The 288,358-nt window shown below is 39.3% G+C and overlaps 1 protein-coding gene across 6 annotated transcripts; it reads left to right on the forward strand.

The window, feature by feature from the left end:
- Positions 1-26,338: 26,338 nt before the first annotated feature.
- Dock10 (dedicator of cytokinesis 10) lies at positions 26,339-231,249 on the forward strand. Of its 6 annotated transcripts, none has more exons than XM_070015913.1 (57): positions 26,339-26,527; positions 78,958-79,077; positions 91,719-91,808; positions 110,855-110,937; positions 122,229-122,301; positions 122,574-122,696; positions 122,933-123,067; positions 132,092-132,275; positions 134,075-134,160; positions 134,458-134,541; positions 134,683-134,838; positions 141,180-141,401; positions 141,603-141,725; positions 143,317-143,399; positions 150,713-150,835; positions 153,369-153,448; positions 156,574-156,761; positions 157,574-157,639; positions 159,508-159,600; positions 160,802-160,925; positions 161,086-161,207; positions 161,544-161,630; positions 163,064-163,156; positions 166,993-167,111; positions 168,476-168,545; positions 171,757-171,870; positions 174,861-174,932; positions 177,672-177,818; positions 185,106-185,189; positions 187,229-187,325; positions 189,195-189,239; positions 190,692-190,867; positions 190,995-191,111; positions 192,125-192,236; positions 193,265-193,386; positions 193,480-193,594; positions 193,685-193,751; positions 194,202-194,249; positions 195,035-195,136; positions 197,458-197,582; positions 198,450-198,562; positions 200,238-200,375; positions 201,848-202,030; positions 202,548-202,658; positions 203,631-203,846; positions 205,757-205,814; positions 206,477-206,575; positions 207,969-208,075; positions 209,736-209,858; positions 209,994-210,107; positions 217,756-217,902; positions 221,496-221,706; positions 224,023-224,213; positions 226,504-226,604; positions 226,804-226,942; positions 228,040-228,115; positions 230,466-231,249. In XM_070015913.1, the coding sequence occupies exons 1-57, from the start codon at positions 26,366-26,368 to the stop codon at positions 230,525-230,527; spliced, it is 6,621 nt and encodes a 2,206-aa protein (XP_069872014.1). In that variant the 5' UTR covers positions 26,339-26,365; the 3' UTR covers positions 230,528-231,249. The 6 variants fall into 6 exon arrangements, with proteins under 6 accessions (XP_069872014.1, XP_069872021.1, XP_069872016.1 ...); XM_070015920.1 differs by having other exon boundaries at positions 193,292-193,386; XM_070015928.1 differs by lacking the exon at positions 26,339-26,527 and adding an exon at positions 61,699-61,873.
- Positions 231,250-288,358: the final 57,109 nt, after the last annotated feature.

A 288,358-nucleotide genomic window follows, 5' to 3' on the forward strand; every position in this document is an offset into this window, starting at 1 on the left:
AAAGTGATGATCCTGTCCTGGTTGATAGAAGCATATGTTTTCCAATATGAAATCATTCTTCTCCAGATCTTCTCAGCAGTTCCTTAAGGCCATTGCTTCTTTACTGTGGGACTCTTTTTTGCATCTTTCCTTCTCTGTCCCTAAGACCTGAATACAATATGCAAAGTCATGACCAGAAAACCAGTATTGCCTTCACTCTAAATACAATTTTACTGTTACAATTACTTAGCATGCCAGGTGCCGGTGGCTCACGCCTGTAATCCTAGCTACTCAGGAGGCTGAGATCTAAGGATTGTGGTTCAAAGCCAGCTGGGGAAGGAAAGTCTGTGAGACTCTTATCTCCAATAAACCACTCAGAAAACCAGAAGTGTCTCTGTGGCTCAATTGATAGAGTGCTCGCCTTGAGCTGAAGAGCTAAGGGACAGTGCCCAGGCCCAGAGTTCAAGTCCCACCTCCAACAACAACAACAAAAAAGAATCACTTAGCATTTGATTTTTACCACATGCTGGTTTACATTCATGTCTAAAAGTCTTTTCCATTAATGAGCAGTTGAATCACATCCCTCCTTCATTACCTTAAATTTAACTCAGGATCTTTTAAGCTTTCTTAAAGGGCAGCTTCTTAGATTTTATTTCTACGTTAGAACATGACCTGCTTGTGTCACCCTGCTAATTCTGCTTCTAGTTTCCTGCTTTCCGCAACACATCTTGGTTCCATGGCCTAGTCCCAGGTTCATTCATGTATCAGATCCAAGAGCTGCTACATCAGTGCTAGAATAGCTTCTCAAAGGGATCTTATCAAACACCTCATAAAATTCAGACACTCTTGCTGTCTCGGGCCAAGGAGAAAGGAACCAGGATTCTTGTGACCAGATGTGGTCTCAGGGATCTCTACTGGTGTTTGGAAAACTCTTGTTTCCTTTCCCAGGAGCTGCCAAAACATCCTGCTAAGGTCCATCCTAGAAATGTACAAGAGAAACAACCACCACCACCCAAAACCCCACCAAGTTAGCAACTCATCTCATAGCATCCCCTCACACTCCTTTCACAAGTTCTGTGAAGCATTTGTGTGTTTGTGAGTGCTCTGGCTTTTCCACACACGTGTCCTGAGAGGCCCTGACTGCACGCGAGTGAGTTTTCTCAATTCCCTAGATCCCTGGGGTTTGGCATTTTCATCCTCAGGTCTGCTCGTGTCCTGTGAAAATGGGGAGTTTGTTTGCCTTTCTGGGCACAAATCATAGGAGGTGAGAAGGTGAAAGAGGAATGGCAGTGGTAGCTACAAAATCAGAAGTATTTTCTCTCCTAGAGATTGCAGGTTTGTTTTAGTTTGTTTCGGTGGCAGCTGTCCCACGAAGGAAAGTTCTGCCTTGTGTAAAAGAGTTTGGGGTTGTGTTTTGCTTGTTTGTTTTTAAGAATGTGAGGTCCCATTTTTCAATTCATTTCCAAATTGACTGAAATATACCTACTGACCTCTTTTCTAAAATTAGTTTCACGGAGAGTTTGATTGATTTCAAGCTCTTTGTATGTTTAATTTAATATTCACTCCTCATTATTATTATTGCCTAACTCGAGGAAAGCCAAGCGGTCATGCTTACGAGGAGAGACACAAAGCCAGGCCTCCGGGACCAAGCCTAGAGCTCTCTTGTCCCTGTTTTAGGAAGCCAAGCCACGTGTGAATGGAATTGCTGATGGCAGTGTCACTAATGGCTCTGTTAATGTAAAAAATTGATTTTGGAGTCAGGAAACGGCTAGAAAAGTCTCCAAAACTACATCAGCACCTGCTCAGCATTCTTGGTTCTGTCCTAGGGAAGCAGAGCCCTCCCAATGGGCTGGCCAAGCCTGCGTGTGTGTCTTTACCCTTACAACAGAGGCCTGGAATACAAAAGCACTCAGCTCAACCATGACTCTTCCCTACATTGAGGCTAGCTGTGTGGCTCCCAGAACTTTCCTGAGACTCAGCTTTATCAACTTTAAGGATATGTTCTGTTTCTAAAGCTACTAGGGCACATGACCACAGCTAGATCACTTGCAATTACAATTTACTCCCTGGGATGCGGGAAATCTCACATCAGTAGGTCTGCCCTACCTTTAGGTCTCAAGGGAAGATCCCTCATCTCCTCTCCCAGTCTGGTGACTCCACTGAATTTCTTGGGTGTGGCCAGAGGAGTCTTGTCAGACTTCATCGTCCTCCTCTCTATATGTCTTCTGCCATAGGACCATCCTAGATAACCCAGGATGACTCTCCCAACCCCTGCTACCACCTTAGGATCCTTAACTTAATTCTTCTAAATTGAGTCACCTTCTTATGCTCTAGAGATTAGAACATGGACATGTCTTTGGGGCTAACATAAGACTTACCCTTAAAGATGACCATTTATGTCACTATCAGCCTGAACTCTGGGCCTGGGCACTGTCCCTCAGCTCTTCAGCTCAAGGCTAGTGCTCTACCACTTGAGCCACAGCGCCACTTCTGGCTTTTTTCTTTTTGCTTATGTGGTGCTGAGGAATCGAACCCAGGGCCTCATGCATGCAAGGCAAGTAATCTACCACTGAGCCACCTTCCCAGCCCCTAAATATTTCTTGAGTGTTGCCATTATAAACATTTGGGATGGTCTATCTTCATCTAACAATGAGCAGTGCTCTGACCCACTATGATGAGCAACGATTGAAACTTCAGTTTCCTAGAACATTTCCAGCAAAGAGATGATACTTCTTTCCCAAGTAGTTTGGAAATAGCTGGCTTTCTTTTACCAGTGTGACAAAACTTTTTTTTTTTTTTTAGTCGTGGGGTTTGAACTCTGAGCCTGGGCACTGTCCCTCAGCTCTTCAGCTCAAGGTGAGTACTGTACCACTTGAGCCACATCTTTACTTCCAGTTTTCTGAGTAGTTTATTGGAGATAAGAGTCTCACAGATTTTCCTGCCCGGGCTGGCTTTGAACTGTGATCCCCAGATCTCAGTCTCCTGAGTAGCTAGGATTATAAGTATGAGCCACTGGCGCCTGGTGAACATCAGTGAACAGCACTAGTACTAAATTTTTATATTAGTGTCGTTAATACTAAGTAAAACAAAGTATTATACTAACCACTCTCACCAGTTAAAGAAAGCTGAACAGTTGGCCAATTCCAAGGCTTTAAGATTCATGACCTGTTGGTCAATAAAGGACTCTAAAAATCACAAGCAGTTTCCTTCTACTTAAACTCAGGGAGAAAATTTTCTTTTTGCTATTGCAACTCTTGGTCTATGCCTGCTTTTGTTCAATATATGACTCAGTAACTGAAAACTTGAGAGAAGACTTCTTAAAGCCAAGCTCATAGACTCAAATGACACGTTTTCTCTCATATGCAGAAGCTAAATCTAAAATACTTGATAAATTTAAATCTAGGCATTCACACACAGTGAGACCAAGAAAAGGATACTCTTAGGAGAGGAACCCACAAAAATATCACAAAGCCTCTGTGCCTCTGATCATATAAACTAATATTGTTTCAAAATGAACTCTCAGAAATGGAAACAAGTTGTTTTGTTTTGTTTGTCTTGCTTGTTTATCTGTCTTGGGGGGGGTGGCATAAATATGGGGGCACAAAACATGAAGAAATGCAGTAGTGGCACTCATTAGCACTTTGTGGGTAAGGACAGGATGCCCAAGCTGGGACAGAACGAAGAAGTAAGGAGTGACATTGCCCAGAAAGAAATGTATTCATTATCTGACTTATGAAGTGTAACCTCTCTGTACTTCACCTTTAAAAATAGTGAAAACACAAGACAATAAAGAGGAAATGGGGAAAGGACGGGGGCCAGAGAGAGTGAGTTTGATAAGGTATGTTATATGCATATAGGGAAGTGTGAAATTCCTTTTGTACAAATAACATATGCTAAAAAAAAAAATCTTAATTAAAAAAAAAAGAATGAGCTTGTGCTTGACACCTCTTCCCACCCTGGACACCAGGGGGCGGTGCTTATATGAAAAGAATCAGCATCTGGTCAAGAAGTAGCCTCCAGCTCCTAAGTCAGATGCCTTCCTTTGTTGCTACCAGAGCCTTTCATGTTTGCATCAATCTTCCTCACTTTTTTTCTCCATGGTCCTTTATTGATCCCCCTTGACCTACCTCAAATAGTCTCTAAAGAGAAGCACTTAAACTCCTTGACTGAATTAACTGTGACTGAATTAACTTCATGTCTACTGCAGTTGTAATGTTTATGTTTCCGTCAAAATTTAGGTGTTGAAACCCAAACCCGAGATGATGAAATTGGGAGGAGGGGCTTGGGGCCTGATTAGCATATGAGGGCCATCTCCTGACTCATGAATTAAGGTCTTTATAGAATAGGCTCAAGGGAGCTCATGTGTCTATTTCTACCATGGGCTCACACACCAGAAAGCAGAGACCTCACCAGACAATCTGTTGGCATCACGATCTTGTACTTCCACCCCATGGAAATGTGACAAATGATATTTTACTGTTTAAGATCTACTCAGTTTATGGTAGTTTCCTGTAGCAGCCTTCATGGACGAAGACAGTCTATTCTTCTGTAGTACTTTAAGTAAAATTCTGCTGTTGGAGCTCTGTCATGACTTAGTGTATACACTACAAGGAGTACTAGCCTTTCTACTCACTACTTACCAAGTTTCTTAGTGTGTCTTACTTATTCTATTACACTTGGTATTAAAATGGAGATGCTTTAACAGGGCATCTGTAACTCATGCCTATAATCTTAGCTATCAGGAGGCTGGTTCAGAGCTAGCCTAGGCAGGAAAGTTCATGAGACTCTTATCTCCAGTAAACATCCCCCCTCAAAAAAAATAAAAAAATGGAAAGTGGAACTGTGTCTCAAAATGGTAGAGTGCTAACATTGAGCAAAAGATGCTCAGGGGATCCTGGCCCCGAGTTCAAGCCCCAGGAATGGCAAAAGTGATACTCTGAAATATTGGACTATTTCAATTACTCCTATGATTTAATCATTTTAAAACCCTGAGAAGATACCAGTGTGCATAAAATGCTTGGCCGTCGATTGTTGATATAAAATAGCACTACACCAGACAAGTCAATTCGCTTCTCAGTGAACACCTGATTTGCCAAATTAACACAGTAGTTCTTCTTGATGGGTTGACTTTCTAGAGCTTTCTCTGAAGGAAAGACTCAGAAACACTGGCTGCCCCATGGAGCCACCATCGCAGTCCCTTCATCCTGCCCTCAAGACACTGAGTGTGTTGGGATTCTCCTGGCCTTCTGACAGGGCTGAAACTGTGCCTTTTCTATGAACTGTAGCCAGGAAGTACTCAATACAGGGCAGTTGCTTCTTTGCTTATAAAGGTCCTTGCATTTCAGTCTTCTGTACATGGACAGCCCAATTTCACAAAGGATTGTAAGAAACAGAATGCTCATTTCTAGACATGAGGAGTACCCCCCAAAAGTCTGGTTCTTTATTGTATTTTTATGAATCAGCCACAAACACAAACTCCAACAGTGAGACTGAAGTTGGTTTGCTATGATTTGCAAGGTGATTATGTGTATGAGAGAGAGACATGAGAGATCTCAATGCTATTGTGTGTGTGTGTGTGTGTGTGTGTGTGTGTACACATGCGCATACATGTGTGTTCTACCTTAGTTTAGGTACAACTTAGCTTAGGCCTAAGTGTTGTACCTTTGCTTTCTCCACTAGAGGCTGGTGCTATACCTCTTGAGTCATAGCTCCATTTCTGGCTTTCTTGCTGGACATAAAAGTCTCATGGACTTTACTGCCCAGGCTAGCTTTGAACTGTCATTCTGTGGTTCTGTGGCTCTCCTGTTTCATAGGTGATAGGACCTAACTTCCATGGCTTCAGAAAACTCATCATGAATCTACTCCTTGGGCCAAGCTATAGTTTTGCATAATGTATATATAAAACTGAATATCACTTTGCTTTCCCTTGGAATATATTGTACCCTCCTAACTACAAGTCACTTGCTAATCCAATAATTATTTCTGTATTGCCTATGAAATCAAGCAGGATGTAGTTTAAAGAATTATGAGAAGAATCCTGCTGCATCACACACAATGAAAACATTCAATGTGTTGCTGCACTCTTGTAAACCTTTGGTGTGTAATAAAATAAGTTTTAATATTCACCATTGCAGACTATGAGGCCGGGGACATGGGAAAAGTTACTTCCTTGGCTTAACTGCAGTTAGGGGACATTAAACTAGAAAATACTCAGTTTAAAAGCAAATGTTAGGGGGCTGGGAAGGTGGCTCAGTGGTAGAGCGCTTGCCCTACATGCCTGAGGTCCTGGGTTCGATTCCTCAGCACCACATAAGCAAAAAGAAAAAAGCCAGAAGTGGCACTGTGGCTCAAGTGGTAGAGCACTAGCCTTGAGCTGAAGAGCTGAGGAACAGTGCCCAGGCCCAGAGTTCAGGCCCCATGACCGGACCCAAAAAAATAAAAATAAAAAATAAAAAAATGAAAGCAAATGTTAGGGTGTCTGCAAGTACTATTTTCCCCAAAGAGAATCATCTTTGACTTGATATGTATACCTAAACACAAGCTTCAAGGGGATCAAAGTCTTTGTCCTTCTGTGTTCCATTATCTATATCTAGCATCTGTGATAGGCCCTAGCACAGATCAGCATTCAGCGACTATTATTGAACAAAGGAAAGAAGAGCACCTGTAGTCAAGCATGGTGACTCATGTCTGTAATCCTAGCTACTCAGGAGACTGAAATTGGAGGATCACAGCTTAAGTCAGCCTGGGCAGGAACATCCTTGAGACTCTACAAATAACCACCAGAAAACTGGAAGTGGCACTGTAGATCAACGTGATAGAGAGCTAGCCTTGATTGTAAAACACAGTGTCCAGGCTCTGAGTTCAAGACCCCTGACAGGCAGAAGAAAAAAGTACCTGGGATGGAAGGAGGGGAAAATGTGATATAGTGATACCTCACAAGGAGGAGCTTTGGTCACTGGAATAACATAGTGATACCTCACAAGGAAGAACTTTGGTCACTGGAATAACATAGTGATACCTCACAAGGAAGAACTTTGGTCACTGGAATAACAGTTCTGAAGGCATTTTAAAGAAAGTAATCACATGAATTTTAATAGTAAGAATGAGATGTCAAGACCAACATGCTTCTAAAGGGATTTTTAAAAATGCAGGTAGAATGTCAGCTACCCTTTTACCACATACAAAGTCCATTCTAGGAGCTGATGTCTGAGCCTTGGTTGGAGGACATCGAATGTTCTGAATGCCTGCCGTGGACCCCTGGGGAGTCAAGGGGAAAAATGGAAAAAATAGGAATCATTCGATGAATCCAGACATTTGTTTGCCCATAAGAGGAGGTCAAAGAATGTTGTAGCCATAGAAATACCAAGGTTGAATGAGCCTTTACTCTTGTTTGTTTATTCTATATATGGGAGAAGCTTTTCTACCATTAATGGGAAGGAGCCAGTCAGGGAGAGAAAGCAGGTTGATAGGCTGCTAGAAGAGAAGAGAGCTGCGAGTGGAGCTGAAGGAGAGAATGTCCTTCACATCTGACTGGAAGGAGAACATCATAAAGGGGATGTATGTAAATATTTTAAAGTACAAATAGCACCAAGGTGTTGAGCCAAGAAAAGGCAGATGCTTTGTTTGCTACTTGTTCATTCGTTTATATTCTCCTTCTAATGCTGTCTCACACGCAAGCAAGGACAGAGGCAAAGTTTCAAGGAAATAGATGAAAACCAGATTGTCATTGGCCTACTTCTAACTGGGAATCGATTGCCATATCTCAAGTCCTCTTCTAGCTGCTGTCACCCCCATGGTGCCGTGAGATTAATGTCACGAAAGTAATCAGAACTGTAGCAGGGTGGGAGCTTGAGGAATGGAAATAGAGGAATACTTCTGTCATCCTGGGGAGATCAGCAGGTGCAAAGCGTCGCAACCTTTGGAACCTATGTTAGCAAAAACAGTGACAGAAGGTGTTCGTACCTCTATGCTCACACACCCACGTCTACCTTTTACAATCTTCACTCCCAGTATTCCCTCTGGGATTCTGTCTGCAGGCCTAACATCTCAGTGAATTTGGATCACACCATATGGGGCAGTGGCTTTCTTTCCGGACTCTACCCCTGGTCCTCCTGGTTAGAGGCTCTAGACTTCACTCACACCTGTATACCTCATTCCTCAGATTACCCCACCCCAGCATCACCATTTGCAGTGATGGTCCTCTGAGTCTGCCCCTCCTGTCTTTGGCAAGCTGGTATGCACAGTCTGGGATAATTGACACACATGGTGATGAAGAGGAAGGAAGGTAGGAGATTACCTTCCCATATCTGAAATGGCCCCGCTATTCAAAGCAGTAAGCATGGCAGCACTGGTGAAAGAAACAACCCCCACAAGCACTGCTGATCTTAGCTAGGACCACACCATCTGCACAGCAGTAAGATCATAGGTATTTGAGGATGTGGGTACATGTTGAAGCTGGAGATGAAGATGGGGAGATGCGAAGTGTAGGGCAAGGAGAGTCTGAGGAAGCCATGTGAACTTTGAGGCTGCAGTCATTTGTCTTTTTCTTCTCCTGCTACTAATCTGAGGCTACAGAGTAAGTGGAGATTCTGGTCCAGTTCCAGATGCCTGCCCCGGCTTCTTCCCACCCTGCAGCTTGACCCTGATCTGCTTCTTCCTGCTCTCCTGCTGGAAATTTGCCTGGATACTTCCCTTGACATCTGGTGTTGGCATCCATCCCCATCCACCCCAAAATGCAAATCTCCCTGCAAGCCTGCAAACCTCCAGTCCATGAGACATGTTTGCAGTCTGTTCGGGGCTTCTCATTACTCTGGTACTCAACTGGATCTTGACTATTCAGCCCTGGTCACGTGGCCCACAGTTATAGACACAGTTTGCCAAAGACCTGGCTGAATGATTTTGCACAAATTGATTTGCACAGCAATTTTAAGACTTAGGCATTATTGCCAAAGTGACTCTTTGTCCTATTTTCCTCTAAGTTATCCTTATGTACAACTTATTGTAATATTTAATAGTGCGCTCTCTCACTTCCAAGGTATTCTGATTTGTATAATCAGTGATAAGACCAGCACTATGCTTAGTTTCTTTGTTTTATAGATGAGACTCCAAAAAAGTCCCTATCCATCATCAACATGCAATATGTTGCTAAGCCAATACCTGAACACAGGCAGCCAAGCCCTACTGGGCCCACTTTCTAACCAGGAGCAAGGATGCAAGGTACTCACTCTGCAGACATTTGGGTGGATACCTGTCACCAAGCCTTCATTTCTGCTCCTATTGCAGATGTTTTGATTTTGATGTTTTGATCTGATGTTTTGTATTACACCAGGCATTATTCCTTTCTCAACTCCTTTCTTGACTCTGTTGGTCATCTGGACCTAAGAGTCCTGATTGAAGATACTAGGTCCAGGATGAGTTCCAATCCCACATGGCTGTAACAGGGAGGAGTGATTAAGTACTAGCTTGAGCTGATATTGACCTAAGGAAAAGTTATTTGTAGAGATGGGACAGTTAAGGCACTCCATTCTGAAGGCCTGAGTGAGATCTGTACTGAATGAAAACTGATGAGATATAGTAAATGGCTTCACCATTTGTTTTGGGCAACTCACCAGCTGATTAAAATTGCACCACCACCAATGATTCTATTGAAGCGAATGGTATCCCTTGAGTCTAAAATGACCCGAAAGAAAACATACCATGTGGGATTTCACCCTAATACACTGGGTTTTTACAAATATTGAAGTTTGCAAAAATTGAGGTGTCTTTTTTGTACTAAAAAAAGTTCAGGTCACAGTGGGAGTGGTACACATTAAAAATTCTTCAAGATGCAAAAATAATAATCATAATAACTTCTTCAGAAACACCAAAAAAGTAGAAAATGAAAAATGGTTTTGTCTCAAAAGAAAGAAGCGTTCACTTCCTTAGATTTCCTTCCTGAGATTCACAGTTAACCATGTCTTAATCATCAAGTCATCAGAGCTCACTCATTTCCTTTCTTGTCTAAAGTTAGCATGCCAACACTCTTACCCAGTCACATGCCATCCATTCCACAGTGTGTGACTGATTGCGAGCACATCAGCCTTCAACTGCTGAGAGAGGTCAAAATAGGAAGATGTGGCTGTCTATGGATGCATAGTGGTCTCCTTTTTCAGCAAGAACTCAAAACACCTGTAAACATATCACCTCTGTCATACCCACATCCTATAGTTCATCAAGATTCACACCATTAATGAGGCTTTTTAACACACTGGCTCTAGCTGTCTCTGGTGTCCTTACTGAGTGGTTCTCCTTGGCTCTATACCATGAATAAAGAGAAAGCACCTACCATAGATACTTCTCTGTGTCTCACTCTTTCAATGCTAGAATAGAACAAGGTTTGGTAAAATTAACCCAATTGTTCAAGATTCAGAAAGAATTAGGAGAGACCTTTCCATTTACTTGACATAGATAATTCTCTCTTCTTTGTAAACATGTGTTGAATAAGAACCATATTAAAGTTGCATTATGGTTCTTTATATTCCTTCCAAGAAGTATCATGGGATTGTCTCTTGATGACACATGTATTTCTAAAGACACTGGAGTGCAGGCAGTTGATGTGGGGAGATGTTTTGTGCATCCAAGTCTAAGGGATTTTTTTCAGGTAGAAGCAATACTAGCATGGTGGCAGGGCTGGCCATTTTCTTTCTTTCTTTTTTTATTGTGAAAATACCGTACAGAGGGGTTACAAGAGGGACAAGGTAATGAGTATGTTTCTTATCGAGCATTGCTGTCTCCTCCTTCGTTTCCCCTTCCCATCCCTTCCCATCTCCTCCCCTACCCCCCCTCCCCATGCCAAAGTTGTAAAGTTCATTTTTGACATAACATCTTGTACGTCTCATTGTTACAATGGGTCCACCTGTATCCCTATTTAAAAATTTTGTTTTTTCCCTTCCCCTCCACAAATTATACCAACATCAAATACAGTGAAAACTGGTTATACCGTGGGGGAGGGACTTACAAAGCAACAAACAAATATCTTATAAATATGTTAGACACAATAGCAAGAAAGAAAAAAACATTTGAGTCCTTAACTTGGGGCTCATTTCACTTAACATCAACTTATCTGACCATTTCTGCTTGTCTCAGACATATACTAGTTATTGCAAATAAGGGAAACCTGTGTTTCTTTGGGCCTGGCTTACTTCACTTAATATAATTTTTCCAAGCCTTTCCATTTCCTAACAAATGGGGCAATGTCATTCTTTCCGATGGAGGCATAGAATTCCATTGTGTATATATACATTTTCTTGATCCATTCATCTACTGAGGGGCATCTGGGTTGGTGCTATATTTTAGCTCTGGTAAATAATGCTGCAGTCACAGCAAATCTGCAAGCAAACAGAGGTGTGGCCTCCTGGTGCTTGACCCTGTGTCTGTTGGAGGATGACAAAGTGAGCTGGGAGGTGGAAGGAAGTAGTTATTTTCTATTGTCAATGTTCCATTTCCTTTCCTTATGAAATATGAGTCTTCTTCCTACTCATTTCTACACTTGAATAGAAAACAGGATAACAGTACTTTGCCTAAAGGGTAAGCATGAGCATGCTGCAGCTGTCTTGCATTCTTCTGTTCTAAAATGTTGGGAGCTTAGAGCTTTCCTCCATTTCAGGAGCTTCTCTGTTTTTCCATGACTTAGTGCCACCCAGCAGTGGAAAGTACAGTTAATTCAATTGGTAGATGTCTGGCCTCAGCTCATACACGGTAGGGCTTATCTTAGATACTTCTGATTTTTTTCTATCTTCATTTCTACCCCAAAGTCTAGCCATGGCTCCTTCATGCTCTCTGAATCTTGTGATTAAATTATTAGATTCTTAGTCAGAAACGGATAGCTCATACCTAATAATCCTAGCTACTCAGCAGGCTGATATCTGAGGATTAGAGTTTGAAGCCAGCACAGACAGGAACGTCTGTGAGATTCTTACTTCCAATAACTAACCACACACTCTCACCCAAAAAAGCCAGAAATGGAGCTCTGGCTAAAGTGATAGAGCACTGGCCTTGAGGAAAAGAAGCTTAGGGACAGAGCCCAGACCCTGAGTTCAGGCCCCTGGACTGGCATAAAAATAAACCACCACAACAGAACATTTAGATTCTAGACCTAGAAAGAACCTGAGACCATCTGTCATAATTCTCCAATGAGAAAAGCTCCAGAGAAAGAGGTAGCACACCCTGTTCAAATCTGCCTAACTACGCAGGTGTGAAGGCTGCATCGGCTTCATGGAAAACTGTATTGGCTATATACTGTCAGGGGCATAAAACCAAACTTTTTTGTAGGGGGGCAGTCCTAGGGCTTGAACTCAAGGCCTGGGTGCTGTCCTTGAGCTTCTTTTGCTGAAGGCTAGTGCTCTACCACTTGAGCCACAGTACCACTTTTTTTTTATTATTAATAAGTAGAGGGGTTACAATTACATGAGCAAGGTAATGAGTACATTGCTTATCAAGCATTGTTGCCTCCTCCTTTGTTTCACCTTATCATCTCTGCCCTCCCATCTCCACACTTCCCCCTTTCTCCTCCCCACCCAAGGCCAAAGTTATAAAGTTCATTTTTTAGACATAACATCTTGTATATCTCATAGTTGCAATGGGTCCACCTGCATCCCTATTTAAACAATTTGTTTTTTCCCTTCCACTCCACAAATTATACCAACACCAAATACAGTGAAAACAGGGGTAATACCTTGGGGAAGGGACATACAAAGCAATAAAGAAATCATCTTATAAATATGTTAGAAACAATAGCCAGAAAGAAAAAAACATTTGAGTCCTTATCTTGGGGTTCATTTCACCTAATATCAACTTGTCTGACCGTTTCTGCTTGTCTCAGACATATAGTTATTGCAAATGAGGGAAAACCATGGGACCTATGTTTCTTTGGGCCTGGCATACTTCACTTAATATAACATTTTCCAAGTCTTTCCATTTCCTAACAAATGGGGCAATGTCATTCTTTCTGATGGAGGCATAGAATTCCATTGTGAATATATACCACATTTTCTTGATCCATTCATCTACTGAGGGGCATCTGGGTTGATTCCATATCTTAGCTATGGTAAATAATGCTACAATAAGCATAGTTGTGCTGGTAGCTTTAGTATGGTCTTGTTTGTGATCATTCGGGTAAATGCCCAAAAGTGGAATTGCTGGGTCATAGGGGAGCTCTATGTGAAGTTTTTGAGGAACCTCCATACTGCTTTCCAGAGTGGTTGAACAAGTTTACACTCCCACCATCAAGGCAGTAGGGTTCCCTTCTGTCCACATCCCCTCTAGCATCTGTTCTTCTTAGAGTTCTTGATTATAACCATTCTAACTGGGGTGAGGTGGTATCTCAGTGTTGTTTTGATTTGCATTTCTTTTATGGCTAGGGAGGTTGAGCATTTCTTCATATGTCTATTGGCCAACCTTCTTTCCTCTTCAGAGAAGTTTCTCTTTGTCTTTAGCCCACTTATTTATTGGGCAGTTGTTTCTTTGAGGATTTGTTGTTGGGGGATTTAAATTTTTGAGTTCCAGGCATATTTTAGACATGAGACCCTTGTCCATTGTATAGGTCGTGAAGATCTTCTCCCAATCCATGGGCTTTCTATTGATCTTGCAGCTATGTCCTTTGCCATGCAGAAGCTCTGCAATTTCATGCAATCCCATTTGTCCAACCTTTCTCTGATTTATTACATTTCTGGGTCTCTATTAAGAAAATTTCGGCCTGTGCCAAGGAGACCTAGGGTTTCTCCTATTCCGTCCTGTAATGCCAACAATGAGAAAAGCGTGGCTGAAATCAAGAAAGCACCTTCATTCATAATAGCCCCCCCCAAAAAAAAATACCTAGAAGTTAACCTAACCAAAGAAGTGAAGGACCTCTATGATGAAAACTTTAAAAACGTGAAAAAGGAAATCAAAACAGAAAGTAGAGAGTGGAAAAACCTCCCATGCTCCTAGATTGGAAGGATCAACATCGTGAAAATGGCAATACTTTCCAAGGCTATCTACAAATTCAATGCAATACCTATCAATATTCCAACTTCATTCTTCAAGGAAATAGAAGAGGCAATCCAAAAATTCATATGTAACAGTAAATTACCCTGAATAGCAAAAACAATCCTTAACAGAAAGAACAGTGTTGGAGGAATATTAACACCAAATTTCAAACTCTACTACAAAGCCATAGTAATCAAAACAGCGTGGTACTGGCCCAGGAACAGACCTGAGGACCAATGGAATAGAATTGAAAACCCAGAAATGAACCCACAGACCTATAGCCATCTAATCTTCGATAAGGGAGCTAAAGGAATAAAAGAAAGACAGCCTCTTCAGTAAATGGTGCTGGCAAAATTGGTTAATCACTTGTAGAAAACTAAAGCTAGATCCTTCTATATCACCCTGTACCAGAATCAACCCCAAATGGATCAAAGACCTCAAAGTCAAAGCAGACACCCTGAAAACACCACAGCACCACTTCAGGCTTTTTCTGAGTAGTTCATTGGAAATAAGTCTTAAGGTCTTTTCTGCCCCAGCTAGCTTCAAACCACGATCCTCAGATCTCATACTCCCAAGTAGCTAGGATTATAGGTGGTAGCCACCAGCACCCAGCTATAAAATAGATTTAATAGGAACAAAATCTTCTTAAAAAATCCACATAGTACAATTGAGGTTTTAAAGAGAAGCTGAGCATTATCTTATCAAATTATCTCTTGAATCTCACGCTGGTTCTTTTCCTGTAGGATTTAACCATGGGTCTGTTTTCCTTTCCAAATCCTTGAGCTGGTTCTCTGGGCCCGCCCTCAAATGATATGCTGGCTTCCTCCTCTGAATTTGGCAGCTGTCTGTAAAGCTGAGATTGGCTAGGGATGACACACTATTTTTCATCAATTTGATTTGAAAAGAACATTTGTAAATTACTTTAAAGACTGCCATGTTTTTTGTGTTTGGGAAGCAATTCGTGATTTTTCACAAACTGCTCTTAAGTTGAGATGTTTAGGATGTGGGTGGTTAATTCCTGCCAAGATTCAAAAAGAAGGGGGGGGGAGCTGAACAAGAGAAATAAAATTGTACGAGTACTAAAAGTACAGTTAATAGCTTCCTTATTCAGTGTCAACTGAGATTATTTTTCCCATAGCTTTTTTTTTAAAAAAAGAACAATTTACTCAATTTTAATCAGAACCTTTTAAAAATTAATAGCAATTTAACTGCACATGCAGTAGAAATTTCACTTAGAAGCTTCACAGAATTTGCTGACCCTAAACTATGGCCAATGGGTCATTTGGCTTTCCCTGTTGCATCTAGGTTAGTGCTGTGCCCTATTCGTATTGTGTAGAGCTATAACACTGTGTAATTCATATTGTCTGTTTCCATGGTTCCCGCATCCAACAGGGTGAATGCCAGATCCCGTGGGTATTGATTTCTTCTATCGTTTTATTGATGTTGGATTGCCTGACATTGGTTCCCTCTCTTGTTAGCATCACTCAGTTACGCACTGGGGCCAATGGCCTGGTTAAGAAGCCAACACTCCCTGCTCACTTTACCCTTGACCTTGCCTCTCAGTCTAATGCCAATAGTCTCCTTTTCATTTTTGAGTTACTGTTTAACACATGACTCTTCTGGCTTTGAGCCTTGACTTGCAGGACTGTCAACTGCCCTTCTTTGGCACTTACTTAGAATAACAGTGATGATAATAAAAATAGTCACATTAATAACAGTAGTAAAAGAATGATGGATAGCACCTATCATGGATGCTAGTGTTTTATACTGTCTGTATTACAACCCCAGAAAAGAGTTCATCTTGCTTTCCTTGGGCATTTACAGAAAACAAGGCCTAGAGAATTAAAGCAGTGTGTCTGTCATATGACAACACAGCTATGATTTACACTCACAGCTTTTCAACTTGAAGCATAGTAGTATTTCTTTGAATCATGACCTAGGAGCATTCACTCCAAACCTCAGGAATACAGCCTATCTGGTCACTAAATCTTGGGGGTCTGGCTTGAGGTCTGGCGCCACCACAACCCCCTGAAACTTTCAGCACATTTGCCATCAGCAGGGAGATTCTTCCAGCACTGAGTGGCCGATCCGTTTCCATGGGAACAGGATGTCAGAATTATGTTGCATCTGATCCCATGCTATTTCAAGTTTTGTTCCTCACACTCTTCAGAAACCTGTATCAGGTGATGATGTAAACAATGGACTTCTGAGAACCTCTTCTCCAAGTCTTTCCAGAGACTTCTCAGAATTACTCATGTTCTGCCTCTGTGGCTCTGCAAAAGTTGTTTCTGTTCCTTTCCAGAACTTGGCTGTGATCAGAATACTTGAGGTTGGCAAAATGAGAAAGCTTGGGAGAAGTGAGGTATTGTTATCTTATTTCAAATGTTTGCTCATGGAAAATGACTACAAGGCGGTTATGGGACTTGTGTCATGTTGCCTTGAGAACTAGCTTCAAAGCACAGGAGAGGCATGCCAAGCCTCCCCCTCCCCTTACCTCAGCACCCAGGGAACATGGTGTGTCTCTGAGCAAGGAAGAGGCTAGAGAACCAGCAAGAAATGTCTGTAAGTCCTTAGATTTTCCCTTTTCCAAATACAGAGTATTAACCTTGTATCTGGTACTGGGCTGAGCAGATGACATGGATATCAAGTCCTTAGGAACACACATTTGTTTCCTAGATGAGAACATTGAGTCTGATGTGTGTGTGTGTGCGCACGTGTGTGTGTGTGTGTGTGTGTGTGTGTGTGTGTGTGTGTGTGTGTGTGTGTGTGTGTGTGTGTGCCAGTACTAGGGCTTATACTGAGACCAGGGCACTGTTTTTTTTTTTTTTTTTTTTTTTTTTTTTAAATTGTATTTTATTTTATTTGAGAACATACTGTACAGAGGGGCTACAATTACATGGGCAGAATAATGCATACATTTCTTACCAAGCATTGCAGCCTCCTCCTTTGTTTACCCTTCACTTCCCTTCCCTGCCTCCCCCCTCCCCCCACCCAATTTTACCCCCCTCCCCCCACCCAATTATACCCCCCTCCCCCCCCCCACCTAAATTGTAAAGCTGGTTTTGACATGACATTTTGTACTTCTCATTGTTGCAACAGGTCCACCTGAATCCTTAAACAATTTGTTTGTCCCCATCTCCTCCACATGATATAATATCTAGTATAGGTATGAGTCAAGCGGAAAAGGCCAGATCATGTGATGTTAGGAAAATGAACCCTTAAATATGTATTTTAATGTTTTCGTTTCTTTCATGCATGTATTTCTAATGCATTTATAAGATTATTCCTTTATTGCTTTGTATGTCCCTCCCCCACAGTGTAACCCCCGCTTTCACTATATTTGTTATCAGTATATCATGTGGAGGAGACAGGGCACTGTTTCAAGGCTGGTCCTCTAGCACTTGAGCCTCATCTCCACTTCCACCTTTTTATGGTTAATTGGAGATAAGAGTCTCATAGACTTTGCTGCCAAGGTGATTTTTTTTGGCTCAAGGTCATAAAGGCAATTATTGGCAACCTGCTTCCTGACTTTTTACTTGCCTTCTGATAAGAACAAGAGTGATTCTACACTGAGTATTACACACTGAGAAGAATTTAACCAAACATAGCCCTGAGATACTGAAGATTTGCTATTAACTGAAAATTTGTATTAGCCACATTCAGCAGGAAGCTCACTTAGAGAGCAATGAAGGATAGTTTTCTGATGAAACTAAATGTGCCAGCAAAAGAGTAATCTGCTTTTTAGCTGCACCAGTACCAAAGGTAGGAGAATGAAGAGGAAGGAGGGTGTAGCAAATGCACCTGTATTCTGAATACAAAAGAATAGTGTGCCTGTTTCCAAGATCATTAATTGTACAACTCAATAAATGTCAGCATGTGGTAAAGAAGCCTAAAGACAACTCCCCTATAATTAAGTGAAAATGAAGACAGAGAAATAGAAAGAAGAGCAAATTACAAATCACAACTATGGGAAAAAAAGAGGCCATGGCTTATTATTGAAATGAGACTTATACCCCCAAGTTCTCTTGTACAAGTAGCTGAAGAAGCAAGAAAGCACGGTGACTATGGGTAACTTGGCTTTTGAAAGGATCACTTCACTGGGCTGTGTTTTTCCTCTTTTCAGCTAGGAAATCTATGGTAAATTCCCTCCTGGCCACTTCATGGACAGTTATTATCTCAAGGCACTTACCCATCCGGAAACAGACTAGGAAAACGAAAACGATTCTCACTAATCCCTGCCCTGGAAAGTGGCCAAATCCCCTGACCTGATTTTACTTGACTTGAGGCTAAATCCTCCTTTGACTCTAATCTATGGAGGCAAAAGCCACCCCTTTGCACCACTTTTCCTTGGAAACAGTTGCTGGGTCTCTGAGTAATTGATAAAGCAGTAGAATGTGATTAAGATCTGGATGACGATGATGATGGTGATGATGACAATGATGGTGATGATGATGATGACTATGATGATGACTATAATGCCATGATAGCGATTCTCTTTCTTTTTCTCATTCTCCTTTCTTTCTGCCTTTCCTTTGCTTTCTCTTTCTTCCTTTGTCTTTCTCTCTCTCTCTCTCTCTCTCTCTCTCTCTCTCTCTCTCTCTCTCTCTCTCTCTCTCTCTCTCTCTCTCTCTCTCTCTCTCTCTGTGTGTGTGTGTGTGTGTGTGTGTGTGTGTGTATGCATCTTGTAACAGGACTGGAAATAGGGTCTTGTATTCTTACTCAGCTCTTTTGCTCATAATCCTCTACCACTTGAGTTATGCCTCCTACCCAATATTTTGCTACTTAATAGGAGATAGGGTCTCATGGACATTTCTTTCCAAACTGGATTTATATATCAATCCTCCAAGTTTTAGCCCTGAGTAGCTAGGATTAGTCCTCAGTAGCTAGGATTATAGGTGTAAGGTACTGACATCCAGCTACAATTGCATCTTTATCTCTATTACTGTCTTGAGCTCCAGGTAAATGTTGTGCCACAGCCTAAATAATCAGATAAGGTTTCTGACCTCTCTCTTTGTCTCCAGCATTTTTCCCCATTGTAGAGAACACCATCCAAATGATGGGCATAAACTTCCTCACTATCTGAAGGAAAGTCCATCTGCAAGCTGAGTCACCAGGGCCTCTTCTCTGGGGTCATACAGGATCCATAAGGGAATATAGAGAGATTCAATTATATTTCCATATTATACATACGTGCTTGGATAGCCAATTGAGATGGTTGAGTGATTCTTGATAGAGTTTGTTTTTTTTTTTTTTTGGTACTTGTCCTAGTGCTTGAACTCAGAGCCTGGGTGCTATCCCTGAGCTTCTTTTGCTCAAAGCTAGTGCTCTACTACTTGAGCTATAGCATCACTTCTGACTTTTTTGGTAGTTTAAGGGAGATAGTAATCTCACAGACTTTCTGTCCTACACTGACTTCAAACTGCAACAATCTCCTCACCCACCTGAGTAGCTAGGATAACAGGCGTGAGCCACCAGCATCTGGCTGATAATGAACATTATGAACACCTTTAAAAATAAATCTTTTAGGGCCTGGGAAGGTGGCTCAGCGGTAGAGTGCTTGCCCTGCATGCTTGAGGCTCTGGGTTCGATTCCTCAGCACCACATAAGCAAAAAGAAAAAAGCCGGAAGTGGTGCTGTGGCTCAAGTGGTAGAATGCTAGCCTTGAGCTGAAGAGCTGAGGGACAGCGCCCAGGCCCAGAGTTCAGGCCCCACAACCGGACCCAAAAAATAAAAAATAAAAATAAATCTTTTATTTAATTTGTTGCATTTGAAGTGATTTAAAACACAGACCAAATGGAATTGAAATCATTACCTCAACACGATCTTGAAGAACTGCTGGTTTTCCTCTGGAAATGTGAGTAAAAGGAAAGCTGCAAGCTTTCCTGAGAGACAGATAAACTCTCAAAGCCTTCTTACCAGGGTTACTGCCCTATAATACCTTGTTGTACATCAGAGATTTATTTTTCTAGCCTAAAATTTATCTTTGGAAGAGAGAAGATTTTTGGGCACACACTTCACATTCACAATTGGTTATATCTTAGACTCTGGACCCAGAGAGGCAGAATTTCAGCTTAGCCTCTGCCTCTCACATTAGCCGTGATTCTGTAGGAAAGTGACAATTTCTCTGTGCCTCACTTTTCTCAACCATCAAATGGGGGAGGTAATATCACTGTCTGGAAAAAGGAGCAAGCAAATCAATGTGTATAAATATCAATTAGGGTTGTGCCTAGCACAGAGTAAGCACTCTATAAGTGTTGCTATTTTTGTGTTATCATCACTGTTACTGTTATGTGTTAGAAACTGGCTATAGGTTGGACACAGGGTATCTAGTGGGCAAAGGCAGCATAATATAAGAACTAAATCAGAGTGTTACAGCTTATGGATTCAGAAAGAAGATAGTGGGATGTAGCATTGAAGTCTGAGGCTCAGGCTGTGAGGCAGGGCTGACAGGCATGTTTCTTTGGGGCAGCAACACTTTCGACCTGAGCCTAGAGGATAACAGGGTAGAGTCGAACATCTACTTTTCCATTAACAGAGTAAACATCCCATTTGTCTATTAAGTGATTATGATGGCCCATTCAGTTACTCTTTTCCCACTAGTGACCACTGGAGCCACAGTTCCACTTCTGGTTTTTTCTGTGATTAAGAATTTCACAGACTCTCCTGCCCAGGTAGACTTTAAACTGTGATCCTCAGCTCTCAGCCTTCTGAATAGCTAAGATGGTTGTCATGAGCCACCAGCACTGGGCTTGGTCTCATAATCTTTTAACACTGGTTTCCATTGAAGATCGGAGAAGTGAAGCCCTTTGCTCAAGAGCATATCATAAGGCATAAAAGGGCCTTTATTGAAAGATGAATCCATCTGCCCTCCAGAGCTCATCGTGAATTTTAGGGGAAAAGACCACAATGGTGTGATCTTCTGGCTTCCCATCCCTCTAGACTGTGATAAGAACAAGCCTGTAGTTAGACGGAACTATATTTCCCAGTACAAATTAACCGTATGCACTAATTGTTTCTTTATAGAAATTAATCAAAAATAGAAGGAGGGATCACCTCAGCCAGGGTCACTGCCTCTGGGAACACAGAGAGTGAATATTAAAGACTTCCCTTTTACTTGGTCACAATGACAATTGATGGAAAAGCTCTTGACATGATCAGTACACTGACTGCAGTCTTGATTTTAAGATACATAAGCCGGATTGGTGGGCAGACTGCAGACATGCCCTTTCCTCTCCCAGCAATGAGGGGGTATGGGTACCTTTGTGCTGGATATTCTGGAAGCATAGGCTCTCTTGAGAGAGCAGTGCTTGGGTTCTCTGGTATCTCTGCGAGGATGGACAGGAGGGCCACATTCTCCTTGCCTTCTCACTTCCAGCTCCCACTTCCTCCGACTGGGAGCCCCTCCCTCTGCGGAGAGGAGCAGGGTCTTTACATGTGGCTTCCTTCTGTTGGGCGTGTCCATTGCATGGCAATCCTTTGTGCTTGGGTATTGATCAGTGTCATCACATTCACTTTCCATCTTGCAGAATGAGCCCCAGGTTCGCATCTGCTGGATGAGGCCTCCTCCCAACACACATTTTTGCCTTGTTCTCATCCATATATTCCTTTTCTGTACTGAACTGTGGTAGATAAAGGTGCTGTGTCCGCCATCTTGAACAGGACGTGAAGCCAGCAGACTCAGGGCATGGCAAGGCCTTGCAGGGCTGACTCAGAGCAGGCAGGCACTGAGGAAGGCAGGTGCTCAACTGACGAGAGCTGTGGCTCCCCTTGGGGAGCAGAGAAGAGAGTGGGGTGATTCAACCCTGAGGGGCCTGAGAGCCCTTCTGTTCTTCCACAGTGTTCATATAAACCTGTTATAATAAAAGAGCACAACTTGAATGATTTAAAGAACAGACGTTAATTTGCTCATTATTCTAGAGGCTAGAAGTTCAAGGTCCTCTCTTTGTCTTTTTTGCCTTCTGGGTGTGTCTCCCATGCCCCTTCAAGTGCTGAGAGAGAGACAGACAGACAGAAAGACTGATACATAGACACAGAGAGACAGAGAAAGACAGAGATTCTTCCTCTTCTTATGTGGACTCTAAGCCTAGCTGAATAGTACCCACTATTCTAGCTACATTTAGCTCCAAATTCCTACTTCAAAGACCATATTTCAGCATTTCCAAATATGACCATTTTGTGGGTCAAGGTGTCAGCATATAAATTTGGGGACCACATAATTCCAGTTGGAACAGTCTTCTCTCAAAATGTCAGTTTTTCCATACATTGCTCTTCATAAGTAAATTCTGATCATGAGACTACTAATCTTGAATAGATACCAATAACTCATAATGTATGAAGCAGTGAAGAAAGCAACATGCTATCCCAAAGCACTAAGACTGATCTTTGTAGGCACTGGTTCTCAAGTAGGGTCATCTTGGCATCTACAAGACAAGCTTTTGCCATCAGCTTTTGTGTACTAGTACCTCATCAATACGGGGGAAGGCATCACTCCATAAGCAGGTCAGCATTACGCATCACGAGATGTCAGAGGGACTAGATCTTTGGGGCAAAGAACCCAGTCTCTACTCCCATCGTGTTCAACCACAACCCAACTCAAGAGAGCCAGAGATAGATTTAGATAGATTGCAAGAGAGATTAGATATATAGATTTAAATATACAGCTCTTACATAATTTAACAAAGCTGGAAAAGTCAAACACTCTCAATAGGCATTATCTATTTAAATTAAACATGTCTCCTTGCCTATTGTAAGAAGATTTTGGATCTATTTCCTAAGGCTAGAAGTATCTATATCCAGAGTTAAATAATTTTTAGATCAAAATTTTAAACACCATTTCTAAACAACTACATTCATTTGTCAGAATTTGTTGAAACAAGATGGGCAGCCTACAGCCAATAAATAGTCCTAGGACAGGAGCAGAAGTTATGTGTGATTATTACTTTATTATTCCTATCCCTTTGGTCCTTTTTACTCTTTTCCCTCCTTTTACTCTCAGAAATGCCTCATTTTTAACTTTCTCCTTAACTGATCATTAGCATTTCCTTACAGTCATCTTTTCATTTCCTGTGAATGCCAGGGTATTCACATATTACATATTTATAACATGGACATCTCTACTTTGAAGCAGCTCTACTTTTCACTGCATGCAAATTTAAAAATTTTAAGTGCTGAATGAATTCATATATATGTACATGTATATGAAATAATATATAACACAATATATATTTGATTTCCCAAGGTAGTTTCCAAACTTTAGAAAATTCCCATTATAAATTGATAGTGTTAGTATTTCCTAATCTAGGAACACAAGTTGAAAATCTTGCCTATAATGTTTATAACTAGTTAATGGGTTTTGATTTTTGAACCATGAAATAAGAACCAGCTATGGGAAGAAGACAAGCAAGATCAAAAAGAGACTCCACCAGGCACTGGTGGCTCATGTTTGTAATCCTAACTACTCAGGAGGCTGAAATCTAAGGATCATGGTTCAAAGCCAGCCCAAGCAGGGAAGCCCATCAGACCTTTACCTACAATTAACCACCAGAAAACTTGAAGTGGCACTGTGGCTCAAGTGATAGAGCACTCTCTTTGAGCTGAAGAGCTCAGGGATAGCGCCTAGGCCCAGAGTTCAAGCCCCATGATCCAACAACAGCAACAAAATGTTAGTTATTGGTAGGATTGTAAATTTGGTATTTGGAAGCCAAATTTATTGAACTATGAACAAAATCATCAGACCCTTGATGCCTCATTTTAAAATGGTTCCCTGTCTATCAATATATCAATGTTTGTCATGATCTCTGGGTAGATTTCTACCTTCTTGCCCAACTCATCCCTGATTTAATGCACAACATAAACCTTATCTGCATGTTTGAAAGTTTTCACAAAGAGCCACTGAAGAACACATCTTACTCTCTCTTACCTCCCTCCTTTTTGATCTCTTGTCTACTAAATAACTGTGGTGAATGCTGAGTTAAAAGAGAAAGTAATATACAGGCACTCCCTTAAAATGTAAGCTAAGAGAGAGGGAGAGACGTTATTGAGAGTCCCTTGATGACCCCTCAATGGTAATAGTGAATTCCTGGGAGGCCAGGAAAGGATCGATGAGACAGCCCTCTAATAGCTAGAAAGCATCTCGTTTGTTTCCCTAAAGACCTTGACATCTGCCCAAACATCTGACTCCTAAATCTATCCCAGAGGCTTAGCCTGATTTACAGTGAGATTAAGAAGGGAGTTTGGGATACAAGGTGAACCTTTCCTGCCAGGCGCTTGCTGTGTTGCGGAGATGGGCATCTTCTCTCTCCACTTTTGGCTGCATTTCCTGTCAGTCCTTGCTGAGAGTCAGCCCTGTGGTCACCAGCAGATGATCAGAACCTACAGCAGCAATCAGGGTCTGGGAGTGGGGGGAGGGGGAGTGTGCTGACAGACAGACAGCGGGGGGGGGGGGGGGGAACAACTGTATCTGAAAATGCATCTGTACTTTGTCCCTAGTGCAAATGATTAGATATTGCTATTCAATACACACAGGCCAGACAGACTAAATTGTAGCTTCTCTGCAGTAAATGCGCCAGTTGTTTGGAGTGAAAATGGTTTAGATTAGCATCCGGGCACACTGACAGAGGTCAAGGGAAGTGAAGGACTTGCCAGAACCATTAGCATTTTTTTCTTCTTTTTCCAGCAGTATTTAAAAAAATATGTTTGCTCAAAATAGAGATGAAAAACTACTGGCAGCGGTACTTCTTTTTTATTTTTAACTTTTGATGCCAGCACCGAGACTTGAACTCAAAGCCTTGTGATCTTGCTTGGCTTTGGTTTGTTGGCTGGTTTGTTTGTTTTTCCTCAAGGCTCACAGTTTCCAGCTTGAACCACATCTCTGCTTTTGGCTTTTGGGTGATTAAGTAGAGATAAGAGTCTCACAATGAAGCAATAGTGTGACAAATTCCTGAACAATCAGTGCCTAATTGAGTATTAGGCTAGCTGTTTCCTTCAGGGGACTTCACTGGGGCTGGGAAAGAGCTATACCTTACAGAAAAAGCAGCCTTTCCCAAACACCATGTTGTGACACCCTCCCTATTAGATTGAAGTGTGTGTGTGTGTGTGTGTGTGTGTGTGTGTGTGTGTGTGTGTGTGTGTGTGTGTGTGTTTCCCTTCCACTCTGTTACAATGAAGGAATTAGCTTGGCAGAAGGATTCCAGCACTGAAAACCCCCCTGGGGATTGCATACTTCCCTCATTTGTAAGCACAATCCATTTTCCATGAGATATTTTTAGTTCAAGTATCCTCCACTGTCCTATCCTCTTTCAATATACCATTAGATCTTGAGGCCGGTCCAGATAGGTCACGTGATTGCTAAGCATCTTCTCAAGTTCCTTCTTAAGTGACTAGTCTCATAGAAATCGAGGAAGACTAGACTTTAACTACCGAAGACCTCCAAGTCCTTTCCACGGCCTTGAATTGATGGAGAGGATGTTAAAATGGTTTACAGCTGCTGCCTCCAAGAGGTCAGCTTGGCGGAGGACACTGAGTGACCTCAGCAACAGAGATATTTTCAGCCCTGCAAGTCGCCTATGTAAATATAAAAATGTATTAGGCTGCAGAACTGCATGTGTGGGAACAGAACAACTAACTGTTAGTGAGAGGAAATCATGGGGAAGGGGGGCGGGTTTGGTGAATGTGTGCATACTTTGGGATAAATCATCTGGATTTGGCAAACGCTGCATTGCAATTTCATTTCTGGAACTTATGAGGTATGAAAAGTAGAAGATATCCAGCAAAATTTCCTTCAGGAATTGTTTGCATTTAAAAAAAAAAAACAGAAAGAAAAGAAGGAAGGGAGGGAGGGAGAGGAGGAAGGAAGGAAGGAAGGAAGGAAGGAAGGAAGGAAGGAAGGAGCAAGGAAAGGAGAGAGAAAAGGAAAGAAAGAAAAAAACAATCATTTTCACTTTTTATAGGCTGTTCTTCTGCCTTAGAAAGGCATGTTCACAACAAGTCAGGTTTTCAGTTGTTTAATTTGAAGAAGATTAACTTATTATTTGAGTGTAAGAGTGGGAAGAAAGTATTTATCTGAGCCTCTGAAGCAGGAATCTAAGAGAATCATTGTAATGAACAACAACAAAAAAAAGTATGCTCTCCAAATGAACTGAGACATAGTCACTGGGGCCAAATGCTGTGATATTGTTGACTGTGTTTAGTTTCCGTGGATCAAATCTTTCCCATCTCTGCATCCAAGCTATTTGGACATGATCAGATGATCAGAGCTCAAGAAAGTGATTGGAGGGTGAGCTGGCTGCAGCTGCAGTGTAGGCTGTTCTCAGAGACAAGGAGCCACTGTTTTTCAAACATAGCATCCATATAGAAGTTACTCTGTAGGCTCCAGGATGCAGCGATGGGCTGCACTGCCAGCATTGTTCTGTTTCAAGCTCTTCGCTCTGCGGTCCAGAGGAGCTGTCCACACATTTGTAGACGACGCCAGCAAGAACCTTCCCACGAAATTGTACCTCTGGAAAGCGACGATGAAATGAGTAGACCCAGAACCCTGATCATAATGGTACAGTATACCCGGGAAAGTCGATTCTTCTGGTTGGACTGTGATTACAGAAATGTTGCAATTTAGTGGGGGAGTTGGTGCTCAGTTTTCAGTCCAGATATGTGGGACCTTAGAGATTACTACTTTGCTGTACTGTTTGGGAAAAAATCTTTCTGAACCATTGCTGATTTATTTTTTCTCTCTTCGGTCTGTCATGGATATGTGCAGTTAATGTATCTAGGAGAAATCTTCTGCCTAGTTTTTGGAGGTTGTTCATTTTGTTGCAGGGTTGAAAATGGAAAAATTTGAAGTTTCATGAAGTACATTTTATTTCCAAATCTTAGAAAGAAGAGCCTTGAATGTTTGATTGTAAGTTGCATGTATCCAATCAAGTTTTGTAGATTAGGGATGTTGGATCTCTAACTTCAAGGTATTTAAAGCTTCTCCTCCTGACTCTTGCCTTTCCAAAATGACATAACTTATACCCCTTAGCAGACAATATAGTGAGAGTTCTGTGGAATGCATGGTGTTTTAATTAGAAAGCTGTTACCTGCCACTTGTCAAATTAGATTGTGTGTGTGTGTGCGTGCACACACATGTTTGCTCTAATTGTGACAGATAGTGGTGCTTTCTCTTTGTGTATCTGATTTGTTAGTAAGATAGAATAGAGACTTTCCTCATTTTTAGATTTAGGACAGCTCTGCTTAGTCATTGAAACCCCTTGTTAGGACATATTTAGAATGTAAACTTTCCCAAACTTGGGAGAGTTGAAGTTCAGGAGGTTTTAGCACAACTGACATGTTTATTCTTAGATTTCCATGTTCAGATAAGAAGGCTGTTATAAACAACAAATGAAAAAATACCTGTTACATTAACCATTCTTAAATGAAAGTCATTTTGCTTGGGCTGTTATTAGAGTGACATGGTATCAAATAACTTCCTAAGCAAATCAATATTCCATTTTAAAAAGCAGTATCACTCTTGAAATTGGGGCTATGATTATCTCTAAAAGACACTACTAAGTAGGATGAATTTCATACTCATTACCACTAAGTTAATACAAATTAAATTTAAAAGGGTTTAAGATAGGTTGAAGGTCAAAAACACATGTTTTCTAACTCTTATCTACAACAGTAGCACATTCATACACACACATCACACGTTGTGTGTATATATATGTGTGTGTATTGTGTATATTATTACTTAGGTTATGAATAATACCGTTATTTTCCAAAGATTCTTCTGCTTTATGCATTTCCTTTATTGACATTAGGTAGGATTATGAAGACCTTACTCTAGATCATGATAATACTCCATATATTTCAAAAAAGCTGAAAGAATTTGGAATGTTCCACCACAAATAAATGATAAATTCTTAGGGACACAGCCGTGGGACCCTGATTTGAATGCTATGCATTGTATCTATGTGAGGAAATGTCATGTGGCATAGAGATGTATAATTTTCACATTTTAATTAGAAAATTTACAACTGCTCAAAAAATGCAATCCTGACAAAGTTTCAGAATGGTAGAGTACCTTGACATCACATCACTGCTAAATCGCAGCACAAGTCACACCTAGCTTAATAATCTCCAAAGCTCCAGTGCTTCTCACTCTCTTTACACCTCAAAGGAAACAGTAATAAAACTGGTAAACTAAGATGTGATCAGGAAAACATGCTCTCACAGAGTCATTGTGCACCTTGAAATTTTCCTCTGGTAAACTCCACAACTCACACATTCAACATGTCCATAAGCATGACTCCAGATACTCAGAAGGCACCAGTGAAGAAAAACCTCAGCCTGCCAGGACGGGCTAAGTATTACAGCGAGAGCACATTTTCTTAGTGTGCTATGGAAATGGTTTCTTAGGGCAGTCAATGGAAGTTGACACGTTTTCTATCTTCCAACATGGTGTTTTAAAATCTTCATGTGTTTCAAAATCAGCTGGACATTCTTCTTCTGGCAGATCCTTGAAATTCAGGTCCAAAAGATCACACCTAGGGTCTAGACTGGCAATTTTGGAAGCAGCGCTGGGTGAGTTTGATGGAGGGGCGTCTTGGATGGCGCTAGGAGAGACACAGCTTAGCTTTGGAAGATGATATTTCAAGCACTCAATCTCCCTTCTTCTTCATCCTGGTGTCTTTGTGTATGCTAATCACATCCTTACTCTGGCCTGGACAAACCTTGTTTTCCCCTTTTACCTTCTTGTCACTCATCACCAAATTTTGTATATTCATTTGAAATGGGGAAGGATTAAGGTCACAGACTCAAACCAGAATGTCTAGGTTGCAATCCTGACTTCTCTAGGGATTTGCTATGTGACCTCAAGCGTGCTTCTTATTTTACATCTCCTTTCATCATCTGCAAAGGGAAGACAACTTCTGTGGATGTGAGGAAATATGTGTCAAGTTCTTAGATCAACACCTGAATAGATTAGAAGGGCATCACCAGGGTGAACCCGGGGCATTCTGACATTTGAGGAAAGTTAGAGGAGGTTAGGGAATGAGCCATATCACGTGCAGTGAGGAAATGCATGTCTTAAGTAGAAGGACAAAGCCAGGTGAAAGGCCTGGATTTAAGCAGCAATCTCGACTGACCGAGGGATAGGCAGGAAGTCTGGACAAAGTAAGCAAGAAGACTTTAGCACGAGGAGAGCTTAGGGAGGTCCTGGGACACAGATCGTGTCAGGCCTCACCTACTGTCACAAAATCATGGCTTTTTCTGAGTGGGGAAGGGAGCTGTTGACACAGGAGACACAGAGGTTAGTTGGCACAAGGGCAGTAAGATCTTATTTCAAGTTTTGGTCTTCTATCTGCCACTCAGGAGCTGCGTTCTTTTGACAAATGATTCTGGTTTTGTATCTTGGCTTCTTAATTCATAGAACACAGAGAGTGTCAGTGCCTAGCCTAACTTCAGAATGGGAAAGGGCTTAGCTAGCTCCTGGTGAATAGCAGGTGCTCCCTTAGGTAAGCATTCGTGACTTTAGAGTGGATCGGGGTCTATGACTACAGAAAGCAGGAGCATCATGAAAGTGACTCTCATTACGATGCTGTTGAAATGACCCCAGCAAAAGACATTCCATTTTACACAGGGTTGTAAGCAGTGGTTAGATTCTGAACATATTTCAAAAGTAGAACCCGTAGGCTCTGCTTGTGAGTTAAATATGAAGCATGGGGGGAGGGGAAGAGTAAAGGTTGACTGTGTTGGTTTTGGCCTTGCCGTCCAAAAATACCAAGTTATCCTGGAGATGGGAAGACAGAAACAAGCTTTGTAAAGGAAATCTAAGTTTGCTATCTCAATGCTTCGTTTCATTTATCTATTCATGGAGATGTTAAATATGCAGTTGGAAATAGGAGCCAAGAGTCTCAAGGAGCAAAGTAAGCACCAATGTAAATTACCAACACATGATTGATGAGTGAATAAACAATCACTCTCTCTTTGAATCCCTAATATTTATAGTCTGTGAAAATCCATTCAACAGTTACTCTTGTATTGCTTTCTAATGTATCTTCAGTTTTTTGTTTTTTGTTTTTTTTTTTTTTTTGGTTAGTTGTGGGGCTTGAACTCTAGGCTTGAGCGCTGTCCCTCAGCTCTTCAGCTTAAGGCTAGCATTCTACCACCTGAGCCACAGCACCACGTCTGGTTTTCTAAGTGGTTTATTGGAAATAAAAGTCTCACAGAGTTTCCTGCCTGGGCTGGCTTTGAACCCAGTCCTCAGATCTCAGCCTCCTGAGCAGCTAGGATTACAGGTATGAGTCACTGACTCCTGGCTTTCTTCAGTTATTTCAATGAACTTTATTTGCTTCTTTGTCTTCCTATTCATGCAGGTTTTTTTGTTGTTGTTGATAGCTAAAAAGACAGGAGAACTGTTCTGTTTTTCTGTTGTAGCAGTGGCCAGCACAAGGTCTTTTACATGAGAATCTGTTGAGTTCTTGAAAATTTTATATAGTGAATATGAATATGAAAAAAACTCATGGATAAAGATGTTTTCTTAACCTTTTTGAGGTCCTGGGGATTGAACTCAGAGCCTGTTGTTTTCCAGGCAGGTGCTCTAACCACTTGGGCCCTGCCTCCAGGTCCGTTTTTGGTTGGTTATTGAGGTAGGCTCTCAGTTCCTGCCCTGGCCTTTCTAGGCTACAGTTCCCTTCATGTGCTTCCTTATGTCTCTAGGGATGGCTGCACAAGTCACTGTGTCAAGCCATTCTGCTTCTCCTGCAGCTGGGTTAGCAGGATCCCAGCTTCTCTAACTCTTCAGTGAGGTAGTTAGGGATTTTAGGAAGGTAGATATAAACAGAAGTTTCCATGTTGGAAGGTTTGGTTCTCAAGACACCATGGTGGAAATATGTGTCAGAAAGTCTCATTTCAGTAGACCAGGATCTAAGTCTTTCATAGCTTATTAATAAGTTTAGAGTTGGCATGGTTGTAGTTTAGCTCTGTGATCTAAAATGGAGAACCTTACTAATCAAAATGAAATGCTTTATGCATTTGGCATATATAAGGGACATGTGAATTGTGTCATCTGAAGCTATCATGATTGCACTCAAGGTGATCTGGGAAAAATTGAATACATTCCTTCAAAGTCCTAATTTACCTCCCATGCAGAAGTTTCTCTAGTTGGAGAATTAACAGAAATCGTTTACATGAATTCTTCTACCTCCTCCTCCCCTTTTTTGAATATTTTTTCTATGACATTGTTTAATTTACTGCATGTTCAAGACATAGTCTAACTTAATGCATGTGATCAATTTTCCAGTTATGTCTCATCTTACTTATGTATCAACAACCCCAGAAGTTGGTTTGGTGGTCAAGGTTTTTCTTCTCCACTAAAGTATTTCTTTGATTACACTTTGGACTGTAGTGGTGCCATTAGAAGAGTAGGAAAATGAATTGCCAAACATGCTGCTCTTAATACTAGCTATATGACAAACTCACTCAACAGCCTCACAGATCTCAACTTGAAAGTGACAGAAAAAGTTGAAACACATGAGCATTTTAAGGTGATTGAAATAGTAGAGACCATAGTGCCTATCACAAGCCAAATATGTCTTTCATTTGATGAAATATAGAGGGAAATAAAAGCCATCTAAACTTGTGATGAGTCTGAAAGGTGAAATTTCTAAGTCCAAAGTGTGACAGGTGACAACATTTCAGAGCAAGAGAATTTGAGTTGCTGCCCCAAGACATGCATTTACAAGTCATCCTCTGGGACTCTAGAATTTCCTAATAAATTATATGGTATAGGCGGTCAAATTGTATGATTTTTTCACATGAAACAAGTATGATTTTTCACAATTTTCAAGTTTTCATAAAACAAAATGAAAGTAAACAACTCCTGTCTGGTAAATGATATGTTCTCAAAAATAAAAGAAGCCTGTTTATTTATTTGAACTTCTAGAATGTACTTTTGCTATAGGCCAGACTCACAGAACCCTGTATTTTTCTCCCAGGTGCCTCATGTTTGAGTAATATATTCTACCTTTGGAGTCAGAAAACCTAATATCAGAGTCTCATCTGTCACTTAAAAGGTAGGGTGACTAAAAATGCAGGGTCATTTCTGAATTTTGTTGGAAGCAACAAAATATTTATTTCTGTAGAATCAAAATGTAAACTTATTAGTATTGTAGCATGATGGAGACTTGCAAATCAGCAGGCAACGTTTGTTCCTACCAGAGATCCACTGTAGTCTGCTGGGCCTCTGGGAGTTAACTTTCCACTGAATAACTCACTCAGCACAATGAGGAAGCCATTATCAGTAAGGCTTGTTCTACATTCATCATGCATGGTATGATGAGTGTTTTCAAAAAGTCAAATGTCAGAGAGAGGCCCATGAAACTATTACCAAGATTTGACTTGAATTATTTTTAGCCCTTCACCTAATTCCCATGTGGATCTTCCTTCTTAGAGGTAAGTACAATGATCTGTCTTCCTCAGGCGCCTTAAATATTTGTGTTGTAGCCGGAAGTGTGGATCAGCTGTAGAACACCCACCTAGCAAGTACAAGACCTTACATTCAAATCACAGCACCATCAAAGAAAAATGAATTATTAACAATTAAAAGAGGAAATAGATAAGCCCAATGATCTTTATAAAAAGTCCGATGCTACATGAAGGAAATGATTATTTATAACAATAATAATTCTGTATCTGTGGAGCAAATAATTTTTGCCCATGTCTAGTGTATAAAATCATGACCAGAGAGGGACCCACTGTGGAAACTGCTTCAAAGGACATAATCTCTCTTCTTATCTGTAGAATAAATATTCTAATTGTAATAAAACTTCATCAAAGGGGCTCGTCACATGTTTTGGTTAGGATCATCTTTTTGGATAACTGCTAACCTCTGTGAATCTTGATGTTCTAATTTCACTCTGGAAAAGATGGATGCTCCAATGTGGTTATTTTTCCATGCGAACTAATTTTCATCTGGATCCTATAAATCCATAGAAACTTAGACAAATGAGTTGCATCTTCTCTACAGTAGAAGGATTAATTGCATGTAATTGGAAACAGTAATTAGCAACACAAATCTTTGAAGCTCGGATTTACAAAACTCCAATAAATATCTGGTGTCAGTTTATCCAAATAATCTTGAATATTTCTAATTCTGGAAATCATAAACAACAAAGAAAATGTGTTTAAAATTCAACATAATGACAAAGAGAAGTAGAAATTCAAATATCTGTGTGGGGAGGGGACGCTATACAGAAATGTAAATCAACTCCAACATACAAATGCAACTATACATAGATAGATATAGATATAAATGAGTAGATAAAAAATATGCAAAATATTATACCTTATTGGATACAAATGCTTTACAAGAAGCCATGTTTAAAGATTATAAAGATTATATTACTAAATAGAAGCAATGGCTATAGGGTTAGATATCACTGATAATAAAAAAGTCCCTTATAATTGTAATTACATTGTGTTTAAAATATACTGAGGGAGGTCTGTTTTATGTTGTTGTTGTTGTTCCTTTCTGTATGAGTAGGTTTTAGGCTTAGTTCTCAAGTCTTTATCCTTTATCTTTCCTTCTTCTGAATATCAAGTTCTAAAATTGGGAATGAGCCTTTTATGTGATTGTGGTATTTCTTCAATACAGGTTTTCTGAAAAGTCATTTTTTATCATCTCAGATTTTATCCATAGTTCTGATTTGCTTAGGTTGCTGGCTAAAGCTTAGGATTTGGGAAATTCATGCTTTGATCTAGAATGTCTCCCCAAACCTCATATCTTAAAAGCTTGTTCCCTGTCCTGTGAAACTCTTGGAAGGTGGTGGCCCTCTAATAGGTAGGTCCTAGGGAGAGGAAATTGGATTATTTAGCTGTACCTACATAGAAGGTTGAGACCCCATTTTCCACCAGTCTTCCTGTTTTGTTTCCTTGCTGCCATGTGGTGAGATTCACTATATATTTCCACAACGATGTGTCCCGTTGACAGGCCCAAAAGCTGTATCTCAACCAACCCCTAACTGTAACCTCCAAAACTTTGAGCCCAAAAAACCCCTTGTCCTGCTGAACATATTTTATATTTTTATAAGATCATGTCTAACAAATCCAAAATGTACTAGTGAATTTGTCACAGGTAGATTGGCGAACCATGAAAAATTCAGTAGAGAACTCAGAAGCCGCTGCGCCTTGCGTTTAGCAGTGACTGAGGGAAGTGGGCAGCAGACAGTAACTGTCCTGCTCTCATGAAGCTTTCCGATTGGTGACTGAGGTAGAACTCAAACTGATATGAAGTTGTCATATTGAAAGGTACTTCTGTGAAAGTTGCATTTACTTTAAGAGTGTATCCTTGGAACTTCCAGCTTCATCAAAGTAGTCAGAGAAGGAGCTTCCGAAGGAAGTTGAAATAGAACTGAGATCTGGAGAAGGAAAGGATGCTAAGCAGAAAGAGAAGAATCTGTTATACTAAGAAACCACATGAGATAATACCATAGGTCAGTCCTAGTTTTCATTGCTTTGCTGTAGGTTAAGGGACAAAGTTCATGGCCCTACCTCTCTCACCAAAGCATTGACTGGCTGTGTGATCTCTGGGTCAATTAATCAGATTCTCAGTGCATTGTAATCCCTGTATGTAAAACTGGAATAATGAAAGATGCCTATCTGTATTAGTTTCCTATTGTTGACAGAACACATTTCCACAAGATACTTTAAAGCAACACATAGATTATATTACAGCTAAAATAATACACATTTATTATCTCATATTTCTGAAGCAGAAATCGGATCCCCAAACTGATCTCATGGGCTGAAGTTGTCAGAGCACGGTTCTTTCGGAAGATTTCAGTGAAGAATCTATGCCAGTCTTGTCCAGCTTGTAGACCCTGTCTGAGCACTTAGTGTGCGGCCCCTCTCTACCTTCCAAGTCAGTACTGTGGTCCCTTCAAATAAACCCCACCCTCCTAACCTCCCTTTTCTGTTTACTGGAACTTTGAAATGATACCAGACTTACCTGGCTCATCTGAAATCTCTAACTCCAGGTCAGTGACCTTGATTCCAGCAGCCTTCATTTCTCCTTGCTGTCTACAGGACATATTCACAGCTCTGGGGAATGGAGAGGTACTCATTGGTAGGAGCATTTTTCTGTCTACCATATGATCTCATAGGGCTATTTTACAGATTCAATAGTTGAATATAAGTAAAGCATCTACAATAATGTACAGAGAATGATTAGAAACTCATCAAGTTTCAACTTGCATGACTTTTATTCCTTGATGAAATTAAGTACACAAAGGTCATTTGCCTTAAAGGTCATTTGATTTTAGAAGAAAAACGAATTGAACTCCTAAAAATGAAATTTAAAATTTGTGCTTCCTGGACTCTGAAGGACTAAGAGTACAAGGTTAGCTTACTTACTAGAACACTGTAACAATCATTGAATAGTTTATTCACCTGTGGAGATTATTTAATGATTAATACAAGAGGTTGCTTGAGTTTCTCTGCAGTGTTATTCACCAATAGCCTTGCCTTTCATCATTTATCAGGTGCATATTGCATTATTTTAGTTTTCAAATTATTCCAGATTTAGATGTTCTAAGAAACAAAGAATACACGAGATTGCAAAAGAAATGCTTAAAATGTAATGACATTATCACAGTAAAAAGAGAAGTAGAACATCAGGTGAGAGAGCAAGTATTTTAAAATTCATGGGAACAATGGATATTATTAATACAGCGACAAGCAAAGCTGTACCTCATTTGTAATTTTAAAACCATTTTACTGTGTTCTGATGTGAGTAGATATTTTTATAACCAGTTTATAATCACTAAGACACTAAAGAATTCAAAATTCCAGAACTTGAAACCTTTTACAAATCAGAATTCAAGGAAAGGTTTGATGTATGAATGAATGAATTCATGAAATGGTTTGGGTCATGAATGCATAAAGTAAGAGATCAAAATAATGTAGATTCATTTGATACATTGTTGACATCTTTGTCATTGGTGCCTGGTGTCACCAACAGCATTTTGCTCTCATACACTTCCTGAGACTCCTTTGAGTGACCCACAGATTATCTTCAATTCTGCTTTTAGATGGAGAAAGTAAGAATGCTACTAGTATCCCTAACCAGTAGCTCTCCAAGTTAGTATAGCCAGGTATTTTCTAGTCAGTTCTGCATATGCAATTTAAATCTTTTAGGAACCATTTTTTACTTTTACTGTTATTACAAAGGTGATGTGCAGAGGGAGGACATCAGCTAATAAGGACATTTCTCTTCGTACAGCTCTTCTCACAGTTTTCTCCTCCCATCCCCACTTGCAAATTTGAAAGTTCATTATCAACATAGTGAGTACCACTGCTGCATTTGTTCACCATTTTCCCTCCATTTCTGGGCCCCCCCTTACCTTCTCAAAGACAGATAAATAAGACGCTTGTTTCCATTTCTTGGAGTTAATTTCAATAAATATTATTTTATATGATCAGATGCATATAGGCATTGCACCTTTGTGATTCTCTCCTAAGAGTAGACTCTTGGTTTCACTGTGCCTGTGTGTGTGTGTGTGTGTGTGTGTGTGTGTGTGTGTGTGTGTGTGTGTGTGTGTTCCTATATAATTTATCATATCCAGAGTTATTTTAAATCTAGCTCCCATACAGGAGTGAAAACATGTGCCTTTTGTCTCTCTGAGTATGGCTTACCTCACTTAACATGCTTTGTTCTAGGTTCATCCATTTCCCTGCAAAAGACATATTATTCTTTCTTATGGCTGTATAAAATTCCGTTGTGTCAAGATACCACAATTTTTGGATCCCCTCCTCTACTGTAGGGCATCTGGACTGCTTTCATAATTTGGCTCTTGTGAATAGTGCAGCAATGAACATGAATGTGCAAGTGTCTTTATGGTATCCTTGATTGTGATATTCTGGGTCTGATGCTCAGAAGTGATATGTCTACGTTGTAGGGAAGATCTGTGCTCAGTTTTTGAGGAACCTCCAAAGTGGTTGTATTTATTTACATTTCCACCAGCAGTGCAATAGGGTTCCCTTTTCTCTCATCCCCCCCAACATTTGTTGTTTGAATTCACAGTTGACTGATCTTACTGGGGTGAGGTGGAATCTCAGAGATGTTCTGATTTGCATTTCCTTTCTGACCAGGGATGATGAGCATTTCCTCATGTGTTTCTTTGCCAGTCTTACCTCTTCATATGAGAAATCTCTCCTTAGCTCCCTTTCCCATGTAATGATTAGTTTATTAGCTTGCAGGGGTGGAGGTGGGATGGGGGATGGGGATTAGTTTCTTGAGCTCCTTGTATATTTGGGATATTAGACTTTTGTCTGATGTGTTACTGTACAGATCTTTTCCCAGTCTGTTGGCCATCTTTCTAGCTTGGTAATATGTGCTTAACTGTGCAGAAACTTTCAATGTAGTCCCACTTGTCAAATCTCTCTATCTGTGGTTCACTAGGTCTCTTTTCAAGAAGTTTCTATCTATACCTATAAGCTCTAATCTTTCTCCTACTCTCTTTTGCATCATTTTCAAAGTATTGGGTCTGATGGTGATGTTTTTGATCCAGTTTGAATTCATTGATATTAGTGCATGGTGACAATTATGGATCCTTTTTAGCTTTCTACTTATGGATGCCCAGTTTTCCTAACACCAGCTATTGAACAGGATATTTTTTCCCCACTGAATGTCATTGGCTCCCTTATCCAATATCAGAAAACTGTAGTATGTGGTTGTATTTCCATGTCTTCTACTCTGTTCAATTGATCTTCAGGTCTGTTTTTGCACCAATACCAAGCTGATTTTGTTATAATAGCTCTCTAGTAGAGCTTGTAGTATGGGATTTTGAAGCCACCCACATTGCTTTGTTTGCCTAGAATTGCCTTGTCTATTCCAGCAAGGTCTTTTGTTGTTCCATATGAATTTTTGTTTTCTCTATATTGGTAAAGAACTTCATTAGGATTTTTATGGGGATTGCATTAAATTTGTAGATCATTTTTGTCAGAATGACAAACAGTATTTCACAGTATGAATTCTACTGATCCATGAACATGGAAGGATTTTCTATTTCCTGATGTCATCTTTGACATCTTTCTTCATTGTTTTCACTATAAAGGTTTTTTTGTTTCTTTGGTTAGGTTTTCCCAGATAGATAGATAGATAGATAGATAGATAGATAGATAGATAGATAGATAGATAGATAGATAGATAGATAGATAGATAGATAGATAGATAGATAGATTTAAGCTATTGCAAATGGTATCTTTTTTTGGGGGGGGGTCTGGTCGTGGGACCTGAACTCTTGGCCTGGGCACTGTCCCTCAACTCTTCAGCTCAAGGCTAGCTCTCTACCACTTGAGCCACAGTGCCACTTCTGGCTTTTTTCTTTTTGCTTATGTGGTGCTGAGGAATCGAACCCAGGGCCTCAAGCATGCAAGGCAAGCGCTCTACCACTGAGCCACCTTCCCCGACCCGCAAATGGTATCTTTTTTTATTTCCCTATCTGATTGTATGTTCGTGGTATACAGAAAACTACTGATTTTTGTTGGTTAATTTGCCAAAGTTATTAATCAACTCAAGGACATTAGGGGCGGGATCTTTTGGGTTCTTTAGATATATGATCATGTCATCTAGGAATAGAGATCATTTAACTTCTTATGTGTCTTTTTTCTTGCCTTCTTGCTCTGGCCAGGAATTCCAGAGCTATATTAAGTAGGAGTGGAGAGAGTGGACATGCTTGACTTGCTCCTGATTTTAGAGGAAATGGTTTTAGTTTTTCACCATTCAATTTGATGTTAGCTATTGGTCTTTCATATAGAGACTTTATTATTTTGAGATATGTTCCTTCTATTCCTAGCTTCTCCCGAGCTGTTTACATGAATGGATGCTAGATTTTGTCGAAGGCTTTTTCTTAGTCTATTGAGATGATCATATAGTTATTGTCTATGACTCTGTCTATGTGATGAATTATATTTCTTTATTTACGTATGTCAAAGCAGCTTTGCCTCTCTAGGATGAAGTCTACTTGATTATAATGTGATTTTTATTATTAGTTTCCGGATTCTGTTGGGTAGATTTTATTGAAGAGTTTTGTATCTGTGTTTACTAGAGAGATTGGTCTATTGTCCCTTTTTTTCATCAGATTTCTACCTGGTTTTAGAATGAGTATGATATTGACTTCATTCATCAGATTCCTATGTGGTTTTAGAATGAGTATGAGATTGACTTCATTCGGTTCAGGGACTATGGGGGATGTTCAGTTTATGTATTAAGTTCCGTGGTGGTAGGATGTGGTTCACTCGATGGATCCCTGTCAGACTTTGTGTTTGGCAGCTTTCAGCACAGGGTGATGCAAACAGTGTCATGGATCCTGGCCAGATGTTAGGACTCTGTGGTGTATTCCCATGTGGTGGAGCGGGGAAATCGAGTGGCCTGGCCCAGGCTTGAGCCTGGTGATGGGTTCCTTCTATGCTAGGCATGGCAGTCTAGCATCCTGGCTGGAATTCAGGCCTGAGGGAGTTGGGTTCCCAAAAGGTGGGCAGGGAGGTTTTCCCCATCCAAGTTGTGGACTGGTGGCTGCTTTCTGCCAGGCAAGATATGGGGTTCTCGCATCCAAATATGGGCCCAAAGGAGGCAGATTCCCATAAGACAGGGTGGTGAGGTTGCCCTGGCTCTGGTTCTGGCCCAGCAGTTGGTTCCCACAAGGCAGGACATAGTGTTCTAGAATGGGAGCTATATTTTTGAAAATGAAAAAATGCATGAAGTTAAAATTAATACTATATTTTATTCAGTATATTCAAAATAATGCCATTTGGATATGAAATTGGTATAAAAATTATTCAGCTGTTTCTCATTCTTTCATTTACACCATGTCTTCAAAATCCAGTAATATGTTTCTATTTGGATGCTACATTTTTGTCACAAATTTTGCTTGATATTTATATTTTATAAAATTTATAGCCGAAAGGGTAAGTGCACATGCTGAACAAGATTCAAGAGTAAAGTATTTTCCAGAAACTTTATAGAATAGTTGTTGTCAAGGTTCAAAATTAGTAAAAAAAAAAAAAAATTAATTCCTGTATAGCACTAACCCCATCCTGAGCACTAACTTGCTATGTGTAGCTTGTGTTTCTGAATTGGATCTGCAGATCTTGAAATCAGAGTTTTGGAGCCCAGATCTAAACTGCACGAGTTCCACATGTCAGGTCAGGCCACTTAAGTTGTGTATTCAAATAAAGAGACATGATGAAGAGCATATCAAGGACATTTATTATATGCAGCAGTACCTCTGGAAAGAAGAAATGTAGCATTGTAATCTACCTCCTGCCCTGTATGCCATTTTCTTGGGTTAAGTATAGAGAATTAGGATGGAGAGTAAGAGAGATGGGTAAACCATCCAAGGCCCAGTTATGTTCTGGTGATTGTTCTGGTGATTCCAGTCATTGTGTTGGAAGACATTTTTTTTAGAAAAGTTATTATCATTTTTATCATTTAAAGGGAACAGCCTAGTTAAGAGAAGGAAGTTATTGACTCCGGGCAGGTGATCAGATCTTTCTAGAATTTTAAGATGGCAATAGAGTGACTGCAAGAGAGAATAGTTCAGAACAAGATGTCAAATGGAGACTGGAGCACCAGCTTTTTCTCCTATTAGAGTTAATTTGTGGGCCCAAGGAAGGAGTCCATGCCCCTCAACAAAAGCAGGTTTTAACAGTGTGTTATAGCACAAGACTTACTGAACGGATCTACAGTCCTCATCTGGGGGAGAAATTGAACTGCTATTTGAAACCAGAGCTGCTGCATGGGGACACCACATCACCCTCCCTCCAAATGCTGCAGAGCTGTGTGCAGTCCAGGATTCTCCTGGACTTAACAGTTGCCAGTGCTCTTATCTTCCCTTAGATGGTTGTATCTTTAGTTTAAAGAAAAGTAGACATAGCAATGCAAACTCATTTAATTTGTTCAAATCATGCATTCTAAGAAGAAACAGGATATCCTTTAATAGGAGGGTCTTGAATTCAAACGTTAGGATTTTTCTCTTGGCCTTCAAACATTCTTCTGAAGAAAGAAAAGGTCAAATTAACAAATAAAACAAGGTAATTGATACTAATTAATTATTAATTAATGATTGATATAGAGGCAAGAACAGCTCCAGTAAAGGCCCTGGCCAACTCATACCTGTCATATTACCTTCCCTGCAGTCTGGCCAGGCCCACCTGTTGCTCCTACTACTGTGTACACATGCCCGTCTTCCCCTTGCCCCCTATCATGTCTCCTAGTCTACAGTCTGGCTACACTCACCTCTTTATTTCTCCCTACTTCCTCTCCACTTCCCTAGTCTGACTGCATATTCATTTCCCAGGGTACTCTACCACACTGCATGTCTCTGCTGACTAAAGGTTTCTTCAGCTCAGTGTCTGGAATCATGAGGTATCTGGTTCTTTCTTAAAAATTCACAATTTCTGTATTAGCTTCTGTAGAATAAGAAAGTGTTAGGAATCTGGGATTATAAACTGCAGGACCAAGGAAGAAAATCGATATACATGTGGCTTTTATGAAAGTGACCAAACAAAGATAGTTATTCAATTCCCAGACTAGAGAGGCCCATGATCCTCTAATCCAGAGATGGTAGGCTGGGGTTCAAAGTCGGCACAATGTTATTTTCATTTAGGTCAGTACTGAGGATTAACCTTAGGACATCAGCATGCCTGTTTTGGGTATGTAATATAGCTAACATTTTTGCCTAGGTCACCTCCTATGCAGCTACGATTGTAGGCCCAGACCACCATGCCCATCTTCTGTGTACAAATTTAATTGAAACTCTATAGATGATATCTATGGAGTGTAATAATAATAATAATAATTTCAATTGTAGAGCAGATCCTATCCACTTTGTAATTGTCTTAGAGGAGTAAATCCATTTGAGGATGAAAGCCAATTTTGTCTTCCTAGGAATAAGATATGCCTGTTCCAAACCAGTCCCTTGGCATTTCTTTAAGGATTCAGTATAAAGATAATGAGTTGACATTAATCTATATAGTAAACTAGTGAGACAGATACAGTATAGTTACAGAAGGCAGCTGTGGAGAACCCTCTGGTCCCATGACAGAAACAATGAGAAGATTGTTGACACTTCAGATTAAATGGGGTGTGTGTGTGTGTGTAATATATATAATGTATATATACACACATACATATATATATACACATACATATTATACACACACACACACACGTGTTTTGGGAATAGATATGCACATCTGTTGTTTTACAGAAATATGAATCCCAAAGCGCTGATACAAAAGTAGGATGATACAATTACAAAATCATGTAATAAATAGCAGTATTCTTGTACTGTATGAGAAATATGGGATTCGGGGTTAATGTCCTGAAGTCCCTGAACTTGTTACTTGATTTTTGGCATGGAAGTGATTTCACACAATGCTGTTGGTGATCCATATTGACAGTATGGAAACACACTTAGCAGAATGCTTGATTATTCTAAGACTTATGCCTCTTTTTCATCTGCAAGATGAGGATAGCTTCTATTTTCCTGCATGACAGATATTAAAAAGTAGTGACTTGTATAAGTATAAAAATAATCTGTTAGCCGGGCGCTGGTGGCTCACGCCTGTAATCCTAGCTACTCAGGAGGCTGAGATCTGAAGGATCGCGGTTCAAAGCCAGCCCGGGCAGGAGAGACCGTGAGACTCCTATCTCCATAAAACCACCAGAAAACCGGAAGTGGCGCTGTAGCTCAAGTGGTAGAGCGCTCGCCTTGAGCTGAAGAGCTGAGGGACAGCGCCCAGGCCCAGAGTTCAAACCCCATGACCGACAAAAAAAAAAAAAAAATAATCTGTTTATTGTTTTGGTTTTGTTCCGAGAGGCCATTCTGGTATGCATGACTATTCCTTAGTTTTCTATCAATAAAGGAAATTAGAATGTTTTTATATTTCTTTATTTTTCTAAGCAGTTATACAAAGAGATTTCAATTTCAGAATTTTGGTTATTGGTACAATAAATCTTGTAGACTATTCATTAGGAAACTCATGGAGTAAACAAGAGACAGATAAGGACAAAGAGAAATGCAGGTAAGGAGTAATAATGCTCACTGAGCAAGGAATGGAATGTGGTGTGAAAACATAGGACCCATGGTTGTTAAAGGTTGCTGTTGTAAAGACATAGTCCAATCAGGATGTGCTTGTACCTCGCTAACACAGTGTCACAATTCAGCTTGGATTATTCCTCCACTCTGATTTTTATTTCGATATGTCTCTTCTTTAATGATGGCTGCCATCTTCAATCAAAGTTTCTCTTACATTGTTGAAGAATGCTGATGGATTGAGGTTTAAAGATTTCATGAATCCATTTCATTCCTTTGGCTCTAAATTTGAGTGATCTGTAGCAAATCAGTAAACAAAGGAGATCAGATGGTATCACATGTTCAGGGGCTGACGTGATGGGCTTATAGACTGTTGTTCTGACTTATAGATGTGTGAAACAATGCTGTCTGGAGTTGAGGCTAGCTTCCTTGCCTTCCTAAGCAAAACACTTTCTAGCAGACACCAACTAACTTCGCTCCAGCACCTGCTCTGCCTTGGATCAAGCTGTGCTGCTTCATATTCTCTGTGCATTTATACATCAAAAGCTCGAACCATATTTATTTCCCAGAGGTTATTTTGGTATTTATTTAAAAATACCATGGAGGAATTACTTCAGTCAGTAAAAATCCTAACCACATTTTTATTAGTTTTCTCCATGACATTTTTTCTATATATGCTTGATTTCATAGCACATGCTGCCTTTTATGTGCATAATAATGGCCCTAATTTAATATTGTGTTGTTTCCATGGTGTTTATCTGACTTCCCATTCAAAAATTCAGATTTGCATGCCTCAATTCAGACCTCATCCAGTGATTCCCCAAAATACAAAGTCAACTTGCTACCAGAAAACAGTATCTGTGAAAGTGTAGCAAGCCAAGACAGAATAAAGCCTGTTTGTTTTCTTTTCTAGATTTTTCTGTACTTCTATGAAGGAGAATATATTGTGTAAAAACACAACTACCAATAGAGTAAAAAGTGAAAACAATTGTGTCATTTTTTTCTAACCACTTCCATAGTCTCTCAAATCCTTACAATAACTATTATTTATGCCCACATGGATGTAGGTTCTTTTTTCACAAAATGAATTTGTATGACAGCATATGACTCAGATATGCTCAGAGCCACTTCCGTGTTTAATTTCCTACTGTAATTTGGTAAAGAGGCCTTTTACAGTCACAAAAATACTTTCTGGCCTAATCACCAAGTAGAATAGCAACCTCTAATACCTCATTATAAAATACAGTTTGGGAACATGCCCTACTCAATCAAGCTACAGAGCAAAAATGGGAATATTTATTTAACATGGAGTTCATAGATCTATATGAACATGTACTTCTCAACCCTAGATAAGACTGGGAGGAAGACAGAATGGTGTCTATTTGGTCCCAATATTCTATGCCTGGTGGACAGGCTCATCCCATTTGTTACATTAATTGGTTACAACAATATTTAGACCTAAGTGCTTTTCCAAAGATGTGGGCAACTTCTGTCTCTTCCATCATTGATAATGGTTAAATGGGAGCTTCTACTTCTTTTTTTGTAAATGTGAGTATCTGCTTATGGGGCAAAGAGTTAAGTGGCACTGATGGGTTAATACATGTTTGTTCACAGCCCCAGTAAAATATAATTAGCTATAAACCCAGCAAATGTTAAGACTTAGTTCCAAGGAAACTAGTTATATAGCCCACAGTTTGTCACACTTAGCATTTTCCTTCACCCTTAAAATGAGAATTATTCTCCTCTGTCTCAGGGATACTGCGTGGTCAATGTATAAATGTCGTAAATAACTATGTTAACAGTTTAAAACTTCACTTATTAAAAGGAAGGATAAAACAAAATTTCTAGATAATAGAAGTTTTTTTAAAAAAAATCCCCCTCCTCTTTTTTTTTCCTCTAAGAATTCTATTTAGGCATCTATAGTTCAAGTAGATAATCCAGGCATATGTAAATGTTAATAGTGCAGGAAGAATTGGTGATGTGTGTTTTCTGTATTCAAAGCAGCTATTCAAAGCAGCATGTGTTATCAAGTGTGGTTTCCTCTTTATAGTTGAGTAGGGCAAAGATAGAGGCCTGAGCCTGAGGGAGAGAATCAGCCATCCATACTTATAAAGTACCTATATAACTGTTAGGTTCAGGAAAATGTAGGCCCCACAGAATGGTTTACAAAACAATTTGGAGGAAAAGAGAAGGCTGAGCGTAGATGATGTATTGTGGAACACTTGAAATTGTTTGTTGAATACCCAAAGGCATCAGAGAGAATATTGTGCCCACTTGTGTTTTATGGGGTAATGTTAATCAATTAGTTCATTTCTACCATAGGTAATAATTACATTCACTGCAAACCACAAGAGCATATTAATAATGCATTCCAAATTTCATTTGGCGCTTAAACATTGCTCTTTGAAAAGTTCTTTTTTATATGTAAGACACATGGTTGAAATAAAATTTATTTCCCAACAAATAATCTTGTAAGAAGAAAAAGATGGAAGACTTTTTATGAAATATCTCTGACCCTGTGTGCATAAATTAACACAGTTCACACCTTCTTGAAGTATTATCAAATAAATTCTCAAGAAATTGTTTTAGCCTTCAACTGTAAATACATGATAAAGTGAGTTTTAGAGAAACCAGTTAAATTCTTAATAATTACAGAGCACCTGCTATATTCAACTTCTGAAACAAAGTCTAAAGGACATATAGATAATTATACAACTAGAAGTGTATCTAAAACAATGCAGAGCAACAGAACAAAAAGAAGAGGTAATTTCCACATAGAAGCACAAAACAAGTGCCAGGAAGTTTCAGCAGAGGAAAAAGGGAGACCTGAATCCATCTAAGAAGGTCTAGAATCAGACTCAAATGAGGGCAGGAAAGATAATTATCTTCACCTTAGAAAGGTGTCTAAGATGCCTTGTTGTTGAACATTCAATCAACAAACATTCACTTAATGTTTCCTACATGCTGGGCACTGTGCTGTGAGCTAATATGAAATTTAGATCACAAAACCTTTGTATATACTATGACGTCAATGCACATTTAACTGAGCATCAAGTATTGCCTACTTTTAAAACATTGAAGGAATATTTTTAATTGTGTTGTAAAACAAACCCTAATAATCATTATTTTGCAAGCAAAATCGAAAATTTTGCAAGCAACAAGTTGAGTTAGAAGAGTTCAAGCCTGCTATCAGAGCACTTAATCTTTTATCTGATGTAATAAAACATTTTTGCTGTCAACATCCATAGATGAACAGCATATTGTATGTACTGTGGGTTCCCCTATATCTCTACCCTTAGCCATTCCAGATTGTTCTTTCTCCTAATCTTATATCCTTGAAGTATGAATTCATTCAACTGTGCTTCAGGAAGTACAGTGGCTAATGAGAGAAGAGAAAGAAAAGATGGTCTGTTTGTGAGGACATGTGGCCAAATGGGAAAATTTTAACTTTCTTTTGTTGATAATTCAAGACCAATAATAACCTTTTCTTAGCAGATTTTAAAGAGCATGACTTTAGTTCATGGAAAACAATGATCTTATTGTTGGCTCTATGTTTCCTAGGCTCCCTTAAGCCCCAGTAAAATGTTTGGGGTGTCAAGTGGTTGCTGCACAGTTTGTTTTTTGAAGATCAGGCCACATTAAAAAAATTGCAATGAGGTACCTGTGGCTCACACCTGTAATACTTGCTGCTCAGGAGACTGAGATCAAGATTCAAAGCTAAGCCAGGCTTGCCTCAAATTAATCATCAAAAAAGCCAGAAGTGGAGCTGTGGCTCAAGTGATACAGCACTAGTCTTGAGAAAAAAATACCAAATAAGATGGTAAGGTTCTGAGTTCAAGCCCTAGTACTAGCAAAAAAAATATTGTTTTTAATTTCTTCTTTTAAAAATGAATTTCAGAGCAAATTTTCAAAGTTTGATGAATTAAGGACAAATGGTCTTTGTATCTTTAAGGCTCATCTGGTTGGATGCCATAACTCTGTCTGTCTCTCTCTCTCTCTCTCTCTCTCTCTCTCTCTCTCTCTCTCTCTCTCTCTCTCTCTCTCTCTCTCTCTCTCTCTCTCTTTCTCTCTCTCAAAAAACACATACACACACACATACACACATCTCTCTGTTCAACTTTTCTTTATCAATGGAGGTGAATATTATATTATAACCTAACAATTATTCACATACTGTTCCTTGCTTCCCAGGCATTTTGAACACGTAGCATTTAGAAAAAGAAGAAATACATATGGACCAAATAGCTGAGCCTAATAGTTGTCTCCTGAGTTAAATGTGGTAGGAGTGGCCTATGTTCCCTACATGTAAAGTTCACCTTATAAAATCTTATACGAAGTGGGATAAAAATGTTACTGCACTGTAATTATTTATTGTTCATGTCATATAAAAACAATAGAGGAAAATGGGCTTGATCCTGTCTTTGCCTTTTTGTTACTGTGACAAATCTATAAATGAAGCAATGTAAAGGAAAGATTTATTTTGGCAGGTAGTTTCAGAGGTTACTGTCAGGGTTAACTTTGCTGCTTTCAAGCCCCTGGTAAAACAGAACATCATGAGGGAAAGGCATGGAAAAGACCTGCTTATCTCATGGGGACTAGAAAGCAGAAAGAGAAAGGAAGGCATCTGATCTCCTTCATCCAGTTTGGCCTTGCTTCTTAAAGTTTTCACTATCTCCCAGGAAATTTCCACCAGTTGGGAAGACAAGCCATCAGCATATGCACTTCTGGAGGACATTTCCTATTTAAGCCATAACAAACCTACCGTGGAGAATGTCAGAATGTCACAAATGCATTGCATAATGCTCTAGCTTTTCCCCCTTCTCATCTCCCTTAAAACATTGTTGCTGCTGCTACAAGTGTCATTGTTATTAAAATTAAAATATCCAATCTTGTAGTTGCAGTAACTCAGCATTTTCCAACTACTTGTCTCTCACAGTTTAAGAAAACTTAGGCACAATTCTGATTCTCACAGACATTCTTTGCAGATTTTGTGATTATGTACATTTTCACCCATTTTTTTCCCTGGCAAAGAATGGAATTTTCTATTCACCCCAACTGACGATTGAGACAGCAATTCTACATTGTAACCATTTGTCATAGAGTCCAAATCTTGGCGTTCTATTGTGATTTTAGTCCTAATTTGAAGTTGTATGGCTTAGTGGTGAGAAGGAGGCTGGAAAGACACTTGCCTGGAACACCAGTTAGGTGCTTCAGTGTGGGATTCACTGCCTAGCCTCTGCTGTTCCCAGCTTGGAAACCATGAGGTGGGCCTGGGTGGCCTTGATGATCAGTGATTGTCTCAAAAAAGATAATTAGAAATGGATTATGTGAGATGAGGAAAAATGCCTACATAATTTTATAGTTGTTAGACATTATGAGGTATAACTATTTTTTTCAAAATGTATCTGAAAAAATGCAACCATAGTATATCTGGAAATAATCCCCTTCATTCTTGTAGTTTTCCATCAATGACTCACATCTTTTTTCCAAGACGAAGGTTCTGAGTGAAGAAAAAATCATCTCCCTCAAGTTTCTAAGATGAGAAGAAAACCATTTGATCATGTTTCATAGCTATGACTTCATAACCTAATACAGTTGTAGCACCAAGTATCATCCAGTTTATTTATAAACCCTACTTTATTGAGTCAGGAAAGTGAGCTACTCAAGTGCTAAGTTGTTTACTCTAACGTATGCCCTTTCTAAGGATATATGTGAGGATCATTTTGTGTTTGTGAATAAATTGCTTCATTATATCTTGAGTAGCATAAAATTTTTTCACTAACATAAAATTATCTCTTGTAAAGTGCTGCCTTCTGTACTAGCAAATATCTTCTCGTCACTTCTCAGAAGCTTTGCTGGATACCATCTTCTTATCTTTCTCACACAGAGACATTGAACCATGTCATTAGTCATCATACTGACTTCTTACATAAGCCAACTCTGTGTTAAGATAGTTGCTATTGTTTCGTGTTGATGAAGAAAGTAGTGTCCTAGGCTTTCTATGGCTTAAATAATACATGATACATCCCCTGGTTCATACATTCAAGGATGGGATATTATATCCAGATCACTAGAAAAAAGAAACATAATTATATTATCTCATTTAAAATATTGATACATTATTGTCATGTGGAAAATCCCCATGAAGGTTATTATTGATTTGTCATAGATTTAGATTAACTGCAGACATATCTAATGAAAATCTTAGATCTGTTGTTTGATGGAGGATTCAAGGGAAGTTTAGACTAGATTCATAATTTTCATTCCAATAGTAATAATTTTAAATGTGACTCTAAGGCCTATCTACAGGGTTAATGGTCACTACTCAGCTTGGGCATTAGAGTGCATGTCTCAAGATGAGATCAATATGTTCAAATCATGAATATTTCAAGACAACTTAGTAACAAGAGCCATCGGATTAAAAAAAATCCCAAATTTTAAATGCTGGCAATGAATTCATATACTTTAAAATAATTTAAGAATAAAAGTACAAGGGTAAGACCAAGGTGAGCCCTGGGCTTCCTGATTTTCATTTTTTAAATTAATTTTTATTAGAGTTTCCCTTTAATTTAGTGTTCCAATTTCAGGGGACCAGTAATAACTACACTGCTTACAACACCTTACACTTCCTTTAGCTGATATGAGTAGAAAATGATTTTGATGTTAGTTGAAATGCTGGACTCAGTATTATATGTTAACTTCCCAGTAATGTATACTCTGCCTCCTAATTCAGAAAGATTTCCACAGGTATAATTAAATAAGAATAAATGCAAGTCAGTCTGTGCTTTCTTGACTGTCAAACAATGAAAAAGAGAATATGATCATAAACACCTTACGCTTAATGATCAGCCATGTAATGCTGAAGTAGGGGGAGAAGATGTGACTAATGCATCAAAAGCAACGAATACTTGCAGAAGTTGGTTTACAAATAAGATCAGTGATAGCACAAGAGTATAGTGGAGAGTGGACTTAGATGCTCTCTATTTTTGCCAAAACTGGGCCATTAACTCTTTCTAATACTGACTATAGTATTTATTTAATACTTATTAAACAAAAAAATGAAAATTTGTCCACAGCTCATCCTATTAAGCTGAGGCTTTACAGAGATCCAAGAAACCTAAAGCCACAGACTTACATAGATGTTTCCTTCTGCCTAGTTCAAGAAAATCACTTAAGTATTTCTCTAGCTTATGTGCACACACATCATATTGCTGTGATAAGTGGTCATGGAGAGGGTTGGACAGTTTGGTGCTCACAAAGTAATAGAATTAGAGCAAGAAACCTTGCCCAGAAGCCTGTTTTTAGCACCAACACATCTGATTTTCTCACTAAACAATTGCAGTTGCTCTCCACTCTGGAGAAGAGGCTGCCATCATCCTTTCTTGCTAAGTCATTTAAAATAGTTTCAGCCATGCTGGATGCCAGTTGCATGATCTACTTCCCATTAACAATTCTGGAAGAAAATGCTTTGTGCAAAAGTAAATATGGGAAATGATGCATACAATGTATCTCTTGTGAATTTCATATTGTGTGATGGCAGTGTACATGGCTGAGGAGTTTCTGTGATTGGGAAGACTAGTTTGACTTCATGTTCAATCCCATCTTCAAGTTTGGTGGATGCTGTCTCTTATTTGTCATCCTGATTGGCACATTGGGAATCTCTGGAACACCATAGGTAAGCACTTACACTGACAAGAGGTGATGCTGTTCAAGGCTTCTGAATTTGGGAAGACATGGTCAGATCTGGCATTAGAAGGAGAAATTGCTGCAATGGGAAAGATGATTAAAACAAAATATAACCAGGCACACATGGCTCATGCCTGTAATCCTATCCATTCAGGAGGCTGAGATCTGAGGATCTCGGTTCCAATGCAGCCCAGGTGGAAAGGTATGTGACTTTTATCTACCATTAACTACTCAAAAAGTAGAGCTGTGGCTCAAGTGGTAGAGCACTAGCCCTAAGCCAAAGAAACTCAGGGACCAGTACCAAGTGCTATTTGAAAAAGAAATATATTTTTGGTGCTGTTCCTGAGTTCAAGCCCAGTACCAGCACCAAAAAAGGGGGAGGAGAAAACAATAGAATATAGTCATGCAGATGAGAGATTGAAGGAGTTGAAATTGAGTATGGAGTCCCCAGTTATATCCCCAGAGGCACATGCTGATGCTGTTGATGTGATACATCACATGAACTAGAGTCAGAAGGAGAGACAAAGAGCTTTGTGTTATTTTTTTTTTTAATTTTTAGAAGATGTTTGAAAGAAAAGAATGAGATGTTTATTGGGTTGGTTTTCTGTGTTTCTAATGCCAACTTCTCATCATAGCATTTGTTAAAGACTCTCTTTTGGGTCCTGTAAAGGCAAAGAAGTTTATTTTTATCATTCTAATTATCCCAAACACATATCTGTACTCATCTAGGGCAGTAAAGAGCAAGGGAAGGTATGTAGCCCAGAAAGAGCTGATGGGCAGGCTTTGTGAATTAGAGGAAGGATCAGAACCCAAGGACAGCAATGACAACCCACAGGATTGAGGGCACTGTCTTTGATATAAATTATGTTTGATGCATTATTTGGGTTTGGGTTTGTTTTTGGTCTCCATGTTATTCCAAAATTCAGAAAAGAGAATGTCAGTAGGAGTCTGGCCATCTTGTTTGTTGTGGCCTAAAAGATCAGGAGATAAAGGAGCTGTATAGCCTACAGGAAGATCAGTGTACAAGTATCTCAATCATAGACAGACGCTGTCTATCACACCTACCTCAGCCCTTCCTTTCTCCTTCAGCAGGTTAGAAACTCAGACTTGCATGTAAGAACTAAATTTTGGTAGTGGGCAACATGAAATCAATTCAAAGAACAGAATGGAACGTCAGATTTTTTTTTTAAAGGATGGACTTCCCAATGTTGGCATTTATTTATTTATCTATTTATTTCTTTTTATTATCTTTAAGTAGTTGAACTAGGGAGGGGTTAGTTAACAAAGTAGTTTATGAGTACACTACATCTTGATCTGTGTCACCCCTTCAACAATCTCATTCTCCTTCGACCCGCCCCTCCCCTTACTTTTGTTAACTCTGAGCATATGCAATGAATTCTTGCCTTTGTTTTCCCCACTCTTTCCTTCATTTTCTACTCTTTTCCTTTTCCCCTACTCCATCCCTCAAGTTGCCACTCTTGGATGCTTATTTTGTTAGACTTTGACTTAGTCTTTCTAAATAATTTCTAAATAAACTATTTGAGCTCTCCAATTTTATTCTGCAGCTACATTCAAAGCAAAAGTAATGACACTTAAAAAACTGTATTTTGACTTTAACAAGATAATATAATAAATATAATAAATTCATGAGTCTGAATACAATGCCAAAATTGTTTTTTTTATTTCCTTTTTTTTCCTTTGCCAGTCATAGGGCTTGAACTCGGCCTGAGCATTGTCCCTGAAGCTTTTATAGGCTTGAGCATTGTCCCTGAACCTTTTAACTCAAGGGTAGCACTCTACCACTTGGAATTACAACACCAATTCTGGTTTTCTGGTGGTTTAATTGGAGATAAAAGTCCACAGACTTTCTTGCTCTCGGTAACATAAAACCATGATCCTCAGATCTCAGCCCTGAGTAGCTAGGATTATAGGCGTGAACCACAAGCACCTGACCCAAAATGTAATACTCTGTTTGAAAACCTTGTTCAGGGAAATGTCGTGTAGTGAGAAGATCCAGCTATTTATTTTTAAAATGAAACCTAATTCAGAAAAGGGATAAGGAGCACTTAGCGTCTTTTAGGGGACAGCATGTCGAATAAGTGTGGTGGAGAGGGCAGGTTTCTATTTGGAAAATACCTTTCTTTTTCAAATGTCACTTGAGATTAAGAACCAAAAGCAAAAATTTGCTTTTTTTTTTCCAGCCATTGATTTATTTTCTGAAAATAGATGATACAAGTTGTTTTATTTAAAAGCACTAAAACATAGAATATTAAAGATGAATAAGGCTTTAGGACAGAGCTCTCCAAAGAGGTTACCATTTTGTCTATGGCTTTTCAGTCCATCAATGACTAGACAAACGCTCGATTTTACATTGCCTTTGAATGCTCTGCCCACTGGTACACTCTTCCTAAAAGTCAATACCAGACTCTACTTGGTAACTCTGGACACTGAAACATAAGAACACAAATTCAGGCTAGTTTCTGAAAATGCATCCTTTAGTGCCAACCAAAGCAAGAAGAATGCCAATTTTAAATGCTGCCAATGATTTTTTTTGATGAGACCTCAGTAGCAGATCTCCTTCTCGATCTGTGACATCCTAGCAAAAAAGAACAAAGTCAGATTAAATGTCCCTTTGTCAGTATTTTCAGTACTTGTCAGTACCTTTCAGTAGCTTTGGAAAGTTGTGGAAAGAACCAAGAGGAAGACAGAGAAAAAGAAAGCACAATGCCCTTTTCTCCTGCTCGCAACGTCCAATCAGTAATTACAATGTTGGTATTTGCCACATGCCAGTAGAAAACCCAGTACAGTTGAGACATACAAACCACACTGTTTATTGCTCTGGGAATTTACAGTCCTATTTAGGCAGAAAAGGAACCATGAAAAGATAAAACAGCATATGATATTGGTTAAAACATGGCTTTCTTAACTTCCTTGGCATGGGCATCTTTTGTGGGGGATGAAGGGAAATGATAGAAATGGGATAATTGGAACCTTTTGTAGTTTTGCACAGTGAAGATTTGAAAATGAAATGATCAGTGTTGTGAGATGCTCTGAGCACAGAGGTCAGCTCGGGAAGGGGTCAGGCACACAGGGGGGGTCTCTTTACCCCCCTGTTCCACCCAGACCAAATGGTCATCTGACCACTCCCGGCACTTCTGGCATGGCCTAACTCTTTCACTGCTACTTCCAAAGCTCTTTATGTGCCCTTGCTCCTCTTTCTTCTAATGCTCAGAGCACAAATATCTAGGACCCATAAACACACATGTAGGTTCCCAGCTAAAGACCACACTCTCAAAAGAATTTGCCTCGTAAGCTCAGAGCTAACCATATTGAGCTTTTCATTGTGTTCTGCACACTCCAGTAAGTGTTCTACAAGTATTCTTTTATTAAATTTCACAGCATATGACAAGACAGGTGTGGCAGTTAGCCTCAATGGACAGGGTTACTTGTCTCAAGAAGTCTCCCTCCCCTTCCCCAGCAAGTAAGTGAGAAGACCAGGAATGAAATGCAATCTGTCTTAAGTGGTGTTCTTTTTCTGTTTGTTTGTTTTGTCGGTCATGGGGCCTGAACTCTTGGCCTGGGTGCTGTCCCTCAGTTCTTCAGCTCAAGGCTAGCGCTCTACCACTAGCACCACTTCTGGCTTTTTTCTGCTTATGTGGTGCTGAGGAATCAAACCCAAGACCTCATGCATTTGAAGCAAGCACTCTACCACTGAGCCACCTTCCCAGCCCCTCAAGTGGTGTTCTTATAGCTGCCCAAACCAGCTATATGCTGCAAATATGAATCTTGTTCTTCTTCTAAGAGTTTTACCTAGGTGTCCTGCTTGCCTCTTCCAAGATATTCTAAAGTTACTGAAGATATATAATGGCTTTATATATTCCAGGCAAGTGATAGGTGCATTGCCATAGATAAACAGAAAACTTGGGCTCATAGGCTAAGGTAGAGATGAAGGATTCTTAGCTACATTCTAAAGGAGACATTAACTACAAGCTCAACAAACAGGAGATCCTCCCAAGCAGGTCATGTCGTTTTCTGAAAGGTGTTAAAGGAAGTCTAAAAAGAAACATCCAACACATATATGCCAGATCACTGGCCGGGAAAGCCATCCATCAAACACTGTATTTAGATGCCAAGGAAAGGGACATCTGGGCCAGTTTGCTTCCTGGAGACCTTATAGGGGCAGTGAGTGAAGAGGTTGTTGATTGTTACTGATGAGATGGATCAGAGCTGTTGATGGAGAGTAGGTATCTATTGTAATATCTTTTGTAATATACATCCAAGGTTGTTACTAAGCATTCAGCTTAGTGTAGTCCTCCATCTGAAATGTCAGTGAAAAAGTTTCAAACAATTTAATTCATGAAATGATTGAATGAGATACATGGCAAGAGTGACCAGATTTATAAAGATACAAGCAAAGAAATGGAAGAGAAATCAGAAGTGGGTGGGACAGATAGAAGGGAAAGATTTTCATTGCTGCCTTTACTCAAGAGATTTCTCCTTGCTTACCTGAATGTGTGGCATGATTTGGCTTGGTTGGCTGATTCCACATGTTAGAACGCACACTAGGAAAATTGTTTTCTACACATAAGTGCTTAGCATAAATAAAAAACTTTATCTGGGTACTGTCTTTAATGACAATCACCAAGACATTTAATGTAAACCCAGATAATAGGGCAGATAATCCATAGTTTGCTTTGTGCAATTTTCTGTGCAGTTCTTACATATACTGTAAAACTTGGTGCTAGGACAGACATAGGAAATACTGGACAGAGCCCAAGACTCTCTACAACTTCTCCCTTCACATATGCCAGACTAAATAAGTATGACACCCTTAATAGAACTTGCCTTGTTTCTCTGTTTTTCAGTGCTTCTTATTTACATGATAAGGGACAGAACAGATAGCAAGAGGTTAATTTCTTCTTTAATTAGATACTTGAAACTACCACACATCAAAGAGTCACGAATTTACTGAAGTATACACAGCTAAATAAGGCAACTGCAACAATTAATGTTCTGTAAAACACAAAGAAACTCTTGATTGAAAGCTAAGACCTAGGGGTTAGTCACTAATTTCTACAATGTGAGGCATTAATGCTTAAATCAAATGATTGAATTAGCTTTGCTGCTTTCTGGTAGAAGTCTCAAAATACATTACAGTGTCATTAAAGAAATCATTTTGGGGTGGGACTGGGTTGCAGAGATTGTGCCTAAACTAATGGTCTGATTCACTAACAGCCATTGTTGGTCTGAAAACATGGTAGCATGCATTCTGAGAATGTGTCATTCACTAGTTTTTTTTCCTCATCAAAATTGTATAGGTAAGAATGTTTTATTATTCTCTGTAAAAACACAACTGCTACTGTTAAAGACCACCACTGAATAATGTATCCATGATGCTGTTATTCCATAAATTAACCAATTTTCCTTTAGAACTTCACAGAGTTTTGTCTTATGAAATGTGTGTACAAAGTGCTATTTTTTCAGGGTAATTATTAAACAATAGATGACACTCATATTGAAAGCATGGTAATTAGCAGTAGGAATGATGGCAGAAGGGCAATATTAGGTGCTTGTTCTATTTTCAAAGAAAGAACTCTGATGTTTCTCATTGGCCAGCAATGAGAATGCAGAGTGGAATCCAAGCTCCCAAGCTGAGAAGATACTGCTATCTCAATTGGAAAACACCATTAGACAATAGTTTCTAACTGATGAAATATCAGGGGTGGGAATGCGGCTTAGTGGTACAGTGCTTTCCTAGCATGCATGAAGCCCTGGTTTCAGTTCCTCACTACTTCATAAACAGAAAAGGCCAGAAGTGGCGCTGTGCTCATGAGTGCTGACCTGGGGCAAAAAAGCTCAAGAACAATGCCCAAGTCCTGAGTTCAAGCCCCAAGACTGGAAAAAAAAATAAATATTTTTTAATGTAAAAGCTCAATTCAGAGGTCATCAGCTTCACATAGCTAAAGCTGTATTTTGTGTCTTCATCCAATCATTGGTGGAAGAAATTATCTACTTCAACTCAGAAGGCCTTTCAGTCTTGTTGAAATGATGGAGAAATATTATGACTTAAAATGTGTTGATTGGCCATATAAGCAGAAAAACCTGGAAGTGGTGCTGTGGCTCAAGTGGTAGCGTACTACCCATGAGCTGAAGAGCTCAGGGACAGCACCTAGGCCCAGAGCCAGAGTTCAGGCTCCATGACAGACACAAAAAAATGTGGTTTTGTTTTGTTTTTTTTAATTAGGAAAAAAGACCACCATATTCATTCTACATGAAGAATGAGCTGCATGGATTTTTGAACAGCACTAGCAATCTAGATGTATGTACTAGTATGAAACATGAACCCATTAACACTGCTAGAGCCATAGCACTTTTGTCATTATAATCGCCATTGTTACATCCTGGCCTCCTTGGATGTAAGAAAGGGAATGTGATTAGAGTATGGTCTTTGTAAGAAGAATGTAGGTCACTTGGAGATGTCCCATTCTCAGTAACACACCAGGCTACAGTTAGAAATATTTAAGTATACATGACTTTTTGAAGACACATGATATCTGTAGAACATCAGGGTTGCAAATAGGCTGTACTTTGAGGCTGTTTTCCCCTAAGTGACTCCATTTTATAAAACAACAGTTTTGCTCAATTTTGAGCACAAATGTTGAGATAGAATGAGTCTACTACATCTTCTTAGTACAGGTAAACACTCACCATCTCCTCAGCACAAAGACCCATGAGGCAGACGGCTAAGTACCTTATGCAAATGAAGTAGTACCATCTATGAATTCACCAAACTATATCAGAAACATACTGACACATTGGTATATTAAACCTCTATCAAGGAAAACAGGGCCATGGACTCACCAAAACATACTACTCCGAGGAATGATGCAAAACCCCTCACCAAGTCATATGAAAGAAGGGACATCTAACACTGCGTATGGAGGCACACTCTGCCCATCTTTAGTCCATCTAGTGCATGCATCATAGATCCTGGATGCTGAATTCCTAACTCTGTCCCAAGCATTCAGCTCAGCTCAATCCCTCTGATTGGTATGATCTGCTCAAATTCACTGCTCCTTGGGTTCCCATAAGCTTGGAGTTTGGCTGCACCTTGAACCAGTTATTGGCCTTTGAAGAGCTCTGCTTTTCATACCACCTGGTCCCATCAGCTCTCTGAATGAGTTCCTCATTCTGATATCTAAACACATGGGTGACTCTGCATCTCTCAATCCTCTGCTTTTCTCTTCATCCAAGCTTCCTTGACCCTGTAGTAGTTCCACCCTTCTCTAGCTCCTTGTAACCTATTGGCTTAAAATATGGTGTATGATCTGAGAGTGAACATCAATAACTAATATTGGAAATAGACATGTTCTATCTTACCAAAGTGTCAGAATCTGTGGAATGACACTAAATTCACAAAGGTCATCAATTTCATTGGCATTGATTTATCAAGTATTACGGATGTCACACACACACACACACACACACACACACACACACACACACACACACACACACACACACACACACACACAAAGTCTGCCTCTGTGGTTGGAGTGTTTCCATCCTTCCTCAATGTGATCCATATTGCATGCCACTTTTTCAGATCATTAAGTTTCTGAACATTTTATATGAAAATCAATACTGATTAAAATTTTGCTGACAGGGAAAAAATATGTGCATTCTACAAGAAATTGTCCACTGAAAGCCCTGTGTTTAGAAGTATGAGGTTTTTGTTGTATCTGAATTCCTTCAGCAGTATCTCCTCCCATCCGCAGTCCGGAGCTGTGCAGTTGTGTTGACCTTTCTCACAGGAAGTAGTCAGCCTGAGGGCTACTAACCTCACAAGAACTTCTGACTGGGGCCCAGGCTCAGGAGAGACCACAGAAGAAGAGGAAGTAGCTGCAGCTTCACCACAATGCAGTGGTGAGCTGAGCCTACAGATATGCTATGGTCTGATCTCTTTCCATGAGAGAGAAGCGGTGCAGGGAATGCACTGGCTGGCAGAGGGGAAAAATTAATCAAAACTGGAATAGAAAAAAATAAGTGAGTTTCCTAAACATTCTCCCAACATTCAGAAAGTAACCATAGCAGAACAGATCACACTGCAGTCTTCCATAGCTTTCAGATTACAGTGGATACATGCCTAATGTTGGTATTCAAGACCACAAAGGAATTGGCCCATGCTTCTATTTTCAATTGCTTCTATTGCACCTGTTTAACTCTTGACTATAGGCAAGCTGAATTTTCCATATTTTTCTTAATATTCCATTTTAGCCTGAGTGTTAAACTTTATAATAACTAATAGTCGTACTTACAATTATCAGGGAAGGCAATATATTAGTATATCTAAGTGTCACCTTGGTAATCTTCACATCAACTCTGTCAGATAGTGAGTACATGATCCCTATCGAATAAATAAGGCCTGGAAAACTGAACAATTGACAAAAGGAAAATCAGTCCCTGTTAGCCATTCTTCCTTGATGCCTCATCCATGCTTAGTTTTCTTACTTGGAAGATTTCTTCCTATTTGATACATACCTTTCTTAAATCTACCTTTTCTATAGAGCTCTCCTAAGATCCTTTAAACTCTAGTAATCTCCTGTTCGTGTCACAGCTTCTTAAAACTAGGAGAGATATTTCATGCTTCTCACAACAAAGCAACAAATCAATTCTGATCATTGATGGGTATAAAATTTCCTTTCTTGTGAACTTGTCAGTGACTCTTTGCGATGGGACAACTTTTATCTGATTTATCTTCCTGCTGATTCTTGCTCATTTCCCTAGTTACGATTCTGAACATGTATACAAAAGAAAATTGTTAGAATAGTATGCTGGAGACATAGATTTGGCCTAGAAACAGAAACCCACAGCAATACCATCATATGAGCACTCTTTGCTGAGCCATTGGATTGTGTCCTACTTTGCAGTTCTGAGTCTCTGACTGACATTGCTAATAGTTAAGGGAGCTGTGACCAATGACCAAGGGAATGTAGAAATGCATCAATCTTTTTCCCCCAGTGCTGGGGATTGATTTCTTAGCCCTGATGATGCAAAGCATACCATGTATGCAAAGCATACATCATTAGCAAAATGAATGGGAGAGGCTCTAGTATAAAGAATTGTGGCATCTGAAGAGGAATAGAAGACAAAGTGAATTCAAGAATTAGAAAATGAAGTGTCTTCGGAGTTTCTCAAGATTATTAAGGGCTCGTTATGAGGCACTGTGCCTGTATTCTAAGTCCTTAAGTCAGGGATTTGAGGGTCCTTGTGTCTGAAGTCCTCAAGTGGGCTTTAGAGCTTTATGATCTCTGGCCACGCATGGAGTCTCTGAGCACTTAGATTTTCCTGATGCATGGGTTTATAGCTTTTGCAGGATTCTCAAATGTGTCACAGATCCAAAACAACTTCCCAGACACTGACATAAAAACATAAGACAGGAGATCGGGTGTCCCAGAGGCAGACTTCCATGATATCATGTAAGGAAAAAAAATCAAATCTCAAAATCCTGCATATCTCATCACATCCATGCTCATGGATGGTTTAAACCAAAGGCTCCTAATAGAAATAAATGTCCAATGAACATGGATCAAAAGAACTTTTGCTATGTGGAGTCCTCAGTTTCCTGATTATTAAGCTGATGCAATAGTTCATCCCATGGTTACCATTTTACACACCGCAATGTTTTGCTGATAGTTTTTTAAAGAAGCCACCTCCATGTCCATGTTCAACAAAGGCAAAATACCTTTTTTTTGGGGGGGGGTCCGGTCATGGGGCCTGAACTCTGGGCCTGGGCGCTGTCCCTCAGCTCTTCAGCTCAAGGCTAGGGCTCTACCACTTGAGTCACAGCACCACTTCCGGCTTTTTTTCTTTTTGCTTATGTGGTGCTGAGGAATCGAACCCAGGGCCTCATGCATGCAAGGCAAGTGCTTTACCACTGAGCCACCTGCCCAGCCCCAAAATACCTTTTTATCTGGCAAAATAACTACATGACAAAGTAGAGACCTATAAGTGGCTCTAGTGTAAGCGTCAGCCTAATCCAATGACTGGGGGTGGGGAAAGAGAATGCCCTAGACTTGTGGTCTCGAAGTACTTCTTATCTCACTCACCTAGTAAAAAGTAAAACTCAACTCAATCCCGCTCTCCTATATTAATTTATAAAGTATATAGCTCAGACACTGACTAATTACTGAAGACAGCGAATGAGGCAGACCATTCTTATCTAGCATGGAGTGGTTAAAAAAACTAATAAAATAAATATGCAAATGACGTGGTAGTATAGCATGCTCCCAACTGCTATAGAGAAAAAGTACATTAAAGAGCATTCAGGTGAGCTGGAAGGGAGAGTTGCACTTTTCAGTAGCCTAGAGAAAGTGAATGAAGACCTAGAGATGAAGCAGTTAACTACTTCACTTCTTTTAGCCATTTGACATCAAGACTTACAGAGTCTACGGGTGTAATATTCAATAGTAGACGTAGTTTCTTTTAGGTAACCCATATAAATGGGACTGTAATATCTTCTCTTTGGACCCTATGTGATCATCTCGGGAGACCACTAAGTTAGTCATCACTTGTATAAGCAAATGATTTAAATAAGATTCTTTGTCTTCAGTCCTGTCATCACAGCTTACCTTGTGAATCAGGACATAATTACAAAGTTTGGATGGTTCTTTCAGTGAGAGATATGAAGCCCTGTAGTAAATTACCTCCCTGGTTCAAGCCTAGTTTGATTTGGTGAGCAAGATTTTTCCACCACATGTTTTATGAAGCTTTTTTACTTGGTTTTTGTCTTGCTTGAAAACAGGTGTCCACAAAGACTATGGGTGCAAAAGCAGTAGGGGAGCAGCTGGTAGCAGCTCCTTACCGGAAGTGGTAACTTGATGGTTTTCCTTCCCTTGCAGTTGAGTTATATTAACATAGCCTGAGCATTTCCCTTTTTGATCAGAGGAGAGAAATTTGCTCAACGTGGTGGAGCTTCAGGAAGAAAAGAAAGATCTAATGACAATATTTTTAAAATACTTCTGTCTGACTCAAATGACAGCGATACAATGAGCTTCCGAGGAAAGGAATTTTGGAAAAAGAGGCGGACAGTAAGGAGAGTGAATCCAGAAGAAATCCACAGGTTCAGTTCTGTAGGTATCTGAATACTGACATTTTGCTTTCCATCCTTTGGGACTTTCTTTTTTAAAAGGTTGGTTTTAAAGTGCTTTTCAAACTTAGGCAATTAGAAATAGGAGACAAAATACTGCACTTGGTTCAAAAATACCCTCTTTTATTTGCATCTTTATTTCGGGGATTGAGTTGTTTTCAAAACATGTATAAGCTTGTGAAAAATACTGCTAGAAGAGTTAAGCTGTTAGAACATCACTGTATTTCAGATTGATCTAAAATTATCTTAATATTACATCTTGTGATTGATGGAAGTTATTCCATAAATATTTCATAAGCACACAGTTACTTTAAGACCATAGTTGATGACATACTTGGATATGTTGCTGTTCTATTTTTATCTACTACCATTCATTTGCATCACAATTCTGAGAAAAAATAATCCAAAGTATGAAAGAAAAAGCAAAATAAGTAATTGATGAACAGAGGCAAGGAAATTATACACATTGGTATGGTTTGAAAGTTAAAGGGACTTTTACTGTTTAAAATGTTTCTGCATTATTACTTTATGCAAGTGAAATGAGAGCTCTGGAAACGTGGACATACTACAGAATTCTAGATTTCTATCCAGAGCAATTACTCAGAGTTGAATAGTAAAGCCAATTGCTGACGCTCTTCAGTGACCAGTCTATAATGGGAAAACCCACCTTAGATAATAAATGACTATAGCAACATTATAGGGTGTATCTCATTTTGGAAGACTAATTTGTTTGGAGTAGTCTAAAATTGGCTTTATTTCTTTGGGGTAGGCTTTCTTAACCTCTACAACATTGTCCTTTGGGGTCTAAAAATTCTTTTTGGTGCATTGTAGCATATTTAGCAACATCCCTGGGCTCTATTCACTAAGTGCTCTTACCATCCCTAAATATTACCAAAGGTGTTCTGAGCACAGACAGCGATCATCTGATTGAGAACCACTTCCCATGGGGTTAAAAAAATTATTTGTTAATCACTGATAGTCTATAAACAGAAGTTGCTTTGTAAGAAGTGTGTGTATGTGTGTGTGTAGGTGTTTATATACATGTATGTAAGGAATATTTATGAACCGTTATTTGTGAACATGAATAATCAAATAAATGAATACCCACTAAGCTCCCTTACTAGACCAACATCATGAAAAATATATACCCTCACCCAATTAATAAGGAGTCTCTTTGTTATTACAATGATTTGGTTGTAAGTTAGTAGGAACAGAATTTGTTTGAGATTTGGCTTGTTGGGTTAGTATTGGGTTGTTGCTTGTTAAGTGTCTAGTTCAGTAGTGCATATTTTCTGTGTGAACATACAACTAAACCCTCAAACTTGTTCCTAGGAGATATAGCCTGGGATTTTTTTAAAAGTTCTTTGATATCAAGCACTACACTTTATTTTTTACATATTGGAAAGTATGTAAATATGTAAATATCTAGCAATTTCCTAAATAATTTCCTACATGCTTATAATTTTATTTACCTCACAACATAAATATATCAGTTTACCATTTTCAGTAGTTCTCAAATAAAGAGGCAAGCTTAACAGATTAAGAATCTTGAAAAAAAAAATACACAACTCATGAACACTAGAATTGAGTTTGAAACACCAGGCTTTCTTGGCCTATCCAGCATCCTGTTTTATGGAGAGCTTGAACATGTACAGAAACATAGAAATTCCTGTCTTAAATCGGCTTTAAACAGTGCTGTGGAAATCATAATTCTTTTAGCAAAATGGGAAAGTATGAACGCATTAATTACTTTTTTAGAAGTTAACACCTGGGAGGAATTGGTTATTTCATAAGGGAAGTAGAATTTGGGGTGGCAACCTGTGTTAATGTTGTCAGCCTGGGTTTATTTATTTGATTATTTGTTTTTTTGCCAGTGCTAGGGCTCAGACTTAGGGCCTGGGTGCTGTCCCTGAGCCTCTTTGTGCTCAAGACCAGCATTCTACCATTTGAGCCCCAGCCCCACTCTGGCATTTTCTGAGCAGTTTATTGGAGATTAAGAGTCTCATGGACCTTCCTGCCTGGGCTGTCTTCAAACTGCAATCTCAGATCTCAGCCTCCTAAATAACGATGATTACAGAAATGAAACACCAGTTCCCCACTGCTAAGCGGGGTTTTTATAATCATTTCACAAACAGGACATGCAGGGTCCTAGACCTGTTTTTGCTCCCCAGTGGCCAGAAACATGAGCCCAGTTTCATCTTCCTGACTGCTTCTTTAAAAGCTTTCATCTGTCTTTACCTTCAGTCAGTGTATAATTGTTTCACAAATCGGTTTGACTTGAGATTATGTCAACCTTTTAGACAAATCCAAAAATTCATTATTTCCCTGCTGTGTTTCTCTCAATGGAAGTTAAAAGAACTGAGGGGTTACGTTATGACTTTTTGTCTGTGGAATGAGACCCCTCACAGGAGAAGGATACATCTATCTTATGTACACCACACCTCCCGGGTGGCCAGAGGACAGTCCCCCAGGTCTCACCAGATAATGAAGTTAATCACTCTGTGAATGATTGTAATTGAATTTGAATGTATTACTGCTGAAAACTGGAAAAGCAGCCAGTGAGGAGAGAGTGTTTTCCCACAGCATTCCGTGGCAATGCATTCAAATTTAATTAAGATCATTCATACAGTGATTAGCTTTCTTCCTTGGAAGGCACTGGGGACATTTCTGCTAGAATTGCCTGCGTTTGGTCTTCCTGAGATAGGCCTATCTCCTTAAACAGAGTGTCTCTTCATTGAGCAAAGGACTGTGCAATCCATCCTTCACTGTTATCCCAATATGTGGTTTCCATTTTGGGAAACAGAACCCAAGAAAGAGAAACAAGGAATCAGAGCATGACATTTGAGCCTGTTGTCTCTGGGTCATTCTACCTGACCTTCACCTACAGTCTATGTGCCAGGAAGCAGGTTACTTAAATCTCTTGTGTTTGAGTTTCCTCCTGGGTAAAATGTTAAAAACACCTATGCTGTTTTAAGATTACACATTAGAATTAGATTTGATACAATACATTCTGAGCGTGGTTTGAATACTACAAAAAGGTTTTTTAAAGTCTTATTTTTAGAAGCATTATTCAAACAAAGTAAAATAGGTTCATTTCCAAGGGCACAATAAAGGGTACAGGGACTGCAATAATTAATGTCACGTTAAAGAATAACTAAAAACTAAAAGTGATACTTTCATTGTGGAAGCTGTTTGGGTAACAGAATTTACTAGGTAGATATATTTTCAGGTTGTATTAAGCTTTGAACTCTAAGGTCTCAGATCCTCTATGTATTGTTGGGATTTTCCTCATCAGCACCATGTTCTTTCTTCCCTATGTAAAAAATAGTTTAACTAAAGCCCACCAATAGCCAGATGGAACTTTCCATATATCTCCCATAGCACCTTCTAAAGCCTAAACCAACATCCTAAAATGTTAATAGATTAGAAATAATCCAAGTGATAGATGGACATGAGACCAGAAAATAAAACATTTTTTAAGTTATCGATATAATCATATTTCATTTTGAAAAAGGAATCATGAGTGTTGGATAATATTATCAAAGATTATCTATTTTGTAGTGATTAGGTGGATTTTAAATTTTTAACAGTCACTGTTTGCTCTTATGCCAGAAAATTTAGAAAATATTTAATTATGTGGTAATCTAGAATGCTTATTGAGAATTCTGAAAGTTCTTAAGGGGTATGTAGTCTAAATTTCTTTTGACCCAGATTGCCAGTTTTGTGTGTTCTGTTTTCTTCAAATGCTGTTTGAAGCTGTGTAATTCACTCTGCTGAAAATTTTAATTGTTTTGGAAGTTTGCCTAGGAAATCCAATTTTTGAGTGTATTGACTGGTATCTTCATTAATGTAATCTAATTTTTAGACAACATACAATGTACAGGGTACGACAGTGTTATGAGAAAAGTTTAGGAAAGATAAAACTTATTAGATCACTAAGTAGAGCCACTTTCCCTAATCTTTGAAAGAAGTTTACTGTTCTATTTTTTTTTTTTTGATCTAGTCATGGGGCCTGAACTCTGGGCCTGGGTGCTGTCCCTCAACTCTTCAGCTCAAGGCTAGTGCTCTACCACTTGAGCCACAGCACCACTTCCAGCTTTTTTCTTATGTGGTGCTGAGGAATTGAACCCAGGGCCTCATGCATGCAAGGCAAGTGCTCTACCACTGAGCCACCTTCCCAGCCCCAAGTTTACTGTTCTATAATAGATAATTTTCTCTTTAACTGACACTTTCTGTGTATTTTTATTTATTTAGCCAGAATTTTCTAATATTATCTCTGGTACATAGGAAGTCAGTAAAACAACAACAACAACAACAAAAAAAAAAAAAAAACACCAATTTCCTGCCTGAATTCCGTATCCTAATTTAGAAAGATTAAGTATAAGGTTAGCTTGAGTTATCAATCATCTGCACAGTTGAAAAAAAACGCAAAACTTTGGAAACTATTTGTGATTTGTCATTTTAAAGTTGCAATCAGCCTGTGGATCATTACTCTGCAGAATGTCCAAGAATTTGAAAAACTTTAAATATGTGTAAAAGTTGTCCTCTTTCATAATAGCCTACTGGCACTTTAAAATGAAAATGAAAATGATAACCAAGGAATCTAATCTGATTGGCTTCACCATGTCTCCTGCATACACCATTGTGTATTACATTGTGCTATTTTCTATCGAGTCAGATTTTTCTTCATTATATTTCCATGTTAATATGAACAATCTACCTCCTTGGTTATATATGCTTCTTTGTTATATACCAACATTGAGACAAGTTGGCTATTGAAAACATTGTGTAATGCACTAATTAGCTGAAAGGAAGCACAGGATGGGCAATGATGAATGAGACTGAATCAGGGTTGAACACAACTGGATAATTACGATGGAAAGTAGGAACTGAAATTGAAAGATAAGAAAGAGAAATAACCAGAAGCTCTGAATTCAATGCAGACCACAGAAAGGGAGAAGTGGGCATTGAACTTTATCCAGCCAAAACTCTAGGGGAAGACAGATCAGTGGACTGAGTTTGAGCTTGTAGTGAGAAAGAGCCGCTAGGTCAGATGCCAGGAAGCTGCTCCTCAGCTTGACTTGGGTGGGGTGCCTGCCCAGTAACGAAGAATGACATCACTTTCCTCAAGGAGGGGCAAGAGTCAAGCCAGGAGACAGACAGTTAGCTGAGCAAGGTGGGTCATCTGTTAGAAAAAGAAGTGACAGGAAATGAAGCCATAGCCCTAACATCTTTATTTCCTGCTCTTCGGCAGTGGTCATTTCCAATGTGAATGCCGACACCATCATTAATAGCTTTTATATGGTTGCTAAATATACTTTTCCTTTCCTTTCCTTCCACTTCCATACCTCCCATAAGTATATTTAGTCTCCTGTCCTACCATTTTTCCTTGAGGTGGGGGACTCAGAGATTTGTACCAGCACTTTCTATTGCTCTCCTCTGTGAAAGTCACAGTATGCCCAAATAATAACTCTGCCAGAATGTTCCCAATTTTAAAAAATGTTTTCTATTCCTGCAAAGCCGTATGTTTTGCCAAGAATGTATTGGAATGAATAACAGAGTTCAGACTGAGCTGGGTTGTTTTATCAGTCTCTTTATCGATTACATAAATCCTTAGAAACCAGTTATCCTTGTGTATTAATAAAAAGCATCAGTAATCATCACTTCTAGGATTATTATAAATATTCAAAGAGAGAAAACATTAAGTATTTTTTATCCTTGTTAGTATATAACAATAGTAGTGAAAAATAGTTGTTCACATTTATGGATAAATTATTTTAAGTAATGATGCCTTGTTATTACTATTATTATTAATTTTTGTGACAATATTATCTCTATGAGAAAACCTGCATGGCTTTGTTTTAAAATAACAAGTATACCAAATATCATTCTTGCAATGAAAAAAGACAAGATGAAGAAAAGGAATCTGAGATTAGGTATGGCTTACAGGTGACCATTATGTACTGAAGGCATCTTCCATACTTCCAACACAGTGAGGAATCTTGTGTGGAGAGCACAATTATAGCATGTGACACAGTCAGCACTAAAGACAGACATGATTATCAACTTACTTTTTTTAACTTCTGGATGTTCTGGTATTTCAGGAGACTGAAGAGTTGAATGAGTTAGTGTTCTTGAAAGTTAGAAATTAAATCTTCTTTAGCTTGGAAAGCTAAAAACGTATTTAAGTGACTAGCATGATGTTTGCACAATTACATGGCATTAGGATGCATTAGGATTTATTTAGTAAGGCACACATTTTAAATAGCTGCATTTCAAAAACAGAAGTGATTAAGTGAAAAGGGTCCTGTAAAACCACTCAATTCAGCTGAGCACTGGTGGCTCACACCCTGCAATCCTAGGTACTCAGGAGGCTGAGATCTGAGGATCACAGTTCGAAGCCAGCCCAGACAGGAAAGTCTGTGAGACTCTTACCTCTAATAAACTGCTCAGAAGTAGCGAGAAGTGGTGCTGCAGTTCAAGTGATAGTGTGCTAGACTTGAGCACAAAGAGGTTCAGAGATAGCACCCAGGCCCTGAGTTCAAGCCCCAAGACTGGCAAACCTCCCACCCCCAATTCCAAATAAATACAACTTGAGAAATATTGGACTTATCATCAATGCTACTCATTGTGTTATAGATTAGAATTCTCCAGTCAGAGATATTAGAAAACTATTCAGGTTAAGGAGAAAGGAGACAAAAAAAAGAAACAGAAAGCAGGATGAAGAGACAGGATGGAATAGAACCATGAGTGAACTTACAGCCACTTGGCTGTAGGAAATAAGGGTCACTGTGGTAGCTGAAAACACTAGACAGTGTTATGAGAGTACAGTTCCAGAAATTACTAGCTTCTGATCCTTTTCTCTATTTTGCCTATCTTTCCTCAAGATCCAGAGTTCTGGAGGAGAGGGTTGAACATAGCTTAATGGGGTGATATGACTTTGGCCCCAGAAAATCAGGACCATGTTTTGTTTTGGGTTTTGTTGGTGGTCCTGGGGTTTTGAACTGAGGGGCTTGTGTTTGTTTGGCAGGAACTGGTTGTTGTTTTTTTATATACTGGTTATTTTGAGACTGGGTTTTGTGTTTGTGTTTTGTTTTCCCCTGGATCTTGATCTTGCTGTTTTATACTTCCTACCATACCTGGTATAGCAGGCAAGTGCCACCAAGTCCAGTTTCTTCAGTTAAGATAGAGTCTGGAAAACTTTTGCCCAAGTTAGCCTAGAACCGTGATCATTCCAATCTCAGCCTAACCAGGATGATGGTACATACCACCAAGCTTGATTAAGAGGGTAGAACTTTTACCTGGGCTAGCTTGATCCACCTCCTGTCTCCAACTTCTGAGTGGTTAAATTTATAGGTATAAGCCACCATGTCTAATTGTTAGATTCTTTGTTATAATAAGGAGACCCACCAAGACTGGTCCAGCTCATCTCACTATGGGGAGTTCCCCAAAATGGAATTAAAAGCAGTTTCTAAAAGGAGATCCAATGAGTATCACAGAGACTAAAAACAAACAAACAAACAAAAAGCCAACAAAATGTATTCATTGTGCACTTGTGCACATACTCAATTTCAAGTAGCCACAAATAAAAATGGGCATAGAAGAAGAGGCTATTGTTATAGGAAGATTTATTAACAATTTGATATATTATTGTTGGCAGAAGTATTTACATCTCTCTCTCTCTCTCTCTCTCTCTCTCTCTCTCTCTCTCTCTCTCTCTCTCTGTCTCTCTCTCTCTCTCTCTCTCTCTCTCTCTCTCTCTCTCTCTCTCACACACACACACACACACACCATATGACCTGGGAGTTAAAGTTTGTGTGACAGTCAAATTACAGAAGCTGTACCAGATGGGAACCTGGTGATGGTGGCAGCTCCTATCATAGACCCTGTATCAATTAATCTAAAGTTCCCTGCAGTTTTGTTCTGAGGCATTAATTTCCTTGATGTCAGGCAACCTTGTAATTGGGTTGTGATGTATTTTTAATGATATTTATTATCTTCGAAGTGTTTCTAGAAAACCAAATGAGACATGTAATTTAATTTGATTCAGACCTTCTTGTATATTTTGTGCTTCTTTATATGTAGCATAAGAAAATCAACTACTATTTTATTGTTATTTTTTGTTACATAAACTCTGGGCATTTGGATGGGTTCCTAAGAGATATATAGAGTCAGATGTACCTAAAAAGTAAACAAGAATTCAATTCCAAGGGCATTGTACTTTACCACATTTAACTTTCAAAAAATTACTTAGAGTTGCTACTGGTTAATTGCTTCAGTGATCCATATCCAGCTTTGTCAACCAAAGGAACAGTTTCCAAACTCAGCTTAATCTGAATTTTCCCAGCTGTACTGTTCATAGCTTTGATTTAGCTAGTATTTTTCCATTTTTATGAAACTGTGGCCCAAGACTGAGAGAAGGTTGAAGAGTCAGCATAAGATGGCTTATTACTGACTTAATCATTTCCTATTTGGTTAAGAAAAGCTAGTTTTGTTTTCTAACGCTCAGACCTTTGAGCGATAGTCCAGTGAAACTCTCCCAAGAAGAGGGTGAATTGAATCTGTCACGCGACCACAGCACACAGCTGTGGCTATGGATACAGCTGTGTGGACTCTCCAATCTTCTCACTTGTTTTCAACGCAAATAGTGTAGGAGCTGAGTCCAGATGCATTAAGGCCAAAGAGTCCTGGATTATTTAGGGTCTAAAGAATCCATGTGTCAGTTAGAGCTTTTATACTTTCCAAGAAATTCGATCCATTCTTTTAATAGCATTGAACTTAGTTAACAGCTGCATTACTTTCAAATTGCTTTGGAGATCTCAAGATTGGAATTCTTTTTTTGAGTCTCTCTAAGGACCTTGTAGATCACCACTGTGAGCTATTTGCTTGTTTCCATGCCTAGATATGAAGTGAATTTTTAAACAATTGGCATATTTTGCTCTAAGTGAACTTAGTCTATTGATCAGAAAGTAAATATCTATTTTGTTGGTGTCATTGACCAAGATGAATAGTTCTGTGTGCTGAAACAGTATAAATAGTATCATGAATATTGAAAGTAGAATAAAGATTCAGATATCTACAAAAAGAGAGGGGGCGGCAGATGGAAGAAAAGTGTGTCCCCAGTAGCATCCCAGGATGCATTGCATGTCATGGAAAGATCACAGATTTCCTTAAGAGAGGGAGAATACTCCACATAATGTTTCTGGGAAAGACCAGATTCTTTGAAAAGGAGAACCAAGAATAATTAGTTCAGGTCAACAGAATTAGAGTGACCCTCATAATGAGTCACAGGGGCTCAGCTCCCTAATTACCCAGAATTTAGAGCTCAAAAATGTAGTCCACAAAGAGGAGGAATTTGCAATAGGGATTGTTTTCTCTTCTTAATTCCATCAACCTCTTTCCTAAAAAGGTCAAGAGCATTTGTATTTGTGTAAGTTAGAGTTACAGAAAAAATTCCCAATATGTACAACATTGATTTTTCTCTATTTCCATTTGCAAAGCCATGTGAGTTTAATACCAAACCAATCCTAAAACCCATCTTTTCTCTTTGGATATGCATGAAAATATTGTCCAGGTAGTTTCTCAAGGAAAACCAAAGGGAAGAGTTTCAAAACAATTTTCATTGCTGGTGTGGATAATTAGTAAATCATCTTCCTTTTTTCTGTAGGGGGAGGGTAGCTTGACTTGAATTAGGAGATGTACAGAGGAAAAGTTGCCCCTTTTTATTTCAGTACTTTTTTTGTATAATCACCCACTTTAACTTGACCAAAATGTTTATAATAATTATGGTAGAAACATATGCAAATGTATACACATGCATTAACTGAAATATGGTAGATTCAAGGGAGATCTCAAAAAGTATGATTCCTTGGAAAGCCAAAATCAAAGTTCAGCAAAATAAAACACCAAAAAATGAGTACTTGAAAGAGGTGAAGTGGGGTCAAGGGGTAGAAAATGAAGAGGAGCCGGGCGCCTGTGGCTCACGCCTGTAATCCTAGCTACTCAGGAGGCTGAGATCTGAAGATTGTGGTTCAAAGCCAGCCCAGGCAGGAAAGACCATGAGACTCCTATCTCCAATAAACCACCAGAAAACCGGAAGTGGTGCTGTGGCTCAAGTGGTAGAGTGCTCGCCTTGAGCTGAAGAGCTGAGGGGCAGCACCCAAGCCCAGAGTTCAAGCCCCACGACCGACCAAAAAAAGAAAAAACAAAACAAAAAGAAAATGAAGAGGAGTCAAAAATCCAATGTGTAAGAAGAATGAGGGAAGAAGTAGGTGGGGAGAGGAAGGGTGAGAATGTTGAAAGGCGTGACACTGATCAAGATATATGTGAAATGTCAACTCCTTTGTGCATCTACTTTAAGATAATAATAAAAAGAAAGGAAAAGCAAAAAAGAAATACCTAAATGTTGAGTGCTGAATAGAAAAGCATGTGAGAACAATAGTTCCTGGTACATGCAGGATCTAGTGTAGTTTGTGTGATGACCTGCTTAATTTGACTTGTCTTTTGGTGTAAATTTTTAAGTAGGACATTTTCAGTTTTCTTTTTTAAAAAGCTGTAAGTGTCTAACATTTTGTTACCACTTTCAAGTATGTCCTTGCCTTGATGTTTAAACCAACATGGCCCTAACCCACTCAGATTAACCTTGCTGATGATGTAAACCATGCCAGGTCACATGGCTCATGATTAAAGATGCTACACTTCCCACTTCTAATAATGGATATTGCAGGCAGGTGTTTAAATAACATGCCAGATGTGCATGGCTCCTTAAAAAGCTAAAAATAGTTACTGAATTGCTAATTACACTTCTCTGTTTTGCTGATATTAGATTCTAGAACCACATTTCTAATCTGTAATTATTTTCCTTCATCCACTTTCCCTAGAGTTTTATGTATTATTTTTTTAATTACTTGACTCTGTTAGTGGTTGAATTTCTATGTGAAGTCCCACTGTGATATTTCTAGGTTCCCTCTCTGGTGGTTTTCAAAGAGTAAACAATTTTTAAAAAAATAAAATAATTTCCTAATGCTGCCATAAAGGCATGCTAGCTTTGAGAAACAAGTTCATTTCCAACCAGGATAAAAGCAGTATATGTCCATGATTTAAAAAAATTGAAGATTGCACAAGAGTCAGAATGGAAAAGATCCTAAAGACTGTAGGACAATCCAAGTGTAATGACTCAGTTCATGGATCTCTGTTTCTGATCACTCACTAAAATATTAAATCTTATCCAGTTATTCTGCTTTACAAGTGATATATATAAGCAATATAAGCATGTTTCTTATTATAAATTTTAAAAGCACAGATTTTTGTTATTGTTTGTTTGTTTTGAGACACGGTCAAGCTATGTTGTTCAGGCTGGTCTGGTATTTGTGAGCCTCCTGCTTCAGACTCCAAAGTGAGTGCTGGTATTATAGGCATGTCCCACCATGTCTGTCTTAACAAAAACAAAACAAAACACTTTAATGGGTCTTCATTGTTTCATAGGATTGATGTATTATAATTTCTTAAACACCCCTTATGGTTATCATTGTCTCCTAATTTTTATCTAGCTATACCCTTCTGGCATACCACCAGCCTTTTGAGATCTAAGTAGTCTGTATTTGAACTCTAATGTCATAATATATGTGAATCTAGAACCATGGTCAAGATGACCTTCAGCTTCGTGCCCTTTAAGTTAGTGCCTTCTCTTGGTCTTTCCCTCTGTAACAATGCTTGCTATCTTGAATGATCACAGACTTCTCACCTTCCTTAGATTTTCACCCCAAACCCAATTGCATGCAAACATTTCGAGTTAACTTTACCTCCTTAGAGAAGAATTCAATAAGTTCATGGTGGATTCTGCACAATTATTCCATGATCCACTCCAGCTCATCGCCTAATCTTAATGCCCTTGGTGAGACTCTTCCGAGTATTAAGATTTCTCCATTCTGTCACTTTCCTTCTTTTAGAAATCAAAATATTTGTTAGGTCAATCAATAGTGCCTTAAAGTTTTCTTTTGTAAAGAGAGTGTTAGCAAATACGATACAAAGGGGTTTCATTGTGCTATTACCATACATGCATGTAATGTACTCAGATCAAATTCTCCCTCTGCGTTGCCCTTTCTTGTACCTCCTTCCTAGTTTCCTGTCATTTATTTAGTTTTGTTCATACATACAGTATTACTAGTTTGATATGTTTACTCTTTGGGTATTGGGTATAGCCTCCATTGACTTGCCTACCTTTATTTTCTCTCTCAGATCAAGGTGGCCATGTTTGCTGGATTTTTTTTTATTTTATTACAAAGATAATGACATTGTTGTTTATATACATCTTGCACCAGAGATGCATTTGTTGGGTATGATGCAAGGAAGAATCATAGAATGGGAAATCTTGATCTCCAAGAAGGATATAAACTTAATCATTCCAAATATCTTTTAGTCCCTGTTTGCTCTTCACACACATTCAGCTTACATTATAGGTGCTTTCAGTCCATGATTAAAAAAAGCTCACAACCCACTGCCTTTTATCCATGTAACACTTAGGAAGTGAGCTATAGATTTGGTATTCTGTCGTGAATGACTACCTCATTTAATCCAAGAAGTTCACATCTATTAACCCATTTTATAGAAATGGACCTGAGGCTCAGGAATTTTGGTGGTTGTGTAGCCCATGCTGGTCAGGACTGGAAGGCTAGGCATTCTGGCTCTTTCTAAAGGATAATTTCCTGTTACATCTTAACATAGTAAGTTTATGGCCATACTCCCTCATACCTGGGGGTTTCCTAAAGCATAGCTAGATCAGATTAATTTTTTGAGCTCATCGTACTTCTATTCTTTTTAAAAGACTAGATTGGTAACATAATCATGTGCTTTTTTTTCTTGTTGGTTGTGGGGCTTGAACTCAGGGCCTAGGCACAGTCTCTGAGCTTTTGCGCTCAAGGCCAGTGCTCTACCACGTTAAGCCACAGTACCATTTCCGGTTTTCTGCTGGTTAATTGGAGATAAAAGTCTCACGAACTTTCCTGCCTGGGTTTTGAATCACAATCCTCAGATCTTCACCTCCTGAGTAGCTATGTTTATAGGCCTGAGACACTGGCACACAATTAAATCATGTGAATTTTTAAGATGACATTCTCTAAGGCTTATTCTCTTAGATTATTTTTTCATCCATTTGATTTTGAAGTATAATGATGAAAAGTAATTAAGATCTCAGCAGGTTCTTAGAGTTAGAATCCTCAGTTAAGGTAGGACCGTCTGGTTGCTTCAAACCAATAGAATGGTCCTGGTAGGCTGGATTGTTACCAAGATGGCAACTTTAGCACTCCAAGGCCTAGACATCATGTTGGCATACCATGAGAAATAATTACAGGGAATAATTACAGGGGAAGAAAGTGAATTGTTCCTCTGACAGGAGTCCATTCTTTTGCTGTGAAGTTGATTTGGAAGCAAGCTGGTGATAGAGGGAACTAGATCAAACAAATCTCTTAATACTCACTGAGAAGAATAGAGCATTACCACTGTGGTGCAACATCCCCCTGCTGCACAGTAACAGGTACTGGTGGTGCCTTTTCCCATTCAGAACCACTCCAGAATGGCTAATGAAACCCATTACTCACTAGAGAGACAGGAACACTAAAGAGCACTATAAAAATCCAATTCAATTCAGGGTAATCTTGGCACATACCTTATCCCAGTTGGCACCTTTCCAAAAGAAACAGGCACATTAAATTCAGAAGGGACAACCCAACCCTTGTTAAAGCTGTAGATCAATGCTGCTCAGGTCTCAGTCTCTCAATGTCTCTGCAAGGAGAAGTACTGAGAAATGAACTGCTCCCACCAGCCTGTCTGTCTCTTTGCTCAAAATTCTGAGCCAATAGCTACCACGCTCCAGAGAGAACTACTCTTGTATAGCTCAGTTTCCAACCCTGCAATATACATCAAGCTTTTGTGACCAACCTTTGTCAAAGCTCAGGTTCCAAGTACTCTGAAACACAGCAATGCTATTCTCTTGCTAAGCTCTGACCTATCAGCCAATTCATAAATGCTACATTTCGCCTTTCCTGTTTTGTAGATTGCCCTGAGGTTATTTTGACCTGGCTATACCAAATAGCCTATCTCCTTTGTAAGTTTTTGGTGTCTGAGGATAAGTTAGTGCAGTGCTCTTCTTCCCAGCCATCTTTACTATTCAATGTGTAACATTCAAGACAATCCGTGCATCATAATTTGGTAGATAAGAAGCTTTACCTTTTACAGGGTGTGCCAAGAAGAGTATTTTCTCTATTATTTTATCAATAACCTTTGTCGTAGGATCCTGGATTGCCTTATTATACTAAAGCGAATATGATTAATTTTAGAGAACATTTGGGTCCCAGGAAAAGTTCTTCTTTGAAAGATCTTCCTGCATTGAGGTCCTTCATTAATGCTTGAGATCAAACATGTGTGAGATTAAAAATGCGATTTTGATGGTATAAGGCCATTGAAAATACCTTTATGTCATTTCCCTTTAAACCTATGAGTTGTAGCACACACTAGAGTCATATCATCCTGCTCTTATGGTACAAGGAAGAAGCAGCCGGGGTGGGGGGAGGGGGAAGCCCTTCACAGGCTGTTATAATCTGTTATAATAAAGCTATCAGAACCTATACAGAGGCAGAAGAACATGAGTGAACAACAAATGCTCTTCAGAAATAAGAGCCAGCTGACAAAGGCTGGCTAGGCGTTTTGTTTTATCTGCTACATTTCATGTGTACACAATAGTACTCCAATAAAGCAGCAGTTTCAGAATAAGTGAAGTATTTAGACTTAAAGGACGAGAAGGCCAGTTTGACAATATAAATGTGGGGTGTTGCAGGGTGAGAAGTGCTAGATAAGACCGTTGAGGCCTGTGGGTGAACTAGAGGGAAATACCACTGCTTAAAGACCTTCAAAGCCAATGTAAAACCAAACAAGGCAAAATACAGGTTGGCGGCCAACCACACATCTGGAGCCACATCTGTATGGAGTTGTGGAGTTATTAATTTGTGATCTTTGGAATGATCTTTTGCCTTGGGGAAGTCAGGAATTGGAATTTAAAATAAGTCAAAAGGGAATAAAAACATCAAAATATAGGAAATGTAAAAAAAAAAAATTTCAAGTCAAGTGCTGGTGTCTCATGTTTATAATCCTAGCTAACCAGGAGGCTGAAATCTGATGATTACTGTTAGAAGCCAGCCAGGGCAAGAAAAAGTCAATTTCCAATTGACCAGTGAAAAGCTAGAAGTAGAGTTATGGTTTCAGGGGAAGAATGCCAGCCTTGAGTAAAAAAGCTAAGGAAAAACTGCAAGTCCTGAGTTCAGATCCCAGTACATCCAGTACTTTCTCTCTCTCTCCCTCTCCCTCTCCCTCTCCCTCCCTCCCTCCTCTCTCTCTCTCTCTCTCTCTCTCTCTCTCTCTCTCTCTCTCTCTCTCACACACACACACACACACACACAATGTTTTCTTTGTTTTGTTTTGTTTCTGTTTTTAGTTACAGGAGCTATTCCATATTTTCTAGCTCAGAATACTCAATGTAACATAGCACATTCACAACAGATTGTGTGCTGGGCAAATAGGTCCCTTCTTCAAACATACTGTGTGGCTTTGCATTTTTATGTGCTAAACATAGCCACTTTACTTTAAGGGCTTTTCCAGGAGAACATTCACCTTACATCACCCTCTGTTTACTTAAGCATTTAAGATTTATTTTCAATGCAGAAAGTGTAAGGGGATCTCTGTTACTGGCCCTCTAGGTCCACATTTTGTTTGGTTTTATATTTGGGAAAAGTTTTCAATGGAGCCATTGACTGTTACCTTCAGGAGCCTATCTGCAATTTTTAAAATGCCCAAGAAAGTTTGGGGGACTTTACCAGCAGAAATATTTCAAAGAAGACCTTAAAATAAAAGCTGAAAGTGGTTTATTTTGCCAAGTACACCTAGGCTGGAGCATGAGTCTGGTAGGAGAATTCACCGATGAAAGAAAAGCCAAGTCCTGCTGGCTCAGGCCTGTAATGTAGCTACTCAGGAGGCTGAGATCTGAGGATTTGGGTTTGAAGCCTGGGGGGGGGGGGGAGGAAGGAATGTCCATGAGGCTCATCTCTAATTAATCACCAGAAGTGGAGCTATGACTCAGCTGGTAGAGTACTAGCTTTGAGGAAAAATAAAACAAAACACCTCGGGTATAGCACCCAGGTCCTAGTTCTACCCAGGCCTTGAGTTCAAGAAAAGAAAAGAATATCATTTTCACTGACAAGATTTCTGTAGCATTCAAAGCTTATGGCACCATGTCATGCTTCTAGAGGTCTTCTTCCACGAAAGAACCCTCAGAAGTTCATTCTTTCCATTTGGTTTCCCTATACCCACCAAAGGTTAAGAGACTCAGGTTATGTCCTTGCTTTTCTGTTGTATAATATTTTGTTATTTGTAGGGCTCCAGCAATTTTCCCTTGGGTTTGGGATGTTAATGCCATGTGGTTAGCAGGATAATGTTTACAGATATGTCCATTTTCCCCATAGTGTCTGTCATAGTTATGTTGTTCAACTCTATTGGATATTGACTCAGCTTCTCTTGGTAGAGACAAAGGAGTTCAGAGCCAAGCAATTAATCCTGACACAGGATCCATGCTTCAGTGACAACAAAGGCTGCTGGGATACTTTGATTGCTAATAGGGTGTCGTGTTTTCAAAAGGAACAAAGTAGAACTTGCAAGGAAGTCTTTCATTCTGCCAAAGTGATGATCATCCTCATACCATAACAAGTTTGCAGAGGGCTTTTCTTGTGTTGAAAAGATCAAGTTTCCATAAACATCTGTCGTACAGGTGAGCTAGAGAGAGCCTGGAAAATGCAGAGCAAACAACATGAATTATTGAGAGTGATATCAGGTCTTTCCAGATCCCATCTCATTATTTCAGATCTGGGAATGTTCTTTATATAGACTTTGTCTCAGATGCTCAGACTGGCTGTGATTGCATTAGAAGGACTGTGTGATATCAAAGCCTCAGTGACCACTAAGAAATGACCTTGAAGTAGCATGGAGAAATGAGGAGACTAACATCATACTTTTTTTTTTCCACAGCAGGAAAAGCCTAGGCTTCTCGAGCCCTTGGATTATGAAGCTGTCATTGAGGAACTTGAAAAGACCTATGGGAACGATCCCCTTCAAGACCTCCTGTTCTTCCCCAAGGATGACTTCTCAGTAAGTCTCTTCTAGTCATCAAAGCTCAGGAGGGGCCTACCAATTAGGTCACTGTCTTTCTCCATCACTTTTTGAACTCAACCCCTCTGTGGCTATCCTATATCATACCATTGCTGCAGCCATCTGTATCGGGTTGTATAGTATTCCACAGGCCTCCCCAGGTCGGGAGAGGAGGGGATTAGGAGGTCCTGGCCACAGCGTCATGTTCCCGGTGATCATCTCTCTACCCAAGTTGAGATAGCTAAGCACTGCCTTTCCTGGACTCACAGAGCACTTCCTTCATTAGCCCATTTCTTACCTAAATTTCATAAGCAACGCATACCCACCAGTGGCAAAGACTACAACCTCTTAGCACAAATGAGACCTTTTTAAAAACAGTACTCAGAATCCCAGTTGGCCTGTAGTAAGGAAATGCTGAGGCTTGAGAGCAAAGCAGTGTAGGCAAGAATATCTTCATGGGATGATTTATGGTCAGATACATGCCTATTTGAAGACAATGCACACCACCAACTAGAAAGAGCCTGAAGGTAATAGGACATGAGAGTTTTGGAAACAAACCTTATTGGTTATGATGATGAAAACTGACATGTCCCAACCATTCAATACTCTTATTTGTGGTGATCATAAACTTTTTAGAAGGATTAAGAAATAACTACACAGAGATCTCAATAGGCAGCAGACAGCCTTTGTTTTCTCCTAAAAGGAAGGTAATCTCTCCATTCTTCCATTCTAAAGACAACTGGAGGCTAACCCAACAAATCAAGAGTTTGTCAGTGAAAATCTGTGTCAGGGAAATGGTCTTCAGTACCGACATTGTACTCAAACAGTCTCAAACTTCAGTTGACTTTCTCTCTTTGGGGGCAGAGCTGGAGTCTAGCTTCTAAGGGTTTATTATTTCTCCACCTTCTTATGAACAATGAAAGGAAGAAAGAAGACAGATTTAATGTACATCAGGAAAATAATTCTTCCAGTCTGTCCTTTATATTTATAAAGGTCTTCTACCTAATGTTGGTACATGTTGAAAAAAGTGTATATCTCATACAGAAATTTGATTTCTGTGGGTGGCTTTCATCACTGGGGTTGAACTTCAGGTACAAAGTTAAACCAGCATTTTGAAAAAAAATCTACATCCTCATTTTCATCTCTCGGTCTCAAGCTAAACCTAGCAAATGGACTTTCTGTCAAATGGCAGCAAAATGGGTGAACCTGGGAGAATTTTTTTCTCAAAACTCTGTCATTCAGAAGCCTGACAATTGATACTAACCCCCACCCCCAGCTCAGAAAGGAAATGGGCAATTATAAATAGATGTGACATTGATATAAATTTTGAATTCAGATTTTAGCATCTTCCAGGTTCATGGAAGTTAAGTATTATCTTTGATCTTCACCATATTTAGTGGTTTGATCATAAAAACATACTTTCTTTTTTTCCAGAGTGATCAACCTAATAAGCTTAAAGGATATTGAACTGTTTTATCCTGTGCCTACTTAAAACCCTTCTGTGGCTCCCATTAGCTTCAAAATGAAGATCAAATACCCTAGCATATCCTAAGACCTGCCCAAGTCCTAGTCCTTGCTCATTTCTTAAGGCTACAGTTTTCTTCACCTGCACATTCTCCACAGTCTACCTACTATGGAATAAAACACTAGCTTGATTCTAAACACACCATTCTGTAACACACTCACCCCATTTCCTTTCATTCAGCAGAAATGTAATAATCCATGACCCTGAGTGTTAGTGGTATTCTAAGATTGGAGATTTAACAGTGATTAACCATAAATTGCCTGGTTCTAAGCGAGTTTACCTTTTGACCAGAAGTGTCAGGGAAAAACAAGTAAACAAATAAGCTAATCTATGAATTGAAAAAACCAGCTCTACGGAGAAAATGCACCAATGGGATGAAAAAGAAATGTGCTGGAGCTGTCAGAGACACGTCTCACCAGATGACAATCAAGTTTGAAATTCTCAACAAAGAGCAGCTTTGCCAAAGACTGGTGGAAAAACCCAAGTGTGGGAATGAGGAATTTCCTGCCCCAAGTCACTCAGATACTAAGGACAGCCTGGGGACTGAGGCTTTCTCTGCTCCTCAGCCTTCTGGACTTTCTCTGCTCCTCCATGGCTCATCTTGGTTGAGTCATTTAAACACCATTGGCATGCTTATGAGAAGACACCTCCTCCTCAGGCTTAAGAAATGGCTTCCTTCTTCCTCTTTCCTCCCTCCCTTTCTCTCCACACTTAAAATACCTGGCATGATAGGAACTGCTAAAAATAGCTTAGAGAATCACCATCAGAGCTCTACACTAGGAAGGAAGGGAAGGAGAGAGAGAGACAGACAGACAGACAGAGACAGAGACAGAGAGAGAAGGAAGGAAGGAAGGAAGGAAAGAAGGAAGGAAGGAAGGAAGGAAGGAAGGAGAAGGGAAGAGAAGGAAGAAGGAAAGAAAGAAAGGAAAAGAAAAGAATAGAAAAGAAAAGAAAACGACAGAAACTGGTGAAAATCTGCTCCAAGACTGAAGGCTACAATGCCTGAAAGAGAAAGTAGTGAAGGTTGGAAAGGCTGGACAAGAAAATGGTCACAGGTGCAGTTGTGCAAGGTCATGATGAGATATTTGCATCTTATTTTAAGCAAGTTGCTGGTCTGTCTCAGGGAAGAAAACAAATCACTGGTGTGTTTGATGAAGACCTCATCTGACCTCAGTGTACAGAAGATGTAACAAGAATTAGAAGAAGCCAGTTGCCAGCTGGGAGAGTAGCCATCAATTAGTACAGATTACTGATAGATAATTTGATAGCACTTAATACTTGGGATCAGAAAATGTCATTCCCTGTGCATGGCTAAATTTTACATTGCATTAAGCACATGACAAATCAAAGAGAATGCTGATTGATATAAAATGTATGTTTATTGGTAGTATTCAGTCCCATTGTTCTTTCTCTTTTTTTGCCTGTTCTACCTTTCACAATTTGCTTTGGCAAACTAAGACCTAAGGGTATCATGCTGCCTGAGATAAAGATTCTCTTTTCTGTTTTTAAATAGTTGAAGAAAAGAAGAATTTGTAACAAGGGGGAATGATCTAGAATTCAAAGTTTGGCATCCAGAAGCAGTTATATCTGAACCCAGGTGGCTGTTTATTTTCCTGTTGCCTATGATACAGAAACAGACCTGTAACAGGTCACACTGTGTTGGAAAAGTTGGCCAATCCCTGCTACACAGTACGGCTGTACTTACTGAGGGAGGGGGTGGGATTTGCTTCACCTTTTTTGTGAATTATAGATACATCTCTAATGTCCCTCACATTAACTGCTTTATCCATGCAAACTGTCAGAACTTAGGGGTGGATCACCCAAAGCAACCTTGCATGCACTCAGCACATGGATCCTTTCCTTGGTTACTACTTCAGACCTGGCTCATGAGTCTCTGACCCAGGCAATGTGAGGTAGATGGTCTAAGCCCAGGAAAGAGGCATCCAATGACCAGTGCTATCCGAAGATCCTTCAGGAGTAAGAAGAACTGCCCTATGCTTTCCACCACTGGGAATCTAGCTTCTACCCTCTGATTGGAGGATCCAACTCACTGTTAGGTTTCTACATTTCCAAGCGCCCACACGTAGTGCAGACATGATTCATTACTTGCTTTGTTTAATCAATATTTATTCAGCACCCACAAGGTGCTGAATATAGAACAGCACTTCCTAGACAAGTAAGACCCAAGAATGAGGCTGAGGAGGAAAGGGAGAGAGCCTTGCACTTCAGAGGCTTGTGCCCTAATATGGATGAGAAGGGCAGTTAAGGAAGTTGCCTGTGGTTAAGAAACACCACGGAACAAGAGCTGTTTCTGCCATTCAGAGACAGCTGCACCAAAAGGAATACCTACTCACCAAGGCAGTGTTTTCCTATTATACACAGAAGTTTACTCTGTTCACTGGGCTGGTTCACTCTCCTGTTACCATTTTTGCCTAGAACCCCCCAGAAGTGGCTTTCTCACTAGTCTTCCTGCCTTTTCCCTTGTTCTGCTTTGATTCATTTACACACAGTCCACCAAGGAAGCTTCTAGAAACACAGACCTTTAGATGCCAAATCCAGCTCCTCACCATGGTCCCTGTCACTTGTCCCTGCTGCTTTACCACACAGGATACCTGCATTGTTCTGTCCCTGCACCTGCCAAGAGCATTCCCTGTGCAGGCCTGTTCTCACACAGCTGGTTCCTGGGTTCCTTTCATGACTCAGTTCAAATGTTATCTCTTCAAAGAAGCATTCCTGACTTCCATCCTACACTGCCCATTTCCACCCTGGGTTACTCATATCTCACCCTACATGCAGCTCTTGATAGTACTGGTTACTATGTGGAAAAACCTTCATTTTTCTTTTTTATTCCTTTATCACTGTGTTTTGTTTTTAGTTTTCTGGATTTTTTTTATTTTGCCACTAGATTATAACCTCCACCAAGACTGAGAAGTCATCAGTCTTGAGCATTGTGAGATAGGAGTATCTAAAGCATTACTTGGCACAAAGCAGGTATGAAATTAGTATTTACTTTATGAATTTTCTTTTTGAAACACATTATAATTTTTAGACATATTTTGGATGCTTTGAGTACCTTGATAAATCAAAGACCACTCTGAAATGTAATTCATGAGAAAAAACCAAGAACGAAATAAATGGCTTTGCTTGATGGTTAGAAACTCATTATCTGTGATTGTGCTGACATCATTCAACCTATAACTTAAAAAAACAGCACTAGGAGCTCAACCCCTTCTTCCAAACGCTCATTTCATCTAGTAAAGTACCTAGCACATAGCTGATATCAACCAGGGTTACCTTCCCTCCTCCGACAATAATATACTGCTTTCATTCATTTGCTTTCTGTTTACTTGGGTTTTTTCTTGTTGTTGTTACTTTTCAGTTACTAAGCAAGGGAGAATGCATTTCATACCTGAATATCATGGGCATTCAGTAGAGATTGGTGAACATTGAATATAAAACATTTTCTGAATTAAAGACCTGATAAGGTATTTTCCGTTCTCTTGCATTGTAATGATTTGAGTAGGAGAAAGTAACACACTTACGTTTATTAACCTGTGCAATCCAGAAACAATCATATTTGCTACTCTTGTTCTCATCTTTTCTTTTCGAAGCTTGTAGGGATGGAAATGGACAAAAAATAAAGCAATGAGTCATCAGCATGTGACTCAGTGAGTGAGGAAAGTTAGGAGGAGTCAGGTCAGAAAACAAAAGCTGAAGAACGGTTTCAAAGACACAGTGAATCACATTATTTAATAATTCACTTTAAGTAGAAGCTCATAAAAAAAACCACAGCAGAACACAAGGTGAGAAAGGCAGAAATGAGTTTCTTGATAAGCCAGATTCAGAAAATGTAAGGTAGAATCATTTCTGAAAGGCACAAAGCCTTCAATAGGAAAGTTCACAGGTCTGAAAGCTGAGAATACTGTTTTGTAGTACCACCCACACCACCCTGATATAAAAAAAAACACCTCTTTTATTTCAGCACAACTTCATGAACCATCTCTGGTGAGCTACATGTCTGTATCAAGATACCTGTATATAATATATATGAGTAAGAAATAATGCTTATAGGTGAACAGCTGAACTTTCAACACTGAACAAGTGATTTTAAAGTCAAACTCCTGAAATAGACTGTCAAGGGAGCTACATTCTCCTTCAAATCAATCTTCCCAGTAAAACAGTGCAAAGGACTCTGAAATTCATCCTCCCATTATCACTGGCTGACTTATTCAAACTGAGTGAATGGCAGATTTCATAATATACCAAGGGCTTGCTCTTTTCCTAGTAGATTTTCAGTTATTAAAAGTAACTGGTGTTAGGGGACTTCCAGATCTAACCACATGGCTCAGTATAGGAGAGGAAGCAGAATGATTAAAATATGTTTGAAATGTTAAAGAAGACCATGAGTTTTTGATGTCTGTCTGAGCCATAGCTTCACATTGTATTGGAATCTCTACTCTTTTAAATCTGTGGCTTTGAGTCTGAAAGCAAGCTTTCAGTGGCTCATAATGTTTATTCAAGAGCACTGTAATTGCAATTTGAAAGCTAAGTAATAGTCATTTTTAAAAATTAAATTCCAAGTCACAATATTCTTTTCATTTGCAAACAAATAAAGCAAAGATTTAGACAGGTTCTTGGCCAAGGAACCCCTGTGAGGATGGAAAGCATGCACAAATACCTTGGATTTTACTCTTCGTTTCTTTCTAAACAGCATGGTGAGGGCTAGAGTCTTCACAGAAAAAAACTTAGAGGAAGCATCAACTCCCCCGGTCCTACAGTGAATGATGCTTTTGGTAGTGCAGCAAAGCGGTTTTCATTGCTTGCTTCGATTCAGTGAGAAGGTATGGAGGTTATTCTGAGCTTGATATGCTGGAACGTGTGCCCAAACAAAACTTGGACATGGAATTCATCAAAGCGTAAGCCCAAAGGAGAGAGCAATCTAAGAGTCCATCACCCGATGAATAGATAAGCACTATAGGGCACATACATGGGAATATTGTTATTCAGTCATTTTAAAAAAAGAATGGACTGTTAGATATAGGCTACAACTTGGCTATACCTTGAATATATTATGCTAGGTGAAAGAAGCCAGTTAATATACTCTGATTCTTTCTATGTGAAATGTTCAGAATAGGAAATCTGTGGAGACAGAAAACAGTTTAGTGTTTGCTTGGGGCTGAGGAGAGAGAAGAAAAATGCTTAGTGATCACTAGTGGACATGGGGTTTCTTTGAAGGCGGATAAAACTGTATTATAAAACTAAATAGTGATGATGATCGCACAGCAGTGACCATGCTGGAAACACACATTGAAATGGGCACTTCAAACTAGTGTCTTTCATTTTGATTCTATTTCAAAATCCTCTCTTTTTTACATTTTATTTTAAGGAAGGTTGATCCAGGTATCGAGCATGCATGTTACAAGTGATCTTGCATATCAGGATACAAGAAAATTACAAAGACTATTTCAGTACTCAAGCACCCCTTTACAAAAACTAAAACACACCAAAGGAACCATAAGGAGCGTGGCAAAACTCATTTTATTAATTTTTATATTTTATTCACAAAACAGATTTCTCATAGTCTGCTTGTACAGTGTAAAATCCGCATGGGAAAGAACTACCTGAAGTAGTCAGCAGCATAGCTTTGGGATAGAAAATATTCCATAGCTAAGCTCTTGAATTCATATTTATGACAGGATTGAATAACAGAATATAGAGAAGAAAAATGGAAATGGGATAAACCAGAGTTTTTTTAAAAGGAACAAGCGCTGGGCACTGGTGGCTCACACCTGCAATCCCAGCTACTTAGGAGGCTGGGATCTGAGGGCCCTTTAAAGCCAGCCTGGACAGGAAAGTCCCTGAGACTCTTATCTCCAGTTAGTCACATAAAGAGCCAGAAGTGGTACTTATGGACAACACCCAGGCCCAGAGTTCAAGCAAGGCCCATGAGCAGCAATAAAAATAAATAGATAGATAGATAGATAGATAGATAGATAGATAGATAGATAGATAGATAGATAGATAGATAGATAGATAGATAGATAATAAAAAAATAAGTAAGCAGAACAGACACTTAAATGTACCTTGAGAGGTCAGAGAATGAGAAAAGTAAGGGATTTTCTGAAAGGTGGGGAAGAAAGATCAAAGGCCCTAGGTAGCACAGACTGGCCAGTCATCTTAGCATGTTGCTCTGCCTGAGGCTGTCTCTACAGACGTCACTCCCAATAGGCCTCTTCCATGGGCCTTCCTAGAGCTCAGACCAAAGCCTTGCCAAGGACCCAGCCTGGTGCATCTTTGTTTTTATCCAGGCTCACAATTTTCTGTATGTAGACAATAGGGTTACATGTTAATCAACAAATTTAATGTGTAAAGAAACTGAAATGTTAAAACCCTGATCTCTACATACCTCATCCTTGTATCACATTATCCTACTTATACATAAATTGGAATAGTTAAAACAATAATTCATTTTTATGATAAAAGAATATTTTTTTCTTATCTCCTTTAGAAATAGATGATGGGATATATCTTGGGGCCTAGAAAATCAATCAGACAATTAGAAGTAGTTCGCTGGTCCAAGAGTAAAAATCTTTGAACTTCTTACTTACTTACTGTAAAATCCTGAAGTACTAAATATTGAGTACCTACTGAAATATTGTCAAGGCTAAGTCTCTTGCTTGACTTGGCTCCATCATGATCTCAGCAGAAGACTTAGCCATGTTGCTCGTTCTATATTTTCGTTTCCTTTCAGCAAAATAAGAAGGGCCATTGTGGTACCACGAAGGTACTCAAGAATTATTCTCACACAGTTAAAAAACAAATCCGATTAAAATCCCAACAGTACTACTCTTCTGAATATGACAAAAGGAATGTTTTTCTGAGCAACTAACAACATGTCTTCTCTAATCAAATAAGCATCAATGTCAATGCCTTAGTTAATAACTTTAGATGGAGATCACATTTTAAACACATATGTAAGCCAGAATTTATTATGAAGTATGTATTAAGCTCTCCCTGTGAGGCTGTTGATTGATTACCCAAAAGTTATCATTTCTGACTTGGGTTTTGAACAGCTAGAACCCACAATACTGTCAGAGGAAGCTTTTTTCAGCCTCTATGAAAGGAAAAAAACAGACTCAGACTTCAACAGTGGCCTTTGGCCAATTGAGAGATGGACTCAGAAGTGCTTAGAACGAAGCCGTCTTTAGACATTGGATCCAGCAGAATGGTTCTACAGCAAACCACAAAGACTACCCAGTAAGACATAGCAAGAACCAGACAGTGGCAGGGCTGCAATTGAAGATGTCTGCACATCTGTCCCAGGGCTGCGATTGCAAACAGCAGCCTGCAGGCATCAGTTCATGGAGGTTTTTGTTTGCAAACGCCCAAATCTTTGTACAATAAGCTCCTTATAAAACTCTTTCCACCAAAAGAGAAGTTTGATCAACTGCCAGTGGAGTCTCAGATCCGTTTCATGCTAGTGAACTATGCTCATGGTTGAACAGAGGTTTATAAAAGAGAACAGGAAGTCTGTTGTGGCCAAGGCAATTTGTAGTGGTCTGAAAGCATCTATTTCTGAGAAAAGAAATTCTTTGTAACCATATTAATAACCTTCACAGATGTGATTCTTTATTATTTGATCAGTTTATTTTTGCTTCCACACAGAGAGACACTAAAGGAAACGGAAATAAGTAGAAAGGTACCACAATTTTAAAGTTGAAACTTTATGGAAGCTTTTGCTTTTTTAAGCAAACATTCCATGCACATAAAATGATAGAGATAAGTAATATGTGACAGGTATGCATAACATTAAAGAAGCAGCTTGAACAGAAAGTCTCAATAAGATTTGACTCAGCTCCTTCATGCTGTGTCCATCTGAGTATCTAAAACATGTTCCCCATATCTGTACTTAGTTTGAAATCCTTCACTGCCCTGAAATCCTAGGGAACGCTCAGCAGCACAGACAGCTCAGTCTACAGCTGTGTTTTAAAATGAACATGAATCTTTCTACCTGGTATACCGACAACCTAGTTTTCTCATTTTTTAGCCACCTCTAATCTTATTAGTCATATGACATTCTTCCCCTTTCATAAAGCAAACGCATTGCTTTCCAAAACATCTATGCATGTATATACAGTTTGCATGTAACATGTATTCATGTATCACATGCATGCACATGCATCTACATGCTGATACACACATCACATCCATGCATGATACACACACTTAAACTACACACATAGATGCATATACATGCATACACACTCATGTATAATCACACACTCAACCCAAACACACCTAAAACACCATGAACATTTATATCCTACACTTACTTACACATGCCTACTCAGACATACTGCACCCTCACATCCCATGGACAAACATACGTTCGTACAATCACACAATCTTACACTAAGCACACATATACGTACTCACACATACCAAAAAAAATCAAAAGAAAATCAATTAAGCACCCAAAGTGGCACTAAAGCACTAACAATGACAACTGACCAACATGTGTGCCTTCATGGCATTTATATGAGGAGGAAATGGGAGAAAAAAAACGAGTTTGGGGTTGGAAGTGAAGGAATGCCAAGTGCCATGTGGTTTGTGGCAGAGCTGGCTGCAACAGGTGTGAACTCAGAAACCGAAACTTCCTTCAACTGTATCATACCCATCTTCTCCAAAGCGAATAATGGGTCTTGAACTTCTCTTCTGTTCCAACCATTAATCTTTAGAGAACACCACAGATAGATAGATAGATAGATAGATAGATAGATAGATAGATAGATAGATAGATAGATAGATAGATAGATAGATAGATAGATAGATAGATAGATAGATAACTGGACTCTACCTTGTGCTTTAGGAACCCCCTGAATATTTCTTGATATGGAGTTGTGATCGGCACTGTGGATGCTACAGACCTACCCCCTCCCTTAAGCAAGGTGTAACCACAAAGGTGTGCAGACTTTGGGAAGCTGATGGCTGGTGATGTGAACTCACTGCTTTAGGCAAAAGCAAACCTCTTTCCAGCTTTATGGACACATAAAGAGGAAATCAATACAGCAGGGATATTGGAGAATGGGGAACCCTTATATCCACTGTTGTGGGAGTGTATCAGTGCAACCATTATGGAAATTAGCATGAAGGTTCCTCAAATTACTAAAAACAGAACTACCCTATAATCCTGTGCTACCATTCCTGAGCATACACCCAAAAGAAGGTCAGACTGCAGCTGAGATACCTACACAGTTGTAGTTAGTGCAGTATAATTCATAATAAACAACTTACAGAATTACCTTAGGAGTCACCAACTAATAGATGGATTTAAGACAGTGGGGTATTGTTCAGCCATAAAGGAGAATGAAATAATGTCATTTGCAGAGAAATGGTTAGAACTGGAGATCATCATGTTAAGCAAAGTAAGCTAGACTTAGCAAGACAAATAGTGTTTTCTTGAATGCAGTATCCTGATCTAAAAACAAAATGTAATCATAAAAGGGTGACTATTTTGAGTAGCTATAAGCAAAAGGGGGAAAACAGGGTCTTGGAGGTATGAATATAATTGATGTGTACTGTATGCATGTATGAAAACCTCACACCAAAACCCATTAATTGTTTTTTGCTTGGATCAACCTAGTACATTATACTGGACATGTATTCTAACACTAAAGCCACATTCTCAGCCTTTTGTTTTGTTTTTGCAATTGTGTCTTGTTAACTTTGCCAGCCAGGCTAGCTCCTGACTGGTATTCCTTCTGTCTCCACCTCTCAAGTAGCTGGGACTCCAGATATGTGCTACCACAAAGATTTATTTTGTACAATTAAAAAAAAAAGACCTGGAGATGTGCTAGAGTACCTGCCTAGAAAGTGTGAGGCCTTATGTTTAAACCCCAAATCACCAGGTAAAATATTAATTAATTAATTTTTAAAAAAGAAAGGACCTATAAAATTCTATTCTACAGGTCTTAAGAGGTACTTTATATATCCTTTTGTGTATATCTACTCAGGAGAATGTTATTGGGTTAGCTTATAATTGGGAAAACATTTTGCTTATTTCAGTAAAAATAGCTTTTAAAATGAGCTCTATCTTCAAGGTCTCAACTTACTGAACATTCTTTATTATTGATTGTGAATAGACACAGAGAGAGAGAGAGAGAGGGAGAGAAAGACAGGGAGAAGGAGAGAGAGATTCCTTAAGGGGGCTACATTTACATCTTGATAAGGCATTACTAGACAATCAGATAACCTAATAATATTGTCATATTTGCCCTCATTTCACATTTAGCTTAGCAAGAATAGCAACAATAATTTTAATAAACAATTCCAAGTCATAATACTCAGTGTGAAAATACTCATAGTTGATAGTGGATCCAGGTAATTTGAGAGGATAGGGGGGATTGGGAAAGATCAGGAGTGAATAATGGAAACGGTGACAAGATCAAGATCCACTGTACCCATAAATTGACATGTTGAAATGAAACCCCTTTGTTCAACTACTTAAAGATAAAAAAATTTAAAAATTGTCAGAATAAATAATCCCAGGAGACATAAGGCAAATGCCAGCAGCCCTGATAAAACAGTACTAACTACAAATAATGCTAGTAGTGAGCATGGAACGGTATGTTCCAACCTTACTTATTTGTAGAGGTTAATCGGTAAGGAACATAAAAATTTCCCTATCGTGTGTGTGTGTGTGTGTGTGTGTGTGTGTGTGTGTGTGTGTGTGTGTGTGTGTGTGTGTGTGTGTGTGTGTGTGTGTGTGTGTGTGTGTGTGTGTGTATGTGTGTGTGTATGCGTATGCCAGTACTGGGGTTTGAACTCATGGCCTTGCACTCTGGCTTTTTTGCTCAAGGATGGTGCTCTGCTATTTGAGCCACAGCTCTACTTCCAGCTTTTTGCTGGTTAATTGAAAATCAACATCTCATGGACTTTTCTCCTTGGGTTGGCTTCAAAACTGAGATCCTCAGATTTCAGCCTCCTGAGTGGCTAGGATTAGAGGTGTGAGCCACCAAGAAGATTGACAACAAACAACTACCTCTTACTTTTTTAGTATAGTAGTGTGCTGCGTACTTTTTCAGTTGTCTTAATTGCTTCTCCTTTTTCCTCTCAGACAGCCACAGTTTCTTGGGATATCAGAACATTGTACTCCACAGTACCTGAAGACGCAGAACACAGAGCAGAAAACTTGCTGGTGAAAGAGGTAAGTGAAATGTTACTTTGCTTTTCTCCAGGGCTCTCAGTGTACTTTACTGTTACTGTTCTCTCACCTCTCATGGGTGAAATTCCAGCTCTCTAAGGAGCTATTGTCCTCAACCTCCATCACCTGTAGGTGGCTTTCCAAATGCCTGTCAGTCTCTCTTCATTATTGTTATATATTTTGCAGGGTTTTCTGCTTGAGCTGACTTTAAACCCTCCCTCCTCCAGGTTTCTTTTTCTTTCTTTCCATTGTATTGTTTTTGTAAATGGGATGTACAGAGGGGTTACAGTTACATACATCATTTAAGGAGTACGTTTCTTTTTGAACTATGTCACCTCTTCCCTCATTTTCTCCCAGTTTTTTTTTTCCTTCCTGATTCCCCCTCCTCCACAAGTTGTATAGTTCATTTTCAACATAGTGTCTAGTGAGTATCACTGATATTTCTTTCCATTATTAAGGAAATGTTAGCTGTAAAAAAGTGAATTGGAACAACTAGCCTTTTCTATGTTATAGAGCAAATAAACAAGTGAGATGGAACCATGAACAGATTCGAGAGCGCAGGGCTATTCAATTAATGGTAAAGATGGCATCTAAGAATCTCTGTGGAAAGGTCGATTGTTCAACCAGTTTCACAAGGCTCTCCATCTTGGAAGAAAATTAAGTTGGGTGTCTCGTATTACATAAGAATAAATTCCAGATCAATAAAAACACTAGGCCTTTAAGAAACAAAAGTTATAAAAACTGTAAGGAAACATTTTTTGGGGGGGGGGGGGAGAGTTGGTTGTGGAGCTTGAACACAGGGCTTAGGCTCTATCCCTGAGCTTTTTCACTCAAGGCTAGTGCTCTTCCACTTTGAGCCACAGCACCACTTCCCATTTTCTGGTGATTAATTGGAGATAAGAGTCTCACAGACTTTCATACCTTGGCTGGCTTTGAACCACAATCCTCAAATCTCAGCCTCCTGAGTAGCTAGGATTACAGGCATGAGCCACCAGCACCCAGCAGGAAACATTTTTAAGGGGAAAATTAGGCAGATTTAATCAAATAAAAATTTTAGTTGGATAGGCATCTCAAAACAAGGAAATACAGCTAGATTAGAGTCCATTACTCATAGTCATGGAGATAAGACAAAAGTTATGTATAATCTTTAAGCCCAGCTTTAGTGGTTCCTGCCTGTAATTCTAGCTATTCTAGAGACTTGGATTGTAGGATGGTAATTTGAAGCCAGTCCCAGCAGAAAAATCTGCAAGACTCCATCTCCAGTTGGCCAGCAAAAAGCTGCGCTGGAGGCATGGTTTCACCATGTACACAAATTTCCCATGTGGAGACCGTCTTCGGAAGGAATACTTTTCTCAGTCCTTGCCCTAACAACTGCACTGCTATTCCTGCCCACGTGATTCTATAGCCAGTGTATCACACTCTGAGAAACAGTGGCTGGATCTTTGAAACCAGACTCAGCACTGAAATGATTTCCTAGACCTTTGTCAAGTTTTTGTGGACACGCACGTGCTTTACCGTGGCTGCAATGCTAAACAACATTTTTGGTTCACTTTGTGCCAAATTGTCCAGTGGCTCCATGCAGGGTAGCAAGGACAAATAATCATGACAAGAATCTAGTTTTAACAGGCCATGCTAGATAAGAATTTTGAGATTGTTGTGATATCACTGCCCCCTCACAGTTCTCTTCTGCCTTGTGAATGGCAGTAGACATTCTTTGCTTTTGAATTTTGTCATATTTTTTAATGAGCGTTAAAGAAAATGAACTGTTTCCTTTTCTGTGATCTTCCTTTTATTCACATGGATGATTACATACTTTTCTTATTCCAAATCTACCAGACCACCTATCTCATGGTTATGTCAGTATCAAGCTTTGGCTAAACAACACTGTACATCTGAGATTATTTTTTGAGCATCCTGTGATATGGATATTCCTACTTCATTCTATAGTCTAGAAAACAGTGCTTGAATTATTAACAGAATTCCTGTTCCCCAGAGAGTCAGAAGCAAACCTCCCCGTTCCCTGACCTCGGCTCTATGTTCTTACCTACTTTATTGTCTCTAGTCATTTTATAAATTCCTTTAAGGTATACTTAGTAGCCTGACTTGATGAAAATATTTCCATTTCTCATAAAGGAATAAAGAAATATGTCTTTAATTTTAAGAAGCTAGGAGCCTGTCTGCCTCAGTTTCTCCATCTTCATATAGGACTATTTGATGCAGATTCTGAAAATAAAATCTTCAGTAGTATGAAAAGACTTGGAAAACAAGAACCTGAGAAAATTGCCTTTATCCGGTCCTCATCAGTGGCTTAACATCAACATCTATAATCATTTAAAACATAAAATCAAGCATTTCCGGGATAAAACAAGCATTGCTCCCAGTGGGGGAGAGGACCATTAAAGGATCTAAAAATAGGACGCAGACATTCTGAGCAAAACTTCTATCTCAAAGTCTCCTTTTTAATATACACAAAGGGACGCTAGGAGGCTGGAAGCTCAGCCCACTAATTAACACTAAGCTCTTGGTTTAGTCTGTCTTAGCAAAGGAAAATGAGGAAGCAGAGAATGGAGAGATACCGGAGCTCGAGAGGAAAGAGAGACCAAGGGACCACTTCAGCTGAATGGCTGATGAAATACCAACTCCGTACTAAGGTAGCAAGTTGCTTTCACAACAAAGTCCTTCTGGTTAATGGAAAGCAGGACCACTACAGGAGTAGCAACGTGAAGTGAGGAGAAAATAATGAATTCAGGAATTCAAGCCTTGCTTTATTCATGGCACAAAACACTTGAGAACTAAAGAGGTTTGAAAGCATTTTCAAGCAGAGGCAAATATCCATGTCTCTATCTGCATATGAACATACACACAGGGACACAGAGATTATGTCCTGGCTCCACACAGACCATGGCAGATTAATGGGGCAAGAAGATTGTAAGAAGAAATACTGGGATGCTACAGTGGGAGTGTCAGGTCAAAACAGGACTAAAGATGAACAGAAAACTTAGTACTCTGAAAAGCCAAGTCTATGGGTTATTTATGTGTTTCACATAGGCAGTCTCTCTCTTACTTGTATTCATTGAGACAACTTTAGAAATGAATATGATACCAAATGTTTCTAAGGTTTATTTAATCGTGGGTAAATAGTACCTATTTTTTCCAAGTATTTTGAAAAAATATTTTGAGAAGCCCCTTGGAGAAATGCTAGTGAAAGTCTGAACCAAGGAGATCACTTGAGAACTTGGGGCACAATATAGTGGAAGTAAGAGAATCCTCAGTTAGGTTCATCTCAACATGCGTTTCTTTCTGGCATATGCTATTAAAGAAAAAGAGAATTCCCCCCCCCCAACAAAGATCCAATAAAGAAGGAGGGAAGAAAGGAAGGAAGGAAAGGAGGAAGGAAGGAAGGAAGGAAGGAATAGAGGGAGGGAGGAAGGAAGGGAGAGAGGGAGGGAGGAAGGGGGGAGGGGGGAGGGAAGGAAAGTTGGGAAGGAAGGAACAAGGGAAAAGAGAGAAAGGAAAGGAAGGAAAGGAAAGGGAAGGGAAGGGAAAAAAGAAAGAGAAAAAGTTTCTTTTCATGAGCAAACATCCAATCTTCATTCTTATGGTTAGACTCAAGTTAACTGTTATCTAAGAGGTCTCAATGCTAGGACATAATCCAAGACAAACCCTGGTGATGGCTGTTCTATGGGCTTTTCCTCGTAGAGTAAATCACAAGGATAATCAATGTCCATCTTTGAAGTAAATAATAATGCTCGTATAGATCAGAGTAACCTTTTTAGCCCTTGCGGTTTTTCTTCTCAGTTCTCTAATGTATTTTAAGTAAATTTAAATGTATTTTAAATAAATTGCTAATGCTATTATTCCCAATTCAGATATATGGAATTAATTACCCTAACTTCTTTACAAAGACAGTCCCTCTTCCACTGAATGTGGATCTATCACATTCAAACCTAAAGTGTAAGAAATAAAGAACATCAAGGTTTGACAGAAAGATCGGACAACGTTTCTACTCAGCATTCGTCACTCTCTAAGCAGATGACACTGGGCTGGCAAAGCAGAGCCCTTGCCTGGAAGACAGTGCCCCTGGGTTCAGAGTTTTGTAACGTAATCAAACAAGTACCCGCACCCCCAAAGTGTGACTAAGGTGGAGAAACAAAATTGGGCCACGTATCAGGAAAAAAAATGATTGAAATCAAACCAAAGAATGTATTGCTTGTGTTTTGGGGTGGGGGTGTATGGCCGCAGAAAGTTTGAATGACCTTGGTAGTGATTATAAAGACATGTACTAAAAAATTGTGAGCATGCTAATAATGAAAGCTATTCTGGAGTTAGAATTCACAGAATTCAGGAAGTGAAAAGAAAGTAAGGCAGAGGAAGGGTTGTTGATGACTCGCATGCTACGCCTGGACTATTATGCCATTACCTTAAGGAGGGGCCAGAAGAAAGGAAACTGAGAAGGGTGGCTGGGGCAGTCACTCTGGATTTGAATTATGAGTCTCGAGCTTGAAAGAGCTTTTCCAAAATATCAGGAATGTTGGGTTGGAGGTAGGATGAGCTACACTCCCACTTAAGGATTGGTATGAACTGTACAGAGAGAGCAGAAACAGAATGGGAAGAAGGAAGGAAGAGAGCAAGGAGAAATCAGAATCACAGGATCAGTCATATGAGTACACCAATGGTTAGCTATATGACATTGCCCCAGTTGTTAGGAAATGGAAAGACTTGGAAAAAATTATATTAAGTGAAGAAAGCCAGGCCCAAAGAAACATAGGCCCCATGCTTTCCCTTATTTGCAATAACTAGCATATGTCTGAGACAAGCAGAAAAGGTCAGATAAGTTGATGTTAGGGAAATGAATGCCAAAGTAAGGATTCAAATGGTTTTTCTTTCTTGCGATTGTTTCTAACATATTTATAAGATGATTTCTTGTTGGTTTGTATGTCCCTCCCCCCATGGTATAACCCCTGTTTTCACTGTATTTAATGTTGGTATACTTTGTGAAGGGAAAAAACAAATAGTTTAAATAAGGATACAGGTGGACCCATTGCAACAATGAGATACACAAGACGTTATATTGAAAAAAGAACTTTACAACCTTAGCAGGGGGAGGGGAGAGATGGGAAGGGATGGGAAGGGGAAACAAAGGAGGTGGCAACAATCGCTTGATAAGAAATGTACTCATTACCTTGCCCAAGTAATTGTAACCCCTCTGTACGGCATTTTCACAATAAAGACAAATCAACAGAAAAAAAAAAAAACTACACCAATGGTATATGAGCCAAAGAAGGATCAAGACCTGGGTCTACTGGGTCAGGTCATTCAAGGTCATTGATCTTTTGTTATTCTGTTTTGTTTATTTTGTGATGGTCCTAGGACTTGAACTAAGAACCTCTCAATATCACTTGGCTTTTTTATATATAACATATATATGTTATATCTAATACATAATAGGGATTATATGTATGTGTGTATATATGTATATGTGTATATGGATGTATTCATACACACACATATATATATATATATATTCCTGCTATATGTGCAAGCCACCAACGCCCACCTGATGGAGATGGTTCACAGGTCTTTAACAGTAAAGTTTAAGAAGTTGTAATCACAAACTGAGTGTAGTGAGTTAAAGTCTGAAGAGATATGAGATGTGTTATCAAACAAGCCATTACTATACTCTTGTCCCTTAATCTGCAAGGTACTTGAAAGGTAAACTCAATAAAGATGTTAGAACTCTTCAGTCAAAATAGCACATGCCAGTAAAGTTAAAAATTGTTCAGGAGGCTATGTATTGATCCTTAAATGATACATCAATGCATTGTTTAATTAATTAAAAATGTAAAATTTTGCTATATGGAAAGTGATATAATCAGATTCATATAGTATTGGAAGTTAATTCTCTTTCTCTTCTTCCTGTGCCACCATTTGGATATTTGGAGAGTTAATCACTCTGATCTACAGATGCTAACATCTTACTTTGAAGGGGGGCAGGGGGAAAGAAAGAGAGAGAAGGAGAAGGGAGAGGTAAAAGGCGGGAGCCGAGAGAACCAAAAGGAAGCAAAGGAGGGAGGAAGAAAGGGATGGAGGGATGGGGGGAGGTTGAGGGAGGAATAGAGGAGCAAGGGTAGGAAGGAGCTGGAAGAGTATCCAACTAGTTCAGATGAAAGGTGTGAATAGCTAAGGCAAAAGCCACATTCCACATTATGTGACTCCATGGAAATAAAGGAGCTAGGAAGTATCTTGAGTCCTGAGCACAGTGAAGAAATTATATAGGAGTTGTCCATAATTTAAAGTAAATTTCATGCTGCCTATTTTAGTTGACTCAAGGAAGTGGATCTACCTAGAAAGAAATTTATCTTGTCGTGAGGAAATAGGGCATTTCTTTTCTTTCTTTCACAGTTAGAATCTTGAAATATGCTTTTTGTTTAACTCAGAACTCCATGTCATTTACATTCATAAAGATGTCATTCTTTAGCCTGATGCTTTTGTTTAGTGTACTCCATACAATTGTTTTAGCTTGTATGTGGAATACTATGAGGCACATGCATAAGAATGTGTTTTTGAGGGTGTAGTCTGCATGTATAAGCAAATTCAGTAAAAATGAATGTTATTCCTTGATTATGAAACACTGGGTAGCCAATGAGTGATTCTAATGCATTCATGAACATTAGACCAGAGCATAGTGAGCATGATATTGCTTATGCTAGCACTAATTGCTGTGATCTATGATGAGGGCCATAGGAGCAATTGAAATTCCTGGAGAATACTGACAAAAATGCAACCACAAAAATGCTCTAGGCTGAGTATAGTAGCTGACTCCTGTAATCTCAGCTACTCTGGAGGCAAAGATAGGAAAAACACAGTTTCAGGCTGGCCAGTGCCAAAGGTTCAACCCTATCTGAAAAAAAGACTGGAAACATGGCTCAGTGGTAGAGCTCCTGCCTGAAAGTCAAAAGTCCCAAGATCAAATCATAGTACTACCAAACATGAAAAGAAGAATAAAATACCCTCAAGTTATAAAGAAGCCAGAAGTCAAATTACTTCTTAATAAATAAATTTAGTACAGATAAAAATATGTGTGTATGTGAGTGTGTGTGTGTATGTGTTGTGTGTATAGCTTTCTTTTGGGGGGGGATTTTTCTTATAAAAAAAAAGATTGAGGCTCTCATTTCATGGATATAGCTTTTATTTGAAACTAAAGGATGTTTCATTTTGTGTGTAATTTTTTAGAGGTAAATTTATCAATAAAGTTTATTCATCAATGAAGTTATTTAGTGACCTTGAAAACTCAGATGAGCAATATGATATCAAAATCTGTTGTTTTCCATATTTTGTCTCATCTTACTGATATATGATAGGAACGTTTCTCTCAAGGCCAGAACCAAATAGTTTAGGTCTCCCATTTTTTCTACACTACCTATTTAACCCTAAAAGTTATAAACCCATAAAAATGATTAGAATAAGTTCAAATACATTTAGCTTTCATTGGCATTAGGATAAAATATACCTGGAAAAAAGCCTGTAGAAAACATAATGGTTCTGTATTTTCCATTAATAATCTGGAGGTAATTCATGTTCTATTCACTAAAAGCCCTTGAAATAACAGTTGTGTTTTCAAATAGGAACAGCAGTTCCAGTTCTAAATTGGCTTATTCTCAGGAACAATAAAAATCATCCTAAAATGTTCAACAACGCAGGCAAACACAGATGTACAGTTTAGAGACCTTGGATTATAAGAACAAAGAAAGAACCCATTTTTTTTAAGTTTGAACTGAAAGTCTTCAGTGGCATTGAATTACAATCCAGGATTAGGTTTCTCCTAGGAAGACTGATTAGATCCTATTCCCAGTAAGATACTGGGAACGGGATATTTCTGCCATTACTCACATCTTAACAAATTATTTAACAAATAACTGGTAAGAACTCGCTAGGAAATTAGAGTGTATATTCCTAATCCAGCCACTGTTGTCAGTTATGAACATTTATTTAATTCCCTTAACAGAAAGTATTTTGACACAAGAAACCAAATATTTTGACCCATTTTCAATTTATAATCCACAAGGCTTCTAAATGACATTTATTCTACTTTGAAGTTCAAAGTAGGAAAGATTTTGAAATGATTTTTTATGAGGAGACCATGATATGACATTCTATTTTACATTGCATATGCAGACTTAGGTACATATAATGCTACTTAATATATGATGCTTTAAAAAAAACAGACTCCATTAAGTACTATTTTGCCATGGTATCTGAAACTGAGCTATATCTATACTTACAATTTTATGTTGTCCAAACTCATAATTTTTACTTCTGCTCCACGAGTGTAGTATAAGGTTAAAAAACTCATCAAGTAATGTTGCTGGTAGCTCACATCTGTAATTCTACCTACTCAGGAGGCTGAGTTCTGAGGATCCAAGTTAAAAGCCAGCCTGGAAATAAAGTTGATGAGATTCTTATCTCCAATTAACTACCAAAAACTGGAAGTAAATCTGTGGTTCAAGTGGTAAAGTGCTAGACTCGAGCAAATAATCTCATGCACAATCCAGACCTTGAGTTCAAACCCCAGAACTGGCACACACACACACACACACACACACACACAACTTCATTAACTGTTTCTAGAGCATTTTTCCTTTTTCTCTACAATATCCAATGTCCTGATTTGCTGGCTGGGTCTGAAGTTCTCTCATAGGCTTAGCTAATAGTGTCTGCTTTCCCTCTGAAAAGTTACTACAAGCAATAAATTATCCAGCCTTGCCTATATTGCATAATTTACTTAAATTTGCTCAATTTCATAACGCTTCATTTTCAGTATTTATACAATGGCCATAATTATTCCTAAGTTTTATAAAGAATGGCATGCATATGAAAATCATGACCATTATTTTACATATGCAGAATTATTCCCAGTGGGGACGAGAGGCTCAAATAAGCCCCTTTTGTAGTTGCATTAATCTTCTTCCAAGAAACTAGTTGTATAATTTAATAAACTTCCATAGCCAGAAAGAAGAAATACTTCTGCACCTAAAAAGCCATCTGTTACCTGCTTATTACACTGTAGCCAGAATCTAATAAACATCCCCTTAAAGAAGTGGATAAATTATACTGCCAAACTCAAATTGCTATTTGAGGTATGTAACACGGTTTGAATTGATTCACACAAGAGGAGAAAGAAGGAGAAATAAAATACTTTACAGTACTTTAGGGTTCCTTTTATAGTTACTTGCTCTTTTCTAAATTATTTCGATTTCTAGGACGGTCAAAGGGTCATCATTAGTTTTATTAAAATATTTTTTCTATTTTATTATCCTAAATGATTTAACTTAACGTGTCAATTTATGAATACACTACATCTTGGTCATTGTCATCCCTTCCATTAGTCCCCTCCCCCATGTTTAGTTATTTTTAAAGGAAAAAAGAGATAGGAGGCTCTCAGTTCAACAAATATAGTCTGGATGTGGAGTACAAATGAAAGGTCATTCTGGAGTGCATGTGTCCTTTACAAGGTGGTATCTCTGGGCTACTAGGCTCCAGCTTGGGAAGCCAAGGCCCCGAAGTTCTTGCTTCATAGTCAGAGTAGCAAGGATCAGGCCACATTTTCACTCATGCAGAATGATGGCTTCTACATGGGTGACTTGACAGCTCTTCTCCATCTCCATCAGAATCATCTGTGCTACTACTTACCATCGAGATGACCAACCTCCATCCCCTGTGAAGGTCTAACTCAGTGGATTACTAGTGGCTCTTAATGATCAACTGCAGGAAATTCATGGACACTAGATCATAGGACATTTTCCTATACAAATAAGACAAAAGCCTGTAGTCTGGTTGACTTCAATTAACTTTCTTGGGCCTAAACAGAGGCAGGAAGAGATGACAAGCATTATAAGCCCATAAACCTTAACAAAATGAAATGGCACCAGGACATCCGTGTTGAATAAAACTAACTCTTTTGGCAAACCCTTGCTGGAGGTTGCAAACTTCAGCTCTGGAGTTGGCTGTTGCAGACTGCCCTTGAAAGGTGATGAGAAGCCTGTGTTTTCAAACAGGAGTGGTGGGCTGGGAAGGTCATTTGGGGAAAACCAGCATCGTTACTTTATTGTAGCAAGCAGAGCTGTAGTCTGTGAATCTGAATTTGTTACCGATCATTTTTACGGTTTGTGGACAAAGAGGAGCTGTAGTCATAATTATAATAGCTTTTAATGATCTTCTTAGAGTGACTGTGTGGGCTTGAACAAAGAATACAGAACGATTTTCTATGCATAACATTTCCAAAATGCCATAACTCTGTAGAAGAAATGGCTATGTGTTTGGAGTATGAACTAGTGTTTCTAGAACCCCCAGAAAATACAGATTTAGAGGGATTCTTAAGAGCCGTCTAGTCCAACATTAACTTTTACCTACCTATCACCACACATAAAACCTAGTAAATCAGAATGATTTGATTAAAATATTACTTTTGATAACTAGACCTGAATATCTCTCCACAAGCAAGTTGCTGTGAATGTGAATGACAAACATTCAGAAAAAAATATATTTGTTGAGTGCTTGTTCAACGTGCCTTGTTGAAATTATCTTATTTAATCTTAATGAAATCAGAATTCTTTAGACCAATAAAGGAATTAGATGAGCTTATCAGTTATCTCAGCTACTTGGGAGGCAGAATGGGAAAGATTGTGGTTTAGGGGCAGTTGGAACACAAAAGTTAGGAAACAGGTCTGGTAGCACCTGTCTGTGATCCCATCTATGCGGGAGACAGATATCACAGGATCAGAGTCAAGGCAAAAATGTGAGACCATATCTGAAAAGGAAGCTAAAGCAAAAGGGGCTAGGGGTGAGGCCTGCTAGGTGGGTCCTAGTACTCAAGAAGGAAGACAGAAGGAAAGGAGGGAGGGGGGAGGGAAGAGAAAAGGAGGGAGAAAAGGAGGAAGGAAAGAGGAGGGAAGGGAAGGGGAGGAGCAGGGAGAGGAGGGAAGGGAGACTTAAGTTACTCAATTGAAATACAATTACAAATAAAAGACATAACCAAAATTCAAAACCAGGGCTGTGACTCTAGGACTGATGAAGAAACAGCACCACGATCAAACTCCCAGAATGATGGTCCAGATGTGTTAAAGGGAAAAAAAGTCTGTAATAATCAAACAATTCACACATTAGTCAAATAGGACTTTTTAGAATTAGACAGTTATAGTTTGAAGTCTGTTTCTATGTCTGTCATCTAGGTGAACAGTGGAGCTACTCCTTGATCCTCTCTAGCAGATGGGAAGACATGTCATTAAGTGCTTGTCAAGTTGATATGTAAAGTACCTAACAAACCTTTGCCATTGGAGGAGGAACTAAAGAAAGAGAGAGAGAGGAAGGGAGAAGGGAATGAGGGAGGGTAGTTCTTAATTTTTGCTCATTGCATTTGAAGATATCTTGGATTCATTTCAGTCTGTGGCCTATTCTGAATGGTGTGAAGAATGTGCTTGAATATGCATATTTATCGTGGTTAAAAGGAGAGACTGCCCGCAACAAGAAAAGACAGTGGCCCATCAATCAATGCAGCTGTATCCCACTAAAATCTCAGGTTGGGGAAGAAAGAATAGAAATTCTGTGGTAGCAGTTTCTAAGCCAGTCCTGTATTGTGAATGCTCCATAGCTAAGTCTGAGACCCAAATAAATAACATGATTTGACCAAGATCACATGAAGAGACAAGATTAGAGCTGGGATCAAAACAGTACCTCATGACTTGAGTTGAGCGTTCATGTGCATTTTGCTGTGTAAAGGATATGTGCTAGTGTAGCAGTTTATTCATGAAAGTACTTTAAGTGACTTTGAGCATACTATCTTAAGGAAATTATGTGAGCTAGGTGAAGCCAGGGCCAGGGTAGAAAAGCCATATGAATTAAGATGTAATCCAGGGACATTTTTTTTCTGCAATGGCACAAATTATCTTGTCCTCTTAAGTTCTTGATCTTACTTCTTACAAAAGATTTTCTTTTGTAAGAAAATTTTCTTTTTGTAAGAAAATGCTTAGCATTTTATTTACAGTGGTTCCCTTTCCCCAAATCATCCTCCACCTCTGCTTTATTTTTATGATACTAGTATTTTCCCACATACATCATATATTCCTTATTTTTGTGTTTGTTGACCAGCCCTTCACAATAATGAAGGTGAAAGAGGGCAAGGATTTTTGTCTCTTGTTCATTGCTTGGAATTCTCATTATTTAGAATAATTTTGAGTGCATAGTCAGGGTTGTCTTATTTATTAAATGAGTTCATGGAGACTAGGATACTGAATTACTATATAATATGTAATCCTACTCATTTAAAATAAAATGTAGAAAGCAAATGTAATGATCTCTTGCTAAGTTTTAGCACTTGTTAAAATGAGTTTTAAAAAATCATATTCATCTCCGGGCATTGTAATCCTGGCAACACAGCAGGCTAAGATCTAGATCATGGTTTGAAGCCTTCCCAGGCAGGAAAGTGCATGAGACTCTTATCTGTAATAAACTACTCAAAAAAGCCAGAAGTGACACTGTGGCTCAAGCAGTAGAGTGCTCACCTTGAACAAAAGAAACTCAAGGACGGTGCCCAGGCCCAGAGTTCAAGCCCTAGAACCAGCAGCAGAAAAAAAAAAGATTATGTTTATGCAACTGTGGGCAGGAACAGGAGGGAGAAAGTGGGGAAAAGAGAAGAAAGGGGTGACATTGTCCAAAAAGAATTGTATTTACTACTTGACTTATGAAATGGTACCCTCTCTGTGCAACACTTTAGTAACAATAACATTATATTAAAAATAATGTTCATACTGCTGGAGGAATATCAATACCAAATTTCAAACTCTATTATAAAGCCATAGTAATCAAAACAGCTTGGTATTGGCATAAGAATAGACCTCAGGACCAATGGAATAGAATTGAAAACCCAGAAATGAACCTACAGACCTATAGCCATCTAATCTTCGATAAGGGAGCTAAAACAATAGAATGGAAGAAAGACAGCCTCTTCAGTAAATGGTGCTGGCAAAATTGGTCAACTACTTGTAGAAAACTAAAGCTAGATCCTTATATATCACCCTGCACCAGAATCAACTCCAAATGGATCAAAGACCTCGAAGTCAAAGCAGACACTCTGAAAACATTACAGGATGGAATAGGAGAAACCCTAGGTCTCCTTGGCTCAGGCTGAAATGTTCTGAATAGAGACCCGGAAACACAACAAATAAAAGAAAGGTTGGACAAATGGGATTGCATAAGGTTGCAGAGCTTCTGCATGGCAAAGGACATAGCTAGCAAGATTAATAGAAAGCCCACGGATTGGGAGAAGATCTTCACTAGCCATATAACAGACAAGGGTCTCATATCTAAAATATACTTGGAACTCAAAAAATTAAATCCCCCAACAACAAATCCTCAAAGAAACAACTGCCCAATAAATAAGTGGGCGAAAGACTTAAAGAGAAACTTCTCTGAAGAAGAAAGAAGGATGGCCAATAGACACATGAAGAAATGCTCAACATCCCTAGCCATAAAAGAAATGCAAATCAAAACAACATTGAGATACCACCTCACTCCAGTTAGAGTGGCAAAAATCAAGAACTCTAACAACAACAGATGCTGGAGGGGATGTGGACAGAAAGGAACCTTACTTCATTGTTGGTGGGAATGTAAACTTGTTCAACCACTTTGGAAAGCAGTATGGAGGTTCCTCAAAAGACTTCACATAGAGCTCCCCAGCAATCCCACTTTTGGGCATTTACCCAAATGTTTACAAACAAGACCACACTAAAGCTACCAGCACAACTATGTTTATTGCAGCCTTATTTACCATAGCTAAGATATGGAACCAGCCCAGATGCCCCTCAGTAGATGAATGGATCAAGAAAATGTGGTATATATACACAATGGAATTCTATGCCTCCATCAGAAAGAATGACATTGCCCCATTTGTTAGGAAATGGAAAAACTTGGAAAAAATTATATTAAGTGAAGTAAGCCAGGCCCAAAGAAACATAGGTCCCATGGTTTCCCTTATTTGCAATATCTAGTATAGGTATGAGTCAAGCGGAAAAGGTCAGATAATGTGATGTTAGGAAAATGAATCCTTAGATATGTATTTTAATTTTTTTTCCTTTAATGCATTTGTTTCTAACGCATTTATAAGATTATCTCTTTGTAGCTTTGTGTGTCCCTCCCCCACAGTATAACCCCTGCTTTCACTATATTTGATGTCAGTATAACTTGTAGAGGAGATGGGGAAAAACAAGTCGTTTAAGGATACAGGTGGACCTGTTGCAACAATGAGAAGTACAAGTTGTCATGTCGAAAACGAGCTTTACAATGTTGGTACGGGACGGGGGGGGGGGGAATCGGGGAGGATTGGGTGGGGGGGTGGGAGGGGAGGCTGGGAAGGGATGTGAAGGGTAAACAAAGGAGGAGGCTGCAATGCTTGATAAGAAATGTATGCATTAACCTGCCCATGTAATTGTAACCCCTCTGTACAGTGTGTTCACAAAAAATAAAAATAAAAAATAAAAATAATAATGTTCATATACAAATGTATACTTAGAGGGGAACTGAGTAAACTGTGCATAAGGGAAATCTGAAGAAGAATACAAACAGGGATTGGGCTTTAGGCTTTTGATTTCCGTTCTGTATTTATTATTATTATTTTACTATTATACTTTTAAGTATATGTACAGAGAGGTTTCAATTTAATATGCCAGTTTATGGATACGATATAAGTTGTCAGCATCACCCCTTCCATCCTTCTCCCTCACCTCTGCCAACCCCACCCATGCCATCAATTTCCTAGTTCCATTTTCATATATGTACATTGAGTAGCATAAACATATTTACCCGCCCTTCTTCTCGCCATTCTTCTACCTCCGGCCTCTATATCACACCCTTTCAGACAAAACGTTTGAGCTTGCTGGTATTCTTTCATTTTGTTAAACTTGATTGTTACAACATGGAAATCTACCCCTGTGTTACTATACTGAGTTAGTCTGATCATGTGTGTGTGTGTGTGTGTGTGTGTGTGTGTGTGTGTGTGTGTGTGTGTGTGTGTGTGTATGTGTGTGTGTGTGTGAGTTTTCAAATATGTATATATTGTTTTCCATTGTAATGTATATTTTCCTTTATGTGAAAAATCACAGGACAGTTGAGAAAAGGAAAGGAGAAAGGTGGGAGAAAAAGGAGGGAAGACGGAGAACAGCCCTCAAAGTTCTGCCTCTGTGGCTGGACACCCTTTAGGAGTCTCTGCTTCTTGTCTGGACCCTTTTTAGTCTAAAGTAAAGATACAACATTTTAGACAAAGAGCCTGGTAAAACTCAATTCTTTTATGTCCAGAAGTGCATTCTTTGCAGGATTGGTTGGAGAATTGTCCAGGCAGTCTGCTTAATTTCAGTTAACTGCATCATTTTTTTAATTGTGAAAATACTGTACAGAGGAGTTACAACTACATGGGGAAGATAACGAGTACATTTCTTATCAAGCATTGTTGCCTCCTCTTTGTTTCCCCTTCCCATCTCTTCCCATACTCCCCCCACCTCCCCCCACCTGATCCTCCCCCACACACATCAAAGTTGTAAAGTTCGTTTTTCAACATAATAACTTGTACATCTCATTGTTGCAATGGGTCCACCTGTATCCCTAGTCAAATGATTTGTTTTTTTCCCTTCCCCTCCACAAATTATACCAACATCAAATAGAGTGAAAGTAGGGTTATACTGTGGGGGAGAGACATAAAAAGCAATATAGAAATCATATTATAAATATGTTAGAAACAATTGCATGAAAGAAAAAAAACATTTGAATACTTATCTTGGGTTTCATTCCCCTAACATCAACTTATCTGACCTTTTCTGCTTGACTCAGACATATACTAGTTATTGCAAATAAGGGAAACCATGGGACCTATGGTTCTTTGGGCCTGGCTTACTTCACTTAATAGAATTTTTTCCAAGTCTTTCCATTGGGCATTTACCCAAATGATCACAGACAAGACCATACTATAGCTACCAGCACAACTATGTTTATTGCAGCATTATTTACCGTAGCTAAGATATGGAACCAACCCAGATGCCCCTCAGTAGATGAATGGATTGAGAAAATGTGGTATATATACACAATGGAATTCTATGCCTCCATCAGAAAGAATGACAACTGCATCATTTAATTTCAATTTCTCATCCATTCTAATGGTCATTCTCCCATCCTGAGTTCCCTTTTGCTATTTTTCTTTTTTTTAATATATATAGCTATTGGTAATATTAAGGTGATTTACAGAGGGGTTACAGTCACATAACTGAGGAAATGAGTACATTTCTTTTTGAACAACATCACCCCTTCCCTTGCTCTCCCCTGTCCCCACCTACAAGTTGTATGGTTCATCTTCACCATAGTGTCTAGTGACATCCTTTGTCTCGCCATTCCTGTGTTCCCCTTAATCTCCCAAAACAAATCAACTTAAAAAAACAAGACAAACGTTACAGAAAACAAAAGCAGCAATAAATTATTATTTTAAAAACTCATTTCCAGTTTTTAGAACTCATTTCGATAAATATTATATGATCATATGCCTTGAGCTATTAAGCCTTTGTGATCGTCTCCAAATAATATCCTCCTTTGGTTTCACTGTGTGACTATCTAGAGACCTGTATAACTTATAATGTTCCTGTGTATTTTTTTTGTCTTTTACCATCCAGTGTGTTTAATTGTAGATTTGTAGGTACAGTCTAGTTACCACAAATGAGGGGAAACATGCAGCCTATGTGGTATATATTCAAAGGGGAATTCTATTCCTCCACTGGAAAGAAAGACATCATACATTCATAAGGAAATTGAAAGACTTGGAAAAAATTATATTAAGTGAAGTAAGCCAGACTCACAAAAACTATTTTTCTTCAAGTTTATCTATCTTGTTGCTATCTTGGAGGAAAAAAAGGCAGAGAGGGAAAACTTTATGTTTGTCATTCCGTCAGTTATCTACAGATTAAAAGCTATGCCAGAAAGTGTATTTGAGGAATTACTGGGATAATTCAATATCTGTACACATTGTATAATACTCAAATTGAAGTAAATATACCTAATATTCAAACACTTATGATTCGTCTTTTATGGTGAAAATATTCCAGATCCTTTTCATCAGCTTTAAAAATAAAAGCAGCCCATGATTATCTATCACCCCTCTATTCTGCAATAGCACCCCAGATCTTCTAACGTCTCAAACTACAGCCTTCATACCATGGTCTTCCTCTGTACCTCCTTCCCTGGCCCTTACTCTCCCAGCCTCTGATATACTCCATTCTACTCCCAGCTTTCAGGAGGTCAGCTCTGTTTTAGCCTTCATTGGCCCTCGCTGCCATCTTCCTACTTCTGCCTCTGTCCTAGTCTTCGTTGTGTGGTCCTCAGTACCCATTGTGTCTGTGGGCATTTTCCTGGACAAATAAAACTATGGTACAGAGATAATTCAAGACTAGCAAAACAGATCAGCAAAGACTCCTAGCCAGCATCCTCATTCTGTGTCTGTCTCATGCATCTGGAGTCACATGCCCAGGACTTGTGCTCCCCATCCAGCTATCTGTGATGCCCAGGGGGCCACCTCGTCCTTTAGATTTGGCAAAAGCCCTGTCCTTGCTCTTGCTGTACAGATCTGCCCCCTTGCCCATCTCTTTGTGGTTACAAAGACAGCCACAGCATTTTATTCCTCACAGCACAATTAAGTTCGTTGCTCTTTATTTTCTCCACTGCTGAAAGAGGACAAGGTCTTCTTAAATCCTAATGGACATCTGTAAAATCCCAAGAATCATGTGATTTTTAGCATGAAATGATTCTGCAAAGCACTCTAGAGCAATCGTTATTGCAAACTTCTGGTCTAAGTGTACAGTATTTGAAAATATTTGCTGTCAATGAACATTATAAATCCAGCCATCTTGTTCCATGATAGGATTTATTTCAGCCTAGTAGCTTTGGTTCTAAAACGGTTTTCAGTGATCATCTCTTTACATCTGTTTATCCAACCTGTTCTACTCAAGGAGAAGCTTTAGGAGGCCTGAGATAAAAGGGAAAAGCCGGTATGGAGATAACAAGGGTAATGATATGAAACAAAATAGACGAGCTAAGCACCTCTGGGACTCATGTCTATCTATAATCTTGGCTACTCAGGAATCTTTGGTCTGGAGGATCACAATTCAAGGCCAGTAAGGACAGAAAAGCCAGAGAGACTCCATCTCCAAAATACCTAGAAGAAATCAAGGCTGGAGCATGTATCAAATGGTAGAGCACCAGTGTAGCATGCAAGCTGAGCAAGCCTGAGGTCCTGAGTTCAAATCCTAATTCTAAAATAGAGAAGAATCGAATCCAGAACCAGAACACATGGGATAAAATGATTACAAGAGGATAACACATAAATTAAAACATCCTTCACTTAGAACTGTCAAATGATGGAAGAGGTTGCCTGGAAAAACTGAAGAATAATGGTTTCTGTGGTTAGCAGTAGATCTGGTATGATTCAGTGGCTGATTATATTAGGATTTCCTTGATGGACTAAAATAGAACAGATGTAGTAAGTGGTTCCTCCTCCATGAGTCTGGGAAAAGCTTAGACTTCTATGTCACTGGAAAGAAATGTAAAAATTATTATGAAGAGCAAGAACCTTTTCTACTCTAAAATGGCTGATGAAGCCATCTCAACCACCAGTAGGAGGTGATGAGAACTGTTTTTCAAAGTACAAAATTGAGCACAGCTGATTTTTTTTTTTTGGTCGATTGTAGGCTTGAACTCAGGGCCTGGGCACTGTTCCTGAGCCTCTTTGTGTTCAAGGCTAACATTCTACCACTTGAGCCACAGCACCACTTCCAGTTTTTGGGTAGTTAATTGAGGTAAGAGTTTCACAGGGACTTTTCTGCCTGGGCTGGCTTTAAACCTTGACTCTCAGATCTCAGCCTCCTGAGTAGCTGGGATTACAGGCGTGAGCCACCGGCAATCGGCTTGATTTTTTTTTAATGATAAATTTTCTTTCTTTTAATTATTGTCTCTCTGTTTTCTTTCAGGCTTGTAAATTTTATAGTTCCCAGTGGTATGTAGTAAACTACAAATACGAACGATATTCTGGAGACATTCGGCACCTACCCCGGTAAGAATTTGTGATTGGTATTGTTTAGGATTTTCCCATGTAGACTGTGTACTCTGCTCCGTGATATCATTTATGAGCCTGGGTACTTGACTCTCATGTCAAGGTGTGTTTTACAAAATTTATAACTGAGTCAAGACAGAGGGTGTTTTGTACAAAAATGTATGGTTTACACATTTGGAGTTTGGTGCAAGTTACTAATAGTCCCTCATTTAATTGATAAATAAAAATGGGCTTGGGATAGGTTTTTTGTTTTGTTTTGTTTTGTTTTTAGTTTGTGTGTTTCTGTCCGGGTACTGAAAACTGTCTTTTAGCTTTTTGTTAAGTCTGGTGCTGTACCACTTAAACCCCAAGCTCCACTTCCAGCTTTTTGATGGCTGACTAGAGGTAAGAGTTTCAAGGACTTTCCTACCTGAGCTGGCTTCAAACTGCAATCCTCAGATCTCAGCCTCGTGGGTAGCTAGGATGACAGGCCTGAACCATTAGTGTCTGGCTTTGAATTAAGTTTTAAAGTGAATCCATCCTTCCCTCATTCCGTCAGGAGCTGCCTTTTCAGTATGCAGTGCAGGTGGACGTGGGCGGGCCAGCAGGGCCCAAGTGTTTCTGAGTACATTCTCTACCTCATTCCATTTTCCACTGGTGTTAAATATTTTTACTCTGCAGGGCCTAAGGTCAAATCAGCTCCATAGAAGTGACGTCTAAAAGTTAGCAAAGGGAAAACAAACAGTTCACTTTTCCCTTGGTTCTTGGGAACCTAAGGCCTTGAGGAAAGTGACTTGGCTCTGCTTCTCTTCAAACATCACCTCCATAGAGTAGGTCATATTTACTGCCTGGCTTCCAACCGAAGTGAAAAGCCCCAAAGGGCTGGGACTATTTCGAAGAATCCTCTGGATCCTGGGGGAATTTCTGGTGAAGAGGAGATGTGCATTAATGATTTAATGATATATGGACTGAATGAACTGTGCAAATAGCAATCTCCTTCTTTCTCTCTCTCTTTCTTTCCTCCGCTCTTTCCTTCTCTCTTTCCTTATCTCTCTTTCTTTCTTTCTTTCTTTCTTTCTTTCTTTCTTTCTTTCTTTCTTTCTTTCTTTCTTTCTTTCTTTCTTTCTTTCTTTCTTTCTTTCTTTCTCTCTCTCTCTCTCTCTCTGCCTGCCTGCCTGCCTGCCTGCCTGCCTGCCTGCCTGCCTGCCTGCCTGCCTGCCTGCCTGCCTGCCTCCCTCCCTCCCTCCCTCCCTTCCTTCCTTCCTTCCTTCCTTCCTTCCTTCCTTCCTTCCTTCCTTCCTTCCTTCCTTCCTTCCTTCCTTCCTTCCTTCCTTCCTTCCTCTTATTTCTTGATGGTAATAGAGTTTGAATTCAAGGGCCTGGATTATGATCTACCTATTTTAGGATTGCTAGGATGACAGGTGCATACCACTACAGTCAGCTTCTTTCTTTCAAGCTGAAGTCTCGTGGACTTTTCCTCCCTGGGCTATCCTGGAACTGTTACCCTTGCAGTCTCGACCTCCCACATAACTTACAATGGCAGGCATGGGTTCTGTACCAAGCTATGGGTTGAAAAATGTTCTTCTGGCAAACGTTTCTTCCCAGGTTGGTCTTGAACTGTGATCCTCCTTTTTTTTAGCCTCTTAAGCTAAGCTCACAGGCCTGAGTCACTGGAACCTGGCTGAACAGTAAGTTTCAGAGCACAGGATTCCTCTGCTTAAAAGAGGTGATTTGAACTGGTAATGACCAGTCTATTGGCTCATCAAACTGAGGTGATAGAACTAATCCACAAGAGGGCTGGGAAGGTGGCTCCGTGGTAGAGCACTTGCCTTGCATGCATGAGGCCCTGGGTTCGATTCCTCAACACCACATAAGCAGAAAAAGCCAGAAGTGGCACTGTGGCTCAAGTGGTAGAGCACTAGCCTTGAGCTGAAGAGCTGAGGGACAGCACCCAGGCCCAGAGTTCAGTCCCCAGGACCGACAAAAAAAAAAAAGAAAGAGAAATCCACAAGAACACTGAAAACAACTCAAAGTCAACTGTTCACTGACATGTGCCTCAAATTTTTGGATATGTGCAGGGTACAAAATTGGCTCCACTGTGTACTCTGTCCTGGGTCCCCAGTGACCTCTTCTTCAGACTCGGGTCCTTGGAAGCACTGCTGTCACTTTTTGAATACGGAACGTGAAGGAGGGATGCTGGAATGGCTTTGAGGTGTCATTAGAGATGGATCCAAATGAATAGTACCTGCTAGTGCTGCCATCACAGAAACAGGTTCATGACGGACGCAGCAAGAGCAAAAGTCCTGTGGTGGGACAATCGGTGTGGTCACAGGAACAGAACAACAGATAAGAAGGACAGAGCTAAGGTCTAGAGAAGGGCTCACCAAGATGAACCAAAGACTTACTGGACAAGCTTAGCTTTTTGTCTTAGAGCAGTAGAAGCTTTGGGAAATTGCAACACGAATTAGACATACGATTTACCTCTTTAAAGAATTGATTGGGCTAGGACAGCAACTCCTACCATCTTTGGGAGGCAAAGATCACCGTTTGAGGCCAATTCAAAGAAAAAAATAGCAAGATCCTATCTCCATCAAGAAACTGAATGTGGTGAGGTGTTCCTGTGTTCTCAGTCACACAGGATGCTATGGGCAGGCAGATGACAGCGTGAAGTCCTTTAACACTACCTGAACAATAACTGGAAAGCAAACCTAGAAAGGGAGAGCCTGAGTTCAAACCCTAGTACCCTCCTCTGCTAAAAGTAAAGGAATGTTTTGTCTACTTGATGAAGATTGGCTTGCAGGGTGACCCCAGAAGAGAGCAGAGAAAGAGGAGGGGGCATGAGTATTGAAGTTTCCTCTCTGACAAATTAGGCAAACCAACGCTTCTCCAAAATACTTAGTCTTGTTGTAAAAGCCCTATATATTAACTTCCACAACATTTCTGAACCATTTTTAACAGCACGCCTTACCCCTGATAAGGTCATATGATTCCCTTAACCTTTGTGACATCCAGGGGGTTGGTCCATACATTTTGTAGGTGCTTTTGAAAAGCACCGCTCTTTTTGTTTGGTTGGTTGGTTTTTTGGTTTGGTTTTTTTTTTAGGCTGATGGCTTCCTCTTTCTGAGAAGGGTTTAGGGAAGTGGCTGTCACTTGGGGTCTTTGTCCAGCAAGGGCTCTTAGTAGACTAAGGATAGAGTGAGAAGAAGGGCAGAGAGAAGAAGAATGTCATTAGTTCTGTTTGAAGTAAACAGTTCCCACTGTCTTAGATCTGTGGAGCTCTTACATTCCAATGCTGTTGATCTTTTTTGTGACACCAAATAAAAAGCACATTTAAAGACCTTCCTTTGCAATATTATTCTTCTATTAGGATGATAGAAAAAGTACGCCCACTTGGAACAGACCTTGAACATCACGTTGAGGTTCTCGGAGTGCACATAGGCTCATTTCAAGGGAAGGACAGAGAAAGTAACTGAAATATCCTTGCAAATCTTTCATACTTGAAAAGAAGTAGAAGTTGATATCATAAAGGGGAAGATTAAGATTGCCCCAGAGTAAAAGACTTTAATGAACTACATGCATTCAAAATGAAAAGAAGAAGTTCTAGAACGGAACTGGCTAGCTTATCCCCCAGAATAAAGAAGACTAATGTTGGAGTGGAATTTTGTTTCTTTTTGCAAAGCTAAGCACTCCCCCTAAAGACCATACTTATCTAGGTCAGTAGTGGAAACAGGCTAATTTACTTGGGCCTTCTGAGACTGTTAGAAGTAAATCATTTTCATGCCTTCTGGATTAGAAGAATTCTCATACGGCTGTGAACAATTTAAATTGATCATTTCTTTTTATAGGGTGCTGAGCTTGCAACTTTTTTCTTTTAAAATTGCAATTAAGAAAAAGCGTAAAAGAGGTTAAATGCATTCTTTAAATTGAAGAACATATTTTTTTGACTCATAAGAACCCTGCTTTCTATGAAAAGTATGTGTTCATAGAAGATAAGGGAGAGGCACTTTATTCCCACTAGAAAATGAAGTATAAGCCAACAAACCTTAGGAATAAAACTGAACTTGGAGGGCCTAGGAGATCAGCATACCCCAGACATTCATAATGTGACTGATCTCATCAGTCCACTGATTAAAATTCAGAGATATGTAATGTAGTCATTCTTTTTACTATAGTTGATTTGATAGAAGGTATAAAGAAGAAAAGCTTCAAAGATTGTGCATATTTTGGCTGAAAAGAAAACAAAATATGGCTAAGTTTATATGAACTAAAGGTTTATCCCTCCCTCCCCTTCTCTTTTTATACACATTATATATATGAATATATGAATATACATATATCCATCTATATGGATATATACATATATATATCCATATATATGGATGTTATAGATGTTATAAATGTGTGTGTGTGTGTGTATATATATATATATGGCTAAATTAAGATCATATATTTTATCTTTAAGTGTCTGTAGTGAGTCAAAATGTGCCAGAATATGCCATGCTATACACACATCTCTCATTTAATACCAATAATTCCATAGAACTCTGGAACTATTGTCTCATTTTATTCAGAAAATGTGCACCTTTAAGAAGTACATTGCCCCCAGCCTCACAGCTAATAACAGATTTTGAACACTCAAGTTTGCCCCCCCACTTCTGTGGGTGGTGAGGGAATTGGAGTATAAATATGAGAAAAGAGACATGCTGTGAGTTAAATTCACATTACCTTCCAACTAGAAAAGTATGATCCCCAGCTCTGTTTTGATCTTGGGGTTTCCAGTGGTACTTAGAGAACACTCAAGGCTGATGGGAAGAATTTTCAAATCAGTAGCCATTCCTTCTCATTGTTTTGGGGTTTTATCTTATTTTTGCCTGATTGGGACTGGAACTCCCTACCTGACAGCCTTGCTCAGTGGCTAGCACTGGACTCCCTGAGCCATGCCTCCAGACGCTTTGTTGGCATTAAAAGAGAGAGTGGCCATTGTAGAATAGCCTCCAGCTTTTGAAAGTTCTTTAAGGGCATGAAAGTTGAGTCCTAGGAACAGGACTGAAAGAGTCCTCACCCTGGAGTCTCACCAAAGACCACATAGGAGCCTGTGTCTCTGGGGTCACTTCCAAACCTCCTTCTCTCTCTCTCTCTCTCTCTCTCTCTCTCTCTCTCTCTCTCTCTCTCTCTCTCTCTCTCTCTCTCTCTCTCTCTCTCTCTCTCTCTCTCCCTCTCCCTCTCTCTCTCTCTCTGGCTCACTCGCTTGCTCTTTCTGTTTCTCTCTTTCTCTGCTCTCTCTCTCTCCTCCCTCTCACCCTCTTCTTCCTCCATCCTTCCCCTCTCTCCCTCCATTGTCCCCTCCCCTTTCCTTTCCCCTCCTTCTCCTCCTCTCTATCCCCTTCCCCCTCTTCCTTCCCCTCCTCTTCCCTCTCCCTCTCTCTCCTTCCATCTTTCATTCTAATCTCAGAGGCTTTCAGCTGCTGGATGCTTCAAGCTTTGTCCTCAGGACCTTTTTGAACCCTGACAGTTCTCACTACCAGAATGAAGTTTTCTCATATTATCACCCACTGCTTCTCTCCCTGAAGAAAGACCCTCCTCAGCCATCCAGTCTAAAGTCAGCCTCTGCCATCTTCGCCCATATCACTTTCTTCTCCTTGATTATTTATTTGGTTTTGTTTCTGTTCGTTTATAAGTGGCAGGGGACATTATCATCTTTGGAAGCAAGAAGAGATTGTGGGAGGCTCAGACATAGATAATTAACACAAGTACCACCTCACACCATCTTCACTTCTGTGGAGAGAGTGCTTGCTTGCTTGCCATCACTCACTTTACATATTCCAAGAATGTAATGCGTGCTCATAAACTGTAGTCATCTTGCAGTAAAACAAATCTCTTGAAACTGATTTTCTTAGCAACTATTTTCAATCAGAGAAATTATCATGGGCAATTATACTCAATTTTTCATAGATCTTCCTCCTGCCTTGGCCCATAGCTTCTTTTCTGATATGTGGTTGGTATTATTGGAGCTCTTTTATGTACCAGGTGCTACTTGGAAACTGGATCACTGAGTGGCAAAAGAACAGTCTTGATCCCAGTACTGGTGCTTCACACCACTTAGTCTAGCTACTCATGAGGCTGAGATCTGGAGTCCAGCTTGAAGCCAGTTTGTCAGAAATTCTTGTCTTGAGATTCTTGTCTTCAATTAACCAGCAAAAACAACTCACAAAAAAACAGAAGTGGAGCTGTGACCCTAGCCTTGAGCCCAAAAAGCCAAGCACTAACTGAAGGAAGGAAGGAAGGAAGGAAGGAAGGAAGGAAGGAAGGAAGGAAGGAAGGAAGGAAGGAAGGAAAGAAGGGAGGGAGGGAGGGAGGGAGGGAGGGAGGGAGGGAAGGAGGAGTGGCAGGAGGGGAAGGGGGGAAGGAAAATGGAAGAAAAGGGAAGGAAATAAAAGGGGAGGGTGAGAGGGAAAGAGAGGGAGGAGAGAGAGTCAGAAACAAAGGCAGAGAGAGGGGGAAGAAAGAAAAAGAAAAAAGAAAGAAAGGAAGGGAGAAAAGGAAAGGAAAGGAAAGGAAAGGAAAGGAAAGGAAGGAGGGAGGAAAAGAGTGACAGAAACAGAGACAGGGAGAGAAAGGAAGAAAAGGAAGGGAGGGAGGGAGGGAGGGAGGGAGGGAGGGAGGGAGGGAGGAAGGGAGGGAGAGAGAGAGGGAGAGCTTCCAAGAAAAATCACCTCTCTCAATTCACACTGCGATTCATCAGACAAACAGAATTAGGAAAACCAACAGTAAAATGAAAGGACATGTCCATACATTCATGTCTATACCTACCCAGCTTCACACATGCTGGTCTGCAGGTATTCTTAACTCATAATAAGGTAAGCAATAATATCATCAGGGACTTCCAGAGTTGGTTGAGTTTTCATATTGGCCTCATTTATATCTTCTCTCTTACACCTTCTTAGTTATTTTTGAATCATAATTATTAAAGAGAATTTAAAGAAAATGTTAAAGAAAAAATTTATTTCATGAAAGATTCTGGAGATATGATGTTGTTATACAGCCAATAGATAGATAGATAGATAGATAGATAGATAGATAGATAGATAGATAGATAGATAGATAGATAGATAGATAGACATAGATATACACAATGTTTAGGAAACTCCTAAGAATCTCTTAACATTTGTATAAATTTATGATTATTCTTTGTATGAAAAAAATGAGTTCAGAAGATTTCATTTTTGGTTACTCTTTATATAATTCATTTAATAATTTTAAAATGTTATGCAAATTTTCTCACAGAAAAAAAAAGCCTTAAGTGCACTGACTATTTCCTCTATTCTGATCTCTGGGGGAGGGAGGAATATATTTTCTCCTGATGCTGGGCCTTGAACTCTGGGACCTGGGCATTGTCTATAGACTCCTTTGGCTCAAGGCCAGCACTCTATCACTTGAACCTACAGCACCACTTCCAACTTTTCCATGATTAGTTGGAGAAGAGTCTCACAGACTTTCCAGCCTGGGCTACCTTCAAACTACAATCCTCAGCTCTCAGCCTCCTGAGTAGCTAGGATTACAGGTGTGAGCCACTGGCACCCATATGGAAAATATTTTTATGCTACTGTTTTTATTATCACATTACCTGCCTGTCTATTCATCTATCAGCACCATTTTCTTTTTTTTCCTCCTTGTAGAATAAGTTTAAAATGTCAAACACAGTCTCTTAAACACTTTTAAATGCATCCCATTAAATAAAGATTTATGTGTTTACAGTCTGGTGTAGGGTGTTTAAAGTGAATTTTCACAATTTTACAAATCGTATGTGAACCACTTAATGACACTGGTAGATGTGTTTGCCTGAATAGCTTCCATCTCCATTGAAAACTTTATGAACACAAAATATGTTGCACTTCCTCCTGCTCGGTCCTTACCTCTATGTCCTCCCCCAAAGATAGCCTTTGCATGGGTTTTCAGATAATTAGAATCATACCCTGAAATTTCTTGTGCTGCTGCTGGTGTTTTATCTTCAAAGATATCCATGTTGTATGTGGTGTGTGGTGTGTATCTGTAGCTCCTTTCTGTTATGAGTAACTCTTCTTTGTGTGGAAATCTACTATAGTTTGTTTGGTCATTCTCTGTTGATGGACAATCCCTTCACCTTTGAATAGGGTTGTTCATTAATCACTTTAAATGCATAATCTTTGGTAAAATTTGGCTGTATTTTATAGGCTATCTCAGTCATCATTTCTACCTTTCAGATGAGAGGTCTGAGGAAAAAAATAATTGTGAGAATTTAGCCAGACCCACTGAAATTCATACAACCTGTCTTTTTCTCTTTTGTGCCTTAATAGTTAAGAAAGCTGTTCCCTGTCTCCTGTTTAAAAGTATGTTGTGGAAATCAGTGTTAATGGGGAAGTTGGGCTGTGGAATTGGCAGGATTGTAATCCACAGATACCAATATCAAACAAACAGAAAAATGCCAGGTGCCAATGGCTCACACCTAAATTCCTCAGAAGGCTGAGATGGGAGGATGTGAGGATTATGGTTTGAAACCAACCCAGATAGAAAAGAAGTCTATGAAACTCTTATCTCTAATTACCAAAATTGGAGCTGTGGTTCAAGTGGTAAAGCACTAGTCTTGAGGAAAACAACAACAAAAAAACCTCAGGGACAGATCCCCGGCCCTTAGTTCAAGTCCTAGGACCCACATGAGAGAAAGAGAGAGACAGAGACAGAGACAGAGAGACAGAGAGAGAGAGAGAGAATGGAGGGAAGGAGGGAAGGAGGGAAGGAAGAACCAAGGGAGGAAACTAAGAAAATGGAAATGTAGAATCTAGAATCTGATGAAAAGCTATGAGAAGTACCTACAATTCTTTCATTAGGAGGAGAAAGTAGTATGCCATGCTGGCAAAAAGGGAAGAATAAGTAGTTCAGAAATGAAAATGTACTCAGATCAAAAGGAGTCTGGTAAGCAATGACTGGTAGAAAGCCAAACGTGGATGCTGACATCCAAGCTTGTCCTTGCTTTTGTTTCTGAGTCTTCTCTATGTTTCCCTTTCCTTTCATGGGTACTTTTTTTCCTCAGTCTCTATATTGCCATATTTCTATTTTTTAAAATTCCAGACTACTCCAGTCTCATCCTCTGCAGATGAAGGAATTTCTCTAAAACCACCCCCATTGAATCACAGGGAACTTATTTCTTCTCCATGGATGGAAAAAGAGGGACAGGTTATGTTCAAATGCTTTTACTTTGTCAAACAAATAAAATGGCAAAAGGCGATGATGTTTGTTCAAATGTCAGATGATATTAAGAAGAAACAATGTTTTGGCAGAGTGAGAATAATTTACAAGTCATCTTAAGATAAAACTATAGTCTCCATTTGTTCAACTCTCATGACCTTGACCAAAAGAACAGGGAAGTTAACCTCAGTGACTACTGAAGCAGATAAAGTCAAGCATTTCTTATAGTTTAAACACAGAATGTTCCCTGTGGATTTATGTGTTGAACTCTTGGTCCCCAGCTAGTGGCACTATTTTGGGAGATTACAGAAACTTCAGGAAGTGGGCCATGTTGGAGGAATTAAGCCATTTGGGGACATGCCAGCCTAGATCAGACCTGGTCCCTAATCTCTTTCCTCTACATCTACTTCCTGTCCACCATGAGGTGAATAGCTCTTTGGCACATGTTCCTGATGCCATGATGTTCTGCTCAGATACATGGGACCAACCAACATGGATCCACTGAGCCTAAATAAATCCTTCTTTCTTAAAATTATTATGTCAGGTTTTTAAGTGATAGTAATGCAAAAGTAAACAAATATAATCTCTAAGGCTGTACAGGGAAGAAAAGTAGCTACAACTACAGAATCCTTTGGAAGAGAAAAATGGCTGCAATCTTACCTAACATGCTTAAGATAGCTCAAACTCATCTTTCTGAGTATAGCCAGTAGTTCAGAAAGAAGACTTTTAATCTCATTCACTGTATGTTTATATGTTTCCATTACAAGCCTCATTTTTATTTCTGTAAAGTGACAAGATTAGACAATAGTGTAGATCCTCAGTATTTCATACAAGAGTTTGATTGTACATACCCATAATTAAATAAAACAAGTATTCCCCTTAATACACATTGAAGCTTTGAACTTCTTTGGACTTCTAAATAAGTAACAGATGATAATGTATGTTAATGTTTTGGAAATGTAAACTACTACAAATCTATACATGTAAGTAATATGCATTTATCACAATATATTTATTGAGCCCTACTGTATGCCAGACTTGCAGAAGAAATGGCATTAAAATACATATTTCCAACTCCTCTCTTTTAGGCCTCTGCTGTTAAATGACTGTTACCATTTACAAATACTGTCTGTCTGTTCTTTCTGTAGAAAGACCACAGACAAAACAAGAAAGAAAAAAGAAAATGGTATTAGAGAGGATTCATGACTTCACATCTTATCCTTGACACTCAATAATCTGAATGCACTTAATTCCTTTGAACTGTACAATTCTAGCTGCTATAGGTGTCTTACCATAATTTTGGGGAAAACCAAAGGGAAATGGAAAATCAGGTTCTGATCTCAGACTTTGCCTAGTGTAACAGTGAGGACCGTGGTTTCTATGTGTATGTGCTCTAACTTTCTCTGTGGTAAACTGGGAATTGTTGCATCTCTCAAGGGGAGGGTAAAAAAAACAAAAAAAAAAAAAACAGGTAAAACGCACTTAGTACTTGTGCAAATACACACTGGGAAGAATTGATGTATACACAAGTCTGTGGTCACTTCTCTTCCTCACCATGCTTACAGTTACCTAACTCAAAAAGGTACACATCAGTTGACATAAATGTTAACTCTATGATTTAAAATGCTTTTTTTTATGTATGAGGGACAATATGTAAGTTTGGGGAGAAGTTAATACTTTCAAAGAAAATAATAGAACCTTCACAGTTTTGCTGTTATTATTGCTTTTGCGGGGAGGGAGATGCTTGAACTCAAGGTCTGGACATGGTCTGTTAGCTTTGTCCCTCAAGGCTGGCACTCTACCTCTTGAGCCACAGCTCCACTTTGAACTTTTGGTAGTTAATTGGGCCTAAGAGTCTTATGAACTTACCTGCCCAGACAGGATTTGAACTGAGGTCCTCAGATTTCAGCTTCCTGAACAGGTAAAAGCCACTGACATCTAGTTTACAACAGGTTTTAAGATGATGAGTCTTACACAACTTGTAAGAGCATCAGTATAATAGTTGTTACCCTTGGAACAATTGAAATGCAACAGTGATTCCAATGACAAACCAGAATCTTTATTATCTTTTTCTTCTTTTTAAATATCAGAGCAGAATACAAAGCAGAGAAACTTCCCTCCCATTCCTTTGAGGTTGACCACGAAGATGCTGATAAGGATGAAGTAAGTGGATTGCTGCATATACAATGTTTAACCCTGAGGATCCTTAGTTCCAGCCTGGAGCTGGAGTTTACCCATTCTGCCCAGTGATTCCTCAGCAGCAGTGATTCCTCCTCTGTTTTGTGGGGGCTTTTAAGCAAAGTGAATCCTATTTGTTGTGACATTGAACATGACTATTGCAGATGAGTCAAAGGGAAGGAAAGGATTTTAAGTGCAGTGTCTAGAATCTGGGATGTGTGGAGTTGACTGCCATACTAATGATGTCTTTTGTGCAGGATACCACTTCCCACTCATCGTCTAAGGGCGGTGGCGGAGCCGGGGGGACGGGCGTGTTCAAGTCTGGCTGGCTCTACAAGGGGAATTTTAACAGCACGGTGAACAATACCGTCACTGTCCGGGTAAGGACACCTCAAGACTAATCACCCCTCTTGTCTCTTTCTTCCTGTTGTAGCACAAAGGCCAGTCACTTGCAATGAGTTTATGATCCCTGTCGTATTTTATTTATGAAGAACTATGAATGTTCTTTCTGCACAACAATGCCGTGCTAAAGGAATTTGCAGAATACTAATTTCCATGAGTAACCGGCATACTGCAACTTGACATCTCCCTTCTATTTTCTTTTCCTTTCTTTTAGTCATTCAAGAAGCGCTATTTCCAGCTGACTCAGTTACCAGATAACTCCTACATTATGAACTTTTACAAGGATGAAAAAATATCCAAAGAACCAAAAGGCTGCATCTTTTTGGATTCCTGCACAGGTGTGGTGCAGGTGAGTAGAAATTCCTTTTCCCCCACTCTTTCCTCTTTTTCCATTTCAAAGTACATTCAGCTAATATTTATGAGCAATCTTCCTAAGTCAAGGGGCTCAGCGAAGAACATGCACCCCTGATACATTTACTGAAGAAGGAAAATGACCACGGGTGTGTTTACTGTGTACAAGCCCACTAAGCTACAAAAATTCAGAAAGGTTATGCAATTCACATGATTCAAGGTATGAACTCTAAAATGTTGTCTTTATCACGAGGTAATGAGAAGGTAGTAACTAACAGTGTGCATACATTACATATCACTTTCTTCAAAGAGGAGGTCTTTTGCAAAGAGTTTTACACTGATTTCCAAAAGTTTTGTATCACAAGTGGACATAGCACTTTTAATAGGTAATGCTATTCTGGAAGTTCTTCCTATTTAAACAGTTGTCCTAACTGCTGTGGCAAAGGGAAACAGAATGATTCCATAGCCCTTATCTTTGCATAGACATTAGATGCATGTGCTTCCGTTCAAAATATTTATTTCTTTGGTTCTGCTGGAGTTTCCCACATTCATTCTTTCTCTTTTTTTTCTTTTTTTAGTCAGTTGTGGGGCTAGCACTCTGGGCCTGGGCAATGTCCCTGAGCTTTTCAGCTCAAGGCGAGTGCTCTACCATTTGAGCCACAGTGCCACTTCCAGTTTTCTGGTTATTAATTGAAGATAAGAGTCTCATGGACTTTCCTGCCCAGGCTGGCTTTGAACTGTGATCCTCAGATCTCAGCCTCCTGAGCTGCTAGGATCACAGGCGTGAGCCACCAGTGCCCTGCTATCCCTCATTATTTCTTATTGTGTAAATACTGAAGCAAATAGCAATCTCTCATCAAATTTCACCAGACTCTGGCTCCTTGAGGATAAGGATTTTGTTTCCAGCCCCAAGAACTGTCTGTATTTTCTATGATCAGCGAGCCCTGTACTACATAGTTTGTTATGTCACAGCTGAGTTTATATCTTGAACTTTTTTTTTTAATTTTATTTTATTTTATTTGAGAACATACTGTACAGAGGGGCTACAATTACATGGGCAGGATAATGCATACATTTCTTACCAAGCATTGCCGCCTCCTCCTTTGTTTACCCTTCACCTCCCTTCCCAGCCTCCCCCCTCCCCCCACCCAATTATACCCCCCTCCCCCCCACACACACCGACATTGTAAAGCTGGTTTTGACATGACATTTTGTACTTCTCATTGTTGCAACAGGTCTTGAACTTATTATTGAGGGGCCCTTAGATATGTGGATGCAAAACTGATTTCTCTCCGTTCTCTTAGTTCTGTCCTATTTCTGGACAGTTCATCTGTTAAAATCTGGAATGCCTTCCAGAAAGTAATAAGGCTGAACTTTAAAAGGGAAGAATTAATTATGTGTTGCTGAGTACTCTGCTAGAAGCAAAAGCTAATTGCTTTTTAATGCAGACTCTAGCTCTCTATATGGAAAGGGCAATAAGGATCTTAGTGGAGAGTTAAGATAGTTGTCTATTGTTGATCACAAAGAAATATGATGTAAGTCTTTGGCAGTAGTTCTGAGATCAATAACTGCATTGTAGACAGTAAGTTGAAAAATTGAAAGTATTTTCTTTCCCAACTATACTTAAAAAGTTTGCTCTGGTGAGCAAGTTGACTTTTTTTATTTTTTTTTACTTATTTTTTTTATTGTGAAAATACCATACAGAGGGATTACAATTACATGGGCAAGGTAATGAGTGCATTTCTTATTAAGCATTGTTGCTTCCTCCTTTGTTTCCCCTTCCCATCCCTTCCCATCTTACCCCCACCCCCCACCCCCCGCACCAAAGATGTAAAGTTCATTTTTGATATAACATCTTGTATATCTCATTGGTGCAATGGGTCCACCTGTATCCCTAGTTAAACAATTTGTTTTTTCTCTTCCACTCCACAAATTATACCAACATCAAATACAGTGAAAGCATGGGTTATACTGTGGGGGAGGGACACACAAAGCAACAAAGAAATATCTTATAAATATGTTAGACACAATGGCAAGAAAGAAAAAACATTTGAGTCCTTAACTTGGGGTTCATTTAACATCAACTTACCTGACAGTTTCTGCTTGTCTCAGACATATACTAGTTCTTGCCAATAAGGGAAACCATGGGACCTATGTTTCTTTGGGCCTGGCTTACTTCACTTAATATAATTTTTTCCAAGTCTTTCCATTTCCTAATGAATGGGGCAGTGTCATTCTTTCTGATGGAGGCATAGAATTCCATTGTGTATATATACCACATTTTCTTGATCCATTCATCTACTGAGGGGCATCTGGGTTGATTCCATATCTTAGCTATGGTAAATAATGCTGCAATAAATATAGTTGTGCTGGTAGCTTTAGTATGGTCTTGTTTGTGATCATTTGGGTAAATGCCCAAAAGTAGGATTGCTGGGTCATAGGGGAGCTCTATGTGAAGTCTTTTGAGGAACCTCCATACTGCTTTCCAAAGTGGTTGAACAAGTTTACACTCCCACCAACAATGCAGTAGGGTTCCCTTCTGTCCACATTCCCTCCAGCATCTGTTGTTATCAGAGTTCTTGATTATAGCTATTCTAACTGGGGTGAGGTGGTATCTCAGTGTTGTTTTGATTTGCATTTCTTTTATGGATAGGCAGGTTGAGCATTTCTTCATGTGTCTATTGGCCATCCTTTTTTCCTCTTCAGAGAAGTTTCTCTTTAAGTCTTTAGCCCACTTATTTATTGGGCAGTTGTTTCTTTGAAGATTTGTTGTTGGGGGATTTAATTTTTTGAGTTCCAGGTATATTTTAGATATGAGACCCTTGTCTGTTGTAGGACTGGTCAAAGAGGATGACCATCCCCGATAGAGGAGTACTGGTCTTTGGTCAAGGGTATACGAGTAGCTACGCTCCTCTGATAGAACCTCCAAACAAGCTCTCAAGTTGACTTTTTTTAAAAAGCAAAAGTGACATTGTATTCTTTTGTTATATAGTAAGTTTCAGAAGTGCAGTTTATTGTACGTAATGTCTCTCCACCTCAAAGGGTCATAGAACACAGTGTTGGACCCACAGCTTAGGGCTTTCGTCTCCCTTTCCACTCCAGGTATCTCTTCTCCCTCATATCTTACCTAGACTGTGTTGCAATCCCTGTGTTAGGAAGCCTCTTGTTGGAGGAAACACAAGCCAGTCAATGAGCAAGTCATAGTTTGACCACTAACTACCCCAAGACACTGATCTCGGATGTCTCATCCATAAAGCCAAAGTAAATGTGAAAATATTGCCAAAATATCTGGGAGACAGAAAGTCTTCCACCTTTCTTTCTTAATGGTTGCATCACTCACAAAGTTTACAACTTTGGAGGAAACACATTCCAATGTGGGAAAGCCTCTTCGTAAATATTGATTTACCTTCCTGAAATTTCTACCTGAGTATGCTGGTTAGTCAATTTCCTTATCTGTTCATTAATTAAGTCATCCATTCAACAGGTTTGTTTAGGACCTGTGATATGCTAGAAATACTGCTTTTGCACAAGGCATTCAATTCCCCACCAACTCACAATCGGACAGGGTCATAATGGCTACATGCTCACTTTTGCTCAGTCTCACAAGAGCAATAATAGTGATACGAACGGCAGAATCCATGGAATGTTCTAGGAGCATAAGACAGTGAGCTCTTAAGGGTCAGGCTGCCAGGTTACACAACAAAGCTGGGTCTATAGGATTTGCCAAGATCTTGTATGGTCTTGTATGGTATACAAGATCACAAACAAGATGGATTTTATATATTTGCCTTTAAAGGTTTCCTCTGTATGGCTCTACATGTATGTTCATGTTTACCAATAACATAAGGACATCATTGGGAACCTCCGATGACTCTGGGGAGACAGAGGTTGATGTGTCATCACTTTGTGTGTGGGCTCCGGTTTTTACATTACAGCTCTTTTTGGCTTACAAATGTTTACAGCTGGGAAGGTTTCAAGCAAGATAGTGGAAGGCTTAACCATGGCACTAGTACACTCTTAGGCACACAGTGTGAGTAGAGATGAATCACAGGCACACAAAAGCACAGAACAAAAGAATAACTAGAATGAGTCAGATCTCTTTAGTCCAGAATCATTGCCAGTTTCCCTTGAATTAACCCTCCCCTCCCCCCAAAAAAGGAGGAACAAAGCTTTCTTCCTCAAAAAGTGTTACCTAGCACTGGACATTCTTAGGGAGCTCAAGTTCATAGCAGTCTTTAGTGAATATACCATTTTAGTTTGCCTCATTCAGACTCAGTCTATAATACTATATTTTCCCAAGAACAATTCTTTTAATTCTTAGCTATACATTACAAGGGAGACCTTGAAGCAGAGAGAAACCCCAACTTCACTTTCTCAGAGACGTTAAATGATTTTCTGGTTAGCTTCAATCATCAATTAATAAACAAAGCAAAAACATTAATTTCAGCTTTCTACTTTTTTAATATCATCAAAATGCCTTAGGCCAGCTTCATCTGGAAGAGACTACTCTTAGTTTTGCTGCTTCCATTTTTGCCCTGAGACTAAGGAATATTTACAGCTCTGTTAGCTCATCTCATTCCTTCAGAGTTTTTATTTATTCATTCTTTAGTCTCCCATTTATCCATTTCTTTCTCACCCATCCATGCTTACATATCAAATCCTAGTCCTGTAGAAGAGAATGAATGGCCCAAAAATCCATGAATGATCCCTTCCTCAACAATGATAATGGGTGATATTACTAGGTTCTGAATCTGCCACCCTGGAGTCCAAGAAAATGACCTCATGGGTCTAACCAAAAGCTAAACATGGAGGTCAGGAAGTAACTGGGCCCAGGTTGAGATGCAGGATCACCTTGCATTGTTCGTTCATTCCTAAAGATAGTCACCCTAAGGGAGGAGCAGTGAGATCTTGAAAGAAAACACATCTAGAAACCATAACTATAGTGTTCTGGCTCCTTAACACTTAGAATGATACCTGTAGTGTTCTTCATCTCATGAGTTATCTGATGGCAGTTGGTACAATTTATATTACTATTCTCCATGTTTATTAAAATAAAATTCAGAGAGATAACATGATTGTATTAAGTCACAAAGCTAATAAATAGCAACATTAGATCTGAGATAGAGAAATGTCTGAGAGCATAGAAAGATGCCTGCAGAGATGTGGCCTTTATCACAAAGTGAGCATGCCCAGATAAATGTACATTTATCTTACATAAGCTGTGTGGGCATACACGCCACTGTGTGTATGGCTTTAAGCAATGACTATTAGATATTGCATTCGTGTGAACAAATACAGTTAAGAAAGCTAGTACATGCCAGAATTGTGGAAATAGTTAGACTTTTAGAAAATAGTTTGACTCCTGTCTTAAAAGAGTTCCCAGCCTATGGGAAGGTAACCCAGGCAAAAAAGGAAAAAAGTGGTGTGTGCAAATAAGACATGAATGGCATATCTCAAAGAGTAAGTCCTGATAAACAATGCCAGAATAAAATTATGTTTACCACTAGATGATGCCATATTTATTATAGTATATTTATATTGCATTAATTATATTATTGTATTACACACATATCGTTCAGATAGGTTATATTGAAGATAATTTGCTTGCTGGCCCTCTATTGAGTTAAAATGGAAACTTAACCATGGGAAGAACTTTGCTTGGATTTCTTTCAGTGCTGTGTGACTGGCATATCTGATCTGTTTTGTTGCATGGGAGAACACATAGGCCCTCAGATAGTGGGACAAGTGGCATGGAGGACATCAATACCAATAACCTGAATTCAATATCGTATATTTCCTTTTATAGGTCTTCTTTTATTCCTGCAAAAAATGTAAATGATGCTAGGAGCATCATAGGCCTAATGGAATATTTTGTCTGGTAGCTTCCCTCTTCAGTGTTCAGTCTCCTGGCTTAGTGGTTTTCTTAGATTGTGTATAATTTGAGATGTTTCCAGATGAGCAGAACATTGTGGAAGCAGACCTGTTTGCCATAATGCATTAAATGCTTTATAAGACAATAAAACATTTTCAATTTTCTGTTATTGATGAAACCACAGAGATGACCTTGGAAATCACAGAGATGACCTTGGTGAGCTTCACGGAGCAGAGTGGTTGTGAGGTCGTCAAAGAACTCACTTTTAATGGAACAGAAGAAATGTGGGAATCAGGTTATGATTACTTCTTGCTTACCATTCCTGTGACAACACCTGCACTTGAAGATTATTAGAACGTCGTCTTGGTTTTCTATTTTTGTCTTTCCTTTTTTGTTGTCTGTATGCTATTATCTTTGAGATTACCAAGATTGAGATAGAAAAGCCCTCACGCATCCTAATCATTACCAGCATAAGCTTCTCAATGCTGCAAGTGGTTCAATTTCTCTCAAAGAAATGGAAAATACTTCAGCTTGGAGAAATTGCAAGTCAGATATCTATTTCATCTCTAAATGCCCTCTTTTGAGAAACAAAAACTTGTTATACTTTGCTCGGGTTTTTAGGAGTATTTTAATAATGCTATCAAAGTTGGGGACAATGTTTAAATCATTTGAGGTACACAATGCAATTTAGAAAATCAGTTTTTATTTACATACTGGAGTGTTTCATTTCTACTTGGCATCTGCCTTTGAAGGCAGGTTACCTCGACCCATTTTTAACTTTGGCCTATTGGAAACAAATTGTGGATCTTTCCAACTGCTGCTTCACGCATTTACAACCTCAAATTAGTCAAATATAGTCTTTCATGTTTATTTCCAAGACAACACTAATGATTCGCTTACATTCAGATATTTGGCAATACCCTCATCATTGGTCCATTTCTGGTTGTTTTCTTGAGTGTCTACTTCCATTCCTATTGTTTTGTGAAGGAAATAGCACCTTAATAGAAATCCCTTAGACTTGGCCTATCAGTAAATGTCACAGGCAATTTTATAGACTACCCTCATCAGAATCTTCCTGGAGAGAGGTGGGCACCTAAGATTTACCTTCTAAAACTAACTGCCTAGATGTTCTCTTTGCACAATGAGTGTCAGGCTACTGCCTTTTAGGTTTCTCCTTACCCCTATTCCCACTGAAGCAGAAATGATCTGTTCAAAGTACAACTCTTGACTTTCCCCTTAGCTTTGTCCAAATCATTCTTTCCTATGCTCACAGAGGCCAGTGTTCTCATCTAAACATGCATATACAATTTACCTTATTTTCCAATTTGTATTTGTAGGATTTACTGGTTAATGTCTGTCTCCCTTATTCTGCAAGGGGAGAAATTAAATGTAGCTGCCTACTACAAATCACTAATTTGACAGGCCCCTCTTTTATGGGTGACAGACCCTCTTCTATGGGAGTACTATCACTGCAGTAAGCATTGGGGATAAACATCATCTGCCCATATGATACTTGTGAACTTCATTCCGTGAATGACTCATTACAGAGCAAAGAAATGTCTTATACTAGAGAATTCTTGGAAGACTCTACAGAGTGATGTTTGAATTGTGAAGTTCCACCATGATAGCCATAATCAACTTTTCCACTGACTAATTGTTCATTCTGCCTCAATTTCTTTTTCTTCTTCTTTTCCCTCTTTGCCATGAATACAACTACAGTTGGTCCATATCTTCCCCTTCTTCTAATGTTCTACTGTCTACTCCTTTTTACAGATTTCAACTTAGATATTCACCTATGGGAGAGCCCTGCTATGAACACAAACCTAAAGTATCTGCTTATGCCATTGGTCCATGTTGATCCAACACAGGGCCAAGAATTTCTGTTTTTCATTTATCTGCTTGACCATGCTTTCAAACTTGTATTTACCCACTATTTCCCTGCTAGAATAAGAACATATTCTGTTACACTCATAAAAATATGACTATTTTCAACCTTGTTGTTAAGCCTTCTGTATATTAGCTATCTTAGGAGATCCAATAGTGAACAAAACTGGCCCAAGCCTCATGGACAGAGATTTGAAGGAGAGGTGTATTTGTCAAAGCAAGCAAAGAAAAATGAATGGCCTATAATTGCATATTAGATGCCATGTTCTGAGGACAAGAACCTTTGTCCTCATGTCCTAGGCTGGGGATTAACATAGATTTTTTTTTCAGGTGAGGTTTGAAGTGTGAATACAAGTGAATAACCACAAGAGGGATAAACCCTGTGGTCTCTAAGTTTGGGCGAATATGCATAGAATGAAGGGCACCCATTTTAGGACAGGCAGCAAGAAAGATGACAAGGAACTAGAGCAAGACCTCTTGGGTTGGTTGACAAAGGCAAGGAAGAGAAGTCACAGGAGAAGGAGAAGAGTCTGAAGGTTGATGGAGAATCCAGAGCTACAGCTGGTGTTGGGATATTATTGCACCTTGGTGCCCTGTGAGCCACAGGACAAAATAAGAAAAGAGCCTCAGGTAGAGCCAGGATTATTGTTAGAAGTGATCAAGTGAAGGAAGAGCCAGCAATGGAAACTGAAAAGTAGTGGAAATCAATTCATGGGGGAGGGGGAACACACCAGAATAGAGTGTGATATGCAGATTAGGGAAATAAGAGTTTCAAGGAGGAAGAGATGCCTCCCCCATATTAATTCTGCTGAAAGGCCAAGGAAGACACAGAGAGGAAATGTCGCTTGAATACTAAAGCAGCAAAGACCCTGGTAGGGACCGGAACAGGTGCTTCCTCTGGAGCAAAAGGCCTTAGAAGCCGGACTGCAGAGAACCACAGGCTGAACACTAGGCGAGAAGACCAAGGCACAACTTGAAGAAGGTTGGAATACTCACACATTTGTGCCTGGAGAAGGACTTTGTAAGCCAACGCACCCATGCCATCAACAAAATGCCAGCACACAGTATTTCTTAGGACAAACAGTGTTGAAAGAAACCAAGCAAAATGAGTCCCACTCCCATAAAGTGTTGTCCTGTTCTGGAAAGTCTCCTTTATCCTTTATGTTGCCTACTTGTGTGAAATACGTCAGTCCCAATCCCACCTAAAATGTCTCTTGTGCTCTAAGGTTTCCTGTTTTGTCTCCCTTTCTTTTTTCTATACCACAGAACAACAGACTAAGGAAGTACGCCTTTGAACTGAAGATGCACGACCTAACTTACTTTGTGCTGGCAGCTGAGACGGAGTCGGATATGGACGAGTGGATCCACACCCTGAACCGCATCCTGCAGATCAGTCCTGAGGGCCCAATGCAGGGGAGAAGGAGCACAGAGCTCGCCGACCTGGGGCTGGGTGAGAGTTCCAGGAGCCATCTGGGCTTGGCCATGTGTGGCCTGCGCTTTGGGGTCAGTTAAGCTGCTCACTGATATGTCCGGCTCATCATACGTCCTTGAGCTGTTGACTCAAGGAAACACCCTAAACATTACCTTTAGAGAGTAGTGGCGGATGAGTGGACTTCGGTATAACAGTGGGTTGAATGACAGTGATATGAGTTTGTTATAAATGTAGCCACATCTGATGGGAAGTAAGTTATCTTGCAGGGAGAGTGTTTGGGCTCTTGCTTTTTAATTACATTTCTTTTATCTTTGTCCTAATTTGACTTATTTCATTTTAATTTTTAAACATAGTGATACTGTTTTAATTCTTCAACCTTTAAAGAAATTATCTTTAAGTAGTTGTATAAAGGGGTTTCAGTTCGATATGTCAGGTTATGAATACAATGCCTCTTGATCAACCTTTTTTATCGGTCTTCCCCCTCTCTCTCAATCCCACCCATCCCCTCAATTGTCACAGCCCCAGTTTCACATACAGGGCTATTTTGACTGCATTCTCCCACCTTTCTTCTCTTCACCCATCTATCCCCTACCCCTGGTCCTCGTTCCTCCCCCTGAATCACTACATTTAACTAATGGATCATAGACTCTATTAAGGACAATATGCAGTGCTTCATCTTAGAAAGGCATCTTGCCTTTGTACTTTGGGGCCATCCTAAGATGCACTTCTTTGTGAAGTGTGTGTAATATGTGTAGAGATTTTCTTAAGATTACTTTTAGAAAGATTTTTTTTCTACCTAGTGGCCTCCTAAGATTCTAGTTCATGCCAGCAAAGAAAATGGGATAAGAAAGAGGAAAGGAAGGGTGACAGGGCTTCACCCCAACTCACAGCTCGGTGAAGGCCAAGTTCTCTGGCGGCGGAAGTCAGTCACCACTGCCAAGGGAAAAGCAGCTCTAGACCTTGTGCATAGCACTCCATGGCACTGTGGTACATTAGGAACCAAAGTCTGTTGAAGCTGTAGTCCTCTAAGGACTGTGTGCTATAAAGTAGGACGACAAAGGAGAAAACTGTTGTAGATTCTAATACGAGTACTATTTGTTATCATCGATATTTTGCATTCATGTATTATGTACTTAGTGTTAATCATCTAGCGTATGCATGTTTGAAAGGTCCTGCAGAATTTTAGTAAATGAAGCTAGAAAATAGGTTTTAAACAGACATCATAAGGGTTATCACAAATATTTATATATTCATGAAAACTCTACTGCCTATGACTGAAGTGAGTCAACCCTACGTGTATGTATGGTAAAGATTCAACGCTCTTGTCACCATGCGATGGTATCATTGTAAAGATCAGATGCTTGCCAGGAGGTCTTTTTTACGTAGGAGAGAGAACAAAAAGGTGTAGGCTCAACATCCCTCTGAGCTCTTGAGTCTAACCTATTTGAGATTACCGGAGGCTAGAAAAGTCTCTGAACAAATCTGGGCAGAGTGAAGCATGCTTATAATAATCCCACCTACTTGGGAGGTAGAGATCAGGAGGATCATAGTTTGAGGCCAGCCTGGAAAGAAAACATTAGGGAGACACTGGTCTCAACCAGTAAGCCAGGATCTGTAATCTCAGCTGTGCAGGAGCCATAGGTGGGAGAAGAGCAATCTGAGGCTACCCCAGGGAAAAATCAGACTTCGGAAAACCAAGCAAAATTACTGGCTCAAGTAGACAGTGCTTGACTAGCGAGCATGAGGCACTGAGTTCAGACCCCAATACCACAGAACAGAACAGAACTTAATTATCTGTCTTGATCTGTCTTTTCAAGATCCACTGCATAATTCTGTGACTTGTGAATGTACGCTGGAGGAGACGGATTCTTCAGAGAACAGCCTACACCCAGACTTTGCCAAAGTAATAAAGTTGACATTCTATTTGCAAATAAATCGGAGCTACTTATTACTTACCAACTTTCAGAGCGAAGATGGAATGCTTTCTTTTCAGAAGTAGACTAGAGTCCTTCAGAAATTTCCATTAACCTAGGCATTTCACTTAATGAGCACAAGGCATTGGGAAGTTGGAGCATAGATTTCCAACATTTACCAGGTGTTAATTGATAAGCTTTAAATGGTAGGAGCACTGAGGAGCTGCTTCTTGGTGGTGTGGACAGGGCTGGGCTACAGATTGAGATTAACCTGGCTTTCTCTGCAGTACCTCACAGAGACAGAAGACAGTGTTAAGACAACGCGAAACATGGAGAGGCTGAATCTGTTCCTGCTAGACCCAGATATAGATGTAAGTCAGAATTCCTTCTGAGCAGATATAAAACTAGACCCCTTACAACCAAGGTTTCCTATGTGGAATTTCTTTTTCATCACGAGAGTTTTGATGACTAAAACTTTCACACACTTGGTTTTTGGGTTGTTTTTTTTTTAGACCCTGAAACTTCAGAAAAAGGATGTTTTGGAACCTGAGTTTGTGATCAAACCCTTTGAAGAGAAAGCAGCCAAGAGAATTATGATCATTTGTAAAGCTCTCAACTTTAATCTTCAGGGATGTGTTACGGAGAATGAAAGTGATCCCATAACAAACGTGAGTTTTCATTTGATGACACCCCCACATACAGCCCCCAATCACACCATCGCCTTCCAAACCTTTTCTACAAGCCTGGCACCTGTGGCTTATTCCTACCTGTAACCCCAGCTATTCAGGAGACTGAGATCTGTGGATCACGGTTTAAAGCTAGCCCAAGCAGGAAAGTCTGTGAGACTTTTTTCTCCCAATTAACCACAAAAGGCCAGAAGTAGAGCTGTGGGGCTAGTGGTAGAGTGCCAACCTTGCGCACAGAAGCTCAGGGAATGGTGCAAAGGCCACGAGTTCAAGCCCCAAGACAAGAAAACAAAACAAAATGACCTATGCTGTTCCTACTCATTCCAAATGCACCATGAAATGTACTTAACTGCATTTTTCCACATTGCAAAGGCCACAGGTTCTGAACTAAGTCTGTCCACATGCAACCAGAAAAGTCTCATTAAAAGACAGTGTTCTAAATTCTCTTCATGACATTAGCACAATTAACTCAGTACTCAAAATGGCTTTTTTTATTTCATGCCAGCCCTGGGGCCTGAACTCAGGGCCTGGCACTGTCCCTGAGCTTTTTTTTTTTTCTCAAGTTAACACTCTTACACTTGAACTACAGCTCTATGTTTAGTTTTTCTTAGTGATTAATTGGAGATGAAAGTCGGTTGTGGGGCTTGAACTCTGGGCCTGGCCACTGTCCCTGAGCTCTTCAATTCAAGGCAGGTACTCTACCACTTGAGCCACAGCACCACTTCCGATTTTCTGGTGGTTCATTGGAGATAAGAGTCCACAGACTTTCCTGCCCAGGCTGGCTTTGAACCGCCATCCTCAGATCTCAGCCTCAGGAGTAGGATTACAGGTATGAGCCACCAGCACCCAGCTGATCAAGATGTTTTGTACTCACAAACTGATCTGTTGAATTAAAACCCCTTTGTTCAACCACTTAAAGATAATTTTAAAAAATCAGTAAATCAGAGTGTCTTAAAGTATACAGTCCTGTCAGAAGCTGACTTTTTGTATTTGAGTAGGTCTCACCTATCAAAAACAGGTTCAGAAAACAAAGGGTTATTGTCCTTTTACATAGCTGTTCATCCAGGTATGTTCATCATACCTGTTCATTATACCTGTTAAGTTGGAGTGTTTGTGTTGTTTTTCATTTATTTTACAATGCATTTAAAATAATTCCATTGTACCTACAAAAAATATTACAGAAATTTGTGAGTTTCACTTTAATAGACATTTATCATTTCATAGTACTGTTTTTAAACCTTTACACATTTATTCAGTGACATTTTTAGCTCCTTGCTCTTAATTTACTGAGCATGTTTAAAGTAGTTGAATTTTTTTCCAAGTTACTGAAGACCCAACCACTATGTTTAATAAATGAGCATCTAAAGACCTGAAAAAACTATTCCATGATAAGAAATAGCCCTTGACAGCATGTAAATTTTAGTCCTCACATTGAGGAATACATTCAAGTTGATGGACTTACATTTAAAATACTTCCTTGAAAATATGAATTCATTTAAAAAATCCATACTAATAAAATTGCCTCATGATAAAGCTACGTTTTGATTTTTGTTCTTGAATTTTTAAGAATGCAGAATTCTAAACCTAGGAAACGAGGGTTTTATTTGTTAGCTTTTGAAAAAGCTTTGTTAAGTAAATCCATATTGAAAAGGTAACAATTCAAAAAGTAAGAGTTGACATTTAAATTGAAAAGATGGATTGGGGGAAATAAATGAATCACGGTATGAGCTTTAATTTCAGCTGGGTTATCAAATAGGTAATGCATTACCATTCACTAAACAGAAAGGAAAATCAAAATACAACAATTCAGGAAAACAAAACTAAAGATTTTATTATTTGACCTTCAAAGTGTTTTGAGTTCCTGAGTTACGTTCTTTTTAACATTTTTTTTCATTTTTCAACTCTTAGCTGACAAAAGCTACCACAAACCAGAGTTTTTATTAAAGTAAACTGATAAAATATAAAACTTTTACTTTGTAATGACCATACTAAAAATAATTTATTACCTGACCACATGCCTATAATTAATGGCTCGTGCCTATGACCCTAGCTCTTGACAGTCTAGAACAGGAGACTCAAGGTTTGAGGTTACACTGGACAGAAAACTTCAGCCAACCCTTTCCTAGCCTGTAGCTGTGTGTGATGGTATGCCCCTGTCATCCTAACTTGATGAAAAGCTGAGAAGGGAGGATCATGGTTCCAGGACAATCTAGGCAGAAAAGCCATACTCTGGGGCTGGGGGTTTAGCCCAGCGGAAGGGCGCCCGCCCAGTGCACGCAAGGCCCTGGGTTCAGTCCTCAGCCCTGGAAAAAAAAAGAAAAAAAAAAAAGCCATACTCTGTCTCAATAGAAGGAATTGGGCACAGTAACACATGCCTGTCATCCTAGCTAAGGAATCCTAAAATAAGTGAATTGTTTTCGGTGCATAGGCCTGGGCAGGAAGTGAGATTCTAGCTCAAAAATAACTAGCACAAGTAAGAGGTTGAGGAATGACTGATTGGTAGAGTACTTGCCTAGCAAGCCCAAGGTTCTGATTCCAAACACCACTACTGCCAAACGAATAATATTTGAATTGTATTTTATATATGGAATTCTAATGGTAAGAGAGCTGGTAAGTATTCATATCATTAAGGAATAGAACATGTACCTCTGTTATCAGCTAGTCCTATTTCTACATTTCAAAGGTTAGAAGTCATTCCTTAAGCATTTAATAAAAGCCTCAGCATGAGTGAGCCTGTGCAACAATGAACCATAGTATGAGCAAGACTTTTTTCATAACCCTGCTTGCTGACAGAACACTGGCATCCTCTCAGAATTAAATGACATAAAATGAAAGTGTCTCTAGTTAATTACATAGCTATGTAATTATGTATATGTTTATATATAGGCTTATAGGTGTTTACATATAGCTCATAATTAATATGTGTCATTTATTTCAATTTAACTTAATCTCCACTGTATTTAGCAGTTTTTTCTATTTTCTATTTTTATTTAAGTAGTCGTACAAAGGAGTTTATGAATGTCATTTGTCTTGATCAATTTCACTGCTCTCAACATTGTCACCTGTCCCTCCCAACCAGTCCCTTCCCTCACTGTTCTTAATCTTGTAGGATATACATTCAATATTTGACTGCATTCCCACCTTTTGGTCTTCATTCATCTTCCCCTCTCTCCTTGATCACACCCCACTCCTTTCAAGTTCCCATTTCCTGGTGTTTATTTTATTGAACGATGATTAAGCCTTTCTAAAGAATTCTACTGTTTTGAGTTCTCCCCGGAATCCACTGTAATGTTAATACATTTATTAACGTTAATAAATGTATTAATGTTAATAAATGTTAATACATTTGCGTGCAATTGCATACCCCCCAGTGTTTATTTATATATTTATAAATTAATTCTGGCTTCCACATATGAAAGAAAATATGCAACCCTTGTCTCTCTGAGCCTGACTTACTTCTCTTACTATGACTTTCCCCAGATCCTTCCATTTCTTTTCAAATAATGCAATATGCTTCTTTCTAATGAATTCCATTGTGTATAATGAATCTTCTTTCCTGTGACACTCTAAAAACATTTAATAGTTTTTATTTTTAGAAACTTCTTTTCAGAGTTGAGGATGTAGCTCATAGTGTGTCTGAGGTGCTATGTTTGATCTACAAGGCTACAAAAATCGAAATATAATTAAATTCACCAATAATAAATATCTCTCTACTTCTTAATCCCTTTTCTACTTAGTTTATTTTTAAAATTTAGTATGTTACTCAATGCCTTTTTGTTATTTTTATTGTAAAGGTGATATACAGAGGGGTTACAGTTCCATAGATCAGGTAATGAGTACATTTCTTTCTGAACCATGTCACCTCTTCCCTCGTTTTCTCCCAGTTTTCCCCCCTGACTTCCCTTCCATCACAAGTTGTATGGTCCATTTTCAACATAGTGTCTAGTGAGTATCACTGCTGCATTAGTTCTCCTAATTTCTTAAGTAGGTGCTTTCCCACTGATGCTATATATCTCCTTTGTGTGTTGGTATCTCCTAGGATTTTCTATTCTGACCCTCTTCATGCCATGACTTAGACAAAATCCCCAGGTCGAGGTCTACAGCCCAAATTCATTGATTAGACTAAAAACTCATGTATCTACCGCCAGTAGGATTTTTACAGATGACTTAGACGTCCCATTCAGAATTCCTCATGTATCTTTATTCCTTGTATCCATAGATATTATTCTCAACTTAGGTCCATATGGTCACAAATGTAGGGATTTTCTTTCATCATGAGCCAATGTTCACCCTTTTTGCAGTGAACCAACACACATGCAGTGAATTTCAAACCCCTTGACTGTACTTCCTTAATATTTCTCAACTTAACCATGATTTTGTTCTACTGTAATCTCGCTCTAGTATTCTTTTCTTGTGTATTTTCATATTATTTTCTTTGCATAGGTCTCTTATCTTAGTAAGTTCCTTTTTCATTAACTCTACTCAATCCTTAATTCTTTAAAACTCAAATAATAATTTCCTGTGTTTCTTCATTACTTTACCCATTTTTTCTTTATTTCCCATCTTCTACTTTCTTTCTGGAATCTGGACAAGAGTTTAAGGGGGAATCACAAAAAGTCCTGGACCTGGGCAAAAATTCAAGAACTCTGGATGGTGAGAAGAAAGAATTCATACACAGGCTTGGGTCTAGAGACATGTCCAAATAGGTGTACAGAGTAGGACAGAGAAGGTAGTTTAAAAGAGAATGGTCATGTTGAACCAATGGGTAAATGAATTGAACAAATAAGTAAATACATTCATGGTAATGAAATCCAGATATCTCATGTGAAAAGACATCTTTTCTGACAAGAAAAACAGAGAGATTAGAAGAAATCTTTCATTGTCTAGATTGGAAATGAAATTCTTAGCATGAACTCACTGATTTTTAGGAAACATTATATATAGAGAGAAAGAGATAATTGAAAGTATATTTTAGTATTGTGTGTGTGTGTGTGTGTGTGTGTTTGTGTGAAAGAGTAAGAAAGTAAGATCAGAAACTGCAGAAAAAAATAATGTGTCAGTAACAGTGATCACAAAATCAAGCTTTCGATTTCTAAACGTTACCTTCACTAAAATGAATCAGAGGTTTCTAAAGAACTGTCTGGTGCATGGGAAGCATAAATTGAACTTCAAATATATTGTTGGATAAAGAAAATGATGACCTCCCAAAAACACTTAAGAGCTACTTTGAAAGAATGCCTCAAATCTAGGACAATTTGAGCATCACAAATAAGAAGAAATTGGTACTTCTCCATATGTAATCTAGAATGGATTAATTATATTTAGCAGTGAGTGCCTATTTTGTGTAAATGGTTAAATGAATGAATTAACGGAGAAGTGGAATGATCATCTTTACACTGGAATATTAACTAATCTATGTAGCCAAATGATGGAAATGGGTAATCTCATTAATAACCAATGTAGTGGTTGTTGATTCTAGTGGGCATTATCAATGGACTAATTGCACTGAGTTGGATGAGTAGCAAGACATTGGGAGTCATTTCAGAATACATTTTCACAAACTCTGATCAACTATCAAAGAGAAAATGATAGGTTCACAATTAAGAAAACTAGCTACACCATATGACCATATGAAGGTTACCTTCAGAAGTGTTCAGAGTTGAGATGTGTTGAGTGTGCTCTTGACTCAGTCTACTTCATAATTATTTGAAAATAAAGAAAAAGTATATATTTTTAAAAACTCAAATGGGACATCAACTCTTCTTAGGAAACTTCCTACCCTCTCTGCCTGTCTACACAACTTGATGCTCAGCTAGTTAACACTATGCTTTCAGATGTATCTTGTTCGCATAATGTATTAAAATACTTAATATAGAACAAGCATAAAGTAAATGCTCAACAAATGTTAGCTCTTAAGATTCCATCAAGTTATGATCATTTTAAATGCAGAAATTATTGGACAAGTGAAGTATTTCTCAGCACAGTCTAGAAACTTCTAGAATTCCATTCCAAACTTCCCAGAGCCTGGGGAGAATGAGATGACACATTTTCTCAGAGCATCAAAGAAATAACTAAAATGGTTTGCAAGCCAATCCATGGATGAGAATACTTTGATGAGAAAAATAGTGAAGAAGTAAATGAAATACATCCCTGGGGTGTGAGGCATCTGCTGGAGGAAAGAGTTTTGGTCCTGTTCACTGAGTACAGGGGAGCTTGCTTTCTGCATGTAGTTCCTCCAGTGCTTTGTGAAACAATATACTACAAAGACTGTGGATAGAATATAACTGTCTGTCCAACCCATCTGCCTATTGTTTTTTGTCTAGATTGAGCCATTTTTTGTGAGTGTGGCACTTTATGACCTGAGAGATGGTAGGAAGATTTCTGCTGATTTTCACGTGGATCTAAACCACACAGTGGTCAGGCAGATGCTCTTGGGGCCTCCCATGGCTTTGGAAAATGGCACCATCGACACCATCACCCCAAGACAATCAGAAGAACCCCACATCAAGGGACTTCCAGAGGAATGGCTCAAGTTTCCAAAGCAGGTGGCACTTTTGTTTACTTGTGATGAAACAGAAAATTCTTGTTCCACTGATTGGTCCCAACAGCAGATCATATAAGATGGGCAATTTTTCCAAGCAAAAATGTTAATACATGTCTTTTTTATAAAAAGAAAAATGGCACATTTGTAAATGTCTTCAGTGTGCTTTCTCAGATGTGTAATACCTGTTTTTTTTCATACATAGGCTATATTTTCTGTAAGTGATCCACATTCTGAAATTGTTTTGGTGGCCAAAATCGAAAAAGTCTTGATGGGAAACATTGCAAGTGGTGCTGAACCTTACATCAAAAACCCAGACTCCAACAAGGTAGTGTGTGTATTTTCTTATAAATAATATCAATTGCTTTCAAGAAATAAAATGCAAGGCTGAATTGTCAAGTTTGATAAATGTATAATTTTTAACATTTACTTATTAGTGAAATAAGCAGGGAAATTCTTACATATGTGTTTTGGGTTTGTGGGGTGATTTTTTTAACTGAGCAGTTTCTGACCTCTGAGACTCTATTGGTGGAAAAAAGTTAAATGCAGATAAAGTTTTAATCCCAAGGGTTAATGTATGGTGAAAAATTAGGAATAATTGGAATGAAACAAGTGAAGATCAATTGTTAACACATCAGCAATGCAAATGATGAACTAAATCAAAAAGTAAGACAGATAATTAAGTCCTCGGTACGGAGAAAAAAAGACAAAGACAAAGAGAATACCTTGAATGACAGAACTATAGGTAAAGTCCGCTTGCTCTTACTGTACTTTTAAATGATGAAATTATGTGTTATTGATGTTTCAGAATAAATATAAAACTAATTTATTTTCCATGCAAAAGTAATACATTAAGAAAGTAGCTCCTAAGAATTAAATTTGGAAATTATAAAAATCTAGGGTAAAGTTTAACAGATTTTACCGAGTGTCTTATTTCAACATTTGGCAAACTACCTGTTCATGCAAAATCCATCTGCTTTTGTTTTGTTTGTCTTGTTTTATTGTTGGTCGTGGTACTTGAACTCTGGGCCTAGGTGCTGTCCCTCAGCTCTTCAGCTCAAGGCTAGCCCTCTACCATGTGAGCCACAGAGCCACTTGTAGTTTTCTGAGTGGTTTGTTTATTGGAGATAAGAGTCTCACCGACTTTTCCTCCCCCAGATGGCTTTGAACTGTGATCCTCAGATCTTAGCCTCCTGAGTAGCTAGGATTACAGGCATGAGCCACTGGTACCTGGACCCATTTGCTTTTGTAAATAAAGTTTAATTAAAACAAGGTCAGATTCATTTATTTATAGCCCAATTTGTATGGAGCCCTGGTTTCAGTATACAACACTGAAAAGAATACTGATTGGTTCATCCATGGATTGTACCATGGCTACTTTCCTACTGTAGCAATGGGGTTGAAAAGTGTGTCAGAGGCAGTATGGCCCGTAACATTCTTTAGAGAATAAGCCTACTGACTTCATTCAATCAAAACAAAGATATGGTATTGACTGTGATTATAAATTTGTTTCTGTTGTCTATTGAATATATTATGATTTTTAAGAGAGAAGGAAGGAAGGAAGGATTGAAGGATGGAAAGGCTGGAGGGAGGGAGGGAGGGAGGAAGGAAGGAAGGAAGGAAGGAAGGAAGGAAGGAAGGAAGGAAGGAAGGAAGGAAGGAAGGGAGGGAGGGAAGAAGAATAAGAAGAAGGAGAAAACAGTTGATATTCAAAAACATGATACATTTTACATTTAGAATTTTCATACTAAATAGAAATAATCATGATCTACAATAGTTTGAGGACAAAAGATATCATATAGAATCTGACAGAAATCTACAGCTTCAATACTAGATAATATGAAAATTATTAAATAGTATTTCATATGTATTGTTAATAAAGGTCTGTTCCTAAAGAATATCTCAATTTTCTCCTTTAGTTTGCACAAAAGATACTCAAATCCAACAGACACTTCTGTAGCAAGTTGGGGAAATACCGCATGCCATTTGCATGGGCGGTGAGGTAAGTTATCTACCACAACCAACAGAATAGAAATACATTATTTGCAGTCTACATTGGAAGCTCCCATTTTTTTTATTTTAATTTTTATTTTTTGTGAACATACTGTACAGAGGGGTTACAATTACATGGGCAAGATAATGAGTACATTTCTTATCAACCATTGCAGCCTCCTCCTTTGTTTACCCTTCATATCCCTTCCCAGCCTCCCCCTACCCCCCACCCAATCCCCCCACCCGCCCCGCACCAAAGTTGTAAAGTTCGTTTTTGACATGACAACTTGTACTTCTCATAGTTGCAACGGGTCCACCTGTTTCCTTAAACGACTTGTTTTCCTCATCTCCTCCACAAATTATACCGACATCAAATATAGTGAAAGCGGGATTATACTGTGGGGGACATACAAAGCAACAAAGAAATAATCTTATAAATGAGTTAGAAACAAATGAATGAAAGAAAAAAAAACATTTAAATACATATCTAAGGGTTCATTTTCCTAACATCACATTATCTGACCTTTTCTGCTTGACTCATAAATTTACAAGATATTGCAAATAAGGGAAACCATGGGACCTATGTTTCTTTGGGCTTGGCTTACTTCACTTAATATAATTTTTTCCAAGTCTTTCCATTTCCTAACAAATGGGGCAATGTCATTCTTTCTGATGGAGGCATAGAATTACATTGTGTATATATACCACATTTTCTTGATCCATTCATCTACTGTGGGGCATCTGGGTTGGTTCCATATCTTAGTTATGGTAAATAATGCTGCAATAAACATAATTGTGCTGGTAGCTTTAGTGTGGTCTTGTTTGTAAACATTTGGGTAAATGCCCAAAAGTGGGATTGCTGGGTCATAGGGGAGCTCTATGTGAAGTTTTTTGAGGAACCTCCATACTGCTTTCCAAAGTGGTTGAACAAGTTTACACTCCCACCAACAATGAAGTAAGGTTCCCTTCTGTTCACATCCCCTCCAGCATCTGTTGTTGTTAGAGTTCTTGATTATAGCCATTCTAACTGGGGTGAGGTGGTATCTCAATGTTGTTTTGATTTGCATTTCTTTTATGGCTAGGGAGGTTGAGCATTTCTTCATGTGTCTATTGGCCTTCTTTCTTCTTCAGAGAAGTTTCTCTTCAAGTCTTTAGCCCACTTATTGATTGGGCAGTTGTTTCTTTGAGGATTTGTTGTTGAGGGATTTAATTTTTTGAGTTCCAAGTATATTTTAGATATGAGACCCTTGTCCGTTGTATGGCTAGTGAAGAACTTCTCCCAATCTGTGGGCTTTCTATTGATCTTGCTAGCTATGTCCTTTGCCATGCAGAAGCTCTGCAACTTCATGCAATCCCATTTGTCCAACCTTTCTTTTATTTGTTGTGTTTCCGGGTCTCTATTCAGAAAATTTCAGCCTGAGCCAAGGAGACCTAGGGTTTCTCCTATTCCATCCTGTAATGTTTTCAGAGTGTCTGCTTTGATTCCTAGGTCTTTGATCCATTTGGAGTTGATTCTGGTGCAGGGTGATATATAAGGATCTAGCTTTAGTTTTCTACAAGTAGTTAGCCAATTTTGCCAGCACCATTTACTGAAGAGGCTGTCTTTCTTCCATTCTATTATTTTAGCTCCCTTATCGAAGATTAGTTGGCTATAGGTCTGTAGGTTCATTTCTAGGTTTTCAATTCTATTCCATTGGTCCTGAGGTCTGTTCTTATGCCAGTACCAAGCTGTTTTGATTACTATGGCTTTATAGTAGAGTTTGAAATTTGGTATTGATATTCCACCAGCAGTGTTCTTTCCATTGAGGAGCGTTTTTGCTATTCGGGGTCTTTTATTGTTCCATATGAATTATTGGATTGCCTCTTCTATTTCCTTGAAGAATTAGGTTGGAATTTTGATAGGTATCGCATTGAATTTGTAGATAGCTTTGGGAAGTATTGCCATTTTCATGATGTTAATCTTTCCAGTCCAGGGAAACTCCCATTTTTTATGTACCAGTACTGAGGCTTAAACTCAGGACCTGAGTGTGTTTCTTAGAAATTTCCATTTTGCATACCTTTGTCTTACCTGTGTGTGTATGCGTTTGCGTGCACACGCATGCACACACATGCTTGTGCATGCATGACAGTGTTGGGGCTTGAACTCAAGACCTGAGCACCATCATTGAACTGCTTTGAATTGCTTTGCTCAAGGTTGGTGCTCTACCACTTGTGCCATAGTTCCTCTTCTGGTGCTTTGCAGTTAATCAGAGATAAGAGTCTTGAAAACTTTCCTGCCCAGGCTGGCTTCCAACCATGATCCTCGGATCTCAACCTTCTGAATAGCTAGGATTCCAGGCATGAGCCACCAGCACCCAGCATTATCTATTATTTTTAATATTCCACATCTGGAGACATACATCTCAGAAAATAACTTAGCAAGAGATCTTATGTTAGAAGGCCCTGACTACATGCAGTGTGAGTTTGTAGATACCAAATCAAAATCATAAGCTGTTTATTATGCATATTTGATTTAACAAAAGCATTGATATTATGCCAGTACTGAAAATCGGATGTGTAAAAAATTCTGAGGATGCGGGGTGGGGGGAGATTTGGGTGGGGGGACGGCGGGAGGCTGGGAAGGGATGGGAGGGTAAACAAAGGAGGAGGCTGCAATGCTTGATAAGAAATGTACTCATTATCTTGCCTATGTAATTGTAACCCCTCTGTACAGTATGTTCACAAAAAATAAAAATAAAAAAATTCTGAGGAATGCATTCTGATTTCCTATACAGATGTACACTCTCACCTATGTGTACAGATTGGATCTGTGGGTCCAAATGAAGTCATCAGATTGATTGTTAAAGTTTCAAATTAACACTACCAAATTTTCCCATTTCAGTGACTATAATAGAAATGCTGTGGTCTGTGGGCACTAACAATGGCTCAATCACTCAGATACACAGCCTTTGCAGCAGGAACCAAATTTACACTTAGAGTGTACTTAAACATCGACTGCTCTTGTCCTTCTCAATTGTTTTCATTGGTGTAAGAATTGGTACAAGAATTTCTTAAAGGAAGAAGAGATCACACAGTTCTTCATGATGAGTATATTCAAACTAAAGTTGACAATGTTTGTCATAGTTTTAAGGTCATATTTAAAATTGAGGACTAGCAGATAAAGAAAGAGAAATGTGGAACTTTCAGCATCTGTAAACCCAAGACATACTCAAGTGTCTCCAGGAATTAGTTTGCCCTCAGGTAGCCCTGTAGCAAGAGAAGGGATAGTAGGAGAAAAACAAAGGAAGGGGTAGCAAAGCTTGACAAGGAGTATACCCATTACCTTACTGATGTAACTGTAACCTCTCTGTACTGCATCTTTACAAGAAAATAAAATTTTTAAAAAAGAAGCTACTGCCAGAGCCCAACAAACAGTTTACACAAGAACTACTTGGGCAAGATTCCTTCTCCAAGTCACAGGGTTTCTATCTGTAAATTGGAAAAGATAATATTTGCCTCACAGTGTGTTATTTCAAATTCAAAAATCATTTGGCAGAAAGTATATCATGAATAGCCAGACACAACCACAATGGCTCATGTCTCCAATCCTAACTCTCAGGAAGCTGAGATCTGAGGATAACAATGAATCCAGCCTAGGCAGGAGAATGTATCAGACTACCATTTCCAACTAACCAGAAAATGGACATGTACCTTAACTGTCAGAGAAGCAATAATTTTGAGTTAAAAAGCTAAGCCCCAATGCCAGCACACACACACACACACACACACACACACACACACACACACACACACACACACACACACACACACACACACACACACACACACACACACACACACACACACACACACACACACACAAAACGAACATTTTTGTCTTTTTCCGTGTCTGTCATTCCTACACAGGATAACTAATGCTAGACCATTTCACATTTTAAAAAATATTATTTATACATTTTTTACATTAGATGGTTTTTATTTCTTCTCATAAATATTGATAGAAAGGATAACTAGCTACAATTTACAGGACAAATATTTTCATATTGCTAAGTATTATCAGATCTTACTAGAAAACTTTGTGTGGAAAGTAGAGACAAGCCATTTTTTGACAAAGTAAAATATTCCAATATTGTCATAGTGTAGTACAGTTGCAAGCACATTTTCACTGTAAGGGTCCAGCTGATACTAAGCAAAAGGAAAGAAATATACATATCACCCAATTTGTAAGAAATAGTTTTATTGTTGGAATTCATAGAATTCATAAGCTTTGTAGATTAAGATAATGATGATTATCATTATGGAAAAAATAAAAATAAAAAATACTGTAAGAAAAGTAAAAAATATTACAAAGGCTATAAAGAATAGCCCACTTGGAGAAATACATGGGGTAATGAAAAAAAAAAGAATGATCTATTCTTGAAAGAACCTGAGACATTAGGAGAATAAACACTCCTACTTTGAAATTGTGTCATAAAATAAGCTATAAGGGAGACAAATGAAGGTTCTAGAGGGGCTGACAATATTAACAGCTCTTAAAGTAATTATTACTAAGAAAGCCAACAAAACCACAAATTCATCCTATATTCATGCCGTATTAGTGGTTTGGTTTTTGGTTAGGAAATGGTAGAGATCCTCAATTTGTATATAAAAATGTAACTTGAGCTTACATAACTTGTCTGACAAATGAAGAAAAGGATTAGGAGTGCAGTCCTAAACAAGATATACTAGGTCCCTTAGATTAGCTAACCATAAAAAAAGTTCAAGATCCAATAGCTTCCTGATCTACTTTAATACCTTGTTGATTCTGCTCACTCTCTGACTACTTTCTTTCCAATTGTATCTTCTAGCTGCCTTTGTGTTTCACAGGATAATTTTAAGTGTCCCTTAAAAATTCTGGTCCTTACAAACTAACTGTCATTAAAATAGGAACATCAATAATAATGATTATAAGCATGTTTATACCAGATGTACTCATCCCACCTACTGTAGAACACAGATGCTTGGCATTGTGGCCAACATTTGGTTTGCAATTAATCTGAGGCTTATTTTTATATCTGGAGATCGCCAGAGAGACAGAGAAAAACAGAGGCAGAGACAGACAGAAGAAAAAGATAAAGGAGATAAACTATCTGTCTATCTATCTGTCTATCTATCTATCTGTCTATCCCAGTTATTTATGCTGTTTCTGATTGCAGCTAGCATGAAACCTAAACTTCTTTTCCTTTGGCTAAACACACACGCTCTCTCTGGTCCTACCTCAAATGCCAGGTTTCTGAGATCTTCATAATAACCTAATCATTGCTCAATTGTGTCCATTGGAACTGTGCGTACCATGTCCCAGCCATCCTGAAACTGTCTGTGTAATGAGTCAGTTCTTTGATCCCCTTCCAATGACTATATTTGCTGATTATCAGGACAGGTTGTTTGGCCCTATGTGCACACTTTCCCTAGGGAGTTGTGTACTTCATCTCTGTTATGACAGTCTATCCTAAAGCTATGAATATGAGAGAAACAGGCTACACAGCTCACACTTATTAATGTAGTTGAAGTTACCCGTTCATTTAAAATGTGTTACTCGAGCTCAGATTAACTTCCTCTCTTGTTGAGTTTCAACAAGTCACATGCTTGAACAAAGGCCTGTAAAATAAGTAACAGCAATTTTCAAGTTCAGCGTTTTATTCTATCTTCCCAATGTTACGATAGAAGGACTTTTTGTTTCCCTTCAGTCATTCCTTAACAAGGAAAAATAAGGAGATAGCTTAAAGTCTAAAAAAATATCATTTTGATAAATTCTAGGCTTATTTCCTGTGTTATGCTACAGTAAATCCTAAGATATTGTAATCTTTCCTATGACCATTACAGCCTATTTACTGAAATACTTGGTTTATTTAAATAATGATACACTTTATAATTAAGGCTCCCACTTCAGAAGGAAATTAAAAATTTAGCACTTTTCTGACATTGAAGAAAAAGGAATTATGTATGGATTTACTTTTTCTTTGAAAATATGTACAATAGGGGCTGGGAAATTGGCTCAGTGGTAGAGCCTTTGCCTTGCATGCCTGAGGCCCTGGGTTCGATTCCTCAGCACCACATAAGCAAAAAGATAAAAGCTGGAAGTGGCTCTGTGATTCAAGTGGTAGAACGCTAGCCTTGAGCTGAAGAGCTGAGGGACAGCGCCCAGGTCCAGAGTTCAGGCCCTACAATGGGACCCAAAAAAAAAAAAAGAAAGAAAGAAAGAAAATATGTACAATAAATTTTGGGAGATAGAGAACCTGAATTCTAAGCATAACAAGTAGATAGATGATAGATAGATAGATAGATAGATAGATAGATAGATAGATAGATAGATAGATAGATAGATAGATAGATAGATAGATAGATAGATGTTAGGTGGATAGATATATGGCTAGACATACATGTAACTAGCATGGCAATACTATATTGGACAAAGACAATTTCTGTATTTTAGCTAATTCATGGACAACGACAATTTCTGTATTTTAGCTAAGTCATATGGTGCCAATGAAATGGATCAAGGAAGAAAACATGGCTCAGCTCATAGTGTTATCCTTATTTCATGAAAATATGTAACTCATGTTCTGCATTTGTCTTTATCTCTTTCCTAAAAGCCAGGACATGGACCCATTTATAACCACAAAAATGTCTCATGAAAGTCACCCTGACCCTCTGTCCACATACACAGGCTTATCTCTCTCCTGTTCCTTTAAGTCTTAATGGTGTCACCCCAGTGAATGGTCCTGTCTTACCCAGTTAGGCTATCTTACGGGTCAGGCCTGCATTCCTAGCGACTGAGGAGGCTTATATCTGAGGATCAGTTCGAAGCCAGCCTTGGCAGGAAAGTCTCTGAGACTCTTATCTCCAATTAACCAGCAAAAAGCTGTGACTAAAGTGGTAGAGCACTAGTCCTGAGCAAAAGAAGCTTAGATACAGTATCCAGGCCTTGAGTCAAGCCCCAGGACCAGCACGTGCACGTAAAAACATACACTTCTGTTTTTCTCTATTCCCCTTTAGCCAAACCTTTGATACATTATTATAGGTAAGTGGTCATAAAATAATACCAATATGTAATACAGACTACTGCCACTTTAGATATATAGAGTTGCAAATAAATGAGACATAACAAAAACCTAGCATAGAAATAAAATTTTTGCTCAGGAACTTTCCTTCAATTTTTATTTTTGTAACTTTTAGAGTTTTTTCCATTATAAGGAGGAAATTTCACTAATTTAGTCACCTTAGAAACACAACTTCATAAACGGTAACCAAATACTAACTTGAAGAAATATTATTTTCTTTCAGATCAGTTTTTAAGGACAACCAGGGAAATGTGGACAGAGACTCAAGATTTTCACCATTGTATAGACAAGAAAGCAGCAAGATTTCAACAGAGGACCTCCTTAAACTCGTATCAGATTATAGGAGGTATGTTTGGGTGGAGGGAGTGGACACTAAATTCATGTAGGCCAACAGTGATGCCAGTGTTGATTTATTCAGTCTATGTAACAAGACCTCATGACTTTAGTTTCAATTGTCCAAACTTCTCCAGAAGCAGATGTTTTTCTGATGATTGCACCCAAGTCCACACAGTGCTTTGTGTATGGGTGGTACACACCTGTAATCCCAGTTCCTCAGCATGCAGAGACAGAAAGATTTCAAGTTCAAACCCATGGCATAGAACAAGTTGTTAATGATACCCTGTCTCAAATAATGCAAAATAAATACAAAAGGGTGGGGGTATAGCTCAAGTGGTAGAGTGCTTGCTTAGCAACCCCTGCGTTTGATTCTCCATACTGAGAATCAAGGTGAGTTTACTAGAATTATATGGGGAACAAAACCATAGCACATTGGACTACATCAGTTATCTATAGTTGTGTAACAGAGCACCTAAATATTTAGTAGTTTGAAGCGACATCTCTTATTCTACAGTGGGAGCTTGTCTCTTCCACTCAGGAGTATGGTGGGGTGGGGAGTCATCTTGGGCCAGATGATCCATTTCCAAGATAGCTCGTTTAGGCAATGCCAGTTGGTGCTGACAGTTGGCTGGGAGCATCGATGGGCCTGGGGGCTGGGGCTCCTGCCTCTTCACCATCATATTATACTGCTGTGAATCTAATCAATCACCATATTTATATCTTACAAATACTTTCAAGAAAGAACAGAATTAGTGCTAAGAGAAAAAATATATATAACTGTCACACTTTTAAGCGAATCATAATCCAACTTTGATAATGATAAGACTTTGTTAAACTATAATACCCTCTGTTCCTAAATATTACCTTTCTACCTTCCCACCTAAGAATTAGCCATCTCCTTTCCACAACAAAAGCAATATGGTGTTTATGAACCAAGTATGATTCATATTTCTGCAGCACCAGTATTCAGTAGGCTTCTAATTCACTGAAAGCAAGGTTTTACCACTGTTCTTTTTATTCTGGAGGGCTTTAGAAAGCCAAACAAAGATGCAACATAAAATCCTGAATCAACCTGACATTTCTGTGATCTAATCTAATACTCCAACCACAAAGAGACCTTCCTTCCCTTTCCTCCTCACACATTGAGGCCTAAAAGTCCACAAAGGATTTTTGCAAGGCTACCCAAACCACTGTGAGAAAATAGAGGGTTTTGTGGGGTTGTTTTTGCCACTTTACTAGTTGACATACTGAGCAGATGGGAGTAGGCAACAAATTTGGGGAGTGAACTGATACAAAGAGAAGAAATAGACTAGCAAAAAAAAAAGCCATCACAGTAACATTTAAGCCACATCTAGAATACACAATATAATGCTGGCATTAACTTTTCTTTTGGAAATTTCACACCACATGGCATTAATTCTAAGTGGTGTGATACTAAGTATCTAACAAATGACTCTCTAAGTGGAAAACAAAATAGAGCTAGATTATACTGATGGCCAATTTCCATCCTGAAAATTCTCCTGTGTTGCTGATTTCAAGCTACTAGTGGATCCTACCTGAACCACAGGGCTGGGAAAAGATGTGGCCAGCAGTAAATAATATTTCTATCACAATGAAATGTAAACAACCTGAAAAGCACAGATAATCTCATCACGTTGTAAAGTAATTAGGAAGTGATGAACATTGAGTACTTATTAGCCTTATGTTTAGTATCATTTGTTTAATGTTAAGTTGATAAAGTTTAATTTTTCATACTAGCCACATTCAACACTGGCAGCCAAAATGCCACAGTTTTAGCATTGAGCATTCCAAGCCTGAGAGGAGCTGATTCAGAAGCCCTCACTACATTTTCTATGGAAGTAGATTTCCTGAAGTATATGATATTCAGCAGCTTCCACACTGCTGGAGAGGAAGATTGGGGAGATGGTTTGCACAGTGAAGGAAGGAAGGGAATACAAGGACTCGGGGTCAGGGAAAGAATGTGAGTGAAGATAAGTGTTAAACACAGTTGGCACACAGACACTGGAGGGGTGCGAGGGAGATTCCTGTCCTTGTTTGTTAATAAAGAGGGCAGATGCAGCCTCTTAGCACCTGTACCAAAGGTTCCTTGCTTCCAAAACTTGACACTCACTGTGAACTCAAATTGCCTAATTTGAGCACCTTTTGTTAACAAAACTATATACTTACTATTATACTTGGTTGCCATTCATATAAGTGGAGTAAGAATTAATAAATTTACAATCTTCTTTAGACTATCTGTAAGTTGATTCCTCCTTGTTTTTTTAAACTTATACAATGGCACATTAATTTTAGTTTACAAAAGCTAAGCTAGCAAAGACAATGCATCACAGATTATTTGAGGTCTAATACCTACCCTTGATAAAGCTGAGAATTACAGTAGATTGCTTTTTGTTGAAAATAATACGTGTGTGTGTGTGTGTGTGTGTGTGTGTGTGTGTGTGTGTGTGTGTGTGTATGTGTGTGTGTGTGTGTGTGTGTGTGTGTGTGTGTGTGTGTGTGTGTGTGCTGGTATACTTTCACAGGGCTGACCGGATAAGCAAAATGCAGACAATCCCTGGAAGCCTGGATATCGTTGTTGACAACATTCCTTTGGAACATCCAAGTATGATGATGATGTCACAATTTACATGTAGCATTCTGATTATATACTGGGTTGTTTTGGGTTGTTTTGTTTTCTTGGGGGGTTGATGAACTGGTTGGTTATAACACAAGGTGTATGTAGGTTGTTTGTATTCAAAATGGAAATGGAATTCATTATACTCTAGTAATTTTGGAATTCTTATTTTTTTCTTTAAGACAAAGAATGAGTATTGTCATCTAAGAGAATATTCTGGGTAGCATAGCAATTAATTGGTGTGAAAATGTGTATTTAATTCTCAACAAGATAGTAGCATTTAATCTTTGAAATCCTGGAGAACGCTGTCCTGATAGTATAAGCCTGTGAACTTAGTTATTTGTGGGGGAAAGACAGGAAAATCATGAGGTCAAAGTCATCCTGGGCAAAATTAGGAAGATCCTCTCTCTCTCTCTCTCTCTCTCTCTCTCTCTCTCTCTCTCTCTCTCTCTCTCTCTCTCTCTCTCTCTCTCTCTCTCTCTCTCTCTCTCTCTCTCTCTCTCCTCTCTCTCTCAACAAAAAGGAAAACAAAAAGAAGTAGAGATAACCCAATTGGTAGAGTGTTTGCCTAGCAAACAGGAGGCCCTACATTCAATCTCCAGTACCTCAAAAACTATAAAAAAAAAAAAATCAAGAGCAGCAACCAAAATCCCTGGAGATGCTAGGATAAGATCAGGATAAAAACAAGGGGACTCAGGCTCCTACAGACTGATAGCTCATAATGGAAGAGTATATATTCTATTCAATTCCTGCCACTTAAAACAGAGGCTTGATGCTATCCTACTATGCTGCTGAGGGTGGCGCTAAATATGTAACCCCCCCCCCCCCCGCCCCAGGGCCATGTTCTGCTTACAACTGAAATATTCTCAGTCACCCACTATACAGAGGAGACTTGTGTTTTGTAGAATGTAGCATAAAACCTGCATGTGTCAGTGAAAATTAGAATTTCAGAATCTAGGGTTCACCATTTAGAGTGTGTTAAGATTCCCTCTATAGAATGGCAGGCATGGAGCGGGCTATTAGCACAGGATATCTGGATACCCATTAGCACTATGAAGGTTTTCCATTCTTGTAGTTTCCCACAAATCATTTTAATGTGAAACATAATGTGTATTCTAACTTAAGCCCTGACTCCAAATCATTTTTATATTGATTGGTGTTAAAAAAAATAAAAAGCACCAAGGCTGTTATTTGCTCTTTCTTCTATCTGATTTTGGGAGAATTGGGCTTTGATTCCTTATGGAAAAGAAACACAAGGAAAGAAGTAGCTAAATGTTCTCTTTGAAATCCTTGTAGAGTATTAGGGAAATCTGAGCAGATAATGAAAATATTTTATAACTGATTTTTAGAAAAAGTAGTTATCTGATGCACAGACACACCTAGGTAATCTTCCTGCTTTATCTGAGTGTTAGAAGCTTCCTGATGGGGTGAGGGAAGGTTGGACAACTTGATCACTTTTCCTGCCACAACTTCAGCCTTCAAACTGTTTAGTGACAGTGGTTTTGATTTACAGCTCCCTAATGGTTTTTCCTTCCTTCCTTTCTTTCCTTATTTTTTTCTTTTTCTTCCATTCTTCCTTTTTTTCTTTTCCTTTTTTACAAAGTTAGGTTTTAAAAGTTGGAAAATTCAACAGAAAATAAAATATAACAAATCTCAGAAGAAGGCCTTTAGGCCCTCACTGTGAAATCATTCCACAGAATTAAGTATTAATCCATCTGATACCATCAGTATAGGCCCATTGGACATTTTCTAACATCTATAGTCTTTTTGTATTATTTTTATTATTACTATCATTATTATATGGGTACTGGAGCTTGAACTTAGAGTCTTGAGCCTTTACTTGGCTTTCTTGTTCACAGCAAACATTGCATCACTTATGCCATACTGCCAGTCCAGCATTTTTCTGATTAATTATAGAAGGAGTCTCACAGAGTTTTCTGCCCAGGCTGGCTTCAAACCACTGTCTTTCAGATCTCAGTATCTTGAGTAGCAAGGTATAGCAGAAGTCAGTGGATTAGTCCTTATCTTATAAAATCTAGTGTGTGTGTTCAGAGGGTTGGTACTTTTTAGCTGAGCATAGTGGTGTGATGAATCAAGAAGCTGAAGCAACCAGTTTAAGATATGCCTGGTCTACATAAATGAGATCCTGCTTACATGCAACAATGACAACAACATGAAATATGAAAATTTTACTTTTAGAGTATGGAAAAGAATAACTTTAGACATAGAAAAGAGTTATAAATCCTGTGGGGGAGGGACATACAAAGCAACAAAGAGATAATCTTATAAATGCGTTAGAAACAAATGCGTGAAAGAAAAAAACATTAAAATACATATCTAAGGGTTCATTTTCCTAACATCACATTATCTGACCTTTTCCGCTTGACTCATACATATACTAGATATTGCAAATAAGGGAAACCATGGCACCTATGTTTCTTTGGGCCTGGCTTACTTCACTTAATATAATTTTTCCAAGTTTTTCCATTTCCTAACAAATGGGGCAATGTCATTCTTTCTGATGGAGGCATAGAATTCCATTGTGTATATATACCACATTTTCTTGATCCATTCATCTGCTGAGGGACATCTGGGTTGGTTCCATATCTTAGCTATGGTAAATAATGCTGCAATAAACATAGTTGTGCTGGTAGCTTTAGTGTGATCTTGTTTGTAAACATTTGGGTAAATGCCCAAAAGTGGGATTGCTGGGTCATAGGGGAGATCTATGTGAAGTCTTTTGAGGAACCTCCATACTGCTTTCCAAAGTGGTTGAACAAGTTTACATTCCCACCAACAATGAAGTAAGGTTCCTTTCTGTCCACATCCCCTCCAGCATCTGTTATTAGAGTTCTTGATTTTTGCCATTCTAACTGGGGTGAGGTGATATATCTAAAAGATTTACTAGGTGTTTCAGTCATGAGTTTTTATGTGAAGTAGATAATTATTATTATCTATAATGCCCACATCCTACAAACATCCCATAGCATCAGTTGATATACAAAGATGGAGTTTTGATTTTGAATGGTGGATTTGTTTTAAAATATGTTAAAGATTGTTCACTTAAAAAGAACCCTATTAAATGACCAACTCTTATTTTCTGATTTTTTAAGACTGTGTAACATCGTCCTTTATCCCTGTCAAGCCTTTCAACCTGATGGCTCAATCTGAACCAACGGTGGAAGTAGAAGAATTTATTTATGACTCAACAAAGCATTGTCGTCCTTATAGAGTATACAAAAATCAGATTTACATTTACCCCAGACACCTCAAGTATGATAGCCAGAAATGTTTCAATAAGGTACGACATGTGTTTCTGAGATTTTATATTTATCTTTACCACATTTAGACCACTGAAGATGAACTGGTGCACAGGCAACTACAAATAACTGGGGACTACACTTGCAATAAAAAAAATCACACAGAGAAAAATGCCTACCAAGGGGTGGGTTCATCATAGACTTCATTTTATGGTTTCAGTTGAAGTGGAGCACTGGTAGATCATGCCTATAATCCTACCTACTCAAGAGGCTAAGATCTAAGGATCTAGGTTTGAAGCCAGACCCCAGGCAAAGAAATCCATGAGATTCTTATGTCCAGCTAACCAGCAAAAAAAAAAAAAAAAAACTGGGAGTGGAAGTATGGCTGTTGAGTGCCAGACTTGAGCAAAACAGCCAAGCAAGAGTAAAGGCCCTGAGTTCAGGCCCCAGTGCCAGTACAAAAAAAAATTTTAAGATGAACAGTTTAATATTTAGTATCATCTTACAAAGCTACCAAAGATTTGTCTTAGAATTGTTCATCTTAAACTTTTGAGCACATTAATAATCATTTCTGAAATAAACCCTAAATAAATTTGATCTAGACCATTTTTATCATTTCTTATAATGCTCTCAAAATAGCATGCCTGCCCCTTTCAGTGTAAGTTCTTTCTTTTAAATCTCCCCAAATCGTTTTGCTATTTCTGAAAACTGTGGATAATGTCCCTAGGAAAATGCTGGTTATTCTACATTTTTCAGACTTAATTAGAGGTGACTTATTTTAGGCACATAGATTGTGTTGGTGTGTCTTTTAAAGAGAAATTATAATTTCCATGTTCCCTCACTATAATTTCAGGCACGAAATATTACTGTGTGTATTGAATTCAAAAACTCTGATGAAGAAGGGGCCAAGCCTGTGAAGGTGAGCAAGTCAGCAAGGGTAGGGAAATAAAGAGGGAAGGCAAATGTCCTGTCCTTGAAGTCACTGGGGAGAAGGAGATGTTTATCTGTGGGTGAAAAAAGGAGGGATCCAATACATTTGTTCTATAATCTAGTAATTTTCTTTTTATAACCTGTGACTTACATGTGTAATCCTAACTACTCAAAATGCTGATATCTGATGATTGAGATTCCAAATCAGTCCTGGCATAAAAGTCTATGAGACTCATTTCTAATTTACCAGCAAGGAAGCCTGAAGTAGAACTGTGGCTCAATTAGTAGCGTACCATCCTTGAGCAAAAAGCTAAGGAAGCCCTGAGTTACACACACACGTGCTCTCTCTCTCTCTCTCTCACACACACACACACACACACCACATTGTTTGAGATTTCCTAATTTCTTAAAATGTGCCTGGTTTAACAGCAATCATTAGAAATTAAGCCTCCTAGCTCTACTGTAAACTGTTAATGATTTGGTGGGGATAGGGAGGCCATTCTGATGTAAAATATATACAGAGTTTGCACTCTGAAGAAATCTGAGCTTTCCATAGGTAGCCTGCTTCTCCCCTTAGCATACTGACCTAACGCTGCACGTCCCAGCCAGCATCCGTGAGGTTGAGCAGAAGGCTGCCGTAACAGCCCAGTGTCTAATACTCTGAGCCCGAGGATGCTCAGCACACATTGGTGGAAGGTGCTGTGGACACATGCCCAAGACTTGGAGGACAGCTCTGGGAAATAAGTCCTAGTCGCCGATTTCAGGATTCAATAAACCTGTGAAATTCGTATGAACTGTGTACGTCTAAAAGTGCAGCTGCCCATCATTTTGGGGGAGTTTATACTTGTTATAGTCTGTTTTCACTTTAGAGTATTCACACAATAAAGCAACCTATGAAAATAGAAGGGAAAGTTATTTTTAGTGGGCCAGCTGCCAGCTCTTAGCTATCTGTGAAACAGAGGCAAGATTGTAAAGGACAAAGCCAATTTCTAACGAACTACACCATTATTTGAGAGTGTTTCTTCAACCACTCTTGTTAGATGAAAGTTCCATGCTCTGGTTTGTGCTACCAAGAAAGTCTGTCGTCTTATTTGGTTTGAGAATGACAAGTCTTGCAGATTAAAGAGAAGGGAATTTTTCACAATAACCACAAGCCACCATTAGTATCCCCAGGCACCAAGCTCCACAACAATGCTAGCATAGGAGAGGAAAAATGTTGAATGAAGTAGAGTTAGTCGTTAAGCAAGACAGTGACCAGTCAGCAACATGCCAAGTCTGTTGGGAAAAATTATAGAAGAGAAGAATCATCACAGGTGTGTGCCACACAGAGATGTAGTAAGGCCCAATGTGAGACTCTAGGCTGAGGGGCCTTTTAAAGTGAATGACTTGAAGAAGCCATATCCCATCCTCTGGCCTGAATGGGGATGGGGTAAGATAGCACGCAGTGTGGGGATCCTGACATACTAGCTCAGGCAGCTGGATTCTGGGGTCAGGTTACCCAAGACCTGATTCTAGACCTGAACTGGTTTCATAACCCCTTCAAGAAACCATTCTGCAGGCATCCACCTTGAATAAATGAGTGCGTACCCTCATGGCAATCAAAAAGTCAGATTGTGGAGGTGTCCAAGTATTTGCCTCTGCTGTTAAAACCTGACAGATGAATGATAAAAGCCTTCAGATTTTTTCATCATTCCATTGGATAATAAATACAGATCAGTACATCAAAGAAGTCCAGTGTTGACTATGGTCCTTGACAGCCTTATAAATTGTCCTTGTCCTGGAATTAGTAACTGACCTTTTCCACGTAGGGATGCTTTCAGACCCTCATAATTGTTGGACTTGTGATTTTTTTAACAGTGTATTTATGGAAAGCCAGGAGGACCTCTCTTCACATCAGCTGCCTACACAGCCATTCTGCATCATTCACAGAATCCAGATTTCTCTGATGAGGTAAGAACCAGACATCCATTGCCCTGTGAAAACCAGAAAGGATGGGTTGAGTGGGTCAGACACTCTCCCAGGCATTTGTTAGATTAAGGACACCTACCAAGATTTATCAACTATACTGACTGATGTAGGATGTTGCAAATTCAAATATGTCCTACTCTGGCAAACACAAGGTTCCTTTATGCCAGGCACTAGGCACTATTCCAACACACACATCATTGCATTTAATTTCCATAGCTGTTCTGAGAAGGATATGCTGTTATTGCCTTCCTACTTATGGATGAGGAAACTAAGCCTCAGATGGGTAAAGTAACTTTGGGTAAAATAACTTTGCCAAGACACCATAATTAACAAGTGACAGAATTCAAACCAGATTGTGTGAATTCAGAGACGGAAGTTTCACCACCACCGTGCTACAGCATTAGTGATGTAGTGGTACAACCTGTAGTTCCAGCACTTGAAGGATGAGGTGGAGAATGTAGAGTTCAAGGTCACCCTGAACTACATAGCAAGTTACAAGCTAGACTAGATAGCAAGATCCTTTCTCAAAAAAAAATCAACAATAACAACAAGCATCACTGAGTCAATAGTAAATTACTATGTGCATACTAGCTTGTGTAATAAACATCTTCGGGGATTAAATTTAATTTCTAATAATAAAGGTCAAAATGAATTCATCAAGGCTACCTGCTCTGGAAAGGTCTAGAGGGGAAACCGTTTCCTTACCAGTTCTAGGCTTCAGAGATAGCCTACTGACATTCTTGGTTTGTGATTTCTTTCTAACACTCTCAGCACTTTGACCTACTTTTGTTTTCAATTTCTTCCGACTCTTGACTCTCCTGCCTTCCTTTTTATAAGGACCTTTAGGATTATAATTTATTCACTTGACAAACCTGGAACAACTTCCCATTGCCTGGTCATTAACTCAACTGCTTCTACAGAGCGCCTTTAGCCATGGGAGGTATTCACAGGCTCTGGGAATTTGAACAGAAAGGGAAACTTTGGAAGGGATTTTTCTGTTCACTATACTTTGCCGCATATAAATTATTTTGAAATTAATTAATGAACCAACCTGGCAATAATATCTTCCACCTTAATATCAAGTTAATGCACTTAATTTTCCTCCATGAACATAAGACACAAGATAAAAGAAAAGGAAGGGAAAGAGCTGTTGACACATTGTGGAATATTTACTGTGTTGCAGGTGAAGATTGAGCTACCAACGCAGCTCCATGAGAAACACCATATTTTATTTTCTTTCTATCATGTCACATGTGACATCAATGCCAAAGCCAACGCCAAAAAGAAGGAGGCACTGGAAACTTCAGGTACTGACGGGAAGCGAGCTGAAGTAGTATGGCTTCTTTACATCTGTTTGACTTGAGTTGGGAAGCAGTTTAAGAAGTTCTGATTTAGTTGGTGTTCATCCATGATGAACAAATAGATGTTTGTGCTCAAAAGTTTTCTCTTTGTCGTTCCTTTGTGCAGTGGGATATGCTTGGCTTCCTCTGATGAAACATTGTCAGATAGCTTCTCAAGACTATCACATCCCAGTAGCAACGATTCTGCCACCTCATTACTTAAGCATTCAGGATTCTGCAAGTGGAAAGGTATTAAAAAGAAAAACCTATCAGCTAAATGACACTGGGTTTCCTTTACTCTCTGCTACTTATATCAGCACCATTGTGTATGCGTCTGTTGTACTCATAAAGAGCAACTACAAAAATTAAAAATCTTTGTTCGGATTGTAGGAATGACTACTAAAAATAAGTGCATTCCCTGTTCTTATTGGTCTTATTCCCAGTACTGCCAAAAGCACTTAAATATTTTCTTTTCCATCTCTGTGTTAATGTTCATGGTTTAGGGTAGCAAATAATCAGACACTAACCTTTTGATTGTCTTCCTCTCAACATTTCACACTGACGATAACAAGCTCTTTTTTACAGCATGGCGGGAATGACGTCAAGTGGGTTGATGGTGGCAAACCCCTTTTCAAAGTGTCAACCTTTGTGGTGTCAACAGTGAATACACAGGTGAGCCTATATCATGAGCATGTCTTCTGACCCACAAGTCCCAAGGTCGCTCCGTGAACCCGCATGCCATAAAACTGCAGACCAAAATACTGCAACTATATTTAACAAGAGGATAGAGACTTTGGAGTATGGTCTCTTCTACTTTAAACTGTTAAAAAATAAAGACATCAGACATTTGCTTAAAACCTAAGTCTTAATTCTTCATGCCACCTCAGGGCCATGAGATTGGCAGAAACTCATCGGAAAATCACCTAGCCACGTGTTGGCTCCGTGGCCTGGACAAGTCATGTTACCACTACCCCCACGCCTCCCCCAGCTCACCGTACTTACATCCTCTTCAAAATATTATACCAATAAAATATCTCTACTCAAGGTCTTGATAAAGTTGAAATGAAAAAGTAGATACAAAAATACTTTATGGGCTTCAAAATGCTTTCTATACATGATTAGTTATTATCATGATTGATTTACCACAAAATCACCCCTTTTGTTACAAGCAAGCTTGGATTTTCAATTTTGCTTCATGTTGCTATATTTCCAGCCCATGCTTATCTCCTAAGAACAATGAGATAATCCAGGTACCATGAACATGCCATGCATATATATTAAACATATGATGTATGTTTATGTCACATATATCTTATAGACATACACACCTGTGATCATGTGATTAAAATTTCTCTAGTAATCTCTAGTGCTCCAAGATTTGGTCTTTATGTCTAGTCCCATATTCATAATTGTGTAAACCCATCTTACCTCAGTTTCTAAGTCCCAAGGCTTGCTCTTTACCTAGGCTTTCCAGCCACACCACATGTAGTTAGTTTCTCTGAAGGAAATCCATGCCTCTACTACTCTTCTAAAATAATTGAATACTACAGGAACAAGAAAATTGCACTCAAATTCTCTCTCATTTCCTGAGTCCACAATTCACTGTAGAATTTGGACAATTTTCAAAAGGCTTTCAAGGGTGAAAGTTGGTTTTATCCTATTATCTCACTATTTTATTTCATAATATTCTGACTATCAGGCTGACATGACATTTTATGCCTAGAACTAACTCTGTGTGCATTTAAAAGTGCAATCTGTCCTTTACATTAATGAATATGTAAGATACATTTACAGAACTAGGTACATTAATTTAAAAAATAGTACAGCCAAGCGGGAGGGGGCAACTGTTTATCCTTTGTCATGTGGCCAAGGAAAACAACAAAACTTTGCGATTTCAGTAAGAAGGAGTAGGCTTTGTAGTTCCAGTGGAGCCCTTGTTGAGCCTGAATGTCCAGTGAAAATGGAAGTTCTCTGTTAGCCTTAGACCATATATAAACACTTGTCCATGTATGCACCCACCCAGATGAAGTGCTTATCTCCCATCTAGAACTGTTGTCATCCTGTTTATGCATGATCATTAAGAAATACTTCTTTTGCTATTGCAGGATCCACATGTGAATGCATTTTTCCAACAGTGCCAAAAGAGAGAAAAGGACATGTCTCAGTCACCTACCTCAAGCTTCGTCCGCTCTTGTAAGGTAACATAACATGAAAGACATTTCAGTGGTTTCCCAGGTAAGCCTGGGCCAAGGAGATCCCATGAGCCAAGGAAATCATTCACTTTCCACTGAAGATTCCAAAAACACTTACCCGTTCAGAGTAAGATTATTTCACTATTTCTCAGGAGTTCTATCTTTTGTCTAAAACAAAAGGCAAAGAGTAGGATTTTTCATTAAAAAATGAATTGAAAATAAGATTCTGTTTATTATGACTTATCAAGTGAAGCATGCCAGCAACACCTTGCTAAAGGTGAGAAAGGATAAAGCCAGATAATGGGGCTGTATGGAGCTACAGTTTCATATTCATGTTCTGATAAACACCCACACAACATATTCTATTGTTGTTCCCTTATTTATTGAGTTGATAAAATTTATATAAATGTATCATGCACAGGGCTGGGAAGGTGGCTTAGTGGTAGAGCGCTTGCCTTGCATGCATGAGGCCCTGGGTTCGATTCCTTAGCACCACATAAGCAAAAAGAAAAAAGCCAGAAGTGGCGCTGTGGCTCAAGTGGTAGAGCACTAGCCTTGAGCTGAAGAGCTGAGGGATGGCGCCCAGGCCCAGAGTTCAGGCCCCACAACCGGACCCCCCCCAAAAAATAAATAAATGTATCATGCACAAAACATGATGGATTGAAATATGGATATACAGTATAGTCGCTACATCCAGGTAATTCACATATACATTATGTCACATACTTACCAGGTACTTAACACATACTTACTTTGTGGTCAGAACATTTAAAATTTACCATCAAAGAGATGTTCAAAAATGCAATCATTAATAACCGTTGTTGCATGTTGCTTCATATGTCCTTGAACTTATTCCTCCTGACTGAAATTATCTACCCTTGGACCAACATCCATCCAACATTTTTCTCCCCAGCTTCTTTCAACCACCATTCTACTTCTAGGAATTCAACTAATTTAGATTCCACATATGAGTAAGATCATGCAGTATGTATCGTTCTTTGTCTGGCTTATTTCACTTAGTACTGTGTTGTCCAAGTTCATAGATATCAAAATGATAGGAGTTTCTTTTTCCTTAAGACGGCATACTATTCCATTGTGTAGGTGTGCCATAGTTTCTATCTCCATTCATCTGTTAATGGAAACTTGGGTTTACCCCATATGTTTTATGAAGTACACTTTATATTTTCTTTGATGAAATATCTATATCTATTATAAATGTCACTATAGTGAACAGGAAATGTCTCTTCAAACATACCAATTTCACATCCTGTTGATAAATATTGAGTAGAGGGATTGCTGGAGCACACAGCAGTTCCTTTTCAATTGGCAATATTTCTATTTATTTTTTTCATTATTGCAGTCTAATTTATATTCCTAGCAACAGTGTGCCAGGCTTCCTTCTCTCCACTTCTTGAATGGTACTTGGTATCTTTTGTCTGTTTGATGATAGCCATTCTGACAGGGTCAGCTGATGTCTTATGTGATTAAATTTGCATTTCTCTGAAGATTAGTGATGTTGAGTGTTTTTCCATGTACCTGTCAGCAGTTTACAGATCTTTAGAAAAATTTCTTTTCATATCCTTGTCTAGTTTTTAAATTGTTATGTATTTACTTACTATTGAGGGTTGGTCTTTTTGTTCCAAGTTCCTAATACAGTTTATATTTTCACCTGTCATCAGATAAGTGGTTCTGAATATCTTTACCTATCCCATAGGCTGTGTTATCAAACTGTCGACTGTTCCTTAGGCTCAAAAATATTTCTGGTTTGATGAAATACTATTTGTCTATTTGTCTGTATTTTTGGAGTCATTTAAAAAAATTATATATTTATATATATTATATGTATAATATATTATAATCATAATATAATTATGTATTATGTTATATATTATATTATATAAGTATATATTACTATAATATATCATATCATTATATATTATATTATCTATTATATAATTACATATATTACATATGTTCATATTTAATGTTACATATAATTACACATATAATTACATACATATTATTGCATACATATCATTATAACATAATTACATATAATTTTATGTAACAAAATATTTTATAATATATGTTATATATTATTATATGTGTCATATATTATTATGTTATCATATATACATTATACATTATTTTATATAAGCTATATAATATATGAGCTATATATTATATAATATATTAGATTTAATACATTATATAGATATATATTCCAGGCACCAGTGGCTTACACCTACTTGGGATACTGAGAATGGGAAGATCACAGTTCAAGGACAGCCTAGGCAGAACCTTCACAAGACCTCTTCTCAGCCCATAGCTTGGCTCAGTGGTGCATACCTGTTATCCTGAGCTTCATGAGAGGCCCATGCTTGGGACAGTCATGTGCCAGGCCAGCCTAGGCAGGGAAAAAAAAGTCCATGATTCATTTTGTGAGTCCTCATAGATGGGAAGTGGATACAGTGGCATGTACCAGTGATCCCAGCATGGCTGGATTCCTAAAGTCTGCAGATCATAACTCAGGCACATGCTTAGGTAGAAAACAATAGTATATCATAAAAATTGCCAGTGATCTATCTTTCAATTATAAGGCATCTATGGTGTTCCCATAATTTATCCATGGCAAATTGTGCGGCAATGAACATGGGTATATGCAAGTAGCTTTATTGTATCCCAACAAGCACTCTTTTGGAGAAATGTCCAAGAGTGTTATCACTGGATCATAGCATAGTTCTAGTTTTAGCTTCTTCAGGAAACTCCATACTTCCTTCCATAAAGGTTGCATTAATTTGAATTTCCACCAAAAGTGTAATGAGGTTCCTTTTTCTTCTACACCTCCTCAACACATTTGCTTTTCATATTCTTTTTTTTTTAATTTTTTTTTTTTGGTCCGGTCATGGGGCCTGAACTCTGGGCCTGGGTGCTGTCCCTCAGCTTTTCAGCTCAAGGCTAGCACTCTACCACTTGAGCCACAGCGCCACTTCCGGCTTTTTTCTTTTTGCTTATGTGGTGTTGAGGAATCGAACCCAGGGCCTCAGGCATGCAAGGCAAGCGCTCTACCACTGAGCCACCTTCCCAGCCCTGTTTTTTGTATTCTTAATGATGGCCATTCTGACTGGATTGAACTTGGAAAATTAGGTTGAGTGAAGTAAATAAGACTCAGGCAAAGGGCACATGCTTTCTCTCACATGTGGAAGTTAGATCTGAAATGTAAATAGATATGAAAACACATACAAGACTGAATACATGTAAGCACAATCAAACTGACTAGAAGTGTGTTGTAGGAAGGAGTAGACACTCACAGTGTAACTCCCTTGAACAATTAACAGTTCACAGTGAATACCAGAAAGTGGAAACATACCTTGTCTGAAAAGAATGAGGCTTAATGGGAAGGAAATGGATAAATGGAAAGAAGAATGATAGGTGAATACAGTTATACCACTCAATTACATAGGTGAAAATGGCACCAGGAAACTTGGAATGGGTGGAGATGAGATGGATGAGGAAGAAATAATGGAGGGATGAGACTGATCAGGATGCACACTGTCCTCATAAATTGACCTGTTGAAAAAAATAAACCTGCAAGCTGTAAAATAAAATAAGATAACCAGTGGACAAAAGGGCTAAAGGCATTGCCCATCCTAGCAACCATGAGGCCCTCATTCCTAACCCCCAGTACTTCCAAAACATTGTTACAGGCTAGATCATTGTCACAGAGCTTTACATCTGTTTGCTAGATACATTTTAAAAGGTTCAGATAGTACATTTAAGGCTTAAATCCAGAACATTCTTTTCATTTAATTGGTATCTTTTTTTCTGCCAATTTACTACAGAATTTGTTAAATGTGGAAAAGATTCATGCGATCATGAGCTTCCTGCCTATAATCTTGAATCAGCTCTTCAAGGTTCTGGTGCAAAATGAAGAGGATGAAATAAGCACAACTGTTACCAGGTACCTTCCCCACGCCTGGGGAGCAAAGGCTGTAAGCTGGGGTCCCATGAAACCTTGATCGCTTGGTTTGAACTGTGATATTTACATTTCATTTGAACACGTCTCAGACTTCAGTATTTCTTGCTCTTGAATCTTTTCCTCCTGATACCCTATCATTATCATTAGTACAGAGGAAATCATAATTTCTCATTCATAACCAGTAGTGTTTCGAATTAAAGATTTAATCATATAATATTCCTGTTGCTCATTTTTTAAATTAGTTTTAGTGTTCTGAATTTTAAAAAGAATTAAAATGTTTATGGGATCTGCCAGGCCACTGGTGGCTCATGCCTGTAATCTTAACTATTTAGGAGGCTGAGTTCTGAGGACTGAGGTTCCAAGCAGAAAAGCCCATGTGACTCTTATGTTCAATTAACCACCAGAACACCAGAAGCAAAGCCATGACTCAAGTGGTAGACCTTCAGCCTTGAGTGAAGCAGATAAGGGTCAATGCCCAAGCCTTAAAATCAAGTCTCAGTACTGGCCCAAAAAAATAAAACCAGCATTTACACTATCTTTCTTATTCTCAAGCATATTATTTTTTTCAGAGTAAGAGATTTTAGATTTTCATCTAGTAAAGCTCCAAAGATCTGGAAAGTTAAACTATTTATAATGGTTCCACAGCCAGCCTTTTCTGGACCCAGATTTGAAGTTACCAACTATGCCTTCAACTGATGCTCTTTTCAGCTGAGTAGATTTGTCTATGTTAACAAGATTTTTAAATAGGGAAACTAATAGATCTGTTGAAATTCTGGTATATTCCTATGCACTCAAGTCATGGAGTAAGCAGTAGTTACTAACATGAAATAATCAACATGTACTGTCCTTGCCACCTGAAATCTTAATTCAACTAAGGGAAAATAAAACAAAGCCAAAAATGAACGGCTAGATCTTAACCTAATCCTTTTTCCCCAAAGTCTGTATTACACCTGTAGGTTTGAAGGCAATCCCTTTTCAAATAGAATATGATGAGTAGTTAGAGATTAAAAGTCTCCCCTTTCAATTTCATACTTAAAAATGATTTCTAATCCAAGAAGACAGTTTCAGCAAATGTGCTTGCCACAAATGGCGCACAGAATTTGGACAACAAAAATTTCCCATACGTTATTACAGCCCTGAGATACTATCTCTACCTAATTGTTTGGACACTGCAGGGTTGAAATCATCTCACTGAGGATAGTAAACGTCCAGTATTAAGGAATAAGAAAGGCAGGAAGAGAGTAGGACATTGGTTTACTCATGAATTCTTAAATATGAATTTACCTAGTGCTCTAATGACAAAGTGGTACACCGAGGAAGGCTACTGAACAGCTTTGCTCTTCCAGGGTTCTCACCGATATTGTAGCCAAGTGCCATGAGGAGCAGCTTGACCATTCAGTCCAGTCGTACATTAAGGTAGGAAATTGCCGCACAGGCTCTGACCATCTCCCCTTGCTGTGTGGCTTGCCTCATTTCTTGTCCGCAAGAAGGGGAAAGTTCTTGCCCCTGAGCATGGTGTCCACCATGACACCCTTAAGAATTCCATTTTTCTGCCCCGATGGACTAGATGTATAAATGTATAAATGTCTGAAAAGTGTGTATGTGTACAATTGAATATGTAGGTAAAGGAGAGAGGATAAAGGAGAAAAATAGAAGTGTTGTTCTTTTGAAGTTGGCAGGACAAGCGCATGAACTTCCTCTGCTCATAGGAGGAAGCCTGTTTTGGGTATGGATGTGTGTACTGCTTTGTCTTTCTTCTGTAATGTTTTCTTAGCTCTTTTTATTGTTTTCTCAGGCATTATTTCCTTTGCCCAGTTACTGTATATTTGTACCTGCTTCTGGTATGTTAAGTCCTTTATCTTCTGGCATGAGCCCCTTGCCCATCCCATTTGTCTGCACTGCTTCTTCAGTGGTTTTGTCAAGTGTTCACCCAGAGACATTTCTGTGCTCATTTCCAGTTGGCCTGTGAATCACTGCCAGTGAACTTGTGATGATGTTTGCACCCTCAGAGCTCTAACTTAAATGTCCTTTCCTTGAATAAAAAAGAGAGAACCCACCCAGAGGCACAAATACAAGGATCTTAACTTACTTTGTAATATGTAGAAGACCTACATTTTTTGCTATGCATCTATTAAATCTTTCTTGAAGCATTGTTACTTTTAAGAGAATATATACACTCTTATATATGGGCAAACATGCTCAGACCCTCTAAATGTTTAGAAATATAACTAGACCAGGATTTGAGCCTATTGTGCTAGAAATAATGTTTTTATAATAGTATAATAGCAGTGATTATTATTATAGTGTTCCTGTGAAAGGACATAACTGTAAGTCACATTGTGGACTAAACCTTTAAGATATACCATATATAAGGCACCTTTTGAAATTACAGATATTTTATTTATATACATATATATATATATACATATATATAGTGAGAAATGTTTGACAGCTTCACAAAATACAAAAGCATGAATTGTGCTCTTCCTTAAAGTAACCTGTGTCAAAGTATAACTTCTTCTGCAAAGATTGACATTTAAGTTGGGTAAAGTCATTTATATCTACAAACCTCTTTGCTCTCTGTTTAAGAGAGGGCTTGAGCTTATTTTTTAATAGGATATTAATGAGTTTATCTGGAGAACTCTTTTCCTCTCCATATTTACCCCCAATTTTCCATTACAACTTCCAAAGGTACTGAGAAGAAAGAATAATTATTTGACCCCATCATATATACATGAGCAAGATCATGTTCACCCACATGCTTTTTTACTAGGTTTTGACTGAATCGATGAAAGTCACATCATAAACCTAGTGATCTCCAAGGCAACTTCCTTATGAGTACCTCCATTCTCCAGCTCTGATGCTTTTGGAGAGATGCATCAAAGATATAACTTGTGGTGATCTTAATTTTCAATCAGAATACCCAAAATATCCTGAAAGACGATTTCACCCTGAGCACAGGAAATGGACTGCTTATTTACTTTGTAGTGACTTACATCTAGAAATCAGTCTGTGTGGAATTTCAGGGTGATGACAACAATTCTTAAAAAAATTAGAATCTATTTTCAAATATCTAAAACACATGCTTCCTATAAATCCAATCATATTGCATTTTCCTCTGGAGAGAAGTCACTAAATAGCAAGCAAGAAACTACGATTTTGAGTATTAAGCCTCCCAAAGACTGTTTTCTCCCTGTGACAAAAGATGAGCTGGAATAAATGACCATTCAGCAGGGTTCTGTTTGGGGACTTCTATCACACTACAGAGTTGACTGCCTCGTTGTATTTTCCATAAGTGGGAAAATTATTTTTTAACATGCAATAGAGGTTAAACTCAAGACCCCATAGACAGGGAAAATGGGTGAGCTGTCTCCATAACATCCCTGAATATTTTTGAAAAATACCATATTCAGTATAACTTTACTTATTTAGAGGTAATGAAAACACCATTTCAAGTTCAGTGGTGCTTTAATGCTGCTAATTCACTCCATCCCACAATATCCAAACTGCACACAAACACCACCGTCTTCTCCAAAGATGTGTGTCTAAAGTCAATGTAGTTAAATGCCATGGTTTACAGTGATTTGTAGCACTGACAGAGCCTAATGAGGAGAATATTAATAACATGAATATATCAGTGCTAGATATTTATTTACTGAGACCCTTCAGCCTAGACAACTTTATGGGATTGCATAGTTGATGATGACATTACACTCACATGAGATGTATCTGTAAGGGAAAATGTTGTATTGCTCTTGCTAATAACTAGCTTGAGGCATCCACTACCTTTGTCTTTAACCTTTGAAATGAGCTTGCAAAACTCAGACCCTGATGCTAATGTGCTACATAGGTCAAAGAGATGTTTCTAGATTCAGAAGTGAATATGCCAATCTCTTGCTTCCCTTTCTTTTCAATTGTGAACAACTATGAAGAAATGCTGTTCCTTGAGGCACACCCAACTCATAACTAAAATACTATCACTGGGTCAAAAACATGTTATATTTGAAATATGGGTATTGCATAACATTAATACAGATGTTCTTAAAATCTATGAAAGCATTGAAAATTAGCCACAGACAAGTCTCCTGTGAATAAAAATAAAATAAGCAGCATTTGCTATCTTACTTTGGCCAATATTTATGAATCTCCTGATAATTGCTGCTAAGCATGGAGTGGTAGACCCTGGCCTCGTGGGGAGTTTACCTACTGGCCTCTCTGGAAGGCACCCACTTCCCCACTTGGCTATTTGAGTGGGTGCTCTACCCTTTCAGGATGAAGAATTTCTACCATGCCACCTGTTACCTGTGGAAGGAAGAAGGGGAATGTGCCCTAAGTAGGTGGGTCAAAGCCCTACATGTTTCCTTGAACCTGCTAAATAGCCCTCTGACTCTTTCTCTTGATGTCTACAAAGAGGTTCAAAGAGAGCTTAGGTGAGCAAGGTTCTACTTGAGCAGAGACCTACGTAAAAACAGGTGTGTATTGCTGTCATTGGGCCTCCATTAATGTCATGACAAAAATCTAGCATGAGCAGATAATTTTCAGAAAAGAGTCATCTGTAGCATCATTTTTGATGCTTTTCCCTAAAACAAAATCATTAACTTTGGTCACTTTTTTGTATTTTCTTCAGTTTGTGTTCAAGACAAGGACCTACAAGGAAAGAACGATACATGAAGAACTGGCTAAAAATGTGACTGGCCTGTTGAAGTCAAATGACTCGACCACAGTGAAGCATGTCCTGAAGGTAAATAATGTCAAGACAGTTGATTACTGATTGGTAGTAGAGATGGATTGCGCCTTCTCCTCAAAGAAAGTGGGACTCATTGATTTTTTTCACAGGTCAATTTTTCTTCTCGTTTCTAACATAAGCTTCATATTGAAATTGCAGTATATAAAACACTAAGCAATAAAATATGAAAAAAAGTAAATTAGATTTGGGTTAAGTGCTTTGACCTGAATCTGAAGTCTACAGATAGAATGAAAGACTACTAAGTAATCTAAAACATCTTAAAAGACAAACTATACAAATGAACTATACAAAGAATACAAATGAAGCCGAGGGGGTGGGGTTTAGACACTAAAAAAGGAAAAATGCCAAGGAAAAGACTAAGGATGTTATATCCATGAGTATGATAACAAAAAGGAAATGGAACAGATCAGTCTTTTATCTCAAAAACTGATGGTGAAAACATAGACAATAACTCTTGTGGAACCCTGAATTTACAGGCAAGCTAAATTTAATTATTTATCATGACAGGCAAGCTAAATTTAATTATTTATCATGATTTGACAGATGAATGATTAATTAGTAGCTAGAAAGAAAGCTGGAAATCAATAAGAATCAACTTGAGTTCACTAAACTCTAATTATCCTAAGCCAAGTAATTTATTTGTTTACATTAGCCTTATCAGTATATTCAACAAATTCAATCCAGGAACCTCCTGAAAAGCAAAAATACCCCAAAGGCATTTGAGAGATAGCAGGGAACAAAATTAAGATTCCTACCCTTGGGAAATCTCTATTCTTTGGGGGGGAGAAAAGCTACAGAGTACAGATATAATTTGAAAACACAGCATATCACAAGCTAGAAGGTAAGAAGAAGGAAAATTAGAGAAGAAAATAGGGGAAGTGGGCAGGCTGGGGGCAAATGGAGATCTCCTGGAGATGCAGTACTTGAGCAGAACATGTGAAGGAAGTGAGGGACCTAGCTGTGGACAATTTAGAGTAGAGTGTTGGAGACAGAGACCTCTGTTAAGTTGTAAGGCAGCTGTGAGTCTCCGGTAGACCACTATATCCAGAAGGAAATGATCAAAGAAGGGAGGGTAAGGTGACTTTAGAGAAGCTATGGACAACTGGCTTGTTTTTGAGCCATTGTGAGAGTGGTAAGAGTCTGCTAAACTCTGAGACAAATATGAGGGCACTAGGCATGATGATAGAAATACCCTTTCGTGGCGGGGAGGGGGTGGAAGGGGGGAAGGCTGGGAAGGGATGTGAAGAGTAAACAAAGGAGGAGGCTGCAATGCTTGCTAAGAAATGTATGCATTAACCTGCGCATGTAATTGTAACCCCTCTGTACAGTGTGTTCACAAAAAATAAAAATAAAAATAAAATAAAATAAATACCCTTTCGGAGAAGGTAGGAAATGGGGTTGTTGTAACAGGCTTTAGATTCATTAGATATTCCTAACAACAGGGATTGCACTTCCAGTATCATATAGTCATTTCCATTTCTTTTTGCTAAGAAATGATGCCTTTATTAAGGTATAACTGCCTTGTAGGTATCAGCTCCTTCCTCCTCCTCTCATTCTTCCTCTAGAATCAGGGCTGTGTTCCCCAAAGTTCATCACAGCATGCTATCAGCCCAAAACTGGAGATACTTCAAGTGTCCATTGACAGTTGAAAACAAAATAAGTAAATAGTGATTGTGTATGTAGTGTGGCAACAATTAATGAGCCACTATTACAAGCCACTCCAGCAATGGACCTCAGAACAGAATTGGTTGAATGAAAAGGGCAATCTCAGGAGAGGATCTACAACATAGTTCCATTCTTGTGGTAGTCAAGAGTCAAAACCCCTTCAATATGTAAGTAATGGTAGCACAACTATTGAGGGAGTAGAAAGGAAAGATGATGGTTTAGCTTTGTTTTTAAATTGCACCAATGCCACATAACTTTTGGGATACATAGCTTCTTAGGCTTGAGAAGGAGGGCCCTATCTAAAACATGCTTTGTTCTACTGAAGCTGCACCTGAGTCCAGAGTATAAGAATAGCTAAGAGAATATTCCTGCTGGGACCCCAGCTCCCTTCTATATAAGCCTTCTAGGCCTGAACAGATGCCTCAAGAGCCCTAGGGCTGATCCAGGGTTTGCTTAGACCTCTTTTCCAAATTTCTCCTACATCCGACTGACCTGCATGTCCTAGCATAGCCCTAGACCCCAGGAAAGAGCTATCTGTGGCAGGAGGAAAGAAAGTTTGTGGATAGGCTGGTGATAGGTAGGCTGGACAGTCACCCATAGGCACCTGCCTCTCAAGTTGTAGAAGCCAGGGAACAGCTAGAGCCCCATTCTGTCCACGTTTCCCCACATTCTGAGGTAGTAGTCCCCAGCTCTTTGAACTTACATCACTATTTGTAACACTGTCAGCTTGACATTCAACTTTTTTTTTAATTTTAATTTTTATTTTTTGTGAACACACTGTACAGAGGGGTTACAATTACATGGGCAGGTTAATGCGTACATTTCTTAGCAAGCATTGCAGCCTCCTCCTTTGTTTACCCTTCACATCCCTTCCCAGCCTATCCCCGCCCACCCCCCCACCCAATCCTCCCCGATTTGACATTCAACTTGTAGATATTTAAGTATCTTTGTTTTTACTCTCTTAGGTATGGACCTGAAAATGTTAGAGATGCTAAGAAGGGTTTGTTAGCTTGGTTAAGGAAGTAAAACAAACAGACTGTTTTGTTGAGAAGTCATATTGAGTAAATTGCTAACTTGTTTAACCTGAGCTATTTGGGTGACATTTGAGAAGCTGCAATATATGTCATATAATTTTACCATTATGACTTTGATAAAGATCATCCAAACAGAATGGAGACTATACTATTGATCTGCTTCATTTAGTTCCAAAGAACTCACTTTAAGATACAAACATTGTAATATACTATATACTGTGAAGAACAATTACCATTTTAGCATAGGAGAACGAATTCCTAATTGTCTTTGTTTCGTTGTAACAGCATTCCTGGTTCTTCTTTGCAATTATCCTAAAATCAATGGCGCAGCACTTAATTGACACAAACAAAATTCAGGTAAGATTACAGGTAATACAGTAATGTCATATTACCTAGCAATTACACTGATGAGTATTGCTTGTTATTTCTATTTTTATTGGCTTTATAAGCATGAACAGTTTATGGTAATTGCTTTTTAAACAGAAGAGATGACTGTGTGTGTCAGTAAAAGTCTACTGAGCAGGTGCCAGGACAGAGATAGAAATACAATAGATTTTGGAGGGAGAAATAAAGAATAAACTGAATAGGGAAAAGTAACAGGAATGTCTGCTGCTTGTGAAAGAAAAGGAGAGGAATGAGGCATGTCCTGAACAAGCCTGTGAGTGAGGGAGTTTTCAAGGAGCTGATGAACAGTCTGAGAGCAAAGGATGCTCGCAGGAGGAGACTTGGACGGAGTACATAGACTTGCTGTAGGCTCTCAGCCAGCTCAGACACTGAACGGGAGTTGCCTGGGGAGCAAATACAGGAACTAGGGAGAGAGACTTGAACGGATACAAGATAAGGTAGTTCTTTCCATTCCTCCCAAGAGATTCTGCCTTGAAAGAAGATCTGAGAGCTACGCACAACTAACAACTACGGCTTCCTCAGTCCCTGATTTATGTGGCATAGTGCACGTGTTTGCACATCTGTGCTTCTGCAGACAATATGGGCTCCTCTGCCTGACAGGAAACTGGGAAAAGGGAGACTAATGAGATCAACCACAGCTCCATTCTAGGCCCCCTTGGCCTCACTCAAAGCTGTGAAAGTTTGGATGGCTCCTCTGACCTGTCAGTCTCAGCCTTAAGAAGTCAACAGTCTATTCCAGCTGAGATGGTTGCATGTGGTCCCTTACTATTAGAGTTGAGGGAGACAGACCAAGGGACACCGGACTGCATTGCTAAAGTTCATGCATGCTTCTCTCAGCTCCCAGGTGGATAAAGCCAAGGGGGACAGCTCTGAGGCCACACCTCCCCTGTGTGGGGGGGAGGTCAGAACAGCACTGGGTAGAGTGCAGAGGTGAAGGATTTATGATTCTGTCCTGATTTACAAGCTTGCTGGAGCACAGATCAGAACTCTGAACTGGCCTCTGCAGTACAAAACTGCACAAAATGAGTACTGCTATTCCAAATGTAATTTTGCCCATATAAAGCCCATGCATATGTATGTGTGTGGGACCGGAGGGGGCAGGTTAGTTAGGTTAGATTGATTTACTGTAAATTCATTTGATCTAAAAAGAACTATTCAATATATGCAAGAGTTACCATGAGATTAAATATATCCTAGTAGGCTGGCTCTGAAACAAAAGGCCATTCCAAACTAGTTGTAGTGTGTTCCATTATTAAATCTCCATATTATACAACTCCAGTCACCTTGACCCTTGTACTATTATTCTTGCAGCACAAAAGGCTGATTGTATATACTGAGAAATGTGCTTTAATCAGACTCTAATTTTTGCATTGCAACCTATAGTGGAACTACCTGGGTCTAGAGATCTAGTTTTTTGTATGTGCCAGTCCTGGAGCTTGAACTCAGGGCCTGGTACTGTGTCACTGTGCTCAAGGTTAGTGTTCTACCACTTGAGCCACAATTCCACTTCTGGCTTTTTGGTGGTTAATTGGACATAAGAATTTCTTAGACTTTCCTGCCCAGGTCTGCTATCCTCCTGAATAGGGAGGGTTACAGGTATAAGCCATTGCCTCCTGGATTTTAAGCATGAATCAGTTTTGTTTGTCTTGTATAAAACTGCTTGTTTAAATTCAAGAGGAAAGAACTTAATCATTCCAAACTGCCTCCTTAAATGCAAAAGTCCTAACAGGGTTAATATAGTTTTATTAAATATAAGTTGTATAATCATTACAAACTTTTCAGCCTGTGAGTTCACAGACTCACCTGTACCTCTTACAGAATCTAAGACCACAGAGTTAAGACTTGGTGGAATTCAGTACTTACTAATAAACATTTCAAACCTCCGTTCTCACCCAGTTGTTTACTCACTAATTTCTTTTGGTTATTTATTAAGAGGTCTAGTTTTAATTTTACAATTATTTTTAAATTCAATTAAATGGAATTGTATTTCCAAAACATTTTAGACTAATTGTCTTTAATGTTCTTGGTTGGGTTTTTTTTTATTATGTGATACTGAGGTTTGAACTCAGGATCTCACACTTTTTAGGCTAGCTTTTTACCACTTGAATATTGAGTACTTCTGTACACTTGTTGGCATAAATGTTCTGTACTTGTTGGAAAAAATAGTGTTTTTCCTGGCATTCGTTTATGCAGTTTTCTGCTAACAGTGCATAAATTATGTCTCACATGGAGGCATTATTTTTGGCTGGTTGTTTTGAGATAGAACTTCTCAACCCAGGCTAGATCTGAACTACAACCCTTCTGCTGTCAGCCTCTGAGTAGCTAGCATTAGAGCTATCACTCAGGCTCATTAAATTGTAATAGTACTTATTTTCTGGAAGGCAAGTGAAGAGAATTAAAAAGTGGAAGATCATAAAAAGATTTGTTCACATTTTATTTCATACATTGCTATATTGTTTAAATACTTTGCAATATAAGTAAGTTTCATAAAAATATATTGGCCAAACCACAAAGGAATAGTAAGTGGTAGGAACGATGCCTAAGAAATTTAGCCAGCTCCTATTTTATTACAGCTTTCAGAAAGAGCTCTTTTTATTTGGTGATCTATAAAATAAAGTAAGTCTTTCAGTCCTTTTCATTCTGGCTTAGGAGTTCACATGCCACATTATAAGTAATCCATTCTTTCCCCAGCTTTCCCGGGCTCAAAGATTTCCTGAATCTTACCAAAATGAACTAGACAATCTTGTAATGGTTGTCTGCGACCATGTGACTTGGAAATACAGAGATACGCTTGAAGAAACTAAGAGAGCAAATCAAAGCGTTGCTCGATTTCTTAAGGTAAGATTCCATGAGTTCACAATTCTACCCAGCCCTCACTATGGTGGCTACAAGATAATCTAAATTCTAGTTAACTGACATCTCTTTAGGTGATGCAGAGTCTAAACTAGCACAGTAAAGTAAGTATTTCCATTTTCACCTCTCTCTTGATTGAAATACTTCAGAGTATTTTTTCCTACTTAGTATCTCATTGAAGAAGCAAGGTTAGATAAAAGTATCCATCTGAGTGTTGTCAAATAACAATACTTCTAACATTTTTAGGAGAAAAATAAAATGACTAAAGGAGAAGCTACACTGCAGTAATGTTATTCTTTTGGGCATTTTCGTCTTTGAAGTGACATTTAGAATCCGTCATTGCTTTAAAAATAACACTAAAATGGCTACTTTGGGGAAAATGATCAGACATTTTGCTATGTTGCATCCAAGCTTTCTTTCCCATGGTGCTAACAGCATTGACCCCATGAAAATGAAACTATCAATTTAGATGTTAAACAACCACTTTCTGAACAAGATATACATGGAAATTAAAGGTATTTCTTTAGGGTATAAGCGTTTATATTGAATTGAGATAGAAACATAAAAAAGTAAGCAAAAACCCTAGCAGGCATTAGAATTATGGCATATCATTTAACAGAAAATGCTCTTAGCAAAACATGTGTTCTTCCCATCCTTTTTAAATCCCATGTGGACAACTATAACCTTGATGCTCACTTTACCTGTTTCTTTACCAACGAAACAAGCACACACTGAATGGGTGTGAGAATTTATAAATAAAAATCAATCATGTAAAGAGTATACTCAAGTCGATAAGTAGATGGAAAATTAGCCTAAGTTGTCTTTGGGGTTTTTTAATACAGACTAATTCTTTTACTAATTCTTCTTTTTTTTTTTTTTTTTTTTTTTGTCGGTCGTGGGGCTTGAACTCTGGGCCTGGGCGCTGTCCCTCAGCTCTTCAGCTCAAGGCGAGCGCTCTACCATTTGAGCTACAGCGCCACTTCCTAATTCTTCATTTTTATTTTTTGATGCCACTATATGCTTAACAGAATAGAAAAGTCAGAAAAAAAATCTTATATACAGTCCAGTTTATAAGGAAAATGTATTATAAAGCATCTGGAATATTCTTCCCTAAATTGATTTTAAAAACTGAATAAAATAATCTCTAAAAAGGAGAAAATACTCCTTTCCACTTGTGTGTGTGTGTGTGTGTGTGTGTGTGTGTGTGTGTGTGTGTGTGTGTGTGTGTGTGTGCACGCACATGCGTGCGACTATGTTCTGGTATTAGTGCTTGAACTCAGAGCCTGGGTACTGTCTCTTCGCTTTTTTGCTCAAGGCTGGCACTCTACCACTTGAGCCACCTCTTCACATCTGGCTTTCTGCTGGTTAATTGGAGTCATAGAAATTTCTTCCCTGCTGGCTTCAAATTGCAATCTTCAGATCTCGGTCTTCTGAGAAGCTAGAATTATAGGTGTGAGCCACCAGGGCCCAGCTCTTCTTGGTTTAAGTGCTCTGTATTTATTGGGGGAAAATGGAATGCTTTTCTTGGAGCTCATTTATGCAGAGGTTGCTCCTGGAAGTGCATAAATTAATGTTTCCCATGGGGGGGGGGGATTAAAAGCATCCAAATTGGAAGAGGAATACTAGCGTTTTATGGAATCTGTAACTCAAAAGCACAGAATGTATGCATAGTCCATAATAAGTACAATACATGAACTTTGAATCAAAATTAATACACATATGAAAAAAATTAATACACATATGAGAAATTTCAGAATAAAAGATTAGTTTAATATATTCTTTATCACAAGAGTCCATTGGTAGAGTGTAGTTTTAATGGCATTTATTTACACAGAATAGTTTAAAACCTTTTCTGAAAAGTTTACTAGATGACACATTTAAAGGAGGAGAGTGCAAAGGGTAGATTCAGAAAATTATTTGACAATATGAAATTATGTCATCATTTGCTACAATTCCAAAGAACGTGCAACTCTGAGCTTTCAACTTAATACGGCCTACACTCTGTGTTGACATTATAAATCTCTGACATCCCAGCAATCTGATAATAGTTACTTGCTCAAGTGAGTTTCAAATGACTTTTACCTCTTTGGGGTTTGTTGAATTTGTTGTTAGAGTAGTCAAATATGTGTCTTCATCATCATTAGAATTTAGCAATCAAAATTTTGTTGTAATGTCATAGTTATGCCAAGATTGTTTGTCAAGCATATAGAAAACAGAGTCTATAGAATATAGAATAGGTGGGCACAAATACCCTGGATAAAAAGGTATCCTGTCTTCTGGTACATCATCAGAAAATATTGTTTTCACAGAAATTATGTCATCATCTTTGTACTTTATTGTTTTTACTGTTTGCTCCTCGAAGTGCATTGGATTTGAATGGCTCTCTGCCAACCTCATGGCTGTTTTTAATTTTCCTTATTGTTACTAGACTGAGTCATGACACTTACTTGAGCACACTTATTTAGTGTCTTCTTTAAAGCACAATATCAAGGTGTGAGCAAAGGCTGATTCATTCTGATTTTTATTTTCCTGCTTAAATGGCCATAACTTGCGCCTACTCACCTAAATAGCCCTTGCTTTTATTTCAACTTTGTCTTGAATACCATTTGGAAGCCATCTATTGTAAAAGGTAGACTTGGTCATGTCACCAAACTCATTTAAAGAAATGTTAGTGATAGTTCTCTCAAAACAGCCTAAGGAGGATGAAGGAAAAAAAAAGTGAGTCACTACAAGGAGAAAGTTTTCCTGTCTCCCCTGCTTTGAAAATAGTCTATGTATTGAGAATAAATGAAAGTTCTCCCGAGATGTCACTGAAATAGTTACTGCCAGTGGTCAGAGGAAGGCTTCCCATGACAACAAAGGAAGTGGTGTGCATATCTGTAAACTCTTCAAGCAAACAACAAGGATGTTCACAGAGCTTCTTTTTATAATTCAGAGGCCCATAATTCATCTGAAAACCAATGATAGGGTAGATCTTTCCTGGCTCTCACATTTGGTGAAATAAAACTTAGTTCATTCCCAGACTAATTTTTTATTGTCTGTTAAAATATTTGACTTTTCAGGCTGGGAATGTACTTAGTGGTAGAGTGCTTGCCTAGCATGCATGAAGCCCTGGGTTCGATTCCTCAGTACCACATACACAGAAAAAGCCAGAAGTGGCACTGTGGCTTAAGTGATAGAGTGCTAGCCTTGAGCAAAAGAAGCTCAGGGACAGTGCCCAGACCCTGAGTTCAAGCCCCAGGACTGACAAAACCAAAAAATTGACTTTTAGTTTATTAGTCCAATTGAGAAAATTTTGATAAGCTCTTACATGCCATCGAAAGCAGGAATCTGCAAACTTTTTCTCTAAAGAGCCAAAAAACGAAATGTTTGCAGCCTTATCCACAGAATTCAACTCTGCTCTTATAGCCCAGAAATAGCCACAGACAATACACCAACGATATGTGGAAATGACGGAGTGTGGCCAGGTACCAATAAAATACTACTTTCAAAAAACAAGTGGTGAGCCAGATTTCCTCCCCTGGGCCATAGCATACCAAAGCCTGCTATATTTTTCTATTGATCTAAAGGTTAATGTAGACTACCCTAAAAATAAAAGTTAAAAGCCCCTGCAGGCCTAGCAATAGACAGAAGAGCCGCTGTCAAGAAGATGCCAGAACAGAGCAGACACTGGGACTCAGCACCAGAGACAGACACTTGATGAAGCAGGAAAAAGGAAGAAAGCTGATTTCCCACCACCTCACAATGAACCCCTTTCCCCCTGCCTACCTATTAGAAAGAGGGTGGCACCTTTACCATAGAGAAGATCGTGTTTCAGATTCATGAAACTCCTACTTGGCTTTTCTAGCTGCCCAGTGCAGCCTTCTCCCCACCATCCCCAGTCATGGGTACTGGAATCAAGTCCCCCTCAAATGCTCACAGGCTCTCACCTGCAGAGTACCTGCTGTCGCTCCTGAGAGGTGACACCGGACAGGTTCAATAATAGGAATCCCAGCCCTCCTGTCTTCACCAAAGATATCCCCAAGGCCTTTCGCTGCCTGTTGTTCCTTAGGAAGTTTCTGGAGCCCACAGATGGCCTGAGAGTTCTTCTCTGTATAAGGTGACATCGGAACTCCTTCTCGACAGAAGGAGATAGCACAGCTTTGTGGAAGAAAGTTCATGTTGAGGGCACTTCCAGAGTGGCCCGGTTGGGCCCCATTCTGAAGATGGGGAGCCAGGGGGGACTGGGCATGCCTGCCGGAAGTCAGCCCTGCCGGAGGCATGAGCCCCTTTCCTTCCCATGCCTCCCCTAAGGTCTTTTTCTTTTTTCTTTTTTTTCTGGGGGAGATGTTTCTTTTTTTCTTTTAATAAGTTTTTTTTTAATTGTGAAAATACTGTACAGAGGGGTTACAGTTACATGAGTAATGAGTACATTACAAGGTAATGAGTACATTTCTTATCAAGCATTGTTGCCTCCTCCTTTGATTTCCCCTCCCATCTCCACAACTACATCCTCCCCACCCCACCACCCCACCCCTGCCGAAGATGTAAAGTTCATCTTTTGACATAGCATCTTATACATCTCATGTTGGAATGGGTCCACCTGTATCCCTATTTAAACAATTTGTTTTCTCCCTTCTCCCCTCCCCCCGAATTATACCAACAAATACAGTGAAAACAGGGGTTATACTGTGGGGGAGGATCATACAAAGCAACAAAAAAAATTGCCTTATAAATACATTAGAAGCAATAGCAAGAAAGAAAAAAATACGTGTGTCCTTATCTTGGTGTTCATTTCGCCTAACATCACCTTATCTGACCTTTTCTGCTTGTCTCAGACATATACTAGCTATTGCAAATAAGGGAAACCATGGGACCTATGTTTCTTTGGGCCTGGCTTACTTCACTTAATACATTTTTTTCTAGGTCTTTCCATTTCCTAACAAATGGAGCAATGTCATTCTTTCTGATGGAGGCGTAGAATTCCACTCTGTGTGTGTGTGTGTGTGTGTGTGTGTGTGTGTGTGTATGTGTGTACACCACATTTTCTTGATCCATTCATCTACTGAGGGGCAAGGTCTTTTTCTGAGCAGGAACTTATGCTGCAGTTTCTCCTCTTGCTATTCTATTGGTAAATGTCCTAAAGAGGAACTGTTTGCTTTTTACTGAAACACAGAGTTATTGAAGGAGCCAAAATTAATATTTAAAATGAAAATATAAATGAGTCAATATACTAACTCAGCAAAGAGTAGGTGCATCAAGAAACTCTGAAGAAAACTTGAGAAGCAAAATATATAGAGCTCCTCACAAATGGAAGAAGCTAATTAGAGATAGAGAATTAGAGCGAAGCACTCTTGCTCATACATAAGAATACTTTCCTGAGAGCTGTACTTTTTTTTCAGTACTGTGTTTGAACTGTGGGCCTCATATTTGCAAGGCAGGTGATCTACCACTGAGCCACACCCCTTTCCCATAATGGGAAACTTTATACTTGTTATACTACCTATAGCAAGAATTTATATCCAGATCTTTCTGGGAACAGAAACTGAGCATAAGCCAAATGCCAATGATTGACACCTCCTAGATACACTGGAGGCTGAGATCATGGTTCAAAGCTATCATAGGCAGTAAGTTCATAAGATTCTTATTTCCAATTAATATGCAAAAAATCCAGAAGTGGAGTTGTGGCTCAAATTGTGAAGTACTATCCGGGAGCAATAAAGATCAGAGACATTGCCTAGGCCCTGAGTTCAAGCCCCAGGACCAGCACACAATAAACAGACAAACAAACAGAGATTCATGAGTAAAACTGATGAGAAAACCAAGAAACACAAAACATTGCAAGGGACCATTTGGGAATATTTGGACAAGAAACACTGTATATGGTAAACTTTAGCAGCTGCAATATTTGTCCAGATAGTATGTGTAGGCAGGTGGACTAAAACACATACCAAGAGACAGATTCCATATGGCATTCTATTATAGTATCTCCACTGTATTTTGGCTACTAGTAACATAGCCGTTAGTATTTTGGAAAGAGGACAACTGTTCCTCCAAATCTACCTACTGTCTCAAACTCTTCTTTCCAAAGAGAACTTGAAAACAGAGTAAGAGAGACAGTGGGAAACCCAGTAAGAGAAATCTCAACCTGTCCTCCCTTCATTCTTCTAATTTAAGCTTCTTTGACTAAAATAAGAAAACAGCTATTAAGTTTATAGAGATCAGTGAGATTAAAGTTTCCTAACCCATCTCTACCACCTCCTATTCTTATTTAATATAGTACCACAAATGATCTCTATCCAGCCACCAAGTATGGAATCAAATTACAAACAATAATAATTCTTTAGGAAATTGGAAGACTTGGAAAAAATTATATTAAGTGAAGTAAGCCAGGCCCAAAGAAACATAGGTCCCATGGTTTCCCTTATTTGCAATAATTAGTATATGTCTAGGATAAGCAGAAAATATCATATGATCACATAAGATGATGCTAAGTGAAATGAACCCCAAGATAGAGACACAAGTGGTTTTATCTTTGTGGCTGTTGTTTTTAATGTATTTGTAATGTACTATGTGATTTTTTTGTTTCTTTTATATGTTCTCCCCCCATGGTATAACCTCCGTTTTCACTACATTTGATTCTGGTGCCCTGCATCTTGTTTATACATTTTTCTAATTTAGGAAGGGGAAGGGAAATTTAAAAAATGCTGAAATAAAGATACAGGTTGACCCGTTGTAACAATGAGATGTACAAGACACTATGTTGAAAATGAACTTTACAACTTGGGTGGAGGGGGGAGGGGTTGGGGAGGTGAGGAGGGAAAGAATAGTAGGGGAAAAACAAAGGAGGGGGTAACAATGATCGATAGGAAATGTACTCATTACCTCACTCATATAACTGTAACCCCTACGTACAGTATCTTTACAATAAAAAATATAGTTAATAAATAAAATAATTAACAAAATCTTAGCCAAATGGTTAAAAGGCAGACCATGAAAAATCAAAACTTTCTATATGAAAAAAGAAAAAAGGCTATCCTATTTTATTAAATACCAAAAGATATTTTATACAATTGATAAACCTAGGTTTGTAACTCTTTGATTTATATACAAAGTGAAGATTTTAATTCCTTGTTCTTTGTAGATCAGGGCTTAAACATATGTTAGAGAAAATACTTAGGCAACACCTTTAGTCAAATATTATTTTGTATCTGCATATGTGATCACTTTCTCTAAAATCTCTAGTGATCCCTCAAGTGAAAATGTTTGACTTTAGAATTTTATTCTTGGTAGCGCTGCTTCACATTTATGGACCGAGGGTTTGTGTTCAGGATGGTCAACAATTACGTCAGCATGTTCTCCTCTGGTGAGCTCAAGGTAAGAACCTAGGCTGGAGAGTGTGTTTGAAAAACACCGGCATCATCAATAAGTAAACTGGTCTCCAAGTATAAAACACTGACCAAAGACATTACTTCTTTCCTGAATCAGAAAATGATGTCTACACTCAGAAGACATAGCCACAGCCTTTCAAATGCTATTTACTAAGCTTGTCTCCCAAGTACTTCCTTAATGGAGGATAAAGAAGAGCGGAGTGCGTACATTTCACCTCTAGCTCCTGTGGTGAAAGGGCACTCTTTCATGAGCGGTTCCTGCAGATCCTACAGTCTTGGAGGCCCAGGGCTGATATGGTTTCTGTACCTGGAATCTGCTTCCCTGAAAACCATTAAGTCCTGGACAAAATGGACGGCCCATTGGGTTGATTATCCTACCCTCTCTGGGTTATAGAGAAGGAACTTTAGAATTCTCCAAGTGTGGTTCCAAGACCACTGAGGCAGCGTGAGACGTGCTCATACACACATGTGAAGGGGATTTTCATTTGATCTTCATGAAGTCTCACATTTGAGAACCAAGGAGCCACAGCACAGCACACGCTGGAGAAAGTAAGATCAGAAGTGAGCCGGATCAGCAAAGTTCCATGAAGGTTTCTTGGGTTGCAAGCAACAGAAATTGAGTCTAATTGGACCAAAAGTGAATTCATTGGAAGGGTTCTAGGAGCGAATTACAATGACAGAGCATCTAGAAAAGCAGGCTTTGAGAGGAACAAGGGACTTTTGAGAGCAGAGGCACAGTCATAAATGGTGGGTCATTTGGCCAGCTTCCTGCTACGACTGCTAGTTAATCAACTGGAGCCATTTGCCTTTTTCACCATTCTGCTTCAGATTCACATTGCATAGTGGCAGTATGTGATCTGCCTGTCTGTATCACACACCTGCTTCTTAAAGAAGGGAGGCAGAGTACCTGAATTCATAGTTGTTCATTAACCTTTCCTCAATGGAAAGAAGCGAATTCCCCAGGGGAAATTATTGCACCATGGGGAAAGAAGAACAGATATTTAAAAAGGCCAAAAGTTAAAACAAATGACATTTTTAAGCCTTTTTTGTCATTCTTAGGGACCTATGCATTATTTTAAGTAATATGTACTTTTGACCACTAGAGTTACATGATTACATGCCATTTGCCTTTGAAAGTCCAATTCTAGAAAGGATATATTTATATGTGCTCCTATGATACACGAAACTTACAAAATGCCGTTTCAATATTGCAGTAGATTGAAGTTCTCTATCTTTCTAAAGATCAAATTAAATGTTCTCCATGAATAATACTTAACATACACAATTCACTTACACACCTGCTCACTTGGATGTACAATAGGTTAGGTCATACACCGCCTTTGTTTGAAATGGCAATATTTTACAAGCATCCAAGTGAACACATGAGTTTTGTGAGCTGATATTAGTAAAGGTAGTAATGGAAATCTAATTTAGTTGTAAAAATGAGGTCAGAGTAGACATGAGAACCAAACCAGAGCAGAAATGAAGGTGTTGCTTGTTCCTGGGAACACACACAGCTCACACACATGTGTTAAGGCCACCTCAGACCAGATCAGACTCCATTTTTCACTGTCCAATGCCAAACATTATTGAAACAACAGAGAGTCTTACATGAGTCGGGACGAGAGGATAATTCAATAATTTACCCTGAAATCAAGCGGCATGTCAGGTTTCATGCCATTTTACATCCGCTACATCGCTCTTTCACTGAACTACACACATGCACTGCTCATTGTAGCTTTCTGCCTGTTTGATTCAAGTGTCGTTATTGAGAAAGTTCTGTACCTGTCATTCAGAAGGACTTTTCTCACCCCTGATGAATGACCAATCCCTGAAGACACAGAGTCTGACTGCAATACCCCCCTTAGAGAGGGCAGATGACTTTAGATGGAACAATTAGTTGGTGGTCACACAAAATTAACTACCCTTCTTGAGAGCTCACATTCAAGTGCAGATTTTTCTGTTTGTATTTGATCCACTTCCTTGATGTATAAAAAATAGTCACTCAGTTTGACTCTCTTTCAGACTTTATGCCAGTATAAGTTTGATTTTCTTCAAGAAGTGTGCCAACATGAGCACTTTATTCCTCTGTGTCTTCCCATAAGATCTGCATACATTCCAGGTAATGTTCCCTCAGTTCCTATAAGTCCAGCACTTTGCAGTTACTCAACCTTAGTTTTATCCAAAGAGCCGAGTGATCTGGTTACAATGCAAAAAAAAAATGTTGGCAAATAGTTGACAAGAAATAACTCTTTTCTTTTCAATTATTGTATCTTCTTCCCTTGCCATCGAAGAAGAGTCAACAGAATTACACACCTGAGGACTGTAAATCAGACTTTGAACTTGTCTTTCACCTAACTAGGTCCAAAACATAGCTCTCTATTGAAAATTATGGAAAGAAAAAAAAACAATACTTTGTGCATAGAATGTCATTTGAATGTCACTGTATGTAGTTATGTTAAGATAAAATTTTACAGAGAAAATTAATGTGTTGGAAAGAAGGGAAACGCAGCATTATAAAGACAGTGCTAGGCCAGAGAAAGGAAGAGATTGGGTGCACAGTGAAGAATAGTTTGGATTTTGCTTACATAAAGAGTCTATAGGAATATTCTAATTTTCCCAATTGAAAAAATTTTTGCATGTGCATAGTATGTATGCTATATTTGTGTGATATGTGTACTTCATAGTTTGTGGTATGTGGTGTGTGTGTGGTGTTGTGTGTGATGTGTTTGGTGTATATTTTGTGTGGTGTATGTGAGGTATGTGTAGTGTGTGTTGTTATGTGCTGTGTATGGTGTGTATATAATGTATGGTATGAGTGTATAGTGTATGGTGAGTGTATAATGTGTGTTTGTGGTGTGGTGTGTGTCTGTGTGTATAAAATCATGGTAGAAAATGAGTACATTCATTTAAATACCAGATTAACCAAACATGAAGACACAAGAGAATCTTCTGATTGAAGAACTTGAAATGCTTTGCTTCTCAGCAGCAAGTAATCTATTCCCAAGCTGCAAAACTGATATTCACCAAGCAGAGCCCAAGATGATAGTGTACTTAAACCTAATATAGCTTTACTGATATTATAAAAGGAAAATTACATTATCAAGCCCATAAATGTTTTGGCACATAAACTGTAATTATAATCGATATACATTAGCCCATTCTTTTTCTAACAATATGAAGCACACTGAACAGAAGAAAGGGTCAAAATGATAGAATTTTTCATTTCTTGGTATCATTTTCACTTATGTTCCCCTCATACTGGGATTTGAACTCAGGACTTCATGCTTACTATGCAAATGTTCCACCACTTGATCCAATTCCCCCCAGCTCTTTTTGCTTTCATTATAAGGACTCATTTTGTCCCGGGACTATCCTGGGACCATGTTCCTCCTACTTGTTCCTTTTTCTTAAGTAGAATGAGAAGCATGTTCCCAGCAACTTTTTGTCTCTTCTGGCCATGACAATGATCCTCCAAATCTCTATTGGATTACAGGTGTGCATTAGTGTACCCAAATTAGATGCTTAATTTTTTTGAGCTTGGGCATAACCGTGGTAGCACACTTGCTTAGCATGATGAGGCTCTGGGTTCTAGCTACAACACTGCAGATCTTTTTGTTTTTATTTTATACATTAGTGTCAAATTATTACTGGTTACCTAACCTGGCTAAGATGTACAAAGACATTTTGGAGGAGCAAACTCCTTCTTAAGCCTGATACTGTAAACAGTGAGCATATAACACAAATTATTGATGAGAAAATAGGCATTCAAATAGACTAGCAATTCAAATAACTCTATTCATAGCATGAAATTAACAACTAACATGTTCTTCTTGAAAAAGCTGTACTGAAAAGACTCACTTGTAATTTTTTAATGCGTTGAATTTTTCAGGATATATTACACATAGCTGGTATATAGATATACACCCATGCACATATGTATCTGGCTGTGTACATATATGAACTTTTTGTTTATTTGTATTAACTCTAGATCCTGTGACACCTTCAGAATCAATTCAGGAGTTACATGCCTCAGGTAATTATCTTATCTCAAAAGCATCAATAGAACTAGCTCAGTGGGTAAAGCACCTGTCTAGTAAGCAGGAGAGCCAGGATTCAAATCCTATTGCCACCAAAAAAAAAATGCACCAATAATCACATCTTATATCAATTAGTATGAATACTATAGATTTCAGGCTTCAAGTAGTAATAAAAGCTTTTTAATGCTGTGTAAGTAAGGCTATTCAAAAAAATTGTCTTTTGGGGCTGTGAAGGTGGCTCAGTGATAGAGCACTCGCTTTGTATGCATGAGGCCCTGGGTTCGATTCCTCAATACCACAGAGGCAGAAAAGGCCAGAAATGGTGCTATGGCTCAAGTGGTAGAACGCTAGCCTTAAGCTAAAGAGCTGAGGAACAGTGTTCAGGCCCCACGACTGACAAAAAAAGTTATCTTTTCCTTTGTTATGGATAATTTGACCATATTCTAACTTTAATTCTTTTATACTTTATACTCCAGAGGGCAAATTATTTTTCAGCTTCCCAGTCCATCTGAAATTTCTTAGTGTTTATTATTAATAATATATATAGTTACATTGAACAAGCAGGTGCATGTTGTGTACATTGTATATTATATATTATATGAAGCTTTATATGGTATTTTACACTACATTATTACTAACTATGGTTACTGTATCATATATCAATCTCCATAATTTATCCACCTTATTACTGAAAGTTGCACCCTTTACCAAAATCCCATTGGTCGTATACATACCACACACACAATAAAGGGCAACTACTTTTCTATACTCCGCTTGTACAAGCTCAGTCTTTGCCAATTCTACTCATACATGAGAGACAGCATGCATAGTATTTTCTTAATCTTCACTTAGCATGTTCTCTGGTTTTATTCATGTTCTTGAGAATGGTGGCTTTGCCCTTTTTCTAAAGAGTGAACAATACTACCATGTATGTTTTCTCATTCACTCACCTGTGGATGGTTTTTTAGATTATTTTTATCACCTATCTACTGTAACTAAATCTCCAAACATTGGAACACAGAAGTTTGTACCTTGCCTTCACTGTCTCACCTGCTCCCTTATATATCTGTACTTACAAACTCTTAGCTTCCTTAAAAGCTCTGCCCACTATTTCCCTCCTGTAATATTCACTGCTTCTTATCAACGACATGCAGTGGTTTTTTTTTTTTCCCACCCCATGTAATGCTGTAAACATGGTCTTTTTAGGGAATGTAGCCATTGATAAAATATACTAGCTTGTATTCATATTTCTGTTTCCAGACTCAAAATATTCTCCTGTATGTCAAACACAACCAAAGGGGACAAGAGGTCTCTTTTCTGTACCAAGGCTGCATTTTTTAATCACTCTTTCTGGTGGGAAGGGTTGATAGGAGTTGTCTGATTTTTTTCTGTTGCAATTCTAAAGTGATTGCTTCATTTGCGGAAACCTAATTCCTTTCCTTACAAAGACATGCCCGAATATTCAGTCACCAATGAATTTTGCCGCAAACACTTCTTAATTGGAATTCTGCTTCGAGAAGTTGGCTTTGCCCTGCAGGAAGACCAAGACGTCAGGCACTTAGCTTTAGCTGTCCTCAAAAATCTGATGGCTAAGCATTCATTTGATGATCGATACAGAGAACCAGTAAGTGATTTTCATTTCTGCCTGCCCTAAGCACTGTTCAGTGGCTCACTGTAGTCAGTGCAAATAAACCCCATAAGCTTATGGATTTTCACGTGAATCATTTCTTTTGGCTACCTTGTTCATGTAGAGAAAACAGGCCCAGATTGCACGTCTGTACATGCCTCTGTACGGCATGCTTCTGGACAACATGCCCAGGATTTACCTAAAGGACCTGTATCCTTTTACGATCAACACGTCCAATCAGGTATGTTGGCATCACTAAAATCTCTGTATTTAATAAAGAATTTATCTCTTCTCTTTATGTGTGTGCCCTGGCTAACTATATCTTCCCATCTGTGAGCAACTAGGAAGAAAACAGCACTTGATATGAGGTATAACAGCAACGACCACTCCAGACTTACCCCTGGTCCTACTTTTCAGCCTTGAATTTCTGTTTGCCTCGTTCTCACCTTCCCCTTCCAATTCTTTACAGCATATAGGCATCTCAGCCTTTGGCTCAGGGTACATTTTCTCCCTGCTGTCCTTAATACCTTAAGGATTCTGTGTAGCCAGGTGCCTTACTTCTAGACACAGACCCAAAGTAGCCTATTATTCATTACCCTCCTCTTTTGAGCCATTGCAATAATTCCATAGTAGCCTTCCAGAGAGCCATTAACCCATGTGACAGCTAGATGGTGAACATACTTCTGAATCTGGGGATAGTATAAATAGAACCACTGGAAATCTAGGGCCACATGATTTGGAATTTTTCTTTTTTTTTTAGTAGGAAACCTTGTTTAGCTTGCAGTAATCTAAACAATCAATAAATTATCCAATTCCTCCAGCCTCTATTTCTTTATTTATAAAATGGGATTTTAAAATGCCAACATTACAAAGTCTATGTGAGGCTAAAGTTGCACAACAGAAATAATTACTATAGAGCCCACCATAGTAATTAAAATGGTATGCATAAGGTAGTCCAGATAACGTATAGAAAATAATCCCTAACTCAGTCAGTATTTATTCCAGCCATTTAGTCTATATCTAAAAGATTGCTTCTACTATATTGATTAAAAAATGCATAAGAAAATTGTTGCAACTAAGTATTATTTTGAGTATATTCATTTTCACTGCCTTCTTTGGCAGAAAACCTTAGCTAGAAAATAAAAGATTTAACTTAAAATATGATCAGATTGAATGTATAATAAGAAGGCCCAGGTGGGCATACAAGGCTGAAATATCCTGACCCCCGTTCATCTCTTCTGTACTTGAATACAGGGCTCTAGAGATGACCTAAGTACCAATGGAGGCTTTCAAACCCAGACATCTATGAAGCATGCAACATCTGTGGATACATCATTTTCTAAAGATGTCTTAAATTCCATAGCAGGTATCCAAGAAGTCTGAGAACACTTGTCTTTCACAATCATCCATGTTCATGTTGAATGTGAATGTACTTTACACACAAGCCATACATAACTCAAGTGCATAATACATCTGCCAAAGTATACTATGGTTAAACAACTGGCATCTATTATATATGTATATGTATATATATATATATATATATATATATATATATATATATATATATATATAATCTTTGAATGCCATCCAATGACTTCGTCTAGTAAGTGTTCGTTTCTACTTGGCTTAAGCCAAATGTTCTGCTCAGATGTTATCAAATTACTTCATCCTGCAAACAGTCTTTTAACTTAGCATTGCATTCAGCCTTTTAAAATATAATAGCTCAACAGCTTCGAAGATTATTTTTAAGAACTGTGTAGAAAGTGTCATTTTAGTTTCTCGAGAACTGTCAAAAATTGAACACTCTTTCCTCAAAATTATCTTTATAAGCTTTTATTAAAGCATTTTTTAAAAAATCAAGAACTCTCTTTGTATTTACAACAGCTTTTGACAGATCAAAGCAATGAGCTTTATTTATCACCACGTATAAAGGTTTTTAATTTTTCTTCGTTCTTAGTGAGCTCTATAATACTTTAAATGTTGCATATCTCTTCGTTTTGGTTATTGTTGTTTTGCACTGTGGTTTAAATTCAAGGCTTCTGCTCTCGTTTGGCATTTTTGCTCAAGCCTGGAACACTAGTCCTTAAGCCACAGCTCTACTTCTAGCTTTTTGCTGATTAATTGAGATAAAACTCTCATGGGCTTTTCTATCTGGTCTGGCTTCACACCATGATCCTCAGCTCTCAGCCTCCTCAGTAGCTAGGATTACAGGTGTGAGCCACTGAGTCCTGGCTAAAATGTCGCATCGCTTTGCTGCCAATCCCAGACAAGGTTTCATAACACAGTGCCCACATCAACACTCATACATCTTTTGGTTCACCATAGTAGCTTGTTTGGTTTTGGTACCCATCCATCTCATTGCCATTCGTGTGCTGTGGCTTGTGTTTGCAGCATTTTCATCCATAGCTATTTCTACAGTAAACCACGCTGATTCCAGAGCATCGTTAGCAAGTCTTGACTCCAACCCAAGCACCAATGAGAAGAGCAGTGACAAGACGGATAACTGTGAGAAGGTACCGCTTCCCTTCCCAGCCTGCTTATCTTCAGAACCACCAGCCAGACATCCTCCAGCCTCACTGGGTCTTCATGGGCTTTCTATTTCTCAGATCCCCAGGCCTTTGTCTCTGATTGGGTCAACACTTCGATTTGACAAGTTAGATCAAGCAGAAACCAGGAGTCTTCTTATGTGTTTTCTCCACATTATGAAAACGATTTCAGATGGTAATGAGAACTGGCTCAAGTTCAATTTACAATGAGGGAAAGAAAATTCTGCATTTCCAAGGTCCTCATGGAATATTCATTTCCTTCTAGAGACGCTGATCGCGTACTGGCAGAGAGCACCCAGCCCAGAGGTGTCAGACTTCTTCAGCATCCTAGAGTAAGTTTGACAGCACTTCCCTGAATCTTTCCAATAGTTCTTTGTCCATCATTGACTCAAGAATTGCTATGGCAGTGGATACTGGTAGTTCACACCTGTAATGCCAGCTAGTCAGAAGTCTGAGCTCTAAGGATTGAGGTTTGAAGCTACCCTGGGTAGAAAAGTCCAATTAACCCCCAAAAAGCTGAAAGTAGAACCATGGCTCAAGCCATGGTTTTCGCTCAGCCTTGAGTGAAAAAGCCAACTGAAATTGAGAAACCCTGAGTTCAAACTTCAGTACCAGCACACACAAAAAAGGAGAATCTCTATGGCAAATTACCAATCAGGAATGATTCACAGGATATGTAAAGAGATTTTTAATACTTTTTTCAATGTAATTAGATAAAGTTATGTGTTTTTTAGAAAGAGAAATATGAATAATTAGCATGTAACTTTTTCTTTCCTTTCTAGTGTTTGTCTTCAAAATTTCAGATACCTAGGAAAACGCAATATAATAAGGTATTCTTTTATATTCTAAACAGTGGATATGGTCTTTTTAAAAGCACTATGAAAGGTGGGCACTGGCAGCTTATGCTTGTAATCTTAGCTACTCGAGAAATTGTGGTTTGAAGTATTGAGATTCAAAACCAACTAAGGCAGAAAGTCAGAGAGTTTCCACATCCAATTTGCCAGCAAATGACCATACTGGAAGTGAGGTTCAAGTAGTTGAAACCAACCAAGCAAGTCCAAGGCACTGAGTTTAAAGAACTGACATACACTAATGAGTCAGGTTACACCTAGAAGTATCTACTAGGAATAACAGTATAAAATGAGGACTGTTAGGTTATTATCTACATTAGACATAAAGGTAGAAGTTTGAAGATTTCCCAGTATTCACAGAATATTGATGTTCAATAGAATATTGAATGCTCATAGAATAAAAGCACCAAAACATACTTTTTAAAGAAGGAATCACATTTCATGTGTTGTCTGAACCATGACGTGCAATTACTTATAGAGCTGGAACGTGGAAAATGCCTACTTAAGAAAATATTTCCTATAAAAATGAAAACAAGAGTTAATCTGGAATAATTTATTCTGTCACTATTTTCCCACAAAGACAACAAAGTCCACAGCACCCCATTCTTTTATTTCCAGAAGAAATTGAAATTTAACTTTTTACTAATTTGACGCTTATAAAATATTTCATCCTTCAGGAATTCCTTTGCCAGTTGACAATGTATGTGGCTTTAGCTATAAATTGTAAATTCGAGTTGTGACTAAAGCTTCAGCTTTCCTTACAGGAAAATAGCTGCTGCATTTAAATTTGTGCAGTCAACCCAGAGCAATGGTACCCTGAAAGGATCCAACCCTTCCTGCCAGACATCGGGACTGTTGTCACAATGGTAAGGGAATGTTTGCTTGGTATTAGATGTGTGCATGCATGCATGTGTGTGTGCATGTGTGTTTGTGTGTTTGGTATATGTGAGATGTGAAGAGTGGATATACAGATCATTCTCCTCTCCTCCTTCTCCTCCTCCTCTTTCACCTTTTCCCTGCCTTCCGCCCTCTGTCTCCCTATTTCTCTTTCCTCTCTTTCTCCTTCTCTTCTTCCCCTTCTCTCTCTCTTCCTCCTTTCCTCTTTCTTTCTCTCTCTTTCACATCCACACATTTCAGAACAACTGAAATTGCAAGTCGCTTCTGAAGAAACCTAAAACTTACAATACTTCACTAGCTTCCCCACTAGCTTATAAAACCAAAAATCCAGGGATTGTGCATGTGGAGCTCAGGGCCTTGCATAGAAGAAGCAGTAATAAGTATTTAGATTTGACTGAAGCTGAAAGGTACACATAAATGCTTCTTCTAACACTTACGAATCTCCTAGCAACGAACCAAAATTTGAGTTCATGTCTCGGTAATTATAATATTTTAGGAATAATCTTTTTTTTTTTTGGTCCAGTTGTGGGGCCTGAACTCTGGGCGTGGGCACTGTCCCTCAACTCTTCAGCTCAAGGCTAGCGCTCTACCACTTGAGCCACAACGCTACTCCCGGCTTTTTTCTTTTTGCTTATGGGGTGCTGAGGAATCGAACCCAGGGCCTCAGGCATGCAAGGCAAGCGCTCTACCACTGAGCCACCTTCCCAGTCCCAATATTTTAGGAATACTCTTAAAGCTAAACTTGTTTCCTCAAGGGTCAAAAGTAATGAGGAAACTCTCTGTAGAATTCCCAGTCATGAGGCCTGTGACCATTCTTGACTAGCCTGCCCCCTAGGAAACGTTTGTCCTGGAATTCTACCTCAGAGCTTCCCTGGGACTAATAAATAAGAATTATTTGCTCAAATTTTCCCCAGTTTGATTTATTCTTCCCAGAGCCAGTATAATAGAATACAATATGAATAGTTTAGAACTTTCAAAAAAGAAATGTGTGCATGGCATAGTCAATAAATCATAGAATACATGTTACCTCCATCCCTGAGGAACCTTTTGATATTGACCTCTGGTGAGGAAGTGATTTTTTAATGGGATGGTATGTTTCCCAAATAGCAATAGGACGAAGGACAGTAAAAAAATGCTTTTCACGTGTAAGAATAATAGCTATCCTTCTATAGTCACTGCAGGCCCGTGGATGTTTTATTTCAGATTCCTCTAAAATGGGTGGAGTTGTCTTGCTCCTGCTCACCCCATTTCCTGACAATCAGGGTTTTTTTCTTCATGAGTTCCAGGGTGACAAAAATCCAAAACCCTAGAGGAGTAAGGAAAAGTCCCAAAAGTCAGTCCCTAAAGCCGGAAGCTCTATTGCTTGTGGTTTAAGGAACAGTGCAAACTTGCTGGGCTACTGAAAGCCAAAGTCAGATCTCCTAGGCTGCTCCAGACACTTTGATGTAGCCAGAACAAAAGAGCCTCAGGTAATGTGACAGAGAAAGCTGTAGCCTCTTTTTCAGATGTGCTTCTTAAGAGCATCGCCATCAGCTGCTTTCTTCATAGAAGTGTGTTTATGAATGATTTATATGTAAGCAAATGCCCTCAAAATCACCAATCTGTACCTTGATGGAAGAGTAAACATGAATTTCCTACTCCATAAGGACATTGGCTGATTTTCCATCATGAGACATTGAAGGAAGGCATTGTGGGCCATTATCAGTATCCTTGGAGAAAATCAATTAGGGGGACAGAGGACACCCCAATACCTACCTTTGTCACAATGATCATACATCTGTTCCCTTGGATTTGGCCAAGCTGATGATAAACACATTCGGTGTCCAAGACAAAGAGAGAGAGGTGCAAGGTTGTTTTAAGCCAGATTTTACATTTCACCTCTTTAAAAAAACAAAATTGACATGTTCCCCAGTTGCCTTCCTGATAGGTCAATAGCTAACTCAACATAGGTCAGAGCTATATAGTATTATAATTTAAACATCTACCAACTGCCTTTATGATAGGCCAATAACTAATTCAACACCAATGAAATACTGTGATTCATTAAGTAATAATGAATTGTGAACAGATTTAATTTGAATGACTGCTATTCTATTACCCTTCTGATTGTTACTACACTAGTGTTAGTGCTAAGTAAATATGTCCAAGTGTTTGAAAATATCTTTCATTCTATTACCTATAATTAATGCTTTTAAAGAGTCTGTGCAATTTTTTATATTTGATGTAGCTTAGAATATTTAGTCAAAGTTTCTTCAAATAACATGAACCTTTATTCTTTCTTAATTTCCAGGATGCATACCACATCCGGTCATGAAGGGCATAAACAGCACAGATCACAAACTTTACCTATAATTCGAGGCAAAAATGCTCTTTCCAACCCCAAACTTTTGCAGATGTTAGACAATACCATGACCAGTAAGTAAACCAGAAATAATAAGAACATGATGGTTACTCATCGTTTTTTGGGTATGAGCAGGACATAAAATGCATTACAGTGTTTCAGAAATAGAAAGAACATTAGGCCAGGAAAAGCATTGTTCTCAAGTTTGTTGCCACCCTGGAAATGTTTCTTGAAAGTAAACGATCTCCAGGGGACAGCTGGGAGAAATGCAGAGCCCTTGTGAGGAAGGAAAGAGGAAAGGAAAACCTCTCCAGCAATGGACTCAGTAGCTTCTCTGGAAACAAGTGTTGTGTGAGGGGGTGCAGGCCAGACTCAACCAAGGTACTACCATTCATTCTGCGAGAAAGGAACATTTTCCATGTCCCAGAATCAGAAAGCTTGGCATTGAATCCAGATGCTCATATGCTAGCTTATCCATGGGGAAGAAACAGAACCTGGCATTGCATAGCTTGCCAATGTAGCAATCGTGGGTATGTGGCCCTCAGTGGCTTGTTAGATGCTATCTGCTCTAACCTATAAACACATGGTGTGCCTTCTTAAGGGAGAGTTTGTGTAGACTGTCCACTGAAACTGTGTATTTTACCTGTAAACCCAGAAGCATAAGCCTTTGATATCCCTGTGGATAGTTGCATTAATAGAAAAAGAACTAAGAAATAATGGTAACACTGCAACTGACATATGCAAAGCAACCACCTGCTAAAGACTTTGATATTTTTTCATTCTGCCAACAAGGAAATTAAATGAACAGAAGCACTTTGGTTTAATCAATGATTGATCAAAGTATCAGCACACATAGAATGTATTATAGTAGAATAAAATCCTTTGTAAGTTACCAGGAAATTACTTGGCATTTGTTCATTGTTTTATGATTCATTTTCCAGGCAACTCCAATGAAATCGACATTGTGCACCACGTGGACACCGAGGCCAATATTGCCACCGAGGTTTGCCTTACAATCCTAGACCTGCTCGCCCTCTTCACCCAGGTCCACCAGGTGAGTAGGAGCTGAACCGTTCCTGTGAACTGCAGCATCAGAAGTAGAAACTGTGGTGTGATTGCAAAGCATTGGTTTCAGAGGATTTATGAAATCAAGCAACCTGAAGTAAATTAACTTTCACATCTGTGGGAAACATTTTAGAGATGAGATTCAGGTTTCATCACAAGTCAATTAGTGCTTCTTCACCTATGTGCTTTACTGAAATCAAAGACTATTCTTGCTGTGTGCTGGTGGATCACACTTGTAATCCAGGCTACTCAAGAGGCTGAGATCTAAGGATCACTGTTCAAAACCAGCCAGGGCAGACAAATTTGAGATACTCATCTTCAGTTAACCATACAAAATCCAGTGGTGGTAGAGGGTTTTGAATGAAGAAACCAAGCCAGTAGGAAACAGACTTCAAACACACATGCAGGTGCATGCGCTCATGCGCGCGCGTGCGCACACACACACACACACACACACACACACACACACACACACACAAACTTACACACAGTCCTAATTTCTCTTACTTTATTTTCAGGTATGCTGGACTGAATAAGAACATGACTCTATTTTCCAGTAGAAAATGGAAAGACACATGAGACTATATGTTAAATTTACTAATAGATTGTTAAAAAAAAGATCAAATTCACTGCCAGACTCCAGTGGCTTATTCCTGTAATCCTAGCTACTCAGGAGACTGAGATCTGAGGATCACCGTTCAAAGCCAGCCCAGTCAGGAAAGTCCATGAGACTCTTATCTCCACTAACTCCCCAAAAGACCAGAAGTGGAGCTGTGGCTCAAATGATAAAGTGCAACCTTGTGCAAAAGCTCAGGGAGACCACCCAGGCCTTGAGTTCAAGCTCCAGAACTGACACAAAGAAAAATCAAATTTACTAACTTTGAACACTTTTGTCTGCTTATTTGTATGTGTATACCTTCAATGGAGTGATTTCATGTAATAAAATACAAATCATATACTTTGAAAATGAACAATGTATTATCTACTTTGGTAATGCTATCAAAAGCATCTGTAGCACAACCAAACAAACCTACAATAAGGAATGAGCCAGGAGAGTTGACTCATGGTACTGAGAGCCCTTGCTTTCTAGATGAAAACTCAACACAGCTGTAGAAAGGGCACAGCTATATTTTAGTTTTTTATTGCTCACTGGATATGTGGCTCCAATGTGACCCAGTACCTACCAACCCCACTTATCGGTGACTCCATCCTCCAGTTCTCTCCTAAGCTCACTCCACTTACCCTCTACCAGCTACTCTTGTCTCTCAACCTTGAACTCAAGTTTCCTTCCAACCTGTGGATGATGTAATATCTGCCCTCCATCTTCAGACATGGCTCCTGGATCTCTCTAAGGCCAATTCCTTCTATATAAGTGAAGTCATTCGGTACATCCCGTTTTGTGTTGGGTTTCAGTCCATCTGACCACTTTATCAAAGCAGTCCACACCCATACCAATTTCTTCCCAGTGCAGCATCGTACTCTATTTTGTGATTTTCTTTGCTCAGTCAGCCCTATGTAAGTTTCACTGGGAATGTGGACTTTCTTTTGTTACAGCATTTTTTCCAGCGCCCTTGATTGTACCATATTATAGGTTTCCGATAAATATTTCTGAGGGAATGTTGTCTTTCACTTGTTCTAAATAACACAAAAATGCTGATTTCCAGAGACAGCTCCAGCAATCGGAATGTCAAAATTCACTTGTGAAAAGGGTCTTCGACACCTACATGCTCTTTTTCCAAGTCAACCAGTCGGCCACAGCACTGAAGCACGTGTTTGCCTCTTTGAGACTGTTTGTATGCAAGGTGAGACCCTTCTGCCCCCGTGAAAATGCAGTTAAAAATGCTAGTCAAGGTTCAGCAGGTTGCATCTCCTCAAGTGGGCAAGAGCACAGGTTTGTTTTGGGGTTTTTTTTTGTTTTTCCTTTTTCGTTTTACTACATGGTTCCTGATCTCAAAATGAGTTGACTTTCTGACTCTATGGATAATAAAAGGAAATAAAATTAGAATCTGATCATTAATCCTTTGGATTCTCAGTTTTTTTTAAATTTATTGTAAAGGTGATGAACAGAGGGTTTACAGTTACATTAGTAAGGTAAGCAGTGTTACCCCCTCCCTCATTTTCTCCCACTTACCACTCCCTTCTCTCCTTCCCCCCAAGTTGTAAAGTTCGTTTCCATCATAGTGTCTAGTGAGTATTGTTGCATTAGTTCATCCTTTGCCCTACTGTTTCTGTGATTAATTTTCCCTTCCATGGATCAGATGAGCTTATATACAAGACCAAGGGTATAGAAAACTAAAACAGAAAGAAAAAATAGAAATAACTACACACAGAACATAATTAGAACCTCTTGTTTCCAATTCTTGGAGTTCATGTTGATATGCTTCATTATATATGGTCCTATCAACTTGGCGACTGGGCTATTGTAATGCCCTGCTAAGAATATCACAGACATATTCAAGTTATTGTAAATGAGGAAAACCATGAAACTTAAATTTCTTTGGGCTTGCTTCACTTAATATAATTTTTCCAGGTCTTTCCATTTCCTTACAAATGGGACAATGTCATTCTTTCTGATGGAAGCCTTGAACTCCATTGTGCATATACACCACATCTTCTTGACCCGTTCATCTACTGAGGGGCATCTGGGTTGGTTCCATATCTTAGCTGTGAACATGCTGCAGTGAACATGGTTGAGCTGGTAGCTTTAGTATGGCTTTGTTTGTGGCCATTTGGGTAAATGGCCAGGAGTGGAATTGCTGGGTCATAGGGGAGCTCTATGTTTAGTCTTCTGGGGAACCTCCATACTGCTTTCCAGAGTGGTTGAATGAGTTTACACTCCCACCAACAGTGGGAGCATTCCCTTTTGGCCACATCCCTGCCAGCATCTGTTATTAGATTTATTGATAATGGCCATTCTAAAACTTAGGTAATATTTATACCTTCAAATCTACCCACATTAAGTGTAAGGTTCTACATTAGAGTAGGCATATCTACCACCTCTGAACACAAACTATGAATAACACCTGTACTTGGACAATGTCAGGTGAATAGAGGACATTACAAGGCCCTCATTCAGATATTTTTGTATTGCCATCAGTTATAGATGAAAGGAATAGTTACAGGGGAGAGAAATATTTCTAGGAAGGAAAAAGAATACTGAACCTAGATTTTAACATCATCAGCCCTCACAAATGGAGAAAGAGTAATTTTTGGAATATGCTAAACAGAGCAAAATGAGGGAACATTCACTCTACCCATTCCTACATTTCTCCAGTTTCCTTCAGCCTTCTTCCAAGGCCCTGCCGACCTCTGTGGATCTTTCTGCTATGAAGTCCTCAAATGCTGTAACCACAGGTCACGCTCAACTCAGACTGAAGCTTCAGCCCTTTTATACTTCTTCATGAGGAAGAATTTTGAATTTAACAAACAGAAGTCAATTGTCAGGTCCCATTTACAAGTAAGTGCTACCAATGGTTATTAATGCTATTGTTGAAACTGCTGATTGGTTTGAGCAGCAATTAAAGCCTCAGGTCCTCCAGTTACCAACTCCTCTACCAGACTCCTCCTGAAGAGTGCCCATTATACTCATTGCCTACTTATAGGAGCTTACTGCTGAACACAGGTCAGTAGGGCCCCTCATATCTCCACTTGTAATTTTTTTCCTTCTTCGAGAAATAAAATCTCACAGAACAGACATTTAGTCCAAACATGGCTAACCCTAGGAGTCCAGGGCCCACCACATTCCAAAAGCACACATTGCTTTCTCCAAGCTGGCCAGATTCTTACATCCTTCCTTAGGTCTTTACAGTGAAGGTGTGCCCTGGATGGCCTTGTTGAGACCTAATAGGTAAAGATGTTATGCGTTGGCTCTTCAGGGAGAAATTAATGACACATGAATGCAACCAAGTGAATTTCTTTGGAAATACGATTTTCCTTGTTACTTAAGGAGGTTCATTTCTGCTTTTCTCTTCCAGCTCATCAAAGCAGTAAGCCAGTTAATAGCTGATGCTGGGATTGGAGGTTCCCGGTTTCAACATTCCCTTGCAATCACCAATAACTTTGCCAATGGAGACAAGCAGATGAAAGTAAGAAAGGCTTTGTGTTCATTTTCTAAAGAATCAGGAATAAACCAAAGTGGATTCTTCCTCTGACATGTCAAAAATCATGAGAAGTACAGAAATTTTACACTTACCTTCTTGAGACCTGGAACACTCAGATTTAATTCGCTTACTGAAATTCATAATCCGTAGATTGTCGCTTTCACCAGATGATTTTTCCAAGTGAAATTTCCCAAGACATGTGGTTGAGTAATATATAACCAGATTTACCAGAAATATCCAGAAATATATTGACTTTCTCTCACCCTTCTCATAAGCAAGTCTTTTCTTTCTTTTAGCAATCTTTGAAGACATTCCCCATTAGGGATTATACTTGCCAGTCTTGAGCAGACCTTCAATCATCACCAAGATTAAAACAATGCTTTCAGATCCCCTCCCTGTGGTGTCTCTATTTTGACTCACTATTTCTCAGATCAGCTTTCCATTATTTACTTCATTTACAGCGTGGCTTTTCACTGTGAGGAATTATGAAGATGCTGATAGTATCTGAAGAGTTGACAAAAACACCCCATTAAATAATATCTATGAAAGTCTCAGAACTCAGTTTCTTTGCTCCACCTACATAACATAGGCCCATCCCAAGCCAATCACTATGGTCCAGGAAATTATAATTGGCTAAATGAGCGCTAGATGCTAGCCAAGATTCCAAGGAATGAAGATAGTCCTTCTCAAATCTAATGAGTCAGGGTCAAGCAGGAAAAAAGATCAAGGTCAGTGAGGATGCTGATACTAGACAAAGTAAGCTGGATGACAGAACAATAGAATCTGCTGTAATTCTTATTACCAGATGTGTTTACATAATCACAATATATAGAGTGCACACATCTGTGAGTAATATATAAGACAGTAAACTGATACCAAGCCATAACTCACAACATTACCTAAAGTGACCAAACAAAGTACAAATCGATAATGACCCAAGTTGTCTCTTTTCCAAAGAACAGTAATTTCCCAGCAGAGGTGAAAGACCTAACTAAACGCATAAGGACTGTTTTGATGGCCACGGCTCAGATGAAAGAGCATGAGAAGGATCCCGAGATGCTTGTGGACCTCCAGTACAGCCTGGCAAACTCTTACGCAAGTACCCCTGAACTGCGGAGGACCTGGCTGGAAAGCATGGCCAAGATTCATGCAAGAAATGGAGACCTATCCGAGGTGAATGATTAGATTTTCACTTGGACTATGAATTATTTTCTAACTAATATACAGATGACCCTATATATTATGTCCTATAAGTTTGCCTAGCCTGGATGTCTGACTCAAATTAGATGAGATAAAATAGGAAGCAGTCTTGGTACAGGCAAGAGGACTTGTTTCAATACAGCTCAGAGCTGAATGCTAGAAATAAGAAGCTAGCCCAACACTGGTGGTGCATGCCTGTAATCCAGGCTCCTCAGGAGGCTGCGAGTTTAGGAGTATGGTTAGAAGCCATCCCAGACAGGAAAGTCCATGAGACTGATAACTCCAACTAACTACCAAAAAGCTAGAAGTGCTAGAAGTGGAGCTGTGGCTCAAGAGGAAGCGTAACAAAGTTAAACAACAGCACCCAGGTCATGCGTTTAATCCTGAGAACCACAACACCACCTCCCAAATAAAAGAAGCAAGAAGGTAAAGCAGACAGTGGCATGGGTTGTATTAAGTAATGATTCTTGCTTTCAAATTTCTTCCCTGTAATGGTGGAGTGAGGAAGTTTTCTATATGGTGAATAGTGCAAGCCTTAATTGGCCATGGAGAAATTAGCACACTTCATTGCCATGTGAGAAAAATCTACTGGGTAAAGACTGAAAATCGGTACCTAAGTTTCAACACTGGGTAGATTTATAGGCATCAGTCTATAGCACCCATGGGCTGCTGGTTCCAAATGGAGAGATTCTTCCTGTTGCTCTTCTTGGAACTCAGTCCCCTTCCAGGAGAAGATTGATTGCTCTAGGAGAGTCTTAAAACTTGAAGCTCTTATGATACTTGGGGATTTGAAACAAAAGCCAGAAGCCTGGCTTGGTAAAGCAATTGGGAGAGGGCGAGAATGAGGAATTCCAAGTCCTTTATTCTAAAAAGGGAAAAGATCCCTCCACAAACCTCAAAGGGAAGTATCTAAAGTTACTTGAAACAGTCAACAAGTCATGTTTTAAAGTGTGTTCTACGAAGTTCAAGGGTTTGGAGTAGTTATTAGGGAAAAATAACCTAGGGAAACAACATCTATTACACCAGTTCACACAACAGATGCTGACTTGTGAGGAGACCACATTACTTTTTTAGTGTCTCTAAGTAGTTGTACAAAGGGGTTTCAGGTCAACCTGTCAGTTTATGATTACAAGACATCTTTGTCAATGTCACCCCTTCCATCATCTCCCCCTCCCATCTTTCTTACCCACCCATTCCCTCAGTTTGCATAGTTCCATTTTCACCCATGCACATTGAATATTCTGACAGTGCTCAGCCCTTCCTCTTAACCCCACCCATACCTGACAGCTCAAGTTCCAGTTTCCTAGTATTCATTTTGTTAGACTGTAAGTTTGTTGTTCAAGAGAGTTACACCATTGGCATTCTGCCCTGCATATACCATACTTGAGTTAATGCATTTGTGCACATACATGAGCTTACGTATACACAAATGTATATTTCACATATGTATTTATAAATTAGGTGTAATGTCCATAAAAACTTTCAAAGCAACCATTTTAAAAAACAAAGGAAATGCAGAAAGTTACCACCATTGGAAATAGACTTTTCTTGTCAATTTTTTTCTGATCTAAGAAAAAAAGAGACTATATATTTTTAAAATAGTTGAGGCTTGTGTCCTAAGGATGGAAGGTGGGAAAATTCTTCAGTCCAGCTCAATCATCTAAGCATATATTAAGGAAAACCAACAAAAATCTCAGATACACATTCTGTTCGTGATGGTGGATTTTTTTAAAAATACAAGTACTTTATATTTTGTATTTGGTCATTACGATGGATCCTTCTAAATAGCATATTCTGACATGGAATACTGATTCCTCTTGGAAGATCAATCCTAATTAGAGTTTGGTCTATCTTCACAGTCTTTGTTTTCTGTCTCATTACAGGCTGCTATGTGCTACATCCATATAGCCGCCCTCATTGCTGAGTACCTGAAAAGGAAAGGTAAGTGGATCATGGGCTGGGGTAGTGTGGAACGGAGTCCAGAAATCACCCTGTGGAAACCTAATTTATGATTAATTCATTAATTTTTCATCTTATTAATCTCAGTTACTTTTATGGAGTAACATTCACTTGCACAGGTATTTCTCATTATGCTATGCAATTTTTATAGTAACTGGGCAAAATACCCTATAATCTCAGCTACTCAGGAGGTAGAGATCGGAGGATTTGAATTCGAAACCAGATTAGGCAAAAAAAAAAGTATATGAGACCTCCTATCTCAGCTAATTAAAAATAAATAAAGCTGGGCATAGCAGCAAGCTATGTCATCTCACTAAACAGGAAGCATGCATTGGAGGATTGTTGTCCAAGCCAGCCCCGTCATTAATGTTGAGACTCTACAAAACCAACAGAAGCAAAAAGGGTCAGAGGCCTGGTTCAAGCAGTTGAGCACCCATCTACCAAGAACAAGGTCCTGAATTTAAACACCAATACCACCAAAGAATATCTTAATTATCATGCCATATTTACTTTTTGTGCAGCAAGGGTAAATGGATGGTCTGCTTCTTAGTTCCAAATGAGAATACCTCATTGATTAATAATTTGTACTCTCATAAGCTTTCATTAACAAAAACATGTCCTAACCTCATCTTGCACTACCATAGGTTACTGGAAAATGGAAAAGATTTGCACGTCATCCCTGGTCCCGGAGGATGCCCATCCCTGTGATAGCCACCCATTACTAACAACCCCAGGTGGAGGAAGTGAGTGATCCAGCTGTGCTACTTCACCTCTAACACATAGGAGGAGTCAGGCGACTGCTTACACAATGCCCCGATTAAACCTTGTGTATTCTTAGAAGTCAAACTACCTCATATCTACAAAATTCCCTCTGCAAAATAAAGCCATAAGAAACTTTCATCTAATACATATAACCTTTGGAGAATGAGAATTTCTTATCAAATAGAACTGCATATTATCTAATATTCAGGATAATGAGCTACAGCCATTATTTGGCTATCAGTCTGTGTGTGAGTCTACCATGAATTTTGGTCTAAAATTGCAAAAGGAAGCCAGGCATCAGAGGCTTACCTGGAAGCCTAGCTACTCAGAAAGCTAAGATCTGAGGATTGCATAACAAAGCCAGTCTGGGTAGCAAAGTCAGTGAGACTCTTACCTCCATTTAACTACCTAAAAGCTGGAAGTAGAGTTGTGGCTCAAGTGATAGAGCACTAGCCCTGTGCAAAAAAGCTCTGGAACAGAACCCAGGCCCTGAGTTTAAGCCCCAAGATGGACACAAAAACACAAAAATAAAAGTTACAAAGGGAGTCTTTTAATTTGTAAGTACAATAAAACTATTCAAAGTAAGAGATGTGCAAAGGGAATCAGAGATTCCAGAGATCATGGTTGACTCATGCTGGAGCCAATATTCAGGTTTGTCACTGCAACCTGTGACCCTAATTATTCGTCCCTCACCATTCATACCTGACCCCTCCCCTCTGGGAATATTGCCTAATTTTGAATAGCTACAATTGATCAATCCATTGATAGACAGACAGACAGACAGATAAATAGATAGATAGATAGATAGATAGATAGATAGATAGATAGATAGATAGATAGATAGATAGATAGATATTCATTTGAAGAATCGGGTCTTCAATTTTGATAGTCACAAGACTAAGACTATTTGAGAAGGTTTCTAGATAAGGAGGAAGATGAAAAGCAGCAAGTCCTGGGCATTGCCTTTACAACACACTGACTACACCAGATGTTTGCTCAAATATTAATGTTCTAAATCCTTTCAACATCATTTGAGATACACATTCATGTCTCTAGTTTAACAATTATGGCAACAGGCTGAAAGAGATTACTCAAACCAGAGTTGATACAGTGTCAACCCACCAATCCTATGATCTACCTATATAATATCATACTAGATTCTTCATAGAAAATATACTACCTCCAAATGATTCAAAAATTATATATAAGGTAGGATTTAAGGCTGGAAGAGAAAATTATCAATATGCATACTCTAACCACCTTGTCACATGTGTGAGTATTATAATTTACCACTTATAACATCGTGAAGAGGTTTGTTCTAGTCCAGACAAGATTTGGCTTGAATAACATTTGATTTTCCTTGATCTGTGCAAGGTATGTTCTCTATGGGATGGCCAGCTTTTGTGAGCATCACACCAAATATTAAAGAAGAAGGAGCAATGAAAGAGGATTCAGGAATGCAAGATACACCATACAATGAGGTAAGACTAGCTGATCTAATGTTATATAATTAAGTTTAAAAAAAGATGCAATGTATTTTGATATTGTATTTGTTCAGAAGTTAGATACAGTTGCTCTATCTTATGACTTCATTAAAATGAAATTAAGGCAAAAGCAAAGCCAAGATTAATAGACACCAGATTCCTTTAGAAAATGATAAAATTCTAAGCTAATATTTATTTACTCCTTTAAGATTAACCCACAAATTTATGTTCTGGATCCTTTTTACCACTACTTGTATAATATTAAGACAAAAATATATATATTTTTTGGGTCCGGTTGTGGGGCCTGAACTCTGGGCTGGGCACTGTCCCTCAGCTCTTCAGCTCAAGTCTAGCACTCTACCACTTGAGCCACAGCACCACTTCCGGCTTTTTTCTTTTTGCTTATGTGGTGCTGAAGAATCGAACCCAGGGCCTCAGGCATGCAAGGCAAGCGCTCTACCACTGAGCTACCTTCCCAGCCCAAGACAAAAATATTTTATAAAATTTTTTATTCCTTGATAGAAGGAGTCGCGTCTGGCTAGTTATGATAGATGCTCTAAAATGGTAAACCAAGAACTCTTTTGCAGTTGCAAATTTTTTTATGGAAGTGTTTAGAAGTGGTGTAAGTGGGGCATCATTTTGCACTGAATCTTAATATTTAGTAGGGCTTGAAGGTGTAAAATGAGTAAAGAAGGTTCTTACAGTAATAGTAATAACACAGGGGAAAACACGGCAAACAAAAAGTGTTCTAAGAATGGAGTAGAGTCAGGTGTAGCCAGAGTGTGAAGTTTTGAGTTGGAGGTGTGGCTCAGTTGGGAGAGCTCTAGCCAATGAGCAGAAGCTATAGGTACCAAGTTGAAGCCCCCAGTCTGACCTAACAAAAAACAACAGAGTGCAAAGTCAGTGGCAGATACTAACAAGGAGGTTGGGTGCTTGAGTGTGGAGACTCTGAATGCTAGGCTAGAGAGAGACAGGACAGCAGTGCACAGACTAGACTTCCCACAAAGACTGGTGGAGGCAGAGATCACAGTCAGACTGACATTCTAAAAGGTGAGAACAGCAACTGGAAAGAGAACACAGAGTCTCTAGGAGACTATGCATGTGGATCTGAGAAGTAATAGGTGACAAGAACGGAAAGAACTAGAAAGATCAGAATGCATTTCATAGATTTAAATGAGCATGTCTACGTCCAGACACCAATAGCTCACGCCTGTCATCCTAACTACTCAGGAGACTGAGAGCAGAGGATCGCATTTCAAAGCCAGCCTAGGCAAGCAAGGCCATGAGACTCTTAATTAACTGCCACAAAGCCAGAAGTGGAGCTGTGGCTCAAGTGGTAGAGTGCTAGCCTTGAGTAAAAAAGTTAAAAGGACAAAATCCAGGCCCTGAGTTTGAGCCCTAGTACTAGCAGACACAAAAATAACATAAAGTAAAAATAACATATCTAAAACACTAATTGGGTAATGATGATGGGGGAAAAGGAGGACTCCAAAATGAGGCTGTGATCTCTTGCTGAGTTATACATTTCAGTCACTGAGAGGGAATTCGGGAATCTCCTCCGGAAAGCCTTTGCGCCTGGGCTAGTTTAGAAATCCAGTCTGAGGAATGAGCTGCAGCCTGCATCCTGCACGGTCTCACATTGCCTGCTTTATTTCAGAGCATTCTGGTGGAGCAGCTGTACATGTGTGTGGAGTTTCTCTGGAAGTCCGAGCGGTACGAACTCATCGCTGATGTCAACAAACCCATCATTGCCGTCTTCGAGAAGCAACGGGACTTCAAGGTATGCAGTCACTACCAAGAGAAGCTGCTGGAAATATCCTCCTTTACATTGGCCAACTACTTCAGAGTTTTCAAACCTAGACACTCCCTGGGTGTCCGTATCTTTGTCCTGAGCACCTTTGGTTTATGGTTGCAGAAACTGTCGGATCTGTACTATGACATCCACCGGTCCTATCTAAAAGTGGCAGAGGTGGTGAACTCAGAGAAGCGGCTGTTCGGTCGCTACTATCGTGTGGCATTTTATGGGCAGGTGAGTTCACGAGAAGTAAGGTGGCATGTACATTCTGTTGAGTGGTTGTTGGCTTTCATTCTTCAGAAAGCATCCAATGGCATACACCAAGGGATGAAGGGTGGTGAGCAGCTGAACATGCTTGAGTGTTTCTCTGGACGCCAGCATCTTTATGCTTGCTCATTGGAAGGCACTAAGTCAAGAAATAATAAATGTGCAGCTCAGTGCCAGTGGCTCACTCATACCTGTAATCTTAGCCACTAAGGGAGTCTGAGAGCTGAAGATCCTCATTCAAAGCCAGCCTAGGTAGAAAAGTCTATGAGACTCTTATCTCCAATTAGTCACCAAAAAAAAAAGGCAGAAGTACAGGTATGGCTCAAGTGGTAGAGCAAAACCTTTGAATAACATAGCTAAGCAAAAGCACGAAGCTCTGAGTTCAAGCCCCACTACTAGGAAGGAAGGAAGGAAAGAAGGAAAGGAGAAGGGAGGGAGGGAATGAAAGAATGAAGGAAGAACAAAGAAATCCATAAGACTCAATATAAGCTGAGCCACAATTAGTTCTAACTTCTTGGAAGTGTGGATACTTATTTTTTCAGTATTCCTGCTAGTTCACCATTTTAAACCTACAAATTTGCAATCATACCGTTACTTTTTTTTCCTACTTTCTATGCAGAACATGATATGACTCTTCTGTTTCCTGTATTTCAAGTCAATGTAATTTTTAAATTATCTTGCTCAATTTACTGCATAAGCAGGAAACAAGAATGAAAATCTGAGCTAGCCATGGAAAGCGGCTTGCTGTGTATTAAATAGGACTATCTCCTCATAGTAGAGCTTGACTTGGGGTAAGCATGGGAACTCCCTTGCTGGTTTGCAGCAAGGCTGTGGCATGCCTGGATTTCAGGAGAAAGATATCAGGCTGTTGTTCCTGTGGATAAACATAGCAGTCTTTTCACATTTGAAATGATTCTCAGACCTCTCACTTTACTTTTCTCCCTCATGTGAAGTGCTAGCACCAGAGTCTGATGTCAGAATCGTAAGGCTCCAGCAGGAGTCAAATTCAGCATTATCAATCTAGACCACTGCCCTCTGAACCCTTCTTCAAAAATATCTATTCCTCTGGTCATTAAATGCAGCCTTAAGATGAACTTTTCAATATGGCAGCCACCTGCCATAGGCAACTTAATCCCACCTGGATTTTCCCCACTTCACAGCAGCCTCCGAGTGAAGGAGAGAGAAAGATAATGGTGTGAGAACACAGTGCATAGGGAAAAACCCAATTATGATATTTGGTGGGGGGACATATGGGGAAGCATCGGAACTATCTGTAGTGGGAGTGTCCTCTGGGGGAAGGAAACTTGTGAGGAAGCCTTCCAGAAAGGAGAGGAAATAGTCACTGGGAAGACATGAGGAAAATCCACCATTTGTGACCTTGGCTAATCATTAGCAAGCCAGATAAAAAGAAAGCAGAAAATGTCATCCGAAGATGTGGGAGTTGGACCATTCAAGGGAAAAACAAGGCTGCCAGGGAGCGTGAGTTTGGTGAGGAAGGGTGTGCCTACAACTCTTCAGCGATCTTAACAGATGATGAACTCTCACCACTCCCACATGTTGGTCATGAGAACCAGGGGGCCCCTGTTGGTTTCTCCAACCAGTATTTAAGCTGTTGCACAGGCTAGAAACAACTCCCATTGCTTTCCAACTCGGTTTTAACGCAGATGTTTACTCTTTCCTTTTGGTCTTGATTGTTCCAGGCCGTGGTAAGTGCGCTCTCTCCTCTCTCCCTTTGCATGCTCTAATAATCCTCACACCTCCCTCCACGTGGTTTGATTGAAACTTAACAGTTTTTTGTGTGAACACCTTTACATTTGTTTTACAAGGTGTGATAATCCCGCTTCCATTCCTTTTGGAGTCACCCTGCCATTTCGTGAACTAAACTGTGTTTATTCCAGTGATCTGAATTACAAAAATGTATCTCCTTTCATATGTCTTGCTTCTCCACAAAGGTAGAAGATGTATTCTGAAAGCCTTACACACACACACACACACACACACACACACACACACACACACACACACACACACACACACACACACACACACACACACGCACCAATATTGCCAATCCTAAACTTTTAATAGGTGTAGAGCAGATGTGATTTTGAAGATCGCTTGTCTATCTCAGGCCACCATGACTTGTAGCATATTAGGAAGAAGCGGGGAGTCAGAATTTCAGACACTGAGGTGATGGGCTCCTCTCAGAATCCAGCAAAGACTTTTCCCCTTTCCAAGGAGTGTCTTGGAGAAATGGGGTTCTCTGTGGTGATGGCCTCTGAGCATTCTCAGTGGTAATGATACCAATTCTTGAGACAAAACATGAACAAGAATAAATCTTTCCCCCCTAGGTAACAGTTCCAGAGAGTCAGCAAGTAGCAAGGTAGGAAATTTAGAAAATAAGCCACAGTAAAAATGACCACTCAGACAGAGAAGAAATTTTTGAACCACATAAAATTGCCTATCTTGAGTCATTTTTGCCTATAAAATGACAGCTTCTTATGATTTGCATAATTACGGTCCGTGAGCTTCTTTCATTATGCACATTTTATCCCCTTCAGCTCTAGTTGTCTGATGAGTGCATACTTTTTTGTAATTCTTTCAATTCCTTCCTACCTCTGTCCTACATGAATATTTTATTTATAAATGTGGGTTCACAAAACCTTAACTCACATACTAAAAGAATACTTGAGCAAATCCTGTACTAAAAAGACTGATGGGAATGACCAAAGAGAGATCTTTCCTGTGACCTAACTTCGTTCTTTTTTCAGATTGCCTAGTAAAGCATTCTGAGATCAATCCTGACTTTTTTTCTTTTTTAATGATGCTAGGACTCTCAATTGTCTTTGATTAAAAAATTAATCCGATCAGTTTGTTGTAATAGTAATACTGTCTCCAAGGAGCCAGATACTAGAAAACAAGTTGAGAACTTTTCTTCTACATCAGTGACTTTTTAAAACTGTAAATCTTACCCAGAAAATCCTACACATGGCCTATGGCAATTTCATGTATACCCTGGGTAAGGTACCCTCCCTCAAGTTTCCTGAAGAATTTGTTTCCAGAGTAATTAAACAACAATGCTGATGAGCTATGTAGCAATGAAATCTTGAGCCTTGGTGGTTTGCATGAAAGTAAGCAGGCAAGGGTCCAATGCCTAACTTCAAACATCAAATGGCCCTAGAATGCATTAGCTTTTGAAAGGTCTGGGGAACTCCAGTCTATGCAGCAGAAGATAGAGACTCCATGACTGTCAATCATATCTGCTTGAGTGTAGATAGACACAGAAGCTGATTGAAAAGAACTTCAAAGGAGGAGGGAAGGCGCATTGTAGTTTAAACAACTATGATCTCTACTTTTGCCTGTGATGTATAGCCTCGCAGTTCCTCGCCAATATGTCCTTGCAGATCTTGACCATAAATTGCTGATATGACTACATATAGCCAATATCATAATCGAGTTCATATTTACCTGGAACCATTTCTCCACATTTTTGAGGCTTCTCTTCTTGAAGCACTAGGCCTATGATGACATTTTTCTGACCTCTATGCATGGAAATGCATTATTGAAATGCCTTCTTTTGTGTGTGAGGATCCAATGGGATATATTAGTACACGCGCTTATGTTTGTCATTGCAAGATTCTGAGTGGCTCAGAGAACATCTGAGGAGTCAGTGATTTCAATGATCAGTTTGTTGTACATTTTTATCCTGATTTATTGACTTGAGGTCTTATACTCTATGCATGTTAATTACACTGATTCAAAGTCCTGTTGAATTGGAGTCTTCTGTTTCCTAACCATGACATATTTAGGCATTTGTTAGATTGCAAAGTGGATTGGACATTCAATAAATCAAACTTGCCCTAGAAATGCAAAGGCTCTATTAACTATTGCCTTGAACTTCTATCAGTTCTGAACCCTAGAGCTTCAGCAAAGAGAAAACTGCCTCCCCTTCCAATCCTGTGTCCCATTGATAAACCACTTCCTCTGGACACAGTTAGAACAGTAGCCATCCTTCAGAGAGTGCCCTTTAGCTCAGTGGTTTCTGCCTTGATGTGTTTCTTGGGAGCAAGGTAAGCATACATTTCCACAGCTGCCATTGGGGTCCAGAGGACATTACATCAACCCTGGCAGACAATGGGTTAAATTCTGTATTCTGCCTTCCTCCGTCCTTCATACTCATCCTGTTAAAAAAAAAAAAAAAAGGCTCAATAGGTTTCATTTCCACAATCATAAAAATGCAAGTTCTAATCACTGCTTCTTACCAAAATGCTGACATGACTGCCAGTAGACTTTTTTTAAAAAAAGGAAAACCTCAGTTCTGATGCATGAAAAAACAAAAGGTATGTATCTCTGAGCACTTGAAACTGCATTAAGAGCCAGACAACTGTGGTTTACACCTGTTCGCCTAGTTGCTCAGGAGGCTGAGATCTGAGGGTTGTGGTTCAAAGCTAATCTGGGAAGGAAAGTCCATGAGACTCTTATCTCAAATTAAACCACCAAAAAGTAGAGCTATGGCTCACGTGGTAGACCACCAACTTTGAGCAAAAAAGGCTGAGGGTGAGCGGCAGGCCCTGAGTTCAAGCCTTAGTATGAGCAGAAGAAAAAATAAAACCTAGCTGCATTAAGCTGTTTACCTGCATATGACTCAGAATGCACATTGCTATACATAGGGCTATTTTCTTCGTTGTGACTAGCATCATCATAGATAAGACTGGCCAAACCCCCTTGTGCTATACCAGACACCGTCCCCAGGGCTCCCACAGGTGGCTGGCTCTGTATCTTTTCCACACTTTAGACCCACGAGTAGTTATGAAAGGAGGCCAGGGTCATAACCGAGTCCACGCAGGATGTGATGATACCCGTCCAACCCTGCTTCCTCCTTCTGATCACTTTCGGCTAACTCTGAATTTGGAAATTAGTCAGAGGAAACACTCTGTCTCGTGTATCTTCATATTCCTTTTCATGCCACGGTGAAAAAATAAATCTTTTTCTGAAACTCGGAGGCCTATTTTTTCCCTCCCTGAAAATGAAGTTGAAAATGTTGCTGCTTTTGCAGGGGTCTGGTGGGATTCTGTGGCTTTAGAAGTCAGAGCTCTCCGATGTGTCAATCTGTCCGTTTTAGTCACTCACTTCTGACCCTGAATCAGACAAAACTCCACCAAGACAACAGTGTGAACACGTAGCAGGCAGGACGCCATGTGGGAAAGGGAGCGTTTGGCTCAGAGCTGCTTTCAAGCTTTTACCGTCAGATGCCATCTTCTAGCAGTTCAGGATCTGTTAGTTTACATCTTGAATGTTGCTCCAAGAAATTATCCCCACACAGAACTCTAACCAGGCTCCAGTGGCTCACACCTATAATCTTAGCTATTTAGGAGGTTGAGGTCTCTGGGAATCACTGGTAGAAGCCAGCCAGGGAGAACAAATCTGAGACACTCCTACATCCAGTTAACCAGCAAAAAACAAAAACAATGGAAGGTGGCGCTGTGGCTCAAGTGGTAGAGCGTTTGCCTTGAGTTGAAGAGCTGAGGGACAGTGAGCAAGCTCAGAGTTCAAGCCCCACAACCGACAAAAAACAAACAAATAAAAAAAAAAAAACAGAACTGGAAGTCTAGCTCCCCAGACATGAACAAATAAAGTTAAGGGAGAGTACAAGACTTCAGTTCAACCCCCAGTACAGGCACAAAATGAGCACAAAAACAAAAAACCACATAACAAATCCCTCTTTACTAAAAAGCAATGAGATACTTTCCAGTTATATCTAGAGCAAACCTACTTTTTTTTTATACATATGTCCTCTGAAAACAGTTTTGTTCATATACTCACTTCTTCAGCAAGTAAGTGACCTCCTCCTACAGACCAGATGGCATCCAAGCCAGACACTGACCATGCACTGTCAAGCTAGATACGTTTCCTGAGAGCCCAAAGTCAATTAGGAAGATGGACAATGGGACACATGATTCCTGGCTTGACAGGAATAGTTCTGGGATCTGTCTGGGTGCTGGTGGCTCATGTAATCCTAGCTACTTTGGAAGGAGAGATCAAAGACTTGCCAGCCCAGGCATAAAAGTCTAAAAGTCCATGAGACTCAACCAATAGCTGCGCAATGGGGTGCATCCTTGTTATTCAGGCTACAGAGGAAGCTCAGTGGCTGGAGACCATGGCGCACACCTGTCATCCTCAGTGATGCAAGGAAGCATAAATAGGAGGATTGCAGTCCAGGCTAGCATGAGCATAAAATCCAGGCCCTACCTCAAATATAATCAACATGAAAGGGCTCATGGTAAGGCTCAAGTGGTTAGAGTGCTTGCCTGGTAAATACAAGGCCCTGAGGTCAGTCCCCAATACCACCACAACAAAACAAAGGAACAGGTGTTGGGAATGCACCTTGTGCTTGGGCTTTTGTGAGATACAATCATCTTATGATACACAGCATCCTATAAACAGTGATGACATTGAATTGTGTGCATGTGTTTGCAATGACACTGCACCAAACAGATGCCAGTTTAATCGCTGTAATTAAATTGCTTCACATTCACTATGAAGAAAAAAAAATCATACAGCCTTAGGACAGTGTGTCCATGATGTTTTTATAAGAAATATTTCTAGCCAAAAATGATCTCTTTTTAAATATAAAGGTTCTTTTTTGTCCTCTGGTGCCTTCACCCAACCTTTGCAGGTAAACTGCAGTCAGAAGAAACCAGATAATGTAGGTTTATCTGTTCTCAAGTTCATTAGCATTCTGAGGCCATATGTACTCCGCAGGAAAAACACTCTGTCCCTTCAAAGAGAATGTATTATAAAGACCTTCTCAGTTACATTCAGATAATGGAATCTTCCCTTTACCTGGCTTCAAATCAGACAGATTCATAGAGGCTAAATCCTCGCCTTCCCGGAATGAGAACGATTGCATAGTTGCTATTTTCAATCCTGTAACGTCTAGATTTCCTAGAGGGCGAAAGATATATTATCAAAGCACATTGGGTAATTAAGTTACATATAACTAAATTGTACCAGGTCCCTGAAGTCACTGCTATTAATGTAAAGTTATATTTTAATTGTAGTAATTGGGAATACACCCAGTATAACTTCTCTCGTGACAACATGAAGTGTCATGAGTTTTTATCCAAAATGGTGTGAGATGAATGCAAACACATTTTGATAACTTTACATGCCACATACTGTTAACCTGTGATCGCTTCAAAGATTTGTAAAATACCATATTTTAAATGTTATTTAACACTTTGAATAATGCAAAAAAATATTCTAGATTGTGTAATCTACTCTATGCTGCCACCAGAGGGCACTCTTCTCCCAAAATCTTTGTAAGAAGATACTGTCATTGATTTCTACTCAGAAAAAAATACGAGTAGGACAATTCATGAGGTTCTTTGACCAGGTTTGGGGAAGTTTACATCAATGTATGTTTATAACATGATAGTTTGTTTTCTTCCTCTGATTCTTTTCTGCCTTGGAATTTTACAGTATGCCAATCAATGATTTGGCTGGCAACCCAACAACTGGATATATCTTTTGAGGAAATGACTTTTTGTGTGGCTTCTAGTTTGTAATCAGAGTTCTCAAATAAAATCAGTGGTCCATTGTGTATCTTCCATAGGGTTTTTTTGAAGAAGAAGAAGGTAAAGAGTACATCTATAAAGAGCCCAAGCTAACGGGGCTCTCGGAGATTTCCCAAAGGTTACTCAAGCTCTATGCAGATAAATTCGGAGCAGACAATGTGAAGATAATCCAGGATTCCAACAAGGTAAGGGAAACTCAATATTTGTGGAGGTACTATTGTGTGACTCAGTACTTTTGTTTGTTGTCTTGTTACTATGCTCATAATTTTAAATATTTTGCCTAATGGTGTAGTTATCTACTAAAAGTATATTGAGTGTTTTGCTTGTTAGTTGGCTGATTTCTTTTTCTTTTTCTTTTTCTTTTTTTGTTGTTGTGGTGGCAGGGGGGTCTTGGTTGTGGGGCTTGAACTCTGAGCCTGGGTACTGTCCCTCAGCACTTCAGCTTAAGGCTAGCGCTCTACCACTTGAGCCACAGAACCACTTTTCTGGAAGTTTTCTAGTGGTTTATTGGAAATAAGAGTCTCACGGACTTTCCTGCCCAGGCTGGCTTTGAACTGCAACCCTCAGATCTCAGTCTCCAAAGTAGTTAGGATTGCAGATGTGAGCCACTGGTGCCTGGTTAAATTCTTCTAATCCTCATTCCCCAACCCCAACACTCAACCAGTGTAATGGACACCTCTCTGTTATGCTAAACTTTTTTGCTCAAGGATAGTGCTTTACGGCTTTGAGCCACAGCACCACTTCCGGTTTTCTGGGTTTATTGGAAATAAGAGTCTTAAGGACTTTTCTGCCCAGGCTGGCTTTAAACCATGATCCTCAGATCTCAGTCTCCTGAATAGCCGGGATTACAGGAGAGAGCCACCAACTCTCTGCTTCTTTTTCAGAATAACTGAGAAGTCCTCTTAGAAACAGTTTACCAAATCCTCTACTTCTTCCATAGATAATTTACATTTGAACAGCAATTAAAATGTTAATGTAATTGGTCCCAAAGGTAGAGAAAATAGCACGCTGAAAGTATTTATTTAATCAAGGAGTTGTAGGTGGAGCTGTGGCTCAATGGAGAGTTCCAGCCTTAAGCAATAAAAGCTAAGGGACAGTGTCCAAGCCCTGGGTTCAAGCACCAATACAAATAAAAAAAAAAGTTTATCTCTGGGCCACAGAGATTTTTTACCAGTCCTGGGGCTTAAACTCAGGGCCTAGGCACTGTCCCTGATTTTCTTTTGCTCAAGGCTAACCCTCTAACACTTGAGTCAATTCTGGTTTTTCCTATTTATGTGGTACTGAGACATCGAACCCAGGACTTTATGCATGCCAGGCAAGCGCTCTACCACTAAGCCACATTCCCAGCCCTCACACACCAATTTCGAGAGCTATTTCTATGATAGACTAAACGATTCTTGTCATTACCTTGTATTAACTTGTTAAAACCCAACTTCTCACTGGCTCCACAAAGGAAATGGTTACACCTCATGACATCACTTAGAAATTTCTCATATGTTCTCCTTCACTTAATCAGCCTTTTGTGAGCACCACTGCCTGCCAAACCCAAAAATAAGGATCAGTAGCACAGATTCTATTCTTCCCAGACCTTCTGGTCACGTGGGACTAATAAGAGACGCCCATGTGTGATTGGTCCATTCAGCAGAACGCAATGGTCTGCCATTGCTGAGTGGCCCAGGAATAACCAGAACACGTGACTCTCAACACAAGCGCATTTGGGGTCTGTAATGCTCCCAGAGCAGGTGACTTTTGAGCTGGGATTGTAGGAGTGTTCTGTGATGCCCAGAAGAAGGCAAGGGGCAATGGTATGCAGAGAAGGGCAAGATAGATTCTGCCACTGAAAGATCCCATCTTTGAAAATGGATTCTGTCTTTGAGAGACAGGTTTGAACATAGGTCCCATGGTTTCCCTTACTTGCAATAACTAGTATATGTCTGAGACACGCAGAAAAGGTCAGATAAGTCGGTGTTAGGTGAAATGAACCCCAAGATAAATATTCAAATGTTTTTCCTTTCATGCGATTGTTTCTAACATATTTATAAGATTATTTCTTTGTTGCTTTGTACGTCCCTCTCCCACGGTATAACCCCGCTTTCACTGTATCTGATGTTGGTATAATTTGTGGAGGGGAAGGGAAAAAAAACAATCGTTTAAATAGGGATACAGGTGGACCCATTGCAACAATGAGCTGTACAAATTGTTATGTCGAAAAACGAACTTTACAACTTTGGCGAGGGGCGTCAGGGGATCTGGGAAGGGGGGGGTGGGGAGGGAGATGGGAAGGGGAAACAAAGGAGGAGGCAACAATGCTTGATAAATAATGTACTCATTATCTTGCCCATGTAACTCCTCTGTACGGTATTTTCACAATTAAAAAAAAAGAAAAGAAAGAAAGGTTTGATGGGGAGAAGAAAGAAAAACAAAAAACCATGGTGCTGAAAAAGCTGGTATCCGGTGACATATTTTTGTCCCTCTTCTTTTACAAAACTGGTATTTGAAGGAGTCTGAGCAAAAGATGGAAGATGACTGGGTCTGTGCCGACACTGTGTAAATCTGATCCTCATTGCCCTCTATCTGAAGAGTTCAGTCTCATTCTCTGCACAGGCAGACACGTTCCTTAAGAGGAGGAAAAGGCCATGTCTGGCAGCAGAATAATGTGGGTTTATATTCTTCCACCATTTACCACCACTTACCAGCTGGTGGCCTTGGAAAAATTAGGCCACTTTGAACCCTACTCTTAAAGTGAATGGGGCTCCTCAAATCTCTAGAAATGAATAGGCAGTGATTGGGCAGAAAGAAACTTGGAGAGAAAAGAAAAAAACAACTATCAGTGTAGTAGATAACTACACAATCAGGCAAAATATTTAAATAATAAGCACAGTAGCAAGGGGTTATTAGAAAAGAGGCTGTCTTCCTTCCGTTTGTCCAGCCTCATCACCAATGCAGTGATTGGCCGTGGTGGCTTAGGTCTATAATCCTGGCTAATTAGGAAGTAGAAATCAGAGGATCATTGTTAGAGTCTAGCCTGGGCATAAAAGTTCACAGAACTCCATCTCAACCAGTGGTTGGGCATGGTGTCGCATGTGTATTTTCCAGTTAGAGGGAAGTACAATGTCCCAGGACACTGGTTTGTTCCTGTCATCTCTAGAGACATGGGGGAGAGCAAGAAAGAGGATCACAGCCTAGGTCAGCTCAAGCCTAAAGCGGGACCCTATCTTGAACGTGAATGATGCGATGTAAAGAGGGTTGGAAATGTGGCTCCATGGTTCTAGATCCCAAATACAATCCCCAGTAGTGCTCACTGGGATGCAATGATTTGTGGCTGATAAGAGGTTTGAGTTTGGAAAACACAAAGCTTGGCAGTTATGAAACAGACTAACTCAGCTGATCGGGCAAATAGACAGGTGAATTCCTTCCCATTACAAACCCAAAGCCAAGAGCGCCAGTCGGAGTTCATGGCCACACCCCAGGGGGATAAGTAGAAACCGGTTTCTAGTTTCCACGCAGAGGCCAATGCTGGATCATCTTTACAGGAGCACAGTAAATGGAAGATGAAATCATCAGCCCCAGCCAGGCACTTAAACATTGCAAAGAACTTCAGTGCGTTGCAGCCCAGCGGCTGGGTTGCTTGGCCGCTGTCAGTCAGGTTTTCCATCGCTGCTCCCCGTTCCCACAGGAGCCATCCCCTGCTCTCCAGCCAGAGAAACCAGAGCTCCCCGCCTGCCCTTCCAACTCGCTGTGGCTCACTACTACCTGCACCCCATGTGTGTTCACGCAGGTAAACCCCAAGGAGTTAGACCCCAAGTACGCCTACATCCAGGTCACCTACGTCACACCATTCTTCGAAGAGAAGGAGATCGAGGACCGCAGGACAGATTTTGAAATGCACCACAACATCAACCGCTTTGTGTTCGAGACCCCCTTCACGCTGTCCGGCAAGAAGCACGGGGGAGTGGCGGAGCAGTGCAAACGCAGGACCATCCTCACAAGTAGGTGCACGTCCCGGGCAGCCGCCCAAAGGTGCCAGTGCCAGGACAGGACTATCGTTAGAAGTTCAGAGTCATTTCAGGCCTGTAGAGAAGTGCTCAATATGATTTAGATGTGTGTGTGTGTGTGTGTGTGTGTGTGTGTGTGCGTGTGTGCGCACACATGCGTGCACTGTCACTAGGACTTGAACTCAGGGTCTGGATGTGGTCACTTAGCTTCTTTGCTCAAGGCTAGTGCTCTACCACTGGAGCCACAGCTCACATCTACACTTTGGGCTTTTTGCTGGTTAATTGGAGAGTGGAGTCTCACAGACTTTCTGGTCCCAGCTGGCTTCAAGCCACAGTCCTCCAATCTCAGCCTCCTGAGTAGGTAGGATTACAGGTGTGAGCCACCAGCACCAAGCTTAAGAGTCCCTTGAGAAGGAAACTGGAGGCGAGGTTGTCAATGGAGTTATGTCACAGCACTTCGCCTACCCTTTAGACTGGATGTTCACCAGAGTCATAATGTCAGTGTCTGGGGAAAAGCACAGAAATGGAACATTTCCCTGTGCCCGTGGAGACTGTCCTGAACTACATCACGGTGGACAACTATCTGCATGTGCTTTGGGGCAAGATTTTACCCACTGAAATGTACATGCTTCATCTCTAAAATCAATGCAGACAGCAGCATGCATGTCACACCCAGTACCGCTGAGATCTACTCTATGACTTTGTCATCTTGTCATTCAACAGACCATCCATGAGTGTCTAGGGGGTGTAGTGTCCAGGTCCTGGCAATTCCCTCAAACTTAAAAATAAATCAATCACAACATGATTCTCAGGCAGCTCATATCTGCAATCCAGGCGACTCAGGAGGCTGACATCTGACCATCGCAGATGCCAGTCTGTGCAGACAAGTTCATGAGATGCTTTCCTCCAGTTAACCAGCAAAAGGCCAAAATTGCAGTGTGGTGTAAGCGATAGAGCACCAGCCTTGGTGGTGCTAAATGAGAACATAAAGTTCTGAGTTCAAGCCTCAGTACGGGTATATGCATAAACAACAACATAAAAGAAAATAAAAAAGGTTTGGGTCCTCAAGATATTCAGTCTGGTTGGAAAAAAGAGGAGTAAAGCAAGAGTGCCTGGCCAGCACAGTGTAACAGAGGAAGCAGGGGCACGCCAGAGGGTCACACGCTGTGTGGAGACGATGAGAGCATTAAGGAAGGAGAGACAGAGTGCCTCCCAATGCCCTGTCCTCCATCCTTCAGACACCCACCGACTCCTCACTCATTAGAGGTCGCCTTAAGGAAATGGATCCAGGGCTGGGAAGGTGGCTCAGTGGTAGAGCACTTGCCTTGCATGCCTGAGGCCCTGGGTTCGATTCCCCAGCACCACATAAGCAAAAAGAAAAAAGCCAGAAGTGGCGCTGTGGCTCAAGTGGTAGAGTGCTAGCCTTGAGCTGAAGAACTGAGGGACAGTGCCCAGGCCCAGAGTTCAGGCCCCATGACTGGACCCCCCCAAAAAAGAGGAAATGGATCCAGAGATTATGTGATTTAAAAATGAAAAAAAAAAAAAAAAGAATCAGGTCTTGGTGGTTCGTGCCTATAATCTTAGCTTCTAAGGCAGCGGAGATCTGAGGATCACAGTTCAAAGCCAGCCAAGTCAGGAAAGTTCATGATACTCTTAGCAATTAGCTAGCAGAAAAGCTGGAAATGGAGCTGTGTGAGGGCAAGCCCCAGCACTGGCCAAAAAAATCAAGGGATTCGGGGCATGGATAAAGTGATAGAGTGCCTGTTTAGCAGCCATCAGGCCCTGAGTTCAGCCTCTCCCGCCCCCCCAAAAAAAACAAGTGACCCTATACTATTCAGTGTATTATTTCTGCAGTGATTCTTGTGGGCTAGTGGAGAATTTGAGTTCCAAATTGCAATGAAATCTGTCATCTTTAAACTTTCCACTGTATAGTTACTCTTGATATCCTGATCTCAAATAGGAGAGTACCAACCTTGAAGGAAAGAAAACCACAAACAAGATGAGATTCCCAAGGCCCTGAGTTGCAGCTAACTCCTGGCAACCAATAACAAGAGCCTTCATCTGGCCCTGTGGGAAAGCTCGTGTTAGGTAGGGAAGGGAAGGAGAGAAGCCAGGTGAGCGTAGCTGGGGCCAAAGCTAGGAAATAGGAGAGCAGACGGCCCCTGGGGGAAAAGAAACTCAGACTCCTCATGAAAAACACACAGATGGCATGTGTGCGCCATGAAAGAAGACAACGCCCCCTAGACAGTTCCAGGGTGCGCCTGGGCTCCTGGCTAACCCTTCAAACCCCTTCTCGTGGCTCCTGTGCAGCAAGCCATCTGTTCCCCTATGTGAAGAAGAGGATCCAGGTCATCAGCCAGTCGAGCACCGAACTGAATCCGATTGAGGTGGCCATTGATGAGATGTCCAGGAAGGTTTCTGAGCTGAACCAGCTCTGCACCATGGACGAGGTGGACATGATCCGACTGCAGCTCAAACTGCAGGGAAGCGTCAGCGTGAAGGTTAGTGGGCACCTCCTAGACAGGCCGTTTATCTTCCTGAGAGGCATACCGGGCCCGGCCACGGTGGGGCAGTGTCGGCCCGCAGGCCAGTGAGTGTCCATCCCCACCTCTGGGCTGCGCACAGCACCCTGGGAAGTTTTTACTTCCAGACATTTGTGCTATTGATGAGCCCATCTCAAAGCGTTATCTGAGTCTTTTAAAATCCTGTGCAGTTGAAATGCACACGGGTTAGTGCCAGGCACCTACAGAAATACCTCATTTAGCTACAAGAGAATATCCTCTCCTCCCCACCTCTTCCTTCCGTTCTAGCTTCTCTGGATAAACAATGTCCTGTATCTGCCTCCCACTGAACTGACTGAACCAGTGAATAACCATGGCATTTCCATTCCGGTCTGTCATGAGGAGCCTTATAAACATCATTCTAAAGCAAATCTAAAAGAAAGCTTACTAGTTCATAAAATGTGCATCCGTGTTTCTCGGGGTTGTGAGAGGCAGCAGGTGGAGGAGATATCAGACTGAGGAGAATCAACTCAATAAACTGTTTGCAAAAGTGGGAGGAGCCTAGAAGAAAACCAGCCAGGCCGGTGCAGGGGCCCCCCGCTCAGGGGGAATGGCCAGCCCAGCTCTGAACACACCAGCACCAGAGGGTCCCTGGGATCCGAGAGGGTAGCCAGGGTCCCAGTGAGCATGGGCAGGCGAGGCCCCTGATAAGGAGGAAGCTTCACCTCATGCCCCACTAGGGACTGTAGGGGTGCTGACTTGGCACTGGCCTTGGCACTTGGCACCCAGTTTGGCCTGGCCCAAGGAGAAGACAGTGAAGCACAAAACCGAATCAGTGATCAAGATAGCATTTTATCTAATTGCATTATTATTTTTTTTTGCCAGTCCTGGGGCTTGAACTCAGGGCCCAGATACTGTTCCTGAGCTTCTTTTTGCTCAAGGCGAATGCTCTACTACTTGAGCCACAGCACCACTTCCGGCTTTTTCTGTTTATGTGGTGCTGAGGAATCGAACCCAGGGCTTTGTGCATGCGAGGCAAGCGCTCCATCGCTAAGCACATTCCCAGCCCCGCAGTATTTTTAAATGTCAGAATTGATGCCCGTTTCAAGCGAGGCGGCTCTCACCTGACATCCTAGCTGTGTAAGAGACTGAGATGTGAAGATTGAGGTTCAAAGCTAGCCCAGGCAGAAGAATCCATGAGATTCTTATCTCCAGGTAACTACCAAAAGGACAGAAGTAGAGGTATGGCCCAAGTTGGCAGAGCTAACCAGGAGCCATAGCACCCAGTCCCCGAGTTCAAGCCCCAGTACTGGCAAAAATTAAAAAAGAAAAACAAACCAAATGAGCTGTCCTCATTCTTCTTGTCTGTGATCCACCACTGGCTACTTCAAAATAAAAGTCCACCAGACAAGGGAAGCCTTGCTCTTCTCCACACAAGTCAGCTTCCCGAGCACATGGCTGAGTAGAGGATGGAGCTGGAAAAGGAAAAGAAAACACCCTGCAGCCATGATACATCTTCCCCACCGGTGGGCCCAAGGCCCCGGAGTCTATTTAGACACACAATATTACCTCCCGTCTTTCACCCTATTCCTTTCCAGCCCCCACAGCCACTGGTGTGAGCTTGCTCCTGCACATAAGTGGGAACAGAACCCGGTATTGTGGAGGTGGGAATGTAGCTCAGTGGTACTGCACTTAGCTACCACACTTGAGGTCCTGGGTTCGACTCCTAGCACTGAAGAAAACTACAGATGGTGTTGTGCGTTCCTTTGGCAAATCTGAGAGATGCCTCGTTGAGCCAAAATTGAGGCTAGGCTGTCAAGTGGCACACAGTGGCATAGATTCCCCGGCTCAGGCCCTTCAACCCTGTAGAATGACTTTCCAAAATAGTTATGTGTTTAATGTTACTGGAAAAGAAGGCCGACTAGTACAGTAAGCATCTGATTAAAACCCAGTGAGTGTACTTAAGCTGAGGATTGAGGTTCGAAGCTAGTCCAGGCAGAAAAATCCATGAGACTCTTACTTTGCAAAGCTACCAAGTAAAGAGGAGGAGTAGTGCGCAGGCATGACCACATGGGAAAGATCTAGAAAGAGAGAGGTGACAGGGAAGTCCAAAGCTCTGTCACTCCTGTTAGTGCCTTGGTGACTAGCCAGAGAAACCCAGACACAACGCACACAGGTCATGCATCACACGTGGCGAGAGCATCCGTTTGACATGAAAGCAGCACAAACAGCAGTCTGTCCTTCTAGGAGCAAGACATTCAGCCTCAGCTCATTCTCTTGTCCTCACTAGGTCAATGCTGGGCCAATGGCCTACGCACGCGCTTTCCTTGAAGAAACAAATGCCAAGAAATACCCTGACAACCAAGTCAAGCTCTTGAAGGAGATCTTCAGGTAAGATTCTCTTGGTTTGTTAGAATGCTTTCCTCAATCTCCTTCACACAGAGCAGCAGGAATTACCCAGAAAGCCTTGCGACTGACCCTCTTCAAGGTGGTGGGAGTCTGTCCACAGCCCACCTTGGACTTCACAGTGACTGAATGCAACGCCTCTGCCCGTGATCAGTTTTAAATCTGTTTCCTACTGTTGCTAAAGGCAATTTGCAGATGCCTGTGGGCAGGCTCTGGACGTGAATGAGCGCCTCATCAAGGAGGACCAGCTGGAGTACCAGGAAGAATTGCGCTCTCATTACAAGGACATGCTCAGTGAGCTGTCTGCCGTCATGAATGAGCAGGTGAGCCTCCCTGACCGTGCGTGCCCCATCAGGAGCTAGAAAGCACCCAATGCTGGAAGGCTGAGGGAGTCTCTGCTTGCCGCAGAAATCACTGTCCTTTCATCCTCCACCTAAGCATCCTTGGCTCAAAGCGGAGATCAGAGTAGAGAAACATCTACAGAAGAGAATCCAGATGCTCTCTGTAGTTTTAGAGCTGCAGCTGCAGAACTTGAACTAGTTCAGGAGCGCCTCAGAACACCCCTGCACAACTCCACGGGATGGGATAGGTGTTGTACCTATCTGCCACTAAGGGTCTCTGCACGATGCTCAAAAAGAGCCTCAGATGTAGTCCTTGCAAGATTTTTGCCTAGCATCCTCTTGCACATGGGTTTAAAATGCAATCCCTAGCCCACATGCAAGGTATTACCCATGATCTTGGGCCTGAATCCACCATGTTCTATACGGTTTGCACAAAGAACAGCCATTCACACTCTTGAGAGAATAGGGAGAGGGGGAGGGGAAGTTGCTAAAAATCACATCAGTGAAAGCCAAAAATCCAATGCACTCACACTCTACCTGGACCTTCCACCAGCCAGGGTCCCTTCCAGAAGTTAGATGTGTCCTTTACAGAATTGTTGAGGGGCAGAACCTGAACTATTCTAGCAGTATTTCTACGTACCACTCACTCATTCGAGGGCATCCGCCTTTCCTTTCCTTCAATAGTCTAGCATAGATAACAGTACTCACAGAACATGACAAGTATTGAACCTGTTGCTCTAATTGCATGCCCCACGTGTTTGGCTTTCCTTCTTCTTTTCCTTCGTCTTCCCTATTCTTTAACTCTCCATAGTAGCTAGAGAAAGAAATAGTTAGAGAGGATGAAATCCTACCAAAAAGCATTTCTCATAGAGGTAGTGATGGTTAGGGATCATTGAGGCATAATGGGAAATAAAACACTCTGGAAATGCTGGGAGGTAAGGATGAAATCATGAATCTGGGGAACAATGGCTGTAAGAGCAGGGAGTGAACCATGGTGAAGGTGTGCTTGTTTCCAGCTGTAATGGTTTCTACCCTTGAACCTTCTGGCACACATGCTTTTCTCTTTTTTTTCCTGGCAGCTCTGTCGAGGTCCGTGTTTATACAGCTTCTGTTCTTCTGTGTCTAGCATGTCCCTCAGTACTGTGAGCAAGAGTGGTATGTTTTCCTCTTCTTACATCTACTCTGTCCTCCGTGGCCTTCTGTCCACCCCCTTCTCCCCAGCTCTTTATTTCCCCCATCACCTTTATAGTAAGCTGCTGCTGCTCTGTTAGCTTGGATTCGAGTATGAAACAACTTTATTTCCACTTTAAGATAGGCAATGGAAAAAGAAAAGCCAAATGATGAAAGCTAAAATTAACAGCACAATTTTAAGAGAAAATTCATACTCCATCAGCTTCTAAAATGGTTTGGAACTCAATTTCTTTCTAAAGCAAAGTGCTAAATCATTTATGCTATACTCTAAAGTCCTAAAACAACAATAGAAATATGAAGGCACAAAGAGGAGAGAAAAAATAACTCTTCCAGAAAACTTCTTCTAAAAGAAGTCAAAAGTAGCTCTCTGTTTCCTGGAAACTGACCCAAAGAGAAGAACCGGTGCATTGTGTCAGCTTATTATCCAGTAAAATAAATAGATCTGGCCAGGGGCTGATGGCTCACATCTGCAATCCTAGCTACTCGGGAGGCTAATATCTGAGGATCATGGTTTGAGGCCAGCCCAAGCAAGTCCATGAAACTCTTATCTCTGATTAACCACCAAAAAGACAGAAGCAGAGCTGTGGCTCAACTGGAAAGCTCTACCTTGAGCAAAAAGTTCAGAAACAGTGCCTAGGCCCCGAGTTCAAGCCCCCGACTTGTAAAAATTAAAAAGAAAAAGAATGAATCTATTGGCAGGAAAGATCAAATTTCTCCTGGTCCTGAGCTTGACTAAGGATTTGTTATATAACTGATAATCTAAGAAAATGCCTTTCCCTTCCTAAATATTAACATATAGACTCGGGACGCAGCTACATATAGAAAATAAATGGAGTAAGAACTTCGCCAGTGAACTTCACAAAGCAGAAACCATTTAAATTGATAGGTAGAAAACTAAAAATAGAAACACAGATGTCATTATTCAATTCACTCCAAGAGTTTCCAGAAAAGTCTTAGCTAGAAGTGTCTACAGCCACCTTTTGTAGAAAAATTCTTCAGAAAGAAGGATGAGAGTGGGATGGGAGAAAATAAACACTAGAAAGTGAAGATGTGGACACCAAGTCATTTGGACTGGCGAAAGGCAATAGAGACAACCATAATTGCTCAACAGACAACGCTTCCTTTGGCTAAGGCCAAAATAATGCACACAAGTATGCAGGAAAACATAAACGCAGGTGCTCACTTGGACTGTGTCAGCAGTCAGTGTGCTGATTGTAAGCCTCAGGAAATTAGCTGTGGCACTGAGATCTAATTTAAAATCTAAAGAAAGGACCAGAATTGTTCCCATAGGGTGCCAAGAATGTGAGGTATATGATTGTCAGCCTTGGATGTTTCTGAGAATATTATCATCAGGCAAATGTTTGTAAAGAGCCTGTGGCATTGATCATAAAATGTATCTCTAGCCTCTGGTGTTCATGCTGAGTACTGAGCTAATGGCTGTGTCTCAGCATTGTAATATGAGAAGGCGTGGGGAAATCTTCATACCCACAACCTTAACTAGTCACTAAGTATCTCTGCTGTTGCTCCCGTGTTCAGATATCATTATCTTAATAGATCTTAAGAGAAGTATCATTTTATTTTGACATAAATACTTTTCTGCAGTTAAATCAGGTCAAGATTAGTTTTCTTTCTGTATTTTTCCATTAATGCAAACATGAAAATGAGGTTTCCAGTTTCCTCTTTCTTTTTCAATAGATTCTGACAGTAAATGAATGGACATAAATTTGTAGAATGAATCTTAGAATTACCTAAACACAGTTATAAGTAGCGCTGAAACTTTTATAAATGTATATCTGATCGTCAAAGAGAAAACGAAGCTAATCTAACGATTGCCGTAATAACTAGCACCTGGCTTGGGGAAAGTTTTCAGATCTACTTTGACAAACGTGTTTTAAATTTGACAGACACCCCTGGGGATGAAAAACCACTCTTCCAGCTGGGTGCCCATGGCTCATGCCTGTAATCCTGGCTACTCAGGAGACTGAGCCTAATGATTGCAGTTCAAACCAGCCTGGGCAAAAAAGTCTATGAGACTCTCATCTCCACTTAACCAGAAAAACTCCAGAAGTGGAGATCTAGCACAGGTGGTTGAACTACAGCCTTGAGCAAAAAAGCCTCGCTTGAGCATAAGACCCTGAGTTTGAGCCTCAGTAGTGGCGTGCACGTGCGCGTGAATACACACACACACACACAAACACACACACACACACACACACACACACACACACACACACACAATTACTGTTCTGGGTTTTAATAGCTCTCTAGTCTCTCATTATCCTCTTTGTCCTAATGTGATTTGTGTTGTCTTAAGATTACGGGCAGGGACGACCTAGCAAAGCGCGGAGCGGAGCACCCCAGCACTCGTATAATTAGCAAGGCCACGCCAGCCGCACCCACCATCTCCCCCTCCGCCAGTGCCGAAGTGTGAGCTTAGCTCAGCAGAACGAGACACAGCTCACCAGGAATTCTCTCAACTGGCCACTCATCTCGGGGACAACAGAGAGACATTTAATTTATTTGAAGGTTTTTTGTGTGTGTTTTTTTTCCAGCGTTAACATTTTTGTTTACCTCGCTAGCTTGAGAATTTTGCAAGCCTGTGAATTTGCACATTTTCCCTATGACTTCGGTTTTGTTTTGTTTTCTTGGAATAGTGTTGATCAAGTCAAGCTGAATATTTGCCATGAAATGCCAATGAATGTTCAGCTCAAGAACAAACCCCAAGTTTTTTGCTATCGGATATAATGAGTTCAAGACCCAGTCCCCGTCCACATATTTTAAAGGTCAAAATGAATGTTTTTGTAACATTTAAGGATATTTCAGATGTAAATAGCAGATTGTACAATATATGGTTTTTACCAAATTTAAAAGAATGTTTTTAGTTCTTTCAACAGTACTAAAATTATATGAATAACATTTCAGATACCATTATATTAAAATATTTGTGTATGTGTAAAAAAAGTGTTCATATATACTAATCTTCAAAGTTTGTGAAGTTCTTTTATTTGTAATATATGTGCTTTTAAATGCAATGGGATGTGAAATTATAGAGGTATTTTGTTGTTGTTAATAGAAATAAAAAATATGGTTACTTTGCATTTGGTTTCTTCCTGTTTATTTTATTTATGATTTTAGAAATAGCCCAGGCTAGGGGCTAGGAAGGTGGTTCCAGTGGTAGAGTGCTTGCCTCGCATGGATGAGGCCCTGGGTTCAATTCCTCAGCACCACATAAGCAGAAAAAATTGGAAGTAGCACTGTGGCTTAAGTGGTAGAGTGCTAGCCTTAAGCTGAAGAGCTGAGGGACAGCACCCAATCCCAGAGTTCAAGCCCCACAATGAACAACAACAACAACAAAAACAAAAACAAAAAGAAATAGCCCAGGCTAGTCTTGAATTCATGATCCTCCTCCCCCTCACCCTGTATTCCCCCCCCACACACACACACAAGTGCTAGAATACAGGCATTTGCTACCATGCCCAGCTTGATTTTCTCTTGAAGAGTGGGTGGGTTAATAGTACAGTGGCTGGTTAAAGGGCTATTGAAGGCATTTCCATACTCACCATTCAAGAAACCTTACAAGATGCCAGAAAAGAACCTCAACCTCCCAAAGATGAATTTAACCCAAAGCTAGGATAGTATTAGAATGACTTGTAGGATAGTATTAGAATGACTTGGGGAAAACACGTTGAGCAAGGATCATAAGGATTGTGATGGTTACTAGGACTGCTGACAAATCTTCCATTTTCTTTTTTTCTCTTATTTTTTTTTTTTTTTTTTTTTTTTGTTTTCCCCCTACCATCCCCGCTCTTCGCTCTATAAACTCCTGCTAGGATTGCCCTTTTCTGCCTCTTTGAAGTTAGCACGAACATGTGACCCAGTATGCCCACTGAATTATGAAGTAGAAGTCAGTGGCCGTGACACTTTCAGGTTAAAGCTGTAAAAGCAGCCCAGAGATTCTGCACCATCTTCCTCCCAAAGCACAGGAGATGGAGCTTAATTGAACCTAAGTCGACCAGCGACCACCATAAGTGATCCGAACTTACCCAGCTTCCTGGTAATCTTGCCGATCATAGATTCTCAGTGACAAATTCCATTCTGTGGTGTTGTGGTCCCAAGACTCACAACTGCTGGCCACTGCGGCATCATTTGCTTAAAATGAAACCCAGCTTTGTACGTGTGCTTTCTGGCTGGCCACACTGCATACCACACCCTAACCAACTTCTACCTGCTAGGCTTCTCCCCTAAATCAGTCCATCCTGGAGCCCATAGGCTTAGGTGAACCTGAAGTTAGACAAACCTTTCATGTCTGTCTAATGGTGGATAGCAGGTCAGCTGAAGAATCAGCAGGAAACACATGCCTCAATGCATATTTTTCCATCCAAATCAAAAATCTTGGGAGTAGAGTCTATCTAGTGTGCAGGCTTTCTTGATTCTTAGACCCACTGAGGCAGGAGATGCCATTGGGCTAATTAATTACACTGCACAACAGTATAATCGGGTCACTACCTGATTTTGAATTACCACGACATTATATTGCATGCTCTTTTTCATCCATGTTAAAGATGAAAAAAGGTAATAAGATTTAATATGAAGATTTATATTAAAATTTTTTCCTTGAAATAATATCCCTTAAATAAGCTCAGTTTAAAAAAAATAGTACTTAATCTCCCAGAAAGATGGGAAATAAGCCCTTGAGAGCCAACACAGCAAAAGTAGTTGTAGGATGTGTGACATCAGCATGGGATATGAACATGTGATGTCAGTGCATGATGTCATCAGCCCTGGTTCTGTCGCCTCATTGAATAATGACTCTACTCCACAGCTACCACTTTCCATTCTTGTTTCAAAGTGGACAGACTGTAAAGAAATAAACACGCTTCTTCTGTTGTGTTACCAACCAGCTCCTATCTGAATGTCCGTGGTCGGAAGCTCTCTGGGCACCTCCCTCCTTTGTGTTTACACTCATTTGGAAGCCTGTAGGAATGGGATCCCACTGGGATGCTATTTGGCTTCAGAGCCCTGCATGTTGCTGCAGGAAGATTTTACCCTGTCTGTGTGTTGATGGGTCACTGCCTCATGATGGTAGCCAATGTGCAGACACCCTCCCCAACTGGTAAATATGTGTGTCAGAAAATGAAAATTACTCGATTGCAAATGTGACCAAACGACCTTCAGGCAAATAATCTTTCAGGGTGACAAGTGGTCCCTACGCTGCTTACAATTGCACCAGTGAAAATGTATATATGAGGTGGGATGTGTCATGCGGAATGCAGCTAGCATCCGTGAAAGTTTGGGAAATGATTGAGCAGAGGCATCATTGGCATGCAAGATCCATCAGGAACCTCATTTCCTTCCTCATAAGCATGGATGCTTGCCTCTGTGTACCCTGCACTGGAGAGGTGCCAAGCTCAGAGAGATAAATATTACAATTTTTACTCATGTGCAGAATCAAGACTTTAATAATAATAATAATAATAATTAATAATAATAATAATAATGTCATGATGTAAAAGGGGTTGTTTGGAGGGAAACTAGTGTGATAACGGAAAGAAAAGAGGAAGTGCTGATAGGGGATAAAATGTATGTATGTATAAAAATGACATAATGAAAACCATCAAAACTTAGGAAAGAGGGAGGAAGAGAGAGAGAGAGCAGTTAAGACTGAATTTGATCAAAGTCTGTGCATGTATGGACATAACACAGTAAAGTCTTATGTATAATTGATTTGTGCTACTATTTTTAAATTAAAAACCCCCTCTTACTTTCTCTTATGAAAGAAAAGTCCCTTTTCCGGTCTTCCAATCACATAAGCCTAATTCATGCACATCAGGACCCAGCTTGATTCGTGTGTAAGGGGTGCTGGGGTGGTGCACCAGCGTGACCTTAGAACCCAGGCTCGATCTCTTAGGCTGCAGAACTCCTGGGAGAAGATGGCTCCTGGCTAGGATCCCACTCCCCAGGTTTCATCACCAGACCGGAAGAAGCTCATTCCATGATGGTTTGAGAGGAAGAAGCAATCCCAGCTCTACATAGCTCTTAACTGAATCCCTCTTGTCCAAGGCAAGAATTCAAATTACATTAAATTAACTAAATAGTTGTTGGAATTCAAGAGGGAACTATGTGGGTTGTTTTTTTTTTTTTTTTAGGGCAGTATACTTATGTGTCCTGTTAATCATGAACTGATAGAATCTAATCAGAAATCCTAGAAACTCGCTGTCTTCCTATGCCATTCAACAAGTGCCAGCCTCACCTCAGAGAGCAGATTCTGGCCCACTGAGAGCTCTGCATGTGATTAATCCTATAAAAGTAGTTAGAAGCCAGAGCAAAATGAATGTAGGATCCTGATGTGGTTTGAGGAAGGGGGGGATTGTTTTGTTTTGTTTTGTTTTGTTTTTTTGGTTGGTCAGAGTTCAAACTCTGGGCCTGGGCACTTTCCCTCAACTCTTCGGCTCAAAGCAAGCACTCTACCACTTGAGTCACAGCACGACTTCCAGTTTTCTGGTGGTTTATCAGAGTTAAGAGTCTCACGGACTTTCCTGTCTGGGCTGGCTTTGAACCATGATCCTCAGATCTCAGCCTCTTGAGTAGCTAGGATTACAGGCGTGAACCACCGGTGTGCAGCAATGTTTTTTGGATGAGTGAAGGAGAGTGTAAGGCATGTCAAAGCTGACCTGTGAGAGCTACTCAGTCCTCTACACCTCCACCCCATGAGGGACTAAGCCAAAACTGGATGGTCAATAGTCTACTGGACAAACACGGTCCACTCCTGGCAGGAAGCAGTTCATTTGCCTATGGTAGGCATGAGAAGATAGAGCTGGTTCTCCTGTGAGCACACAGCAGATCTACTACAACTGGAGGGCACGGAAGCACATTTGAGTTCTGAGCATTGGGGATTAAACTATGAAGGTGTCTGCAAAGAACTCCGTGTGAATTCTTTGAAGACTTTTGCCTTCCCCTTGACCCTTGGAGAGGTATGTATGAATCAACAGGTGAGGGGAATAATAATTTGGTGGAAATTATAAACCACCTTGAGTGCTCAGGCTTGATCTAATAGTAATATGGATCAGAAAGGTTGAAACATTCCTATATCAAATTCACGATCTCATACAAAGAAAGAATGGTTTTAGGGTCAGAATAATTGGGCAGCATTTATTGTTGAAAATATTTTAAATAAAACTGGTGTCGAGAATTTGGGATCCATTTGTAATTTTTTTGCATCATTGGCTATTAAGGATATACCTATAGCATTGTTCTTTCTTGGATCTATTCCTTATGTATGAAGGATGTTTATTACTGAAGCTGATAACTTTTCTTAAATCTCCTCAAAAGAAGAACAAACAGTACCAATTCTACAGTGGGTGAGATTGTTGTTTGGTTTTGATTGTTACAAAGAAAGTGTTGGCAATATGTTTTGCAGACTGGCCAATCGATAGAGAAGGCTTATTTCAAATACTTGCACAGAGCTTCATGAGTTCTTTTCCATTTCTAAGAGGCCTAGCATGGTGTCCCACACATGAAATCCTAGCTATTGAGGAGGCAGAAATGTGGAGGATAACAGTTTCAGGCAAGACAGGGCAAAAAGTTTGTGAGACCCCATTGCAAAAAATAAAAATAAAAAAAATAAGTGTTACTCTGTGCCTGGCATCCCAACTATGCCAAGAAACATAAATAGGAGGATTGAAGTATATGCCAACCCTGGGAAAATTAATAGCCTATCTAAAAAATAACCAGAGGTCTGGAGGTATAAATGGTAAAATGCCTGCATTACAAATGCCAGGATCTGAATTCTTACTGAGAGAGAAAGACAGAGAGAGAGAATGAGGGAATTGCAGTTGTGAATTTCCCCTGTAGATGAGCAATTATTTAAAGAAATAAGGATTAATAGGAAAGTTTTAGAAATAAATGTAAATCATAAGAATAGAAGAATCTTTACTTTTTGAAGTCAGAACTAAAACTGGAAACTCCACCTAAAGGAATCTAGATGATGATTCTCTGGAAACATTTCCAAGTAGTACCCGGGGCTTTTGATATATTCACTGGGGAAAAAGAAAACACCATCCATGTAGGCTCATCACACATTGCATAGGGGTGTCAGTTTTACAGCCTCCCTCCTTTGGAACAGTTGAGCAAAAAAACCAATAATTCCCTTAGGTTTATCAGATTCCCTATTCCATTTGGGAAATGCATAGCCCCTTGCAAAAACTGGAAAATTTTTAAAAATGTTTCCACTAGGACTTTAAGCTTAGGAGTTGTGGATGACGCTGTGAAACCATCATTATCTGTCCTTTGAAGGACTGGGATTCAGCTACCATGGCTTTATTAAGACTCAGCAGCTGAGCCTGAACTATAAGAGCTCTGAGTAAACCAGGACTCACCACCTTCTACAAAAGAACTCAGCTGTGCTGAATCTCATCATTGTTTTCCTTCTCTATCTTATCTCAATCCTGCTTGGAATGAGTCAGAACACAAGAGGGTATGGATAGGTACCACACCCCAGAAATGAAGATTTCCTAACATCATACATTTGGCAGGAATAAAAGAGCACAAAGTAAAATTGGATGTAGCCCAGCAAAGTCTCCAGAGACTATGACTAGCCCCTGGGGGCCTGAGGTCTCTCCTCCACGATGACACATGCCTTTGTTTCTGAAGGATGTCATGGCAACATTATCTCATACCTTTGCTGATTGCCTCTGTTTGGCTTAATTCATGTGTATTTTGTCAAAAGTTGGATTTTCAAGTCATTTTGTCAATTTATAGCAGGATGCCCTAAGTTTGAATCATCAATTTCAACATTGCCTGTAGTTACTATCAGTTTTTCTGCTTTCATCAAGTGAGGCTCTTTTAATCTTTTCCATATAACAGAGAGAGGAAAGGAGAGAGAGAGGTCAACCATCAGCCTTAAATTAGCATGAATGTTTTCCTTGGCAGAATCACCTCTTCATATTTTGTATAATATGCTATCTTGCATTAGACTATGCAGTTGAAATCAAATTTGAAAGCCTGCCTATTGCTAGGTATGGACAGCAAACACCTTCTCTGAGTCTCACATAGGTAAGATATTGAATAGAACACCACTAATGAAAAAAGAAATCCACCTAGGGATACTGAAAGCAAAGAATTGAATCCAGCAACCTTTGGATGTCATTTGCCTTTCTGTTTGAGGCCTTACACTGTGGTGTAGGGGAAACATTTCAATCCACACTTGATAGTTCCCTGAATGAAAGAATTAACAAATGAATCCAAATGGCACCAAGGATAAACTCCTTCAGGCAATCATGCTAACCAATAACTCTGCTTTCCCTACTCTGGTAGAAAGCATGCAATCACAATGGCAGTAGATTGGACTATGAGTTAGGGCTGAAAGAAGCTCCTACCATACAGGTTCAGTCTCTTACACTTTCCTTTCCCCCATTTGAAGATTGTGCTTTGATTTGAGTCCGCATTGGCCTAGGAGGAATGAAAGACACAGGGGTCAGAACTGGAACAGACAAATCCCTGCCAATTTTAGCATATGTAAAAGAGAAACAAATACTATTTTATGCAACAGATATTCTGAGTGGCTTTTCATGTAGCATATGGAAAGCAACAGCTAAATGATCCATGTAGAATTCCAAGGAGGTTCTTGGGCTTTGATAGCATTAGCTCAGGTCATTGTTTTTCTAGGTAGAGATATGTGGGCCAAATAGAGTAAGTCAGGCCTTTCTCATCACAGCTTCTGGAAGATCCTGGGCCTGCGCTTCCCTAGGCATATACCTGTGTAGCTTTGAGTTGTGTACGCGTGGGCTACCTTAGGTAACCCTGCGTGCAGCTTTGAGATTGGCTGCGCATGTGCACCCTTGGGTGACCATCATTAGACAAAGGAGTCTTTTGTCTAAAGAGGGTGTAAACGGGCACCATTGAAGATCAGGGAAAAGCAATGGGGAGATACCACAGCTGTACAGTGAGCTACCACTGGAGTACAGAGTGGAATTAGGTGCTACTGCTGGGGAGAGAATGGAGAGATGGACTGATGGACAGACTGAACCCGTGAACAGAACAAAGCTGGCACCTGCTGTACTGAGTCTGTGAATTGAGGCTGTGATGCTGTTATGCTGTGAGCTGCTGGCATTGTCACACAGAGGTTCAGCTACAGTCAGAGAGCTTTGAATAAATATCACCACTACCTTGGCTGGTAACGTTCTGTGGCCTGCCGGAATCCAAGGAAAACTGGAGAAGAACAGAACCTGGAAACTTTACCTAGGAACCACAGCTGCATTACTAGGAACCTGTTAGACATGATCAAGTCCCAACCCAATGCTAGTTTTGCTCACACCTGGAATCCTAGCTACTCTAAAGGCTGAGATCTGAGGATTGCAGTTCCAAGACAGCCTGAGCTGAAAAGTCTGTGAAACTCTTATTTTCAATTAGCCAACCAAAAGCTGGAAGTGGAGCTGTGACTCAAATGGTAGAGAGCTAGCCTTGAGGGAAAAAAAATGCTCAGGGATAGTGCGCAAGTCCTGAGTTCAGGCCCCAGTACAGGTACCAAAAAAAAAATTCTAGTTCCACTTTATATCTATAGAACCATAAGCCTTGAAAGAAGAGATCAATAATTGTCATCTTAATCTTAAAATCCTTGCAAGTTAATCTGATTCAGTGTAAGGTTTGAAAGCTTTGTATGCCCATCCTCAACCCCATTATCCTGCCTAAACAGCTAGACATGGAGCTGTGGAATAGCTCAGAAACCTCAAAAATATCCAAACTAACGGGCCAAACCTGAGGATATCCATCTCTTTTTTCCTTATTTGTAATGTATTTTTATTATCTTTGAGTAATTGTGCAAAGGAGTTGCTAATCATGAGAGCAGTTTATGAGTACAATACATCTTGATCAATGTCCCGCTTTTGATACTCTCCCCAATTCTCCCAACCCCATAATCACAAATTATTTCACCTTACACATGCTACTTAAGAACATGTTAGGAAGACAGTAATATCGAAGTATCCATTTCTAACAAGGTCCCATTTAGTGCCAATGCCACTAGACTGAGAAACACCTTTGTGGGTTAGAATGTGTCAGGAATGGTTCCTCTTTGAGAAATCAATACTCGATTAAGAAAAGAACAAGGATGCCAGGCAGGGAACAAATGTTAATCACTGCTGCATTTTTATTTAAACAGAAGAGTTTCACTTGAAGAAAGCAGATCAACACCAGTGTTCTTCAACAATTCTGCCAGGAAAAAGAAATATGGACCAAAAAGTGAGGTCTCATTTGTTGTGTGGTTTGTGAAATTGATTGAGAGAAGAACTGATTCTTTATGTCTCTTCCATTGTGCTGAAATTCAATACAGATCTGAGGAATCGAATGAAAGACAGCCGTTTTACAACACAGAGCCATGTGTCATTTTTCAGATGTGATATGAGTTGTCACACAAATCTTCCTTAGTGCATTTCACCAAAGATAAATACAGTGCTTAAGGAGACAGTGTCTGTGAGTTGAACAATTGAGACATTTTAATCCAAGACAGGTGCCTTTAGTCTTGACTAATCCAAAAATAGAATCATAGACCCTGATTGATGACATTGTTTTTAATCTATTCTTGATAGCTGGAAAGCCACAAATTTTAGAACATCAAAGATCTCAGAGTACATCTAGTCCAGATATTTCCTAGTACCACAATTCACCCCAAAATGTGTCTCAGTTGCCTTGCATACCAGTGTTTTCTGTTTTCCTTATAGTTAAGATTATCTTCATATTTTAGCTGGGCGCAGTGGCTCACATCTATAATCCTCACTACTTGGGAGGATAAGAACAGGGGGAATCAGGGTTTGAGGTCAGCCTAGACATAAGAGTTTGAAAGGCCCCTTTCCCAGCCTGTATCTGCATACAGTGGAACACATCTGTCACCCCTAATGAGAAGATGAAATGGAGGGAATCATGGTGCCAGGCCAGCCCATGACAAAGACTCCAACTTCATAGATGGGATTCTAGATGTAGTGGTGTGGGCCTGTGATCCCAGGGACCACAGCAAAGTCGAGGATCACAGTTCAGGCATGCACCTGGGTGTGAAGAGAAACCCTATCCTAAAAATAATCAGTGAAACAAAGTAGAGTTGAAGGGATGTCTCAGTGGTAGGGCACTGCCTGTAAAGGATGAGAGAATTAGGTCCTGAGTTCAAATCTCCAGTACTGCATTATATATCTATGCATATAACATATATCTATGCATTATGTATGCATGATAAATATCACCATGTTTCATGGTGATAGTTTTTCAACTATTCCTGAGGAATTTGAAGACCTAGCAGCACAAGTTCTTTCACAGGCAGGAAGCCAGAGGTGAAGGTTGGGTTCCTTTGAGGAAGCAGGTAACGCTTATGACCCAATTTGACAGGGACACTGGCACCCCATTTCTCCTCTCCCATTTCCAGTGTCCACTGTGTCCTATAGATGTCAAGAGGGCCCTTAGATCCTCATGTTGACCAAATCCCTCGTTTTATCAGAAAGAATCCTGAGGTGCCTGGTGATGATTCATTTACCTCAGTTGGGCTGACCAACTGTCAGTGCATTGTCAGTCTTCACAGTTTTAAATATAATCTCTCTTACAGACAGTGATCTGTGGATAAGAAAATTGTAAATTTCACCATTTGAATTCTGCTCGGCCGATATGAAGGTAGGTGGTAACAGCATATGGCTAATTTCATTTCATAAACCTAAAGAAAGAAAATTGTGAGTGATGAGAAATGACAGAACTCAAGTTTAATATAAAATTCATCTTATTTGACTTATGTACTTTAGAGCAGCCAAAGAATTTTCAACTCCTTCAGCTAGGAAGCAATGATTATTTTTCATTAAAAAGATTTCTTACATCTTATTCTCCGTGTGATGAACACTATTACAAGGTAGAAAAGAAAAAAATATACTGCAGAGGATGTAGAGAAATTGCAATTGTCACACACTATTACTGGGACTCTAAAATGGTTCATCTACTATATAAAAAATAGGAGTGCCTCAAAAAAAAAAAGAGTAAAAATCAAATTACCCCAGCACCTAACAATTCTGCTCCCAGGAACATAGGCAAAAGAATTGAGAGCAAGATCCCAGAGACGGGCATGTTCAGGCCCAGGGCAGCACTATTCATAATGGTCAACAAACTACATATGGAAACAAACTACATCTCTTCTAACAGACTGCCAAAATGGTGTGTGTGTCGGTGTGTCTGTGTCCGTGTATGTGTGTGAGCGGATGTATGTAAGAATATTACTCAGCCTTAAAAGTAATGAAGGGGATTTTAATACATTACAATCTTGATTACATTATATTGAAATAAGTAATAAAAAGACATGTACTAATTATTCCATTTCTGTGAAGTATTTAGAATAGTTAAATGTATACAAACAGAAAGTAAAATGGAGATTTCCAGGGGCTAAGGAAGCAGGACATAAATGGACCATTTTTGTTTAGCAGGAAGAGTTTGCATTTGCAAGATGAGAACATTCTAGAGGTTGAGGTGAATTGCATGACAATGTGAATAAACTCAACCTTACTGGACTATACAGGCCTATCTGATTACCAGGGCAAAGTTATATATTGCATAATTCTTACCATAATAAAAAATGGTTTAAGGAAAGGAATTTTTCAGTCAAGTCCACTAGATTTGGGGAGGTCTAGTATAATCATTTCAGAGGTCAGAATTGTGAAATCCAAAGATAAAATAGAAACATATGTGTCTCATCCTTCAGAGGCTGATCAAACGTTCTGGACTCTGTGGGGGAGGAGACCTCTTGTCCACATGAGCATAGCTCAGCAAGTGCAAAGACAAAGTCAGACTCTGGAAAGCCCCTCTCAGAATGATGCAAAGCAGAATGCTCTCCAGCTAGAACTGACACATTTTTAGATCTGAATTTTATCTCATTCCTAAAACAACAACCAATTGTTTTGCATTTAATAATTTCAACATATTCTTTTTTTTTAAATGTGTTTTTTTTTAAGTGAGATCTTTGAATGCTACAATTAAGTATCTGTCCAACGTGGAGAGAAAAGGAAATAATACTCAATGAAACTTCATCCTCATCTTTGAGATTAAAAAGTACACCTAGATTTTTAGGTTTTGGTATCCTTAGAATTGCTTCTGCTCACAAAGCCAACAGTGTTCCTGGAATTAACAGTTCATGCTGTAATTGTTCTGTCTTCCCAGGACAATGCATCACTGGGGAAAGGCCAGATCAGCCAGAAGTTAGCAATGAATCTGTGATGGGTTTGTCATTTCTGACCTATGTTTGTAACTGTTGGGTGAAGATACCTGTATACCTCTGGGTTAGATGCTCTCCTCTTTCGCCAGCTTTCTACATTATCTTGGTGTCACTGACGATTGCCAAGGGGAAAAACCACTATGCCAAGTACTCAAATGCAAGTCAGTACAGAGTTTGGTTCACTGGAGAAATTTCCCTTGGTGCTTCTCAATCAGGGCCTCATGTGGCTTCTTTTCTCTATGGATACTTTAGAGATAGACCCAAAGAAACATAGGTTGCATGCTTTCCCTCGTTTGACATAACTAGTATGTGCCTATAAATGGCAAAAATATTACAATTGGATATGATAAATGATACAGGTCTCTAGACATTAACACAGTGAGCCCAAAGGAGGATATTCTTAGGAGAGGATCACAAAGGCTCAATAGCTATGTGCGTATGAGCATATAAAATAAATACTTATTGAAATGAACTCCAAGAAATGAACACAAGTGGTTTGGTTGTTTGGTTTTGTTTTCCCCTTATTGCTGCTTGCTTATTGTCCCCTTATTGTGGGACAAAGGGTGAAAAAATGCAGCAGTGATAATCACCAGATGCTATGCTGAAGGGGTGAGAGAGGAAAACTGGGAGAAAGCAAGGGAAGAGGTGACATTGTTCACAAAGAAATGTACTGGGGCTGGGAAGGTGGCTCAGTGGTAGAGCGCTTGCCTTGCATGTATGAGGCCCTGGGTTTGATTCCTCAGCACCACATAAAGCAGAAAAAGCTGGAAGTAGTGCTGTGGCTCTAGTGGTAGAATGCTAGCCTTGAGCTGAAGAGCTGAGGGACAGCGCCCAGGCCGAGAGTTCAGGCCCAACAACTGGCAAAAAAAAAAGAAAAAAGAAACAAAGAAATGTACTCAATACCTGACTAATGTAAGTGTAACCCCCTCTGTACAACACCTTTACAATAATAATTTTAAAAAAGGAAAAAAAATAGTGTATGTCCAGGCGTAGGAAATGGAAATTGGCATCTATCCAGGAAAGAAATTATCCCAGTACTCCAAGCTAGGCCATGCTTGAAATGTAAACTACAGAGTCTTTTAAACATTATGGAAGGGAGCCACAGAGGTTCTCTGACTCCAGGCTTAATTATACCAACAAACATTATCATGAGGTAAACACTCTCATTCTTGCTACAAGTGGCAGAGAGGAGAAATTAAAAGCAATGCAATGAGTCTTTGCTTTTAAGATTATTTTTGCACATGCATGCTCATTGCTGCACATGCGCAATGGCCAAGTTATAGAAACAGCCCAGATGCCTGATAGCAGATGAGTGGATCAAAAAAAAAAAATGTGGTACCTATACACAATGGAATTGCACTCATTCATTAGAAAGAATATCGTGTCCTTTGCAGGTAAATGGATGGACTTAGGATAATTTTATTAAGTGAAGTAAGTCAAGTAAGAGACAAACAACACATTTTCTCTCATATATGGAAACTCAATCAAAAATACAAATACCCATGGAAATGCATACAGGGCTTTGCATATGCACACAAACTGACTAAAGAAAGCTTTAACTAAGATGAGACCAGAGGTGTAACTTCTCTGAATAAAAAATTAACTTACTGCTTATCAGCCCCAGCAGGAAAGTCCATAAGACTCTTATCTCCAATCAACTACTCAGAAAAATCTGGAAGTGGTGTTATGGCTTAAGTGGCAGAGCACTAGCCTTGAGCACAAAGAGGCGCCCAGTCTCTGAGTTCAAGCCCCAGAACCAGCAAAAAGAAAAAGAAAGAAAGAAAGAAAGAAAATATACAGTGTTATCCTAATCTCTAGGAGAGTCCCTCTTACTCCCTGCCAGAAGATTTACCTCTAATCCCCTTGTGATAAGCCTTGTAGAGCCTCAGTGTCTCTCTATGGACCAAGATGGCCTCAGTTACTGAGGTTATAGCATGAGAGTACAAGCCCCACTGGTTTCCATTTTTTATCTGCAAATCAATTTTGTCTATTTTAGAATATCGTGTATAGCTACTATATAGAATCATTAGAATAGGATAGGGCTTCTTTCAAACAGTTTTAAATTTTTGACATGCATTCAAGTTTTTTCGTGAATCAATAGTTAATTCCTTTTAAATGCTCAATGACATTCCACTGTGTGACTATATTTTGTTTATCTATTCTGTTGGTAATCACCTGGGCTGTTTTCATTTGGGAGATATTATGATTCAACTTACTGTATACATATACAAATCTTTTAATTTCATTTACATAAGCACCAAGGAGCAGAATTACTGGGTCAAATGGGAGATTTTGCTATCCATCTTAGCTTTATAAGACAGACTTTTATCCAAACTGATTGTTTCATTTTATATTATCTCCAACAGTGTGTAGGAGAATTCTGTTTGTTCTACCACTTTACCAATATTAGGGGCTGTGGATGTCTCTTTTGGTTTTTTGCTCAACCATATGGACTCCTGGAACCAAACATGAGGGGAAAAAGTCAATTTACAGCTTATATCGATACCACATTTACAATAAAGGACAGAGTGAAACTGAAGAATGGGCTATAACAAGTCTTAAAATTTTTTGCCATAAAGTTTTCATAGCTGCACATTACATATATATAGTCCAAAGAGTCTTTGCAAAGGATTGTATACAGAATTACATCTCGTAACAGAGTAGTGGAAGACAGGAGAGAGAGAGAGTCAGCAATTTTCATATTCATTCATGTTGTATAAATCATCCCTACAGTTCTAAAATTTCAGCAAATGACAAAAGAGACCATTTAGATAATTTTTCATTTTCATGATCAAAAATAAAGAATGTGCAATGATTATCATTGTGCTCTTTGTAAAAAGTCTTTTATTCATTCATTCATTGTAGGTGAGTGAGGCATTATCTCTAATAATGCTGACATTCTCTAAGAAATAGTTCCTTCTGCTTGTTTACTATTGATTTTTTTCTAAGACACCTTTACCTTTGGTATTTTTTTCTCCAATACAGTGTCTCTGATGTGATAGACACACAGATACTTGGAGGAATCACCCATGGGTGATCACCCCCATCCTAGTGTCTAGAGGGTTCTCAAGTTTTCTGTATGACGAGACAGATGCACTTACTGAAAGTATACCATCTCCTCAGCACCCTGATTCTGCAAAGATGCCATGAGGACCCTGACATGGTTTGTCTTGTTTTCAAATCATTGCCTCACATTAATCCTGTACCACAGAGAACCTTCCAGGGATCTAAGCAGCATATCTGGACTTCACTAGTCCACTGCACCTCCTGTCAGCTCCCACCCTGGAACGGAGTAGGCCATTGCTTCCCCCCATAGGATTTTCTTTACTTATTTGTAATAAACAAATAAGAGCATTAGTACTAAGAAATCTATGTCTGATCTTTCCACTACCACCCAACCCTCCAACAGCTTTATAGAACCTTATCATAGAGCAAGTTCCAAGGGCAGTGGGATGGTTCCCAGGATTCCCCTTGTCTCCCAGTCCTGTGGGGAAACCATATTGTCCTTCTGCTCCTCCCACATAATGAAGTCACTGCTCAGTCAAGACTTCTGCATCTATTCTGCATTTACCTAGAAAGCTCTTTCCCTAGGCATCTGCCACATTGACCAAGGCATACTGTATTCATAAACTGCTTTATTGAATGGTAACTCCTTTATACAGCTACTTAAAGTAAGAGAGAGGGGGGAATAGAAGAAAGAGTGTGGAGTGAAAAAGGAGGAGAGGGGAAGGAGAAAGTAAGGGAGAGGAAAGGAGGAGAAGGGAGGGGTTACTGAAGGCCTTTCTGTGGGGATGAAAGGGAGGCAGGAGGCATGGCTGCTGATGGGTTTGGGGTGATAAAACATCCTAGAGCTCAATCAGATGATGGTCACAACCTCTCATGAATGACAAGATCTTGAACAAATCTAAGTCAGGACCAAAAAGGTCATTGACCATTCTTTGTGCAGAACATTACCCTAAATTTCTTAATCCAGTTCATTGTACCAGGGGGCACCTAGTAAATGGTGCTTCTGAGTAGATCTGTGAGGGTGCATCCAGGGAGATGAGCATTAGAACTGGTGGGCTTGGTAAAGCAGGTGGCTCTCCCCAAAACAGCCAGCATTTTTTTCAATTTATGAGAGCCCAAGCAAAGCCAAGGAGTGAAGGAGTGAAGGGATTTGCCCCTTTGACTTTGGGCCTTGCCTGTATGAACTGGGATATAGACTGCTTTTGGAATGGCATGTACTTCCTCCTTCCCTAGTTCTCAGACCTCCACAATCACCTGCTTTCCTCTGCAGATAGAAGATCAGGGGATTTCTCTACCTCCATAACTGCAGGATATTTCTCATGAGACCACATCAAGTCTCGTGCTAAATCTCACTCACTAAGGTATGCATAATCTATTCATTTTCTCCTACTTTATACATCTAAACATACATGTTCATATTTTGTATGCATAGGTATACATTTATATGCATTATTAGTTATATTTCAATAGTGAGCTCTAACAAATACACTTGTAAACATGAAATAGATAACTCTAAGAATAGTTAGAAATGGGAATGATATGGGGGGGAAAGTCAGTAGCTTTTCAAAAATGAAGTATAGCAGAGCTATTCTTGATGGTTAGAAAATAACACACTTTTGGAAAGTTTAGGTCTGTGATCTATTTACATTTATAATTACAGCTAAATATGTTTCAGCACTCAATTATTCTCTGCATTTATTTTTTTCTAAAAAAAAAATAGTAAATAGCCTAAAAAAGAGTCTCGGTTTTGGTAGTACTTCTTCATGATCCGGCATCTTTAAGCCATTGCCTTTTAGAATAAGCATTTTATCTAAGTTATACTTTAAATTTTTTATTTATTTTTGTCGGTCGTGGGGCCTGAACTCTAGTTCTGGGCAGTGGGGCCTGAACTCTAGTTCTGGGCACTGTCCTTCAGCTCTTCAGCTCAAGGCTAGCACTCTACCACTAGAGCTACAGCACCATTTCTGGTTTTTTTCTGCTTATGTGGTGCTGAGGAATCAAACCCAAGGCCTCATGCATGCAAGGCAAGCGCTCTACCACTGAGCCACCTTCCCAGCCCTGAGTTATACTTTTAGAAAACAAAGATAATGCTTTACTGTCAAGAATTTTTTTTCAAATGATGAAGTATCCAAAGCTTAATTCCAAAAAGTAAAAGGCCTTATTTTTATACCAAAATAAGTAAATCTTTACAGAAAACATCAATAATGGCAACATAAACATAAGAATTTTAATTTTCAAAAGTTATTGATATCTGTTAGTTCTTCTGATGATTTTTTAAACCAATCTCTGATATTTTGCCAATGTCTATATACCATAGCAACATACCAAAAAGCACAGCTGATGACTGGATCTTTAAATAATAACAACATATTTTCTTGTTTTAATCACAGAAGTCTGGAGCCGAGGATGATCTCAACCCTACTTCAACTAATAAATGGTTTTCTATTTTTTAAAAAATGGCCATTTTCTTAATGCATAAGCATTCCTAAAGACCAATCATCTGATTTGGCTGTGAAAGTAAATTCTAAATGTTTGATGGACAACATTTTAGCCTGTCACAAATGCAAACAAAGCCTCACATATTTTGTTAACTTCAGCTTCTATTTCTCTGTGCTTATTAACAAAGTTTCATATCAGCTCACATAATTCAAACTGCTAGAATTTTCAGAAAAAGGGAGACCAGAAGTTAACCAAAAGTCAACCTTTTTTACTGAGTTGTCATCCCAACACCTCCACTTCAATGTATGGAACAGCTCTGCATCAGATGACTCCACTACACTGAGAAGCCATTGCGGCAAACTGTGAATCAGTTACATCTCAGTCCACCAACATAGCAATAGAATTGAAGAGTGGAAGAGGCGTGCTAACTATTTTAGTACCTCCAGCCCAGCCACTTAGCAGGGAATACATACATGCCAAAAACCACAGTATTTGAATGTTTGACTCTTTGGTGAAGCAATCCTTGAAAAGTCAAATATTCCCATCATTTGCATGACTGACACAGAAGAACCAGACACAGAACTAATTTATAGGAACACTAATGATCCCTTTTAAGAACTAAAATGAGTAGGCATTTCTAGTTTTTGTTCTACTGGCAGAATATTTGCTATTTATTCTTTAAATATGCAAATAAAACTGTTACTCATTTCTTCCTTTGACAAACACACAGCAGCAGGTATAGAGAACGAAGAATGTTCTTTATTCTAATACAACAGCAGCGATCAAATAGCAAAGTTTGTTTTGAGCAGTCTAGCAGGAACTAATGAAAGAACAAACAACCATAGTTCATTTCTTCTTTTCTTTGGATTAAGAATTCCACACCACTGCAGAAGTTGAATCACAAAGTTCAGTCTGTTAATTCATCTTCAGATAAATCCAAAGATATCTTGCCACCTAAAATCATAAGAGATGGCTAAATAAATATTTCTTGAAAATAAAATGTTTTCAGTCAGATACTAATGGCTCATATGGCAATCCTAGCTACTCAAGAGGTCTGGAATCTTCCAAATTTGAAGCCAGCCTGGGCATAAGTGTGTGAAACTCTATCTCCAAAAATATCAGAAAAATCAGGGCTGAAGGCATGGTTCAAGTGAGAACAACAGTTAAGCGATTTAGTCAAGAAAGTGCAAGCCCTGGTACCTCCAAAATATACATTATTTTCCAATCACAAGCAATGCAGTCATCCAAGAAGCAGTATTATCATAAGATCAATGCTTTCAGGTCTGTGATTAAAGACATTTTTTTACTAAAATACTATGATCAGTAGGAGAAATTCTTTATAGGACATTATGTATTTATGGATTGCAAATTCACCCCAGGGCAGCCTGCTTCCTCATATCTATTGCCAGTTCTGTATTACCAGCTCTGATCCATTCTCCAGTCTACAACCCGAAGAAGCCTCTTTAAAACTTAAGAATTTATAAGCCGAATCCCCTGTATGGTTCACAGGGCTTTCTACGCTAGAGCTGAGTTTGCGATGTTTGTTACTGTTGTTGATTTTTCAGAGCGATTGTGTGCTCCTCCTTTACTCCATAGAGGCGGCCTCTGACCAGCCAGCGAAGGTTCTCCGGAGCAGTTTCTTCCTAATAATCACAATATCAATCACAATCCAGCGTTTCATTGTTGTATGTGTTTATTTGCTTTTTTGTTTTTTTTCCAGTCCTGGGCCTTGAACTTGGAGCCTCGGCACTGTCCCTGAGCCTCTTTGTTCTCAAGGCTAGCACTCTACCACTTGAGCCACAACAGCACTTCTGGTTTTTTCTGCGTAGTTTATTAGAGAGTAGAGTCTCACAGACTTTCCTACCCAGCTGGCCTCAAACCATGATCCTCAGATCTCAGCTTCCTGAGTAGCTAGGATTACAGGTGTGACCCACAGGTGCTTGGTTGTTTGTTTCTTTTTATTCCAGGCATGAAACCTGTCTAGATTGGTGCCTAATGCATATGTATACTGAATATATTAATGAATGAACAAAGGAGTAAATGAATAAGCTGCTATGATCTCTGAAAAGAATCCCACATGCACATTCACCAGCACACACACACACACACACACACACACACACACACACACACACACACACACATATACACACACACACACAGGTTGCCAGCACCATGTCCTTCCCAAACTATTGCATCACTGAGCTGAAAACTATTTCAACTACAACTGTTCACTTAAGGCTGAGCTTTGATCGTCTCATCAGTCAGGATTTAACAGCACTGAGAAACAGGGCCAGCGACACCCTCATCCTTGTAAAAGACAATAGTCTGAGCAGAGGCAGAAGATCTGGAGTGAGTTCCTGCATTTGGGCAGCCAAATGGGAAAGATGGGCACAAGGACATAAAAATTTTAAAGAACAGGCATTCAGCCCTAGAAGTGGCATAATTACTCTGTACACATTCTACAGAATATAGCTTTCATCTTGGCTACCATAATTTGAAGACTTATGATGAGAGACAATCTCCAAGACTCCATATGTGGCCGCCATGGATGCCTTCACAAGTCATTTATTTGGCACAGCATCATTGGACATGCTGGCATATCTGAGATGTGGCAGATACCCTTCTAGGTTATGCAGATACAACAAAGACCAAACCTACATTCATGGTGTCTGTGCTCTAGTAGAGGAGGTATACAATGAACGAAGAAACAAATACCTGACTGCTCAGGAGGCTGAGACCTGAGGATCACAGTTCAAAGCCATCAAGGCAGGAAAGTTCATGAGATTCTTATCTCCAAACAACCAGCAAAAATCAGAAGTGGAGTTTTGTGGTTCAAATGGTAGAGTATCAGCCTTGGGCAAAAAAAAAAATCTAAAGAACAGTTCCCTGCCCCTGAGTTTAAGCCCCAGTAATGGCAAACAAAAAAAGGAAGAAAAAGGAAAAGAAATAAAATTACAGAATGTGAAGGAGAGTAAATAGGATATTTACTATCTGGTACCTTCTATTCAATAGTGAAGTTCTTTCTGAGGCATTGAACAAGGCACTGAATGTGGAGATTCAACCATGTAACCCATGTGCTCTGGATCCCATGCTACAAGGCTGGCTCAGTCATGGATCTGTCTGGGGTCTTTGTATTTGTCTGATTAATCTGCTATACCAAAATACCAGAGTTGAAGTGGCTTCAACAATAGAAATTTTACTGTGAGTTCATGATTAAAGCATTGGAATTTTTAATTACTGGCGTGAGCTCTCTTCTTGGCCTGTAGATGGCAGTCTTCTCGATGTGTCTGCCCCAGGTCCTTCCTCTGCATGCATACAAAAAGAGCTCAGGGTCCCTGGTGTCTCTTCTCACAAGGACACCAGTCCTATCCCATCAGTCTTCCACCATCATAGCCTCCTTCAAACTTAGTGAGAGGTCTCATCTCCAAAAATGAATACAGTGGAGGCTATGCAAATTTCAAGAACATTCCATCCAAAACAGCTCTAAACCAAAAGTAGAAGAAATGGTATTTCTAAGTGTCAGAAGTAGTTAGATGTGAAACTCATTCACAGTCCATCATGGAGCAAAAGGGCACCCAATAGAACAAGATGTTCTGAGGTCAAGGTAGGGCAATGACTATAGAAGAATTGTAATATGACTGTACTGTACAGGTGTCATACAGCATTAGTACTCACAGGAATGCTGCTGTTCCCTGCAACTCGAAAATCTTCCCAATCACTAAAGTTTCATCTCATTGCCATGTATGGATATGATAAGTGTCGAGAAATCTGGGTAAGAAAACAGTGAATCCTCACAGAAGCAAAGACTAGAAGAAATGTTTGCATACAGGAATGCAGTTGAGGTGAAGAATAACTCTAATGTACTATAAAACGGTAGGATAACTATGGTAGACTACAATTAATTGCATATTTCAAGCCAGCTAAGAAGGAGGAATCTCAGGAATGATAAACATTCAGTCAATTGTCCCAATCATTATAGATTATACACACTTAGTGAGATGTCACACCACATCCTACACAAATATGTACAAATATTATATGACAATTAAATATTTTAAGCATAATAATTACCTTTTAAAAGAAATAAGAGCTAAAAACTCAACATAAAAATAATTGGGCGCAAACATATGGAACATTAAATGGCTATACAAGCAATTCTGATTGGATTAATCACTTTAAAAAGCAACATCAATAGAATGGAAGAAAGACAGCCTCTTCAGTAAATGATGCTGGCAAAATTGGTTAATCACTTGTAGAAAACTAAAGCTAGATCCTTATATATCACCCTGCACCAGAATCAACTCCAAATGGATCAAAGACCTCAGACTCAAACCAGACACCCTGAAAACATTACAGGATGGAATAGGAGAAACGCTAGGTCTCCTTGGCACAGGCCGAAATTTTCTTAATAGAGACCCAGAAACACAACAAATTAAAGAAAAGTTGGACAAATGGGATTGCATGAATTTTCAGAGCTTCTGCATGGCACAAAACATAGCTAGCAAGATCAATAGGAAGCCCACGGATTGGGAGAAGATCTTCACTAGCCACACAACGGACAAGGGCCTCATATCTAAAATATACCTGGAACTCAAAAAATTAAATTCCCCAACAACAAATCCTCAAAGAAACAACTGCCTGATGAATAAGTGTGCTAAAGACTTAAAGAGAAACTTCTCTGAAGAGGAAATAAGAATGGCCAATAGGCACATGAAGAAATGCTCAACCTCTCTAGCCATAAAAGAAATGCAAATCAAAACAACATTGGGATACCACCTCACCCCAGTTAGAATGGCTACAATCAAGAACTCTAATAACAACAGATGCTGGAGGGGATGTGGACAGAAGGGAACCCTACTGCATTGTTGGTGGGAATGTAAACTTGTTCAACCACTTTGGAAAGCAGTATGGAGGTTCTTCAAAAGACTCCACATAGAGTTCCCCTATGACCCAGCAATTCCACTTTAGGGCATTTACCCAAATGTTCACAAACAAGACCACACTAAAGCTACCAGCACGACTATGTTTATTGCAGCCTTATTTACCACAGCTAAGATATGGAACCAACCCAGGTGGCCCTCAATAGATGAATGGATCAAGAAAATGTGGTATATATACACAATGGAATTCTATGCCTCCATCAGAAAGAATGACATTGCCCCATTTGTTAAGAAATGGAAAGACTTGGAAAAAATTACACTAAGTGAAGTAAGCCAGGCCCAAAGAAACATAGGTCCCATGTTTTCCCTTATTTGCAATAACTAGTATATGTCTGAGTCAAGCGGAAAAGGTCAGATAAGTTGATGTTAGGGAAATGAACCTTAAGATATGTATTCAAATGTTTTTTTCTTTCATGCGATTGTTTCTAACACATTTATAAGATGATTTCTTTGTTGCTTTGTATGTCCCTCACCCACGGTATAACCCCTGCTTTCACTGTATTTGATGTTGGTATAATTTGTGGAGGGGAAGGGAGAAAACAAATCGTTTAAATAGGGATACAGGTGGACCCATTGCAACAATGAGATGTACAAGTCGTTATGTCAAAAACGAACTTTACAACTTTGGTGGGGCAGGGGAGGAGGATTGGGTGGGAGGTTGGAGGGAGGCTGGGAAGGGATGGGAAGGGGAAACAAAGGAGGAGGCTACAATGCTTGATAAGAACTGTACTCATTATCTTGCCCATGTAATTGTAACCCCTCTGTATAGTATTTTCACAATAAAAAATTATATTAAGTGAAGTAAGCCAGGCGCAAAGAAACATAGGTCCCATGGTTTCCCTTATTTGCAATAACTGGTATATATCTGAGACAAGCAGAAAAGATCAGATAATATGATGTTAAGCGAAATGAACCCCAAGATAAGGACACAAGTGGTTTTTTCTTTCTTGCAATTGTTTCTAACATATTTATAAGGTACCACGTGAATTTTTTGTTGCTTTGTATGTCCCTTCCCCACAGTATAACCCCTGTTTTCACTGTATTTGATGTTGGTATAATATGGGGAGCGCAAGGGAAAAAGAAAATTGTTTAAATAGGGATACAGGTGGACCTATTGCAACAATGAGATGTACAAGACGCTATCTCAAAAAACAAACTTTCCAATTTAGGCGGGGGAGGGGGGCCGGGGGAGTGTAGTTGTGGAGATGGGAGGGAAGGGATGGTAGGGAAAAACAAAGGAAGAGGCAACAGTGCTTGATAAGAAATGTACTCATTACCTTGCTCGTGTGATTGTAACCCCTCTGTACAGTATTTTCATAATAAAAAACTTATTCAGAAAAAAGCAGCATCAGGGGCTGGGAAGTTGGTTCAGTGGTAGAGCGCTTGCCTTGCATGCCTGAGGCCCTGGGTTCAATTCCTCAGCACCACATAAGCAAAAAGAAAAAAAGTGAAAGTGACGCTGTGGCTCAAGTGGTAGGGCACTAGCCTTGAGCTGAAGAGCTGAGGGACAGTGCTCAGGCCCAGAGTTCAGGCCCCACAACCAGACCAAAAAAAAAAAGAAAAAAAGAAAAAAGCAGCATCAGTCTGATGGCTGGCAATCCAATCAATAATAATAATATCATTATTATTTTAATGATAAAATTGTTGGTTTTGATTCAACTATAATTCTCCATACTCCTGTCCTAGGTGCCAACAAGTCTGCATAATGGTAGTACTTAAAGGACCTACAGATCATACATAGGTTTAACATTAATTAAAAGAAATATTGAGAAGCAGCAGATTGTAATGAATGATTACCTCCGGCGATTGAAGTGACAGCCTGCATATATCTAGTACAAGTTAGTGCTTTCTCTCCTAAAGGGCTCACCTGCTGGTCCTATCAAGGCAGAGTTAGGACTTCAATATATGAATGAGGAGATACAGGAGTACATTCCATCCGTGATATTTCTCATGGGAACAAGGAAAGACAACCCGTAAGCTTTCAAAGCTGGAAAGCCAAAGACTCAATGCACCCCTTCTTATATTCTTTTATTGGACTTGAACTGTATACCATAAGAGGTTGAATTGATTGCTTATGGATTAAAAAATGTGGAGATATCATGAACTCTGGGATCCTGGATGCTTTAGGGGAAAGTATAAAGAATTCAAAACACAAGAGCTGCATTCTTTCACAGCAATAAATGGTGGGTAGTTATCTCATTCAGCATCTCCAGTTATTTTACTTGTTGAAGATGTTTGATTTATAAACTTTATAATGCCTATATTTGATGATTGATAATAATAAGTTAGTAACTAGAGTAGAAGCTGGACCTTCAATCTCTTTACTTGTCCATTATATCATTTCAATATTTTTCTGCACATAGGCTAGTTTTAGGGAGCCACTGATAAGAATTCTCATTCTCTAGCTCACTCACCACGGTCTATCAAACAGTGATGCTCTTTCCCATACGTGTCTCCAAAGAAGTCTCTTCAAACACCCAGAGCCAGCCAAGCAAAGATCATCTCACACTTGGCTACACAAGAAGAGGCTAACCTCCTTCATGTGAGTTGACCCAGGGAAATCCTCAACATTTTTCTCATAGATTTATCAGCATTTTGTGGATATAGTACCCATCAAAACTTTTCGCCTCCTTCCTTTCCACATGATTTCTCTGTCCCTTTGTGGCATCCAAATGCCAAAACAACAATAAGACAGCAGATAGTCAAATACGGTCCTGAGTCAGGGCTTGATGCAATACCAGATGCTATTGGTCACTAGGGAAATCACGGTGACAACAATAGCTCCATATCAAGTTCAAGGTCAACATAGATTCTCAGCAAATGTGGCAAAAGTTGAATTTCTCAATGTCTGTTTAAATAATTTACAACTCCCAGAAATAGGTCTTCTTGAAAAATAAGGCATGAGTTTTCACACAAGTGACATTTTCCTATCTTGTCACAGAGGGCAAGACAATCACTCATCTTTCCACAGGAGGAAATGTGGTTGAGTGGTGATGATCCAAACAAAATCCCCGCGGCTATTCTGTCCTTGTTCACCTTCTGTCACTGACTCGCACAGAAGGTTCTGACACGAGAGGAAGCCCCAAGTCAACCTTATTCCTCATCTTTTACCACAAGGCCTTTTTGTGTCCGTGAAAAGAACAGTTGAATCATCACTTAAATACGAGAGCAGATGAAAAGAGGGTTGGTGTCAGCACTTTGCATGAAGAGCAGACCTCCTAATGTGACTTATTTAAAACTTTGCCCTCAGATCTGGAAAGTGCTGAAGACCTACTCCATTCCCATCAGGCTAACTCATGCTAGAGGCCCAAGGCATGGTATTTCCCAGTCAATACAGACAAAGAGATTAGCCATGAAGATGCCCATTAGATAACTCCATGATCATCAACATCATGGTGAAAACGAAATCAGTTATGCGACTATCAGTTCTAAAACTCATATGAAAAGACCCTATCTCTGACTTTCACTCATATAACACATTTCAAACTTAGTATGATAACTGTTACAGACTAAAACAACGTTAGTAAGGAAACAAGAAATCCCAGCCAGACTTGTATCGTCCAAAAAATATATATATAATAGGATAAGGTTAAAAACATCAACATACATAAAGAATAGAAGCAAACAAATGTGCAGGAAAAATAATTTCTGTGGAAAGTTCTCTCATCATTTTTATCCTACAAAGAAGATTGGCAATGTTTCAGTATTAATTAATTGAATTTCCAACCACTGACTGCTGTCAGAGTGGATGTTGTTTATGGTTCCTAGATTTCATTCCCAACAAAGAAACCTCTTTAGGAGACAGGTGATGAAAGCTGGGACAGTTGTACATCTTCCTCATACAAGATTAATGACCACCCTGTATCTTCTTACATCCCCCAAATATCCCTGCCCAACCTTTGCCCAGTCAAACGTTCTAAAACCTCCTAAGAGCAAAATGTTTATATGATAGAAACCTCCTGAGAAGACATTACATCTGCTCTTTTCTTTGACCTATCTTGAGAGACATACCCATAATTAATTACTAATGTCATATTTAAATAATATCTCCCACAGTTTATACGACACCTTGTAATTAATGTCAGCCTTCCTCAGCAGTGTGAAAATTAGCAGTTTTCCAAAGCCCTACCAACTGGGGCATATTTTATATCTCAGACAGGGCATAACTCATATGTCAGTTTTGATGTCTCAGTGGCAGTTGGTGATGCTGTGATACATTTGATCTGAGAAGGGGCAGAAGAAGAGAAGAGATTGAATGGGTTCATGACAGAAACAAGAAACTGCTCCTCACTGGAAATTTCTAAAGTATTCTATTCTCGGAAACAAAGCAGTATTCCAGAGCTGTGGATTGATATGAAATGAAAGATAGAAAGGAAAACATTGTTCTGAAAAACAAAACCCAGGATGAATAAGTCATGGAGATCCTTTATCACCCCTGGACAGGTTAACCCCCTCCAGGTGCTGAAAGATGGCGCAGGGTAGAGTGACCGCCGTTGTTCAAGCGTGGCACACATTGTTCATAAGCAGGATGGATGCGGCCCATTAAATAGACAGTGCATGTGGCTTGTGAGCAAACATCAGCCTTTGTCTCCCACAGAAGCAGATCAGGGCGGTATGAGAAGAGGCAATGGAAGGGGACCTTGTGAAGATTATCCAGGAGATGCAGGCAGAGATCAACAAACTAGAAAAAGAGAATCAAATCCTCCGCATGGAACTCATGTCAAGTAGTCAGAGAGCATCTGGCGCAGACAGAGAATTGAGAGATGAAAGGGATGAGCCAGTGACTGGACAATCTCCAGAGACCCTGCACGTGGGGCCTGCCCCTGACTCAACCCCAGCCCTGCAGGGACACCAAGGTACCCAAGCTCTGTAGCTCTTGTGTTTCTTCTGGGCCATGCCCATCTTGGTAGATATCTTCCAAATAATGGATTTAATATGTCTGTCGTCTATAACTGCATCATTTGCTGTTAACAAGGATGGAGTTCACACCTCGCAAAATATTTCTTTAGCATTTTCAAGTCACATATTGTAGCAAAGATAAAACAAGTTCAGGATATGCCAGGAAAGATAAGAACAGCGCATTTATGGAAATCACTTGCATTAAGAACAAGGAGTTTTTCTACTTTGACTTCGGCTGTTTAAAAGCTGCATAATAGAATACATATGTGTACCTGTCACCTGGCACACTCACTCACTAAGTGGAAGAGAATTGAAAAATGGGGGAGTGTATGGATCAAAGCCAGATTGCAAATGGTTTGGTGCTCAGTCACCTGACTCCAAACTAGTTATAAAATCTCTTGACTCTCTAGTGTCTCCACCTAAAAGCATTATTGTACCTGTGTCATGTGTTTATGTAGACTACTTGAAATTATATGAATTTAGTACTTAAGATATCATCTGACAGACATCAACAAATGTATGAGATATTGCCACCAAAGATACTGTTTCTTTGTTTTTACAGAATAAGGATTCCATTATGATATTTGTAGATGTGCAGAGTGTATTTCCATCATATTTACAGCTCTTCACTCACCTGGTCCCCACCCCCTCCTTCTTCCCACTCCACCCAGTCGTACATCTTAGACATTCATATCTGTTTGGCTTGTATGTTTTTAGGTTTATAATCCACATATAAAACATGTGGTATTTGTCTTTTTGAGTATGACTGGTTTCATTTAACAAGATCTCCAATTTCATTCATTCTTTAAATGACAATCTTCTTCTCCCTTATGTATGCATAATACTCGTGTGTGTGTGTGTGTGTGTGTGTGTGTGTGTGTGTGTGTGTGTGTGTGTGTGTGTGTGGCATTTTTAATCCATTCATCTATTAATGAACACACAGGCTAATTTCATAACTGGGCTATCTTGACTAGTGCCACCATAAACTTGAGTGCTAAGAGTGTTAAGTTATCTCTATTGTATGCTTACTTGTTTTTTTTTTCAGCATATGTCCAGGAGTAGTACAGCAGGAGCATATAGCAGTTCTACTTTTAGTTTTTTTTGAGAAAATTCTATACTATCTTCCATTGTGGCTGTACTACATTCTCACCTGCTACGTATAAAGTTCCTTTCCCCCTCCAACCATTCCAGTATTTGTTGCTTGTTTTGATTATATACTAAGATAGGATGGAATCTCAATGTATTTTCTTTATTGCTAAGGATGATGAACATTTCCTCATGTATTTACTGGCCATTTTTACTTCTTCTTTTGAGAACTGTCTCATCAATTAATTTGCATGTTTATTGATTATATTATTTCATTTGAGTTTTAATTTTTTGAGAGTGTCATATATGCTGACTAATAATCTCTTAGATAAATAATTGCCAAAGATATTCTATTTTACAGGCTGTCTTTTCACTCTGGTAATTGCTTTCTTTACTGTGCAGAATCTCTTTAATTTGATGCAATTAAATGAAGCCAGTTCTTTTTGTAATTGCCTATTTAGAAACTGTTATTTACATCTCAAAGTGTTTTCTCTGTTTTCCTCAAATACTTTCAAAGTTTCATGTCTTAAATTAAGGTCATTGATCCTGTGTGTGTGTGTGTGTGTGTGTGTGTGTGTGTGTGTGTGTGTGTGTGTGTGTGCATGTGCGTGTGTTTGTGTGTGTGTGCATGTGCTTGTGCATGCATATGTGTATATGGTACTGGGCTTTGAAGTCATGCTAGAAAGGCTCACTACCACTTGAGCCATAACCTAGACCTTTTTTGTCTTTATAGGTTTTTAGATAGGGCCTTACATTTTTGCCTATGGCCAGCTTCAGACTGCAATCCTCTTACCAGTACGTTTCACATACATAGCTGGAATTACGTAAGTGAAGCACAGTGTCAAGCGTATTAGTTGAGATTGGGTTTCACTAACCTTTTGGCCAGGCTAGTCTCAAACCACAGTCTCTTCAACCTTCTCTTCCTGAGTAGCTGGGATTACTGGCATGTACCATTGCATTATGCTCCATTGATCTATTTTCAATTATGTTTATGTACAGTGAAATATAGAGCCTAATATCAGTCTTCTGCCTGTATAGGTCCACTTTTCCCAGTGCCATTTGTTGAAGAGGTTATTTCTTCTCCAGTGTATTTATGAGCACTTTCATTCAAAATCAGATAGCTGCATACAGGGATTATTTCTGGGTTTTCTATTTTTGAGGGGGAGTCCGGTCGTGGGGTCTGAATTCTGGGCCTGGGAGCTGTCCCTCAGCTCTTAAGCTCAAGGCTAGTGCTCTACTACTTGAGCTACAGTGCCACTTCCAGCTTTTTTCTTTTTGCTTATGTTGGTGCTGAGGAATTGAACCTCAAGCATGCAAGGCAAGCGCTCTACCACTGAGCCACCTTCCCAGCCCCTGGGTCTTCTATTTTGTTTCATTGTTCTGTGTGTCAGGTTTTGTGTCAGTATGCTGCTGTTTTGGGTATTAGGGCTCTGTAGTATAATTTGAAGTAAAGTAATATGGTTTCCAACATTGCTCTTTAATTCATAATTGCTTTGACTGTCTTGGTGCTTCCATATGAATTTTAGGACTGATTTTTCTAGTTCTGTGAAGATTGTCATTGGGATATTGATGCACATGCATTGAATCTGTAGATTGCTTTTAATAGTAAAGCCATTTATATATTAAAGAGGGTTTTTTTTCTTCAATGTTTAGTAGTTTTCACTGGTTAGGTTTACTCCTAAGCATCTTATTTTGAGGCCATAAATAATGGGATGGTCCTACTGATTTCTTTCTCAGCATGCTCATTCCTGTTGTATATTAAACCTACTGGGTTCTATATCCTGCTACTTAACTGAAAAGCTCTCTTCCCCAAAGTAACTAACATTACAGTCTTAAGCCACTATAACCAGCCAGATCCTGTGTCTAAGTCATTGTTTAACAACAAAGAAACAAACAAAAAAAAACCTTTATTCTCTGGGGTGAGTGAACATTGCATATAATTCAACCTACAATTCAAATTGTAGATGAAGGTGCAAGGTCAATGTTCGATATAGTCTAAAGATGAAATGTCTTACCTTTTATCAGAAAGACTTTTTTTTTTTGGTCGGTCGTGGGGCTTGAACTCTGGGCCTGGGCGCTGTCCCTCAGCTCTTCAGTTCAAGGCGAGCACTCTACCACTTGAGCCACAGCGCCACTTCCGGTTTTCTGGTGGTTTATTGGAGATAGGAGTCTCACAGTCTCTCCTGCCTGGGCTGGCTTTGAACCTCGATCCTCAGATCTCAGCCTCCTGAGTAGCTAGGATTACAGGCGTGAGCCACCAGCGCCCGGCTTCAGAAAGACTTTTTATGTATGTGTAAGAAAAGGTGAAATGAAAGTTTTTTGGCTCTGAAGATAACATACAAGTTCATTAGGCAAAAGAACAAGGCACATCGTCTGTCTTTAATCACAGTGCTTCTCTACAACAATACATCCGAAGTATCAATTCAAACTCATCATGTTACCTGTCAAAGCTTCAGGCAATGCGTGTGGAGGTTCCAAAAGCTCGTCAGTGGAACCTGTCATAGCTTCCAGTCGGCCCTCTTATTATATCACAAAGCTGAGAACACATTCTAATCAGGGTTTTCCCTCTGGAAAAACTATAAAGTACTCACTCTGGTGAAAGCAACAAATATACATTTGTGATATATCTCTACGCCGCGTTTTTTCTCTATTATTGACATTTTGGTTAACCCTAGGTATTATGGGATGCTTACCATTTTGTAACCGCTAGACACCCATCTTCAGGTCTTCAGTTACAGCCATAAAAAATGTCTCTAGCTAAGTGTGGTGGTACATGCCTGTAATCTCAGTATGTGAGAGGCTGAACCAAGAAGATCATGATTTTGAAGTCAGCTACAGACAGAATACCTAGACCTTAGTGAAGTAAGCCAGACCCAAAGAAACACAGGATGCATGGTTTCCTTCATTTGTAATAATTAGAAAATGCCTACAAATCTACAAGTAAACCCAATGGATAGTAAAAGACAAATAATTATACCTGGACATGATTAACTAAACAGCACTCTAAACATTCACACAGTGAGCTCAAAGGAGGATATTTTGAGGAGAGGATCACAGTGGTTTTAGCTATGTGCTGTGTACGTGATCATATAAAATGATGCTTATCAAAATAAATCCAAGAAATGGAAGCAAGAGGGATTTTTATTGTACTGTTTCCAGTTCTTTTTCTAACCTTTCTTCTTTGCTTTGTTGGGTTTATTCCTTTTTTATTTCTGTACCCTTTGTCCTGTATGTAACTTTGTCTGATTTGGGGAAGGGAAGGGAAAGCACAGAAATGGTGGGACAAAGGATGAACCAATTCAGCAGCGAAACCCACTAGACACTGTGCTGGAAATGAGCTATACAACTTGTGGGGAGAGGGAGGGCAAGAGAGGAAAAACTGGGAGAGAATAAGGGAGGGGGTCACACTGTTCAAAAGGAAATGTGCTCATTACCTGACTTATGTATCTGTAACCCCTCTGTACATCACCTTTACAATATTTTTTTTAAAAAACTTAAAAAGAAACAAAAATAAATGTCTCCAGACATTGGCAGATGCTAGTTGGGGACAACACTCATATCTGTCAGCACTGAAAGTTCCTTCAATGCTCCAATTGTGAACAATACTTCTTCAAGTCTATCTTCTTTAATTTTATCTTAATGACAAAGTAAATTGAGTCTTCACCAACCTCTATCCTGTTGTAGAACAAGTATAACACTGCTCAAAAAGCAGAGTGTTACTGCACTAAACTCCCAAGATGAACATAAGTAAACTTGAAAAAGACAATTGAAAACCTGGGGCAAAATTGTGGGGATGCCTGCTAGTTGCAGCAATAAAATACAAAGAAAAGAAGTGTGATTCAAATGTGTGTTTAAAGCCCAATTGTGTTACTATAAATTGCATTTAGTGGTTTCTTATATGTGATATGCTATTGCGAGTGTCAGTGACTTAAGTAGAAACCATATTGGCTTGAGCTTGAACACGGCAGGACTGCAGTGTCTGATACATAACAGATGTTCAGTACTGAGAAGGCCACGTCAAATTGTGGTCCTTAATATCCTCGTGTGAAAACCAGTGTTTGAGCCAGGCACTGATGGTTCATGTAATCCTAGCTACTCAGGAGTCTGAGAGCTGAGAATCATGGTTCCAAGCCAGCCCAGGAAGAAAAGTCCATGAGACTAATTTCTAACTAACCAGCAAAAAGCTAGCAGTGGAGGTATCACTCAAGTGATAGAAGGGCAACCTTGAGTAACAACACTAAGGGGAGCACCAAGCCTCGAGTTCAATTCTCAGTAACATCAAAAACAAAAATTTGGCTTACTTTACTTAATAAAATTTTTTCCAAGTCTTTCCATTTCCTAACAAATGGGGCAATATCATTCTTTCTGATGGAGGCATAGAATTCCATTGTGTACATATACCACATTTTCTTGATCCATTCACCTACTGAGGGCATCTGGGTTGGTTCCATATCTTAGCTATAGTAAATAATGCTGCAATAAACACAGTCGTGCTGGTAGCTTTAGTGTTATCTTGTTTGTAAACATTTGGGTAAATGCCAAAAGTGGGTAAGCCAGGCCCAAAGAAACATAGGTCCCATGGTTTATCTTATTTGCAATATCTAGTATATGTCTGAGTCAAGCAGAAAAGGTCAGATAAGGTGATGTTAGGGAAATGAACCCTAAGATATGTATTCAAAGTTCTTTTTTTTTCATGCGATTGTTTCTAACACATTTATAAGATTATTTGTTTGTTGCTTTGTATGGCCCACCCCCACAGTATAACCCCTGCTTTCACTGTATTTGATGTCGGATAGGGATACAGGTGGACCCATTGCAACAATGAGATGTACAAACAATGAGGGGGAGGCTGGGAAGGGATGGGAAGGGGAAACAAAGGAGGAGGCTACAATGCTTGATAAGAAATGTACTCATTATCTTTCCCATGTAATTGTAACCCCTCTGTACAGTATTTTCACAATAAAAAAAATCGAGATATAAAAACACTATCTCAAGGGCTATTGACAAGAGTAAATAAAATTATGGAAGTAAGATTGATTTGCAAATTACTCAGAAGGAAGTTATCATAATACTGTGTCAGAAAACATCATTAATTGACTTGAGTTTAATTTTCTAGTTGTTTCAATAATAAAATTTCAGCATCCATAGCAACTCATAGCTGCAATCGAATCGTGGAAATCTACTAGATAGGAATGTTGGAGATCATCCAGCGGCAACTCCCTCATATTACAGATGAGAATATTAAACCCTGAATGATTAAGCAATGTAGCCAATACTTTCTTTGAAACAAGAATAACAACTCTATTCCTTGAGAAAGAATGATGTGGAGCCAGAGTACATGTCTCCCTTTAAGAAAGGAAAACAACTTCAAAGGATCCACAAACAAATCACTTAAAACGAAGTTCCTCCATTTGCTCTGAGGTATGTGGGCAGGATAGGGGAGATAGTTGCTGTAGCAAAGGCCTGTTCTCTTGTAGTCATCAGAAGACTGTAAGCTGTGCTCAAATCTCAGCAACATCCAGCTTAGTCATAAAATATAGATATGTTATAATGAGAATCCAGAATGCCTGTTGGATAAATGCTTGTGGAAACATCTGCGTGTGTGCAAGTGTTTGGTACATATGCAATGCAGTCAGGGTTTTCAGGAATAGTCTTTGCCTTATGCAACCTCACCTTGGGACTATTAGGCAAGAAGTCATTCACTGCAGAGAAAACAGCTATAACTCCTTACAGGGAACTCCCAGCCTTGCTGGGATCTGATTCAATCTGTTCATCTTCTTTCCTGGCAAAGAAACTGCATTTGGCACTGATCATTGAAATTGTGCTAATGTCCCTGTAATGCTGCCTTGAACAACTCTTTACTTGTGTTGATAAGAAGCTAAAAGATATAGACTCTTTGTAGCCCAGGGAGATGAATTAAGAGCTTATTTGCTAATCAGTCCCAAGTAAAAACAACCTTGATTTTGCCAGCATTAGCATAATTCCCGTGATTTAATATAAACAGATTATTTTCTAACTCCTTTTTTTTGTCAGTCTTGGAGCTTGAGCTCAAGGCATGGGTACTATCCCTGCACTCTTTTGCTCAAGGCTAGTATTCTATCACAGCTCCACTTCTGGTGGTTAATTGAAGATAGAGTCTCATGGACTTTCTGCCCAGGCTGGCTTTGAACCACAATCCTCAGATCTCAGCCTCCTGAGTATCTAGGTCTCGGGCATGAGCCACCAACACCCAGCCTATAAGTCCTTTTTTAATATCTATTTTTAATTTTTGTTATCTTCAAGTTGTTGTACAAAGGGTTTTCAACTAAGCTTACCAATGAATTGATGATTTTTTGTGATAAAAGTTAATTAAAAGTAATAGTTTATTAAGTTCAATAAAATATGATTCACATAGATTTCCATTTATAGATGTCACAAAGAGTAGAATTGTTTTTAACTTGAGATTTGTGTCTCTTGTCCAGGTCACATCATGATTGTCCGACGCTATTTTGTTTCTTCACCAGATCATTCAGTAGCTGCTTGTGATCCCTGGAGAGCTAGGTACAGACCTCCAAATAGTGGAATTCCAGAAGCTCAAGGAACAGTTCAATTCCCAGAATGTTCTTCAATTAATAAAGAAGATGATGAAGGGAAGCCATCGATGGCAGATTCTATTCATGGCAATAGTCCCATCCAAAGAGCTTCTGCTGAGCAGTTTAGTTGCAGGTAAGGTTCACTGGGCCTCCAGTTGGTTCACCGACCCATGCTGAAATGGCCACCATGTCTTTTCTCCTGAACACATAAGGTCTAATCTGGTGGGGAAACCAAACCAATGGCCACCATTGGGCTAAAATAGTTTCCTTGTCACTTATGGCTACAATGGATACATTAGAAGAATCTAAAGAAACAAATATATTTTTAGACAAATGGGACTTTCTAACAGATGCTTCTAATAAGCAGAAAATACAGTCTTCATTCCTTTATCAGACAAGAAGCACACTGTGAGCCAGTTAGAATAGCTAGGAAAGTTACTGTGTTCCAAACTCTCATTTAATTTTGTTTTTTTTTAAAGACACACAAGTAACACACTAGTATAATAGTGTGTCTCAGAGAGAAGTCACAGGGAGTATAAAAGCTGAACACAATTCCTCTCAGAGAGAAAAATGCTTCCTGGAAATAGAGATGACATTATGAGCATTGGGGAAGATTTGTTTGTTTTTTAATTACTCTTTATCATGTCCCCAAAGGGTAAGAGACAAAGGGAAACTAGCCTGACTTCAAAAGATGTAAGTTGGTATTTTGAATGTTATGAGGAACCTGAGAATGGATAAAATTTGAGAGAACTTCTAAGGGCTGGACTTGGGATCTTGAATAGGAAACAGAGCCTCATGGATAGAGTCAAGATCTCTCTTAGAGCAAGACTCACTCATATCAAGTAAAAGGTAATTGCTTGAGAGCTGCAGCATGGAGTCTCTCTGCTACACTCCACCTACCCCACCTTCAACCCTCAGTGGGTGTCTGACTTTGGCAATGTCTACGCACATCTATCTTGTGCTGGTGAAGGAGGGAAGTCAAGGAAAGGGTGCCTGAGTTTCATGACTACCTTATCACAGGGAAGAGAAAGTGGGAAATCAGAGTTGTTGAGAAGACAGATGAATCATTTCATGCCACGGGGGCAGGAAATCAAATCAAGGCTTGAAGGAATTTTCAGCAATATTGGGGAAAGCACACACATCTCACAGGATGTGGGGTGCAAAGGCTGAGGCAGATTTATCTGGATTTCAAAGACAGAATGAAAATGGTGTGCCTTTGGCTTGTAGAAATTTCCATTATAAGGACAGAGAGGAACCTGAGTCATAAAGGACAGCTGGATTCAATCAGCAAAGAGAAATAGGAACTTGAAACCACATAGACCAAAAAGGTCACCCAGAACCCATCCTGACTTTGGGAGGACAATAAATAGAAAAATGGAAATCGAGAAGTGAACAGGGCTCCTCCTAGAAGATCGTTCAGGAAATGCTAGGGAGTGTAGGCTTCATACATCAAAGAACAGAAAATTCAAAACTATCAAAAACACTGATATATTCCTCTACAGAGTCTTGTCAAATTTGATATATACACATGTATGTATATATATAGATATATAGATATATATAATGAAATGTTACTAATAAAGAGAAATAACTCCTATCTCTCTTACTCTGTTCTCCCCAGAGGCAAATGTCATCCTGAGTTTGATTTTGATCTTTTCAATCTATGTTTTTCTACTTTTATTACATGCATTCCTTCAATAAATATATCATGAAAATATACCATGCGTTCAGCAGGACTCTAAGCTCTGCCAACTGCAGCAAACAACTAACAAAACTTCAGTGTGGAGTTTATTTCTTTGAACATGATAATCAAAAATAGAGTGTGTATTATGTTAGCAATGTTAAGTACTCAAGAGTAAAATAAAGCAATAAAAAGTGCCAGTGGCTCATGCATATAATCCTAGCTACTCTGGAGGCTGAGATCTAAGGATCGCAGTTCAAAGTCAGCCCAGGCAGGAATGTCCAGAAGATTCTTATCTCCAATAAACAACTCAGAATAAAGCTGTAAATGGTGCTGAAGCTCAAGTGGTAGAGCACTAGCCTTGAGCCAAAGAAGCTCAGGAATAGCACCCAGGCCCAGAGTTCAAGCCCCAGGACTGGAATTAAAAAAAAGGAAGCAGTATCTGACAACTTCAGATTCACAGTAGTGAACTGAGGTGTACAATCTATTCTTCTCACACACAAAAAAAGATCATATTGGGATCCTTGTGAAAAGACTGTATGAAAATAATACTGGAAACAAGGAGATCAGGTATGAGAAGAAGTAATCTAGGAAAAGGGTGATCATTTCCTAGTGAAGGGTAGTGACAGTGGATATAGTTTCTGGATATATTTTCTAAGTGAAAGATTCACTAACAGAGGAGATGGGCGTATGGGAGCAAGAAGTATTCATCCAACCTTTGAGCCCCAGTGGCCACAAACCTTCAATGAAAGAAAAGAATGGAATGCATAGATGCCATTTACTTTAGATAGGTAGATACATATACAGGCAAGCAGATTGAGGATAGAAGATAGATCGATCAATAGATAGATAGATAGATAGATAGATAGATCGATCAATAGATAGATAGATAGATAGATAGATACATACATACATACATACATACATACATACATACATACATACATACATACATACATACATAGATGGATGGATACATACATAGATTCATACATAGATACCCACATGTAGATACACATACATATGCACACATACATGTACAAACACACATAAAATTTGTAAAACTAGCCAATTTTACAAGGCACTAAATGTTTATTGTAAAAAGTAAGTTGTAAGTTACAAACCATAAAGTGTAATATACTATGTAAGAAAAAATCCTCCATTAAAAAAAATTCTACCTGAATAACTACAACCTATATTTTCATGAATATTTTTTCAGTGTATTTTGGAATTGTACAATTGCATCTATTAAACTGCTTTTATTTTTGTTCTTAATGAGACTTTCAGAGCTGAGAATTATAACATTATTGCTTTTCCCATTTCAATTTATATTGCTTTCTATGAGCATGAGGGAACCTAGCCAATGTTTATAAAGTAATATTTTTCTAAAGCCAAATGTTTTCTGACTTCCAGGCTGCCAAATAATAAACTATGTCGAACACAATCCATTTCTAATTTAGAAGTCCGTTTCATTTAAAAGATTGAGCCAACTGCAATTCTGTTTTGTAAAAAAGAAAAGAAAGTCAGCATTGGCTTCAAATCAACATCTGGATTGGCATAAAACCCACTAGACATGTTGAATTGTTTAATAGGAATTAAGTATATATAATTTTATTATAGCTCTTTGTTATTTCATCTTGTATGTTCCCTGGAACTAACTAATAAAGTAATGTTAATGCATTTGTCCTCTGATTGGGAAATTTGTTTGCCTCCTAATAACTTTCAAAGAATCATACAAAGATTTACAGAGATCCAAAATTTCAAAGCTAGATTGTGTATCCTATCAAACATCATGCCTAATTTTCTGGTGAGGTTTTCCATGAAAATATTTTTTTCAGAATGCCAATGTCACTATTTTTAAAAATCAAACCCTTCCAGAAACTGCACATAGAACTTAAATAACTCCTTGATTTTTACATCAAAGTCATCTTTTTTTTTCCTGAGATTGTATAAACCTTTCCTCAATAGTTTTAATTTTTTGTTTTATCAGTAATATTTATTGGGTTTAGGTAAAAAGCCAATTTCAATATACATTCTTACCTTATTGTTGAACTACTAAACAAAAGATATACTAAAATGAATTAATACATTTGTGCTGGTACTAGAACTTGAACTCAGGGTCTCACATTCTTGGTTACCTTTCATGCTCATGGCTGGTATTCTACAATTTGAGCCTACCTCCAGCCCAGCATTTTGCTGGTTAGTTGGAGATAGAATCTTAGAAACTGTTCTTCCAACATAGGTCCCATGGTTTCCCTTATTTGTAATATCTAGTAGATGTATGAGTCAAGCGGAAAAGGTCAGATAATGTGATGTCAGGAAAATGAACCCTTAGATATGTATTTTAATGTTTTTTTCTTTCATGCATGTGTTTCTAACGTATTTATAAGATTATCTCTTTGTTGCTTTGTATGTCCCTCCCCCACAGTATAACTCCTGCTTTCACTATATTTGATGTCAGTATAACTTGTGGAGGGGATGGGGAAAAACCAGTTGTTTAAGGATACAGGTGGACCTGTTGCAACAATGAGAAGTACAAGTTGTCATGTCCAAAACGAGCTTTACAACGTTGGTGGGGGGGGGGGGGAAGGAGAAGGATTGGGATTGGCGGGGAGGGGGGAGGCTGGGCAGTGATGTGAAGGGTAAACAAAGGAGGAGGCTGCAATGCTTGGTAAGAAATGTACGCATTATCCTACCCATGTAATTGTAACTCCTCTGTTCAGTATGTTCACAAATAAAATAAAATTAAATTAAAAAAAAAAAAGAAATTGTTCTTCCCAAGCTAACTCCCAACTGCAATTCTTCAGATTTCAACTCTTGGGTAGCTAAGATTATAGGCATGATCCACCAGCACCCAGCTTATAAAGAACACTTATTATTATAGGCAATATGTAGTGATTGTGAGAAACAGTAAATGTTATCCATTAAAGCTTACTAAAACATCTTATTCCTCTTCTTCTTTTGTTTACTGTAGGGAAAAGGTAAAGACAGTCAGTTTCCTGTTACCCACGGACATGTCTTCCAATTGCAAAAATTCGAGTTCTTTGAAATCCTCACCAAATCAGAGCATGACAAAACTAAGTATCATTGCAGAAAAGGATGTATGATGTGGGGAAAGGTAAGAAGCAGTAGATTAGAGGTCTAGCTGGGTCTGGAGCCTCCCACTGAGAACTCTGGCAAGGTATATATAGTAAGACACAAAAGTCTTGGAAGACACAAGGTGTATATAGTAAGACACAAAAGTCAATGGACTCATCTGGCCAATGAATGGATTGATGTCTTTGTGTTGTTGAACACTAAGAACTACTCTGAGTGCCAGGACTCCTGCAGCCTGTGCTACACAGGAAGCATCCTCTATGAGCTGTGCAGGGCCTGCTCTGAGCCAGGACATCAGGAAATGACTCGGTTCCACTTTACAGAGAAAGCTATCACAAGTCTACTTCAGACTATGACAATCCTCCTTCTAGCTCATGGTGTGTGAACAATTCACTGATGCCAGCTCCTTTGCTCTCATACCCCAATGCCACAGACACAATGGCTCAAACACAAACGCATAGCACACACTATTGACCCAGAATCACCATTGAAAAAGAGACTACAACTGATTAGAAGGACAGCAAAAAGAAGCTCATTCAAATCATCACGACTTGGTAACTGGAAATTCTTAAGACATTTCCTATCCTTAAACTTCAACTCAGTGAAATAATTCCCCTTCCTATTAACAGAAATTGTATGTATAGTACCACTACCTTTTTGTGTGCTTGCTTAGGGGAAATAGGAAAGAACGAAGTAATAACATATCCAAAGAAACTAGGAAAATTGAGGGGAGGGCTTGGGCTTGGAAGGATGGGAAAGAATAATGAAAGGGGTGATGTTGATCAAGTTGCATTTTACTCATAAACTGATCTGTGGAATGGTAACCCATTGGTAAAACTACTTAAAGATAATAAAAACGTAATTGCAAAAAGTCCTTCCAGTGTTAAAATGCAGATGCCTGGGCCACATTTCAGTTTGTTGGAGAAAGAGTCTTCGAATCTGATGGACAGAAGGTAGGGAGAAGATCAGGAACCCACATTCGAAACAAGCTTTTCAAGGCGATTTTTGCTATGCAGATATACTTTTTTATTCACTGCTATAAATTCTGAAATATTCAAAGCAAGCCTGCCCTAACCTGGCACCAAGTTGAAATAGAAGGAAAGCAAGGAAAGAGGAGGAATGGACCTGAGAAAGAAGACAAATGGAGCAACCAATCCTCTGAGTAGCAAGTCATATATCAGGCTCAAATTATTCCTTTATTAATGACTTCATTTAAGATTAACAGTATTGTTAGCATCATAACAGATCTACAGGAAGTCAAGGTTAGAATCTGAGGGAGGACATAAAGGGGATACCAAAACACATACTGTACAAATAGGCACACACACTGAGTAGATGATTACTCTGGGAACCTGTGAGATTTTAGTTTATGCACACTTTGTTCTCTGCATAGTTATAAATGTTGAGTTCTAAGCTGGACATGATGGCAAACACCTGTAATTCCAATACTTGAGAGACTGAGGCAGAAGAATCAGAAGTTGAGATCAGCCCAAGCTATATAATGACATTTTATCTCAAACAAAAACAGTATGATGAATGAGTTTCATTTTAACATTAATTTTTAAAAGAAACATTGTCTATACAGCATATTTTTTAAACAGCTACACATGACAACTATCCAAGTTATAATGTCATAACTAACAAAGTTATGACAAATTATCCCCAATGTCAAACTCAATGACTAGTATATGATTGATATTTCATTTAGGTTCAATGATCCAGACTGAACTGAGCAGTTACTGGAGTCAAACAATGAGTCCTGTAACTAATAATAATAATAATATTTTTATTATTAATTGCTCCTTCAAATTTTAAACTTGGAAATGCAACTATTCAGGAATGTGATTAAAGAAACGAAGTTCCACCTCTGTTCTTTGACTTGCTAGTTTGGGATACTAAGTCCTCTGGGCAAATCTTGATGCATGATGAACCACAAAGAGCATGAAATGCATGCTCTGGCCAACTAATTACAATACACTCATATTTTACTATGCCCCATCCGCCATTGTTCTGTATGTAAATCAGGGACTCAAATACCTACCAGGAACCTGTAAGTAAGAGCAGTGAAGAAGGGCTGCAAAACACACCTGTGTTCATCCCATGACAAGGGAACTGCAGTTACCTTCATGATGGGAAAGGAGATACGGTGTGTCCAGTGGCCTAATTCTCAAGAAATACTAAAATCTGGGACTATAGCAAGACTCTCATGGTCCACAATTGCATTTTTATGGTACTGTGAAAGACAGTCCCCCTTACGTGCCAGATCTCAATCTCTAGCTAGAATGCAGATCTGTACCACTAAAGTGGATCTGCAAAGCTACATTCGGGATAGTTCAGAGAGGAGAAAGAAGTTTAGGAAAAAAGTATAGTAAAGTGGTAGAGAACGTGGTCTACTTAATATTTAAAAAAAAGGACTGAAGCTCTGTGATCTCAGAATCCAAACCAAGATCAAGACATTTGTATGGAACTAAACAATGCAATAAAGCATAGCAGATTTTGTTTAGAACATTTGCTGTTATATGATGGGTGCTGGTGGCTCATGTTTATAATCCTAGCTACTGGGGAGACTGGGTTCTGAGCTTCTTTTGCCCAAGGCTAATACTCTACCACTTGAGCCACAGCTCTACTTCCAGTTTCCTGGTGGTTAATTGGAGGTAAGAGTTATATGGACTTTCCTGCCTGAGCTGGCTCTAAACTGTAGTCCTCAGAGCTCAACTCAGGATTGTTAGGATTGTAGGTCTGAGCCACCAGTGCCTAGCTTAATTTTTTAACTCTAACATAAGAAAACTCTTATTCATCCAAACTGTGTTGGAAAGGCATGTAGTTGGGGAATACTCATTTACACACATGAATGAATGAAACAGACCTTTTCACCTCTTGTACCTTCTTCTGTGGTTTCTGCCCTTATTAAGGTCACAAGACAGTGAAAGTGTTTTATGACTTGCAAGACTCTGCTCATAATTTGATCTCTAAAAGGTGGGAGAAGAAAGAGCTTATTGCCCCTCTGTACATCATCTTCATAATAGCAATAAAAAATTAAAAAGAAAAAAACAAGTAAAAGGCCTTTGACTCTCAGGAATATCTTTTAATAAATACTTTCCTACTAAACCAATAATGAAAAAGAATGAGCTTATTTGAATATATCGAGCAAACTGGCATATTAAATCTATCTTGAAACATCATTCACCTGACTCAGAGAAAGATTAGTTTGTCTTTGTGCAGGTTTTCCTAAATATAATTCTCTCTGAAAGTCACATTTGAAGTCATAAAACAGCTCTTCAGTTTTCCTTTTATTTTTACCAAGACTTTCTTTTTGGGTTGCTTCTAAAATATTTAAGATGTGTAAACCTTAAGATCAATTAACACTGGTTAAGAAAGCATTTTCATCATCTAAATGATTTGTTTTATGAAAACTACACACACACACACACACACACACACACACACACACACACACACACACACACACACACACACACATTCATCTTCATTTAAGAAATACAACAATCTTCTACTTCAAGGTCAACAATGGCCAGACTTGGTTTAACTCATTCATAAAATTATTCCAAATCCTAAACATAATTAACACTCAGACTTACACTTTTCCTTTCCTCTCTTCCCTCCTGGCCTTGAAAGGCTTATCTGTATAAGAAAAAACTTTATGGAACAAGAAAACTTGAGGGAATGGGAAGGGTTGGTGTACATAAGGGAAAGATGAAAGAGGTGATAATAAACAAAATACATTCTCCACGTAAATTGACATATTGTACTGAAACCCCTTTTATTCCTATATAAAGATAATGCTTTAAATATATTTATAATTTTTAAGTAAAAGTTTGACCTCTCATACCCAGAAAATCCTTGACTGAATGACTCATTGACTGATATTTGGCAGTAATGGGACAGGAAATGTGGACCTCAGGCTTACTAAGCAGGTGCTTTGCCACTTGAACCATGTCCCAGCCCTTAGCCCTTTGATTTTAGAAATATCACTTTATTCCACAAAGCTTGCACTCTAACATGATAAAAGCACTGAGAATTCAGAAAATTGGAAGAATAAATGTATAGGTCAAGAACTAGAAAGTCTTTGGTCTACCTACTATCTCAGTAAATGCACTAGAAAAAGTGATTTGTTAAATGGCCTTTGGTCATGTGTAACAGTTAAATGGCCATCCAAGAATAAGCCAGTTAATCTCTTCCTAACTCCATTGTAGATGATAATTTTATTCTGTCCACTCAAGACCGTGGCCTTTGGCAATCCTGCCATGACCTTTGCTTCTGGTTCTGTCCAAACCCCTTGCTGTATCAGCACACGCAAAGCCTTCTCTCATAAAACAGGACCTTTACAGGTGATGGTGGCTCATACCTGTATTCCTAATTGCTCAGGAGGCTGAGATCTGAGGATCATGGTCCAAAGCCACCTTAGGCAGAAAAAGCTGTGAAACTCTTATCTTCAATAAACCACCAGAAAACCAGAAGTGGCGCTGTGGCTCAAGTGATAGAGCACCAGCTTTGAGCTGAAGAGCTGAGGGACAGCGCCCAGGCCCAGAGTTCAACCCCATGATGACAAATAAAAATAAACTAAGAATCTGCCTTATCCTAAGCCCAGTCAGTCATGTATTTATCTTAAATACTAGTTCCTTTTCTTCTGAGTGCATTCTATTTCTAAGAATGCACTGAAACGTAATCCTAGTCCCACAATCACAGCTTTTAAGATTTGTCTCCCCCAGGTGACTCCATGAGAAGCCAGCTTCCTGAAAACGGAAGCTCCAAGATCCACAAGAGCCTCTGCCCTCCCAGTCTTTTTTCATCAACCCCAGCAGCACTAGTTGTATAAAGTACCAGTTCCCAGTCCTGGTACAAAATCAAATGAGCCAGGAAGCATTTGAAAAGTCTCCTTGTCTAGGCTACATGGAGCCAAGTTCTATCCATCTCTACAGATAGAGACCTTGGCACTTGTGATTCTTAAGTTCCTGTGTACCACTTATGATGCTAGGGTACCAGCGTGGTATGCTGGCTATGCCTTAAAGCAGAAAGTACACAGGATTGAGATCAGACAGCCTTGGGGCCCTAACTGTGCATCTATGAGATCATAGGCAACATTATACGGTCCATTAAGCCTGTTCCCTCATCTGTGAAGTAGAGATAGGATGGCATTCTCTGTAGAGAGATACATTCTATATATGAAGACCCACTTATGAAACTTAATTCCAAGAAAACCCTCAAGAAACAAAAATCATAGTAGAAATAGTTATGTTCATGACACAGGTTTTTACCTTCAGGGATAATGAAAATGGATTCTGACTCTAGGCACCACATAGGGAATTAGTCACAGATAGAACCTCAGAGTGTGTCTTGCTGTCCAGTTTCCTGTCCACCACTGGACACTTCTGCCTGAGATGACCTCAAACCAGTGGCTGATGAGGATTTATACAATGACACTCAACGTGATCCCAACACTCTTTCCCATTAATAAATAAACTACTTACAAATCCACCTTTTAAATATAGCATCTAAAGAGTTCATTTTCCAATTCAAAGAAAGGAGCAAACTTCAAAAGGTTTCACTTGCCCCCAGCTCTTTCTCCTCAGTTGGGTTCCTCCTCCGTTGGCTTCTTTCCACTGCAAATATTAGTTATAGAGCTGCTGATTCACCGCCCCAAGCCTGGCTGGAGTTGTAATCATTCTGATGAACATTTACAGACTAAATCAGGTCAAATGACTGTCTCCTAAGATAAGAAAGTATTCTCTATTCCTCCATCACCTTAGATTTCATTCTGCACCATCTGTGCGTTGGTTCAGTACTTGCTCACTGTCTGGTGGCAAGAATCATTCTATATCATTGTTACTTTCAATCTTCTATGCCAGCTAGCACAGAGCCTTGCATATTCAGATGTTGGATGGATGGTTTTCATTTGCCAAGTTCATAATATGCAATCTAGGGATATTTTTACAATTTGAGTTTTCCAAGCGACTTGTTGGCTGACAGTATTTATACTAAAACAACATGTGTAATTTTGCTTCCAGCATAAACAAGAAACATTTGGTTGTTATAAACTGTATATCACCTTTCTGAGAACATGCAAACCTGACTGGATTGTAGGAGAGTGCGCGAGAAATTATACGAGTGTGTGAGCTTGTGAGAAAGAAAACTTGGAGATGAAAATATTAGAGAAGTGATTAAAAAGCAGTAGTGGTAGATATCAAGGTCATTGACTCCCAAGGTCGTATGCTCTAGAGAACTTACCAGCAGCTCTTTCTTAAATCCATCTGTTATGTTCACATCATCTTCTCTAAGCCATGAAGGATGACCACTATCTGATGCTTTTCCTATTCTTCTCTCTCAAAAATCTTAATTGCTCAAGACTTGTTGAATGAATGATTGATTGATTGATTTAATGGCTGAAATAGCATGGGTAGACAGAGCATTCAGTCCATTTGGAATAAGAAACTATTGCAAGAACTCCAAGGGAGGCAGAATATGTATGGACATAGACTTTGAAATCGGTCACACCAAGCTCTTCAGATAATTTCAAGACTGGGGAAAATGTCTCAATTTCTCTGAAGCTCAATTTCCTCTTCTGTGAAACCAATACTGAGACACAAAAGGCTGTATAAGTACTAAATGGGTAAAGAATAAAATCCAGTCAAAGGTTACTTTCCCATAATTATTTGCTGCCACTAATATTTTACTAGTCCCAAACCATTGTTTATTAGGAATAGACACAAACAAAGAAAAGGCAAATGTCTAGTCTACAGCTTATTGTAGCCGGGAGGAAATGCTGTTCTTAAGGGTCTGCTAAGACCGTGTGCCCGGTCCTCTCACAAAGGTTTTTAAGAATGTCCAAAAAGCAAGTAGCCAAGTCAACCATATGCTTGAATTTTCTGGCTTCTAGAACATTTCAAAAGGCTAACCTGAGAAACACGCCATCGCCTTTTAAATATCCAAATGGTTTTTCCCCCACAACATTGTTCTTTTCTCATCAAATATCATCCTTAATATTAAAAACCTACAATTTGCAGATTCTATTTTTAAAAGATTAAAACAGATTATACATACAAACTGACATGCTGAATTGAAACCCCTTTGTACATCTACTTAAAGATAATCTTTGGGCCTGGGAAGTTGGCTTAGTGGTAGAATGCTTGCCTTGCATGCATGAGGCCCTAGGTTGGATTCCTCAGCACCACATAAGCAGACAAAAGCCAGAAGTGGCACTGTGGCTCAAGTGGTAGAGCGCTAGCCTTGAGCTGAAGAGCTGAGAGACAGTGCCCAGGCCCAGAGTTCAGCCCCACAACTGACAAAAAAAAAAAAAGATAACATCTTCCAGGAAACTGGTTCCATAGGAGGAACTATCCTATACATTTCTACCTTGTTGACAAATTTTGAATTCATAATAAATTAGCTACTTCCATTTCCACTCAGTCTCCTCCATCAAAATACTCTACTATTCTAATAAGTCCAGGAAAACCTAGGCTAATTCTCCTTAGCCCAGTAATGACAGGTCTAGATTTAGACTGATTAGATGATTACAGCTATACCAAAAACACTACTAGTAAAGTCTGAGTAATGGAGATATTGAAATAACTTCATAATGTCTACCTCATGCTAAGCAAACAAAAAAAGAATTCTGCTCCATGTCCATGAAGTCAGTAAACGGAGTTTTCTCACATGTATTTCTGTCTCTAAACTAGGCATAATAACTTCCTCCCAAAATAGAGTGAATCTCATCATACAGAGACATGAGATTTGACAATCTACGAGCTACAGGATTACTCTCTATTACATCACTAGTAAACAGTTGGAACCTGCTTCTGTCAAAGACTGAGTAGCCTTTGAAATTGTCTGAAAAACTAATCTTTCATTTATGGGGTACCTCTAAAGTCTATATGACACTGATAATAGAATTTATTCTTACTATACTAATTTTTAATAAATTCAATATTTTGTTCATTGTCATTTTTCCTCCACTTGACTCTCATTAAATAAAAAGTAACAGAATGAATGGAATCTGAAATTAGAGCCTAATGGAAATTTAGATGAGTTCACAAGAAATTTGCCTGTAAACCTGTAAAATTTCCTTCAGAGATAAGTAAGAACTCCATGCATCTCCTGTTTATATGTTAGTCTGCTACAGTTTAGCATTAGGCATTTCTCACAGGTGTCACTGGAATTAGGGTTTGTGTTCTTCCAGAGAGATGATTCCTATTATTCATGGTAGTAATGTACTTTAGGTCTCTGTGAACATGTATTAGTGAACACTGGATCCTTGTGCTTTAAAGTCCTTTAGTCTCAACATCTTCATCAACCAAACTTTTCCACATATATTTCTATTTAAAGATACTTTATTTCATATATTTTGAGATTCATTAGTATTGGACTTAGCCAACAATGTGATACATTGTATACAAAAGAAATTTATCATACACTTGTATTTTCTCCAGAAGATCTATCTTCTTGTACTCAGAAACTAGACAACACTTCAGCACTAGGCTGAAGTGCCATCCTAAACAGCAAATTGACTAACCAAAAGCAAAATGTAGAATGAGCAAATGAAAGAGAGAAAGAAGGAAGAGAGGGAGGAAAGAGAGATAAAGAAGAAAAGAGGAAGAAAGGAAGGAAGGAAGGAAGGAAAGAAGGAAGGAAGGAAGGAAGAAAGGAAGGAAGGAAGGAAATGTGTCACCAGCTAACTGCAGATGAGACAAGATTGTTAAGTGTTAAGAAGGTTGTTAAGTGTTGCCACCATAAAAATATGATCAGCATGATACTCAGTATACACCATGTTTTAAAAAAAGAACTATGCAACTTGTGGACAGGGATGGGAGGGGGAAACTAGGAGAAAGTGAAGGAAAGGGTGACATTGTCCAAGAAGAATTGCACTCATTACCTGATATATGGAATTGTAACCCCTCTGTGCAATACCTTAATAATAGCAATAAAATAGCACATACGACAGTATGCATTCTAATAAGCTTAATTTAACCATCCACAATGTATACATGCATCCAAACATCCATGGTAATACATCACAAATGTACACAAATTTTGTTAGCTAAAAAAATAAAATAAAAAAGCGAAGCATGAAAACCAAAGAGCAGCAATAAAAATAGAAACAAAACACAACTTTTAAAAAATTACATGGATTGGTAATCAAAAAGAAGGATACGTAGTGGAGGGAAGACATGGAGGTAGGACATGAGCTTCTTTAGTTTCAGCTAGGAATATACAACTCGAGCTTAGACACTCAAGTTACTTCCTGGTCTGCATGGATCTGAAAATGACTGTAAAGGTACAGCAAATATTGGTTTGGGGACTAAAAATAATTTTTTATGAAGAGATACACACACTAATACAGAATCTGTGAATAAAGGGGATCCACTCTATTTCTAATCTCATCATTGGCTGAAAGATAGATTGAGAAGTCTGGTGGAAGGCTTGGACACTGGAACCTTGAAGATTCTTGAGAAGTAGATGTGTATCATCATCAAGCTCATGTCTTCTCAAGCATCTAGAAGTTAGTGCTTATGGTTTCTATCAGGGTCTCTGTGCTGTCTAGATAAGTAGGCCACCATCTCTGTCCTGTTCTATCCTGCAAAATAACCTTGAAGAGTCCTAGCTAGATTTTTTTTGGGGGGGGGAGGGTTCTCTGCTTTCTTCATTGTTGTTGTTTTCTTTTTCAGTTTTTTTCATTGTTTTTTTTTAACACTTCTGTCACTCACATTTCCTAAATAATGATTAACATGTTACTTGTACTGTGAGATTTCATAATATCAGCTTTGATTCTGACAGGGGCCCTACAGAAAGTTATGTGTTTGAAGTGACAGATGAAAGTCTACATGAAGGTCACATCCACCTTCCCAGCCGCTATCCCATGTCCCCTCTTTGTCCTCTGCCAAGCAGAACATGAGCCTGATCATGTACAACTTCATGCCCAAAACACCTTCTTCATCAATAGCTGTGAGCAAAGGGGGCCTACAGCGTAGTGCTTTGGTTACCCTCCAGAAAGATTTTGTACATCTGGTATGAATCTCTGCGATATTGCCCTGCAATAGTATAACTTGAGGGAACAATTGGAAGTTTACAGCAAAATACCTATCCATAACCAGCAATTCTATTGTTGTTGTGTCTCCATAAGATAAATCAAATACATATGCCCATAAAAAGCCTTGCAAAAAACTGTTCAAAGACCATTATTGATAAAAGACAAAAACTAGAGACAAAGAAGGGCAAATAAATAATGGCGGACCCCTACCACAATATGCAATACCACATCGCAATAAAAATAAATAGCACTGATAGATGGACTTCAGAATCATTTTGTTAAAGAAAGAAGCCAGTCAAAGAAGAGAGTGTGATATGAGTCCATCTGCAAGAAGGACAAAAATAGGAAAGACTAACCTATAAACATAGCTGGTAGGTCATTGGTAACTTCTGATGGGTGATACCATCAAAGGAAAGGAACACAGCAACCTCTAGACGGGTGGAGATGTGCTGTATCTTGTTCTGGATGGAGATGTCACGTATTAACCTGTTCAGACAAATTCATTTAGCTGTTGAACTAGGTGTCTATTACTGCTGTCACAAATTTCCATGAACTTAATCACTAAAGATGACGCAACTTTATTCTCTGGTCTTTGTCCAAGACAGATTCTTCCTACAGTAAACATGAGATTTTAGCAGGGCTGCTTGCCTTCCAAAGGCATGCTCCTTCTGGAGTGACTCGCATTGCTGGACTCATGGCTCTCCTTCCTTCTATCTTCAAAGCCAGAAGTGGGGAGGATTAAATTTTCACATTGCCTCCCCTTACGCGCGCCCCCTTCTCTTTTCAGAAACACTTGGATCTACATGGATAATGTAGAATAATCTCCCCGTGTCAAAGTCTTCCATTCAAACAAATCTGAGAGATTCCTCTTCTCACATAAGGTAACACTGATAGGTTTCAATGATTGATATGTGTCCATTGGGACTCATTATTCTGTTTACCACCACACTTAAGATGCAAGCATTTTGCTGTATATGTTATACAACAACAAAAAATTAATAAAGCTTTATAAGAATAAGAAATACATAGACCAGGCAGAAATCCTGGAAAGAGACCTCAGCATGACAGGCTTTGTGAAGCAATTTATAAAAACTGAGTCCAAAAGCCAAATAGACTCCAAACTACTAAAGCATTACCTCATATCTCATTCATTATGCTAACATAAATAACCAGACCAATTTAGAAAGAGATTAAACACCCAAACTGAGGTCTTAATTTAGCTGAAACACATATGGAAAACCAACATAAAGTATAAATACATTAAAAAAAACATGCTAGGGAGCTTAAAACCCAATTCAGTCAAGTGCATCTCATACTCCTAATATTTCTCACCTGAGAGAATGTTTACTGTCACTAGGTAATATGGATCATTTCATTTATAGTGGAAATAAATCATTACCTCATATTTTGAGCTGCCTGCTGAAATTTGCAATTGATTTGAGAAGTTGGTTAAACTGAAATGGTTTTTAAATGCTGCAACATTGGATAATGGCTTACAAAAACAAAATTAAATGCAGAAGATTGGTATCAACCTGCACTTTTAAAGGTACTTTAGCTACCTTCATCTGACTTTGTTCTCATTAGAATTTATTCACAACAGATACTTGTTATGTAAATTAGTATTTCCCTAATAGGAAAATAAATACTCTACCATATGGTCTGTTACATTGACACTACTATGCCAACATGTATTATTATACTTCCTGGAGAAAAATAACTCTATGGATTAAGCTTTTAAAATATAAAATAGAAAGCCATATCCTGGCCCTATTCCAGCCTAATCCTGCTTATGTGTTTTGGGCACTTGTTCTGCACAACTTGTTCTGTACTTGTCCTTAGCTCTAGCACACACCTGGGTCTGTATATTATGCCAAAAGAAAAAGCCTTTCACTAGAAACAGTATTGCTTCTCTGCTGATGACACACAAAACTGGAGTTTCCCAGGTACAGAGAATATCTGTGTGTCTGTGAGCCAGCCAGCTCTTGACAGGTCTAAGCATGGGAAATGCCTTATGGTCCCCAAAATGGAGACAGATAGGGACTTTTGTGAGCATGGAATTTATTCTCTGAAGCTAAAAACACAGACACCACAGTGAATGGTAACTCCTTTGTACAACGACTTAAAGATAATAAAAGTATTTTTTTAATACTGGAAGGATATCTCGCACTGGAAATTCACTTCTTGGCAGTGGTAAAGCTGCCGTAACAGTATGTCATAAAACTGAGTGGTTTGTCAATAACAGGAGTTTATTCTCCATAGCTCTGATGGCTGGGAGTCTAAGAGGAAGGCAAGTTCAATACGTGGTGAGTCCTAGCTTTGGGCTTGTAGATGGTGCTTTCTTCCAGCACCCTCACATAGCAGAAGAGGCATCGGCTCACTGTCAACTCTTTTATAAGGACACAATCTGTTCAAGCCTCCTGACCTGATTATCCCTCCACGACCCCATGCTATTGTTTGAGGATCTCCTGCCAATCTCACAAGGAAATTTAATTGCCAGTGTACCCATCTTAAGAAGTAGAAACTTATTTGTGATCATTAGTATACATCTAGAATAATCTTAGGAGATGAGCAGAAAAGCTCAATACTATGTACATACAACCATATAAGATGATGCCGAGCAAAATGAACTCCAAGACATGGACACAAGAGGTTTTTCTTTGTTGTTGTTGTTCTCCCTATGGTTTATTCCCTGTTGTCACGGCATTTGATTTTGGTACCCTGGTATTGTATATACGTTTATCTGAACTAGGAAAGGGAAGTGGAATGACAGAATGATGAGACACAGGACCAAGGGGAACCAATGCAACAGTGAGACTCATAAGACGATATGTTGGAAATGATCTGTACAACTTGGGGGGATTAGGGGAAGGGAAAGAGGGAGAAAAATGTGGGAAGGGGTAACAAGTTAGACAAAAAATGTAATCACTACCTTATTTATGTAATTGTAACCCCTCTGTACATCACCTTGACACACTAAAAAAATGTAAAATCTTCAAGTGATGATTACCCACGCCCTCATGAATGGATTCATGAGTTACCTATATAAAAAGATGAGTTTAGATCTGTTTTGTTTTTCTTTAATCTTGGCTTTTCCACCTTCCATCATGTGATGATATAACCAAAAGTCCATTGCTAAATGCCAATATGTTGATCTCACAATCCTTAGCCTCCAGAAATGTCCAGAGTTTTTTTTTCCATGATGAATCACCCAGCCCTAAGGATTCCATGATAATAGCATCAATAGATTAAAACAGACTCACACCTCCTATTATTCTCAGCTTGGAAGTTAGGATTTTTGACATGTGACTAGGACACAAGCCTTCAGATCACAGCAGCTCCACTCCCAAAGTCATGCTGACAGAAATAACGTTGAACTCAGGCAATCTAATTCCAATGGTATTTCCCACTGTTTGACACAGAATCCATGGTAAAACATGCACCCACTTTAGCACATCAGTGCTTACTGAAATGAGAATTAAGAAGGAAATCCACTAGCTACTCAGGAGCCTGAGATCTGAGGATTGTCATGTGAAACCAGCCAAGGCAGAAAAGTCCTTAAGAATCTTACCTCCAATTAATCATAGAAAAAGCCAGAGGTGGCACTGTGGCCCAAGTGGTAGAGTGGTAGCCTTGAGAAAAAGAACTTAGGGACAGTACCCAGGCCCAGAGTTTGAGCCCCAGGACCAACGACAAAAAAAAAAAAAAAAAGGAAATCCACTGAGTACTAAAGGGAAGAACTGAGGTACAGTTTCAGAAATTGAAGCTGGGTATTCAATAAAGTCAACTTCCAAATAAATAAGAGAAGAGTTTCCAGAAGAAGGAAGAGTAATTTCTGTTTCTGACAAATAAAGTCATCTAACTCTTAAGCCTATGGGAACCACTTCCTCCCTACCACTACTCTGGGACATTATGAAGAGAGAGAGGAATAAAGGAGGCTGAGAAGGAAAGGGATTATAGTGAAAGGGTGAATTAGTTTAAAGCGCACTATGTACATATGTAGAAATCACACAGTGAAAACTAGGCATATTACAAATGGATATTAATCCAAAAAGATCTTTGATAGGTATATCATTTGATCATTGATATTAACCTGTTTATGTATGTCTCGATCTCAGAAGGAAGATGGTTAAGAAAAGGATCAACAAAAGAACCTTCACTAAACGTCAGCTCGTCCCTTCTCAGGGCAAACCCTAGTTAACTCTGCCCCATTCACTGAACCAGCCTTGGTGTCTACAAACTGCATTCACTGGATTACAAAGTCCATCTTGTCACTGTTGAAGCTTGTGATTCACTGACAGTCTCCAGCTTGTACAAGCCCTTAATCTTCTTATTGCCTCCCATAAATCGGAGTGGATTATACAGCTTCTATTGCACTTTATTAACTTTTAAGAGCTGGCTCTGAGGGCAAATGAACAAAAGAAGGAACCATTCCAAATAGTCCTCTCCTCCAGACATCCCTACTAAACAAATGGTTTTTCTATAAATGCCCTGCTGTATCCATACACATTCTAATCCGTCCTCAACAGTAAGTTTGTCTCTCATCTCTCTACATTATTAATTCCACCTGGCTATTTTTTTCAGTTAGGTTCATGCATTCTTAAAATGTCTCCTTTAAGGTTTTCATCCTCTCTCCAAGTAGACTCTACCCGCTGTCCCTGGAGAGCTCTGGGGAAGTTTATTCCAGGTCTGGTCCTCCATCAGACCGCATGGAAACAGACATTTCTCCACAGGCTTTCGAGTCAACTTCCACCAAGCGTGTTATTACTATTGTTGGCCTTAAGTAGTTGTACAAAGGGATTTCAATTCAGCATGTCAGTTTGTGAATATAATGCATCTTGCTCAATGTCACTCTTTTCATCATTCCACTGATTGACACACATGTTTGGAAACAGGACACATTTGTACAGTTGAGTCCTTTTTTTTAATTTTGTGCAGGTCCTGAAGCAGGCTGGAATGTTCTTGAGTATTATTGCTCAAGGTTAGTGCTCTTCCACTTGAGTCACAGCTTTACTTCTGGTTTTCTGGGGTTTTTTAGGGGGTGGGAGGAAGAATCTTCTTGGAGATCTGAGTCTCACAGACTCTCCTTCCTAGGATGGCTTTGAACTATAGCCCTTAGATCTCAATCCTCAGTAGTATTATAGATGTGAGCCACTGGCATCCATCTGATTATAGTCTTAAAATGTCAATGTTTCCTCTTTTATTTACATTAAGTTCGAAATAGACAAAACAAAATTGATGGAAGTCAGGAGAGTGATCACCTCTGAGCAAGAGAGAGGGACAAAGCTGGGAGCGGTCTGGGCTGCTCTGCTGCTCTGATATCTATAGCTTGACCAGAGTAGGGTTCATGACCTTAATATGCTTCAAGGACTCATTAAGCTGCACACTCATGGTTAAATGAGAACATTTAATTGAAACTTATTAATTTAAAAATGCCAAGCAAGTGAAGCTGTGGCTCAAAGTGGTAGATTGCTAGCCTTGAGCAAAAGAGCTCAGGGACAGCTCCCAGGCCCTGAGTTTAAGCCCCACAAATGAATAGGGAAAAAAAAGAAGAGAATCCAGGCACCAATGGCACACACCTGTATTCCTAGCTACTCAGTCAACTGAGATTTGAGGATTTCAGGTCAAGCCAGTCCCATCAGGAAAGTATGTGAGACTCTTATCTCCAATTAATCACAGAAAAAAAGTCAGAAGTGGCACTGTAGTTCAAGTGGCCAAGTTCTAGCCTTGAGCAAAAGGAGACCTAGGACAGTACCCAGGTTGAGTTCAAGCCCCAGGACTAGCAAAGAAAACAAAAGCCAAAAAAGTCAAAATTATGTCAACATATGCAAGGTCATATACATATACATACCAATGTATCAACTGAAGTATGGTACATGCAGGGGAAGACTCCAATGGAATAACTCCTTGCACTCCTAACATAGTTTAACAAAATGAATACCAGGAAGCTAGAACTCTGCTGCTGTAGGGGGAGGGGAGAGGGAATCCAAAAGGAAAGGGGAAGGGCAGGCAAAGGCAGTCAAGTTTTTCAATGTGTATATGTGAAAATGGAATCAAGTAACTTGAGAAAATGGTTTGGGGTTGGGAGATGTGAAGGATAACGATGGGAGAGGTAACACTGATCAGGATGCATTATACTCATAAATTGACACACTGAATTGAAACTCATTTGTACAACTACTTAAAGATAATGTGTTACATTTAATTAAAATTAAAACACTCAAAATGTCTCCCATTTGTATGCTATCAAACCAACATCGGGCTCTTTAGCCACTCAGAGCACCATCACTGGACCTAGATCCCCCAGAATCCAATTTGGGTTTCCCTGTTTCACTGCTTCATGGTTTTCTTGTTCTTCAAAATGGTAATAAAACAACACCTAACTCCAAGAGTTCATTTATTTTCTATAGTAACCTTCAACAATTCCAGACCCATTGAAGGTAGTATTTAAGTGTTCTTTCTCATATATTTAAAAAAGAACAGATTATTTTTTAAGTAATGCCTTACAAATACATTCTAGTTTTGAGTTAGTGAGGGCTTAGAACCCACCTGACCTTACAATCCGCAAACCAGCTAAATGCCACCACTATTCATCTGGCTGTTAAGGCCAGAAACCTAAGCATCCACAGATGCCTTGTGTTCCCTTCCTTACATGTCTAGAACTAGCTCCTCCTCTTCCCTGGACTCCTCCCTGCCTGGTCTGCCTGCCTCTCTCCTTACCTCTTTCCACCTCTTCCTATCTGGCAGTAGAATGGAATCTTTCAAAAATACAAAATAAATAATATAGTTCTCTTAAGACCAGTGAAAGGCTTCCTTTTATATTTTAAGTGGGGGAAAGAGAAATCTCCAGGTCCACTTGTTTTGTCTATAAAGCCCTACATGTACTATAACCCTCCTTACTCTCAATTCTATATGTCACATTGTTTTGCAGATAAGGAAAGGGAAACACAAAGAAAAGTTCCAGAGACAGGACTTGGCTCTGACTCCAGAACCCTCTACTAACAAGGTAAGGTTTTCCCTGCCCTGTAATTGTCACATGTTTTTTCCTTCTACTAGACACTCTCTTCCCCCATATTTAATATAACAGATTTATCCATACCCTTTAGATATCAATATTGATACCACGCTGTCAGAAAAGTTGGTTCTAGTCACTCTAGGCAAAATAGGCATATCCCACAATTAGTATCAACCTTTTCCTTATTTCCTGTGTAACAGTTATCCTAAACCATTGGAACTTGGTCTTCTCACTTGTTTGTCTTTGATAACAGTATCTACATCCCTGGTTATGAGTAATATCTATGGCTTGACCAGAATGAAATTCATGGACATATCAACCTAGACACTAGGATCATCTTGTCCTCCACTGTTTGAGTTTCCTGAACATAATAACACTCAAAAAATACTAGATGGATGAAGTGTACATGATTCACATTGAATGACTGCTACTACTCAACAGAAGGGAGAATGAATTCACTGTTTTAAATATACTTGTATGACTCAAATCGAAAGCTGTATCAGTCTAAGAATCTTTTCTGACATGCATCCATTTAACATTTTAAAAAGCCTCAGTCATGTGACTTATTGTGACTAATGAGAAGGTATGAAGGTGGAGTACACAGAGTTTGATAACTGCTTGGCCTCCTGGAATATTACGCTTTGGAAGTCAACATGCAACACAGTATGACAAGAAGCTAAGATGGTATCACCATGCTAGATCGGATGGTGGAAAGAGGCTTCATGAGGAAGTCAAGGTGAACAGGAAGGCCCCAGCTGAGTTCCCACATGAACGCACTGGCAATCAGACCACCAAGCTGGGCCAGAGTCCTGAACTCTGCTGCCAACCACACATCACTCCAGCCAGCTAGTGGACCCCTGAGGTTTTCAGTTTCTCATGTAGAAAGTAGGCTTCCAGAATAGGAGCTCTCTAGCCATTTATCCAGTTCAAACTTCCTAACATTTTGCAAGTCTATAAACCCAACGGAAACACATGCCATATTCATTTCAAGATAGAGACATACAGCAGTAAAGGAGAGAAAATAATTCAGTTTATCTGACGTGAGTTATTGCAATACTGTTCATGAAACTCCCAATCATAGGCTCTTCTCTGCATTAAGAAAAAATGACTTCATGTATATAGAAGTGGGAAAAAAAACAGCTTTTACTAGAGAGGGAAAAACTCTCAATCTATCTCCACCTTGTTCCACTATTCCACAGAGGAA

This window comes from Dipodomys merriami, unplaced genomic scaffold (assembly GCF_024711535.1).
Source record: "Dipodomys merriami isolate MVZ:Mamm:240054 unplaced genomic scaffold, mDipMer1.0.p SCAF_1, whole genome shotgun sequence".
NCBI lineage: Eukaryota > Metazoa > Chordata > Mammalia > Rodentia > Heteromyidae > Dipodomys > Dipodomys merriami.

Bases quoted from the DNA above. Each gene is read 5' to 3' on its own strand.
- Dock10 (XM_070015913.1), top strand. From the start codon at position 26,366: ATGGGCTGCACTGCCAGCATTGTTCTGTTTCAAGCTCTTCGCTCTGCG. The intron at 195,137-197,457 runs GTAAGGGAATGT...CTTAATTTCCAG, and splicing joins TCGGGACTGTTGTCACAATG to GATGCATACCACATCCGGTC. The intron at 226,605-226,803 runs GTAAGATTCTCT...CTGTTGCTAAAG, and splicing joins CTCTTGAAGGAGATCTTCAG to GCAATTTGCAGATGCCTGTG.